The 245,139-nt window shown below is 41.5% G+C and overlaps 2 protein-coding genes across 13 annotated transcripts; one reads left to right on the top strand and one right to left on the bottom strand.

Moving 5' to 3' along the window:
- Positions 1–14,212: 14,212 nt before the first annotated feature.
- NR1D2 (nuclear receptor subfamily 1 group D member 2) lies at positions 14,213–36,276 on the top strand. The gene is made up of 9 exons (XM_057424823.1): positions 14,213–14,295; positions 14,326–14,382; positions 17,432–17,692; positions 19,302–19,390; positions 20,338–20,482; positions 21,919–22,535; positions 26,047–26,232; positions 30,056–30,266; positions 35,244–36,276. The coding sequence occupies exons 2-9, from the start codon at positions 14,367–14,369 to the stop codon at positions 35,438–35,440; spliced, it is 1,722 nt and encodes a 573-aa protein (XP_057280806.1). The 5' UTR covers positions 14,213–14,295; positions 14,326–14,366; the 3' UTR covers positions 35,441–36,276.
- Positions 36,277–76,712: 40,436 nt separating this feature from the next.
- Positions 76,713–244,768, bottom strand: THRB (thyroid hormone receptor beta). Of its 12 annotated transcripts, XM_057424850.1 has the most exons (12): positions 244,634–244,655; positions 243,767–243,865; positions 240,742–240,867; positions 198,787–198,816; positions 179,990–180,092; positions 121,038–121,102; positions 93,107–93,207; positions 88,807–88,954; positions 86,808–87,013; positions 83,505–83,651; positions 79,437–79,695; positions 76,713–77,784 (listed from the first exon to the last, which is right to left on the bottom strand). In XM_057424850.1, the coding sequence occupies exons 6-12, from the start codon at positions 121,042–121,044 to the stop codon at positions 77,543–77,545; spliced, it is 1,110 nt and encodes a 369-aa protein (XP_057280833.1). In that variant the 5' UTR covers positions 121,045–121,102; positions 179,990–180,092; positions 198,787–198,816; positions 240,742–240,867; positions 243,767–243,865; positions 244,634–244,655; the 3' UTR covers positions 76,713–77,542. The 12 variants fall into 12 exon arrangements, with proteins under 12 accessions (XP_057280833.1, XP_057280832.1, XP_057280831.1 ...); XM_057424849.1 differs by lacking the exon at positions 179,990–180,092; XM_057424848.1 differs by lacking the exons at positions 179,990–180,092; positions 243,767–243,865 and having other exon boundaries at positions 244,634–244,768.
- Between the last annotated feature and the right edge of the window lie 371 nt (positions 244,769–245,139).

The following is a 245,139-nucleotide window of genomic DNA, read 5'->3' as shown; positions in this document are numbered from 1 at the left end:
TGTTACAGATGATTAAATACTAATGGAAATTTTATTTTTCAAGTTGTTTTTGTATGTCTTAAGTGTGAAATCAGCTCTTGAACCTAACCTGTGTTACCAGCAAACATTGGCCAAATCAACTGAGCACAGAATAGAAAGATAAGGCTTGCCAAGTTCATTAAAGTATGTGTTATCTTAAATAGACTTCACAAAGAACTGTACAGTCTTTTAGGTTGAATAATAAAATCCTGACTGTAGGGTAGGTGTCCATTTGTGCAAGATGCCAGGCTGTTCATTTTATATTTTGCAGTGGAGACGGTGTTCTTCAGATCTGCCTTTTGACACCAGAACAGAAAACATTTCTCTGTTGTTAAAGAGCTGCATTCCAATTTACTCTGTGTGGTTAGCAGGAATAATCATATTTGAATGACAGTTATAGATGAACATATTTTAGGCTACATTCTGTGAAATTACAGTGTGATCTGCCAGCATGAAGTCAGCTTGCACATAAACAGTGCAATTTATGGTGAATTAGCTGGACATCTGTACTTGCTTCCACAGGTTTTGTGCCACATCCATTTGGTAGTGATGGGAAAAGGGATTAATATAATGCCCAAGAAGCGGCTGTGTCTTTCTGGCGCTTCAGCTTGGGATGTGGAAACATACTGGAAAAAGTGCTGGGACTAAAATGTCAAGATTTGCCCTTCAAACTGGGAAATTAACTGATTTTGCTCTTTAAGTTCTTAAAGGAAGATAGTAGCCTGAAGAAGAGACTTTGTTCTTCAAGCCAAGAAGAACAGTTCAAGGGGCCAATCATTTCATGGCATCTTTTTTTTTTGGTTCAAACAAGGAAAAAATAAAAAAGTCATTTTCTGTTAAAAAGTGCTAGCTGCCTCTAAAAAAAGGAGATTTTTATTGATTTGGGAGTTTTTAACCTTCCCAGTGAAATAACATGAGCATCCTTGAAAGCAGCTCCTGTGCTACAGGAGAGGATGTGGATGTTTGTAGGAACAAATTTGGTGATGAGGTCTCCCCTGAGGGTAAAACTGTAGAGGGGGCTGATCTCTCCCTATTGTAGGTGTGACAATCTAAGGTGGTGCCAGTATAACCCAGGTGCCCATTGCTTTATTTATAGGGTAGCAGCTTTGAGTCTGTTGACACTGCACTAGGTCTGGTTAAGTTGTTCAGGACCCTTGCCATTGATGGGGGAAGGTGATGGCTGGCAACTGGGCAGTTGGCACTAATGCTGTGTGTCCTTTGACAGGGTACAGAATGTTTGCACATGGGGGGTGTCCTGCAAGAACTGCCTGGGGTTTCCCCTCACAGCCTGGGGAAACCAGGCTTAGAGAGAGGTTCTGTGATCTTTGCCTTTTGTGCTTGTGCAAATTGAACAGGTTGCAAGCCTATGTTCCTCAAGAATTTGATGAAAACCAGTCACCCAGACTAGTCCTAGTGAGAGGCTGTTATGTGAATTCATCCCTCCTTAGACACTAAGAGTCTGCCTCAAACAGGGATACAGCTGTAGCTGAAGGAGGACAGGGGGAAGGATGAGGAAGCATCAGAAATTTCACTAGTGAAATTTAAGGCACAGAGGAATCCAATAATCTCTTTCCAAGCCACAGTTGAACTGCAGAGAAGCGGGGCTGTGTGATACCAGCCTGTTTCAGCCTGATACCGGGTGTTGCTGAAAAGAGTTGCCTGTAAGTTTTTATTAGGCTGGATTTTGCTTTTGTGTAAGCCATCTCGATTAACTAATTGCTTAGCTTTTGGTAGAAGGTGAGGGCCTGGCAAATAACTCGGCCACTATTACAAACTAATTCTGTCCTCCTGAAGGGTGTGATATGTGTAAACAGACCATGTGATTCAGCATGTACTCTAAATAACCGAGTAGTAAACTCCCATCTATGTAGCTAATAAAGTGCTCCTTAATTGGCAACATTAGCTAAGTTGAAAAGCACAGACTTGCTAATTTGTTAATCAACAGAAAGAATAATTGTTTCCTTCCATTGTCTCCAAAGCACTGGGAGTCTCTGCAAGGCAGAGGTAGGCACAAATGCTAATGGAGGAGGTTGGCTCCTTCCTTGCAGCAGCAGGTTGTTGAATGTCGCTGGTGATTTTGTGGGGCTCTTAGAATGAAGGAATTAGCAATGGAGGAGAGTAGTAACTCGAGTTGCTCTCTTATGTCTGTCTTTGTAATGAAGCAGTTCACTAGCCTTGACCCAGTGAGAAAAGCGATTGCATGTGAATGGTCCCATCCAGCTAATGAATTAAAAAGCTAGACTCTAAAAATAGAGCCTGATTTCTACTCTTTTATCTACTCACTTTCCAGTGTGGGGAAAACCCACTGTGTCTTTTGCCCTTTCAGCACACACAGGTCTGAGAGTATCAAGCCAAAATACCCAGTGATGGAAACACTGTTTCAGCCACCAGAAAAGCAATTTGTATTTGTTGGATGCTCCTTTCTGGGGCTTTGGGGAAGCACCAACTATTTGATCCAATCATTTTCAAGTAATTGCTTGAAATGTAAAGCTGTATGAAAAGATGGAGAGCCTGTGGGTTGTTCTCTTCGTGTGTCAAGGTTCTGAGTCAGCCTCAATTTAATGATTACATGCAGAGTGTTTAGGTGGCCAAGTCTAGCTCCCTAAAGTTAGGAAGTGCCTGAGCTACACTGCTTATGTAATCTTTAATTTGGTGGCTATCTTGCTGTTGCCTCATGTGCCCAAAGAGCCCTCTGGCAAAGCCAGGACTGGAACACAGTTCTGGGCCTCTTGCCACTGCCTGAAACTTAAGACAGCATGCTTTTCTTCGGTTTCAAATGCTGTTCAATTATGTCATAAAACTAAAGGCTCTTCTGTAATGAAGATGACATTTAATCTCATTAAGTACTGTCAGCTCTCCATCATTCAGGGAAATGGAGACCTGGGTATCCTAAGTATCATTGAGCTCAGTGGTAGCAGATAAGTGATTAAATTAAGCCTGGCTCTTTGAAGATCAATGCTGGCTGAGATCGTGCTGCCTTCTGAGCCTGCTCAGGTCTCCCCATGTTGCCTTCCAGGTATCAGGCTTTAGAAAAAACCCTTGCTAGTTAGCATATTGGACCCTGGCTGGCTCCTTAGGGGTTCTGCAAGCTGTATCTTGTTGTGGAGGCGTGCTTCTGGACCCAAGCTGACCGACCATCCATGTGCAAATTCAGAAGTTCCCTTGGAAACACAAGAATCAAGAGGCACATTGAAGTTAAAAAAGGAAAGGAGAAATAAAAATAAGAGGACAAGTAACCTGGCTTCCAGTGGGGCTTGTTAGTGACCTGGTGCTGACTGGTGACAGGAGCACATTGCCGAGGAGGGTCCAGGAGGTTCATTGGCCAAGTTTGCATGGTGCAGTCCCCAAGGTATAAACCTGGCTGGACCCAAGACTCCTCAGCACAGAGTAACTCCACATGCCTGCAGCTCTGGTGTCAATCTGCAAACCTGACAGACAAGGCAGCCACTGCACTGTGCTAAACGCAGAGCAGAAGGCTGGCTCTCATGTGATGCTGTAGGCTGTGAAAGGCTCCATGTCCAACACCCAAGCCCTCTATCTTCCAGCCGTCATCACCTGGCTGTGTGTCAATAGCCAGAGCAGCAGCAGAAACCAAGACCCTATTACACTCTGTGCTGCGTTCACACGTGTAATGAAAATGAGTCACCATCCCCAGAGAGCTCATAAACCAAGTGGAGGAAGTAGCTCATTAGTCCGGTGTTCACACATTCATTTATTTATTTATACATATTTCTTCCAGCATTGTTTTTCTGTGACTAGCAAGCAATTATTTAAACCCTTTCCTTGTATGAGAATGGTGGCACTTCAACTCATCGCTGTTATGATCCACCTGCCTCTCTCATGGGTTTCGTCATTAGTCAGATGAGTTTAGATAGCAAGTTACACAATGTTTACTAGTAATGTGTTTCGAGCTTTGTGTTTTCAGTTCATTCAGAGCTACGTTTAAAGATGTCTTACAGGTTGCTGTGATCTTTGCAACTGTCTGGGAAGCAACTTTGTTAATGCATGGTTAAATGAAGTCATAGCAAAGTAAAATCAAAAGCTTCATATTATTTTCACTTTGTTTACAAGTTATTGCTACAGGTGTTGATAGAGAATGTCTGCTACACAACATCTGCTCACAATCTTATTTACAGAAGAAAACAAAGTAAGATTCAGGCACACAAGGAAAGTCAAGGACAGATATAAACCAGTTAATATTTATAAATCTAGGAAAAGAGGTGGAAATGAAAGGAACTGTCTTGATTTTTTAAAATAGTTTCATACCTATGTTATTTACACAAAACATATGATTCAATTAGATCTACTGTATCTAGAGAATCTAATTCCCAGTCTTAATGTGGGTAGTTTATTTCTTAATAGGTAGAATTTCATTCTTAATAGGTAGAATCTAAAAACCCATATGAACTGATAGTGAGATACTAAGTTTTTCATGTTAAAGCCAATGACTTGTACTGGGAAGATGATTTCGGCCTTTTATGTGTAATACACATTTTACATTACACTTGTTATTTGGGTTTTGGGCCCTGTTTTACCCAAGCAGCAATTTTAAAGGAACAGTTACACCACATCCATAGGTAACACAAAATGAATTAATTGCTGTGATAGGTTACACTGGAAACCCAATTCTTAGATTAATGATTTACGTTGCCAAGAAGGAAAACAGGAGAAGAAGAAATAGCCCACTGTGAACAGCTGAATCACTGTTCTGACTCCTGAGGCTAAACGAAAAATTCTGCCATAGTTATTTTTTTTTTTCATTGGCTAGTTCAATAAAAAATACAAGAATCAGAAAACTATGGAAAACATATGGCACACATGAGTTCTATTTTCTCCGGTGATGGTCTCAGCCATTTAGAACTGAAAACTTTAAAATACCTCTCTAATAAATGATCTTGCCTTCTAATAGGTGTCATGCTGGCAACTTTCTGAAGTTTTACCGTATTTTAAGAAAAAGAATGTTAAAATAAGGAATAAAAATGATTGTTTTGAGCCTGAATAATTGTTTTAGCCAAATTATGACTGTGTGGAAATGAACTGCAGAGTGGGAGTTTCATCCAGATCGTAGTGAACACTGAAACTTGATGTTTTCTTGCAAATTACCCTAAAATTATATTAATTACATTACAGTTTGAATACTGAATTGTATGGTCTTCTCAAAGGAGCTTTGTAATAACAGTAAAGGCTAAAGTGATTTTGTCGTATGCAGAGGAGTGAGACAGCAAACTGGGGAAGCGATTATCTTCCATCTTTCCCCTCTTTGGCCCCTGAAGTGGTTACCCTGGACCAGCTCCTTTTGCACCTACCAGCCACCCCAACCTCACCCATCCTGTTTCTCCTGGCTTTATTACAGCCCTGTGCAACAGGCTGCTGCTTGCTGCTGACTTGGCTCTTTTTTGTTGCTGTTGTTCAATAGCAGTGAGGTTGCCAAAGCTATAGTTGTTTGGGTTTGTAAAAGGTGAGTTTCTAAGCTTTGTGTGCCTTCACCACTGTCAGAAGAGCTGACTCTGGCTGTCTGGGCGAAGAGATGGAGAGCAGTAGGTCTAAACTGGCCAGCTCAGAGGTGGAGACTTCCTAATTCCAAGATAGCCCCAGCGTAACATGTCCTGCTGAGATCCATGACCCAGGACTGAATTAAGACTTGGCATTACTTCAAAGGGGAGATCGGAGCAAGGTTATTTCATTTGGCAGTGCCTGGCCTCCCACCACATGAATGGCCACGCAGGGTCAGTCCCGAGGTCTAATGGGCACAGTGTTCACTTCTAACAGGGACCAGTGAAGGGTGTTTGGAGAAAGGCTGGCAAGCCTGGAGCAAACCCAGCCCTGCACAGAGCATCCCCAGTTCTATGAAGAGCAGGGTAAGGATTTTCTCGCACTGTGGGTGCCCTTGGACTGTCCTGCTCGGTGCCTGCATCAGGACATGCATGCCAACAGCTACTCAGAGCTAGCTGGGAACTCCCACGGGACTTCTGGCTCAGCAGGAGCTGATCCATATGCGGGATGGCATCTGAAGGTAGGTAAGGAGAAAATGATTGCCTTGACTCATGGGTAATGCCAGCTGTAATTTGAAATGGGAAGTGGAAATACAACCTGGTTTAATGGTCTGCTCCTGGAAGCTCACTGAACCAGAGACTTTCCAGATGACTCAGAGCAAGAAGGTTGTTCACTGAGAACTGCTGTATTAAGGATTTGGCAGGATTATATAACAAGCAGTCATACTTCACTGCTGCTAATATGCCTTCTCCGTGAGAGGGATGCTTACAATTGAATGGCTTTGAGGAGCTGCAATAAAGCAAAATGGCAAGTGCCTCGAGACATTTTCATGATGCAGCTGAGCTCCTGCCCAGAATAGACCTATTATTTGTTTCTAGACATTGTGCTACAATTGGTTAGGAAGAGAAGATGAAATTTCACTGTGAGCCTCATGATGCCACCCATTCCTTTGTTGTGGTCCTATTTACGTTGTATTCAGCATGGTGCACCTTGCTCTATTTAGCAGAAGCATTTCCATTTGTGGAAAATGTACCTGTTTCTCTGCAGTTAAAATGCCTAAGGTTTGGGGAGTGCTGGTTTTGGGAGCTGGGGCAAAGCTGGATTCTTTTGTGTGCTTGAATTTTGCTATGTCTCTTTCAGTGCACCTCCTAGAAAAGTTTATACTGATAGGACAATGGGCAACAGGTTTAAACTGAAATGGGAAGTTCAGGTTAGATATAAGAAAGAAGTTCTTTCCTGTGAGGGTAGTGAGGCACTGGAATGGGCTGCCCAAAGAAGTGGTGAATGCTCCATTGCTGGCAGTGTTCAAGCCCAGCTTGGACAGAGCCTTGGAGACATGGTTTAGTGTGAGGTGTCCCTGCCCATGGCAGGGGGGATGGAACTGGATGATCTTAAGGTTGTTTCCAACCCAAACCATTCTGTGATTCTATGATTCTGTGATTGAACATTAGTGAAAATTCTGAGTGTTTGCAGGTGGAGGTTGGGAAGATCCCTTCTATCCTCAAAAAAAGTGTCTACATTCTCCCAGTTCAGAAAAAAAAAAAAAAAGAAGAAACAGGAATGCTCCTTTTTGTTAAAGTCTGCTATCACCTTTTGGAGAAGATAATTGATTGTGGCATGGGGTTCCAGGAGTATTTCCAATCCCTGGAGCTGTGTATGAGACCCTAGCTGGGAATTGCATGCATTCACTAATGTTCATGTAACAATAGATGAAGTGACCATGACAATTTTATTGTTGGTTTTCCCCCCAATCACTAGAAGGAATGGAAGGATTTGCTTCATTCCTTCTTACTTGTAATGGGTTAAAGCAGAAAGTTCTTCGACTTACAGTGGAGAGCCAGTTTTGTTGCGTGTGAAGTAGGTAGTAGAATCTGACTAATTGCATGTCTGTCTTTATTCATGAGGCTGATAATATCCAGCTCTGTTTCCATCACATCAAATATGAATGGTTCCTCAATAGGAATATCATTGTGTCAGGAGTAATCTGGGCTAGTTGCTGAGGCATAACACAGACAGGCCCAGGATTCAGGACAGCCAGAGACGGTTGTATTTCCACCACTTGTACAAGTGCCAAAACTACAGCTGTAGGTTAGTTTAGATCCATAGCAATGTTTGCATCCAGAGATATCCCACAAACATATTTCTAAGACCCTATGAACAGAATTTGGATCTTCCACTGGTTTTACAGGATTGCAACCCTTTTGTTTTCAATACAGTTATTCAAGATTTATCTGGAATATGAGTTATTTTAAGAAGTGTTGTGTGTTTGCAAAATAGTTTGGATAAGCTCAGGTTTGTTTCTAGTAAGGTTTCACTCTAGCTACCAATGCTTTGCATAGGATTTTGTAAGAGAAACTACATTTGTTTTAACAGTTCAAGTGTTTATAGCTGGAAGCAATTTTCTTTAGTGTAACATTTCCAAAGCCCTTTATGGCAAGTGATATTTCATCAAATGCCTGAAGACTGAGACCTACTGCATGACTTTATCATGTATAAAGCTTATTATCTGACATAATTTGGTGTATAGCAGGCTTATTTATTTAAAAGGTCACACAATCATATTTCACCAGTGGTAATGGCATTTTTATCCATTTAATAGGTTTATCCTAAAGCATATTTATTCCTAATGCATTTTATTCCAAAGTCAGTTAATAACTTTAACTCTTTGGGCTCTTAGCAGAATACAGCAGCCAGCTTTTCAGAACAAGAATTAGACTGGTTGAGCCTAATCCAGGAGGACACAAGGTTTCATAGGGTGTTCCATGCATCATATCCTGATACAACTCAGCACCTTGAAGCATTAGGCCTTAAATCATCTTTTGACTTCCAAGTCAGCCAGGGTGACCCAATGACTGGGGAAAAATACATTGCACTATATAGATCTGCTGTATTCATTTGAATATAGTTACCTTTGTTTTGCCTGGCAAAAAGGCAGTCCTCTCCACTGGGGCCAATGCACAGGGACAAATGGCTGCTGTAGTGACAGGCTGTCTGTTTTCTACAGTCTTGGGCTATTTAGGGCCCAGATGAGGAGAAGGCATCATTTGCATCTTTGTTCTGTCCGGGACTGAGCTTTGTGTTTTTGCTGTAGCGCATCCCTCCAAGGATTAACATAGTTTACAAAGAGAAAAGGCAAACTGGATTTATGTTTTGGTGGCCCCGAGGGTTCAGAAGGGAAATGGTGGAGCTGAGCTATATGACTTCTGAAGCAGTGGTTTTGATCCAGTGACAGCAGTGCCACCAGGACACTCTGGGGATGTCCTGGCCAGTACCGTGTCACCCAGTGCCAACGTGGCCTCTGGAAGCAGGCAGCTTAGCTAACTTCCTAGTAAGCGTCAGTGACTTGAAGTAAGCTGCTCTGCAGGACACTGTGATGTAAGAGAGGTTCAAAGAGGCAAAAGAAAATCCAGTCTCAGAAGGACGTTTATTACACAAGACACTAGAGGGAGAAATGCAGTTGTCCCCAGAGAGGGTTGGGTGGTGGGGAGAAGGGGCCGCCAACTGTCAGAGCAAAAGGCAGAGGTTGTCTGTGCCCTGTGCCTTCAACACAACACTGCTGATGTCTTCTGCAAGGCACTACAATATGTAGTTAGAAATCACCTGTAGTTAAGTCGCATAAGTCTTGGTGTTTCAGTGAAAGTGAAAAGTAGCTCTTCGTGCATTCTTTGCACAATCCATTCTGCTTCGCTCCCCAAAATCACCAATAAAGCAGTAACTATTGTCATCTTTGTTTCAGTGGCTGATGATTTTATTACTGGATAAATAGATGATGTACCAGCAAATTAAGTAACGTAGCACAAAAAGGAAAAGGTGAACAGTGATATTACTGCCATATAACATAGCTTTAGTTAATGCAAAATTAATGCTTTGTCTTTCTGGACTAAAGGTCCAAGTCTTCACTTTCCATTAAAATCTGCAGCAGCACCTAAGCTTAGCTGTAATATGTCACTACTGTGTGAGGTTATTTCCCATCATTTCAAACAGCCTAGAAGGCCACTTGCATTATCAATTTATATGAATAAAAAGCACAGCTGCAATAACACTAAGGTAAGAGAGAAAAGCAGACCTGTTACATTCTTCAGGCCATTAGCAGACTGCTAAAGACCCGAATTGGGAAGAAAGTTACCCCTATGGGCAAGTTAGCATATAACTGTCTATTATGAGCTTTTCTATCTTCCTCCAAGGCTGATACTTGGCACTGAGAGACAGGATGTGAGCAAGGGGGAGAGTTTGTGAGCCAGTTCCTCTGTTTCAGTTATACTTAGCTCCATGACTACATTGCTGCTAGTACCTAAGCTAGTTGCATTCATGTCATGTAGGCATGCCCTTAATGGGTAGGCTTTAAATGACCCTATATTTAGCTTTTGCTTCTTCCTAAAGCGTTCGACAGACGTTCAGCCTATGAAGGGGTGCAATGACAAGCTAAAGACCTCTGGGACCATCTTATCAGGATTTCTGTTCAACAGAGAGAAAAAAATCAGTAATCTAAACATATGAGAAATAGAATTGGAGAATAAGTAGGGCAAGGGGTCAGAAAACACTGTGTAGGGCTTGACCCAAGCCAACTCTAATCAATAGAAAAATTTCCACTGGCTTCAGAGGCTAAGATTAGTTAGATGAGTTATTGCTATTTATATCATTGAATGTAGGAAAGAAGTCACAGTTATAGCTATCATTATAAGGAGTTTTAGAGGGCAATGTTTAAGCTAGCAACCGAAGAAAGCAAGTAAACCTTTGCTTTAAAAGAAGCTTGAAAAGCAAGGATAGGTTTGGTATCAGTTGCCTCACCTGAGAGAAGTGTCCTTGTATGAACTATTTCTACCTGCAATTGTGGAGCACAGATTTTTCAGTACAGACAGATGATCGGGAGTTTCAGCAGTCAGACTGGCCAGACAGAAAAACAGTGACAATTTTCTATGGGGGAAGATAACTTCTATTATACATAAGCCATCATAAGCTGCAAATGACCAGGGAAGAGAACATGGTCTCACTGCAGATCTGTGCAAATGTCAGGGTTGTTCTTAGCATCAGTCAAAAAGACAAATGTGAGGTTAAGAATTTTCTCCTGAGGTAGTAAAGAACAAAGAAACAGAAAACATGAGGAGCTGTTGGGGCATGAACATATGCTGCTCCTTGGCACTCTTCTTGTAAACAATTTTTTCTCTCTTTGGAAAGTATGTGTTTGGGATCAAATAAATATTATTGTAAATGTGCCAGGCACTGAAGAAATCCAGCTCATCCAAGAGCAGACAAATGCCTGTTGATGGGAACTCCTACGTTCCTGGACGGTGTGTAGATGTTTATTGGGATTAGGAGGGCCCCTCCACAGGGGCAGATAGGTGCAGGCATTCTGTCCTGACCTGAGCAACCTCCAGCATTTCACACCTGAGGAAAAGGAGTCATCATCCTCCACATACTTCTGGTGAGGTGGCCGAAGTGCTTCCTGTCCCACCATCCAGCTATCAACTGCACTTAACTGTTAAGTCAGCATCAGCTGGTGCAACATTGTTGTGCCGTCCCCCATCCAGAGATAGGAGAGTCTGTGGTACAGGTGGGAGTCATTCTGCAACCTCTGGAATTTAAACATGCAGTTTTAGCTGCTCCACCTGTGTGGGGTAGCAGGAAAGAGGGGGAGATATTTGTGACCTGTCCCACTTTCTGTACTTTTTCTCCTCTTCTGCCCCTTCATTTGTCAATGTCCCACTTCAGTGTTTTCAGCAGAGAGCTTCCCCTTCGGTAAATGGAGGCTGAAGGATTCAGAGAACCGGACAAACATGCTGATTCTCAATTGCTCTTCAGGTAATCATCCTAGTGCCCACCCGACCTTCAGGTTGGAAAGGTGAATGCCAGCAGTACACTGTCCCTCAGTAATGCTAGGATTTGCTTTGTCCTTCATGGAAGGGTGAACAACACAGAAGGAACCCCATCTCTGCATGGGGATCAGGGAATACCCACTGACCATTACCTCTTGAAGGGAATGTTACTTGCAGAATAAGAAGAAGCCCAGGCACCACAGCTTGGTCAGAATCCAGAGCCAGAGGTTATTATGCCAGCTGTTCGTGTGGGTTTGGAAAAGGTAGGTGGAAAGAGGCTGAAGAAAAACTTAGCTTCCGTATTGCAGCCCATTGGCAGAGTGTTGTCTTCCCTCAGGTTACAGGGAAGAATAGAACCCTTGACACTCTCTAAGACAGTTTTCTCCTCCAAACACCGAAGTGCCTTTCACAGACTACTGTGACAGAACATATCTCTGTGCTGTCCACAGGAGTGGACAAGACCTTCCCCGTTAGGAACTCCAGGATGGGACTTACATCAGTTGCACCACCCCATGGCTACCCACATCCAGCTCTGCTTGCTGGACCTTCTCAGGAAACACACCTTTTGGCTTCCTCTGTTGTTGTAGACAAGCACCCTGAGTGGAAAACTGGGTGGTGGGCCCATGACTTGCTTTTCCCATACTCTGTCCCTGAGAGAAATGCTTGGTTCTTCCAACCTGCATTTGTGTGTGTGTGGAGCCACCTCAGGAGAGGAACTAGACAGGATGTGGTATGGGAGTGTAGGGAGCAGTCCAAGGTAGTATGATAGCACAGGGAGCAACCCCAACGAAGGGGCTGATCTAGGTAGGGTGGCTCAGAGCTGCCAAACGCAGCACAAGGTGAAACTGTTCTAATGATCCCTGAGAGTCTCAAAAGCAGATGGTAGAAGATATGAGAGGCTAGAATCCCTCTGGGAGGGGAAAAGTCCTGTCCTGGTGGTAAAGAGATTGAGATTGTGAGCAATAGTGTGATGGCCTCTCCCTATAGCATCCTATGAAGCTGCCTATGTTGCCATTCCCATTTGTCCCACCAGGCAGGAGCAGCAGCATTTGTGCTTGCCCACAGAGGAAGTGGGGGAGGAGTCCTTCCTCTTATTGACCACTCTAAGGAATGGTGTCCATGGACCCAAAAACCCTGAAGCCACCCTTGAGCACCACAGACTGCCTGAGGCCAGGTGGACGTTTGGTCTGAGTGCCAGTGCCTGCATACTCATCTCTGGGTGCTTCTACCACCACCTGCAAATTGAAGTCTCCTGCCTTAACTGTTAGCAGGAGCTCAAGTCCTGTATATTTCTTGGCAATCTCAAGTGAACATCTAGGGTTGGTAAGCCACTGGTTAGCACATACTAAACAAGCACCTGCTTTGCTACAATCCCAAAGTAACAAAAACAATCCCAGAGACACAGAATGCACGGACAGAGAGGACTTTCTGCTGTTGTTCCTGATGTTCAGCTTGGTTTTCTATGAGATTCTGGTTTATACACTATATTCTCCTTGGAGTTTGTTGGCCAGTTCCAGCTGTTGAGAGGTTTGACATGACACAACTAAAACACATCAAGTTTGTGCTTGGTTCATGAAGACCAGCAGCCAGGCAGAGGAGGGAGGGGGACACCCAACCAGGGAAAGAAGGGTGGGATGTTGTGCCCTGTTCCTGGCCATGCCCAGCACTGCTGAGCAGGCAGGGGCTCTGTGAGACCGCCGGGGACAATGCAGCCGGGCTTAGGAAACAGTTTTGAGGAGGAAAGCTGAGGGTATGAGGAGGACAAGAAGCTTTTGCTGTAGGAATCTGGGGCTTGGAACGGTGGTGGGTGCTACCTATGGACCTAGAGGAAAGCTGGATGCCTCATGGCTGCTGGGCTGCAGGCAGAAACACAGGAAAACTCACCCGTTTACCTTATTCGAGAAGCGAGGAAGCTCTCCCAAACTGACCCGTTTACCTCATTCGAGACGAAAGGAAACTCACCCAAATTAGGAGGCGGCAGACTACGTTTAGCTGTGTTTAACCCCCGCTCCTTGACCTCATTTAACCTCAGTGCCTTCCTCTTAGCCGGAGGAGGTCAAAATACACCGCATTCCCCCTGCCTCCGGGGCGGTGAGGAAGAACATTTTGGGCTCCACTTCGTGGAGAGCCTATCCTCCTTAGCGTTGACAGGGGTTATGCTTCTTTAGGGGTTCCCTTCTGGGAGCAGGAGGTAGGAGAGTGGAGGATGTCCCCCCCACCCTGGCGGAGAGCCCCTGCTTTGCACCCACAGTGGGTCCTCTGGGGGCTTTTCCCCAGAGGTGCCTTTCCCAGTTTTGGGAAGGCGGGAGCGGGGGGAGATCCGCGCCTGTGGCGCGTGAAGCGGTGTGCGCACCGCCGAGCTGTTTGTCCCGGCTTTTCCTTTCCCTCACAAGAGCAGAGAGCACACCCGCGCTCGCAGCCGCTCCGGCGCGCAGAGCTGATGAGCTGCGGCAAGCCGAGCACCGGCATTTCCTGCCGCTGCTGTGCGCGGAGCGGCCGCCGGCGGATGCTGGCACTGCTGCGGTGCTCCGTCCCCGTGCCCCGCAGCGGGCGAGCACTGCACCGGCAGTGGTGACCGGTTGCGGTGCCTTCACCACAGGGGCACTCCCCCCCCCCTTCCGCACCGCTACCGCCGCAGTGCCCCCACGCACGCGCCCGCGGCACGTGAGCTCCCGCGGCCCGCGCGGCGCGGAGGAAAGTGTGTCACTGGGTGAGGGGGGCGGCCGGGGGCGGGGCGGGGCCGGCGGGGCGGGGCCGGGGCCGGGGCTGGGGCCGGCGGGCGGCGGTGCCGCACTCCGCGCTGCTCCCGATCGCTTTTGTTGTAAAGGGGAGGGCGCCGCGGCGGGTACAGGTGGCATTTGCTGCAGCCGCTCTGACGGGACACAGCGCGGCTGCTTCCCGCTCGCCCGCTGCATGTAGCGCTGCGGCGGGAGACGGCCTCTGGAGACACTGAGACCGAGCGGAGCTGAGCACAGCACAGCCGTGCCGGGCCCGGCGGAGCCCAGCGCGGCGCCGCCCCTGCCCCTGCGGGAGGAGGCCGCCATGGAAGTCAGCGCTGGTAAGCTGCCGCTGCGGGCAGGGGGTACGGGGGGGTGCTTGTGCACGGGGCAGTCCCGCCGGGCCGGGCGGGCAAGGGCTGCCGGTGGCGCCGCGGGGTGTGTGTGTGTGTGTGCGCGTGTGTGTGTGTGTGTGAGAGCACGGCGAGCGGCGGCGCTTGCCCGGCCGCGGCCCCGCTGGTGCCCGGGACGGCGGCGCGCTGCCTCACATGGACCCGCCGGGCGAGCCATGTGCGCGCTGTGTTTACGTTCCGCGCGGCGTGCCCGCTCATTGGCCTTGCGGGGCGGTGACGCGCGGATTGCATAATAGTGCCGGGGCGGCGGCGCGGGGCTGCTGGCGGCGCGGACACGTGAGGCGGCCGCTGTTTTGGTGACCTACATTCGGGGCGGCGGCGGCGGGGCGCGACGGGGACACGTGGGGCTGCGGCGGGCCCGGCTCCGCCCCCAGCCGCGCCAAGGCCGCGGTCGAGGGAGGGCGGGGGGGGGGGGGGGGCGTGAGGTCCCGGTGCGGGGAGGGAGGGGGGAGGTGCCCGCACGCGCGCGGCCGTGTGCGGCGGCGGGGGCTGCCTGCTCGCCGGCCCCGCACGTGGAGCGGCCCGGTGCGCGGGGGAGGCGTTGTGTAACGGGGAGGGGGCGGCGGGACGGGCCCTTCCCGCGCAGCCCCGGGTCCTGCTTCCTGCGCCCTTCTCTTCCCCGCTAGCGAAGGGCGGTCAGTGGTGCCCCCGCAGCGCCGTCCTTGGGGCCGGGGGAAGCGGTTAAGCGTGGACCCAGTTTGCCGCCTCCTTCGCTTTTCTGTATCGCTACACCTTCCTTTCAGATGCTTGAGCGCTACGGTGTTTCCCCCTTCCCCTCATTAATTGAATCCGTGCACCGGGTTCCCTAAGCAAAACCCAGGACTGCCTTACCCACCGGCCATCGGGGGTCCCTTTCTGTAGGGGATCAGTTTAAAAAACCCGACCAGTGCACAGACCAGGGGCTTTGTTTTGAGCTGTCACCCTGAGCTATTGTATGGGAATTGACTCTGACTGCTGGCCAAACAAAAATAAGGCTTACAGGGAGACATAGCTTCTAAAATAAGAAAAGTAATGGGAGTCTTGACCGTGATGCAGACAAGACTGACAAGCTCCCTAGGATACAGCAGTAGCACAACTCTGTGGGCTCCTTAGGCTTTCGGAAGACAAGGAGTGAACCTCCTCATAGGCATACCCTTCCCATGCTCCCCTGTGACATTGGTGTTACCCTTGAGAGAAAAGGAACATCAGTGTTTATGAGGCAGGGTTTAGCGATAGTGGGGCAAGGTGGCAGCGTGGAGGAACACGGGAGTTCCCTGCAGGGACTGTGTTTGTGTGCCCTGCTTTGCCCTTTGCAGATAAGGACGGTGCCTGCTAAGAAGGAGCCTGGTGCTTCTCGGAGCAGGTGGACTGCGAGCTTTGACCTGGCAGAGGCACGTGCACCCAGACCTTTGTCAGATGGGTGATGTCTGGCACTAACACGGGTGTTTGGCAAAGTCTTTTCCTCATGTTGTTGCTGGCCCCGTGTCTCCCTTGCAATTCTCCTTGCTCCAAAAACCCCCAATCCTGAATGTGTGCCGTGCTGCAGGGAGGATTTATTGGAACAGAACACAATCTGTGCAGGAATGATGGCTGTGGTGGGGCATAGGGGCACGGGTGCCCAGGAGTCTGAGAATCAACTTGCATGTAGTGCACGTGTCACACAGCTGCTTGGTCTGACTTCTGCCCCACCAGGTAGGGGATCCTGTGGTGCATGCTTTTTTATGGTGTTGGTGGTGGTTTCCTTGGTAGAAAACATTAGATGATAAAGAGGAAATGGGCCAGTGAAGCTGCTGCAGAAATGCTGAGAGGACCATTACAGCTGATAGAAGTAATGAAAATTTGTCTACCTGCAAGCAGTGATCTTTCCAGGGTTGTATAACAGCGCTGCCTTTGTCTGTGAGGAGGTGATGTCTGATGTGGGGAGCTGCAGCCCCAACCTGCCATGCCAGCTCAGTTGACCAAGGACCCTAAAGACACCAATGCTTTTATTCCTCCAGAGGAAGCCAGCATATGGCCCTTGTAAACTTTTTAATCCTTACTGGTGTGTGAAGTTGTACTGAGTTGTCTGTGAAGACGCTCTAAATAGCAGTACAGGCATGAGCTTGCGGAGTGTAGTTTATTTGAACAGTTGAGTGGCTTTTACTATTGAAGTTCTTATGTGAAATAATGTTTTCACATTGGCTTTTGAAATGCTGAGCCTTGGAGACAAACTCCAGTGAAGTGAAAACAACCTTCTCTTGCTTAGAAGCAAGAAAAAGGAACCTGAGAAAAGCCATTACTGCTCTGAGGTCTATCTGAGGACAAAAAGCTGTTTCATTTGAGGGATTCTCAAGTGCGTCAGATAGCAAGACGCGGCAGGACAGAGACTGCAAATAGCAGCCTAGCAGGTGGAGTTTAGCTACTGCTAGAAGCGCTGCGAAGGCTTGCAGTTGGACAAATGGTGCTCAGTAGGTTAACCAGGCGGCAGTGCTATTACTTTCCCTTGCCCCCTTCCCTTCTGTATCATGAGCACCTCCCAGTCCTTCCTTTCTGTGCCTCTGGCACGCAGCCTGCACGAAGTCTTTCTCCCTGCCCTATTTCTGTCCCCAACCTAGCTTGTTTGCATTCCAGCTCCGCAGCACTGTAAGGGCCTGGCTTTGCTGTGGCTCCTCTGCTCAGAGGGTGGCCAGGGAAGCCCTCCCTGGGCCTCCCCGTGGCCTCTCCCCACTGCCCCGTCCTGCAGCATGGTTTGTTGCTCTGTCCTTTGGGTCTCCTGTTTCAGCTTGACTTTGATCAGAGGAGGCTGATAAGAGGGAAGAAGGGGATGGGGCGGACTGGGAGGTCAGCCCTTGAAAACAAATGGAGAGGAGCAAGTTGGAGGGAGGGAGGGAGGGAAAGGAGTGTGCCCAGGAACACGTGATCTCTGAGTCTGGTGGTGCTGGGTCATGGTGTGGCTCACATGGCAGCGGTGCATGTCTGCTTGTTATGTCACTGTGCTGCCTTTTTTTTCTCGCCTTAGGGGGTGTGATAGCTTACATCAGCTCTTCAAGCTCGGCATCTAGCCCAGCCTCATGTCACAGCGAGAGCTCAGACAGCGGTTTCCAGTCGTCCTCTTCGCCTGTACCATCTTCTCCAAACAGCTCCTCCTCGGAAAGTGGCTGCAGCGGCCGGGGCAGCGAGGGCTCTGATGGGGCACCAAAGAGCGATCGGCTGGAGGAGACTATTAAAACAAACCAGTCGAGTGTTGCTGGCTTGACAAAAGGCCATAATGGAGTCACAAGTATGTTTGGTGCCAGTTCCTGTAACCACCGTTTCCCCCCTGTGTATTGCAACCCTGTGTATTATGACCAGGTCCTCTGTGTGGTTTGCTGTGAAGGCATTTCTGTAATTATCCGTAAGCATGGAACTAAAGGATAGTCCTTTAAAATGCATTCAACTGTCGAGCTCCAGCTACTTACTTTGTGCTGTTTTGGTAATTGGAGGGGATCAGTGATAAAGAACTATATTTAAACAATTTTGGAAGGGCAGGAATCAAACTGAGTACTGAATTGAGCATTTTACCACACACCCGGCTGGAATTCAGACTAGTCTTTTGAAGGCTCAAGTCTTTTAATGGCAGAATTGTTTTATCATTTTCATTTGTTATGAATGTAGACTAAACATGTAACAGTTCTACCTTAAAAGTCTTCCCTCACCACCACCCCCCTTTTTTTTTTTCTTATATATAATGTTCCTATCCTAAGTTCTTAGTAAGAACATTTACTTCCTCTTAAAAATTCACTATCAGCTGTGTTTTTGGTGTCACGGCAGAGTTTCCTGAAGATGCAACCTGTTGTAAACTGCTCAGGCGGATGTGTGAATGCATGGATGTATAGATAGATAACATTTTTAGCTCAGTACTAGCTAGGTAAAGAAAAAAAAAACAAAAACAAAACCAGATTTTTGTGGTTTGGTTCTTTTTCAAAACCATGAAAAAAATAAAGTTTTAGTTCCTCTTTACAAATGAAACCCAAATGTCAAATACATTATTTTTCCTGGTAGAATATGTTTCTGCAGGAGTATTTCCAGCTGCCTTTGTTGCTCACTGTTAAGGTAATTTTGTGGTTACTGAAGTCACTGGTAAGACTCCCATTGGCTTCATTGAAAGCAGTGTTAGGCCAGCACTTAGGACTTGCAAAAAGTCTTTACTGAATGTATTGACAAGCTGAAATAAAACAGGTGGGGAAGAGTTTAAAAAACCCAAACCATGAGCATATCTACAGGGCTGAGAAAGTACTTTCAAGTTCAAGCATGCAAGCGTGCCGATCTGGATATGCACTCAATTGAGTAGTGTTTACGTATGAGGATGTGACTGAGTTACCAGTTCTAAATTGTTATCAGATAGGTAGAGTGTATAGCTTGTTTATGAAATATAATAAAATAAATGTCCTTTAATATTTCCATTTTAAAGAAAATATGTTAATTCTCTGTTGGGGAAACTGTAGCCTTTATATGGGCTTACTTTGTCCTGATGGAAAAAACAAGTTGAGCCCAAACTTTGGTAGCCTAGTTAACTAAATGGTCCCTTTAAAAGCGTGTGAATGTAACCAGACTTTCTGCAACTCAGTATAATGCTGCTGTGATTGAAAGTCCAGTGAATACATGCTTTCTCCCTGTCCTGATGAATGCTTCATGTTTGTCTTCCTCCTTCCCCCCTGGCCCTCTCTTGCACTGGTAGCTTCTGAACTGGTCAGGGATTTTGTATGTTCTTGTTTGTTCCTCTGCTGTGTTTTTTGTATGTTGAACTGACCTGACATATTTTGCTTTCAGTCTAGGTTTTAAAAGCTGGAAACACTCTTTTCAGTTGTTATTGGTTTTCTATATCCTTGACTTTTCTGTTCTGATTCTAGAATTTAATGGCATGGTTCTTCTTTGCAAAGTCTGTGGAGATGTCGCTTCAGGATTTCATTATGGTGTTCATGCCTGTGAGGGCTGCAAGGTGAGCTGTGTTTCTGCTCACCTTTCTGCTGGTGAAATTGTCAACTTCTCCCCATAGGGGAAAGGGGGTGATGCTGCCAAAAAAAAATATTGGTATGCTTCTCTGTTAAATTCAAATCTGAGAAATTCAAGGCGGTGTGTAAGTTGCAGGAAAAGGCAAATCACTTAGCAGGACACAGCATCTTCCAAACTCTGCGGTGCTTTCAGTTCTTGTCCCTTGTCCAGTCCTGCCTGACCTGGAGTGCACGGCAGATAACAAGACCTGCAGACAGAGGTGGGAAGGACCATGTCACGCCAGACATGTGAATGTTAATTGCATTAAGAGATAGTGGGTGTGAGTTGTCGTCTGGGCTAGGACACAGAACAAAACAGCTTCAGAAAGGCAGTTCTTTATCACAGGGAAAGCCAGAACTATGTGCTTGCGTGTTCATGCATCAGTAAATCTGTATTTTCTAATACTGTAACAATGAAAATGTTGTGTTCGGTGACAGAGCTTATCAACTTAAGGGTTATGTGAAGGAACCACCTTTGAAGGTCATATGGGACAACAGGATGGTTTTGTTGCCAGACTGGAGATTGAAGTCAAAAGATCTGATTTTGACTTTCATCTTTGTGCTGATGTCATAGGAGATTGAGTGCATCTCTTAGAAACTGTCAGTGCAGTGACAGAGGTAATACTGGAGATATTTTGCTCTTAGCTGCTGACTATGCAGGAAGCAACTTAGCATCTTCTATAATTAGAAATCATAATTAGTTTGCATTATACATAGATCACACACAAAGTATGTCATGAGCAGTAGCAAGTTCTGTAAACTCACTTTGGGCTGATGGCTCTGAAGCAGCTTATGGGAGGCAGGAAAGTTTTCTGTGCTTGTGGAGAGGTGAATCTTGGCAGGAGGATTTGACATGTGCTGTAATAATAGTTCTGGGATTTTTGTTTGCTTACAGGGTTTTTTCAGAAGAAGCATTCAACAAAACATCCAGTATAAGAAGTGCTTGAAGAATAACAATTGCTCTATAATGAGAATGAATAGGAACAGATGCCAGCAGTGTCGTTTCAAAAAATGCCTGTCTGTTGGGATGTCAAGAGATGGTATGTTCCTGAGCAGTGGTCCTCTCAGAGGGAATATGCTGCCCACCTTGGAACCGATTGCTAAGGGTCTTAATGGCAGATAACGCTGCCAGCCCTGTTGTCAGGGTCAGGTTACCTGTTTGGGAGTGTTAAGATCAGCTTGCCTTGCTCCCTGACCATCCTGAACTGGTAACATAATACTGTCCCTGGAGGCTAATGCAGTGGGATGCTCTGCAGTGGTCTCTTAGGGGTATGGTTGTAATAAGAGTCTCGATTTTGTTTCTGCGAGTTTGCGTTGTTAGTGTTGCTTTTTCCATGAAAGGGAATTCTGCCTAAGCTGATAGTCTTAGAGTAATCATTATAAAGCCTAAATAGTTAGGTTTGGGTGCATGGGATGAGCATAATGACCGTGTACCTGCTGGGCTTTTTTTTTTCCCCTTGGAGGGAGGGGGCAGGCAAGGAGGAAAGGGTAATGTCGAGCTGTGTCTCTGACCACCTTGCTTGCTATCCACTCCCTGTGACATTTTAAAGTGTAATGCTGAAGTTGTAGTTCATTTATCTGCTGCAGCTTGATGTCACAAACCAGAACTCTTCCTCCTGTTTCACTTTTTAATTTTCTCAGGGTGTTTATTTCACAAGAACCAGGAATCTTGGGCTGTTAATAATTTAGTGGGTGGAGTGTTAAAACTTATCCTAAATAATTGTTCTGAGTTCTTGTCGTGCATGCGAGTTATTTCATCCCCTAGGCGCTTGTTTGCACATAAGGTTGCACCTGCTTTAATGAAAGAGAGTTAGTTACAGTAATGATGGACTACTGCACAAACATAATTACATCAGTCGAAACTGGTTATAAATCCTTGTAAGGCTGTGGTTGGATGGGCTGGTAGAGGCAGTTGTAGATTCCTTAGGACAGGGTCAAAAATGCTGCAGCCACAATAATGCCCATCCCCTTGCCATCAGAAAATGTCAAGGCAAAGTTATCAGGAAAATGTACCGTTGCACTCAGCACTGACTCTCTTGTTTTGGCAAGTTATATAATTGGTCTATAAGGAGCGGTCTTGTAGGACATATTCAAATATGTTCTGAATTGTGTTTGCATTCAGCTAATTGTCAGCTCACAAAGTTGTACTGGTTTGGTCAAGTCTTAAAGCCTGACAGTTAACTAAGAACTGTGTGTGGTCCATAGCCAGGTTTGTAGCAAAAGGGGAAAAGGCTTTAGATTATATGCTGTAGAGCTGCCTTCTCTTTGTATGTCAACAGTAGCGTCTATTTCGTAGCTCAATCCTTGACTTCAGTGGTAATACCCCTGCTGTAGTACTGGTGAGAGCAGTTAATGTCTTCCTTTGAAAGGCAGGATTTTTGATGGGGGTGCGTATTCTGTGTGCCATGTTAACGCTTTCAGAATTGACCTTCTTTTTCTCTCCTCCTCCCCCACTTTCATCTCCCCACCTTCGTAGCTGTTCGATTTGGCCGTATTCCCAAACGTGAAAAACAGAGGATGCTGATTGAAATGCAGAGTGCCATGAAAACCATGATGAACAGCCAGTTCAGCGGTCACTTACCCAGTGAAGCATTAACAGAACATCAAGATCAGGCACCTCAAGAAGACCTTGCCTCCAAGCCCAAGCAAGAGCGGGAAACCATCAAAAGCCCTTCTTCCCCTCCTGGTGCTGACATGGCGAAGGAAGAAGTGATCGGTATGGTCACTAGGGCCCATAAAGACACTTTCATGTACAACCAAGAACAGTCCCAAAACCCAGCAGAGGTGATGCAGCCCCAGAGTGGGGAGAGAGTGTCAAAGAACACTGAGCAGTACATCTTGAGCAGCAACCACTGTGTTAGTGGGCTCGGCGGCCCTCAGTACCCTGAAAGTGAGCAGCATCTTGGTGGACAGTACAAAGGAAGAAGTGCAATGCATTATCCAAGTGGGCACACCATGTGTTTCCCAAATGGCCACTGTATGAGCTTCACCAGTGGTTATACTCAGCGACTGTGTGATAGGATCCCAGAAGATGGCTATTCTTCAAACAAGAGTACCACTTACTCTTGCAGCACTGGAGGAAGAATGCATCTGGTATATTGATATCAATTGTTTGATATGACTTAGTAAAAGGCTTGGTGATGGCTGTGATCCATCTGTGCCACTTCAGTGAAGCTGCGCACTATTGGCACAACTGCTGAAACCTAAAATAGAGACATGAGTTTGAGAGTACACATTGTGATGAAGGGGAATAGTGGCTCAAGTTGTGTGGAGGGTTTGAAATCATAGAAGTGATGGGGTTTCTTGCTTTTTAGCAAACTGAAAATAGCCTGATGTCAAAGGTTGAAGAAAACTTGCAGGTTTTGCCTGGCTTGACTTAACATGAAAATGGATGTTTATAAATAGAGCTTATAAATTGCCTTCTTCACTCAGTCTTGAAGGCTTCACTTTAAGATATCTATACAATCGGATATGCTGTATTTTCCTTCAAGGCATTTGAAGCAAATTTCTGGGTTGAAACCTCGGGGCTAGGATTTTAAGCCAGTCTGCATAGGCTGGTTTTGTTACTGGTTTTCTTGAGGGTTTTTTTGTTTGTGTTGGTTTTGGGGTTTTTGTTTGTTTGTTTGTTTTTCTTGGGTGGTGTTTTGTTTTAACAGGGCTAAGCCAATTTTACAGGCAGTGTAAAATACAGACTCAGTGGGACCCACATTGCATATCCTTCTCCCCAGAACATCTTCAGCTCTGAACAGAAGCAGGAGGAACATGCACAGATGGAACTGCTTGTTGGTTGAGGGTCTTTTCTGTAGTACTTGCTCAAGTGTAGCTCTGAACACGCTTCTAGGAACCTTAGATGACTTTGCTATTACACTTTCTCACTGAATTCTTAACAAAGATTTTCTTGCATGTAGATTTTGTTTTTTTTCCTTTCCTTAACAGGTCCCTCCCTTTTGCCTTGCACCTGCTGTTCCTCTGCCATTCAGGCAGCTGGTTCTGTAAGCCCCTTAAAATAGATTGTCCTTCTATTTATCACTAGAATTGCCTGGGATGAGGGAGCATAACATCCTTGTTCTCATTCTGCACTCCTGTCAAGAGGCACGAGCCCCTGACCTTTCTGAAGTACTTGAGCTGCCAGTGGTTTTCTTCCTCTAAGTTTGTAAAGGTTCTTCACATGTTCTTGAAGACCCCTGAAGGTCTTCACACAGTGAAGGCTGCTTATCCTGATGCTGGGTTTTTCTTTTGTTGTTTTTCTTTTCCAGTTTTGGTTTGTTTTTTTTCTCTTCTTTGGCTACCACAGATGTGGACCATGCCATTGCTAGCAGGCTCTGACTTTAATTGCAGACTCTGGGCAAATAGTAATTCCCAGCCTTTCTTCCTTGCAGAGAAAGTATGTGGAGTCACTGCAGTGGCATTCTTGGCACTCCTGAGAAGCAGAGGTTAAACCTGCCAGTATGGGCAGGCAGGGAGTGGCCCTGCCTGTAGAGGCCCAAACCAGTCATTTTAACCTGTGCATAGTAGCTGCAGGGAGGTTTAACACAGCTGATGATGAGGAGACAAAACTGAATCCAGCCGAGCACTGCACCCTCCCTCCCTGACATGAATGGGGGGGTTGACAGGGAACTTGGATTAGGATACGTCTAAAATGAATCAGTAGCAATAGGGGAGTGCAGTTAGTCTCTGAACCAGAATAGAGACAGATGTTCAGGAATTTGGTTTGGTTTTTTTACTCAATACCTGCACAGAAAAGAACAGGTCATTCCTGACAAGGTTCTCTAAAGACAGCTAGTGACTGTACAAGTTGACACCTGCTTCCATAGGAAGCCTTTTGGAGTTCACGGAGAGTCTGGATGATGCTCTTAGTCCTATGGTGTAGTTTTAGGTAGTCCTGCAAGGAACAGGGAGTTGGAAGAGACTCATAAGGATCGTCAAGCCCAACTTAAGATATTCCATGACTCTTGGGCAGAGGTCTCAAGAGAGCTTAGACATAGTACATAGAGGGGAAAACTGGTGGTTTTCCTGTGGGTCAGAGTGCCTGGGAGTTAGGGTAGATCATCGTAGGATGAGAAGTTGAGGTGCTTTTTGTGTCCGATTCAGAGCCAAGTGCTGAACCAGATTCTTTGTTTTCAGAGCGTACTGTGCTTTTAGCAATACTTGTGTGAACTGTTGCAATACCATCAACAGAGCAGTGGTTTAACGTCTGTCGTGCTTCTAGTTGTGTGCCTAGACCTGTTATTTTACCAAAATATTTAGTGATTCTCAGTTTATGGGAAAGGTCCCCCTTTACTCCATATGTAATCATTTAGGTTTGGGTGTTGTCCTCAGATAGAAGTTATGTTGTGATTCACAGCTGAACCAAGAAATCTACAATGCTGTTCTTCGACTTCAGAGGAAAGAGAAAGGGAAGAGCTTTCTGTGTATTGACTGCCCAGTTACCAACTGGCATTTGAAAACAAACAAACAAAACCCAGCAAAAAAAAAACCACATCAGAAATTTACATCTATCTCCATCTTGTTTTCTCTAGCCGTTGCTAAATACACAAACGCACACTCCTGCATGTGTGTATATATATCTGTTGAATATATTGTTATCTTAGGATCTTCCATACAAAGAATTGCTAGGCAATTATCAGTTTCAACATGAAAAAGCCAGCATAGCTCTGAGAAATTGCTAATCTGTTTCACTTGCTTGGCTGACATTATGTAGGATTACATCCACCTTTTAGTATACCTGTGAGGAATACTTAAAGGAATTCTCATCCTTGATGACAGGTGAAATGAATATTAAAAGATTTAAACTTCATTAAAAGATGCAGATTTTAGAAAGCAGAACTGAAATTATCTCGGCGCATCAGGTTGGGTTTTACAGAGGGAATCTGTTGGCAGTCAGCCTTGACTGATACTTCTTATCTCATTGTAATAGATTCAGACTGTCCTACAAAAAATTGCTGTATGTTTGTATAAAAGAAAGAGCATTTTTTGCTCTTTCTTGTGACTGAGCAAGATTGGCATATCAGTTCCTTGGTCATCCTCCTTCAGTGATGCAGATAAAAATAAACATTTAGGAGGGGAAGGTTGTCTTGGTAAACCCATGACTCAGGAAGCCAAGGCTCGCTTCCTTGCTCTGGTGTTGACACGTTTGTCACCTTGACTGAATCACTTTAATTGCCTGCAAAACAAGAAAGATAGATTAGAATGAATGTAGTAGTGACTGTGAGATTGCAGTTGATTGTGAAATCGTGATTAATTGTGAGATTACAGGAGTAATGCAAGCAAAAAATCCAGAGGTCTGGCATGAAGTTGAGATCAGGGAAGAACAGCATAACCTGGGTTCTCTCAGCATTTCTGCTGTAAGTGATGTTGACGTTGCCAAGGTCAGCAAATTTAGAAACAGATTGCTACTGAACTGCTGTGGTGGGGTTTTTTTGTTCATTTTAAAGGGAGGGGGAGAAATCCAGTTGCTTTGGGAACTGGCTGAGGAATACTAATTTTTTTTCTCTGTGCATCATTATTGCAAAGCTTTCTTGAAGAATAAACCTGCCTTTTTCAAGTATTTGTTAGTACTTGTAATGATAAAGAGTTGTTTTCTGCATGTGTTTCATAAACATAGGTCTGCCCAATGAGTAAGACTCCCCATGTGGACCCAAACAAGTCTGGCCATGAAGTCTGGGAAGAGTTTTCCCTGAGTTTTACCCCTGCAGTGAAGGAAGTGGTGGAGTTTGCCAAGCGCATCCCAGGTTTCCGAGATCTCTCCCAACATGACCAGGTTAATCTTCTGAAGGCTGGGACCTTTGAGGTGAGACCACTGTGTGTATATTGTGGACCTGACAAGCTGTGCATCAGTCTGACCCCCTTAAAAATAAATAGAACTGGATTATATGGGGCAAAACCAGCTTGTTCGTGGATGCTGTTTCTTTAAGCTGATGGTGCCAGTGCTTCTGTTTGGTCAGATCTTGGTGAGCTGTCCCTCTTCCAACAAGCTTAAAATTGCTCAGGCTTTCAACCTCTTCCTCTTCCCTGGGCAGTAATAAATGAGTAGCGAGGAGTTTATTGGGTTTGCATAGGAGGAACTACTTTGAAAGCTGTCTTTGCTTAGCCTGGAGAGGAGCACAGTGCATCTGGAAGTGTGGCTAGTTTAGAAAGTTACCTATTGACCAGTTTTGTAGAGGAAAGTCTTTATCACTCTGTATGTCCTTCCTTCTGCCGCTGTGCTCCCTACCAAAGCCAGGGCATCCATCCTGACCAGCCACCACTAGCCTTTGATGGCAGTTGGGGGTTGCTGAAGCCTCCATCTCCAGCATAGTAACACTGGTAACTAGCTGTACTACTGCAGTTCTGTAGATGTCGTACCACCTGCAACGTGACTCACAGACTAATCCCACCAAGTCCTTGTGGTTAATTTCATCCACTTGTGATCATGACATATGTACGAATTAGTGGTGTTAAATTGGAAGTGATACTGGAGAGCTTGATGCTGTTTTATAATTAGTGACCTTCACAAAGAGACCTTTACTTAAGGTTTAAGTTCCTCTTCCATACTCCTGCATCTGTTGGAAACCATACACGTTTTATAAGTATTCAAATGTCAAGTTTAAACATAAAGGGCTGGTAGAGCTGAAATCCCAAGTATTCAGTGTTGTGTGCTTTCCTGGGGAAGGCAGGACTGGTGATGTTTTTGCTCTTGTTTAGTTGATTTATTCGTTCAAAGAGAGATGCTGGATTTCATATTTACTTGAACTGAAGCCATTTCTTGTGTAATGTGATGGGTCTTCCACCTGCATTTGTTTAGCCTGGTTCTAAAATGGGTAATTGTTGGGCTGGAAAGTACAGGTTACACTGCAAGACCTGGTGCCTGGAGCATGTCAGTTTCTTTGTTTCTTCTATTTTGCTGTCATGTATTTTTTGCAGTTATTCTTGACCTTTTACAAGTCATCTACGGCTCCTGGAGCTAAGGGTTGTATTTTCAGTTCTTCACTACAGCTTGTTAAACTGGTGTTCACATTACACAAAAATGTTAGTTCCTTCCTCTGTAAAGTGGTATGCTGTCCAGTGCCTGCGAGGAGGGTAGAGAATCAAGCCTGAACTGTTCCTAGAATGCAAGATCAAATTTTCATGTTTTGCACGTAAAATGTTTGGTCCTGCCTTTTATTCACCTCAAGCCTATTCATATGCCTTTTTGCCAGTTACAAGCACTGCTGATAAGTTACTATATCAAAGAGAATTAATAATAATGTATGGCTGCATGCTTATCCCTGTTCACTTATTAATGAAACATTAATGATTTCTGTTACCAAGCTGGTACCTGTAGTTAAAGGCCTATGTTGGCATCTTAGCAACAGGGAAAAAAAAAACATAAACAAACAAATCCCAACAAACAAACAAATGAAAAAATAATGCTGCAGAGCACTGGAAAAAAACCAGACCCAGCAGGATTTATGAAATCATTGCAGTAGATGCAAAAACATCTTGAAAGCCTGGTACGTACAAGGTCATTTCTTTTTTCTGGGTAACTAAACTAGGATATCCCAACATCTGCATGTTAATAGAAGTAGCTGAGTAAAAGTACTGCCTCGGAGCCTGTTCTGGCTCCCTTCGGCACCAGTGTGTGGCTGTCTTGGCACTGTGCTTACCACTAGCTCATATTCAAGGAATGCTTGTTTGTCTGGGGACAAGAAGATGCATGGAGACTATGTTGGTGGAGAAGCAGCATAGCTGTATATAATTACACATATGTAAGCTAAGAAGCCCTCTTAAAACTGGGGGTACTGGGGACCTTGCTATATAGTGGTGGGATCTACATGGCCTTAATGGGAGCCAGGTTAGAAATAGCCATGAGTCTCAAATAAGGAACTCAACTGGATTTTTAGTTGGTCCTCCCCAACATCCACAAGCCTCCACTCCAGATGTAGTTGATGGCAGAACTAAGAAGGACCTTGGATCCATTGGGGTAGTGACTCAATTTCTGGGGGAGAAGTGAGCAAGCACTTACCTATGTGGAGACTTTCATGTGCTTATATTGCTATGGTCAGGTGATGGGGTTGAGCAGGTATATCCTCAGCATGCACAAATAAGAATCCTGAAGTGAAATGGGGTGAATTAATCATGTGCTATGCCCGTCTAAACCATTCTTCCTTAGATTAGAAGGGTGACATTGAAATCTATAGGTCTTTTCCTTAGTGTAAATCAACACAGTTTCATGGGCTTCAGTTTTGAATAACAATGTTAATGCTGGTTGCTCATTATTTAAAGTTAATGTTTCTGAAGCCCAGTTTGGTAAGGGAAATAACCATATTTAACTGAAAGGTTGGGGTACCTGGTAGGTCCCTGCTAATGCACAAGTTCAGCTGTGTCTGCCTGCCCTTTGTGTCCTTTTCTTGTATTCTGAGGGCTTCTGCACCTAGGTTTCTGCACGCTGTAGTCAATATCATCAAAGGACACATAGCTTAGCTGACAAAGGTGAACAATATATAGTGCTTATGTGTCCATCAAGATTGCTGCATGTCATTTGGCTGTTTAAATTTAGGAGCAGGTCATTTAACGTGCATGAATGGTGCTTAAATTCTCAAACATCTTCATTTTTTTGAGCCGTCCTTCTTTAAAGCTTGTCAAAAGCACCAGTCTTTGCTGAAAACCTGGTTCTCTTCTCAAATGTAGTACACATTTAAATTCATGCAGTTATGTAGGGTAAGTGACAAGAGACAACTTTCACACCAAGAGATTATCACAAGTCTGAAGTTCTAACCAGTGCCAGTTGGTTCATTTTCTCTAAATAAGAAGGCTGTTCTGTGCAGCTTAAACCTTGGACAAGTAAATAAGGTTGTTGAACGTGAGCAAATGAAACTTTACAAGCCATTCCAGAGGGAAACGTTCACAGTACGACTGAGAAACCACAAGAGAAATTTCAGCCCAGAGGGGTAAGTTCAGCACATGTCAACTGCTCCAGCCCAGGTGCTTATACCAAAAGGGTATTCCCAGCTGCAGCTACAGACCAGGTGCTGTTTCAAGCCCTGCTTCCCTTGACTTTTGAAGGCTGTACCTCTGGCTTCTTTCTACCAGAGCTCTTTAACATTCCTGTGGATACAGTGATGCAGCATGGTACTTTCCCAAAGAATGCCTAGTGGTCCAGATCATTAGGTGGTGTAAATCAGCATTGTTTCAATGGAGCTGCTCCACTTTACACCAAGCAAGAATCTGGTTCAGTATCTTCATTTTGCTTTTTGTGAGTGTGGCCAAGAAAGCCTTTCTTTTAATGCTCTGTATGCCTTTGGCTGTTCGATGGCTTAAGCAAGTTGACCTACTGGCATATTTATGAATGGCATTGTCTTTGTGGCTCAGTCTGTCTGAGGCTTACATTTTAATTTTCTTCCCTTTGGTGTGCTGTAGCCCCTCCCCTGCATCCACTGACAAATTTCTTCACTTGTTTGTTTCTCTCAGGCTACTGGGTCAGAGCTTGCACTGATTTTGACAGGTCAATAGCATGCTGTCAGTGTCTGTGTAGAATGCTTGTACAGCAGTTAATGAGACAGTTGGGATGATGTTAAAAGGTTTAATTTTTTCTTTGTCTTTCCTTGAATTCTGCCTATATTTATGTGGTTTTGTTCTGTTTTTTCTTCCGCCAGGTTTTAATGGTACGGTTTGCGTCTCTGTTTGATGCAAAGGAACGTACCGTCACCTTCCTGAGTGGAAAGAAGTACAGTGTGGATGACCTGCATTCAATGGGAGCCGGTGATCTGCTCAACTCAATGTTTGAATTTAGCGAGAAACTAAATGCCCTGCAACTTAGTGATGAGGAAATGAGTTTGTTTACAGCAGTTGTCCTGGTATCTGCTGGTAAGGAGAGAAAGTTGAATTGCACCTTTGCCAACTATTAGATACATCTTTTTATTAGAAGATTCCTGTAAAATGTATACCTGTTCTTCCACATCTAAGTGCAACTTAGTAGGCTTTAAACTACTAGCAGCCTGTCAGTTACATATCTGCTTTTTTTGATACTGCCTTTTGGGAAGATGTGACAGTAGGCTTGTATTTTCTTACTACTTTCTATAGAATGCAAAAATGCATCTCATGGCTGCCTGGTGGCCATTTAGAAGCTATTTGTCTGACTTTTAAGTTTCCCAGGACAGCATCAGTGAAATGACTCCTGACTTGCACAGCTTAAGTCTTGGGAAAAGGCAGTATTTCTACTTCCAAGTACTGTCACGGAGGTCTATTGCATATTTTACTTAAATCCAAATCCAGCGGTTTGATCTCTGCCTATGTCAGCAAGAAAGCCCTGTTCATCTGCATTGTGACTTCTTACCACAAAAGGTCTGCCAATCCACTGACATCTTTGCCAGCCTCGTATCTTGTTTCAGTCACTGGATATACAGAACACCCTGGCCCACATTCAAAGAAGGATTAAGCACCTACTTCTGTAGTATTATCTAAAGCCTCAAATTAGGCACATTAACTCTGCATATAATGCCTGAAATACAAGATGCAGAATCCCTGCTTGCTGGGTAAGGAGCTCTCTAGAGGTAGCTAACAGGAATGCTAGTAGTGCCTACTTAAACAACAAGCCAGCATTTGGGGGCCACTTGCTTCTTTAACAAGTGTACATCTTCCACATGAGTGGTTTAGACCCACATTTTCCTTATCAGGAAGGGGCACCCCAGGCATCATGCTGTAGGCACATGAAGCCTCTGTAGACAAGGTAGGACAATTTAGTCTAATAGCTTTGTGCTATTCAGGCCTAACTGAAATGTTTTAACACACGATGGGCAGCTGTAGCCTTTTCAATTTGTAAGTGGTGGTAATGAGTAAAGGGTGGTACAGACTTTGCAAGCTTTGAAAGCTAGAATGAATGGCAGCATGAAGCAAGCATGGCACTGTAGTCAGCTAGTGAAAATGTTCAGTTAACAGAGAGAAACCTGGGGGTTTAGTTGCTTTTCCAGACTCCGCTTTACAAATTTTATCTTAAAAACCTAAATTGTCAAGAACTGGAGATAACCTTTAACTAAGGACTGAGAACCAGGCTTCTTCCCTCATTGTGTAATGCTACAACCACTCTTCTTGCTAGCTCAGCTGCTGGGCCCTAGAATGACACAATTGCTGTGTCACCTGTTTTGAATGTAAGTGGCTGTATCTGTTCTGTTAAATGTGCTTATAGCCCCAAACCAGCCTCCTCCAGGCTTTTAGATGGTGTTTCATGCAGTTGCTAGCTCCCAGTAGGGCTTAGCTTAGGGATGGTCTGTAACATGCAACATGTAATATCAGAATCGTGCAAGATGACAAAAAGAGGTGGAGTTTGGTATTCAGCCTTCTTGCAGCTGCTGAGGATTTTTCAGATCATAGTTTGGACATCACTGCTACCTAGCTTAGCTGCTGTGTGATCTCATCTGCAGTCTGATAACAGCCTTCCTGGACATCTTCACAAGCTGTTTCTAGGGCTTTATAAAATACAGCTTTGCTAGTGTTTTAATGCTTATCCTATGTTCCAGACACAGTAGTATCCTTGATGATCGCTGTGAGTCTAGCAGCTTTCAGATCAACTTCACTCTGTAACTTGTAACTGAATGGAAGTGCTGCGGTTGTTACTTGATCAAGTGAGTAAAGTGAGCAAGCTTCATATGTGGGCAGGTGCCTGAGAAGAGCAGAATTGTCCCCAACACAGCTTTTGTGGAAGCCAGGAGGAGAAGGTACTGGTAGAACTGAAGGATCATGGGCACTTGTTGATTAAACAGATCTTGAATGACAGATCCTCTACACTCCGCCCCTCAAGGAGGAGGCGTAGAGTAATTTCCCATAAGGTGGAGGAAGAGCTCAATTAGAGAAGGAGGAAGGGTTCAGGAATAGCATTAAAGAAGATGACATGGAGATGCAGGCGAAGGCAAAGATGCTGTAACTGAAAGTAGAACTGAAAGTGGAAGAATAAAATCTTAATGCAATTAGGATGACTCCATCTCAGAAAGAAAGCTACTCAAGAAAAGATTGTCAGGAAGAAAGCAAAGTAGTCAAGATTTACATCAGCTCCAGAAGCAGACAAGAGTGTCGGACTGTTGAATCCTGCTTATGTGATCCAGAATGTAGCATACCATGCTGCACTAGTTAAAAATCTTTTAAATTAAAAAACAAAAAACCCCAAAACAATCCAAAAACCCATGAGCAAACCAACCAACCCAAAACTAAACATCAGTGGGGAAAAAAAGAAATGTTCAGAACTCTCTTAGTGCTAGTAGGGAGGAGACTTGTCAGAAGCATCTGCACATTAACACTGGATGAATATCCAGTCTTAGGAAGGGTACTTAGAATGTGCAGAAAGAAGCAGGAGTAGTAGCAAGGAGTGCGTGTAACTGTGTAGAACCTCTTGTTTTGGTGTCATATGCAAAGAGAGGAAAAGCGGGGCCATACAGTGGAGACATGGGAGTATTTCTGGTGGTGCTGAGGAATTACATTTGTACCATTCCAAAACTGAAAGAACCTTTGGCTTCAGTTACCTAGATGTGTTGAAGATGAAGGAGAGATAGCAATTTGGATCATGGGCTCTAAAGAAGGGAGAAGCAAGGTGGAAGCAAAGCTGAAAATGTGTTTTTCACAGGACTAGATACCAGATAATCTCTTAACTGAGGGTGATACTTTGTGGTAGAAGAATGTATAATACACACCCTCTATTATTCTTTCTTATTGGGATAGTACTAACAGAAACTTCTGCTGGCCACTGGGAGCAACTAGAAGTAGGCTAAGAGGGAAGGAGAAGAAAGACTTGCACTAATTGAAGAGAGGAGCCTACAGTAACTTGCTGGAGACAGCCAGGAAAGACTGGACTGCATTCTTCTGCCTTCAGAGGCAAGGCAGGACTGTTGCTGCTCCACAGAGCTCTTGAGAAGTCTCATATGGCTTATGTTGTCATCTCTGCTCAGGGTAGAACAATCAGGTTGTGTGAAGTGGGGGGTAACTGGGGTAGATGGTTTAACCAATAAAGGCAGAGGGGCATTTCCTCACTCATGCTGTCATGGAGAAAGCATGACAGTCTTCACTGTTGTGGTTTAAGCCCAGCTGGCAACCCAGAACCACACAGCTGCTTGCTCACTCCCCCTGCTTCCTCCCCCTGCTCCCAGAGGTATGGGGAGGAGGATCGAAAGAATGTAACTCCTGTGGCCTGAGGTAAGAGCAGTCCAGTAACTAAGGTATAACACAAATCACTGCTGCTACCACCAATAATAATAATGATAAAGGAAATAACAAGGGAAGAGAATACAACCGCTCACCACCCACCGACCGATACCCAGCCCAACCAACCAGTGATCTAGCACTTCTGGGTAACTGGCCCCCAGTTTATATACTGGGCATGACGTGCTGTGGTATGGAATACTTCTTTGGTCAGTTTGGGTCTGGTGTCCTGCCTCTGCTTCCTTCTGGATTCCCCTCCTCCCTGACAGCATGAGACTCAGAAAGTCCTTGGTCAGAATAAACATTGCTGAGCAGTAACTAAAAACATCAGTGTTATCAGCACTGTTACCAGGCTGAAAGTCAAAACCACAGCACTGCACCAGCTACTAAGAAGGAGAAAAATGACTGCTACTGCTGAATCCAGGACATCACAGAAGAGTGGAATGTGTGCCAATAATTCGATATTAATTGAAGTTCCTAATTGTTAGAATAGAAGGTTCTGGAACAGTCTTTCTGAAGAAACAAAACACATCAACTGCTTCAAGATGGATCATTAAGTGGTTTATTTAATATTTTTTCCCCATAGCAGTAGGGACCTGCACCAGTCTGGTAGGACTTCCTGGACTCTGTTCACCTGAGAGATCTGATAGGATTGACACTGACAGCATAAGGAAGGGATTCCCACTCTGACTGTAAGATCTGACTCAGTGTTATTCCAGAAAGCTGTTGTCATTCTGTGTCCCAGTTCATGAAGTGCTTAAGTATGTGTACACATCAAAGCACATTTCTATTCATGTCCATCACTCGTGTATGTATGTGCCCTGCTGAATTTACTTAGTGTTTAAGAAGACAGGATACAGTTTGGAAAAAACAGCTCCTGTGCATGGTTGTTAGATGAGGCATTTTGCTTAAAAATCCATCCTTTCAAGCTGGTTACTTAGGTTCCACCTAAGGACAACAGGCTTGTTCTTAAATACAATTTTCTGGAAAGGGGTGATTTGAGCATGGGATGAGTGCAGTAAGTGGAAGCACAATATTTTTCTTCATGTTGAAATTCTTCCTCAGCTGGGAATTTTTGGGTGCATCATGTTTCACTTTGTAGGTGCTTCAGAACACACTCGGAAATAGTGGCCAGTCATGTCAAGGCTTGTACTTCCCTTGTCTTGGGGATCCCATTGGGCAGATATGAGTGTGGGTTGTCCTGAGTGGGATTTCTCACTCAAGCATAAACTTCCAGTTTAAGTTTAGGGTTCTGTGTCCAGCCTTGAGAAATGTTGGAACTTCTTGCTTTCATGTGTCCTCTCTCCTTGCATTGAAATCTGTGAATCAGCAAAACATTCAAGTGTGTGCATCAGTCTGTCCTTTGCTGGAAACATGGGTAAGTGATTACAGGAAAGGTGATTGAATGATGCCAGGTCCACGTGAGCTTAATACTTTACAAAGTAAATAACATTTGAAAGACTTTTGGTATTGTGGGTTTGAAACGTCTGACATAAGTATTTAATTATTCTTGTGCTTGTTAATGTAGTGAGTGATTCTTGCAGTGGTTTTATGGTGCAAAGTATGTAACTACATCCATTCAGTCTTCCCCCTCCCTGTTTTTCTCTCTCTTACCCCCCCTCTTCTCCACCGCCAATCCCTCCACCCCTTTCTTTTTAGATCGCTCCGGAATAGAAAATGTCAATTCTGTGGAGGCGCTTCAGGAAACACTAATCCGTGCATTAAGGACCTTAATAATGAAAAACCACCCCAACGAAGCCTCTATTTTCACAAAACTTCTTTTGAAGTTGCCCGACTTGCGTTCCTTAAACAACATGCACTCTGAAGAACTCTTGGCCTTTAAAGTTCACCCATAGGCCTTTAGGTCTCATTTGTACTTGGACTTGCCTCGTGTTAAAATGTTTTGTGCTAAAATATGTATTTATACAGTTGTACCACTTGTTGGAGAGAGAGAGTTCACAGACTGTGAACAATTGATAGCTGTCCCTTAACCATGCAATAACGCTTCAGCAGGTGCTTTCAGCTAGCGGCGGCGCAGCATTCAGACTCCTCCAAAGACATCCAGACCCAGCTGTGCTGCACTTCTGCGGAGGAGGTTGTGATAAGCCCCAGTAAATATGGACTGCTCTTTCCTTTAGAAAAAAAGAACCACCGCTGCCCTCTCATGTAAACTGAACGCAGAAGAGCTGTGTATGTGCATACAGAGCATGGAATGGGGTGGGAACGATCCTGCGCTAGTAGGAACATGGAAGAGCTGATTTAATTGGTCTTTCACTTATCTTATAGATGTATGTCTGTCTTTTGATAACTCACTCATGGTTTCCACTGTTGTTATTCCATTAAACCTGATGGAATGATTTCAGCCTGCACCAACTCTTCACTGAGCATGTGTTCATGCCATGTGTATATAATATAAATAATTAAGTAATGAGTGTTTATGGCTATATAAAGTACAGAGTTGTGTGTATATATGTGTATGTATATAAATAGTTCTATACATAAAGTATACATATAATTTCTTCACAATATTTTAAACTGTGGAGGAATTTAAACTTACAACAGAAGGTGATCTATGGGAAGAACCAAATAGATGCACTTTGCATATTGCTGAACTAATTAGCTGACCATTTTTTAGAAAACATCCAGTTTGCATTAATATGCTGTGTTTGTTAATTTGAAAAAACAAAACCAACATCAAAACAAAAAGACCAAAACCAAACCCAGAATGGCACCAAAGGGGCAGAGCACGATTCAGTTTATAGAAGGGGTTTGTGTGGAATCTCAAGTGGAGAGGGTTAGTTGTGTTGCAACTGAGATTGTCTGTTGCCACTGAGGTTTTTATATTCTGATAAACGTTAAAGAAGCACCAGATGCTCTTCAGAAACTTCAGCACAGCCAGAAAGAAGCTATCAAATGAATAACAGTATCTATCAGAGGAAAAAAAAAAAACACAAAAAACCAAAAAAAAAGTGGGAAAAATGTGTCCATGGTTGCATTTGGGTGTCTGTGTGTTCTGTGACTGTTTATTTCTTGCAATACATCATTTTGCTGCTTCATTGCTAAATGAGAATTGAAAATGAAAATGTGAGATTCCCCATGTCTTTTCACAATCTGGGCTTTGTGGTTCTCATGTCTGTTCTTCTCTCCACCGGTGCGTGTGCATGTGCGTGTGTGTGTGTGTATGTGCAGAGAAGGTGCAATGGATGGTCTGGATTTTTTTTCTTTTAAAACTACCACAAAACCCAGCCAAATAAATGGGACTTCTTTTTTTTTGTTGTTTATGCCAGTAGCAAATTACAAAGCAGATCCTCAAGGCTAAAGATTCTGCTGGTTTTCCATCTAGGAAAGTGGCGCTCTATGGTTTTTTTTCCCCTCCATTTGTAGCAGGACCTGGCACCAGAAAAGAGAGACTTTTAAAAGTCAAAGCAGTTGTGTTAATTAGCTATGTTTATGTTTTGCTAATGTGGGAAGAAGCAGCTCCCTTACGGCTGTGTTTAGTTACCTTAGAGAGGTAGGTAGCCTTCTGGGACTGTAGTGCTTAGTAACACTACTGTGCAGAGGGAGAGACCTCTCTGGTTATTGCTGTGTTCAGGTGTATGCAGTAGTTGAGGCCAGGAGCCAGGAAGCCACCAGACTGCAGGGCTCTTGCTGTGCAGGAGCAGCTCTGGCACATGAGTGATTCAGTGGGAGCCCGTGTGCCTGCCATGGAGCTGGAGCAGAGGCAGACCTCAGCCTGCCCCTGAGTATCAGGAGCTGGGCAGGGGATGGGAGGCTTGCACCCTACCATGGCTCTGGTCACCTTTGGGCTAGGGATTTCCCCTTGCACAGTGGTAAGGAGTGCTGGCCAGGACCCTGAGAGCAGGAGAGGGCATGTGCTTGAACACATTTGGCCTTAGCTTTGGCTATGGAGAAGAGCGCTTTACCCTCCTCCACTGCTGCAGGGGGAGCTGCCCTCCTGCATCGGTCTGCTTTAACCACTGGATAATGGCCCCTTCGTTCATACAGTTTTGCTGTCCAAATGTACTATCCATGGCATACTGTCCTAATTTCTGTTAACAGTCTGCATCCTAACAGTATTATTTGTTTGATAACTTCAGTGAATGGTGCATTGAGCCGTTCAAACTTTAGAAAGGACAGTCACGTTTTGTATTGTTTAGGAGCTAAAATTACTTCTTTTTAGACCCCATTTCAAATGTGGAAAGTACAGTTAACCATTGGTTGTTTTGAGAGGGAAGGAGGCTTCTTACAGAGATTGCCACCCTACAACTGTGTTTTGTTGTGTTTTGTTTTATTTTCTTTAAACTGTATTATTAAGCCTTTAGGAATGTATAACCAGGACCAAGTAATTACTGCTTATTAAACTTTTAGTTAGATTGACCATGTATGTCTATAGATAGGTATTCTAACTTGTGCAGTTTCATTTGAGATAATCTTCCTGTACATAATGGAAAAACTCAGAGGAAAAAAAAAGCCCCAAACAGATTGACTGAACAAAAAGGTGATTAAAGTACGGTTCCAAAGTGATCCATGTATTACCAACCCTAGCTGGACTCTTAGAAGAAAATCTAAACTCATTGTGTTAGCTGTGTATTGTGAGCTCTTCTTTTACTGTGTCACTGGTTATACACTTGTTAAATGCTGAGATAATAGACTTCATGCCAGGCATTTGAGTACTGTAGATTGGGTCATTGCTGAAAGATTAATGTACTGTATGACTTAAATGAAAATTTTTATTCTTGATTTTATTCTTGTTTTGAAAGATTAAATATGGGCATTACATCAGCAAGAGAAACCGTGCTTCTGTATTCTTTGTATAAAATCTAGAGGGGAAGGCAACATGCTGAGATGAACAAAGCAGAAGTAATGGATGAGAACATCAACTTCTGTGACAGGGGCTGCGCTGGTGTGTGGTGGCTAGGAGCCTGTGTCTTGGTCCACTTGTAATACACATCTGCACTGCCAGGGGGTTGGCTGGTGCAATTTTGGGGGTATTGTCAGTAAAAGTGGTAGTTATTTTAAACACCTTAATTACCCTCAGGAATTTACCTTTGAAACTGAAAATAGGATATGGTTTAATGTCTGGTAAATGTAGTCTTAAGGATAGGTTAAAAGAGAGGTAGATGGGAAACAGCATGGGAAGGGCAAAGATGTGTTTGATTTTTACAGCTTGATTTCCTAGTTTGAAGTGTTACTGGTTAGGAGACAAGCTTCTCAGGAAATGTTCTGTCTATTGGTGTTTGAAAGCGAAACAAACTCCCCAAACAGAAACAAAGTTACGACTGCCAGCATTGGAAAGAGTAATAGCACAGAAATGCTTTTTATAAGACAATATAAAGTGGCACTATAAAGTGGCATGTTCGCATGCGGCTTTGCTTGTTGCCGCCTACTGTGAGACCCTGTGAGCAGGGCCGTGAGCCATGGAGGTCTCAGGGCGTGGGAGGTCCTTGGGAAGAGCTCTTTCCAGCTTCAGCTGGAAGGGTCCAGGGGTTATTTTTCCCTGTTTGGCTCCAAGAGCCTCACCACAGCAAATGGGGCAGACTGGAGGGGTGTTCCCAGTAAAAACACAATTCCGTTCCCCCCTTTCCTGCTCTCCCAGTTAGGCAAGATGCTCTGGGGATGGGGAAGTGAAGCATTTGTGCTTGTTTGTGGGAAGCATGCTGGCATTTGAATCTACAGCACCAACTCAAGTGCGAACGTGCCTGCAGCAGCCTGCCCCATCTCTGTCCTCACTCCACGAGGAAATAAATGGTCAATGTCGCATGGAAAACGGGTATGAGTGTCACTGTGTGAAAGTATAAACTGCCGAGGGGGTGGGCAGTCTGCTTGTGCTCATGACCCATGGACTGTGCGTGGGGTGGGAGGGAATCAGCATTTGCAGCTGAACCGTAGGGCACTTTGATTACAGAAACAGTTCATACAAGGAAATGCTTGGCACTTCCTTCCCTTTGATGAGCACAGGGAGCAGCTGCCAGAACCTCCATCAGTGAATACCTTTTGTTTTCCCTTTTAATTTGTTTCTTGTAAGGTTGAAGTTCGGAGTGGGGAGGGAGGAACATCCGGATATGGGAGAGAGTGGAGACACCCAGCCCTAGCAGCTGACTGAGCAGCAATGGGCAGGCCAGTGTGGAGGATGTGCTCACTCGGCAAGAAAGTTGGTCAAGGACACAGCAGTGTTGTCAGGGAGAGGAGCTGAGCAGGCGTGTGTGTGTGTAGGCTGCACGTTGCTGGTTATCTGGAAGAAACAGGTCCGTGCACTCCAGCAGACACTGCTCTGCTGCACCAAGCAGCTTCACTGGGCAGTTTATACCAACTGCAAATGCACACCATAGTATGTTTGTTGTAAGGCAGAGCTTGCAGTGATGGGGAGCTGAACTCTCTGGTCTCCTATGGCTATAGGAACAAAACACTCCTGCCTGGCCTGGATCCCCAAGGCAGGCTGTGTGGCTGTCCATGACAGTTGCTCCCCGGCATTGCTCTCTGGGACAGCATTTGCCTCTGGCTGGAGGACCACTCTCAGGGTTTTTTTTGTAAGTGTTCATGCTTAAAACTGGGGAAGTGTTTTCTTAAATCATAGAATCACAGAATGGTTTGTGTTGGAAGGGACCTTAAAGCTCATCCAGCTCCACACCCCTGCCATGGGCAGGGACACCTTCCACTAGACCAGGTTGCTCCAAGCCCCATCCAACCTGGCCTTGAACACTGTCAGGGATGGGGCAGCCACAGCCTCTCTGGGCAACCTGTGCCAGGGCCTCAGCACCCTCACAGGGAAGAACTTCCTATCTCAATTTTCCCCTCTTCCAGTTTAAAGCCATTTTCCCTTGTCTGATCGTTGCATGCCCTTGTAGAGTCCCTTCTCTCTGCCCAGCTCTCCACACCTCATCTTAAGAAGACTGTAGCTCAAATTATTTCATAGAACAGTGTTGAGTGCTACAAATAAGGTGGCACAAGGGCAGAGGGAAGTATGACATGTTAAAAGCCCATCTGACCCAGAAGGTGCAGCTCAAACTGAAGCACAGCTAGAGAGGCCTGCTGGATTCCTGATGTATCAGAGCTCTTCTCCATCATGTGTAATACTCCAACAGACCTCATCTAGGCAGCCCTGGATTAGCTGCAAGGCTAGGTAATTGCTGCCTTGCTTTTCATTTACTTAATGCAGACACTCAAAGCTCTGTGGTGTATAAGCAGTGGTGATGGTTTATAAAACAAGGCTGACACTAATGCCTCCTCTTAAGCCACTTTGGCAGGTTAGGTTGCCAGCACACAGGTGGAGATTGCTTCTGACCTAGGCTGGAGACTGACCCTATTCTCATATAGTCCCAGAATATGAAAGGATCTCAAGGAGAACTTCAGGTACCCCTTTGTCCCCTTCTCTCTGCTCCTTTGGCCAAAATACAGCTGCAGAAGCCCCGGGAAGCAACCCAGATCTGTGTACCAGTGTGACAGTCTGGTAGTTGGCTTCTCTTCTGCAGGATAAACACATGGCTAAACGGCCACTTAATGTGTGCTTGGGTCCTCAGTGACAGATGACACAAATGATTTAAGAATGCTGCCTTTCCATTTCTCTACTCCAGTCCCTCTTAGGCTGGTCTAGGGTGCAGAGATCAGGCCATGCTGCATGGAGGGTTTTTCCTTTTCACCTTTCTGTCCCTGCCCAATACCAGTCTTTCCAGCCTAATCTCATGATGCTTAAAGGGGTGTGTGTGGCTTGGCAACCCTATTTCCTACTGTGCAGTGTACATCTGCCCTCTGCATGCCCACATACAGGCTTCCCCTTGTTGCTAGTTTGACACAGGGCCAACCTGACCCACAATGACATCTGCAGGGGAGCATCTGTCCCGTTAGTGCTTTTCTAAGAGTATAAGCAAAACTGCTGGGTTAACGCATCAGAAAACAAATACTGGTTCTTACATTTCACAAGGGGAATTTAGTTGTAATTCTTGAAGTCATCTGCCATGTGCTTGCAGAAGAGCTGTGCTAAAATAATGATGTATCAGGAAACCCAGTTCTGTAACTCAATGGCTGCTTTCTTTTCATTTACCTGCACACAGTGGCTGCTGTCAGAAACCTGGGCATAAAAGTACCATTTTTTCTTATAGGTTCTTCACCGCAGGAGAGGTTCCTCCTTTGCTTTCTAAGACAAAGAGGGGTGTCGCTTTTTAACTTCACTGTAAATGGAACTTTCTGGGGGTAGCTAACCATGGAGATTTTCTTGCACTGGAGCCTTGTGTGAACATAGGTGGGCTGAACTAAAGCACTGCTGTGAAGAGCCAGGAGGATCGCCTGCCAGCGATACCAGGAATTCAACCAGCACCTGCAGCCAAAAATTCCTTGGCATAAACAAGCAGGCTGTGGGCTCAGCCTTTGCTCCTGTGCTGCAGGAGAGTCAGTGCGCCTGCTGCCCCATGGCACCATAGCTCCTGGGCCACACTCAGACCATACATCTGGTCCTGAAAAGCCTCCTAATGCACTGAAGCCAAGAGAAGATAGTGTCACGTTTGGAGGGCTGGAGGAGAAGAAAAACATGGGATGGGTGGGGATAATGAGGCTGCGTGACTACATCCACAGCTAATAATTAGTTTCAAATCATGGAGAAGGTCTCTGTGTTTGCTCCTTCCCACCTGCCAGGTTGCTGCAGGTCCATAACTAGGTCAGGATCTTTAAAAATACTTCTGGAACTGAAGAGCAAAGCACTGGCAGGCTCTGATGTCCCTGCTCTACTTGTCTGTGGTGTGGCTCTCTAGTCCTGGCTTGGCTCTCAAACACGCTCAGCACAGCCCCTGGATGGCTGCTGCATTAAGCGTTTGCTTTGCCTCTGTACCCAGCGTACCCCCAGAATGTGCAGAAACATTGCTGTCGCAGTTATGGCAGAGCTCAGTTTGCCTCAGTGCCACAACAGTTTCCATGTTCAGTCCTAGCATTTCCCTAGAAATAAAATATATAAACTAACAAACTGCCCAGAACCAGGGCACAGCTTTGCCTGCCTGCTCACATGTCTGCAGACATGCATACGTACCCTCTCCATCACATAGTTACTGATAGCAATGACTGCCTCTTGGCTTACAGGTGGCCATAATTTAGGCTCAGTTGCTAGTTCAGCCCTGCGACCTAATCAGAGCACTTTGAACTTTACAAACCACCGGATGTCTGCCAACCACTGGGGTTTCCATGGAGGACAGATCAGCTTAAACATCACCCTGCTGGCGTGCAGCCATATTTCAGTGCCGGAGCTCTCCCAGCTCAGTGCACGTGCCCTTGTGCACACTCAGGCTGGCTTGAGCACAGGAAGATGCCCTCAGGAGCATGCACTGGCACTGGAGGCAGCCACCTTAGCACCTGCAGTGCTGCTTTGGCTAGCCAGGCTTGCAGTGGACAGACCTGAACAAGGGCGACCACACGGCCATGGGCCACATTCCCAGTGCTGTTGCAGCTGTGGTCTGAAATGATAAAGTGGTCTGGAGAGGAATAGCTGGGGTTTAGTCTGTATTCTTTCTCTGCTACGTGCTCTTGGATGTGTCACAGTCCCTTGCTCTGCCTGTGCCTCCCTTGCTGCATAATAAAGCACTTACCACATGCGAATGCCATGGGCTTTCATTCAACAGTGCTAGCTCAGAGCCTTGACAGGAGCTTTTGTGTTTCCCAAGGTGCTGAAGAGCTGCCACGTGTTAGCAAGCAATCTTCCTGCACTGGAACTTAAAAAAGTAGCTACCAGGGTGGGTTTTGCCTTCTCTGGAGAGTGTTTAAAGATACAAGGGAGAGCAAGACTCCAGTAGCTCAACTTGTTCATAACTAGGACTTTATTAGAGTCTGAAAGGAGTACCCTGAAGGAAAATGGTGTTTCTCATCTCTATGAATAAACTCTAATAATAAGAACAAAATTTTAGAAGGATTGAATAATGATGTTAACTTTACTTTAAACCTGATGTTACAGTTTGAAGTGAAACATGGGTTCATACCTCCCATAAATGAATTATAGACAGTGTGTTTCCTTCATATTTCCTTTTGATACAGGTAGGACCATAGCCTCCCCTGCGCTGACTAGTTTTAATGTGAAGGCCTGGCTCAGTGTCTGTGCTCTACCTTTGGATGGCTAAATGTTTTCAGTACAAACACTTCAGAAAGGGCTGCATACACAGGGCTGCAACACATCACACATCAAACCACAGCTCAAGGTCTTAGTCATTTTGCTGGTACAGAAACCAAACCATTTGCGAGGACCTTGCTTCAGAGAGTGGTGGCAAGATAAGCACTACTCAGTCCATAAGAAGGCAGGTTAATAAAGTATCATACTCCTGTCCCCATTGCCTCTCCACCCAGCAGTTATCCATCCTGCATCTCCCCAGCTGCTGCTGCTGACGCTGCAAGAGAGGCTGCTCCCTCCATTAGTGGCTGGACCAGCCAGCTCGGAGCAGTCTTCAATCACAGAGGAAGATGTGTCAGTGCCTGTCAAAGCATCAAGACTTGACCAAACAGAAACTAGCCACTCAGGGTGGAATCAGCTAATGGAGAAGGAAAATTGCCTTCCTGCAGGAGGGCCACCTCCCCATGCACAGTATGAGTGCACAGGAGGCCAGCTTGCTTCTCCATGCCCAGCGTAGCCCCTTACTGTGAGCTTTAGTATGACAGAATGTGACAGGAAAATACAAGCACCTAGGGGAGCGAGAGAAGTGCATTCCCAGCAGATAAAGGGCATTGCCTCAACACGAAAATGTAGTCAATCTCCCCTTCCCCCCCCCCTTCATTTTCTTACACATCGTTTGCATCAGCATCCTTTTAGCGACTCTTATCTAAGTTAACCTCTGGTCAGCCACTGAACTGCAGAATCCTGCCTGGTTTTGCCTTCTGCCCTAAGGAAGAGGAGTCCTGTTATTCCCCAGTATTTCTGCAAGGGGGCACTCTGGTACCAGGATTGCAGCGCCGCACGCTGCCGTCTGCTGCAGGGCTGCCTGCGCCTCAGCCCAAAAGGGAAGCTGTTAGGAAAAAATGAACAGTTTATATCCAGCTTTGAGACAGAGACATTAGAAGAGAAGGATAAACTGCAGCTCTAGGGACAAAGGTAATGTAGCAGTGAATTTATTGAAATGTTAGGACAAATGGGAATGACATAACCGAATAATCAAAAGGGGAAAAGGAAAGAAAGTAACCGAGATGATAAAAAATTAAAATGGCAAACACAGCACGACAAGGAGCAATTACCCTGGGCTGGAAGCAAAGGAAATGTACAGCACAGAGATATACAGAGAGTAGCGGCAGAGCACAGCTTGAAATGAAAACAATAAACCAAAAATATAATTAAGAACGATTCAAGCCACCCAGATGCATTCCTGGTTCAGCTCGGGTGCCAAATTGGGTTAATAACTGCTTCCAGCTGCTCGGCGATGCACAGCCATTTCTCACTGCAGCCTCTGTGTCAGAGCTGTGGAGAGCATCATCCCACCATACAGGCACTGTGCTTATGGCACAGGCCCTGCGAGAAAGCAGGGCAGCAGCAGGGAATTAAAAGACAGGAAGAGCCCTAAATCAGTGCTGAGCATCACAGGGACTACAACGTAGTCTACTGAGCCCCTCTTGATGCTGGGCACTTGATGTGGGGGATGCTGCAGCTATAGAGCCTGTGTATTAAAGTGATTCCCCTGTACAGTCTCTGCCTTCACCCGCTCCTCTTGCCCCACATCTCTCTTCTTCATCTTTTCCAGTGAGAGAGAGATGAGGGCATAAGCCCTAAGGTCCAGCATGGGGCTCAACACCAGCCTCTGTGCTCCTTCTCAGCCTGGGGCCTGAAAATACTAATCACAGAATTGTTAGGGTTGGAAGGGACCTCTGGAGATCATCATGCTTTAATTTTCCTCCTTTCTTGTTGATATTTTTTCTTAGCTGTGTATTAGGATCCACCTTTTCCTGATTTTATTTTCTCCTTCCCAAGCCAGGAAGGCTCACAATTCAACTTTTCATGTTTAAGCACAGAGATTCCCCCTGCCCAGCCGCTGTGCAAGGTCACAGACACACACGTGCACATGCACACACATGTGCGTGCTCACACATATATACATGGTTCCAGCACTTGGGACTTGATGGACACTATCAGCTGTGGGCATGAACTTGCAGGATTTGTAACTCATAAGTTTCCCAGGGATGATGGTTGTCTTGTAAGACAAAACAGTCCTAGTATAATTAAATATAATAAACTGCTGGGAGACAGGGCATGAGAGGGAGAACAAAGCGAAGGCAGAAGAGAGTCACGGGGGAGCTGGATAGTAGCTTTTTTCCTCTCCATCCCCTTTTTTAAGTAACAGCAAGTCTAGTCTGCAATGCTCAAAATGCCCTGTTTGCTAATGTTTGCTAATCACAGCTCACTTGGCTGTGTAGGAAGATGTAAACAGAGCTTCATGTGTGACTGATTGGAGATGTGGAGCCAGCCCCCTGGATTATTTTCTCTGCTCCCCTGAACAGCTTATGACAGGCCCCAACTCCAAAAGGTGTTTCTGGAGTCTTCTGTGGTTGGGCTTTAGCTGAGAGAAAAGAATCCAGCTACACTGTGCCTGTTCCCAAGTCCCTGCTGTGCAGGCCCACATGCAGCAATACCCCCACATCCTTGCCAGATGAGGTAGCTACATTTGCACTGTGTCTTCTACAGCTTACTTGTTCCTGCTCTACCCATTTCCTGGCCAAAGAGCAGAGACCTCTACTGATATCTTAGCACCTGTAATCATTTATCCACTCCTTACCTGCCTGCCAAAACCCCTCTAGCTAGCAAGTGTGCTACCAGCTTCAGGGCCCATATCTTTCTCTCCCTCCACATCCCACTGCATCCTGCCTGTCTGGCTGCCTTCTCCAGTTCATGCTGCATGACTCAGGGCTGTTGGAGCTTCCTCCCTCCTCCTGGAACTTCCCTGCTTGTTGCTAATCAGCTTCACTTCCCTTTCCTTAATGAAGGCACTCCCTTGCAGCCTCTCCCATCCCACCACACCATAACACCATCAAGAGTTAACAACAAAGACAACATTTGTGTTTGCACTGGGAATCTGACTTATGTCTGGGGAACCCAACAGCAACCAGTGGCATTTTGTTGAATACAAAGTGACCAAGGAGGGGAAAAGAATCCACGGATTACTTGAACCAAGAGCATACCAAGAGGTGAACAGTGTATGACTGACAGCTTTGTAATGCCACAGACCCAGCTGTTTCACTTACAGCTTTTAAGCTGTTTAAGCTGAGTCAACCATTTGAATGATCTTTGTTTCTCTACCTATTGACTCTAACACCAGGCTACTGTACTAGAGAACTGAGAGATTATCCATTCAGGTGGGAGGGCAAGAACCCAAATTTGCCTCATGTAACTTATGCCAAGACAGCAGCTCTGAATGATGGCAAACTTTTAAAGAAAGTTTGTAAGTGTATATTCAGAACCAGTCTTGCATTAAAATCTTCAGGCTACATCGATCTTTTTCTGCTGGCAAAATCCACTTTACTTTCTTCCTTGTTTACATATAATCCTGATTCAGCTTTCAGATAAAAGTAGGAGCAGATAGGAAAGTCTGTCCTTCAGACACTCTGTGACTCCAGTATTGCCTTTGGACTGATCTGCAGTTCAGAAATGGCTTCCATGGAAAACCACCATGTGTCTGTCATAGGGTTGCGCTGGTACTGCTGGATAACCACAGCCCTTTTCTTCATCTGGAAAATAAAGTAAGCCAAGGGAACCTTTCAAACCAAACCTCTCCGAGACCCTGACATACTTTCTGACCACCTTCCACCCACACACAGGGGCCTGCTGCCATCTCTCCCTGCATCTGGCTCTTTGTGGTCTGTGATACATATCCTGTGGCCCTTGGCCTCTCAGAGATTTTTGGTGTGTATTTCACAAGGTCAAGAATATACATCCCCAACCTTCCCACCCCTGGGCTTTCAGAGAGCAACTTCTGGCTGCATATAAAGTTGATTTAAAAGCTCCAGAGGATTTACAAAGATATGAAAAGTTAATATTTATCTACTTTGATCTAAGTTTCCATAATCACCCCACAACCCTGCAACATACAGTTTATCCAGGAACTATAAGTATCCTCTTATTCATAAGACAACCACTGTGTGTCCCAAGATAAGCACGGCTTTGCTGCTGGTGGTGGATGAGCCTGGTAAAACATTTTCACCATCCCTCAGATGAAAACGGAGAAGGAACTTAATAAATTCCAGTGGTAAATTTTCTATTTCTCTTTCACTATTAGAACTGAGCCCACAGTAAAATGTTTGGCTGGTATGGGAAAGTTGACTGATAGGTTATGAATTTAAGGATACATAAGGCAGCCTTTGCTGAGAGCTTTGCTGGTTGCAGCCTTCCCTGCTGAGATGGGCATCCACATGCTGCGCTGTTGTCTACTTGTGACTGAAGAAGACTCATGGTCTCTTGGTACCTGGTGGCTTATGTCTGGCCAGGGGAGCAGCATCCAACAGTGACCAGCATGTTGTTATCTGGGGTTAGAAAGAGTGTTACTTAAATTTGTGCTCATTATATGATTGTATCTGAGTGTGAGAAGTCATCAAATGTTTTGAACATAAGGGTTCTCCAGCTGTGCTGTATGTTCTATGATCCAGATCATACCCTAATTATGTGCCCAACTGAGATTTTACATCAACAGGAAGGATTTTTTCTCCATCATTCTAAAGCTATTGTGGATTACCTCAGACATTTCAACGCCCTCAGTGATAACTGGCCAAGACAAGGCTATTTAGCAATGTGTGTGTGGCAATACAGTTGTACAGGGCTGAAAATTTCTGCCATGTACTTTTCATCGGTGTAATAGAAAGGAAGATCAAGTCAATCAAGTCTAGTAGTGATTATGCATCTAAATTTTGATCAGCCAAAACAACATCAAGGACAAGTTTTCAAGAGCTCTTGACTATGGCAAAGAAGAGCTAGCTGCCTTCTTTTTGGCTGCTGCTCTCATTAATTAACATGATTTGAGCACACATTGTGATAAGAAGCACTTCAGAAAGATGCCAAATGTAAATAGAAAAATTAAGAACAAAGTGAGATGAAACCAGAAGATGCCGGCTGAGGGAGACACAGCTGTTTCCCGCACCTCCGATTTATTGTGTTCCTTTCTTCAGCTGGCCCTTCTCTAAGGAGGTCATAAATCCCTCAGAGAAGAGTAAGCCTTGCTGTTGAGGCTGCTAATGTGAATAAAGATTGCTGAATCATCCCCCTGGCCTTTGTACCTATCTGCAGAATATCTAGAACACTTTGAGGGCTGGGGTAAATTATGAAAAGATACACCTGACAGGTTGGTTTTAAAGCTCTTCAAAGGCGAACTGTTTCTCTGAACTTTATGAAACCACAAAACTGTGCAGGGATAGTATTTAGATTCAGTTCAAAACCGTCCAAATCCCTCTTCAGACTACAAAGTCTACCACTGTATGCCACGCATCCCTCAAAACCACTACACAGCTGCATGAGCCTATAGATCACATGCCCCTTAGCATACCCTACAGCTAATAGTTTGAACCTTTGGAGCTGTAGTTCATCCATGAAACCCTCTTCTTCTAAGCTTTCCTGGCAGCCCTTGTGTGTGTCACCCTTAAGTAATGTAAACAACTCTCATCATCCTTATCAAGAAAGAACATAAATATTTAATGTGAGGCCTAAAGTCTTAAAATAACTTGTTAACCTCCTTTTCCTCTTATTCTCTTCCCCCTCCAGATACTCATACCTTCACCTTTCCAGTCCAACATCCTTGGAACTGAATTGCATGTATTTTATCCAACCTTATTAACTGCTGATAAAGAATATATTTTATGTTTGGTAACAAGAATATATCATGGGCTACAAAAAGTGTTGAGCGTGTTAGTAATAATTAGCTGTGACTTTGTGTAACCTTTAACTGAAGCACTTCCGCAATCTGGACATTCATCCACTTTCTCCCTTTTTCTCTTCCTCCCATGTGGAAGCCTTTTTGTTGCATAAGCACTGAGCTCATATTTTACAACAGTAAGGGGAACAGGGCCTTTTCTCTACCTTGAGGCTTCTTGGCCTTGAGATCTCAATTCCTCTAGAAAACAGCAAGAGTAAAATCTTATTGATGAGAGGGAAGGGTAAACTCAGCAGAGCTACACAAAACCAGAGAAAGAGAGAGAGAAAGAAAACATGGTTGCAGGTATCTTAAGAAACTGGCATTTAAATAAAAGTAATTTTTATGATAGAATCATAGAATGGTTTGGGTCTGAAGGGACCTTAAAGCTCACCCAGTTCCAAACCCCTGCTACAGGCAGAGACACCTTCCACATTGCTTACGGTGAATAAGTTTTTTTAGTTCCTGTGTGTTTCATTTACTTCTTCATTTTGTCATGATGGCCATGCCTCCCTCATTTTCCTGGGACTTGCAGGGCAGAATTAATTTTGCTGTCCTTCACAGAACACTAGTAGAGATCAGAGAACTGTTCTGTGCTGCCACTCATTCAATTCCCATCAACATTCAACCTGTAGTATTTTTGCTTTCCTTCAACTCCATGTGTTATGTCTCACATCAAGCATGAAGATGCCAGTCTCTTAAGAAGGCTAATCTTCTCCTGAGATAAAAGTAGTGACAACAGTTTATCTAAGCTCCTTAATCACAGAATAATAAACTTTTTCTCAGACTATATCCTGCCAGCATGGTCAGACATCAGTTACTATAATGAAAAGTACATCCTGAAGCTACAACTCACACTATAAGGATTTTTTCCACAGCATTAATATATGCCTATTAATGTAACAGCCCAAGAATTCACAGGGGTAATATCAGTGACATTTATGTTACTTGACCTGTGAAAGAAAAACAGTGTAGCAGGGGCAGCAGCAAACTTTCTGTTCCACACGGCTGTTCCTGGCAGTAAGACATGCCAGTAAGACTAAGAAGAGATTGCTGGAAGAGTTCAGGACAGTTTTGTCTTCCGCATACATGACAAAGTGGCTGGAAAGCAAGGACCAGGCCATTCTCTGCCTGGAAACCAACAACCTTTTTTACTTCTTTGCTTCTGTTCCTGTGTCAGAACAGTACACATCAGTTGCAAAATACCCGTGCTTGCCAGAAGGAAAGGTCTTGCCCTGCCTGAGATTGTTTTCACTCTTTTCAATTAGTTTTATTAACACCCTGTAGACTTGGTCTTCAGGTCTTCAGAAGTTTCATCATTAGAATTTTCACAATAACAGCCATGTAAAACCTACTAATGCTTTGTGTGTGCCACTATTAATTACCCTGTCAGAAATCCTAGAAAAGCCTGATGAATTGAACTGTATTTAATCCACCATCCAGAGGAATTCACCCAAATGAGCAAAGCTGACTCAGGCAATTGCAGGGAGTTTTGCTAACCGTATTGTAGCCAAAGGGTGACATTGAGTGTGACACATATAGAAGAGACCAGGCTGTCCTACACTGCTTTTAAAGGTATAAATGTCACTCTCATTATAGAGCTATTTCTGTATCGTCTGTGCTCCAGGAAGGCAGGACTATATTACTTCAATTTTTCAGACAGTTTAGCTAAAGACCCATGTCCAAGATCACACAAAGAATCCCTGACTAAGGTGGGAGTATATTTTTGACCTTCTGAATTCCAGTTCCAATCATCATCATCAACCCCTTTCTTATCTTGTTTTTAATTAATGCTGACCAGTGTCTATAGCCAAAAGGCAATGATAGCGCACTGCATAACTCAGGCCAGAACTCAAAGGGAGACAAGGGACAAGCAGGTAAGAGGTGATGCAGGCTTCGTCTCGCAGTTTACCTTAGGAGCTACAGGCAGGGAAGCTGGAGGTCTGGGAGCAGAAGTCACTTGGAGTGGCTGAGTCCCAGGACCTGAATAAGAAACATGTGAAGGAATCCCTTCTTCAATTTATCTCTCACTAAATTACACTCCTGGATTCCCATTTACAAACAATGTATTTGGTACACCCTCCCCCTTCCATGCTCATTTTGTGACAAGCTGGTAAGCAAGACAATGAGCGATATCAGCTCTTCAGACATGGAGTGCTGTGAGGAGAATGCGTGATACAGGGTGCAGGAATGAAAGTGTACCAAGCACGTGATATGCTGTATGACCAAAGTTCTCAGCTGAAGTTCAAAATCTCTGTAGTGTAGGGCTTTGATTTTTTTTTGTAGCTCTCTAGTACTTCTACTACTGGCTTGGGAAAAACTGCTCTGTTTTATCTAGCAAAATCTCTGAAATGGAAAGATTGCTGAGGAGAAGCAGAAGGGTTAATGTGACCAGGTAATTTCTGATTCCCTTTCATCCTGTTGTCTGGCAAGCTCCTTCTCCTGGGGTTTGCTGTAGTTTAGATTAGCTGGAGTTGCAAAGATCCAAAAGAAACAACATAAAAATTATCTGAGCTTTCCAGTTCATTTCTGTGTCTGGAGTCCTCAAAGGGACAACTTCATCCTACTGACTGTCTGGAGACTGTCATTGCTCATTATTATTGCCCCATTATATCTTGGCTGGGTAACAAGAAACTTTCCAAGATGAGTCAGTAAAACACACACAGCATTTCGAAGCAGGGCAATCAACCTGTTATGAAGTATGTAATCAACATTTGTACCATGAATGTTAGGCTGATATGAGATGTTGATACCATCAGGCCTGGAATGGATACCAACGTGGTGATGCTGTGATGCTCTATTTGTCCATCCTGTGTGTTCTCTTGCTGGCAACTGAATGCATCCTGGGCTTCCTGACTCTGGAAACAAGTTAGACATGCATGGTATGAACATGAACATATCTGGGTAATTGTTCCATCCCAGACTGTAGTGATAAAGTGTAGGTACACATGGATAGCTGTGATTATGTCATTTACGTCTATTAGCTCTTTTACCATGTTTTGATCCTCCTTCTTCCACCTTAATCTCCTCCCAAACACACACAACACCCCCAATTATTTTTTCTGTCTCGATCCAAATTTGGCTATATCCATATCCAAATTCTGTCCTTCTGATAATGACATGTAGGTAATCTTGACCTTATGTTCACCTTATGAACCTTTACTGGTACTCTTACATAGGCACTGTAGGCCTTGCAACATTTCACTTCCCAGAAGGATGCCAATTCTCCCTTACAGCTATCTGTGAAGTCTGGTTATTCCCAATATAATGAATTTTAACCATCTGTGAAACCCATCTGTTCCTCATGGCACTATATGTAACTTCTGTTGGCTTCTCACATTGGCAGTTGTCATGTCTGGCCATTGCTCATGTCATGTCCAGTGGTTTCTTATGTCCCATTCAGTTAGCTCAAAGCCAGCTCAGGGCACAGTCATCTGCCTTCAGCCTTGAAAACTACTACATGACTTTCCGGCAGCCCATGATGTCCACACCAACTCTGTGCTGCAAGAATCATGGAGTGCTATGAAAAAGTCTGAACAGAGACTAAAATTACCCTGTATCTTTCAGAAGCTCTGACAAGAACCCCAGTGCATCAGGACTCACAACCAGCCTGTATTTCTCAACAGGGAGATTTTAGATGATAAACTATTCTCTGCATATTGATATGTCTGTCAAAAAAAAGCGATTGTTTCTGCTACATAGGTGCACAACCAACATTCACAGCATAATGAACCAACCATTTCATGTGAGAAGAACATTTTGAACAACAGAGATGCAAGCACCTTACCCCACAGTTGCTCAAGGTCTGCTCAAGCACCCAGCTTCCTGTCATGAATCACAGCTTTGTGTCAAGAGCAAAGTCAGGCTTCTCTAACATCCATACTTTTACTGACTTCAGCTTTTGGTAAAAACAACAAACTTTACTTGTCTGATGAAGAGCATTAATTTTTTGCAAGTGCAGTGCTTTTAAAGAGAGGATGGTTTCCATTCTGTGGAGAGCACTGACATACACACAGAATAGCTTCCTCGTACAAAACCTTGGCACCTAACCTCCAGTACAAATATGGGTGCTTCTGCTCCTCACTAAGAAAGAAAATGCCCAGAAGTCAGGGTATGCATGTGTATAAGATGTGGGAATGAAGGCTAAATGGTCAGTGAAGAAAAGTATCTCCTCTACAGGCAATCTCTGCATAACATCCACACTACGCAGGAGGAGAGTATTTCCTCTGTAACAGACACACCACAGAAAGAGATTCCTCCCTTCCCAATGCTGTCACAAACCTCAGGAGCTGAGAAGGGCTCACCAGTGGAAGTCAGGCATCCTCTAAGTCTCTTCTGAAGCCCAGCAAAGAGAAAGAACATCTTTGCTTCCTTAGTAAAACCAGGTGAATTGTAAAGATAGTCCTGAAATAATTCCTGGGCTTGGTGAGTTGGACTAATTGAGGAGAAGTGCAGCTCTACAGTTGCTGGCTGATGAAAATTATTTTGAAACCTGGCTTATTAGTCCAGCCTCTTGTCCTGTCCTGGACACCCATCTTGTCTTCACAACTCCTGGTTAAAATCCCTATTACCACCTGCTTTCCCATCAGGAAAAAAAAATTGGGAAGATTGTTAGTTTTGTTCTGAAGCTGAAAACACTGTCATCATCTCCAGTTCAGGAAAAAAAAAACCACATGCGTGGGAATAATGGAGTGTGTAGGTGCATTCAACTATATGAAGCCAAGGCTAGAGGCAAATCAGATCAGATCAGCAAGGCTAGAAATGTGACAAGTTATCATTAACACTGGGTGATTGCTTAATTTCACTATTGACTTTTTTAGTACATCTTTAAAAGAAATCAGATAAAGCAGAATCCCATGCCTCATGCCCCAAGTGGTCTCTTTGTGCCCTTTCCACCCTGGGTTCAGACCAGCAGTCAAGCCCCGGTGCCACTGCTGGAGCACACCTCTAACAGGGCTGCACGCCTGTGGGCTGCTCAAGGCATGTGGTGATTTCACCATGGATATTCCCATGTGGATGTATTCCCTTGCCCTTAGTGCAAGGAACTGAAGTTGTCCTTGGCTCCCAAAATGAAAACCCAGCCCCAGAAAACCTTTGATTCAAAGAGCAATCAGAAAAGCTGGGGGGGATGTCAGCCACTGCTAGCCAAACCACTGGCAGGTCATTAGCTGCCCGCTGTGTCCCTCTGCTCTTTGCTCCATTGACCAATTCAAGCTTCAAAATGCCCCAAGCCTCACAACACTTGCTGATGTCCCAGACTAAAACGCTACTGAGTACTTTTGGTTTTCTGGGGAGCTTGGCAGTGAATCATAGAATCACAGAATCAACTAGGTTGGAAAAGGCCTTCAAGGTCACCAAGTCCAACCTTTACCCCAGGACTGCTAATTCCACCACTAAACCATGTCACTCAAGGCCTCATTTAGATGTTTTTTGAGCACTTCCAGGAATGGCGATTCCACCACATGCAGGCAGTAGTCCTCTCCCTGAACTTCATGCCATCCATCTCAAGTGCCTTTTTGCCATGCACTGGTCTTGCAGCCCTACTCTGATACATTCTGCATCACCTGCAAACATCTCCATGCTATTTTTTGAAAAACAGAGACTTTACCACTACAAACGAAGGCTGAAAATTCCACAGCTCATGCACTGGGGGCTGTGGGAGCACAATTATTTTGGCACATCAAGTAAACAAGTGGTTACACAGCAAATCGATTCCTTGCTCCAGAGCTGGTCCCGGAGGGCCTGAGCAGCCACATCCCTGCTCACTCAGTGCAGACCCAGCAGAGGCTTTGGCAAGACTTCCTCACTCAGGTGCCTGAAATGGAGTGCTGGAAGGCATCTCACTGAGAGCAGAGTGTGGATTTAATTTCTCCTCAGATGGAGCTTCTGCTTTGAAGGCAGGCCTTATTCCCATGGCCAACAGTGTGAGCAAACCCTGGAGGTGCTTGCACAGTGCTCCCCAGGGACACCGATGCCAGGCAGAGGGAGTTCAGGGGGCTCAGCACCCACCTGAAGGCTCCCAGCACCTCACGTGGAAGAGGAGCAGGAACAAGAGCTGGCGGTCAGCCCGTAAGTGCCTGTGGAAATCACTGTGAGGCAACAGCCTTAAACAGGTTTCCCATCTGTGGCAGGCCAAGAAGTGATTTTGGATCCAGACTCTAGGTCTTGCTTTTCTTTCTGAAGGAAATGAATGAATTGGAGAAGAAATCAAAACTGCAAAGGAATATGAGAACTGAGATAACATCTGAATGAGGAGAGCTTCTCCAACAGGTAGTAGACCATGAAACACAACATTTGGCGACATATGAAGTCTGTTTTTACTTGAACTCTTTTGTTTTGCTATTACCTAATCCTTCTGTAGATGTTTTAATTAAGAACGTATTTTTCATCTTGAAATATCTCTCCCTCCAAGCTTCCATTTAAAAATATTTTGATGTACTTATTTTTCAGCTTATTTTCATTAAGATAGCTTCCTTTCAATACTTGCCTCTTGAAATGTAGTAAGGACATAATCCTCATGCCTTTTGGAGCTGGTGGGTCTTCACCTTCTGGGATGATTATGTGTGTTCACAGTGCTGTGTTAATGAAGTGCTTTTGGCAACACCAGAAAATAGCTCTTAAGGTTCTTCTATTACGCACTTAGGATGAATCAGTCAAATATGGATCTTTAAGGACAATGCCTGTGAAGGCGCCAGACAGGAGCTCCTTGCTGTATGCCATAGAAGTAACTTTCAAGTAAGATGAAATAAGTATTTACATGAGAGAGAGAGATTCTCTTAAGATCTCTCAATCTGTACTTCCACTTGCTTCATCCTGGATGTATATTGGAAAAATACTGAAATTATATTTCCTACAGTGCACTTCTGTGGACTTCTCAACTTAGAAAATTCACTTGTTGAATCAGGTGTCTCTGAATGGTCCAAGTTACACCTACAAAGTACATCCTGAGTTCTTGTTTTTGAGTAGTAATGCCCTATGGACATAATTTTGTTAACATACTGTAAAACGGCTTCTCTTCTTCACTTGAAAAATGCATTTCCAGCTCTAATACTACTTTGTCCAGATAAAAATCTGATGTATGCCTCTATAATTGAAAAATAAACCAGCCCAAAACTGTAGTTTTGTTTGTATTTGGAACCTGTAAGCCATTAGACTGACAGGAATTTTCTAGAAAAACTTGTATGACCCAGTATATAGCAATCAAAATAATATTTAAGACATCCTCCAAGAAAGCAACTTGTAATGGACTACTGATTGAGAATTCCTCTAAACTACTGCAGTTTGGGAACTTTAGCTGCAGGCCACATCTGTTTTTCTAAATAGGTTTTCTGAATCTTTTACTTTGTAACAGCTGTTGATTACACAAATACTAATTGCACGCCTGAACAATAGTTGTCTCTATTGAACGGCTTGGTAGATAATGAAAATAGACTGCAAATGTAAGAAAGCTCATCTTCAAGTTCTTTTCTGCTAGGCATCTCCATTCAAAAGGTTTATCCTTTACTGACGTTAATGGACTCTTTTTATGATAATAAGAGAAAATTACTTCACAATTACTTCGAAAGCAGTAATTATGTTTTAGAAACAATGCCTAATTTCTACTTAGATTTGTTTACCGTTGTCTGGAGCCATTTTCATTAAAGAAATTGTATTGTCAGACTGCTGGCAGACCTCTAAAATAAGATGAGAAGGCTCATTTCTGTTACTATCAACCTCATTTTCACTTCGAAGTATTTCACCACCTTGGGCAGCACAATGTGGAATTACTTCAAGAAAAAAAGATAAAATTTAGCGAATAACAACATTTTTAGGGCAGAAAACCATTTCTACTGCATTGGGTTCTTTCCGTTTTCCAATCAGAATAATAAGTGTACCATATAGAATTTTCAAATGTAAATATAGGCTAATAAAAGGTACTTACCCAGGACATAGGATTGTGGAATTGTAGAATGGTTTAGGTTGAGAGAGACCTTTAAATATCAACTAGTCCAAACCCCTGCCATGGGCAGGGACATATTTCAAACTGGAAAAGCCTTTCATGGAATGAGAATGGAACCCGCAGTCAAGCTACATTTCCATTTACGTGTATCCATTCCTTAGAAGATTCTGTACATTCTATTTTTTTAGCTCAAAATTGCTGGCTTTGTCTGCACTGTGGTGTAAATAGATGGTTTACAGTGCTGTAAGTATGTTTATTTTATTTAACTTGGTCTACACTGGAAAAGTTGAGATTCACTTTCCTTCTATGAAATAAGTTGCTGTGGATACACATTTCATTATCCAGTGTAAAGAACCCTTTTTGATCTCACATAATCATAGACTAGTTAGGGGTGGAAGGGACCAGTACCCCTACCATGCAAACTTCATGAACAGTAACAAAAGCGTAGCCTCTTTGTTTTGTATTTTCATAGAAACATTCTGCTTTAAAGTTTTCGTAGAATCACAGAATGGTTTGAGCTGAAAGGGACCTTAAAGCTTATCCAGTTCCAATGCCCTGCCATGGGCAGGGACACCTTCCACTAGACCAGGGTGCTCCAAGCCCCATCCAACCTGGTCTTGGACACTGCCAGGGATGGGGAAGCCACAGTTTCTCTGTGCCTGTGCCAGTGTCTCAAAATAGAATGCTTCATGAATTTGCATGTTATCCTTGTGCAGATGACATGAGATGATACCATAGTCACAATCTTGTAGGCTTCAAGATGAAAAATTATGAGTAAATTAGATAATTAAAGCCTCTGTTTTAGTTCGTAATGTCACAGAAAGCCGAAAGAGCACTGAAATTTCTCTTCACTTCCACCTCTGTCTGTCTCCTGGCTTCTTCTTCCTAGCTCCTATGAACCTCCTTCTAACTAAATCTTAAGAAGTCCCCAAGGCCCTGCAAGCTTGGGGTAGAAAGGACTCTACTGAATGTTAAGGAACAAGAACTCAACACAGTACTGGTTGCATGATAAAATACAATTATCTTCATCCAGACACCCCATGAACATTCCCCTCTTTTTTACCCTAATAGTTAGGCATATCCCACTGTACAACAGGTACTACTATCTTTACATGTTACCTTGCAAACAGGCGCCTCTAAAATTATCTCACTGATTAATAATTCATTATCTAGTTGATTAATAATTCAATTAGACTAAGCTTTCTGGTTCTTCCAGCCAAACAGCAGCTGGTCTAACCAAAATAATACTTTTTACTGTAAACTTTGCCTCACTGATGGCTAACATGTTTTGCATTTGGCTAACTAGTAATTAGCTGTTTCTAGCAATGCTGATAAATTCTTTAAGCCTTCAGTCATCTACTTGCTTAATACAAATACACTCACTGCCTAAAGAGCTATGTTAGCTTGCTTTCCTTTTGACTATCCAAAAGCAGCCCTAGTTACCTGCTCCTTTTTTTCAGAATTATATTTGTCAAGAAAAATACTATTTCTCATCACTTTTTTCTGACTTCTGGTATTAGTGGTACTGACAAACTGTTACCCAACTGTCCTCAGTTCTAGATTACTCATATCTTGTATAATTTTTATTTCTTTGTTACTGTTAATCTGCAAACTACCTCCTCTGTATTATTGGGTCCTTTCATAATGAATCTTCCCAAGTAGTCAATAGTTCTAGCTCAAGTGACCCTCTACTGTAAGCAGATTAATGTTTTCCTCTGTGAAGATGATGTTATATTGTGTCCAGATTAGTTTATTGCTGGTAGGTGTATTTTTATGTCAAAAGAGCTGTCGCAGTGACTGGAGTTGGTGGAGGATTAAAAGGTATAACTTCAGCTCAGGTTTGACCTCATTTTACTGTCATGTGGATATAGTTACATTATACAATTATATTCAATTAAAAGAATCAAAGCTGTGATTCTGGGAGCATTCCAGACATTTCTCATCAGAGTTTGAAACTGGTGCTACATGCTGTTGTTCAACATGTGCTGTTACAGGCCTGACTAAAGTGCTTTTAAGTCAGAAAGTTGCTTTTCCCACCTAAGCAAGAAGTTGGATCCAAAATGTCCTATGCAATGTTAATTACTTGCTTTGATTTCTTCCATGGTGAAAGTCTTCAGATAAGGGGAATAATAACATTTCTATTGGATATTTGTAAGAGAAACTGGTAAAACATTCCTTGGTAGAAAATAATTTAAATATTTCTATTAATTTCAGTTACAGAAGCAACTTCAATGGCTTTGTCAGGTTAAATGATTAGACCCACTGTATTTGATTTTGTCAGCATATTTTTGGTGATGCCCGTTGGTCATTTAGGGAATACCCAGGGCAGGACGGCCACCATGCAGAGATACCTTGTAGCAAGCTTTTATTGATGGAGACAGTGGGGTATCCTCCAGAAAATCAGCTAAGATACCCCTTCCATGACTTCAGCTGCTTCACGACCTGCATCAGGTAAGGACAATCATGGTGTAAAACCATCAGGGTAGCTCATCTTGGACAGGATTGTAGATATGATGCATATGTCACTATTTTTATCAAAACAAGAGATAGGTTGAAAACTGTGATAGATACAGCAAGGAGCAAAGTGTGAAGATGAAGAACAAAGTAAACGTAGTTCACTGTTACTTGTATTATCAAATGCAATTAGAGTGCGAAGTGTTCTTGGTGTTCCTCTCCTTAGTTGCAAGGACACTTGTATGTTACCCGCCTCTGGGTGGAAGGAGAGACTGGTCAGTGAATGGCAAGTAGGACTGTGCTGCTGTCAGTTACCTTTGGAGTTACAGAATGTCATTTTAGTTCCTATGGCTGAGATTTTTCTGGACTTCTGCTTTCTCTGTTTCTTCTTTCAGTGATATATTTTAGCATATTCACAACTGAAATGGCACATACACAGTAACAGCAAACAAGCATGAGTTAATTTCATATGAGACAACGTATGTCTCATTAAGGTAAAAAGCATATGCTTGAAATCATCATAGCCACATTAATACATTAATTGCATCACAGCCTTCTTGATGTACAGATTTATTCTAAAATGTTTTCAGTTATTCACCAGTTTAGTGCAAGTAAGTGGGTAAAAGATGAATAAACATTCTGATTTACAGAATAAAGTCCAAAGAAGAATATATATACATGTGTTATTATATAGATACAGTTGTCTGTTCTACTCTCTACATGCATAATTATTAATACCTTAAGGTATTGGTCCAATACTTAATATACTGGTCTAAGTTCAGATAAAATCTAGAATGCCACAAATATACCCTCATCTCATGGCACCGTCACAAAAATACATATACCAAAAAGTAACATTGATACTGTTAGTAATACAATAATGGCATGCATAATGTTACTATGCATAATGAGCAAAAGGGAAACAGAAGTCAATAAAACATATATTTGTAACATTTTTTCTGAATTCCTCCGTGGAGTGTGTATCTTTAAATTATCCATCAGTTCATTAGCCATCTCCCCCCATTTTCTCCATTACACAGCAGCAATAAAACACACAGCCAGAAGCAAGCAAACACCTTCAACACAAAGCATGCCTCAAGCACCCCCCATAAATGTGCACACACATACTATCCTTGTCCCTTGGATGACTGAAACAAAACTTCAGTAAGTAAATGGCCAGAAGACTAGTAGTATTTCTTACCTCTATCTCCCAGTAACTGCTGAACAGGCTATTAATTATCAAAGGTTTTTTTATTTATAGTTTTTTAAGAATATTTTCTATTTTTTATTTTTAATATTAAAATATGTAGTTCTCCACTAATTGTTCTCCATTTTCCCTGGTGATTAAGTAGCTCAGAGTATAACAGTGGTATAATGAGACAAAAATGTCTCTGATTGGTACAGTGGATCTCAATGATGATGAAACCTGACATAACAGAAAGCAGCTCACACGTGTAAAACAGAATAGCCTAGCACAGAGCTGTTGTTGTAATACCTGTCATGATATGAGAGCTGAATATTAATCATATAATGACTGCAAGCAGAAACCTGGAAGCTGGCAGCACAGTGAAGAATGTGATTTAGCAGACTGGGACCTGAGGGTGAAATCCGGCATCATTAGCATGACAATATAGACACTTCCCTGCTCAGCAATGAAAAGTTAGTGGTAGCAAAACACCCCGCAGTTCTCGAGGAGAACACAGAATTTTCATGCAGTATAATCTAGTTGATGAAATGAGATTTTAGGAGGAGTCTCAACTGATTCAGCTGAGTTCAGGCCTTAAGACAGAATCACTGAGTTCTTCTACAGTGAAGAATAGGAACATTAGTAACAGTGTGCTATGTGGACATTGGCATCCTAAGAGAAAACCAGCTCTGCTTCTAGATCAGAATATTGGATGCTATTTCCTCAATGTTCAGTTTTCAGTTTGGTATAGTTAGGATTTTTAACTCTAGGGCTGCTGTCTTCATGGACCAGCAGAATGTGATACTGTTAGTCTTACTGTGATGCCTGAAATCCCAAGGGTTGCCTTTCCCATTGCCCAGAAGTCCAAAAGACTGTAACTCAAACCAAGTAATACCTGAGCATGCCAAAGACAGAAATCTGGGCTGAGCCTGAGAAAAAAACAGGGTAAAACTTTCCCAGTTCTTCAGAGGGACAGAATTCAAGAGGAAAAAAGAGGGTCCTCCTTTCTTGTCCTGATCAGCATGTCTTAGCAGATGTCACTCCAGCGAGCTCAGTGAGTAGGAACAATTTCTGCCTAGCCTTGCCTGAGAACTTCTTTCCATCCTATCTGGAGCCAGTTTCCTTACTCTTTTTTTTTGTGATTCCTCTGACTTTCATCCCACTTGAGCACACGAGTAATTTCTCCTTCTCTTTCACCTCATGCAGTCTTCTCAAAGGAGTGTGTAGCTGAGAACACTGTAAACTTTCTGATGTACTCCACTGCAGCTAGGGAACATGACAGAGAGAACTGTAATACCCAAGATGTTAAATTTATCTGTAATGGCCTATACTTCTTTTGAGTATGCTTTATGGGTGTTAGTGTGCACCTGTGCAGATCTGTATACAAAGGTTTGTATAGTCATGCCTTTTGTCACTGCTGCCTACCAATTTTGTTTGCCTCTCTGCTAGTTACTCACTGAAGGAGAGCTCTGGACTAAAGAAAGGCAACTTGCTTCAACTGCTCCATAGCCACCTTCACCCTGATGTGAAAAAAATGCAAATACCAACGATGGCAAAGGAAATCTTACCATCTAAAATGTACAAATGACTCGGAAATAAAAGATGTGGAAAAAGCATCCAATGCCAGTATCTGATTGTATCAGTTCCAGGTCTGATCACATCTACTTTCCCCCACACTTCTATACTTGTAAAAGATTATGTGTAGGATCTCTGTGTGGGTGCATAAACAGGGCTTCCAAAGCAGTCTGTTTCACTGTCTTGTGCACAGTTTGTCCCTGTCCTTCAACCTCCTCAATAATTTCTTTCAGAGCACCTTTTATTTTAAAAATGGTTGTGTTTAATAGTTATGAGAACATCCTGCCTCATGGCTGTGTGTCAGCAAGCTTCTCTACTTTGTCTGAACCTTTCAATGCATGTGTTTTCAGACCTTTGTATGAATAAAGACATATAGTATGGTCATTTCCAGACAGTCCTCAAGTTCCCATCTAATTTCTAGAGGCACATACCTCGCCCAGCATCTAGAAGTAGGTCTGTCGGAAAGAGTTTGCTTTCCCACAAACTTTCTACTCCATGATGATTTTTTTGTCGGTACTACAGTGAAATAATCTAGAGAAATGAATTACTGGAATTGGAAGCTCTCCAATGAAAAATTAATGTTACTGGCTTGTGGTACCTAGTGCCAGATCTGTATTATTTTATCCGCAGGTGTAGACTAGCAATCACAACAATCGTCACTTGGTGGAGCCAGATTACTCTGCAAATGGAGCATGCCTTCCGGGTGGTTTAGGAAGTCAGGATTTTAAATGACACAACGGAGAAAGGAAGTTGGGAATCGAGGGACTTCAATCCTTTGAGAATCAGAATTTTTACAATTTCTATTTTAGTTACTCTGGCATAGGAGAAGCAAATGTCTTGCCAGCTGAGCAAACAGTTGTTACCTTTTGTTAGAAGTTCAGTAGAGATGCATTTGATAATCTGTGTGCAAATGTGTAAAATGTAACCAAAAGCTGTCATGTTCTGGTTGTGCACAATTTAAAGAATTTCAGATTGTTGATGTTAAACTGTGCAGTTCTTTTACTGATTATATGGGTTTTAAAATATATCTGCCATTTTTTCCATCTCTCTCTTAAATTCCCTTAACACAAGTGGGAAAAGACCTAATGCATTTACAGTGTAAAACACAGAACATCTTAGAAGGAAAAAAATGAGAGGCTGCCAAACAGCTTCTCTGTGCTATGCTGAGATTAGCACCTTGTTCCTCACAGTATATTTATTTCTTTTCCTGACCATACATATGAGACATTTTAATTAAAGAAGTATTAGTAGTAAAAGCTCCTCTGGCTTCTGTTTGTGTTATATTTATTGTAATTGCTGTAACAGAATTTAGGGAACTTGCATCACTCTCTACCATCTTGATCTTCAATGATCAGGAGTTATTATTGGGAGTATATGTGCTCTCTGGTGTTTTTGTGTCTTCCCCTTACATGCTTTTTCTTTGTATTGAATTGCTCCAAACCAGTGAGATAAGGCTAGATGACAGGTCTACTTTTGAGGACACGTCCTGACTAGCATATACCAGTCCTTTCCATGTATTTTTTAGACCTGTCAGATCTCACACATTGAGAACAGACTATCAGTTGGATACAGCCTACTAATTTTCTTCTAATTATATTGAAAAGGAGAAGAGAGATCTTCTTTGGTCAGTGACCCCACATGCCAGAAGAGGCTGGTTGGCTTAGTCTGCAGTCTGTTGATAGGTATATCTTACAGGCAAGTCAGATAATAGGAGAGAAGCCAGAGCGCTGGGAGACTGCAGTTTAATGCCTGTGCCCACCTGGAGGGGCACCTCCTTCCATGACACACTGGATCAGATGATGGTTGTGGCTTTCATGCTCTTGAGATGTCAAAAAGCCTGGTGCAGAGTCTGTCTGTATGCTGTAGTATACAAAAAGGTGAGAAAGAACAGGAACTGCTTGAGTTACCTCTCTGCAGATTTAAAGTACAAAACCATATTAAGAGCATTATTAAGTTCTACCTAAGATTTCTCAGAGAGTTAATTCCTTCTACATAAATAACACTCTTTAAAGGTGGATGAGCACATGATCATAAATGCAAACCATCCATGATAAACAATTTATTACTATAGGCAGCAACAAACTTTTATGAAGAATTAAAAACTACAGCATTGTCCCTGCCAAGGAAAGTAAATAGAAGTGAAATTTGTATCTGCATATAAAGAACACGCCACATTTTACGGAAGCAGAATGAAGTTAGTGATAAAAATCAACAAAGATCAAACAGAGTAAATGTGACTATACGAAATAAAGAAGTGACTTACCCATGTACAGAACGACAGCGTGGTCTCTCTTAATGCTAGGAAGATGGAGTAGCGTTAGGATGAAAATAGATCATTGGTTCTGCAGACCTGGAATAGTTGGAAAGAGGCCCTGCGATGGCACAAGCCAGATAGGAATTACTGTTTTCAACTAACATGTTGATGGTTTTTCTTACTCTCATGTGTGTCTGGAGCTGAGGACAGGGTTTGGATATGTGCACTGGATGGGAGAAACAGCCCCACAATTAGCCACGGAGACCAGGGAGGCTCATGGAGTTGCAGTTCAGGCTGGAGAGGTCTCCTCTTTGTCTTGGGCCAGTTTGGGCTCACCCACATTTTTGGGGAAGGTGTTTGTACCTTGGTGGCAATTGCAGATCCAAGTGTTTTAAGGGAGTTGATGAGCTATGTTTCTGTGTGGTCCCGTGGAGCTGAACACACTGGGATGTGGTGCAGGAACTCCAGACTGTCTCTGTCTCAATACCATGCAGGGTATTGAGTCTGGGCTTCAGGTGGGCAGGAGAGCTCAGAAGTGTTTGTGTGCCCCAGCCTTCAACATGACTTTGGAAGTCTTCTACAACTACCCCTGCCCTACTAGTTGTCTTGACCAACAGGGCCAAGTGCAAAATTGTTGGCCCCAAGAACAGGATGAAGGTGTTCCTCCCATTCAATTCAGTGCCAGATCCTTGCCTCTAGGCTGTGCAAGAATCGAGCAGGAGCCTGTTTGAGAGGGTACTGGATCACCCTCTCAAATTGAGAGTGATCAGGTATTAGAGCAGGCTGCCCAGGGAAGTAGTAGAATCACCGTCCCTGGAAGTGTTCAAAAACTCTGTAGATGAGGCCCTCAGTGACATGGTTTAGTGGTGATCTTGGCAGTGCTGGGGTAAAGGTTGGACTTGATGATCTTAAAGTTCTTTTTCCAGCTAGATGATTCTGTGATTCCTGCTGAGCAGCAAGGTGGGCACTGGCCAGGGGCTGAGAGAAGAGCTCACTGCTGCCCTCCATGAACACCATCCCTCAGTGTAGCTCTGACGGTCGTCCAGAGAGGAGGCAGCAAAGATTAGGCTGTGGCAGGGGGCATTCTTACCCGTGGAGGGTCTGTCTGGTACTTGGAAGAAAGTAAATGGATATTCTCTGGCCTTTATAGCATGGCTTCATCATCCCTTTTCAAGCTAGTCATAGCTAAAAAAAAAAAACCCAAGCAACTCATTTTTTTTTCATACAAAGCCTTGTATTCAATAGAGTTTCTCAGCCTGTAAAGTCTTAAACACTTGTCCCAGGTTTTTTGCATAGTCATAGAGTTTTAGATTTCCCCATATTTATATTTTCCCCGTGAAGAGCAATATATGCTTTTAAGCTAAAATACCTTCTCTCTTTTTTCTTCCTTTTTTTTCTTGAAAGACTGTTCTCATGTCCTCTTCTCTGAACATTTATCATCCTTACTGCCCTCAAGTCAATATTTAGCATTTTCCCACCAGTGAATCCTTTTTAAACTGAACAGTCGGGATTCCTGTGGTGTAGAAGTTTCCTGTTTTTCACTTTAAGCTCTCCAGTACTTTCTGCTACTGGTTTGGGCAAAGCTCCTCTATTTAAACTACGGTTTCCCTAGCAAAACTTGTGAAATCATGACTACAGAGAGGAAGCAGAAGGGTAAATCTAAGTAAGCAGTCTTTAGATCTTGTTCATCATGTAGCCTGTCAAGCTCCTTGTCCTGAGTTTTGCTGTAGTTTAGATTACCTGCATTTTTTTTTCTTTCTGTGACTTTTGCAGTTCTGGCAAAGTACTTTGGGAAAGAAGGTAGTTGAAAGAAAAGCTTTCAATTGCTCTCTCCTATAGTGGTCAATGTGGGTGCTATGTGTTCCCTTTTTGTTGCACAGGCTGGGATCCTTGGGGTTTGGAGCTTCTTTGACAGTTTTTCTGCCATTGTGTAAAGGGACCAGATGATAGGGATTGAGAGAGGCAGTCTGGCAAGTGAGATAGGCTTCATGAGATTCTATGGTTGTATTTCCAAAATGAGTTTTTGTTTTGTTCCAGCTGAAGATTTTTGTTTTCCCAGTTGTCATTACCATTCTAGAAGAAACTGCAGTGTCAGATGTGAAGAAGAATGTCTGAGTTGCAGAATCAAGAAAGTTGCTGGGAAGAAGAATGTTTTTATAAAACATCTAATTTAATTGGAAAATCAGCTTTCTCTCTAACCCAGTTTGAAACATAATAGAATCATAGAATGGTTTGGGTTGGAAGGGACCTTCAAAGGTCATCTTGTTCAACCCCTTGCAAGGAGCAGGGACATCTCCAACTACATCAGGTTGCCCAGAACACACCCAGTCTGACTTTGGATGTCTCCAGGGATGGCCCATTGTGGCAGGTACACCTGCTCTGACAAAAGCCCAGACAAAGCCCTGACAAAACAAGGCAATACTTTTTGAAGAGCTTAAAAGCTGGCCTGAACCAACCCCAACATCATCAGCTAGGTCATCTCTTTAAACTAGACAGACCTTAAGCTGTCACTTATCTCTCTACTTATTGCAGGCTATAGGTTTAATCTGTTAGCTACTTTATTTTGCACTTAAAAAATTCTCATGCTCCTCCAATACAGAAAGCAGAAGGATATATTTCTGTATTAGGTAAGGCATTTTACACACAGATACACACAGAGGAGGGAAATGGGGATCTTCTTTAAATAAAAGGAATTATGAAATCCGTTTCAAGTCTCGGGTCTTCTTACTAGTCATCAGTTACTTTGCATTATACAAAAATTATTCCTGGCACCCTGCTTCCTGAAGTGGCAGAAGAAAAAAATGGGAAAATTCAGTACAAACCACTCAGTACCCATTTCAGGGACATGATGAAAGCTCAGAAGGAAGGCAAGAAGCAAATTTCTTAATACAATGATATCACATCAACTTCTAATATTAGGACTGAGCAAATTAGAGCTCAGAATATGCTCTTGGGTTCAGTGCTAGACTACTTCAAATCTGGTCCAAGGATAACACAGTCCTGAGCTATCTTACAGCTTGCAGCAGCAGAGAGAAGCAAGGTTTTCATAGCTGATCCTTAACTTATGCAATAGAAAGAATCTTCTTTCCCTCACAAAGAATATAAAGTTTTGCAGCAATTTTAGAGTGATGGCAGTTTCCATTCAATGAAAAGTACTGGCATCCACCCAAAATAGCCTTCCTTCTTATCAGAGCTTGGCACCTCACCTCCGATCCAAAGGCAGGACATGCTGAAAAGTCCCAAGGAGTCAGTGTGTGCATGTGTATGACACGTAGGAGTGAAGGACAAATGAAGGTCAGTGCAAAGTGTTCACTCTTACTGATCAACCTCTGCTTAAAACACATTGAGCAAGAGGAAGAGTTTCATCTGCAGCAGACACAAAATGTCAACAGTTGAGAGGGGCTCCCTAGACTTTGCAGAAACCAAACATCTTGGCTCTGAGGAAGCCAAACATCCTCTAAGTATCTGCTGAAGCCCAGAAAATAAAGGGAAAGAAAATCTTAATTTACTTCCTTGATGAAAATGAAAATATTACAGGCATCAGCCTCCTGGAGCTGCGGAGAGATAAAACTGCAGCATCGCAGCTCATGAAAGTGATTCTGAAACCTGGCTCTTGTCCTGTCCTAGACACCCATCTTGTCTTGACATCTCCTGGTTAAAATCCTTACTAACCTGCTTTCTCACCAAAAAAAGGGAAAAATTGGGAAGGCTGTTAGCATTGTTCTGAAGCTCAAAACACTGTCATTATATCCAGATCAGGAAAAAACATGTGTGGGAAAAATAGCATGTAGGTGTGTTCAACTGTGTGAAGCCAAGGCTTGAGGCAAATCAGATTAGCAAGGCTAGAAATGTGAACAGTTATTTATGCCCAGAAGATGTGAAGGAACTCCTGGCCGCACAAGAGTGTGTTGAGTTAGATGTTCCCAAGCCACTCACCGACTCAGTCCTCTGGGATGCTCATGACTTTGCATCTTGTAGGCTCTCCGCTGCTCATATTCACTGATTCTGACCCACTTCACCAAGATACGCTCTTCTTAAATTGTGGATTATGTTTCTGTGTCATAGCTGCCAAACACATTCTCGTGCCTCTTAAAGCAACTGACAGTACCTGCAATCTCTCCTACATTTCACAGGAAGCAAGGAATAACTTCATCAAGACCACAGCCTGGCTCTCACATTTTGCCATTAACTACAGCTCTAACTTCAGGTGGCACAAGAATCAGCCTTTGAGACGCATCAATTATTTCCAGCTTTTTCTTTAAATCTGACTAGACACAAACTCAGCATACTTCACTTTTCATCAAGGTTCCCAGTTTGAAGGATGCTAACCTGAAACTCAGTCCTGCGAAGGCAGGAGATGATAATTGGCACATCAGCCTCTCTCTGTATCTTCCTTACAGTTATGACAGCACTGCTCCTCAGAGCGTGCTGGCTAAGCAGGCCCTGGTGCAACACATGGTCACAGCCACATGCTTCCATTAAGCTGCAAAGCCCATTAGCTGCAGTTACTGCAGCTGCTTTCTTACACCTTAGTAAACACTGATCCAAGGTGCAAGGCTAGTTTATGTTATCCTCTGCGTGTTCCTAAGAAGGCTAATTCTGGAGAGAGAGAGAATAACAACCTAAAGCAATGCATGTTTTCATCATAAGCAAACAAACCTAGGATTTTCTGGACCATGAGAAGTCCCTGTGCACATTGAATTGTTTACCCCTGGGCACACATTTTGTTCTGCTTTCTGTTCTAACAGTGGTTTTTCCCCTCCTCCTTCCCTCCCTTCCTGCCTTCCCTCCTTCTTTCTTTCCTTCCTTCTCTCTCTCTCTCTCCTTTCTTTCCTCTCTTTAGTGCGTTAGCCACTTGCCAGGAATTGCCTTCTCCTCAGACACTGCTGTATTTGTGAGGCTTCTTTCAGGTCTTTGACTTTCAAACTCTTTATTTTCCTGCTCCTTACAGTGAAGAAGATGTCTTTGAGATTTCACTTTGGATGTATTTTCAGCCCTAGCCAACTCCTACTGCAGCATTATATACACATTCATCTATGCCCAAGCTTTCATTTCCATTTTAAACATTACATCAGGCAGTGAAGCTTTCTGCCTCTATAGTTGTGCCAGCAAGGCCTTCTTCCCCTTTTTTGCTCCTGTCTCTGAGCAGGGAGATATCAAAGACCTTGCAGCTACCTATAACACACACTTTTCCCTTTTAAATACTGCTTTTGTTTGCGTTTTGCAAACCTGCTTTTATACTTGCAACACTTCACTTCAGAGAGACGCTGCTTAAAGCTACTCCCATACCCATTCAGACACCATCCTGCAAATTCAAATTCCAATGGCATTTATGAAATGACTCACTCCTGGATTTGCTTTTGATTTGCTGATGTCCTTTTCTACTTTTTTCACACTGTATTTTCCAAACACAATCCGCTATAGATTGTATTATTTTCCCTGAAAAAGGCCACCCCAGTTCTGCACAACAGGGTACTGAACTTGTACCACTTTTCCAAGTTTGCGGTATTCCAAGGCACCACAAAGTCAGGATGACCTGTAAGTCTTTTCTTTTTCTGCCTTTGGGTGCTCTAACTCAGGAATCCTACAAGCTTTTCAGTATTCCTGGACCTCAGAAGTCTCAAAGCTCTCATAATTTATCCAAAGGGGCTTCCTCTTTTGTTTTTCCTCTTGAAATCTGCTTCTTGACCCTGGCAAAAGGGTCTTCTGGCACATCTTTATTTGTGCCTACCAAGGCAGCTGGAGTCAGTAACTGCAGGGCCAGTGCTCTCCCCCAGACACACAAATAAGAGGAGAGAAAGACGCTCTCTGATCCAATTTGGAAAAGTCTTCTCTACCTGGTAAAGGAGTAGCGCACTATGATAGAGTGGAGGGACTTTTGCGCCTATCCTCTTCTTATTTCAAAGATGGTGTATGTGCAGTTAGTACAAACATGTTTCACTTTGGAACCAATGGTGCTACTGGGAATACCACACAGCTCACAACCATAAGACACATGGTTGTTCAGTGTTAGACTGTTTACACTGAGAAAACCCTTTAGAGGTAGCTCAGTTTTTCAGGGAAGTAAATAAACCCTCACCCACTGTCACAAAGAGGAAGGACAAACTGCAGCTGTGTGCTAACAGGCTCAGGATGCATGAGGCAGCTCACAACAGACAGGAGAACATACGCGGTGCCACTTCAGTTGCTCTGGGGGAGAACCGAACATCTTTCACGTCCTTCTCTGTGGTGACAATTATGCGCTGAAGCAAATAAATGTGGGTGCCAGAACACTGCCTCTCCCCACACATCTCATGCTACTTTTTGAAAAACAGAGACTTTACCACTACAAACGAAGGCTGAAAATTCCACAGCTCATGCACTGGGGGCTGTGGGAGCACAATTATTTTGGCACATCAAGTAAACAAGTGGTTACACAGCAAATCGATTCCTTGCTCCAGAGCTGGTCCCGGAGGGCCTGAGCAGCCACATCCCTGCTCGCTCAGTGCAGACCCAGCAGAGGCTTTGGCAAGACTTCCTCACTCAGGTGCCTGAAATGGAGTGCTGGAAGGCATCTCACTGAGAGCAGAGTGTGGATTTAATTTCTCCTCAGATGGAGCTTCTGCTTTGAAGGCAGGCCCTATTCCCATGGCCAACAGTGTGAGCAAACCCTGGAGGTGCTTGCACAGTGCTCCCCAGGGACACCGATGCCAGGCAGAGGGAGTTCAGGGGGCTCAGCACCCACCTGAAGGCTCCCAGCACCTCACGTGGAAGAGGAACAAGAACAAGAGCTGGCGGTCAGCCCGTACGTGCCTGTGGAAATCACTGTGAGGCAACAGCCTTAAACAGGTTTCCCATCTGTGGCAGGCCAAGAAGTGATTTTGGATCCAGACTCTAGGTCTTGCTTTTCTTCCTGAGGGAAATGAACGAATTGAAGAAGAAATCAAAACTGCAAAGGAATATGAGAACTGAGATAACATCTGAATGAGGAGAGCTTCTCCAACAGGTATGATACTGAGGCATGTAAAGTGTGAAGAGACAGGAAGCCTATTGCTCCTGTCATACCATGCCCCTCTGGATTGTGAAGGGAGAAGGCAAGAAAGGGCGTTCCCTCCAAAAATGCAAATGAGACATAAGTCAAGAGTCAATTCAATGGGGTGAAGTAATTTTGGCTAATGTGTACAGCGGGGAAGTGAAAACTTTTGGTTGGGTGCCCAAGGGAGGGGAGGAGAGCAGGTAAGATACAATGTGGATGATGAAAGCGATGCAGAAGGACAGAAATGTGAACAACTTATAGCTGATACAACATTTTGCTCTGGATCCTACTTTTCCCATTCCAGCAGCTTGATGTGTGCGACAGAGCTGACAAAACAGCCTGCAACAAAGAGACAGAGACACCAGGAGGACTTCTCAGTTATAAGCTTTTTCTTTTTTTTAGAATTCAAGCTTACACAGTTATCTATGCCCACTATATTCATAATTACATTTTAATATCTGCATACAAAAGCTATGTAAAAATTATTTTCTTCCCCCAAATATACAAATTTTCTCTTTAGATAGTTTAAAACATTTGTGATCACAGATTTTGTTTTAATATATTTTAGGCTGAAAAAATATTACCAATCTAGCATAACTTTTAACACTGTTTGCAAAAATAATACATCATCCAAGGTACTTTGTTTTTTACTGTGTGGTGTAATGTTTGCTTTACCCTCAGGGCATGAAACTGATATAAAAAAAAAAAGCCAAATAAGCAAAACCCACAAACCTCATAGACAAAGTAAGACATCGTCCCAACCAGCTTCATTACAACAAATAAACAACCCAAACCACCCTTCTCTTCCAAAAAATTACAAATGACTAATTTGATGTATTTATCAGCAAACTAAAACTGAAGAGTGCGAAGGAAGTAGAAAAAAAGAAATTACAGTATGTCAGCTAGTTCATGCCCTGATACTATCTTTACCAACAATAAATGTGTAATTAAATAAAGTGTCTTTTAATGTTTTACATTGTGCTCAGTAATTTACATGAATTTAATCTACACCCAAGTGCTGATGTAGATTTACATTTGATTGTCTTGTGCATAAACAAGATTAGCTTTTAAAGAAGGTAAACTGTGCAATGGACAGTCACAAACACCTTATTACCTGCACAATATTGCTTTTTGAAGGCGACATCAGTCAATGTGGATACACACGAATAATGCATACTCTTTGCATTTGCTAACATCTATGCTAGAACTTTGTGATAAGGCCAAACCTTTTTTTTTTTTGTTTTTAATTTTAAAGCAAAAATATACCATAGTAAAAAAAAAACCTCACCGTGCTCACATCGTTTTGAGTCTTTTAAATGGAAAATAAATCTCTATCACACTAGAATAAAATTCTCTCTATAAAATTTAAATACAGATCACTTCATCGCTGTATCAAAAGGAAACGTCTGGCAATCATTTCCAGATGATCACAATAACAAGACACATCAAGAGGTCCTGTTGCCTCTTCCTTTGTGAAAAGATAAATGTCGAACACTTTCAATTACTCTCGCAGTGAGAGGAGTATGTTCCTTGGTTGTGGAGTTTAATTCCACCAGTGAAAAAGGTTTAGCCTTAGGAATGCTGGCTACATCTCAAAACCATAAGACTGATTTGTATAATTTATGATTCATGCAGCAAGAAGTCAATATGACACATACAGTTTAGAGTTCCATAGCATAAAAATACATCACTAGCAATGACATGCTCTGCTTGTTATCAACAGCCCTGTCCTGGCAGATTGCTGATATAAATGGTCTTTCTTGACAGTTTTTTCCTCTTTTCTGATGCCTGCCTCTGAAGAAGCAAGCAGTCTGCTCAAGAGTTATTTTGGACCTTGGAAATCTATCTCTAAGGTCTGTATTTTGGCAGAATGTAAACAAAAATCATTATCGCACACTATTTATGTCATTATAAATATCATAACTGAGATCACACATGAAACAAGTATCTAAATGCATGAGTTACTCAGGGCAAAACTATAAATGGTGACAATAAGGTTTGACAGGAAGAATCTCCTATGTGAGACCAATGCAGAGACCACAAAGCAAGCATGAGAGTTGTGTGGCACCACCAGAAATGAGACTCGGGACTGCACTGGAAAGTGTATGTTTGTTATTTTACTCAGAAAGCCAGCTACTGCAAAGCGTGCTGACTGCAGTACTGATGTCTGCCACTCAGATGGTTAAAACCAAGTATGTCTTTGCAGAACTACAGTCAGTATCCACTGGTAAGAATCTTCAAGAACATCCTCATGTGATCTAGATTTGCTCTCATCATCACATAAATCATACTGAGGGAGTAAATTAAGTTACACAAAATAAGACCGGTAGGAGATCAGAGGCCATTAGATGTCAGTACATCAAATCTGTCAAACTAAGAGCTTGGTCTTGGTTTCCAATTGACTACTACTAATCCTGCCCTGTTAATCAGTGCCAGACTCCAGCTTAATCTAAAAAGCTAGAAAAGTATGCTGACATATGTCCTTTCTGCTTAGAGCCCTGCCAAACCTGTCAAAGTTGGTTGCCTGTTTTTCAGTACTTTAGTCCATCTGCAACCACCTAAGGAGGTTATTTTCTGAATCCTGATTAAGCACAACTCCAAACTGCATCAGCACCTTGGGAAGTCAGGCCATTAACTCAGGCAGCTTACGTGCCTGAATTCAGACATTCATTTATGCAAGCTGTTCTAAAACTTTATAACTTGCCATGGTAGAGCTCTGGGGACAAGTTTCTATACAAGCAATGCTTTTTACAGCAGTCAGTGTGTAAAGTGTTAATTCTCAGCACTGTCTCAAGCTGCAGTTCTGTCCAGGGTGCTTCAAGTTGTTCCTCCTCTTGCTGTTTCCCCAAGTCAACCCAGTAACTCTCACATTTTTTTTCTAACCTCTGATCTTTATTTATGTTTTGAATAATGCAGTCCTGACAATCCCAAGTGTTCAAAAGCCAGGCACGAGGGCCGGCAACAGTTATGAGCTAAATCACTTTTAGGTAGTGACTTCCAACCTAAATATTTAACATCTAGGCTACTGATTTTCTTTATAGCCCAAAGGGTATGAATTATTGACCTTAATAACAGAAAGAACCTCTCAAGCAGCTGCAGAATTCCAGGAACTGAAGCTCTGAAAAACATATGAAACATTATGGATCTTGTAGTGAGATCATTGCAAGCACTACTAGGAGAAACATGGTGTGTCTTCTCCTGGGTCTCATTCATATCAGAGTCAAAAGATTGTACACTAGTTCATGATCACATTTAGCAAACAGGTGAGATACTTGCACTGGCTTCATGAGGAACTCCATGCTCAGATCTGTGGCAGAATAGAACTCCAGAGGACATGCACAATTCTCTTTTCTTTGCAAGCCACTGTGGGTATAGATACAAGTAATGGGTCTGTTGATTTTTTGCTTTCCCTATGTGCTATCAGTTCCCTATCAAACCACCTCCAAATCAGATATTTTGCACTCTTTACTGACTATGCTTTTATGACAGATGCTGCTTATCTGAGATTCTGCACAAGTACATGCAAGTTCATCACATTGTCTGGTCTCATGTTCCAAAAAGCTGGAAAGTTTCTAACTTGCCCCCAACAAATAGTTCTCTACAAGGAATTTAGATAGAGACCGATGCTGTTAATACATATGCTTCAAGATGGAGTAAACACAGCCCACAACAGAGGTTCTTCAACTTCAGAAAACATTTAAGAACAAATTTCCAGTGATCTGTCTTCCTTGCTACCTGCAAAAAAACCCTAAACACCCCACTGTAATTTATGTTCTCACAAAATTAAGGGTACAACCCCCCAAGTGATAACATCAGTGCTTACACCTCATCACAGGTGCATATGGTACCAAAGAACAGGGAGAACAAGATTCTACACCCCTGAAACCACAGCCAATAGCACTGCAAATGCATTATTAATGATGCAGGGAAAGAGGGGTGGGAAGAATTCAGCCCCTGACACACACATATTGTGTTCCACCACCAAATTTTCCTGAGTATCATGTTTTCATGAGGGGATAAACACATAACATATGGGCTTAGTATGGGCCCATATGAGCTTTGAAAGTCAACACATCCACCCTAACAATGCCCACCGACTTGCCAGGCAAATGTATCAATAAATGGCAGAGAAAGAAACTGGTACAAATGCATGTACAACATGAAAGAACATGGGATATGAGGAAGTGCAGAACAGGTGAACTGAATCTCTGGTTCCCAGGAAGAACAGAAGGATGCCTTTGATGTATCATACAAATTCAGAGAATGGTTTAATATCAAGTTTATAGAACCTAGGGACAACATCCCTGAATGGAGATGTACGACAGAGAGGAACCTCTACCTATCATGCCCCCATCACCAGTCTCCAAACATTCCAAGACTGAGTACTGGCTTGCAGATTTTGGCAGCAGAACATCCTGCCATTGCTCAGTTTGGTTCCTGTTAGTGCAGTTAGTGGAAATAAATTAAAAGACTCAAAGAGAGAACCTAGCCAAACAAAAGTCATACAGACACCAAGGAGGGAGAACCAGGCTGATCAACACACACAGAGGAGAGGGTAGGAGAGAGAGAAAAGATAAAACAATGGAAATATGTTTAAGACATCTGCTGATGATTTGTAATTATATATATATAAAATTATATATATACATGCATATAAACTTTATATATATATATATATAAACACCAAAAGACTACTGCCAAGCAACACTATTTGTATTACTGGAATAAAGCTGCACAGTCTTGAGTGTCATTAATGACACAGCTGGTTTTTGTCCCATCTGAAGGTCACTCCATATACTTTATTCTCCTTGTCCTCATTCTGTGAGCATTCATATCCGAGGAAAGCCTGCTATCCTGATAGAGAGCCTTATCCCTCAGAGTGACGATTTTTACACACACCTCACAAAAAGCAGATGTCTCCACTCTGAGGAAAAGCACCTCAGAGGATCATATTCCCCTCCCTTCTCCAACATACCTTCCAATGAAGTTACCTGGAGTTCAAATGTAGTAAGAACTGAAGGATCTTAATTTCTGATACACGTGGAAAAAAATGAGCCAGTCCCTTCTAAATTTGTGTTATAAAAGTATTTGATTTATGAGGCACTGTTAAACTGTATCTGCCGGAACAATCCTCAAGTAATAATGTGATTATGATGATGATGGAGATCTTAGATCATAATGGTGATTGTTACAATAGGAAAAACCATGAAGACTAGAAATTGTCATCTCAGGTCACTTGTGACCTACAAAATGAGGTAATACTAGACAGAATTGTCAGGGTCAAATTAACAATAGTTGTTTTACCTTGGAAGCCAATTTATTTTCTGCCACTTCAATTTCTCTCCCATAGTTTCCAAGCAATGATATGTGTGAGCTGGTGACCACGCTAGTGCTGGTGAATGAGACTGGTTTGTTTGTATTTTCACTGTTAAGCTGTCAAAGCATTCACATCAAAGGACCAAAGAACAAATTGCAATAGTTAAAAGTCACAAGTACTTGCGTTAAAGGGATGTTTTCATCCATGTGCATACAACTGCCCCCAGTAACCCCAGAAGAAAAACTGAATGAAAACCCAACCCCACCTCAAGAAACATAAGAGATGAAAGAAGAAGAACAAACAGAGGTGAGAAGAGATGGACAACAGGATGAAATGACAGCCAGTAGTGTGATGGGGGTGTGGAGAACTGCTCCAGTCTCTAATCCTCAAACACTTCCAGGAACAATGGAGGGAAGAGTTCTGTGGGGCACTCCACCTTCATGTGCAGGAAGCGGCTGGCATGGCACGCTCCGATCATTCGCAGGTCTGTCACTTTCATCAGCAGTTTTGGCCAAAAGTGTGCAACATGGTGTTTTCTGTAATTAATGTAGTGTTCAAATGCCAGGAGGAAACCCTCTTGACACTTCTCAATCCTCTCGACACAAACAAGGCCTGGGCGATCTGTAGATACAAAGAAGCAGTTACTGTTATTTCTTATCTACTTTAACAAATTCCTGATTGTAAATCAGGAAAAATAGGACAATTCTGTTATTAGGAAAGAAAGGAAGAACCAAGAACATCTGGCTCTGCCACAAATAACTTCTTTGACCCTGGACACCTCACTTATCAGTACAAGCCTCATTAAAACAAGGAGATAATCCTTTCATCATCTTTTGTCCATAGAGAGTATATATGTTTGGGAAGTTTCCTTACAGTGACTACAGCAACAGACCCCTGATCTCAGCTAAGGCTTCTATCTATACCTTTCTATGAAACAACTAATAAAGAATCAAAATATTTTCCCTGCCAGATATCTAAATCACAGTTCTTTCATATCTGTTTCTCTACAGCATGACCAGTGCTTTGGTCAAGCTTTGATCCACAGGTCAATCACAGAACGGTTTGGGTTGGTAGGGACCTCAAAGATCATCTTGTTCTAACCCCTCGCCATGGGCAGGGACACCTTCCACTAGACCAGGTTGCTTCAAGCCCTGTCCAACCTGGCCTTGAACACTGCCAGGGACGGGGCAGCCACAGCTTCTCTGGGCAACCTGTGCCAGTGTCTCACAGTTGGAAAGCTGCAAAGGAAACTCTTATGGAGCATCAAGGAACAACACCATCAAAAGTCTGCCTGATTGTCTCAACTGGCACCCAGATGGGCGCTGGGAAAGGTTCGTTCACAAGTCACTCTTCAGAAGACACTTTTGTGAAAGCAGGTCCTCTGAACTGAACTGAAAGCAGGTCCTTCTGAATCCCCTACTCATGTACCACGGCATAGGGAACTAAAATCAAAATTTTGATTGGGAAGGTCAAGTGCTTTCTTGTGATTAATGTGGAAATCTTTCTGTCTCAGATACAGTTAATGCTTGTAAATCCCTGTCTGTGTATTGTTATTCAATGCTCAATTCAATTCAAAGTGGTCTTAAACCAAAATCTTACCAAACTTGCCACTGCCCAAGAATGGAATTTCCTCTTTGGGCTGGCACAGTCAATGGAAGCATATTTGAACACATACTCGAGAAGGTTAGAAACACTTTGGAAATCATATGAAATGTGCTGCTTCTGTATTACAACACCAAGAGACCAGTTGCGGTCTGCATGGGGAAATGGCACAGCTCTCAAATGTCCAAAAGCAAGTGGTGCAAGATGGCGTATGAGAGTCATCTTGCTCATATGCAAAAGCATATGAGCACTGATGGAAATAGGTGTAAACTGTACATCCCGCCCAGTGCATGACAGCACATAGGGGAAGAAGGAACTTACTGTAAGGACAACTATTGCTAAATTACCAGGTTTTCATTCAAGGGAAATTGACTCAGAACCACATCTGATTTCTTTCTGGTGATCATCCCTGCCTCCTCCCTAAGTACTACACTGATCAAGCTGTGCTACCAAAGCCACTTTCATACCCATCTCTCTGAATATCCTGGATTTTTTTTTCCTAGTGTTGAGTAAACTAATTCTAAGCTGCAAGGGTTTTTTGAGAGAAAATTTCTCCCACATTACTCTAGTCAGCACTACAAGATCTAACATACTCTATTTTAAAAAGAGGTTTGCGACAAAGGCTAAAGAGTTTCAAAATCGTTGGGTTCCCAATATATTTCTGTTCTCACCTGATGACATGAGCAGAACAGCCTGAAGAAGGGCAACCTCGGTGTCATCCAGGTTAAATGAAGAAAGAGACATACCCAGGTCAAAAATGGCATCGGACACTACGCCAAGACCCCCATTTTTCAGCTGGCCCCTTGTCACCGCCATCTCCCCATTCAGTGTTAAAGTCTCACTCTCGGGGTCATAGCGAACTGCTGCTCGGAGGGACATTATCTCCATACAGCAGCCTTTCAGAAGGATGATCTGGTCTTCACATGGCAGCTGCAGAAATTATAAACAGTAAAGGAAAAGATATGTTTTCCAAACTGAGTTGGTGTTACAACTACAATAAATCCATGAGCATGAAGTTGTGGGTCACTCCCCAGGACACTACCTTGCATAGTGCAGCTACTCTCCAAACACATTGCTGACTGACTGCACCATGCAGACCTTCAAGACTCATACTTCTGCTTTCAGACTCTGCCAGCAGGTTAACACGCCCCCACACCATTAGGAACTTCAGTGATGACACAGCTATAGGCAAGTGGTCCTGGACAAGATACTCCAGGCAAATCAAGCTGTTTCAGATGCTGAGATGAAGTGACCCAATTTGCAGATGTGCTGCTCTCTGTTGGACCAGTCAGTTTGTGGGAGCATTATAAAATTAAACCAAATAAACCTTAAGAATGTAGCTTTCCATTTTGCAGAAAATTTAACGAAGTGTGAATGGAGAAGCAGACCTGTCAGGTGCCAGGTTAGTGGTAACATATACTATTGGTTTTGTCTCCCATCAGGGGTGGATCTCACTGAGATGGCTGAAGGGGTCACTGTTCTCAGCTGTTTTCCTTTCTCTCTTCTACTCCTGAACTCCTTCAGCTTAAAGCATAGCATAACAGAATAAAGTACAATTGGAGCTGGTACAGACCTCAGCCATCCCAGTTAAACTCACAGCCAGCCATGCTTATTTTTTACCTGGCCAGAGTTAAAACCAGACATTTGGAAGGGCCTGTAAGAGTGAACAGCTTTTTAATTAAAAGGAGTGAAATAAATTTTTGTCTCTAGGACAGATACCTCAATCACTGAATAGGGCAGGTACTCTAATTCTCACTGCCCATTTGAACAACAGAAAATTTAAGCTATATTTTAGCGCAGTAAGGCTGATCTCCCTAGGGTCCCCATATTATTGCTGGACAGACAGAAAATCTATGGTTTAACTTCAGCTTTTACACTAGTGCATAAGGCACGATCTTCAGGGCATGTGGCTAGACATGTCTTTTCCACAACGTCAAGAAAGGTAAGCTGTCTGAACTGGTGGAAATAGGTCCTGTATTTATAAAGTACTACCAGGATGCAGACACATTCTGTAAATCATGTCTTTATGTTTTCATAGGTAATTTAATGATAGCAAAACCCACAAGACTATTTTGAGACTGCCTCTAACAGTCTCAAACAGCAATGGTCACATAGATGAAAAAGCAACTCATTTCTACTTGGCTTGAAGGGAGGCAAAAATCCATCAATTTCTGATTCACACAAAGTTATTATATTTACCCGTTTCACAAATCAAAATGAAAAAATCCTCACCAATTACAGGTTTACATGGCAACTGTGTACTCGCAAAGCAAGTACACTGATTTGGTGTAAAATGGTGCAGAGTGGATGCCAGACAGCTCTCTAACTCAAGTGGAAGGCTGTTCCCTTTTAGAGAACAGTTTTAAGCACAAAGCTAGCCACAGTCAGTTAAAGGAGTTGAATCATGCAGCTATTTTTCCAGCAATGCCAACTTCAGGTGTGAAGTGTTTGGTACACAAGAAAAATGACTCATCCTGTTCAGGGCAAATCACCTTCTCTGCTGATTGCTCTCAGCTCAGCAGCAGTGTATGGAAGGCTGCACAGGCACAGTGGAAGTCTCACTACCCAATGACAGTGCCATTGTGTGGCTGCTGAGACTGAATTAGGGAAAGAAACAGAGTAAGAAATGAAATAACATTAAATAAAATTAAATAAAAGGGGAAGAAAAGGGAGGCAAAGGACGAGAAGGGGAAGGGAGAGGAGAGAGAAAGCATATGCGAAGGAAAAAGAAAAGAGACCTTAAGAATAAAAATAAGGAGAAGGAAGAATGGTGGAAAAGAGACAACAACATGGAAGGTATTTCATGATGCTTTAGATGTTTTTTTAGTAACTTAAAACCAATGAGAATTTCTCTTCCTACTTGAACCTTCTTAGAACTTCTTTATGATCATGGTGCTCTGACTATGCCTGTCATTCATCTGCTTTCCTAATTCTGAAGAATATATGGGACACAATGCCAAGTGTCCAGTCTTATTTGCCAGTAGCAGCAGTCACCAAAGACAGGGGGATGAGCGCCAGTTTTGTTCCCAGCTATGCAGGTTTTAATGCTATCTACGGTCATCAATTGAGCATTGCTACCACCAGCGCACCTTCCAGGAGAGAAGTCAACAAACGTGACTGATTATTTGTCACATGTTGTCCTTTCCTTTTCTCTCTGCAGGGAGAAAAAGCAAAAGGCAGGAGCCTGAGGTGCTCACCCCTGCAGGACATATTGGCAGCCATCACACTTGTAACTGCAGCCCCATGGAACTGAGCTGAGCACCTCAGTTTCCTGCCCTTTGCTTGCCCACTTCAAAAAGGAGCAAACATTGTTGTTTTCTTTATGCTACAGCAGGATCTATATGACAACTCGGATGAGAGCTGTCCTACTCCTTTGTGTTCACAAGTTGTCCCTCACTCTGCTATCACACCTTGCTGTATATGGAAAAATAACAGGCATATCAACTGCTACTTCCCACCAACAAATGCCAAATCAGAGGAGACAAATTCCCTCAGACACTGAATGCTGCAGTAGCCTCTTGATCTATGGACACATTCCCTGCATTTTAAAATCTTCATGCTTGGCCATTACTTCATGCTTTCTTGGCTGATGGAGCCAATGCTGAGGTTAGCCAGGGAGAGCTATTTAACTTGTCTGATGGAGCCAATGCCGAGGTTAGCCAGGGAGAGCTATTTACACTATGCCAGCTATTGATATTTACCTCTTCTTGTGCTGTAGGTGCCAGAGGACATAAATAGCTTTCCTTGACTGACCTTAAAGGAAAGCTGCCAGCCACAGAAGAGTAAAATGCTATGGTTGCCTTAAACTTCCTTCCTGAGTGATGTTTACTTGTGAAGAAGAAACACTGTTCCTGAGTTAGGAAGCCAAATGTTCATTGACCATGGTCACTCCCATTTTGAATATAATTCACCACTGGCATTTTACCAGCAGAGTCAAGTGCTGCTCTGCATGGTGGGCAAGCAAGCAGGCATTCTTCCATGGCTGGACTGGGGATATTTCCATGTTAAAATGTCATTAAGATTACTAAGACTGAAATATTATTCCAGTTTGCAGTTCCAATACATTTTTTAACTCAGGAAAAAAATATCATCACCATTGTGCCTGGTCCTTCAATAAAACGATAGCTCAGTATCAGCCTAGTGCCTCTGTATTCCTAACGTGCAATTAAGTCTACTTAAGTCTATTTACTGTGTATTTTACATGTTAGTATCTACCTGTAATGACATTCCATTACTTTTACAGACTCTTTTATGCATAACTTCCCTGTTTAGGAAAAGCATTCCTAGGTAACACAATGAGGCAAGTGCTATTCCTTGATATGGATGCTTTCTGAATTTGAAGGATTTGTTACCATGTAGACCTCACTCCACTATACCGTACCGGCCAAGGAGTCATAAGGCACAGAGGGAACTGTGTGCTGGGAGATCTGATTAAACAATTCAAAGATGCTTCTAGACAGTTGCTTTTTGTTCATCTGTTCTGTTCAAGGCTGCCTCTAAAGACACATTTGAGTTCCTAATGAACCACAACAACTTCTACATGAACAAAATCAGGACTTCAGTAATCACAGGAAAAAGAAAACCCATAAAATTCCACATGATTCTAGTCCCATCTATGTCAAGTCTCTTTAACTTTACTCATCTTAAGCACAGTGATTTTTTTAGTTCTGTGCCAGGAAGATTTCGGATAGTTTTTAACAACAGGTATATACATGAGGAGTGCAAGGAAGTCTTCTTACCTCACAAAACATAGGCAACTTTTTGGCAAAATCCACCACTCTTGTAATCGCTGGTGTGATAATTTTTGTAAACTGGCTGAAGGCTTCTAAATCCACTTTCCCACCTTCTGGGGCATTAACTATTGGTGCCTGACCAATATCTTCTGGCTAAGGATATAAACAGATATATTTAAAGGAACAATCTCTCTTACAGCAACTATTTTAGATGCTAGAAAGTCCGGCTTGGCAATGGAAGCTACACTGAAATGCAAAATACCACAGTTTGTTTTGTAAGTAATGCCCATTATGCCACCTTTTGTCTGTAAGGCATTTGTGAAAGAGGTGACTGCAGAGAGATGGGCGTGTAGAACACCGCGACCCATCCTGTGTGGGCAGCTGCAACAGTGTGCACATGCAGTTTCTTCCTTGTGCCTGTATCTGAGTATTTTGTGGGTATAGCTTATATGCAAATTTTTTTTTTACTTAAAAATGTAGGCTTGTTCTTGGTTCTTACAGGTGCTGAGAACTCTCAAGTTTCTCTAGAAGAAAAGGGAGCTGAGGTGGCTTATTATTCCTGAGAAGTTGCTAACAGCTCTGCAGAATAGGGCTCTTCACATACTCGAAGTTCTGAAATCCTTACCAGAACAGATTGCCTGGCATCACAGAGCTCCAGGCAGCTGCTAGGGCCTGTTTCCAAAACTAGGCTAAACCAACTGATGACTAAGAACTGTCTAACACAAAGTCAGTCGGGATAAAGTGACTAGAATTTGAGCTTGTCTGGGTAAAATTTTGGTTGAAAATCACCTTCTGCATGACTTCAGCCCAAGGTTTCTCCAAAAGCTGAAAAAAGAATTAATCCCATAGGGATATACAATGAAATAGTTTCAAGCAGAATGCGATGAGTGTTTCTCTATTCCAACTCACTTGAACTTGTTCACCTGATTTTTATGACAGCGCATCAATGCTCCTGTGTATTTTAAAAACATGCATATCAAAGCTGTTCTGTTCCCTAAGTGTGACTTTGTGGTTGTAAAAGACCTGCCAGCCGCCATGCAGAGGTTTAATTTTGTTCACATCAGAGAGCCAAAACTGGATAAAACCCAGAGAAAGTGGCTTTTAAGACTTCTTGACATTTATATAAGGGCACTTGAACAGGGGAGGTGCTGAAAGTGCTATCTATAATAAAAACTTGTGCTCGGCTATTTTGTTAAGCAACACATCATAAAAGATCATTCCACAGCTCTGTCACCAATGTGAATCCAAATCTAACTTCTTGCAAGAAAAAAACTCAGCAATGTGTTTATAAAGCAAGCTCCAAGTGTAAAAGAACAATGAAGAGGACTGGGCTCAATTATCTGATGGGTCCCAGTAAGAAACTAAAATAATCCCAGTTGTAGGTCCTCCCCTCCCTGAATCTTGGGAAACTAAACCAGATTGTCTGTGTGCTCATGATAAATAACCTTCAGAACTTCCAAGCAAGAAGACCAAATGCTTAAAAACATGCATAACATTGTTAGGGAATAAAAGAACTCAGCATTTTCTTGGGAAAGGCAAAAGAAGTCAGGATTGCTAGCTAAAGCTAATACACTCCAGAAGGGCATGCAGCTGGAGGACCCTTGCCACGTAACTCACCTCAGTAAGAAAAGAGGTCCAGACCTCAAAGGAGCTCCTGCTGTTGAAGTATCAGCCTCAACTGCCTAAGGACCGACCCACAGCTCCTGGGACATGCAAGTCAGCTCCTATTGTTCTTCAGGAGCTTGTGGCTGGGGCTTTCAAAGTCCTCCACCTGGGGCTGGTATACCATCATGGACTTTTCCTTCTGTGTTCACTGCAATGTGTCAGCAAGCTTTGCATGCTTGCCTTGAAACCACTGGGCTTCAGCATGTGAGCACTGCAAAGAACTAGGAGGCCCTGCAGTGAGTGCTGCACCAAGAACAGTTTGGTCTGACCTAGGAACCACCTGTGGAAGTCACAGCTGGTTTCTGAACTGCCCATTACAACTACCCTTCCTGCATCTGCTCCATCCCTTCTCTCAATAGCTCTGTCATCGCTTCACCTCATGCTCTGCCTCTGGGCACCCTTTGCCGGAGGCTTCCCCTCTGCTGTGATTGTTTTCAGAGCCTGAAGTCCCTCAGTGAGAACATTTTATGTGGTCCAGTGTATTCATTCCCAGCCCCAGTGTCAAGCTGCCCAGGCTTTATCCTGAACCAGGCAATACCCAAAGAACAGCCCTCCTGTCTAAGCAACCAAACACACTATTGCAGCTGCTTCTTGGTCTGCTAAAATCAGTGCCACAAACAGTGCTGTGCAGCACCACTGGAAAGCGCTCTGTTGCTTTTTGCCATTGTTTGCTGGCTGTGGTTTCCCCACTGCACGCTATTACAAACATGGAATTCATAGAGAAACTCAGATAGTGCCACTGGAATTAACAGATCATTATAAAAGGGATCAGCTGGTTTGAATATATAACTTCTCTAATCAATTGAACCGTAGGTCAAGATTCCAATAGTGAATGAGGCAGCAGGAGCCTAGGCTTAGAGAAAATGAGTATTCTCTATCTGATTAGCTATACACAGACTGTTAAAGACCCTTGGGTATTCCTGAAATATGGTCTATAATCCCTCTTCTGTGCTGTATCAGCATCTTGGATTCTGTACTTATTTCCTTTAAAAATCGATTTAGAAGAATCAAATAAATCCTTTTTTAAGGCTGAGCATCACAAATCACCATTTATTTTCTGATCCTTAGTTACAGGCTGAATGAAAATTTAAGTAATCTTGTAGTCTGTAATCCCAATGCTATAGTGCATGTATCATCCTGCTTTCATTGAAATTAATTTTTCTTTGCCAGATTTATTTTAATTAACATGTTCACTTTCAAGTAAGAAATGAAAAACCATGAGTTATTAATAAAAAAATCAGCTTTCTCCTAACACTTTGATTGTTTTAAGACTTAGAATATGTTGCATAGTAGCTCCTAATAAAGACAATTATCCCTAAATACATATATAATATGCTACTGTTGTCAATCAGGAGTGAAACAATTCTACTTTTTCTTATAATAGCACATGAAGATTATCCATCTGAGTAAGTCTTAACTTAGCAACACGCTGTTTATCTGTTGAAATATGTGGTCTGATCAAACCCTGAACTTCAAGGCAAGAATAAGCAAGCAGTAACTATAAAAAATCATCCCTTTTTCATAAACATCAATACACTGGTAGTTATACTGTCTTTGGTGTTCCAAAGTTGGGAAGGAGTTAAAAGTTCAGGAGAAAGAAAGGAATACGGCTCCAAGAGCAGTGTAAAAGGCTACAGTCCTTACCAGAAATTTCCTTTTCTGCTTCCAGTGGCTTCCTTGTGCATTGGTGGCCACATGTGCTTCAGTAACAATTTTGATGAGCTCCCATTCCTCATTTGTTGGCTCTGGTTTGTGCCCAATGGTTTTCTGCAGCTCTTCCCGACGTCTCTTCTCTCTATTTTCTTCTATCAGCTTCCTTTTTGCCAACCTCTTGCTGTCATCCAACACCACTAGCAGGCGAAAAAGCATAAAGAAATGGAAGGAAGCTCTTAAGCCTGTCTGAACCTTGGTCTTTTCTATGGCCGAGGTAGTAAATGGTTATAAACACCTCAACTGATCAGTAAAGAAGTACTTTGGTAAGAACTGCAGTTGACACAGTTTGGAGGGAGACACAGAAGAACTTAATTTTCTCAGATGCCTGGATTGCGAAGAATGACTTACCCTTCTGGTAACATTCTGTTAACTGCCAGTACCTTCAGTTGCTCATTCTGCCTATAAAATTAATACATAAAAGCCTTCTAAGGACTCAAAAGTGCTGCCATAACAGACTTGCAGTAATCCACGATGGGAAAGATACTCTTTTGTTTTCTTTGAAGTAGTATCAGCATGCTAACTGCTCTGAATTGTGTAGAATGTTCTTGTAAGCCAGCAGAAGGTAACGTGGATTTACGAAATTGGGAACACTTATTCACAGGAGGCTCAATCACCTGCTGCATGACACAATCCGAAACAATCTGCCTTTGGCCTTTTCCTCAAACCCTACAAATGGTAACATTCTGTAGCACTCCCCTTGCTCCCCACTATTACCAGTGATGCCAGACAGGCAGGTCCCAGGGCTGCACATCTGTGACCACCATGGAAGGTTTTATACCCTTTTCCATGCAAACGTGAGTAGTCCATTCAAACTCACTGGCCCGCTTTGGCAGAGGAGGACCGTTCTGATTCACAGCTGGTGGCGGGCAGGCAGGCAGGCAAAACAAAAGCCTTACTTACATGCTCCCATTCACATGTTTGAACTCAAAGGTGGGAGAAGCCCTTCCTGAGTTGGGGAATAGTTGGCCTGTCTGCTGGGCTCAGTGATAGCTCCTTTGACTGTTATAAGGGGGTGCAGCCCACAAAGGCCACAGCAGCTTTATGGTAACGGCGCCTGCAGGTCAGCACCAGCCTCGGAGAAACTTCTCACTCCATACATCCACTACCTGTCTGATGCTCACCACTGCTTGCTGCATCAGACTGGGCTCACTATGAAATGGTGGCCCAGGGTTACCTACCCCCTCTCCCGAAAGTCTACCTGCCTAAAATGAAATTGTGCTATTTCTTCTATTTCCCTTTAGACAGAAGGCACTGTTATACATCACATTAACAATGAGAAATACTAAGTTATAGTGCTTTTCTGTTGTTTATTAGACCCGATTTCCTGTCAATCCTTCTGCAGAGGATTACGCCAGCAACAACCATTAACATCAATGCACAGGGGGACTCATGACTTCCTCCCACTTGCGCTAATTGAAGTTATTGGTATAAATCCCTGTGCAGTGGCAGAAAAAGATGACCCCCTAAGGGTTAATCTTTCAGCCATATTTTCTATTACTTCAGAATTAGAGTCGAGTTCTTTGCAGCAGATAACTTCTTCAGGGCTAAAAATAAAACAAACAACTGCAGGATGACTCATACAATGACATTCAATTTCACATCCTCCAGAATTTTCTAAACAAGATACTTTTTTCTTAAGCAAAGTGTCCATTCAGACGTACTTCTCCCTCCTCTCCTCCAGAGAGTGAACATTCCTACTGTTACTCAGCCTGGTAGGGCCAGGAGAAGGTGCAGTCTGGAGAAGGGTAAACAAAATATTACAGCCTTATGAGAGTGGTTTGACGCAATGGACAAAAATCCCCGCTACAAGTTATTAAAAAAGTACTGGCAGTTCTGCTCTACTTTAAAAAGCTTCAAAACCCAACATACTTTAAGCAAACACACACATTAAAAAAGGAAAAAATAAAGAAAAACAGACAAATGTACTTACAATCTGTTGCCATGCCAACAAAGATACATTTTTTGAAGCGACATTCCTGGCACTGATTTCTTGTTACTTTGTCTATCACACATTTTCCTTCATATTTACAGGAGTAGGTTGGATGGAGGTTTTTCTGAATGGTTCTTCTAAAAAAACCCTAAGTGCAATAAATAAATACATTTGAAAGCATTAGCATTGCACAATTTTTTTTTTTCAAATTGGGAGCCACTTTGGTTTGGTAGAAATGTACCTAAGAATGCAAGATAACATACTTCATTCCATGAAACTCTCATAGAGGAAAACTAATTTTGTAGTGTATGGCATTTCTTATCTGAGTTTCACAAAACATTTCCTCTCTAAAAACTAAAACCACATAGACATTTGGGTAAGTAAAGGCATAAGTAACACTCGAGGGACAAACACTGTCTACATGTCTTCTTGAGATAATGTCTCTGTGTGTTGAATTTTTTTGCATTTGAACTAGAGAGTTTATTTTGATCCCCTTTCTAAATTACATAATAATTTAGAGGGATATTAAGAGACATATACATACTTTTAATTAAAGAGCAGCTTCTGCAAATTGTAAGAACAGTGGTGTGTCTGAGCCACTATAGGATTAAGAACAAGCAGTTCTACTCCTTTCTTTCCATCGAAGCCAAAAACCCCAATCAACCAACCAACCAACCAGCCAAACAACCAAATCTGGGTAAGACTAAGAATTTTGCAAATACCCCACAGACCCTGGCCTTAGGTAAGGAAATCAGCAAAAACTTCTGTCTGAACATTACGGACATAATCCTGGTACTAATTCCAACATCACTTTTCTCATTGACTTCTGCAAGAGTGGACAAGACAAGCTGTAAACCAGAAACGTAGACTTTAATTTCAAGTTTCACCATTGTTTGAGACTGACTGCATCCAGCAGTGCAGCTTGCAACTGCCTTGACATAAAGACCAGGGTTCCAGTGTGACTGAGGCCACTGTGAATGGCTTTGGTTTCAGTGAAAATGGCAAAATTCAAGTGAGATTTTACCTAATAAATAGCCTCTTCAGTGGGGATTTTATCTAATGAATGGTCTCTTCACTTCACAAAGCAAAAGTTCTGGTTTTAATCATGTTAAATAATACCTGGTAAAATCTTATAGGAGTGTGTAATTTCTGTTAACAGAGAATGTTGTATTAAGATGTATGGATAAGTCTGTATTTCAGCTTGAGCTTCTAATTCCAGTGAACATAATAAAGAGACTTGTCCTTATTAGAGTTTTAGCTTACATATACAACTTGAGCTAAGAGTGCAACTTTTTCTTCCTTAATAATAATAAGACGTGAAAACTCAATTAAAATGAGTTGCATAAGGCATGTGTGTGAGCCTTCACAAGACTGGGATCCACTGGGTTGAGACAAAATCCAGAAAAATCACAATCAAGATGCCCTTACGTGAGATTTGGATCAGGTCTCAAACCTTCATCTACCCAACTGCTGGATTTGGATTCACTCTCAAGCTTGTGACGAATTCCTAGAGACAGAACCCATCTCCCTCTGCCCTGAGGGTCAAAGATGGCTCTGGACAACCAAGGACACAGGCTAATCTGTAGTTACAGCAAGAGATGGAAAAATCTCTGATGAATCTCAGGAAGTGTTTCCCAAACCTTGAATGGGACTTAACATAGCTCTAGTTTTACAATGACAAGGCTCTTCACCATCTGTGTTGGGACCAGCACATTTCACCTTCCCATTTCTTTGCATTTCTTGGAAACTTTTTGCAGAAAACCTCTTTAATCATCTCTAGATACAATGTGATAAGGAAGCTGTTCTCTGTCCAAACACTTCATCATGGAAGTGTTAATTTTCGTTAATAAAATAAAACATAAATAAATAAATAAACATAAATAAAAAATTTTATTGTAAGGCAACTACTCTTTTTCCTAAATTCCTTTACTATGCACCTATATAGCAATAGATGCAATGGGTACAGTCCAGAGAAACATTTCAGTGATGTCAGAACTCACCCTTGTTTTATTTGTGTTTAATTTCCTTACAATTTACTCTTCAGAAATAATGCAAAAGAATGCTTTGTTCATGAAAGCACTTGCCAAAGCAGATTTTTGGCTGTCAGCCTTGATTAATGTTGTTACACAATTAAAGTGATTTTGAGTGGAAGCATCAAGTAAATGTCAAATTCATTGAGAATTGATTACATACAACTTTGCTGAAAAATCACAGAATCATAGACTGGTTTGGGTTTGAAAGGACCTTAAGATCATCCAGTTTCAACACCACTCCCATGGGCAGGGACACCTCACACTAGACCATATCACCCAAGGCTCTGTCCAACCTTGCCTTGAAGACTGCCAGGGATGGAGCATTCACAACCTCCCTGGGCAACCCATTCCAGTGCCTCACCACCCTCACAGGAAAGAATTTCCTCCTTACATCCAATCTAAACTTCCCCTGTTTCAGTAAGTTTTAACCCGTTACCCCTTGCCCTATCACTACAGTCCCTAATGAAGAGTCTCTCCCCAGCATCCCTATAGACCCCCTTCAGATACTGGAAGGCTGCTATGAGGTCTCCACGCAGCCTTCTCTTCTCCAGGCTGAACAGCCCCAACTTTCTCAGTCTGTCTTCATACGGGAGGTGCTCCAGTCCCCTAATCATCTTTGTGGCCCTCCTCTGGATTTGCTCCAACATGGTCTTCTTACGTAGGGGACACGAGAACTATACACAGTATTCCACGTGGGATCTCATGAGAGATCTTCCAAAGTATGTGTTGAAATTGTCCACATAAACCCCCCCATCTTGTACAATGAATACATTTGCCAGAACAACAACTCAAAACAAAACAAAATGGTCAGTTTGTAAGCCAACTAGAAATAGGAGAAAGAAGTTAAATTACTGTTTGGAAATGGTTAGCTCTGTTCCTTGTGCACAAAGGATTGTTTTAGATTGTACATCAGACAGAAGAACTGTACCTGAAGATAAAAGTAGATTTTGTATGCTGTATCTTTAAAATACTTGGTAGACATAAAGAGAAATACTTTGGTTGGAGCAACAAAAACCTTAATAGAAAAACTGGCAAGAGATATAGCTGTTCAGCTGGGAGCAAAAGGTATTTTATGATGCCACAGTGTAGCTTACTTCTCATTATACCTGAATTAAGTCATACTCACTCATTTTATGTATTGTTGACACCTGGTATATGGGATGCAAATGCGTAAGAATCCCTTGTTCAGTCCCAAGGTTTTTTCAGATAGAAATATTTTTTCATACTTATTACATATGCATGTGTATAAAACCATTATGAATATTACCACAAATCTGCTGTATATAGGATATTTAGTTCTTTGTGCATTTCATAAATGTAACGTACGACAATGCTGTACAGCTGAAGGCACTACTTCAACACAAAAGTTACTGGGATGTGGGGCTCTAAAGCCAATCCAAACCCAAAATCTCAGACTCAAATATTCCAGACTTTGGGGATGAAGAGAATATGACTTTTGTGGCTTGGTCCCATGACACCAGTCCAACACATGTGTGGTCCTATTTGTTTAGAAATACAATAATTTGTTATTTTCTGCAGGAAAGAATAGCTTTCTTACATGATCTCAAGCTATTCAGGCGTATTTATAGCAGTGAAAACATGTAAGATGTGCCTGAGCGTGTTGCTCAATTTTTTCTTCTAATTTATTTGCTTGCCCAAAGCAATCTCTTTTCTAATTTTGCATGTAGCTTTGGGATGCAATTTAGGGCTGAAAGCACATTTCAATATGCTTAAGATAAAGAAGTAAGGATCTTTTTGAAACTGTTTTAACTGGGTGTCAATGCTTCCCAAAGTGATAGATATTACCATTGTATAAGCATGTGGAAGGGACCTTGATTTTTGCTTCTTCACAGTGATGATGAGAGGCACTGGACCACTGCTAATTGCTACACACTCTTCATGGCCGTAGGCAGAATCTATTGCATAAAAAGTTTCACTGGAGCTGCTGGGAGCATGCTGATGTACATTGACTGAGAACATGGCCAAAGAAGCATTAAACAATGGAAACGTAAAAGCTAACAGTTAAACAGCAGCTACAGAAATCTAAATTTCTTGTTTTCTTTTTAGAAGCGAACACTGCAAAAATCAACTACATTCCTTATGCATATGAAGCGCAGCAGCATAGCCAGATACGGCTTATCATCAGTACTGGATGTTCTCATTCACTTCTAATCTGTCTTTTCTATGACAGCACAGTTCAGGAAGTCTGTATAATGGAGGAGCTGGAAAGCTATTTCTGATTCCCACTTTCCCACCATGCCATTTACCTTGCAACCTTCGCAAGTGATGCAGCGATAATGATATCCGGTGGCTTTGTCCCCACATACTACACATAGCTCATCCTTGTCTAAGTAACTGGGTATATACCCTGTGAAGAAAAAGAGGATGTGGCATGTAAACTCAATATAAAATGACATGATACATTTGATATGAAAACATTATATTAAAATCCACTGCAGATCTTGTCTACCAGCCCCATGCTTCTGAACCCACTGAATTTCCTGAATAAAAAGCTCATACTATGTTACAGACTTACTGAAACACAGTCTAGAGTATCTTCTACTTTTCAGACTGTTTCAGCATCTGCTGGTCAAGAGGGAGAAACTGGAACATGATTGCTCTCTTCTGAGTGAGATATTACCTCAGAAAAATAAATATATTTATTTTTACCTCAAAGGTTTTGATGTGAAAAGATCAAATAACATACTAGATATTTCTCTTTCCCGTTTCACATAAAACCAGATATAGTTGTACACTGAAGATGAGATCCCTGGTTGTAGGGTGCCTTATGGACCTGGTAATAAGAAGTATTTACTGAGAGACTGTTAGCTTAAAGAAAACTGCACAGGAGACAAGTACCAGCAATAGACATCCCAAACTGTACTGATCATACCTGGCCTGGATGTGTTCCACAAGAACATTGACTATAGCCTGGATTTAGGACAAAATACGTGGGCAAACAAGTATGCGTGTGCGCGTATGTGCATGTGTTAGAATAATACTTTCTCTCCTGACGTGGTTTACCGGATGCCCAACAAAAGAAATCAAGTATCACTGCTATAAAAAACATTGGCAATGCTTGATCCTTTTCCCACAATGACATTCATTTTGATAACATAAACGTATTTTCAATTTGAGCAAAAACCCAAAACAATTCTGATGGCAACCAAAAGGCAATTCTAAACTAAAGAAAATTTTTAAACAGGGTAAATTACAAACCATTTAATGTAAGTGTTCTCATGACTCACAATCAATGGAGCTATGGTACATAACTTTTCCTTCTGAAAAATGTATCCATAAAGATGCAATACAGGGATCTCAGATTCATTTTGAGGGAAGAGAAGGAAGTGCAGCTATGTGTATAACCACATAAGATTATTAAAGTGTAGTAAAAATTTCACAGAAACCCAGAATGGCTGAGGTTGGAAGGAACCTCTGGAGGTCATCTGGTTCAACCTCTCTGCTTAAGCAGGGCCACCTACAGCCAGTTGCCCAGGACCATGTTCTGATGGGCTTTGAGTGTCTGTAAGGATGAAGACTTCACAGCCATTCTGGAAGTCTGTGCAAGTGCTTGGTCACCCTCTTAGTCTTTCCTGCCTTTCCATAATGCTGGGAAGCAGGAGCACTCTGAAGCCATGCCCAGCTAGCTGCTTATCAGGTTTGCCAATACGCCTACTGGCATCTGAAAGTGGAGAGGGGAACTGAGCTGAGATCTTACTGATGTATAGCATCAGTCAATAATACAGTAAAAGATCAGATTTACATTCAGGTTACACGTCTCCATGATGAACAAGTTGTGCTTGGATAAAGACTGGTGGATACACAGAGCTGGTTCTGTGACCTTGAGGGAAGAGACACAGCAGGGTTTCGACTTTACATCACTGACTCCTAATGGACATTATGCCAGTGGGGGATTAGCAGAAGCTATTATCTCCATCCTGTCTCCCTTTTGCTCACACCTGCCTCTGTGCATGCAACACATATACAACATGGAACTGTTACAAGAGGCAGCAGAGTCAGCAAAGGGATGCAGAATTTTACACTAAATTTCTCATGAAGATTGATGGCTTCTTGGTATTGCTAGTTACTGCTATTCATGAAACAGAGACTTGGTGTAGCACAGACTATGTCCTCTAAAATTCAGTATCCCTGGCTTGCTTCTTAAAGAATCACTTGTGCATTAAATGCCCTGATATTTCATTAAGTACATAATCTGGTTAGCGCTGTTTGTGTAACGGCAGCTTTGTTCTACTGGAGCAGGAGACCACTTGTCTAAGCTGCTTCCTTAATACATACAGTAGCTTGCACATGTAACCACTTGGTGTCTATTTTCTTCTTGGAGTGTCATGACTATCCAACCCAGGAGACAGTTTCCAACCTGGCAGAAAACACGTATCTCCTACAGGCACTCCTAGTAAGAAATTAAAAATGGCATCCTTATATGCAACCACGTTCCCGCTTTTGCAGCATCAGAAGTAAGTGCCAGCTATTTAAGATACTTAAATATTATGTTCACCACATTTGCAGGATTGTGCCCATGTCACAAGGTAAGCACACACTTCAAACTCTTCTACTGATTCAAGAGGAAACATGGATAGAAAAAAAATCTTATCCCAAGAAATCACTGGCGAAAGAAGTGTGCAATAAACATCTTTTTAACCCTCCTTCCAACAGCTAATGGGGTCAGAAACTGCAAGAAATTAGGAGAGTTGGACCTTCAGGAGTATTTTAAAAATATTTAATTCAAACAGACATGATGCCAAGAGGAATAAGGAGACTTACATTCAGTTCGTACAAACAGTAACGTCCACTCAAAATAATTTCTAGCAGTTGCAAATACCCAGTCTGACCTCTGTATAAATTCAATGCGATTTAACTTGGAAGACATGCAGGTAAGTGCCTCAGTGCATTTTTGCTGCTACCTAGGAGTTAGAAACAATATCAGCAGGAGGAAATTCAATAGTGTTTTTCCAAAGTTGGTACTAGCATGGAAGCTGTGAATAATGCAACGGAGATTTCTGGCGAAGCCATGGATAGCAGCAGAGTTGCCTGTTGGATGGTTTGAGGAAGAAGAAGAGCAAAAGACTTCTCTCACTCATTCAGCACATGGGGAAAAAAGATGAGAGGCAGACTAATAGGGACTTGTTTCTCATATCAGCAAGTACTTTGGCATCTTGTGTGTTTAATAACTCTAAACCAAAAATAAAAAATCCTGTGTGGAAGAAGCAGATGCTGTCTGGACAGAGTAGCCCAGGCGCTCTCTTACAAAGAATGATGACAACAAATCTCATGGGAACGCTGCGCAGGTTTCTATTACTGGTGTTTGCATTTCATCCTGTATTTATTGGTCAAAACCTACTGAGTAAACAGCTAAGAAGAACCATTCAAAAGCAACACCAATCTCACTGAACTGTACAATACAATAACCAGTATAATTTCTTGGTCTTTCAAGACTCTGCTGTATTTTAACATCCTCAAGGACTATCATTTCGTGTATCCTGCATGATCCCCAAAGTTAACAATCTATCAAGTATGACTTGATATTGTTCATCCCAATGCCCACTCTGGAGTGGAGACCACCAGTGAATTACCTTGACCTGCCATGTTTAGTGTTTTCCATGCAGCTTAATGCAACTCCTTTGCTCCCCAGACTCCCACCTGCCAGCCCACCTACTCTTACTGTCTTGGCAAGGCTAAGTACTCAGCAAGACTAGTTCCCCCTGTCTAGAATAATATATTATATAATCCATTATAGCAATCCTGATAGTGATTTACATCTTTTACATTGTAACACTAGCTTTGTAGAGGTATGAAGAAATGATTCCTCGTGCAAGAAATTATTCCCTTTGATAGGAAAAGGCACCATGAGTTTGCCCCAGCAGCTGCAAGGACAGAATGAGATCTGCTAACCTATGCAGTCACCTGAGGTACTCTGTTTCATTAATATGGTATGCCTACACTCTCAAATTACCATTTGCAGGAATGATACCTTAAAGCATTATATGTGACAGATTGGAGGGACACAAATGGGACACTTGGTGGCTATTCCTGCCCCTCTCCTGCAACAAGGTAAACTATTGAAATGAAAACAACCCCCGAAAAATGATACTGATTTTTTTAACTCTGTACCTGGCACACATTAAAAAAAAACAAACAACAAAAAACCCCATGTTTTGAGAAAAGTAAAGAACCAATTTCAGTTTTGTTCAAGTCTCATTGCATAGACTCTACATCTCCAGGTCTGCGTCTGTACAGATAATGTAATACTGGCTTAGGGATTAAACCATGCCTTAAAGAGATTCTAGGACCCAAACCATATTTGACTACCAAACAGGGATATGGGTGACATCAACAGAAATTATGCCTGTATACCAGATGTTCCTTAGTAGTTTTCTCTTGATCCACCATACACTTATACTGTGCAAGCAGAAAAAGCCATTTTTTGCTACTGCACAAGGACACTTGTGTTTTAAGACCATTATTTAGTATTTTGATTATCACTGTACACTGGCAGAGTCATGTATTAAATATATTCCCTGAAATCTTTCTTTTCCCTATCTAGTATGGTCTGCATGACTAGCAATCACTCGCTAAAATGAGTAGTTTAGGATTTACCAGTAAGCTCGTATTCACTTACCAGACGCTGCAATAAGAAAATGAAAAAGATGGAATTAATTACTACCTTGAGAATCCTCAACTGCGTTAGAACTGAAAATTTATATGCTGTTCTACCAACTCCGTAGTCACATTGTAACTCTTTACAAATTACAAAAAATTACAAGAACCATCCAGGTATCATCCAAGATACATCCTTGTGTAGAAAAAGCTTAAATTGAGTGTTTACCAGAGAAAGCATAGAGCTGAGTGACAAAAAGCATACTCCATTCTTGTTTGTGCTATCACCAATATTGATCTGAAAGGCTAGGCTGTAGACTGATCCTTGTTTCCCATTTCCTTTAAATTATTCCCACTGAGAAAAGTTGCTTATTTCTCCATTGAGCTCGGAAGCACGGAGCATGTCGTTAAACAGATTTACACATTTTTTGTTAACTAACTGGCTTTCTTGTCTGCAATTTCGATTGCTGTTGACATTCTTCAATTTACAGAATTACTGAAATTTGGCAAGAGATTCTGCAAAGATAGAATCTGGAACATTTTACACTCTCTTTTCCCTCAGTGATTTATCTATGTACTACCCCTGTTCTTTGGGCTGGGTCAGAACCCTTATCAAAAGCAATGCATTTTGCTCAGATGCGCTGAAAACATTTTAGTCCAAACTGTGTTATCACTTAAATTGCTGTGATCAGTTCTGTACCTGCATCACTGCCAACCACAGGTACAAAATGCTCCACTGTTGCAAAATTTTCCCCCAAATTATTTAAAGTTTTTTAGACACCATTGCTTAGTATCACATGTAACTTCTGTGTTCAGAAAGCTAAGCCTCACTGAATATCAGTTTTACTACTGATGCAAAAGCAGAGCATGACTTAGTTCACTTTTGCACCCTTCATTTGGTTGTGGAAAGGTTACACTAAAGGAGCTGAAAACCCTTTTTCCACTGAAACTTTTATTAAAAAAAGAAACATATAATTGCAATGATCTGCTGAGTAAGATGCAATTTTTCTGGTCAGTGCTATCTCCTTAGATAAATGGTCAAGAGCAAAATTAATCATTTTAAAGCCCAAAAGAATTGTTAACATTCTGAGAGCCGCTCTGATGCAAAGGCCAAGATAACAAATTGTCAGTGTTTCTGTGAATAATTGGTTATATGCACACATACTGCCCTGCCTGTACCGATGAGAAGGCATTCTGATATAATCTCCATGTTGTATTTTCTTAGCTATTCAGAAAGTACTCTAATGTTTTCACACCACTAAGAACTCAGTTTGGACTAATTCATTCCCATACTCTTGCACTCAAACAGCACATATTCTCAGCTGCACCTAAATTGCCTGAGAATATAAAGGGAAATAATAATGACAATTACAATTATATACATTATTATTTTACAATTCTAACATTAACAAGAATAATAACTTTTAAAGTTCCATTCTCCCACCGTAACAAGAGCCCTTAAAAAGACACCATTACCCTCACTTTGCTTCTGGGAAGCAAGGTAAGCCACAGCGCTGAGGGGTTGGCACCGCTACAGCCGAACTCAACAATTCCCACCTGCAGACCCTTGGTTTGGGGGGCAGCCTTTGGTTACTCCTGGTCCACTCTACAGAGCCTGAAGTTAAAGCCTAACCTCACGGACACTCAGGCATCTTTCATTAATTCTGTCCATAAAGAACTGTGCAAAGGGAAGTGAAAGACAACTCATCCCAGTTTTAACTTTGCAGACCTACTTCTCACATTGTCCCAATGGCCAGAACACTGCGCACAGACCAAATACGGAGATACTGAGGTTTCTGGACCTCTGTACCTAATTATTTTGTACTTTTCTGGCTGTACTACCTCTACCCTGTCACCAGGTACTTCTCATTGTAGAGGCAGTACGAGGAGATCCAGGAACACTTTTGCCTATCTTCGGCTTTGGCACAAGGGCAGGGTGGCATAGGCTGCCTCTGAGCATCATCCATCCAGTGTGCAGTGTTGCAAGATAACCATGGCTGGTGATAGTATAAGAGGGGAAAAATATTCCAGTTTAAGCTCTCTGAGACAGAACTGGAAATAGCACCTCATTCTCACAATCACAGAATCACAGAATCATAGAATAGTTAGGGTCGGAAAGGACCTTAAGATCATCTAGTTCCAACCTCTCTGCCATGGGCAGGGACGCATCACACTAAACCATGTTACCCAAGACTTTGTCCAACCTTGCTTTGAACACCGCCAGGGATGGAGCATTCACGATGAGCCCTGTTCTGCTCATCAGATTTCACAGCCCCATGTAGAACACAAAGTGTATCCGGTTGCCTGTCTCCTGCAGTAGTATCAGGTCCAAGATGGCTTGCTTAATAAAACAGTGAGCTCTTGCACAAATATTGCGCTGCTATATTTTAAAAGCATACACTGCAGCACAAGAGATAAAAGGAGCAGCAAGCAGATGTAAAGCTAAAACTGCACTTCCACCTCTTGATTTTCTGGAGCACAATTTCAAGTCTTTCATCAGAATTTGTGACAGATAATCAGGAAATAATAGTTTTTAATGTAATGTAATAACTGGAGCAGCTTAAGTGCTTCCTTATATTTTAGAATAACTAGCCATACTTTCAAAGTATTTTCCTTTTTCCTTCAGTAACACTTTGTTGGGGTCTTTGGTTCTTGTTTTTTAAAGTTATTTTCTGACTTCTTTTAAAGAATAAAAAGATAAAGATTTAAAGACATAAAGATAGAGCAGTAATTAAACTCCCCTTCATAAAGAAGATTTTTTTCAGCATATAAAATGTTGGGTTTTTTTTCTGGCCAGAGGTAAAAAGATTTGACCACTTAGTAACTTGGATAGGAAAAGACTTCATGTGCTATTGTAAAGGACAATCTGATTTGAACAGCATACTACTGAGGTTACTACAAATTTCAGAGGACTAACAGAAATACCAACTGCAACAATCAAGACTTATCATGAACACCTGCTTAGGGACTTAATTTTGCTTTAATGGGCTATTACTAAGGCTTCTCTAACAAACTCCCTCATCGTCACCTCCCCAAATCAATTCTGGATCAATACAGACACACATGCCCTGTGTAGAGCCTTCTGTTCTTAGGACAGGATTAAAAGATTCGTTAGTTTTAGGATAGCTTGGTTAAAAGATGGAAATTAGGAAAAACAAAAAGGAAGATGCACATGTCCCAGAGAGTTTATATCCCTTCTGCTTAACAAACTCAGTGTTTGTAAAGGTTTGACAGAAGGGAGGCAACTTCTTATTGATTATCACAATAATAAGGTTCTAAGGGTTGAAAGAATCCCAAAGCACGTTGCTCAGTCTCTGTGAATGATCAATTAAAAGCCTGCTTGAAAGCCAGCTTCCACCAAAATTCACAGCCATTTCTTAGTGAAACTGAGGTAGCAGAAAGGAAGGGCAGACAAGCAGCTTAAAAAAACTATTCTTTCAACTAAACAAAGACAAAAACTTTAAACAGAGCAGATGTCAGGTGTCTGAGTCCTGAAATACCCTAATTAAAGCTCTGATCTAGGTATATCAATTATTATTTATAAATTTTAATGTTATGAAAAATGTATTCCTTCACTGACTTTGCAATAGCAAGTCTTTATTTTCTCTGCATTAATCCTTAGTGCTATTTTTCTTTAACCAAAAACAAAGCATGAGAAAAGTCCACAAAGAGTTATAAATTCATTAATTAAAACCCAAGAGTAGATAAATAGCCTTAAAAAGCATTTAAAATGTTGCACAACACAAAAACATGCATTATCCACAACCAAATTTAGTCTACAATCTGATCATGCTCTGCTAGCTTCCTAGAACAGGATTTTAAAAAACATTTCCTTTATTATGAAATACAAAGCTGTTCAAAGTAACAAAACTCAGACATTTTTCTACCGAACATAGATTTCTGCCAAAGCAGACTTACTGCACCAAGTCCTAAATGACTATTGCCTGCATAAAAGAAAATACTGCAGTTTTTCATGTAGTTCATAAGATCAATTAGCCTGCTTTTTACTGCAAAGCTACTCTGAAAGTAGCAAATGGTGTTTTCTCTATCTGCCGAGGTACATCAGATTCACCTGCATTTCGGATAACTGCATGCAGAAAGTCTGGTCTCAACAGAAAAAGGACATTATGTTGGTACAACAGACTGCGTGTTTTTATCCTTTAATAATATGGTTTTACAGGAACACATAGAACGTACACTTTGTATGCATCAGTTTGTTTGTCTGAGTTCAGAGCACCAAAAACATTTCCAAGTGTTTGCTGGTATTTTGGGCTCTTTTTTGAATTTGCTTTGCTTACTTGAAAGTAAAAGAGTAAATGTTAAAAGCAGGCACTGATTTAACCCGGAGGGAGCAGATACTTCTCTCTGTCTCTCACAAACACATCAACTTTTTGGATGCAGAACAGTCTTTCTTACATAGGTACGTTCTATGTTTTCAGTCATTTTTGCTTTGCATAATAAGAAACTACATGGCTTTCACTTACAAGACAGTAACTCTTAAATGTAATCATTTTCCAATACATATTTACAGTTCTACTTTCACAATATTTTTACAAGAGTTGCCGAGTGCACACAGTCCACATTTGCTGATAATGACGACTCACACAAACTGTCTGTAAGTAACCAGAAATGCAGTGTTAAGACTCAGAATATATCATGACGGTATTTTCTAAGAGAAACTTTCTTACCTAGCTCACTGGTGAATAGCAAATGAACTTAATAGCCCCAGAAAGCAGAAAACAAGCAATATATTTGCAAATGTTTCTTACAGATTAAGAAAAAGTGCTTGGAAATGCTCACTGCTCACAGAAAAACCTTACAATCACCTAGCAACCTATGTTACTGCTGCTTTCAATTTTGAACAGGCAGCTTTCACATCCAAAGATGCATCTGAGCCAACTGATGCACCTGTAAGTTTAAAGCAAAACAAAAACAAAAACAGAGATTATATTTTTTTGTTATTTAAATAAATTGCCCCTACCTTTCTTCTGAGAGTACGATGGCGACTGCACTTGAGAAAAAGTAGGTTTTTCTTCTGTGAAATATTCAGGTTGGTTGTACTGATTCAGGGCCATGTCCATGTCAGAGTACTCGCTTTTAAACACGTTTCCAGGGTAACTACAGGTATAAGGCTGATTCACCGCCCAGGCCTGTTCCATATATATGTTGTTACTGTGCAGGACCTGAGCATCACAACTGCTGTAACCCTGATTATCTTCAATATATGTGCAATAATCAGTGGACTGCATGTAGCAATTGCTACCGGCAGCTGGGTGCACTTCATATATTTCTTGCATACAGTAGTTCATTTTGTTACCCTATCTCAGCTTCTACTTCACGTACTCACACACATGCATACACACACAGGCATGCATACACATAGAACGGGAGAGGAGCAATGAATATACACCAACAAAGTCAACTGAAAAACAGTCCGTTTTACTTCAGAGCACCACCTGATGTGCTAAAATCCTATTTATATTGGGATGCCTTGTGAACTCCCCTGCCAGTCAAACATATTGGGAAGCAGATTTATGACAGTCAAAGGTCTTAATCTGTGACTGTAAGTTAATTCCACGGGAAGATGGCAGGCAGGTAGCAATGACCACCAGACAAAGAAGCGACATCCCGACAACCCTCCTGTTCCCCCGTTTGTCTGGAATAATCATTTTATAAACCATTTCCAGCCTTTCCAATATAATTAGAAAATGATTACTAAGGCGAGGACACAGTTATGTCACTGTAGTTGTCAACTTAAGTGTGAAGCATTATAAAGACTGCTTAAGAACTCCCAGAGGGGATATGCTGAAAATCCTAAAATCAATAATCCTGTTTTTCAGCATTAAACCACAGAAAATCCAATAGTGTTGTGCTGATGACCCCAACAGTAGTCTAGTTTTACAAAATTTAGCAACTTAATCTGTCATCAGCTTTATTGATTTTGTTTTACAGAATTACACGCATGAATCTCCCCAGCCCTCCACACATACACAATCCTCCCCACTGCCTGGTAATGCATTTACGGGAAAGCAGCTGTTCTAAACTTCAGTGATTTGGGGAGGTAATTTCTATCAAGTTCAACAGGTGGGTAACTTAGAACACTGCTTAAATATTATCAATAAGCTAATTGCTTTGCTGTTTTGCCTTATTATCTTTTATGTTTCAGTAATGAAGAACTTTTAGGACCGTATCTTTTTTTGACAACAGAGTAGAGTAAGAGGCGTTTTTGCTCATTTTGGCTCACCTATGAGCCAATGTCACTACAACAAAAACTATATGAACTTACAATTGCTTAATGCACCAAAAACTAATATACCTTGTTCAGTCAGCCATTCTTTCTGATCTAAAAGAAATGGTTGTATTCTAAGTTACATTAGCTGTTATTGGTTTTTTACTAGGCAAAACCTGATTTTTCTGTACAGCACAGCTAATAGGTAAAACCTGTGAAGTCAGTAACAAGACGGTATCCCTCTTTAATGTCTGTACTTATTAGGAAGCAGAATTATTACTGATTTAATAATGAGGTTTTAGCTTTCTTATTCCACTCATTTTAAACTATGCACAGGATTGCCAAAATTACCATGTAGGTTGCCCCTTTTTCATCTAGGATCTTAAGTGTACATCAAACAACTTTGATGAATGTATACCTAAATGTCAATCAAAATTTCAGTGAAATAGGTAAGAACTGGGCACGACATATACATATTTCTCCCTACCCGATATTGTTTAATGTTTGTCTAATGCAAAGAGCCAATGCAGAAATGCTCTCCCTTCCAACATACAACTGTAACTAACCTATCTAAATAAGAAGCATTGTCAATTAGTATCTAATGTGCAGGCTAGCAGAATTCAGGATAAATGCCTTCGGAGGATTGGAGAAGTTAAAATTCATGCTTGGATTTTTATTTTCTTCCCCTCTAACTGTAAAAAAAGCATCTTTAACACACACCTCTTATTAACTTCCTCACAAAACAGTAATACATTTGATAAGTCAAAATCAACTCTATCAAGATCAACTGTAATGAAGTCAATGGAGTTGCTTCCAAAATGAATTTATTCGACTAAAACTCTGATAATTGAAACTAATATCTTTCTTCATTAGGAGCACTAATAGTTACTGAAATCCCAAGAAGTACAACACCAATGAATGAATGAATGGCATTCTCCATGCCATTTTTACCAAAGATCTAACTCAACAAGTCACACTGTGATATACCATGTGAAAAAAGCACACAACAGAAGTGAATTTTCCTTTTAGCTCAGGCCCATGATCTAGATTTTACAAACGGTGATTCTGTCTGTGATAAAAAGCACGTCTTAGGCAAGATCTGACCTTCCCCAAATCGATGTTCAGCACTTCGTAGAACATACACGTTTCCTAAGAAACTCTGCAGTAGTTGTTTACACAGAAATCCCCAAACCGTACTTATTTATGTGATAGTTTGGTAACACTGCAGTACACCCAAATGCAACCCATGCAATCCGAGAAGCTTTCTTCTCCACATTCCCCAGAAAGAAAACATTCCACGACTACAAAACGCGGGTTGTTCATTTACCACTACACGATCCCCTGTACAGCTAACAGGAATTGATGTGAGATTGTGCACAGAGCTGGGGCTGTATTTTACAGGTTACCAGAGCAGAATACCTAGGTATTTCTACACCACCCAGAAAAGCTTTGGAGAGCTGGGCTTTAGAGATCCTTAGTGGGTTTTTTTCCCCATGTGGATTTGTTTTGCCAGACTAATAAACTTCCTATGAATCTTCTCTTGTTCTCCCATTTCCCCCCTCATCTCCCCCTGCCCCCAGTCTGATTTAGCTTTATTACTGAAAAAAAAACAAAAGCAAACTAGAAACAAGACAGTGTGTAGACAGAGCCATCCCAGCCAGGCTGACACCTGAGGATATGGAATCTCAACATGGCACACCTGCAACTTAACTTTCTGTTCCAAAATAAATCCCTCAAATATTTCTTATTTTCTACTGCTGTCAATAATGTTTAGAAATGTGGCATATGTACTTTTGTTGGAATTGCTGCAATACCTCAAGGAAATTAAATTACACAAAAATCTGAAGAACGAGGAGATAAGGAAAAATGGATGAGAACCTTTTCTGACAAAAGAATGATAAACACTGCCAGGGAACAGAGGTTGCTTACCTGTAATATGCTAACATTAAAGAGGCTTATAGCACTGCAGATTGTTGTTCCCTTGGAAACAAATCAGTTCAAGAAACACTGCAAAGATTTAACATCCGTATTAAAACTGAAATATTCCTAAAATATTTTCATTTTAATTTCTGAGGATCCAATCCTGCAGGTCCCTTCCATGTATCACTTTGAATTAAATCATCTGATAAAAGACAGTCAGACAGGGTCTTTATTAAAAGGCTAAAAATGGAGTAGAAAATAATATGAAGAGCTTTTCTTTGTCTCGTATTCTGATTTGAATACTAGTCTTTAAATTATGTCATGTTGAACTTTCATTGCCTTCAGCAATGTAGTATTGCATTTGGAATTTTATTAGTTCACAAGTGTCTGCTTATGTGAACACACGGAAATTAATCACCAATAGAATACAATCTCTGGTGTGAGCCAACAGGCCAGTGATAAAACAGAAACTCTGATACTGCAGCATAAGAGGATCCAAAGTTTGACCCCTTCATGGTCTGAGGTGTCAGTTCATTGTATTGAAGAAGGCAGAAATACTTGCTGAACATGAGCAGTGAATGCACCAAAGGTTGTGAAATACTCACCCGGGTGTAAATCAGAAGTAAATGTGGTGCAGTTAGTGATGTTACACTGGGTTGGAAGAAGTCAGTCTGGGAATGCCTGAAAGATGTCTGCAGGAGACACTGCCTTACATGAGATCATGCAGCTCTTCATCAAGTCCTGATTTTAAAATCCTGACTGAAAGCTTTTGATTATGAACAATCAACCCCCCCACTACACTTCACTTCTCTTGGCACTTACAGTCTCTCTTTGTTACAAAATTCACCAAAATGAACCCACAGGAATGTTAAGGCAAGACAATATTGCTGTGGATTATCCTCCTGACAGTATACCCCACCAGCCTAGAGCCCCGACACCCACAAAAGAACTGTCATTTACCACAATCCATTCTGCTGTGTACATATGCTATCTGCATGAATGTGCGGGTGATGTATTACCTGCAAGTCATATTCTCCTGATTGTTCCCAAACTGTGCACCCCTGGTCTGGAGTCCTGGCTACCTTAATGCTGCAGTTAGAGCCCCCCATTCCTGAAAGCTTCAGAAGTGTCAGTACATGGGAGTTACTGCAGAGCATTCAAATTAGCGAGGGCAGAGTACTACTTCTAAAGGACCACATGGAAGAATCTTGAGTTACATACTATGACCAGAGACTCAAAATGGTCCCTCAAACATACGACTATGCAAACTTACTGTTAAAGATTAAACTATGAAAACCTCAAACATCAGAATCCAAAGTAATACTGAGCACTTACAAGAAAGGAAAATTAATTCTATGTTGTATTTATCTTATTTTTAAATCTCTACTTGTGACTACATCATAAAGCACGTAGAATTATGGAATTCTAGTGCCGTACAGTTACAATAACACTTGACAGTTCCTGAAGTAAGTCTCAGTGCAATCAAACACATTAAAAATTGTCATTTTGTCTACACTATAATAGCAACTGATAGAGCTGAGGAAAAAAGAGCTCAAGTTTTTGCCACAAAATCATCTCTTCGCATTTTCAACAGATGCAGCAACTTTCAAACCAGCCGCCCCTGGTTTAAACTTGAGGAAAATCTTACTTACGTAATAGCACACCTCTTTTCTCAACAGGTATTAAATTAGTTCTTTCTCTAAAACTGTTTCCCTCACAAAACCTGCTGTACCTCAGTTATGACATGCCACTAAATTTGTATATGACTCACAAAATGCCAGCGTGTGATGTGCCTTTTATTGAAACACTTTAAACTCATTAGTCTGTTTGGATAACAAAGAATGTCATAGTTTACACTTAAATGTTCAGGTTCACTACAAATCCAGATATCCCTGAAAATACTTGACACCTTGAATAAATTTGTTTAAAAGAGAATGGAGCTTGCTGTTTCATGATCAGGACTCTTCCAGGGTTCGTGCTTGCTTTATCTTGCACTAGCTCCTTGCACTATTCACAACATATGTAGGTAGCACACAGTCTTGTCAAAAAGCATTTGCTCTTTGAGAGGTCTCCCAACGCACCAGGTAACAAAATCCTTGAATAGTGTTTGACAACATTTAACATGGTCTCTGAGAAAATATTACCTAGAGTAATTATAGACCTGTGACCCAGACAACCCAATTTGTTAAGCCTCTCAATATATCATATCTGAAAGACCCTGCTAGCAGACATCAGTTAATTACATGCCTTATCTCTTGAGAAAGTAACTGCCAATACTTACAACATGTACCTTTTCTGCGTCAGTCCCTACCCCAACTCCACATGAAAACTTGAAGGTAAAAAGTTCTATTTGTTCAAAAATAAAACCTAGCAGAAAGCTACCTAATTTTGCTTGACACAACATAATTAACAGACTCTCGGGTGGGACTGTCTGGGTTTGGCCACCTCCTGACAGCCCTTAGTAAGACGTTAAAGCGATCAACACCTGACATCTGTTAGCAAAGAGGCATTCTGAGGTAAAGAGCAAGTAAATCTAAAGAAATCAGGTACTTAGACCAGTTTAACTTTTCCATGAGGTGATATCCTGCCTGACACTGTAATCTTTCTTCCTGGAGTGACGTAAGATTTAAGTAAAAGAAAACAATTTGTAATCCCTCCCTCATAATATGGACTAATTATTTTTTTGAGCAAAGAACAATGAAGAACTATTTACCCCAGTTTAAAAAGAAATAAAAATAACTTAAGCACTAAATTTGTGCTAATACCTAAGCAACTGTGATTCTTAAAAGGAATCCCTTCACTGTGAACAAAAAAGGCTACCTGAAAGAAAACGGTTCCTGACTAATAAGGCAAAGATTCATAACAAGAAGTTCCATTTATCTGAGTTCTGTATATGCACTTACTGAGGCTTTGGGGATGATTAATAATAAAGAAGAAAAGGCAAACAATACAGTCACAGGTGAGAACTGAACACCCTGAAAGTAGTAAAAGAATGCTTTTGTTTGCCTTTGCATTCTTAATGTATCAGGAGCATTCTTTATTTAAAAAGACCAGGTCAAAAAAGATTTTTGACCAGCTTATCAAAACCACAGAGAGACAAATACATCTTTAAAGGGCTAAAGGAATAGATACTATTTTATATTGGGTATCACATAGAAAACCTCGAACTACGCATCACATCGTCCTCAGGGCTCTTCACAAAGCTATTAAACTGAATAAAAAGGAATAGTAAAAATCTCAATTATTGCTGCTGAAAAAAAATAAAATTAAAATAATTGGCAACAAGAAAACACCCCCTCAGGTAATAATGCTTTTACCAATGGTCAACCTCCTAACCATAAACACAGATATAACAACCTATTTTGTTTGCTTGCTTTTAATACAGCATTTGCTGTACTCTGCATAATAATGCCAGTTACCTTTACACTTTTTTTCTTCTTTTTGGCATTCTTGGGCACCTGGCATGACTTGAAAGTTTGCTTTTGTATGGCCTGGCTGTAAAACTGTGCTATTCCAAGTTGAAGCATGGAGACATTGCGAAAGCTGCTGTCCATTCCTCTGGATATCATATTTTTTGGAGTGCCTTTTCCTACACAAACAGTTTTCTGCTATGCCCACTACATTCCATTTCTGATCTCTGTCAGGAAGGTGAATCAGTTTGTCCCACGACAGGAGGCCACGTCCTGGATGTTTGGCAAATACTGCTGGGCTACAAACTGTTGGCATTGCCAAAATCTTGCTCAGGTGTGGAGTTCTGGAAAGCAAGAGGTTCCCCAGCTCTCCTGACGCTGTGGTATTCCTGTGCATCTCCACTCGACCGCACTGACACGATGCAGAGCCTTTCAGCCATGCCCATTCAGCCACCATAGTTCCCCTTCGGTACAAGTAAACAAAATTTCCCCGTCTGTGAAGCCTGAACAAGTAGGCAGAGCTATGTGGACAGGCAGACACTAGATGTAACTTTCACAACATCGCAACTACAACATGGACCTGAGGGCAAGTTACCACCAATTTATTGCCTTGCTCATATGATCATTTGAGGTCTTGTAGGTCGAGGCTGGTCGTGAACAATTTTCAGATGCTTAAAACACAAAACATCAAGGATTCAGCCTTGTTTGACTTTGCTCTTATCGTAGGCTGACCTGAGGGACACTCTGTTACCTAAGTGTGACATTCTTATGTGGGCATGCTTAGCAGTTCCGCTTTTGCTACCTACTGCCTTTCTCCAGTTGTGGTCACAGTGGAGTATCAGAGACACTAATTTTATCACAGAAGCATGGACTCTTGGGTCCATGGTAAATAATGAACGATATTAAAGCTGCATGATTTGATCTCATTCATCATAATGATTAAGTAAATCTATTTATTCTTTGATACAGAAAATGAGATATCACTGGCTGATAAATCTGTAGGACTAAATATAGCCCATTTTCTATTTTTGGGTTGCAAAACTAAATTCTATAAAAATGAAACATCAGAGATGATATTCCGCATTTAAACCAATTATTTCTTACACATTATGTGTGTCAAAACTAAAAATACAAAATAGTCTTCTAACTTTCACATAGAAAATATCAAATTCCAGACATGTGATGACTGACATCCACTGTGGTTTTAATCATAGTAAGATTCTGCTATGTTAAGGGATCTAAGAGTTAATTTTACATGTACTTCACTCACTATAGAAATCTGCATACATAATAGTAAATAACTTTGGATTTCAGTTACCAGATGCATCATGCTATTGCTGTTCCTGAAAGTTTTATCTTGAGTACTCTTAAGTGGAACACTGCCAATATAGACCATATCTAGCAGACTTAAATACGGTATTAAATACTGTTGTCCTATGTTAATCCCTGATAGTATATATAGTTTTTCTCAATGTCTGATTTTAAATGTAAATGCATAGCTTTTTTTTTTCTGGTGGGAGTGTAAGCGCACCTGAGATTTGAAGTTAAGGGTCCTTTCCTTCTAACTCAGCTGTATCTCAGTTGGAGATACCACTGTATCTCAGCTGGACATTAAGCACGTGAATTTGTATGAGAAAGTACCTGGCATCTCAGACTTCAATGCACAGGGCAGGTAAATTAACTACAGAATTTGCACCTACCTACTTCTGGCTTTATCTGCTCCTAGTAAAGACTTGATTTTTAAAAACTTTAAATTAAAAACTAACTCTTAAATGCAGGTAATATGACAAGACACTATCACTTGTAGGAGGATAATCAGATTTAAAATAGAAAAGGGAAAGTAACCCAGAAAATACCAGGCAATTTTTTAAAATAGAACAGAATATAGAACTTTTTTTTTTCCATAAATTGGACACTTTTGTATCTTCTAGATTTCATAAGAAATTTAATCTCAGAAGGAGAGACTGGATTGTTCTGGTAAGACACTCCGGGAGCTGCACAGAACTCCCCTCTAAGATCTGAACCAGACCGGGCCATTTCATTCTTCTTGGCAGGGAGAGAAACTGTGCACTATAACCCTCTCTCTCTTCCACCAGTCTCTGTATAACCTTAGATAACATACCCTTCAGTACAAGGCTACTCTCTCTCATCTTCCATCATATTCTAGTTATCTCCCTGCATGGATAATCATTATGTAAATGTGAGAGTCAGGCATGTACAACAGATACAGAAGAAATAAAATAAAGGCATTTCTGTAATTCAATCCTAAATAGATATTTCTATGCTTTGTTGATTCCTTAAGCAGACCACTGGCCCCACACAATTCTTGATGTTGTTGTTTAATTAAAACACATTCACTCACTGCAATGGTAAAAATTTTGTTCCCCAAGGATTCAGACAGGATGTCACATAAGGCTTACAGATTTTTAACTTTAGCGAGGAAATCTAAAGCCCTCCTTAACTTAAAAAACAGAGTTAAAACCGTATTTTCCAATTTCTGCATTTGCCAGCGTTTGTAGGATTTCAAAATATGATTTGGATTCATTTAAACTATGAGAAGAAACTGATTCTATTACAGCTTCCATCATTTGGAATTTGCTCAGGCAGAGTTTACAAAGGCTAAGCCAACATCAAGCATCTGTACCATTTTTCTTTTAGTTCCCTCTAAAATTTGCTCCATTATTTTGACTCCTGTGTTAGATACTGTTTACTTAATTTTACAAGCTTCCACCTTATTTCACAAATACCCTTCAGTCACCAGCGACACTTCACATTTAAATTTTGCTAGATGAGGGTTAAGTTGTAAGGAACTACCACTGAAGGCTCTCATATTTTCTCTCCTTTTCTAAGACTTCCTATACTGTGGCCCAGCAGATACGTATGTGCTAAATTACCATTCAGCTTATTAAAATGTTAAATTACAGTTTCACCACAGGACTAAATTATTTGTTCTACTCATTTTGTCTGAAATATCTTGCCTGAATTTTTCGAACCCTTTCTTCTTCCTTTCCTGCCCCCCCCCCCCCCCCAGCAGAGAATGCAGTTTAAATCTCCTACATCTGCTCTTGGTTTGTCAAACCCAACCCCTTGATAAAGGATGATAACATAATTTTGTCTTAGCTCCCTAATTGTAAGAGAAGCATCTCTCTCTCCCTCCAGCTATTGCTAAAATAGCCATAATAAAGGCAGAAAGCAGTACAGCCTACTGGGATGAATCACGACTAAAACCACAGGCCTTTTTTCAGAGTAAAGAGGACTAATAAGAACGGCCTAGAGCTCTTTTTGTCAACATAAGTAAAGGAATCATCAAGTAATTTCACAGATATAAAAGCAGCACATCATAGCAATAGCTGGCATCTGAGCAGTCAACAGTTCAAAAGTAATTTAACATTGCCAAACTGCTCACAGCCTATATGAATTTTAACTCCTAGCTGATCAAAACAGCAGCAGTAGGTGAATGTATTAGCAGTCTCTGAATTGTCATTAACATACTTGATTGCAAAACTTTATATATAAGTTTTGCCTCTACTCATACTTGGAGTTTACTGAAAACACAGAAGCAAGGGCAACAGCACTTTACGGGGGTTTTCTTTAAACATTTAAGTATGTGAGCATCTAAGGACACTGAAGTGGGTTGGCTTCAGAGAGATCAGCTAAGGCAAATGTAATCAGGATTAGGACTGAGGGGTGCACAGTAGGTTGATCAAGCAGCCTAGCTTTGTATGGACCCAGTCCAATAACACTAGACAATTTTTCTTCATGACTTAAGAAAAAACAAGCAAGCTACAATTAAAGGATGTCTCCCCAGCAAAATTAAAACCTGATTTGTGTTTTGTACAAGCATTTTAAAGCACACAAAGTAACTATAAGTAAAAGCATGTAAAGTTTTTATATGTGTTTGTGCTGAGAATGGTAACTGTTCTGTTAATACTGAAACTAACATTTCATTAACGTTGCAGTCAGTTTACAGCATTTTATTTACTTTGCTTCTCCTCTCCTTGTCCTCTTCTCCCTTCTCCTCTCCCTTTCTTCCTTTTTCTTCCAAATAACACCATAGCATTTTATTCTCATTCTTCCTTATGAAAACTGGAAACACTTCACAACAGAGTTTCTCAACTTTTAAACTGGGTTCATGTGATCCTTGAACAAGCAGGATGGAGCACAGCTAATACAGACCAGCCAGGTTCTTCTTCCTAAATATGCAAACCCTTCATCTGTGTAATGTGATAAATAAAACCTTTGAGAACATGTGGTTTGTTTCCTAAATTATAAAATGTAAAAATGACAGGGACTGTAAGAAAAATTGTACAATGAGAGAAAGGGACTCTGCAAGTGGGACTAGTGATGTCTACTGAAACCACTAGGTTGTTCCAGTATTTTACAGGTATACGTTTATGTGTATACTTGTGGAGAAAAACATAGCCAGGAGTATTTAATCCAAGACTGTTGTACTGTTACTTACTTTAACAGTGGTAATATTATAAAATATTTAGATGCTACATTTTAGAATATGTCTTTCATTATAAACTAAATTTCAGTATTTCCAATCTTTTGGACAAAGATTAAATCATCACAAAAGAAGATTTTCCAGATATTATAGTAAACTTTTTAAAGAGTTTTTAAGGTGTAAGAAAAGGTAACATTAAGAAACTTGTAATACACAGTGTAATAGCTTTATCCTTGTTCTTGTCACCAGGTATCTTAATGAGCGCCTCAATGTGAACAAGTGTAATTGCTTTTTAAAAACATGCTGAATTTCTATTAACTATTAAAGTAATACCAGACATATAATTATCTCATCAAGAACCTGGCTTTGACATTATGCTCAAATTTCTAAACATAAGATTAATTGGAGGAAAAGAATATCCAGAAAAACATGACAGCTCATCTGTAAGGCAACCAGAGGTAAGTTCTGAGCACAGAGAAGAAAATGGTTCTGGGTTTTGGTATGTAAAGAGCTATCTGAAAACCTTGCCTTAGAGAAATGAACACGAGTTGCATACCCAACTATGGAATCTTGTGACAGCTACAGATGCCAGGAAAATACTGGAAGAAATGAGTGATGACAGCTCCCAGTAAGATCACCACAGAAGATACTGGGTTACAGAATGGAACTAGATAGGTGATGTTAACCAGACAGTCACACAGATGCTAAATGCAACTGACCCTCTCATACTTCTGTACAACGTGGGAGTTTTTCTGAGAACAAGGTATACCTGAGCACTGCAGCTATGTTCAAACCCCAATGCTTGTCTGGTTTCTATTCTCCAGCAGGAGCCATAAGCAGGTACCCAGACAAGAGTAAGAGCAAAGACAACACATATGAATGAGTTCCTACCAATAATCTCCCAATCCCCAGCTATTTGTCAGCCCGAGGGATTGCCTGAGCCCCTGTAGCCTACCTAAACTGTAGTAATACCCAAAGGATCTCTTTTTGAAGTGCAGCTCGGTCTCCTCCTGTGTACACTTCTTGCATTCACACCACTCCTTGGCAAGGAGTTCCAGTATTAGTCTCTAATATGCAGAACAACCTCCTCCTGTTTGCTTTAAACCAAGATTAATTTGATACTCAACAGAGAGCAATCCACCTCTCCAGGACTCATTTTGCCGTCTACTGCTTTTGTGAATACGGGAACGTTAATGGATTTTTATCTTTTCATATTGTGTTATGTAATTCTTTAAATGCTGAGAATGTGCTCAAATAAAAGTGAGAGGACACTTCCAGATTAAGGATCAAAACACCATAAAATAGATCATTAAAACATGTAAGTTACATTGAAACCACTTGGGAAAACACACAGATTACTTCCACAAATCACTTCAAATCACTACCACCATTTTGTAAAATCCCGATTCTGAGTACTGCTTTTGCTGTGAGCTTTCAAATCACCTCACATGGTCTTCCCTCAGTCACACATTAGACCCTTCCACCCCTCTCCATTGTGGAATGGATGGTATATTTGGCCACCATTTACTAACAGCAAATCCTGGGGATACCTGCACATAATTGAAGCTCTTTGTTTTTTCAAGATGATGAAACAGTTCAAGATATTTCAGTTTTTAGCTTAAGAGCTACCCAGTATCTTGAAATAACACCTCCTGTTCAAGGACTGAAGTTTGAGGAATGGCCAGGTAGAAAAGCAGGTAGTAAAACTAGGAATCTTGACAGATATATTTGTGAAATACAAAAACCAATAAACAAATAAAATTTGCTCAAATAATGGAGTCAAAGGCTTCTTCAGAAAGACACAGAAACTGGGATGTAAGAATTCTTTAAACTGAAGCTTGGTACAGGCCTGAACAGTTTCCAGAGCACATGATCACATACAGAACAAAGAAGATCTGAAAGTCTGGCCTCCCTGTTCTGCAACCTCTAAACATTTCCATAAACATTTATCTTCTTTTATGATAAGTGCTGTAGCAAATCTGATGCTTTTAAAGAACATAATCAGAAATGCATTTAGGGAATATAAAAGATACTTAATTTATACGAAATTAACTAGAAAATGCCAGACTAGATAGCAGCTTTCCTGTTGTTCATTGACAGCTTTGTATTTTGGCACAAAAAAAATACAGTGCTCTCTACATGTAGGACTGTATATGAAGGACAAGTATTGTAAGTTCGTTGCTCTGCAATACAGTCATCAGAAGAACTGAACTGAGCAGTCTGCGGTCAGGCATACGAAGACCATAAAATGTCAGGCTGCAACTCCTGTGGCAAGCACAGCAAAGGAAAATGTTTTATAAGGCTATTGGAGAAGACTTATTAAAACACAGGGACATTTTGTTGTTTTTTTTTTCATTAACTGTTTTAAAAGAGTTTTGCCCCTTTGTGTCTGATACTGACAACACTTACACTCCTCTTGACTGATGGCAGCAGTGAAACAGTGATGCACAGTCTTATAACCATACTCATAATCTCAAACACTACAGTCCACTCCCATCAGAAATAAAATTCAGGCAGATGAGTTAACAAAAAGAAGCACCTCTGGTTAAAATAAAACTCCTACAGGCAGGACACTGATGGATTATTGATAAAAAAAATAGAAAAGAAAAAATCTCAGCACTAACATGCTGAAACATGCTTCAGAAAATGGCTAGCAGATGTTGCAGATGTAAAAAAAAAGTGTTTGTTTTCTCTGCTCCTTGTGAAATCTAACCAGATCTTTTGGCTTGGTTAGTTTCAAATGTGTGTACCCTCGCTGGAAAATGTAGCGGGTATCCATGAACTGTAAATGTCAAACTTAAGCACCTTTAGGAGCACACAGACGTAAAGGTCTTCATGTTTATCCTACAGAAAAATACACTCTTTAGAGCCTTTTCTCCCCATGATGGGAAAGAAAACCCCAATGCATTACTAAAGAATTGCATAAAAAATTAGAAAGTTACAAATATTATACAGACTCCTTGCCTCTTGAAACTTGCGTTATATAGGACTTTCTGAAAGCACTTTTTAAAAACATCAAAGTTTAAAACAAAAAAGTTAAAATTAAACCAGAATATCTGTAAACTAGAACTTACCAAGTGTGATATTTTTAACTGCATATTTAAAAATACGCTTCTAAGTAATAAGAGCCATCATGGAGTGATTCATAGCTTCATGCAAAAACATCCCACAATATAAATCTTGTTAACCTTTTGAAAATCCCCAAAAGCTCATTACAAAGCTGATGAATCCTGGCATAACAAAACCTCATAATAAAGTATTTATTGTCCTTCTAGAAAGTCCTTTACTTAAAAGAAATAATACACTTGAGTTACTCAGATTTTATCATGGTCTGGCAGACAAGAAGTGTCAGACAGTGACATATGTCAAATTAAATTACCCTAGGAAGATCACATTTAGGACAAATAATTTCTCAGCTGATGTTACACAATAAACTATCTTCCATCTCAATTAATATCAAGTTTACAAGGTAACGAGCAATATAGTGAAAAGACTCATGAAGAAAAGGTGGTACCTTTCCTATCCTATCACTTTTACCAGTTCTTGGAAACTACATGCAACACCCTTAGAGACACTGCTTTTCCAATGAGTGACCTGTTACAAGAAATGCTGCATATTAAATCCTACTTACTGAAAATATGCATTTATGACATTTACATTCCCTAATGTAAGCACTTAATTTTATTGTAATTCCTATCTTGATCTAACTTTACAGTCATTACCAAACAGAACAGTGTGAATATTTGAGAGCAGAAGCACAATGTCGGAGTCAATTATGAAACTCCAAGTAAAAGCAGAGTAAAATCCTGGCCTTATTGAAATCACTTGCTGCAGACTTCACTGACACTGCTATGGCATTCTTTAAAGTCAATCTTCATCAGCCATGAAGATGAAACTAATGAGATTTTACTGCTTTCTACAAATACTATTTTCTGGTGTTTAGAACCCATGCTTGAATTCCTTCTTCAGTTCTCACTCCAGTAAATTAAGACAAAAATCTGTCTCAGAACTTGTCCTGCATTTTGGGAGAAAATGTACAGAAGGCAGCCTTCAGTGGTAGATTATTGCCAGTGAATAATGATTATTGCCAGTGAACAGTGATGCTAAAACCAGAAGCTCCACAATAGTATTTAAGCAGCAAGGATTTTTTAATGAACTATGTTACATACTTACTTATTTGAAAGTACTATCTTCTCTATTAGAAAATAATCGTTTCCAACTTTTAATTTTTTTCTATTCTATTGTACAAATATATGGCAGAAAGACTTGTAGTTATTGCTAAGATAGTACTAATTTTTAAAATACTTATAACTTTTTTTCCCCAGGTATTACCCTGTGGTAATTGCTAGTGCCAGCTGTGAAGCTGTTTTTAACTATGGAGGAAGCATCCAATCAGTCATTTTCCACTTGTTTCTGTTTAAAAAAACCAACCAAACAAACATATTTTACTTACATTCCCTAAACACATTTTTGATGTTTTTACTTAAAGCATCAGATCTGCTCCAGCTTTCATCAGGAAAGAAAATGAACTTCTACAAAAAATTAGGTTTCAAAACAGGAAAGTTGAACTTTCAGATTTGCTTTGTTACATTTAGGTATGTAATCACTCAAAACTATTCTGTTTAGCGAGGTACCCAGCTTCAGTTTATGAGAACAGAATGTGTCTGTCAGACTTAGTACTCAACTGCAAGCAGCATTATGCCCAGCTCTCCCTCTCCAGAAGCATCCCTTTATCTCAATGTTTGGTCATCATCTGAGTTATGTGTACATAAAACTGGTTATGTGTACATAAACTGGTGCGTAAAATATGTAACATACATGTGTACATAAAACTGGTTAGGCAACTTCTGACACTCAGAACTAGCAGCTGCAAAAATACACTGACAGAAACTGACAAAAACACTGACAGTGTTTACAAAACCTGCAGGTCCAGCTTTTTATTTGTCAGCTTCTAATGTCAGGAAGTGCCCACTGTTAGGTGTTCGTTAACTCTATTGATGGGTGAACTCTAATTTGAATGCATATGAAGAAAAAAGAAGAGTAGTTTGGACTTCATTAACCCAATATTTGCCTTTATCTTTTTGCATTCAAAAATTGTACCGGATGCATTCATTTAGCTGTTTACTTTTTATTTTATTCACTTTTAACTAATGGCTTCTACACCTCTGACATCCTTCCATGTTACCTGTAACTTTGAAGTAACCCAAAATAGTTTTGGAAAACTTGAACTCTATTAAAAGCCATAAGCACACACAATTACAGAACGTGTGCCATAGAATAATCACACCAGTAGGTGGTTTTAAAGCTGAGATGTCAAAATACTCAAAATATTTTTCCTATGGCAACTGCAAAATGTAGTAAAGCCCAGCTTTACTACCTAAGGCCAAATTCTACAATCTCCTGTCAGAAAAACTCTAGACTGAACCAATAACTGGAGGCTTTTGGGCAGTGCCTACAAGGGGAAAATTTTTACTGCAGCAGAAATGTAACATACGGGCAGAGAAATTATCTATCAAAAAGTCAGAATAATACAGCCTATTATTTTAGGCAACTGGTTTGGTTTTGGATTAGATTCTGCTTTCATATTCCAGTGACTCAGTAACAGAATATAAGCTTTCATTTTCATTTTCATTCGTTAGGAAAGGACTCCTGTCTGGCTGTAGATGGCGGCTTTTAAAGAGCTTGAAAGATTTTTATTTCATCCATGCTTCTTTTCACATTCACACTCATGCAGGGAATTTCAATCCGATAATGAGAAACAGAAAACATAAACTGTTCATAGTGAAAAGTGCTGGACATCTACAGCTGTACCAACAGTCATCCTCTGCAATGAACCTCTTTTTTTCAGCCTGGTGATTATTTTCTTTGCACATATTTATTCTGCCCACTTCTTTTTTTTTTTTTTTTTCCTTTTCATTAAAGAAGAAGGAAGAAAAATGTAGCCCTTCCAATTGGGCTTTTTGTTTCACTCAGCTTAGCTGCCCTGCCAGGGAGAAGTCCAGACAGACAGGTCTGGTTAAATCACTAGTGGGAATTACCCATAAAAGCCCCCTCCATAGGAAGCTACACCCAAACAGATAAGGTCAGGATAAAGTGGATACACTGCATTTCCTCCCCCATCATTTGCCATTACACAGCACAAGCTACTAATTGCTCCCTGAAGCCCTGTAGCTAAAGGTCAAAAAACACAGTTTAACATGAGACAGAAGAAAGCAGAATAGAAAGCTGGAAAGACTGAGTTACATGTCAATGCTCTAAATTTATTCCAAACCAGGTATTTGTTAAATGGAATTATCATGTCTAGAATGCCTGCAGAAGAATGCAAAAACACTCTAGTGGGCACTGGTAATGTGGCCTAAGGATACTAACACCTTCCTGATCCTCATGTGACAGTGATGCTAACACAGAGCCTGACACACCAAGTGAGGGTCAGATATTCCACTTCATTTTGCAAAAAGCCTCAATGCCCTCTGCCTCCACTTTCTATTCATCTGTGCATAACCTTCACTTCAATGGACAGCAAAAGCCCCATAAAACCAGAAGTCAAATGACACATCTTCGCATATTATCAAATAATACATTTTACTATGAAAGAATGCATTTAAATAATGCTGTTTCTCCTCATGAATTTTACTCTCTACCTTATATCTAGGACCAGCTTTGTTGGTAAATGCAGCTGTTATGCCTTGCTGGTCAATACAAAAGGATGGGAGCTTTCTAGGGGAAAAGAAAGGATATTTGATCTGCCCAGTCAGCAAAACTAAACTGTTCCTTGAGCATAACGCCAGAAATTCAGTCTTTTTTGTTATGACCTTCGCTGTGTTTCACATGCTGCATTTTACAAACAGGCTTTTAAAAGATTCCATTTATGTCATTTGGCTCTTGAAATATGCATTGAGAAACAGCATCAGCAGAACATTTTCTTCTCTTATGCAATTTGAGGAATACTAAAAGAAATTTTGGAAGTCTGAAGTTCTACTGGCTTTCTATATGATCTCCATGTAATAATTACATCTTTTTAGACACCCTGTTCTGGGATTAGAATATATGGGTTTTCTGACACAGTTAATTCATGTATAGCCTTCAAGTCCTTTGCATCTGGCAGAGATAAAGCGGTTAAGTGGACTTAAAGTGGTTAACAGTAATTTCAACTCTGGATCTTGTCAATTATTATCTGAAGATTACTTGGTAATCTATGTAAAATGAATTTGACTGTCTCATTTTGAACCTCAGTAAATGTGTCTACTTCACAAAGTAAGTTGGACTAATGTACTCAGCAGAAACTGTCACTCCACTGTCAGTTTCAGCAGAAATGTTGAAGTTGGAATGTGTCTTTAGAACAAAACACAACTTTATTTCTGAAGGAAAACCAAGCAGAATGAGAGTTTCAGCTGAAAAATGCTGGGGAAGATTACTATGTGCCCCACATCTCTATGCTCTGGGTAGACAAAAGACTTCAACTCCCAGTGTCTGTGCATTCAGAACTTGTTAAAGCAGTATTTTGCAGTAAACATTTAATATAATCACTCTGGCAAAGCAAGAAATATTGCATAGATGCTCTTATTAAATATGATTACCTGACATGCTGCTGGGAGTTACGGATATGTAATCATTCTTGTTCTTCTTCCGTCACCAATGTCACCTGCCAAAAAAAGGAAGAAAGTCCCATGTAATACGTCCATAAATGCAAACTGCAGAATACCATTAACATTTACACAGGATGGAACATTTTGGATCTTGAATACCACAGCTGATGTCTGATGGCTTAACACATTAAATTCAATTCACCTTGCTAAACTGCATGAGGCAATGAATGCAAGTCAGGTCCAAAACCTGGTGAACCAGAGGAGCTGTGGGTAACAGGGATTTGGAAGCAAGGTCAAAAAAGCTAGTGGCTACTGATGCAGAATAAAAAATACTTCTGCCCACTTCATGGAATGCTTTTTAAAAAGTTCTTTAGCTCTAATAGGGAACTTGAGGAACTAGTGGTTTTTACTTTACAGCAGATTTAGATTAGATATCAGGAAGAAATTCTTTACCTGAACAGGTTGCCCAAAGCAGTTGTGGCTGCGCCATCCCTGGCAGAGTTCAAAGCCAGGCTGGATGGGGCTTCGAGCAACCTGGTCTAGTGGAAGGTGTCCCTGCCTGTGGTAGCGCGGTTGAAACTAGATGATTTCTAAGGTCCCTTCTAACCCAAACCATTCTGCGATCCTGTGATTCTCTCCTCTCGCAGTGTTTCCCTTTCCTTGTCCTTGAAATACATATCCCCCACCACCAGCAGGCTGAGAGAACATCCCGCACATCTGCTCTGCTTAGCCACAGACTGCACCACCAGAATGAGAACGCAGGTGAACTGCAGCAACCGCATGTTCCGTGTAATTAATGTATCTGGGACGCAGCCTCGCAGTTTCACCTAACCCCATCATCAACACCAACAGCGCTTCACGGACGAGGGCTCAAAGCTCGCCCTGGCGCTCGGGCACCTAAGGCGTTGCAGTAACCCGTCAAACGCTCCACAGCGTGGGGCGGAACCCCCCTCCTCTCGCTCTATGAGCCCCTTTGCGTCCCGCTACCCCAGGGCAGCGCGGCTGCCCGCCCCGTGAGGCTCAGCGCAGGGGGAGCCGCCGCCTGCCCGCTCTAACACAGAGGCAGGCGGGCGCGGGGGTCCCCGCTGCGCCCTTGTCTGATCACAGACACCCGCCCGGCCCCGCTCCGAGTCCCTCCGGTCGCCGCCGCGCAGCGCGGTGCGATGCTGCGGCGCCCCCTGGCGGTAGCACGGGGGCAGTACGCAGAGAGGGGCTGCCGCGGGCACAGTGACGGCACCACACACCGCTCGCTGGACACCACCGCACACCACCGCACACCACTGCGTACTGCTGTAAGGCGCTGCACAGCCCTACACGCCGCTGGACACTGCTGCACACCACTGCACACCACTGCACAGCTCCACACGCCACTGCACAGCACTGTACACTGCCGCCCACCCCTGCACACTGCTGGGCACCGCTGCACACCAGTGGACACTGCTGCACACTATTGTACACTGCTGCACAACCCTGCATGCTGCTGCATGCCACGGCACACACCCCTGCATGCTGCTGTACACACTGCTGCGCATCACTGCACAACCCTGCATGCTGCTGCACCCTGCTGTACGCCGTTTTTTTTACCCTGTGCACCACTATCTACCACTGCACACACCCCTGCACACTGCTGTATACAGCTGCACAACCCTGCACACCACTGCACAACCTTGCACACCACCACATACTGCTGCACGCACCTCTATATACACAGCTGCACAACCGTGCACACTGCTGCACATCGTTGCACACCCCCGTGTGCCAAACCTGCAACTGCCATGCAGCGTTGCTGGGGGGGTTCCTTCCATGCAAATCTCAACCTTCCTAATTTCTATTATCTTCTCTGTAATGTATTCCTTGTCTTTTTTTTTATTTTTAAAATCACTTTATGCCTCATTACATTAGCCAGGCATATCTAGTAAATCTTTAAACTAAATTAATTGCTACTCCAAGGTTCAGAATTGTTTTAATGATTCAAAAATTCCCAAATAAATCACACCCCCCCAAAAAAAAAGAAAAGAAAAAGAAGAGAAACAAGCAAGAGGAACCCCCCCCACCCCATCATGTTTACTGTATTTGCAAAAAAAAGACCGTAAGTTTTACAGCAGGAACTGGTAAAATCTCCTCCAGCATAGTGTTAAAATGTATTTTTAATCTCCTTGTCTTTTCTTCCAGGCAAACCACCCAAGACTACATCTGTGCTGTTCTGACAAAAGACAATATTCTCCTTCAACTCTTAAGTGAAAAGCAAATACTCTGCTTGATATTTGCCATGTACAAACAATGCAAGTAGAGGTGACAACACAAGATCTTTCTTCCACTCCTACCATCCTGTGGAACTTCATAACGCTTCACAGTCTGTCAATCACAGGATTAAAGAGGATACAAATTTAGATCAGGCCTCCAATTAAAATCAGACTCTGATCCATCCCACCATGTCATGGGACCCCATGAACCTCAACAATAAGCCATTTCCCAGAATTTAATAGTGGTTTGGTGACTCAGTGACACACAAGTGCTCTTGAAGTAAACAACGAAGTGTTTCAAATAAAAATCCTGTCCCTCCTGCAAATAATCAGCTACTAATCCCCAAATTATTGTTTTTGCACCAATCTATTAAAAAGAAGGAAAAAAAGAAAGGAGAAATACAGGGTTCTTCACTGAATCTGTATGAAGTGAAAAATTCTAGCTATCCTGGGACTTGTGCCATTTTCCCTGATGAGTCCAGGACTTGGCATGAAGGCAGTTGTCACTTGTGTAAAAAAACTAATTATGAAATGATTGTAGAAAAGATGGTCTTTTGTCTAAGGCATCATACTAATGCATCTGGCTTTGGCACAGTCTTCCTATGCCCCACAGTTTAAAATGGAGAGTGTGCATCAGCATCTTGCTCATCCAGCATCTCCACTAGCTCCATTCAGCAAGTGCCAAAAGGTAAATATTGCACCTGATGGTGATTTTAATAATCTTTCCAAATGTATCAGGAATGTTTTCGAGATGATGCTTTAATCCTGCCCTTTACATGCTGGAAGTAATTTTCTGTTTTTTCTTTCTAAGGAACGTGGCACATGAATGCAAACATTGGGCGCAGAACTATTTATGCATTCTGGCACCCAGAACCTTGCCTGTCTTCTGAAGGCCCAGCACAGTTGCTACTTTACATGAGCAAGAAGAACAAGCAGTGTCTACACTTTATATACCAAGTTACACTTCAAGACATAGATGTGGAAAATAGTGGAGGAAATCAGACTCTTTCTCACAGTCTAAAACTCTCTGTACAACTTTTCTGTAGTCTGTAACTAAAAAGCACACAGAGGGGCACAAATTGGAATGATGTGGATGAGTCACAGGCGAGGCTCCACCACACCAGGCGGAGTCTGTCTGGGAATAATGTCTGGGAGCCTTCACAGACATTGCAGAGCAAGTTTCTTCCTTGCCAAAAGTGACACGATTTTTATGGTTAAACTTTGCTGACATCACAGGCAGCAGGCTTCATTAGATTAGCTTTTGTCTGTGGAGCGCTCATTCGCCCACACAAAGTCTCATGGCCCTGAACCACAAGCCCTGAGCATGCAGCACTAACTTTAGTGGTTGTTATCTAACACCTCACATGACCTCCCTGCCAGAGAGCTCAGGTGGAAGAGCCAGCAGTGTGTTCTTTCTCCATCACTGGAGTTCAACCCTGCTTTTTGTTTTGTTTTGAAAGAAAATAAAAGTAGGAACATGCTGATTCCATTCTGATAGTGAGTTCTATTTCAGATCTACAGCCCTGCACCAGGAAAAGAATATTCCTATTTTGCCCCAAATAAAAGAAGACATTGTGGGGATCTTCATCTCCTCTGGCCTGAAAATGTGGTATTTGGAATTCTCAGGCTTTGGTCTCCAATACAGAACCACTGTCAAGCCATACTGCCAATTACTGCACTTACTTTCTTTTCCCATAATGAAAGACAATTTACCAATTAATATTAATCAATGTGGTTAAGTGTTCTCCCACTCTCATCCAGTGCCTTCTCCTTCACACAAATGCATCAGATTAACCAACGGTTATATAAAAGGATTGCACTGCTCGGGGGATGAGGGTGTTTTCTGCCTTACGGTGTCCTGTTTTGGCTGGGATATAGTAGGTTTTCTCCTAGTAGCTGGTGCAGTGCTGTGTTTTGGATTTAGTGTGAGAATAATGTTGATAACACACTGGTGTTTTATTTGTTGCTTACTCTAAATCAAGGACTTTTCTGTTTCCTGTGTTCTTCCAGTAAGGAGGTGCCCAAGAAGCCATGGGGGCACAGCCAGGACAGCTGAACCAAACTAGCCAAAGGGGTATTCCATACCATAGAACATAATGTTCAGTATATAAACTGGGGGAAGTTGGCTGGGAGCCACCAGCTGGTGCTTGGGAACGGGCTGGGCATCAGTCAGTGGATGGTGAGCAATTGTATTGGCATCACTTGTGTTTCCAGAATTTTATGCCTCTTCCTATCTTTCCTTATTATTATTATTATTACTTCACTTTATGTTAATTACTGAACTGCTCTTATCTCAACCTGTGGGGTTTACCTTCTGATTCTCCCCATCCCATCCAGGGGGGTATGAGTGAGCAAGCAGCTGCATGGTACTTAGTTGCTGGCTGTGCTTAAAACATGACATTGTTGCTTCAAAGTTTAGGTACCAGCTGTCAGTCTCCTGCAGGCCAGGTGCACAGTAAATCCCAGTCCCTGTCTGTATCATGAGCTGCATCTTTTCTGGCTATCCTCAGGCTTCCTTTCCCGCTCCACAAATGGCTGCCCCAGGCAGCACTGGGGACAAGCATTGCTGCTTCCCATCTTTTCTCAAGGTAGCAACAGATAGGAAAAGGGATTCCTCACCTTTCAGAAGCACTTTCGAGCTATTTGGCTCCTCACCCTTCCCTGGACTCCCTCTTGACATCCCCTTTTAAAAGGCAACAGGAGGGCCATGGGGTGACCTGGCTCATCCACACGCGTAACCCTGCCTGCAATACCTGATGTCGGTGGCTTATCCCTGCATCCTTATACAACACTTACACAACACTTGCCGTTGCTGGGAGCTGGGCTGCCTCTTGTGCTGAGAGGAGGGGAGGGCTGCTGGGCATGGAGCCCACCCAGGTCCCAGGGTGTAGGGAGGAGGCAAGGGTCCAGAGCAGGATAACAGAGCACATAGGTCCTGTAACGGAGTGCAGGGGAAAGCTCCAGCACAGTCAGACCGAGCACTTGAGGATGCCAGCCCCTCATGCTCTGCCCTGGCACTTTTGTTTTTCTTGGGGGCTTGGGGGTGATGAATTACAGGATGTATCATCTGAACATTTTGTTCTGCACCCCCTCCGTGAAATTTGTTCTTACTTTCAATTTTGTGTGTAGTGAAAAATAGGAAGTAGAAACTCCACAGCAGGAAAAATGACAAGGTAGCCTATAGGCTGTAGAGATGCCTATGTGAAATTTTAAATTTGTTTCAATATTTAACATTGCAATGTTTAACAGCAAAATAAAATCAGTATTCTAGAGCAGAGTTATACAGACAATTCTGTACTAAAACATATTCAGTGAAAAATGTACTAGGCTATAGCTTACAGTACAAGGTACCTATACAATGAGCAAACAGTGAGTACATTCCCTCCCTTGTAAAACACACTGATCAACTGCATTCTATGAGAAACAAAAATCTATTTAGTTTCTAGCTACGTTTAATAAAAAGCCCCCATCAGAACTGGCTTGTAGGCGCAAGCTCAGAAACGGACTCTGACTCATGCTTTTTATTGCTAGTCTTGTTCAACTCCTGAGAACAAAAAAATCCATGCAATAAAGCGTAAGATCTAAACCACAGAACACTATCTGTATAAACATTTGCAGTCTGTCCTGAAGCAATCAAAAGGCAAGGAGCTACTGAGCTTTCTAATACAAATGTCCAGTAGTTCTGTGTAATTTTAAACTGTCCTCCACACACATACTCAATATGTGCTCCTCAGAATAGGATACTGGTTTTACCTTTCGGGCTTTTTAACTTGCTTCTTAAAGCTCTAAAAATTGCTGAGCGCTAACAGGTGAAGATTATGGATGTCCTGCATCAATCAGAGCATAATATGGTATGTGCTCAGCTCTGTGCAGGTATTAGCAGTTTTTTTTTTACAGCATGAAAGCCAGAAAATTATTATATGCAGACAAAAAGCCAGATAAATTATAATGGCAACCTCACTGCTTTACGGATTTTTGAAAGCTCTTGTGTTTCAACAAGCAGAACTGCAGGATGAACAATGTTAATTTGGACAAAGCCATTCCTTCTATTATCCCACACTGGTGGGGGGACTGGCATGTTGTTTGCAGAGCAGGCTGAATGATAAAGCTGTTTGTTTTGAATGTATCTACAAAGAATAGACACAGCACCACAAAATGAAGTAATGCAACATAAAAGCAAGACAGAAGTTGTTTTTATGATTTTACCAGAACTTAATGTCTTATTGCATTGGGTTAAATGTATCTTTTTATAAGCTAATGGAACATACAGTAATTGATTTTGTCACAGACAAAAATAAAAAGAGTTTTAGTATTTCTGTCCATTTCCCAGTCGCCTGAACACACTAGAAAGGCAGTCTGAAAGGTATTATTGAGAGTACTGTAACATTACCTTTATGCCACCTGGCATCAAGCAGAAAACTGAGCATGTAATGCTTCCCTTGCCCTGTACTTACAGAAATGCGTAACATTATCTCAGAGAGTATCTCAAGTCACTTATGGTGTGGAGCCACTGACTGGCTCTAAGACAAAGGCTCTGTGAAATCTGCTTATTTTCAGCTTAAAACGTGGTCAGCACAGTGGGCTGTAGCTTTTGTTTTACTTCATCCCCTTGCAGAAATGTCAGCTCTCCAGCACTTTGCTTTATCCTACTACATGTGTACACAGGAGGGCATGAGAGGAGCACAGAACTAGAAGCAGCCTTGTTTAGACACTATTTTGATAACCAGCAGCTTTATTCCCTGCAGAGGACTTTCTTAACATGGAGCATTACAATGCAAGCTAGGCAGATTTACCAAAAAGTAGCTGATCCATAACTGTGCATTAAATGATGTTTAAATCATTAGGGATTTAGACCTTAATTCAGAAAGACCTCTACCTACTTGCATAAATATCCAAATAAGCCAGGATCCTGGAGGACCAAAGATGATAGAAAAGCAAAAGGGACAACATAAAATACCTCGTATATGAGTGATTATTCCTGCTTTTTTTTGAAGAGCCTTTGAGACACTTCATGGCTTACGTGTTTGTTCTCCAGCATATGGGAGTTTCATTCAAACAACAGCTTTGACATATAACTTCTTGTTTGTCTGTTTTCTTCTGTCAACTCCAGAAACATTAGCTCTCCCTGAAATTTCATTAGGGGATAGTTTATCTTCAATGCTAATTTCTCTTATTACTCACTGTAAAGTGTGTAATAGATGAAGGCTGTCTTGAATTATCCAGTAAATCTCTACAACTAACATCAGATAATCCCAAAGATACTAGATTTCAAAGACTTTCAATGAAAAGTGGTGATTTTCCATGCTCATGATTAAATGCATTAAGAAAAATAATGTTTTCTAAATGCCAAGAGGGGAGGTACTTGGATGAATCTTGTTAATACGAATGCATTTTGTCAGACCAGCTTACATATGCCATGCCTAAAAAAATCAGTGAAGCAGAAATGAGTACGTTCTAAACTGCAAATGTCACTCTGAATAGGGATAAGTATTACCCTAAAGATTGGTACTGGCATTTGTTTGAGCTATTTTCAGGGATTTAGATATGAACAGCAGAATTAATACAGCCTTAGGCTTTCTGCTTTTCTTAACCAGAGCTTCACAAAGTCACCATTTAACTTAAAAAAATAATTTTTAAATACTGAAAAAAATCTTTATCTATATCGCAATGCCTTGAGTTATAATGTGCAAATACACAGAACCTTGCAGAAATCCTTGGGAAAGAAACAAGATACGCTGTTGCAGCTATGGGTTTATCCTTACGTGTTCTGCATATTGTGTGACTTGATAAGTTTCCAAACCTGAATCTATTTGTCCTAAAAACTGATAGCTGACTTGCAAAACCACTGAATTCTGAAATGTTCAACATAGGATTCCAGACCTGAAATGTATGACTTAAATTCGATTTTAATTGGGGAAAAACTTTGAAGAACCTTATTTTCAACAAAATTAAGGTAACAGACCAGAACAAAAACTTAGTTGTTTCCTGAAATCTGTATCCTTAGCCAGCAAAACCTATGGTAGGCGGACAAAGACTACCAAAAAATCTGCACAGATCCTTTCTACAAGTTGAATTGGTGGTCCTGGAACCTTTGCCTACTACTGTAGTAGCAGGTCAAGGGAAACGGACATCAGACAGACGTTGACAGTGTGATACACACCAAAAGGGGACAGTGCATTTCTGGATGTGTAGGTTCAAGCCTTATGTCAAGCAGTAAGGGAGATAATATCCCTGGAGGCATGACGAAGGCATATCAGAGATACAATAAAATTATGAACAATAGAAAAGGAGGAACAGACAAGTGAAGTTAAATGATTAAGGGGCTAGACTGACATGTATCAGGTGAGTGTTAACTATGGCTCGGCAAAGCGTCAGAGAAGTGAGCACTTAATAGAATCAGAATCATAGAGTCATTAGGGTTGGACAGGACCTTAAGATCATCAAGTTCCAACCCCCCTGCCATGGGCAGGGACACCTTACACTAAATCATATCACCCAAGGCCTCGTCCAACCTGGTCTTGAACACCGCCAGGGATGGAGCATTCACAACCTCCCTGGGCAACCCATTCCAGTGCCTCACCACCCTCACAGGAAAGAATTTCCTTCTTATATCCAATCTAAACTTCCCCTAAAAAGAGAGCACAGGATGATGGAAGAATGTGACTGTTCTGGGAAATTCTTGTTAAATTATGCTAACGGTTACTAGTGGACATGTAACTAGGTTAGATGGCAGCTAAATTTACAAAGGAGAATTCCAGCCTGGTTTTAATCGATATTTTGAAATGGAGAAGCCCATATTGCTATTTTTGAGGTTTACCAAAAAGCTTATTTTTCAAAAGAAAAAAATCAATGACTTCAGTAACAATTAAGCTCAAGTTGGGGAAAACTTTCTGCAAACATCACCTCTGAAGTTTCCAAATACAAACCACATGTTTTATAGATACATAAATATATTTATAGCTATTATAAATAAATAAAGAGTTTCAAGTTACCTGGCAATAAGCTGGTGGTCATAAAATATGACTGTATTAAAATGATCGAAATACCTATTTGCTTATGGTTTTGGGCAGACAGGAGTCATGGAGAGAAAGAGTAATACTTGTGAAAATTAAGTAGAAGCTCTTATTTTGACAGAAAATTACTTGCACGCTCCGTAATGGCTCTGTCTACATGACCAGCATGAAGTTAACAGTATTTCAGATGAGGATTTTCACACTCAGAGGTTTCCCTATTCAAAGTTCTACTTTTTATCCTCACTTTTTGTTTGCTGGAGAACAAATATATTACGGCATATTGCCAACTAAATTATTCACTGATTTACTCTTTAAGGCAGTTAGAGTTTCCTACGAGATGTGCTCTTATCTCTCTTGCCCCTTATACTCTTTTTCCTGACCTCACTGGGGCTTCAGTGCAGGGAGTGGAGAGGATAATTACTTCTTCTCAGAAGAGGTACATATCCTAATGTTAAGTACAAACAGCATAGATGCAAACCTACTTTTGGGTGCAGACTGAAAACAAATCACATAGCCTCAGTATTAACAATGGCCTTTCAGTTTGTCCAGTAAAGCTGTGATTCCTTCTTTTTTTTTTTTTTTTTAACCTCCTAGTTTGCTGCCTCATTTACAGCCAACAATAGTAGAATCAGGCCCAGAAATTAAAAGAAAAAGTTTAATCACTGATGATTTCTCTATCTTTCGCAAGCAAACAACAGAAGTCCACAACCTTTTAACCTTTTCTATCCTATTTGCTAATTACTTCCTTTGTAATTAACCCATTATGCATCTGTCATTGTGTTTTAAATTAAATCACTTTAATTGCTAGTAAGTAGGGTTTATTTAGTTCCTGGTATGGTTGTACAGGGTCACGAGTGGGGAGCTGTTGAACCACTCTGAGTTATAGGTGCTCTCTGCAAAACTGCTGAAGTTGCTGAAGATGAAGAAAAGTTAAGCTGCTTTCCTGAGGTCATTTGATTTTAATGTCTAATAGCGTATTCTAGTGGGTGAAAGTTTACTACAAATATGGGAGCGCATTTTTTATTCCTTGTATATAAATCACATTGGACATTATTTTGTTTCTTGAAATAATTTTTAATAAAGGATTAATTACGTTAATAGTTCTAGAACATGCCTATCACCACAATGCTTTCTTTGCTGTACAGTAGAACTCTGAAATGCAACACAACTTAATATTAACAGCTGAACTTCAAATAGAATAGGAAAGCTCTAACACATGAGATGCAGGGAGTTTTAAGTATGGGGCTAACAGTCAACACACTTTAATATCTTCATATAAAACACTATAAAAACTGAGGATAGACATAAAGGATTTATGTTCTCTGTAGCACAACCCCCTTCTTCCCCTTGGGTGACTTGACTTGCTTCACTGACCCAGCAGAAAACCCACTTTTTTGCTAGGTTAGTTTTTTGCTGGGTTAGTGAGTTGAATGAATTAGCCCTGCGAGGTGGCTGGGGAGCACCACAGCTGGCATAAAGTAAGTGGCAGGAGCCCACAGCTGCAGGAAAGGAAGAGGAGGGGGATGATGTTCACCTTGTCTCATAAAATGGCACCCTAAAGGAACACAGCATGGGTTTATGCTTTTTGTAATAAACTATTTCTGACTCTGTGCACTGAAATAACTTTTTTAACTGTTAAAATAATTTATGATGGCTTCTGAAACACCTTTAAAGATTGCAAGCAGTGGGGAAAAGCAAACTTAATGACGGCACAATTCATTATAACTTTATTTTAGTATTTAGACACTTGTATGCTGAAGGACACTGGAAAGTGCTTGCTGTATGTTCTAGAGAATAGCAATATGAATTGGTAAGACCAAACTTCTCTTTAGTACTAAATAAAGTCAAGAATCTACTACTGATGAGACATGCAAATTTCCAGCAAGAAACCAAGTGCACACTTTTGCTAAGTTACCTAAAGGGAACTGAGTCAAATAAATAAAGACCACACATATGAAAGATAACAGATTTATCAAGCTGAACTTCCCACACAGACTGTGCTCTGAGAACTTAATACTAAAATCCAAGATAAGCTCTAGATGTTAATTACTTTCTTCCCTCTCCTACCAGAAAAATACAGAAGAAATTAGAGGAATTTATGGAGCAGACCTTAATAAGACCTATATAGCCCTTCCAAAACCTTTTCAGCCTATGTCATCTGTGCATTCTAGCTACCAAGACATGGCTCATGTCTGGAAGATTCTGGTGCAGCATTTTGCTGCTGCCAGATTTCTAATGCTGCATTCATCCTGCATCATCCCTTGTGGATCTCAGTAGCTCCACACCTCCACTGGCAATGTGCCTGGGAAGCTCACCTTGACACCTCCCAGTCTTTGAACCCCATCGCTCCATTCACTTTGCTAGCACTTCCACCATGAGCAATGCTTCAGCTGTGGAGGAAGATGTGGGACTACAGAATGACATAAAGGAGGGCAGGAGACATAGTGGTGTCTTCTAAATTTTTAATGAGGAGCTTTTGGATGGCCTTTGGGGACAGCATGGCCTGTCAAAGAGAAGCCATCAAAAGCTCATTAAACAGATAAATCTGTTGCATAGAGAGGTAGGATGCAATAAGAAAGCTTATGGTTGCTTAGAAAAGAGGAAGAGGGGCAAAGATGCAGAAATGGATGTGAATTAAGAATCAGAAAGATATCCCTAATAGCAGTATCCTGAAAATGTTTTAATACTGTACAACCAGTCTTACCATGACCCTACCTTCAGATGATGAGGCTCGGAGCATATGTTCGAGAACCTTAGATCAATAGAGAAAACAAAACCACTGAAAGAAGCAGACAGCTTTGAGTGTGGCTCATGCACAGGTGTGCATAGACAGAGGTCCTTGCTGAAGACAACATACAAGCAGCCCAAGACTCCAGAGAACAGCAGGAAAAGAACAAGCAGGGGAGATTTTATTGCTAAAGCCCTGTTCTGCACCTCACCTGAGGTGTGAGGTGGACATGTGCAGCTCTTCTGCTTTCCCTGATTGCCAGCTGTTGGCTTGGTGCCCTCAGACCTTTCTAGTTTCACTGTTGCCTGCATTCAACCCCTAACAGACATAAAGTACTTGGGATAAAGGCATGTATTTATTAAAGCAGTTACATTAGAGGTCCTGAGAGGGAAGTCAGTATGGAAGCAGCATCCTTCCAGTATCCTAAGCGAAACCCTGGTATTAACAGACACACTTTACCCAGAGACTGCACTGAAAATTACAGGGGGGAATTCTTATCCACTCCCTTTATTAAGTTCATTAAACTCTCAATACTACACTACTTCATAATGGCTGTGTGCCCAAGGTAACACTAGGGTATCAATTAGGGTTTCTTTGCACTCCTGAGTTAAGGGGATGTGCCAGGCTTTTCTTTTAAAACATAATTCTCTCCTCTCTCCCTTCTCCTGCTTTCCAAATTGTCAATTTTCCAATTAATCTTTCCATCCTAGTTTCTAGTTTTGCTTGTGGGAATGTGTATCAGGAAAACTGGATGCTACATTTCATCCCCAAGGATCTCAGATTATACATTCATCACCCCATCCAGTGATGGGAAGGAGCTAATCTATCAGAGCAATTTTAGAATTAATGAAATTCATAAGTATTAATAGATGGATCCAATCTACAGTCAGTGTTACCCAAATTACCTTGTGCTGAAAGAACAAGTTCTGTATAATGAAGAGAAACAAACGAAGCTCACAGAAAAATAATTAAAGATGTGAGTTGCAACAGGAATTGGAGTCAGCACTGCCTCATGTTCTGTGTTGAACATTGATTCTTACAGTAACCCAGCTTCCTCATCCATAAGGTGGAGATGATAATACTCACTTCAGTTCCAACAGTATACCAGTAAGATCTACAGATAAGCCATCAGAACTGCTATTAGCAACATTATCTATGCTTGGCATGCATTTTTTACTTCAAAACAGTTTTATAGATTGCATTTCTGGCCTACGCTCAGTGTTCTGGAGATCACTTTTTTTAGACTTCTGAAAAGTTATTCCCAATTTACTTACTGCATTTGAGCAAATTCTTTGCCATTGATTTTAATTCTGTTTTACAGCTTATTAGTTTTATGGGATTTTGTTCTCTATATGGTGTGGGAACACAGTAGCGTAATGATTCAAATGACACCAGTTTTACCAACCAGCCAGATTTAACAGGCTATTTCTTGTTGTATCCTATAAACACAGTGAGCAGCCAATCTGATATTTAATGATGCAAACCATAAGCAGAGGTAGTGTTTCGTGCCAAGATACAGTATGTGGAGGTTGCAAAAGCTCATAGCAAAATTTCTGTGGAAAAGAAATACAGCATGGAGGTTACTGAGTTGTTGTTCTGTGCCAATCAAAACTGATTGTATTTACAATGAAAAGCAGATAGAGTAATCAGAAAAACCCCAAAGACACTGACAGAATAAGAGAACAAGAGGAAAACCTCATATTGTCCATGGAAAGTATTTGCAACCAACAGTGCTTTTTTTGGTTTTTATGGGAAAACTTTATCAGAACAGGATTCCCAGATTTATTTTCATGTTCTGCCATCCACTAGGTGACTTTGGTTTGAACAATAATGCAGTTTGCTTATAAGGGAAGCACAAAATGTACCAGCTTCTAAAGAGGGCTTACTTTTTGGTATCTGTGAAGTTGCTGAAGAATCTTACATAAGAAGTTATTTATATTGACTTAAGAGTTTTCTTTGAGGTATCCTAACCAAATTACAGCAAAAAAAGATTTGTGAAACAGGATGAGGTATGTTTTCAAAGCAGCTGTTTGTGCTTCTTAATAACATCTTTGTAGATCTCTCAGAAGTGAGACTGGTATACTATCAGGACTTTATGAACTGGCACAGAAACTACAGCTTTATAGTCCAGGTAACAGTGGACTATAAAGGGCTGTCCTTGCTCACATACAGACAATAAAATGAAACAGAAAAAGAAGTCTTAGAAATTCAGAATGAAAAAGTACAGCTGCCAGTAATGACCTGATTCACAGTTCCCGAGTGCTTGAAATTGACAGTACTGGATCATTGGAAATACTTTAGTAACACAGACATCTTTTCTTCTGAACAAACTGACATTGCTACAATCCATCGATTTGCTGGAATTCACAGCCACGCTGAGCTTTATTTCTGAGCTATTGTGGTCAACAGCTATAGCCAAAATACGTGTGTCTCTTCCAGTTCAATTTTTAAAAATCATATATCCTTTTACTACATGTTACATATATTTTGTTCATTTTGGTTTTATTCATCCTTACACTTTTTTGTAGATTAATGGGCTACAATTCCTGAAAGCCCTGAGCAGCTGTAGAAATAAATAATGTGTTTGATTCGCCAGGACAGATTTAAAATGTTATTGTCAGCTTTAGGATATCTGTATGTTATTAGTCATTTTGCTAGCATTAAGATAGTACGAGAAAAGATAAGGGTCTGCTGGAAAGCCCACAGAAGCAGAGGGAGCCTTTCTCTTGACATCAGCTATTTTGTACCACATTCATCTAGCATGGATTAGGACACAAAGAAGAGTTTCTCATGCCAAAATCTGTACTTACTTCTTCATGTGAGCTCATTTTTATTGAGCAGGCTCAATAAAATCCCCTGGGACCATCATTCCTGCAACCTTTACACAACTTTTACCTTACATTATGTAGTCTGTCTGGGCAAGGGGCCAGGCCTTCATATTTTACAAAGGAAAGCCTTTTCCTCTGCCCATTTGAGTTTATTCCTTTGCTTCACCCTCTTATTTACTGTACTTTCTGCACCAGGTTCAAAGAGGTTGGTCCTTTGTTGGACATCAACCCTTTGGAAACCATAGCACTGGCAACAAGACAGCTTTTTCAAATTTGGGCCCAAAGTATTTGCCCATGGGAATACATCATTTAGGGCTAGTAACCTTAGGGACAAAAGGGTCTGTGTGTTGAGCACTGCAGTCCAGCTCCTATTTTACGTCTTGCCAAGTTGGCTCGTACCTGCCATTTTCACGTGAGCTCTTGGCTGCAGGTCATATGATGACTCTCTCCCACTCCCACGGCAGTACCCAAGGTATACTTTCTTTCCAATGCTGAAAATTTCCTGTAGGATCTGGGATGTCAACCCCAGCCACCTGTGTAGCTTGGGTGGGAATCACTACCCTGGGGAACACACTGGGCGGGCAGAGTGACATTGCAAACACTGCAAACAAAAATGATGGATAGCTGCATTTCACTGATGGGTGAAGGGGAGCTAGCAAGTAATGGCCAAATGTCATGGAAGAGGGAAAGGGAGGGCAGCAGGACCTATCATGTCACTTGGCTGGGGGTATCCATCAGATGGCCATGCCCTTGACTACTGTAGCCTGTTGTCCTGAATCAGAACAACCAACCAAGTCTGTTGTTCTGAGCACACTATGTATGCCAACCTGCTGGTGCGCTTGGGAGGACTGGGTGGGATGGACTCAGGGGAACATTCGAGGCAGATGGATTGAGCATCCAATGTTGCCACGGTAGTGCCTGTGCCAGGCCTGACAGTGTCAGTCTCTTCCTGACCTTCTCCTCAAATGCACACAGGCAGAAGGAAACCCCCTCCAACCAATGCAGCATCATCTTCCCAAAATGGCTTCAGCCAAACTAATAGAGGAAGTGGCACTTTTTTATTGGCAGACCTTCATATATGTTAGGGGTTTGCCAGGATAATTTCACTGGCAAGGAGCAGGTGATTATTTTTATATGCATCTATGCAACATATGTATGCTGGCAAATCATCCAAAGTCACTTTACTGCTTGCCTAGTCATGAAGAAGGAGTTAACACCTTCAAATTTGGTGAGCAGCAGAATGGGTAACGAAACCAAACTGCCCATATTTCTTCACAAAAATGCCACACGTAATTATTGCATTCTTATATTGAAAGTGTTATTTTTGTTAGGGACTAGGTGAAAACAGAAGTCTCTTCTTTCCAAATTGTTTTTTCCACTGGCACTTTCCTAAAATCTAGATTTTTTGTCAGTTAGTTTCATACAGACACAGTTTTCTTTGTAATTACTACTGTCTTTAGACACTGCGCAAATTGCCCTTAAAAGGAGTATGCAGCGTATTAGCCTTACAGATACATGAATCCAAACACCCCCTCTCGGAGTGTAGGCTACTGATGCTGATGAGTGAAATTACATTCAGCAGACAGATGTGCTGCCTTCAGGTGCCAGCTTTCTGGAGTTTGCTTCAAACGTGAAGTGAGATACCAGAGAGAAAATTTATCTGCAAGAGTCAATATCCTCAAAAAGAAAAGGCAAGTCCTACGACTCTCAGCTGGAGATAGACAAAAAGAAGAAAAAGGGTCTTGTTCATTAACAAGAAAACTAATAGAATCTAGAGACCAGCCTGCAGAAAGATTAATGACTGGCTCCACACCAAGACATCGGCAGTAGATACAAACCTAGAAACTTCACTAAATATATTGTCTTTTACTCACAACAAGGTTTTTTAATGAAAACCTGATCCATTTTCTTAAAGGCAGCAACAGAATCTCCACTGAATAGCACCTCCTGAGTTCATAGCACATCTACAACTGAGCAAAGCACCATTCAGTGCTACAACTGGCTGCACAAAGCAGCAGAACACCAGAGAATCCAGGCACTCCTAGGAAGAATCTGGGACTTGGGATGTTAGCCTTTGCCTTTAGAGTTTTTGTTGTTTGGCTTAGCAGTCCACTTGCATATTTAACAGTGCCATACATTCTTCTTTAATGCTGTCTCATGAAGAGGGTATTTTATACAGTGGTTTTTTTTTAATAGGAATAAGATTTTAAGCTGCTAAAGAAAAAGCTTTATTTGTTTGGATTTGTGCATCACTGAAATAGCCAATAGTCTGGAAGCAGATCAACCTATACGCAGTGTCAAAAATCACATTTATAAACTAAACAATATAAAATAACCTGTATTTTTTTTTGTTGTTACTGCACTGTTGGGAAAACTTCTGGCATACAGATAAAACATTTTTTAAATTATTATTATTATAATCTATTGATTTCCTAACAGATTTTACAATGATGAAATCAAATGGAAAGAACTTGCACCGATTTCATTAAAAAAAAAAAAATCAAGATGAATATATGAGCAATGACTTTCCATAAATCTTAGGCATCCGTAATTAGAGTTCTCCAGGTTTTTGATCTAAACCTCGCTTTTTATTTGTGGCCCAGATATAAGACTTGGTAGCTTTACACAAGAATGATCACAAGTAAGGCTCCTCTTTACAATGATCATCAGTTGCCTGTTTCAAATTGAATAACAAGATTCCCAACTGAAATACTTTTGACTTTGCAAAAGCAAAAAGCCAACAAGCAGTCTGATCCTGAATCACAGCCTGATCCTGTTCCCATTTAAACTGAAGAGAACTTCTACCCACTGCTTGTATTCTTTCACAGAAAAACAGAGATAGCTCAAGGCAGCAGGCAAGGTAGGCAGCAGCCTAGAGCAGAAAGCTGCCTACACCAACCAGGAGGAGTGTGATGCTCATTTGCAATTCCACAGCCCTCACTAGTACACCATCTCAACTCAAATGTACTGACTGAGACCAAGGGCTTCAGGTTAAATTTTACCAGGCTATGATACCCATCATTTGTAAGTCTCAGCTGCTCTGGATAGCTGATTTCTGAAATATTCTTCCATCTTTAAATCATTGTATTGCCATGTAATCACCTGAAGAAATCTACATTTTCACATATTCACCAAACGAACCCTCACTTGACGCTGCAGAATATTTGTTTCTTTTTATCTTCTTTTACAGCTAATAGATATTTTGTTTTGTCCTGGTTTTAAACCCATGTAAAACCTCCAGGCTGATTTTAGTTCCATGACTTCTCCCAGAAAAGGCTGACATTTTTCTTTCTGTGGCTTCAGGGAATATTTAAATATGTTATATAAAAAGAAGAACAGCTTCAGCAGGAATACCGAGAGACCCCCACTGTGGCCAATGCTACCTACCTAGCAAGGAGAGCTGAAGATCACGTAAGAGAAGATGAGAGATGGGAATAGGAAAGCCTCAGTGCTGCAATCTTGAACTGTTGTGCATAAGAGCATTTCCTCTAGCTTTTGTGAGACAGGGATGGGTGTCACTTGCCTGGCTTCAGGAGTGAGCTCTGTCAGCCCGAATTCACTAGCTTAGGGGTGGGACTTGACTTAGCTTCCACTCCTCTCCAAGGCGACTCTTGCTATGGGCAGCTGGAGCAGGTTCATCTGTAAGTGCTGTAAGGAACCCCAAGAACTAAGCCTGAAATAACCTTCAGACTCCAAGAAATAGGCGTCACAAAGCAAAACCTTCATGCACTTATCTACAAAGGACTCCTGCATTGTGCTTAGCGTTTTGATCTCCAAATAAAGTCACTGGTCCCTCCAGTGTACAGATGCTCAGCTCCTTGAAGGAACGTAGGATAAAGCTCATATTCAGTATGTTAGTCTTTTCTCATCCCCTCTTCATATAGAATCATAGAATAGTTTAGACTCCTAACATTTCATCTTTCTAGTCTGCCTTAAGAGTCAGGAAATGTAAAGAAATCAGTGGGTGTTTTTAAGCACTTTAGTTGCCAAAGTATGACTTGAATGGTTATATTATATGATTCAACGCAAGTATGCCTCGTGTCCTCACCATTTCAAGATTACCCAGAAGATTACACTTCCTTAGAGCTTTTGCATTGCCAAATCAGAAACTTCAAATGAAATTCCAATATTTGCAAATTCTCAGTCAGAAACCATAGCACGTATCACTAGCTTTCAAACAAAAGCACATAGAAAGCAATTTCACCAAAAAGGAGGAAAACTTAGCAGGAATCCATTGATTCAAGACAACAGAATTACTATTATTTAATTCAAGGGTTTTATGTGATAATAATTTCATGTTTAAAAGACAAGAGGGGATGTTAAAGATGTCACAAAAGTACTGTGGGACTTCAAGAATAAAATACCCTTGGATATTGCCAAGAGAACTGCAAGCATTTTTTGAGGGAGCATATTCTGATCTGTTTTTTTTTCTCAAAATAAGGTCAACAGCAGATTCCCACTTCAGCACTTCAGTCTTTTAGCAATGGTCAATACACAACCATTTATATGAATTCTTATTTGGAAATATAAACCTGAAGTTTTACATATTACTGTAGCTGGTTGCGAAGGATTTTCATTTTGGTATAATGCCATATTACTGAGTATGTGCTAATGCTCTCACTCCTTCTTTACATTGCTATTACAAGTCAGTCTGCTGGTAAGGAAATCTGGGTTCGTTAATCTTGCCAATACTCTGCACTGTGTCATGCGCTGCTCATTAGGAACCACAGGCAACTAGACTGTCTCGGCTGATCGGTTATAAAAGTTGCAGGAGCCTTTCCCATCTCACTGGCAATAAAGACATGAAATCTGCTACCACCAAAACTCTCGGAAGAAGGGAAGTGACAAGTGCTAATTAAAGAAGGTGCCACGGTAGGCTGTACAGCAAACAGCATTCAGAATGAATGCTGGAGCATGAAGGACAGAAAGCTGCTTCCTCTTTCCAAGAAACGCAGCAGAAAGTCAAACACCGAATAACCGCTCTGAAATAACACAATCTGCGTGCATTTTACTAATTTGTGTAGAGCAATGAAGCATCCTTAAGCCCTGTGTTACAAACTTTATTGCAGCTTTCAATGGGCTTTTAGCATTTTGACTAGTCTGAAGTTCATTCTTTCATCTCCAGTCCAGTGATGAATTTATTTTGTCTGTCCATACATGCTAGCAAGGTGGGCACTGCTGGAATTCATAAGCAGGATTTGCAGTAAATGGAGGGAGAAGTAGTGGAAGACAGAAAAGACTGGAAGGGTTTTCATCTTATGGGGTTTTATATAAATTCCAGGATATGCAGTTATTAATTGGGACTGCTATAGCATGTCTTGCATGAGACAAGGGAATACCTCACCATGTGGGATAAAGGGAGATTTGCTAGCTGGTGTATGTCTCTTGTAAATCCAGGCCCATCAATGCTAGCTTCAAACACCACACCTACCCTAAGCAACTTCTTCTATTTCGCATCTCTTCCTTTAATTAGAGGGTTTTTTTTCCCAATACAGAGTTCTCATACTGCAAATTCAACTCTGAGTGTCCTGCTACATCCACAAGTAATGCTAGCTTTCCCTCCTCTCCACAGCTAACTTTTATGTATTTCATGAGAACTATTACCATGGTCTTCCCAATCATCATTTTGCAAAACTAAACAGCTGTGTTTTGCTCTAAACCTTTACTTTGAACTCAAGTTTCCTATGCCTTTGGTACTTCTTGATACTCCTGCCTAGACTCTTTCCTGTTGCTCATTACTTCTCCTACAATACAGTACTTGGGTGGGTACTCCAGCTGGGACCTCAGCTGGACAACGTAGTTACGTACATGTTTTTCAGTCGTTACTTAGAGCAATCTACACTATTTCAGATTATTCCCTCTGGAGCAGGTCTGCTTTCACATGGAAATGTATGCATTCCCCCATTTCAGAGCTGATGTCTAGATCTATCCTGCCTAAGATGGTTAAACTTTCAGCAGTTTTGCACTTGAGTGACAGCTACTGAAGACAGAAGGAAAATGTTGGTTAGCACTTCTGAAAATAAGACTAAGCTTTGCAAGACCATCTTTCTCAGCAATCTGGAAGCTACCTAGATTTACTTCTATTATTGTAGTGGACATTTTTACTATTGCCATGGATTAAATGCTGTTACTGTTCACCTAAGAATATATTTAAATGAAGTCTTAAATGTTATTTTACAGGATTAATCAACACATCAGAGCACCAATTTTCATTCATGGCACAGAAAAGGTCAGTATGCAAATGCAATATGCTAAAAATGGATCCACTCTGAGTAATGCCCAATCAAGTTAATGAAACTGCATCCTGCAGACAAAGTTCAGCTTTTTGTATTACCTCTGATATTTTGATTCTGTTCTACAGACTAATGCTTGATTCAAAATGTCAGGGAGAAAAATAAGAAATTAAGTAATGCAGAAATAAGTTTTCTTTTTTTTTCATTATGCACAATCTATTTATACAGTGGCAATTACTTTTTTCCATGAAAAACCATACTGATTATCAAAGTTTATTCTGCTTTTCTTAATCTTTTTCTATTTAAATTAGAGTATATATGTAAATTGTAAAGCGACTTACTACTATATATAGATATTAAATGAAACTTAGAACAACATTAGCATAACCTATCTTTTTTAGTATCAGGGAAGCAATAATAATAATCTTTTGAGCTATTAAAATGCAACTACATAATTTGGAAGAGCAGTCTCCTCAGTATGATTTTGAGCCTTTTCTAAGTGACAAAGACTTTTACAATTTTTTTTTTTTGTTAGAAATTGTAAATGTCTAACATCATAGAAAAACAGAGATGTGATCCAAAGACCAATGCCTTCAGAAATGCATGATTCAAACATTTTAATTCTGTTAAATATCTTCAGATGGATGGATGGGGGGGGGGAAGTGGAAATCTTTTAAGTGTATTATGTGTAACTAAGAGAGCAACTGAAATATATACAAAATATGTAACAGTTACTGTACCTGCAGAGTACTTATGGCAAACTGGTTAATTTTACGTATTTATGGACATGATACAGGTGCTTAACACCTACAGACAATTTTTCCTGGGTAAAATTACCCAGATTCAATACTGGATTTGGTAGGTATAATAGCTGTATGCATCAACATCTGAATCTACCCTTTCAGAAAGTCCTCCGAGAATAGAACAGCCTGGAATAAACCATAATGGAAGAGAGGCATGCTACAGCAAAGTGCACAGAACCTTCCCCAGCTGAACTATCCTTATTTATTAAGGAGAACTTCTGTTCAGCATAAAGCTACTGCCATTTGTAATTCTTCCCAGCATGAGATTTCATACAGATAGGGCTTTCCTGATTTTATTTTCCAGACACACTCTTCGTATTTTGCTTTCTTAATAACCAGTATGACTAACATCTAAATCCTTCCATCAAAGTGTTACAACATCGACAGGCATTAATACTGAAATAAAAAAGAAAAAAAAAGAAAAGAAAAATCAGGGTCTATCTTAATTTATTCTTCAGTATTACACGGTTTCTAGATCACATCAGAAAAAGATTCATCTAAGGATGTAAAATTCTGTGCTGGTATATGTACTCTAACACTACAGACATGAAAATCTCACAGATCAGAACAAAGATCACATCACTTGGATGCAGTTCTATGCAGAATAAAACACAGAGAATATGGGATTTTTCTCTGCCCCCTGTACTGTCAGTGTACTGTCACTGAATTTCCTCTGCCATCTTATTACTGGGTCACAGTCAATACTGTCAGATCCTTCTACAACTCTTCTCAGTTGATTTTAACACTGTCAGCAGGCTTTATTACTGCAGTGTTAACCCCCTTTTCCATACGTTGAACCACCCAGATGCTTGGACTGATGCCTTTGGGACTCCATTGGTGACTTCCTGCCATTGTAAAACTTGACCATTTACTCCCTGTTGCTTCCTAACTTTTAACCTGGTATTAATTCATTACAAGAGTTTCCCTTTCATCACACAGCAGCTTTAACTCTTTGTAAGACTTCAGTAAAGAGCCTTATTGAAAACTTTTGGAAATCCAAGTAGGTTATAACTGCATCACCTTTTCCCCCAAAACTGTTACCTCCCTTGGAGAACTGAGTAGACTTGTGAATTGTGACCTCTCCCTGTTACACCATGCCGTTTAGCCTCCACAATGAACAACACAATCCTAAATTATAAGTAACACCCTCTTCCCATTCATTCCAATGTGCAGTGCTAACTGTAGCTGTGGTTTGATAGCATTCATCATCTCAATCAGCTCTTTACATACATGTGACATGGTCTTGGTTGTCAGAAATTTAATGGTTATGAATTATGAAAATTTAGGGTTTTTTTACGAGACCATTACTTCCCATATCAGTTTTTTCTTTTCTTCTTTCTCCAATGCAATAAAAATGAATGGAGGTATGGGAGAGAGGAGAAAGCTCTCGAAATGGAGAAAGTGGCTTTGTTAGAGTTCATTGCAACGGAAACCAAGCCTAATCCCAATGGAGTGGCCCAAATTGAGGGCTTCTAAACTCTCAGGTGACTTCAAAGCTTCAGAGGACATTTCCAATGCAACTCCCAGAGGAAACAGGGTTTATCACAGTGACCGTGCATCACTTCAGTATCGCATTCCCTCCCTCTGCCCCATACCTTCTGTCTGTTGGATGTCCCTTTTTCGACAGGGACACCAAAGTCTGAAATACCTGCATGTTCTGGCAAGAGCCACAGCAAGGCAGGAGCTGGACATAGGGTAAGAGAAGTGGGCAGTGCCTCCCTTGAGTGGGAAGCCAGGATCTGTCATCAGCTCCAGCCAGGCTCCCAGAGGAGGAGCAGGAGGACACCATGCAGGCACTCAGCCTGGGGTGACCTGCAGCACAGTAAGGAGGGAATGGGAACAGGGTGCAGTGCAACCTTTGGTTTGTGCACAGTTTCTCTCCTCATCTGACAAAAATCCTTCCTGATGAGTTTAATTTGTTGCCAATGTTTCGTTAGCCAAAGTTTCACAAATACCAAGTTTGGGGAGCAAGGGTCATGCACCCCCTAGACCTGCAGCCTCTCAGAGAAGCTGAAACATAGGTGCAGCTGGGGACCCCAGATAGCCAGGTGTAGCTAAGGGGTACAGGGTCACCGGCTCCTGGCAGCTGGGGAGCACGTCCTGCCCACCAGCTTAGACAACAACAGGCACCTCTCTATGGAGCAGTCTGCCAGGAAGAAGACAGGGTCATCAGGGAACTGCCCCCTGTGTCTAACACAGGCTTACCTAACCCAAAAGGTTTTGAATTGAACTTGTAATTCATGAAATTGCAATTTTCCATTTAAAATGTCATTGTGACACCCTTAACAGAGCTCTAATGTATTTCACTTCATGCTCCCACATAACAATAAGGCAATATTGTCAAAGTGTCTATGACACTGGAGCGGCAGGTATAGGCTGATGGTTTAATATTGTGCTTTTACTGTCATGTCTAAAGAATTTTGGCTGGCTTTTAAAGTGGATAGCAGACAAAGGCCAAAGTACAGTTATTCACACCCCGTTTTATGGTTTGGCTTTTCTCATGTTATGACATGAGATGCAAGGAACACAGCACAAAGGTTTCTATCTGCTAGAACAGAGAAATGCAGAATCCTGAACACACAAGAAAAAGTCATAGTGATATTCCCATAAACGCTTATCATTTGAGATACTTGTAGCTATTTGAGTATATCCACAGATACATGTATAGACACACAGAGAAAACCAGGAAAAGTTTGCCTTACTCTAGATAACCAGTTGGAATATAGTGAAAGTGGCTCATTAGCAAGATGCTATATGCAACAAGGAGGCCCTCTCAAAAGTGTTACAGACTGTTGTTACAAAGCATTACATTGTTACAGATTAATGCCCACTTAAAAGACACTATGAATAAATAAGCTCCTGCTTACCAGAACGGGTATTTTTTTTTTTCCCTGGCTTTATGATCATAATTTTACAAAGTAATTCTTATGGATCAATCCTGGTAAAAATACTTGAAATCAGGAATGTAAGAGCCACAGCCACCTTTCCTAAAGATGCCTTCCAAGCAAAATCCAGGTTCCAGTTCCTGGGATTCTGATGCTGGTAGCCAGTTACTTTTCCTGTGACTATCTGAACAAGATCCCAAGCCTGAAAAAACAACAAGCTCTAAGAATATTCAGGTCTAGAAGAAATGCATGTTCCATGAGAGCTTTTACTCTGAAGTAACCTTTTTCAACTGTATATACATTTTTAAAGAAAGAGAAGGCAAGTTCTAAGCAAATCAAAGAACAAAAGGGAAAATCTTCCACAAATTGAACTATTATACACCACAGAATTTTGCACAGACCCACAAATAGGTAGGTCAGAAAACAAAAACACATGAAAGAGTTGAAAAGTGAGAAAATGTAGGTTTTAAGAACCAAGATTAATCATCTCTCTTTTCTTTGAAAAAGAGCATTCCAAAAAAGCATCACCAAAATGCAACTAAGGCACCACAATAAAAAGATGTCTTACGTACCAACAAATACTTAGTGTTTGAAGAGACATCACAAAAACTGCATCACAGCCTTGAAATAGATACTTAATCCCACAGACAACCCTTAGTTTAACTGGGTACAAAGAGAAGTGGTTTAGATGTCACTCTCTTTATGTTCAGCTCACAAAACTAGACACTTGCCTTATTTTTTTTTTTTTGTTTATTTGTTTGTTTTTTTTCCTGCTGGTAACAAGTCCGAAGAAACAGGGGTTTGTTCTTTTTGTACATCAATGCATATATTTGCTACATTAACCTGAAGTATACTTCATCCTTATCTTTGAGCTGCACACATAAATATCAGAGGGGCACATATCGTAGATCAAAACAAGCCTGGTTTAGAAAGACTTTCTGCCATGATGTATCACAAGCAGAGAGTTAACTTTTTACTTTCCAAATCACAAAATATTCAATACTGAAACATTCTTTGACATGGTAACATCTGGTTCTTTAAGGGCACCCTCACAGACTTCACAACTTTCACCTAATTTGAGGGTAATAGGTTACAGCAAATTTTATTGCTGCACTGGACATAATTCTTTTTGCATGTGCTTTTATGTTATGCCAAAATTGCTTAAGTGCATACGAATAAGTATGCGGGGGGGGGGGACACGGACTGTTGTTTTGGCTTTTTTTTTTTTTTTTATAAGAATGTGTATACATTTAAATGAATGCCTTTGCTTTAGCTTTCAACAAGAAGTATTTCTGACCATGCTAAAAGCGCCTCGCTATTGTTTCTGTCTGTAGCCACTGCATCGGCTCCACAAGAGCTTCCCAATATATTTGTTTTCCTGAAATCACATTGCATTTTGTATGCAAACCTTACACAGAGTGAAAGGAATTTAACGAAATGCCCTTGACAGCCCATCACAGATCCCTGCTCCGCATGTGAGAAGGTGGCAGTGATGTGACCCCAGCCACGCTCTGCGTTTGCCTTGCTCTGGCAGTGGAGAGTCCACCAGAAAACTGCTGGCTTCCCCTTTTCCAAAAGCTCTCTAAATGCCACCTCTTGAAGAGCATGGAGAGAAAACACATTTAGGAATCAAACCACTCACTGCAGCTGAGCCTGTGAAGCAGCAACAGAGAAAAAGAAAAGAGAGGACTCACCAAGATACATCCTGACGTAGGGAGAACAGTTTTGGTAGCAACCCTCAACAGACTCAAAGCTAATACTCTGCTTCTCTCCTCTTTTCTTTTCTCAGTCACCCCCCCCACTCCTAATTTCCCCATTTAACAGAGAAAATAACAAGGCAGAAGATGCCAAGAGACTTTCATGACATAAACAATAAGGCCTTCCTGTGCCAACATTTCCTTTAAAAACACTTGCCAATAAAGCTCCTGGAGGCCAGCAAGAGAAAGAAATGCCGAAACAGCCATGACATGAACTTGGCATATTTTCTGACTCACTCACTTCCCTTGAGACAATCCCTCCAAGAGAATGCTGAAGGATAATAGGAAAAGAAAATTCCTTCCAGCAAGATGGACTTCAGCTGCCCATGCTATACAACAAAACTGCCAATTAACTTTATTTCTGTTTACCTACAGCCTCACTCACACAGCCACCTCCACTGCCATGTTTCCTGACTCACACGCTCATGTTTGCACATTTGTTTTGTAATCCTGATATTTGAGAAAGGCAAAGAGACTTTAAAAAAAAAACCATAAAAGTCCTGAGAATCCCAGCCTCCAAATAGTTTCTGAACAGCAGAGAGAATGATCAGTGATCGATCTGGCTAGCCACTTGGCTGCTTCACATATTAAATCCAAATTTCCTTTTTTCCTTACCCCTGCTATTTCTACTTCTTTTATAATTTTTTAGTGCCAGACACACTAATCTATAAAACATGAACGATACTCACATATCTTGTGTATCTGTAATGAAACATTGTCAAGACTATTTTGTCTCGTCAATCCATCTCATTTTGAGTAATACCATGTTTTCAAAACTAAATGGCATGTTAAGAACCAGAAGCTGAAATCTCTGGAAATCAGCATCTTACATGCACAAACATGCATTCACTCACTCACTCCAGGGGTACGGCTCTCCCCTGCCTCCAGTCCCTCGTGGGCAGGAACGCAGGGGTTCAGCTGTCTGCTGTCATCTGTGCCTTGGTCTTCACCTCCAGTGCAGGATGATTCTTCCTGGGAGGCGAAAGCCCAGGTCCCAAGGAAGCGGAAGGGCAGGAGACAGGCCAGCGTGTGCTGATGGCAGCGGGTAACGCGGGTCGCAGCAGCTCCTGTCTGTCCAAGGGCAGGGACAGGCAGATGAAACAGGTCTCCGTCAGGGCTTTGCTCCAGGGCTACCACCCTGCTTCTCTCTAATGCCAGGCAGAGCGGCAAACCCCCACCTTATCCAAAGGCAGACCAAGCAGAAAGTTTTGTTGCTTTGAGGGGGAGCCCTGCTCAATTACTGGTTCAGTCTTGCAGTGCAGAGACACCACCTCTTCCTTCCACATGTACCCGATCCACACGACTGTGCAAAGATCCCTCCATCCCTTCACGCGAACTGTCACCCTGTCACTGAGTTAGCTCATGCTCACCCTCCGTTTCTAAGAAGGCAGTGAGCACTGCCAAGCGCTCCTCACTCGGCTAAGGGTTGTTATTGTTGCTGGGGTTTCTTTGGTTTTGCATTCAACTCCTTAGATTAGCATCAGGGTATCACATATCAAAATAACCACTAGCGAGGATTTGCTGGCCTGCTCAGAAGTGAGGGTTCACCATACCTACAGCTGCCTAATTTTACCGTAATGTAGTCTGATATCATACACCTCTGGTTTCTACTTTCTAATACCTTGTTTGCTGCTTTAGCATTTGAGCTTGTCACACTCAGAAGTCTCCTATCTCTCCTCTGAGAGCCTGCCTGCCTCTGAAGACATTTAGCAATCATACCCAAGCCAGTGCCACCAGACTGCACAATACTGGTTTGGGGTTTTTTGTGGGGGAAAAAAGTATATTTTTTGGCATTCCCAGCTAGTATGGCTCTGCTGGTAAAATACTGTACCATATGCTAAATGTATTATATGCTATAATGTATTTGATCTACATTAGGAGTTATCTACTAGCTCACCTTTACTCCATCATGGCTTCTGGGTACCTTGTCAAGACACATACACATACACAGTGCAAGATTCTTTTTTCTTAACCATCTTTTTCTGCCCACTTGCAAAGTGAAAACTGGTTTGTTTTTAGGTTTGTTTTCATGAAAACCTGAGAAAATATGTGGTTTTTTTGTAACACCACCAGGGCAAGCCATCTGTGGTTGGCTGGCAAACTCCAAAATTCAGGGCTGGGGCAGAAATATTTAGGAGTCAAAAAAAGCTGACTTGCTCAAGAAATTAAAGCCCTTCTGACAAACTTCCAGAGAGCCCCTGAGGAAAAGGGAGGGAACCAGAGAGACTCAAGGAAAATGGATGTGAGCCCAGCATGGAGATTCACGCCAGAACGGTTCCTGGCCAAGAAGGAAGGTTGGCAAGTAGACAAATACAGGCTTTCATAGGCAGCATTGTAAACAAGACATTAAAAATATTAATCCATTTAGATTTCAAGCAGCAAGATGAGATCTACTTAAGAAGCAGAATTATGCTGGAAATGGCTCCTCAAACAATTCAGCTGAATGTCAAAACTTTTTCCCAACTGTATCAAGCGAGGATACAAGGAACTGTTGACACTACAATATTAAAACATTTGATCATATGGCAAGGCTGGGAAAACACAGAAAAAGGCAAAGGAATGCTTGAGCGTTGGGCACAAACTCAAGCCCTTGCAAGGAAACTGCATTCACAAATTATTTTTACCTTCATTTCTACACCAAAATAATAAATTGAAGGGGCAAAACGGTTTCTTAAAACCAAGCTTCCTTTCAGAAATCTTTTCAAATAAAACATAAATTACCTCTACCAAAATACTTTATTTCAAGTAGGAACAGTCATCTAGAACAGAATGTTTTTTTGTGTGAAAGAAAGTTTAAGCAAACTTTCAACACCTAGGACTTCTTAAAAAGTTTCTTCTCTCCTACAGGAATCAGCACGTCTCCCCTTTTCCCCTTAGAAAACATACACTTATTCTAAATGATTGAATATATGTATTCTAAATTATAAAATACATACATATTTTATATGTAATAAAATATATATATATACATTTTTAAAATGTATTGGAAAAGTAATTTTCTACCAAAGCAAACAGGCAGTTGGGACAACTGAAGTACACCAATGCTTTTTTAGTGTACATGGTAAGTGTCATGTCACCTTAAGCCTTATATGGCCAAGATCTTCTTCTACCTGTTAGTGAGTAGGGTTCACAAGCTCATGTACCAACAGGGAAGCACATGAGGGGAGACCCACAGGGAAAAACAAGTGCCTTAAACAATGAGAAAAAGATGAGCTGCAGTCACTATATGAGATTCGGGAACTGAGAGTCAGGAATTGGAAGATTCCCGTATTGGGTTAAAGGAAAGACTAACATTTCTTGAATTAATGAGGGTGATCCCTCATGGAAATCCATGTGTGCAGCCTGTATCCAGTGAGGTCTTTTTCTCTGCTCAGTAGCACCAACAATGCTTGTAAAATGGCATGTGTGGAGAGACCGAGATATCTCTCTTCAAAGCACAAAAAGCATTATAAATAAAAGGTTAACGTTCTCCATTACCTTCAGTTACTTAAAAAAGCACTAACTTAGTAAAAAGGACAGAACTGCATTCCATCTCTTGCAACCTAGGATATACTATACACTGCTTCCTTAAAACAAGATCAAAAAATTCAGTGATAAAAAAACCCCACTAGCTCTTTTCCTTGCTCATATCTGTAGCCACTCATAAACTTAAGATTTCCACAGTACTGAAATGGAAGATCTGAGCAAATGAAAACCTCCAAACACAGACTAGCAGAAAGAATAACTCCATCCTGCTTAGGAATGAAAAAACTAAAATTTAAAGAATATGAAATTTTTTAACAGTTTAAACATCTAAATGCAAATGTAAGTAGCAACACATGAATTACAGAAATTCTGTAGCACTCCTGATCTCATGAATCATACCATAAAATGCACTTTCTGCACTCTCAATGCAACCAGACTGAAATACTGGCATCTCAGATATTGTGAAATGATTCAAAAGCACATTTAATAGCATTAACCTTAATAAGACAGTATTCTATCTCAGGTGCATCTGTTTCAAAATGTTCTAGCTGACGGTATTTTTATGAAGGCTATTTGCCTGTTACATACCACAACCAGCGCAACTTCACAGTGCAGGGAGGCATTTTCTCCACACAAATGGAGAAGCCATTAGCAAAATGCTGCTTGGCAAACAGTAGCTCACACACTGAAGCTGCAATATTATCTCAGCTTTTCTACATATTAAGCATAGGACTACGTTCAAAGTAAACATGTGGTCATAATTAAACAATAATTATGACTAAGATTTGTGTAACACCATTCATCCAAATAGTTTAAAGCATTAGGTAGATCTGTAAACAATGGGTCTAATCCTGCACCCTTTACTCAACATAATACCATGCAGTTCAAATGGACTATGTAGATCTTGTCTACACACAGACTTAATTGTCCTCAATTAACTACATGTGTCAACACTCATTCCAGTGCGTCTTGTTCCTGTTCAGCTTAATTCTCTCACTGCTTACTACAGGTGAACACACTCTTTCTACACTCTCACTAATTTAGCACCACTTTTACAGACACTTTCCTACATGGATCCCACAGGGCTTTTCAAATCTCAACACAGCCTCACTTCTCCTACACGCTTCTAATAAGATAAATATTCCTCTACAGATGAGGAAGTTTACTTGTTGTTAGTACTCTTAAGGGACTGACCATCACAACTGAACTGCATTTGTAAACCCAGGACATATGATTTCTATTCTCTTATGTTAATCACACATATAGCCTTCTTAGCCATCACACTCCAGAGTAAAAATACAGGAGAAGGTTAGAAGGAGCGAAAGTTCTGCAGTTTCTAAAAATAAAATATATCTGGAAGCAGACATGCTCAAATCACTTTTATGCATCTGTGGTACAAATGATGTCTGTTACAGAGAGCCAGAGCTGCTGAACGAGTTAAAAAATAATAATAATAATAAATTGAGAAGAACTTGTGGACTTCCTGAAAACGTGGTGTCAGTCTGCCCTGACAGCCAAGCGAGCAGAGAACAACGGGAGAAACCAGGAATACCCGAGTCAGATTTCATTTTGGCTGTGCTATGGACAGTTACCTAACTTCTTTGCTTTGGCTGCAGTATCTGTAAGTCAAGCCAAATCATCTCTTCCTCCTATGGATCTTCTGAAAATCATGAAAATCCCTAGGGCCCTCTGAAGACAAATACTGTTTACTAGTGATAGCTATTTTGTATTTTCTTTACCTTTTATCTTTAAATTTGCACAGAAGAAAGTCATTACCACATTTCACTAGCACCATGATTTAGTATATTTTCCTTCCAGTTTTAATTTTCCTTTGCAAGAGGTATGCTCCATTTTAGCTCTTATATGCATTCTATGTAACATGGCATACATCAGAAAGCCTTTTTGTTTTAGCACAGACAAAAGCAGTGCAAAATGTCATTCACTGCTGAATTGTCAGAAAAGCTCACAGTAGTGTGGCAGTGAAATAGGGTGTGATTTTCTCTTTAAAATCTTCTAACAGGTTTAAGGCATTTTTCTGATGTGTTCATTCAGAAAAAGTAAATGCAATAATTGTCACACCTACGCACAATTTGGTTAAACCTGGGAAGAATCCAGTGTCACAACTGCAATTCCTACTATAGAAGAAATCCTGCAAAAGCCAGGAGAAGAAGCTGCATGGCTGCCAGGTAGTAAGGACCCATCTCTCCTTGTTCACTCATTACACCTACAGCTATGCAATCTTAATCCCATATATAAGTAGCATTTATGGACCCCACATGAGTGAAAATGGGGAAGTTAATGGTTTAATTCACAATACATTAACACTTTGTTTTAATACACAATGAAAAGGCTAAGTTATATCGAAGTGCATTGCCTTCACATGCAAGGGTGGGGATAGGGAAGTTTGCTTATCTGATCAGTTGTACAGGCAGCATCTGTCAGCAGCATGAACAGGCAGTGGGTAGGGGAGCTCTCTCACTCTGTCCAGCCAAGAAAGCAGAAGAGGTGCTACACTGCCTCCTGCCAGGACACCCAGAGCAGCATTCCTTCTCAACAGCACCTCTTCATATATTTTTGTGGTGCGTGGGACAGGATTGAAGCTGTAAAAATTGAGCAGCCTCTTTTCCTTTCCATGGATCAGATCTTGACGGTGCTGCAGAGACCACGGCTTAAAACACTGAGTCAAGGCAGAGAAACCAACAGCAATTCCATTCAAAACCAGTCTGTAGCCTCCTCTGCTCCTTATCTGTGCCCTGGTTGGGGTCAGGCCAGCAAGAACTGGCAAGAGCGCCTCTGGCACTGCTCCACATCCACAGCCCAGACAATGAAGGGACCCTGGGGAGAAATGGGTGTCATGCTGCCAGGCATCAAAGCTGCCTACAAACACACAGAGTTTCAACACTACCTCTTAGGAGATCTGTAATCCTGGAGAATTTGTTCACAGTAAGCTGTTAGTCACACCACACAGGATATACAGTTCATTGATGCACCACTAATCACAGCACCAGAACAATTAATGCAAGGCTTTGATAGGGTCACTGGGGCACTCTATTTCAGCCAGGAGGGCTGAGAAGCTACCTGAAGTGAAAACGAACAGCACATTAAATGAAAGGACACAGGAAAAACAGGCTTGGTCATTTGAATTTCCAGAACTGCTTACCTTGCTTAAAAAAGCAGTTATCAGATTTGACACAACGGCATGCTAGTCCATGCTTTCAGTTCACTAGCAGGGGTAACTGGTACTTGCTTAGAAAGCTTTAATGTTTAATGGTAGAAATGCAGAATCAAGTTTGCCTGAGATATAACATATCTTAGTCAAAACAGTCAAACGTTTTAGCTGATGTTACAGTAGGTTATATATTGCAATAGCTCAGGAGTGTTCCTGATAGAAAAAGCAGCAGCTCCAAAGGATAATAACCGTTTCAGGAACCTTAGCTAAATGTCTCTGAGTCAGAGTTGGCTTTAAGTGCATCAAGAGAAGATATGTAAAAATGTTCAGGGGCAAAGTCAAGCAAGTCAGCAAGTCAAAACTTTTGTTGAATCTTTTCTTGAATTTCGCTATCACTCTATAATTTATTTATCACATATTCACCCTCGTACTGAGTTTATCATACCACAGATCTTAACATTTCATACGCTGCTATTTTGGGGCTCTTGCATCCCTGAAGATGTAGTACTCCAAATCTCTGTGAGCACAATGGATTCTGAATATCCCACGGTACATCTCCCTGACAGGGAAGCAGATCCAGTGCACAGTAAATATACAACTAATACCAAAACACTTCTTCAGACCTGATCAAAGTGCTGGTTGCATTTAACACTGAATAATGATCAGATAGAAGTCACTTTTTTAAAGAGGGATGACATTTCTGAGTGTAAAACACAGGCCAGATTCTGAGGAGATACTTCAGATGGTCTAATGTTACTTGGTTTGAAAGATGTTTTTCCAGGCTGAAATTGTGCTGCTGTAGAGACCAAAACTAGGTAAGAGTTCAGTTCTGTCATCCACACATGACCTCATGTATTCTACCTGGCATCCACCAGCTGTTCTGGACCCTGTATGAACCTAGGCAGGGCATGTGTACAATCAGCCAAGCTAAACACCTATCCTTGGTCATCCCTCCACAAACCAATTGCTGTTTATAAAATACCTGAAACCTGGAAAATTGTTTCCCTCCAATTTCTGGTGGGCTGGGCATTCAGACCCTTCAGGATCCTGGATTTATTTCTCCTCCACATATTGGAGCATCACAAATGGAAGATGACTACAGTGATTTCTAAAGATCTCGCATCTCAGCACAGCATATTCATATTCTTCTCAAAGGAAGCTTTGAGACCTTCGTTCTGGGGTGTACACATGCAGCAATCAAGAAAAACCACCAGCATTCCCAGGCAATTTCTACCCTGTTAGGATGTGGCAGAGATCATACAGAAATGATAATTCTCTTCTATCTTTGAAATGCTGCATATTATGATACCTCAAACTGAAGACTTTTTTATGAAGGATAAACTTATCAGCCTCTTTCTCATTGGATGGGTACACTTCAACTTGAAGCTAATAATAAACTTTTCTTGTGCTGATATTTCATAAAAACCCCATATATTCTAAATAGGGAACCTGAAAACTAGGCTAAATTCTAAAATAAAATATAAAATGTGATGTTCCTGCCTTATACCTGAAACACCTTCTAATAAATGTAATGTAGCTGTGGGAGGGCATTTTCAGAAGGGAGGAAAGTCCTAGGAAACAAAATGCTTTTAGTAGAATGCTGAATGTCTTTATTGAGTATTTTTAGCCTGGCCTCCTGAGATGCCCTGCAAACATTAGCAAAACTCTAAAATGGAGCCAGTGTTATGTCACTATCTTTGGTACAAATAATTTGTTAGGAACTATTTTGTTCTGGCACAGGGATATATCGAGAGGATGCGCGAACTGGCTTGTTTTCTTAGGATTAATGTTGTTTGTCAACTGAAGGCTGTCTTTATGAGTGAAGAGCAAGGTGCCAAGAAGTACATTTCACCATGCCAAAATTAAAGGGAGGAGTTCAGAAGCAGTCTTTTATTATGTAATTAGTTTTATCAAATGACACAGATCAACTAACAGGAGATAACTAATAGGAAAAAGAGGTCTAATGAAAAAGTAAGCTATCAGCTGGATGCTCTCCAGAAAACAATTCTCTCTTTAGGTAAACAAATACTACTGTTGGGAGGTCAGACACAAAGTGCAAGGAATGGAAGTCTTCTCAGGATACCAGCCCTCAGAGGAGTTGAAATAGAAGAAAAAAGCAGTGGGATGAACTGAGAAGAAGGGATGACTTGTTGTTACAAGAGCTAGTACTATTAGATTAAATTATTCCTATCTGGTTTACAGATATCCCTCTAGGCTTCTTGTTTGTTTGTTGGTTTTTGTTTGTTTTTTTGAAACACAAATCAAAGCACTGCTTGCCAGATTAATATCTCTATTCAAAATAAAAATTAGGACTACAATAAGAAAAGCCACATTCACCTGTCCAGAACAGATACCAGAACAACTTTTTTTACACCTAGCAGAGAAAATGGCAGCTCACAGATCTTATTTTATCTTGATTGCTCTCCTAAGACTGGAAAGCATTATCCCAAAAGGAAATAAGGAATTTTATACAATACTCTGCTTTATCCAGAATAACGGAATGTAAATTTCTGGAAGGTCATGTGTACTCAGGTATCCTTTCCATTATTTTCCCAATTGCATCATCTAAACTAGTTGGAATTCACACTCATGTGGCTCACATTCAGATTACATCAACTTCTAATTCTTAATTTGAACCATATTTCACATTTCCCATTATTATCTGCTTATCTAGCTTATATCTAAAATATGCAAAACTTGACCGACTATTCTAGGTAATAAAATGACACCAGGCACATATAACAGCACAAAGGCAGTTAAAAAGCCTGGTTGGGGAAAGAAAGAATATCCAAAGATGAGGATTTAATTGACTGAAGACTTGTGCCCCCCAAGCACCTTGAAGAGACGCACCACTGATCTTTACAAACATGCTTTGAGAGTTTTCAGTGATGTAACAGAAGAGTTCTATGATGCTATTCTTTCCCTTCATTCTCTCCCTCCTCCATCATCAGTTAATTTGCAAACACTTGGGACAAAGAATTTATGGGAAAATGCTCTACCTCTTGGGATTGACAATTGTACCTTTACTGCAGGGCTGTGGGGACCATAGGAAAGTTTCATACATATTTACAGTACACTCTAGCAAGGACTGCTAGATACAGAACTATTAAAGGAACCTAAATATCAGTAGTTCTAAATGGAAATGCCAAACACTGCTATCCCAGAAGTATGTTAAGAGCAGGCATAAGATGTTTATGAGGCCTTGGCACATCCTGAGCAGGGCTGGGTAGCTTTGCCAGTAGACAGTGGTCCATTTGTTTCCTGTTAGCATGTGTTTCCATGGATGGAAAGGCTGAGTTACAGACAAAGTTCTAGTTCAGGTAAGACATCTTGACAATCCTGCATCCAGCTGACAGCATCTGTAGGGACAGAGGCTTCAGCCTAGACTTAAACAGCCTAGACTTAAACTTGCTGATCCAGACTGTCACAACCCTTCCAACAGAAGCACTGATATTCTCATTGGCCTAGACATGGTACAAGTTTCACCGCTCCATCTCAATAGACTTAGTAGGGTATTGGGTTGTGGAGACTCCATAATAAGATAGTCTGGGAAAAACAGAAGCAAAAAGAAAGTGAGAGCACAGTGCAGGAATGCAAATGAGTGAGCTCACACAGGCACAAATAGAAAGCAGGTTTAGCTGAGGAATGAAATAACCAGAAGATGAATTTATTCCATCTGCCAATCCACCTTTAAAGCCCTGCAACAGGAAAGACCACGAGATTCATGGCTTTCACATCTCCAAATGACTCTGCAGAGTGGGAATTCTTTGCCAAAAACAGTCAGGCTTCACTTCCCTCCAGAGTCAGTCCTTGGCTGGCAAACCTTAACCACTGCGATATCCAGACCTGCACATGGATGAGGTCACTGGCTGTGATCAGCACATCAGCATGCGTGGTGCAAATCTCAGTGCACACAAGAGCCAACTTCTCCCCTAATGTATGATCCTTTGTTTCCACAAAACAGGACAGTACCACTGTACTCTCTTCATCTCTCTGACCCACCACCACCTCCTTCTTGTTCCTTCTTCCATCATTTTCCCTTATGTTAGAATTGACTGCAAGGCATGATGCCATCATACTGGGGCAAAATCATCCTTGGCTCTGTCCACCTTGAAAAGACTAGCAGAGGAGAAAAACTGGCCAAGCCAGGACAGTGAGCAGAACCAGAAAAGTAACCACCACCACTGGTTGTAAGCAACCACTATGATTACCCAAAAATTCAGTCAATCACTTTCCTTCTTCAAAAGAACTTGCCCAGACTACAGATTACCATTTTAACTGCACATCCTTTCTCTCACAAAGGGTTTCTAGCAGGCTTTGATTGTATGTGCTGTGCACAGACACTGAATTTCCTAATGCTTTGTTCACTTTTTTCTTTAAATCCTTTCCCTCTATATCCTGAGTGGCAAGTATCTACTATGTCTACCAGGAAACTAAGTAGCAGGGGTTCCTGGACCCAAAGTCCCATATCAAACTGCTTAATGCTGGGAAGTGATTTTCTGGGTTCACCTCGGCCACTTGAATTCATACAGCTCTACCTATAACATTACAGGATGATTCTTTCCATAAATTGGTATACATCGTAGGGTGCTGCCAGAGTGATCTCCCAAGATCATTATTCCTCCATGCCTATGGCATTCCTGCAAACAGCTCCTCTGAAAATTATAAGCTTTAAGGCAGTGTTCTCTGCACACAAACTTCCTTCTCCATGTCTCTCTCAGAAGCTTCAGCCTTCTGCCCCAGCATCCCTGACACTGGACTTGTCCCTGTGGCACAATGTGAACCTGGGACAAGCTGAAGGAAAGGCATTCATGCTTACTCCTGCTTTTGCAGTAGAACCCTGGCATTTTCAATCTGGTCCTAGGAGTACTAAGGCTAGATGCAGAGCATTGCCAATCCATGGCTACAGTAAATACTGAGATCCCTCCACAAAGATTGAGTTGGTTCAGGAAGCATACCTGAATATAGGAAAAAAATTATTATACGGAATGTGGGCAAGAGAAGCCATCCAAACAAGAAAGCCTCACTTGACCAGATCATTGACCTTGCCTAGGAATGCAGGCACCATACACAAGAGTAAAGTTATCTGCACTCAAGCTGCAGTTAACACCCAGATTCAGACACTGTTTTTCACAAGGACAAGGTCTGTGAAAGGTCAGAAGGCAATAATCAGCTTATTGTTTAGGACACACAACAGAAATATGAAAGCTTTTTGAAATTAACAGTGAGTGATTATGGGAGGCAAATGTAATGAAAACAACAAGAATCTCTTAGCTAGAGGTAAAGAATATTCAGCCAAAGCCTTCCTCTAACTCCTACTGAGAACAATGCAATATGGAAATAACCAAAATCATGTATTAGAAGAATGAAGACTGAAGGCTTCCCATTATCATTTTCCAGAATTACTAATTAAAAGCTTTCTATGTCATGACAGTATCTCAAACACGGGCCTTTTATAGGATAACATACTGCATATATTTGAGCATGGACAAAAATTTATCATTATTCTATTATATCTAGTAGTACACTGAGCATTTGGTCCTGGTCCGTTTGCTGTTATAAAATTCAAACTAGGCAAATTGATGATAAAAAATTAACAGGTTTAACAACACAAGCGATTAGTTGCTGTCATACTAAGATAGAGATTCTTATGTGTGTTAAGTGGATTATTTAATTAAGTGATATACATTTCAGCAGAACACGCTGGGTAAGAGTGTGTGCAAGATGCATGCATGTTGAAATGAAAGTGTTATTGCAAATTCAATACACATAGGTGGGAATTGTGACACAAACTGTTGCTAAGGATTATCCAATACTTCCCATGATTTTCACATACTTATAATTTTACCAGACTAATTGTTTGGGCTGAAACTTTCCATGTTGGATTTGTGCCTCAGGCTAATTTTTTCTTCCATCAGCTAAAACTGTTCAGTGATTTCCAAGATAACAGCCAGGAAAAAAATATATTGTTTTACAATGAAAAAAAAAAAATATCCGGTTGCTTCTTCTTCAAGAATTCAAATACCCTTTTCATTCTTAACAGGCAGAAGGTGCATTTTAGTCAGGGAAGTGGCTTTTGCCATGCCAGTTAAAACCAGTTCAAATCTGATAACACTCAAAACCTTGTAAGAGGTGCTGGATAATGGCTTTAATGTCAGGTACCACTGACAAGCACTATCCTCAGGTGAGGAGAGGAGGGAGAGATGCCTTCCCTACCATTCCTGCTGCCTGTGATGCAGCCCAGGATGAAGGTCAGGCACTGCCGAGAGCAGGACCAGGCTGACACAACAAAAACCCAAACCTGCTGAAAAGAGGAGAAAGAAGGTATACCTGGCCCATGTAGACAGGGTTATGGGTAGGGTACAGAGCTTGAGTTTGCAAACTCTGTGTGTTCTGTGTGCACAGCACTTAAATAAGAATAAAATGCACTTAAAAGGACATCATGGCATGGTAATTCATAAATGGACAACACAAAGCTAATGTTCTCAGGTACCAACTATAACATGCTGCTCCTAAATATTTAGGAACCTCCATGCACGTACTCTGTTATTTAGACTCTAAGCATCCCCATAACTGCAGCCAGAAATAAGCCTTGTTAATCAGAAGATTCCTCTTTTTGAAGGGTATATAAACTTCCTTTGCTGTTTCAATTATTAGAAACCTATATATAAAAAATGAGAAAGATGAAGTACCTCAAACAACAACCAAGCTAATACCTCTTACTGAGTTTTTAATGAAAATTTATACCTTTGAAAATCTTCCCTTTCTCCTTACAAATCCAGCTATAGACATTTCTTTACAACAGTCCTGGGAGAAGACACTGAAGCTACCAAGCGTGACGGAGAACAAACCATTAAACAAAACTCTTCAGAAAGTGTGTTTACTCTATGGCTACTGCGTAGCCCAGCACACACCTCCTTAGACACATACTACCCTGCTGTGGTAGCAGCATAGTGCTGGCATGGGCAGAATTCCTGTGTCCCTGGCTTTGAGCAGCCAGAGCTCAGACCTAGCTCCAGCATGACTGCTTCATCACAGCCATGACATGCCAGTGAACCCAAGGTCATCGTGCCAGAAAGGCGGTGGCAAGGACAGGCAAGCCCTGAACTGCTCTCCTCTGCAGGCTGGTGAGCGGGACAGGCACTCTGCCTCAGCACAGGAGGATTGCTGAAGGCTTCCACTGATTTCTGCAGTGATTTTGGAGCAGCAGTCAGAAAGGAAATGCAAGGATTGGTTAATCATTTACATTTCTTGTGTTGATTGCTCAACATAGAGCAGGCATTGCACATGCAACTACACCATGGTCCACAGTCAAAATTAAATAAGGCAGAAAACTTTCTGTGACTGATGGTTCAAGGTTGTGCCCAGAGATTATACTTAGAAATATACACAGAAATCTATCAATTTATATTACCCCCACCCCAATCTTCAGCATTCTATCATTCACCTATTCTCCTTTCTGCACCGAATTCCACTTTGCACAACCAGCGGATTATATGATGAATTAGTCTAAAAGGCAGAAGATGAAAAGGCATGCTGGCCACACAGCTGGACCCTGCTTTTCTTCTTGCCCCAAACAGTATCATTTATTCCCACAGATATATAGCACCCATTATGACAACACTATTAATGCCAACTTTCCTTCAGCAAAGAACATTATCGTCTCCCAGGAGAGAGGTGATTTGTAATTTCATAACTGCAGTGTCTCTTAAGTAGTTCTAACAGGAGAAAGTAAATCTCATTTTACAAGGACGGCAGAACCATTACACAACACAGTACTACAACCTTTTCAGAATGCAAGCATTTGCTTAGAGATAGAAATAAAACAGACCTAATTCTATGTGAGTTACTATTTTTCTTATTATTTAAGAATAGAAACATACTGGAACTTTGCATACCATGTGCTTAAGAAGACAAATGCACAAACCCAAGAGATTCAGAAAAGTTAAGACCTTGAAAAGTTTCCTTCCATCATTTCAATGAAAACTATTAGATAACATTTGAAGAACTGTGGTGAAGAAAAGGAACACAACTGACGTTTAACAAGGGGTGTATTGGACAAAGACAGATCTACTCTCCAGTTGCATTTCTCTATTGCATAAAACTATTCCCATCAGTGCCGTCTGATGTGGCGTATGTTCCCAATAATGTGGGAGAAGAGTAGCCTCAGTGGATACATAGCTTCTCCATCCCCCACAGTTCTGGACGCATTCAGTCTTAATACTTGTCACTGTCACTACTTCTGCCCTATAAAAATTAACTCTGGAGCTAGCAGGGGAATCAAAATATAACTTAATACTGCAACTTCTTGATTTATATTTGAGCTAATTGCTAAACAGCCTACTAGAGACTTGCTAGATCTGGCCCAAAAGTTACCATCAATGAATTACGACAAAATGTGTGTTGATGCACATAAAGTGAAAAGGATTGCTTAAGAAAAGCAAGACAAAGTACCAAGTGAGTTGGAAATGGTCTGTGAAAGGCAGAGGGCATACACTGTAGCTCTTTTGTGCTCTGGCTGTTTTTCATGTGCTTGATTTATATATAATTAACCATATTTTCCCCCATAATTTCTTCTGAAGCTATGCTATCATTTTTACCCCCTATCCTCACATTTTTACCCCCCATCCTCACATTTTTACCCCCCATCCTCACATAAGCCACAGCCACTTAAGGCAGTCCAGCTTAGAACAGTGACAACTGAAACACATTACCCCAGCAAGAGTCCAAACTCTCTATATTAGCATAAAATCCCACTGTTGTCTCCCTCCTGCTCTTCCTAACATCACAAGAATGAAAGAAATACATAAACTGTAACTCTCTGTGTAACAGAGCATTGGCCAAAATTCAAGCTCAATAATCATTCTGTCACTCCAAATTCCCATACTAGGCCAACTAAGAGAAATAACTAATCTTTTCCTCTCGTAGGCAACAAGTTTTTGTATGGCTAATGGACACAGCATTCCACCTTGGACAGCTGGGGGTTAACTGAAGAGAAAGATTAGGTATTTACAATACTTGGATAAGATGACAGCAGCAGATGAAGAGTACTGTAGTAAGTTTGAAGTGTATGTCAACTCAAAAGCTAAATCATTGTTCTCTAATTACACTTTCCACCAGAGAATAAAAGCACAGATGATCATACAGGACAGGCAGCTGTCAGGACTTGGTGTTTGAGTGACTATAACACAGACTGAATGATTTGGGATAGGAGGGTATTTGAGACAAATCAGATATGCTTATGAAAAGCTGATAAATCAGTAAGGTAAAACACATTTAAATATAGCACTAGCCTTCAATAACACATAGAAGGCATCCAAACAATTTCAGTCTGAGGAATATGAAGCATTAAAATTAAACCATGTTCTTAGCCATGAAACAAATCAGTACTTCATGCCACTATTCAGTAAATTACCAATACATCAAAGAAGGAAAGCTATTATGATACCTGTGCTACACACATAACATAAACCACTCAGCACACTAGGATTATAATTTGAGTTTTATTCTGAGGTTGACAGATGAACATTATAACCTTAAGCAGCACTCTTACAAGTTTTTGTCTATTGTGTACTTTATGTGTACCTGTAAAGGACTTAGCTTCTTTCCCTTCTCATACAAAAAAGTGTGCATCACCACTGAAAAAATCACCAGGCAAGGCTAGCATGAAGGGTTTTGCTAGTATTGCCTGTATTTCACAGTGACAAAACCAGGTGCAATTCTTTCTGAATACTTAAGATATCACCAATAAAACCTGGTTTGCTCCTTCCTTAATCTGGTCTGCGTCATATTTACTGTCTATGTCACTGTTTTATGGATGCCATATACCTGAAGCCTAGAGATTGTATCCATACAAGCAAAAGACATTAATATATAGTGACAAACTAATTTTACATTGATCATATTTCTATGAAGAATATATGCAGTAGATGTTGACAAAAGCATAGGATTGTTCTCCATGAACCAGATGGTAAAACTTTCGATCCTCTGTTTCTATTAGTTTTGGTTTCTAAAAACTCTTCCAATTTTAAACCAGAAGCAGGATAATTTCAATCCAGCCTCACTTGAAAGGTGGTGTTGGAACAATTTATTCAACATCCATCCAGTTCTTCATTCATTCCATTCATTTTCAACCTGTAAGGCGTAAAGCCTCTAATATTTTTATTCAAATGACGTCCAAGATACTATAAGCATAACACCCACTGCATACTGCACCCATATTCTGATGCACCCTATGCATGCTCTTGAGATTTACTTCAAGAAGTTAAAGCACCTAAGGCTTGGTCACCTACTCTCTTGTCAACACCAAGCTGACATTATCTAACTTACAGAGTTTTTTTTATATCGAAATCTAAATCATCCTGTGCTTGCAAACATACATAACAACTGTAACAATAACTGCTTGTCCAAATACACTACTTTCTGTTACTAGGTGGAAAGGATGGAGTGATCAGACAAAGATTACCCCCATGCCAGTGTCTGCTTTAAACTGAAGCCTGTTCTCAGAACTATCACCCACAAATGTCTGAAGACTGACAATCCTACAGCTCCCAGTGGAGGAACACAATTCAAAGGAGCTCTCATGCTCCTGATCAGATATGTAGCTCATTGCTACATAGACACTTTCTATTTATTTCAATTTCTTAACTATCCACATTTATGCCAGGTACAGGGAGACCACAACATACACTGCCTTCAAAATGTGTACTGGAACTTTTCAGGTCTCCAGTAAACCAGCAGCAGGAGTTAATTCACATCTTTTGTAGATCTGTAACATAATTTCACTGATTTAGGTGTAATTAGTTTCAATTTATACACATGACAATCAAGGGAAATGCAGTACTGCAGATAGGGTATTTCACTTTTACTTTTCAACAAGGTGTAGGCATCCAATGCTTTTTTGTGGCAGGTGTTTATTGTATATCATCATTTGCTTTAGAATGGATTATCACACAACTCTTATAAGCACAGTCATCAATATCATGGCTTTCTTGCTTCCACCCGTATTACCCTCATCTAGGAAAGATTTGCAATACACAATAAAAGAGCCTGAATACTGTTGCAGTGCCAAAACCCTTAAAAAGCATCCCAAACACTTGTAAATCATTCTTCTTTCCTCCTCTTGGTCACAAAATGTAATTACAGCTGAATCTAAGCACAATGCACAAACCGTTCTCAGTGTTTTGTATGTTCATTGACCCCTTCATATACAGATTCTAATGCTCTTCAGAAGTTTGTATTTACATCTGCAGACTCCCCACAATACCCAGCCAGGAAAACTAGATTTTACAATTAACTGACTATCATTGCATCAGGACACATAAAAGAAGTGCTTTTCTTGAAACAGTATTCCCAGCTTGAAGAGCATTCATTTATCTACTTTTCCAGACAATATACTGAACAATTCCCAGTCTCTTCGGGCAGCTAAGCCAGACCATGAGGGGAATCTATTCTCCTAAACTCAGGATGATTAATAAAGTGCAAAAGCTGCTAATTCATGTAAGCTAGCCTTAGCTCTAGTTGGGTATCCTGAGCAGGAGGAAGGGAAGCAACATACACACTCTCCCAAACACTTAGGATTTGTCTTCTCAGGATCATACCTCAGGGCTCAAGTGCAAAACCAAACCATCCCAGATGACCTGGTTTCAGCTGGGATGGAGTTAATTTTCCTCCTAGTAGCTGGTGCAGTGCTGTGTTTGGGCTTTAGTCCAATAACAATGCTGATAACACACTGATGTTTTAGTTGTTGCTCCGTAGCACTTACCCCGATCATGGACTTTTCAGCCTCTCATGCACTGCCAGTGAGTAGAGGTACAACAAGCCAAGAGACAGGACACCTGACCCAAAGTAGCCAAAGGGGTATTCCATACTACAGCACGTCATGCCCAGTATATAAACTGGGGGGAGTCACCTGGAAGGCCCTAATTGCTACTTGGGTCAGGCTGGGTATTGGTCAGTGGGTGGTGAGCAATTGTACTGTGCATCACTGCTGTTTACTGTTGTGTTGTTTTTTTTTTGTTTTGGTTGCTGCTTGCTATTTTCCCCCCTTTAATTTTATATCTCTCTCCTTGTTATTTCCCTTGTTATCTCAACCCATGGGTTTTACATTCCTTTGGTTCTCCTCCCCATCCTGCCTGGGGATGGGGAGAAGTTGTGGGGGTGGGGGGGAGCAAATGGCTACCTGGTACTGAGTTACCATCTGGGTTTAAACCACAACACTAGAGAAGTGAAAAGAGTCTGCTATGATCCCATTTATTAACTCGTATCCAGGTGGCTTCTTAGGGATGTTGGACTTTTCCAAATAGAGCGTTTAAAGGAATGAGGAATTGGATTATCATTTAACATGCTATGCAGGCCACACCCCTTAAATAATAAAACTCATGTATAGATCCTGAATATACAGATACAATAAGATATACTATGTAGATATAGTTACACTATATAGATTCTCATCTACAGATCCCAATCTCAACTTCAGCACACTTTCCTGGATGCCTTTAAGGAAAACCCCAAATCAGTGGAGAATCCAGAACTTTCTCTACATATTTGAAATTTTTGGTCACAGCTGCTAGTTTTTTTCCCCAGAGTTGGAGGCAACTCTTGGAATGCCTCAGGCACTTGAGGAACAGGGTCCAAACTACAGCAAGTCCTTTGGGTCTTAGAAGAACTTTTGCTATTAAATGCAGTATTAACTGTCTCCTTGTAAATCCTCATTTGTTAATTCAAGAATGTTAACCACGGAGGTTACTGCATTTGAGCCCAATTTTTTTTCAGCCATTCATGAGCTTTAAAAAACACTGAAGATCTTCCTCACAGAAAGATCACAGGACTCCTAATGAATACAGCAATTAGGTCCATCCTGCAGAGCACTAATCTGAAATAAGGACTGAGCCTTTAAAAATATGTAAGAAAATGTGTAAGAAAAGCCCCCAAAGTCGCAATACTAATGATGAAACTTACTGCAGTAAAATGGCCAGACCGGTTCCCTAAGATTTCCAGAACACCCGAGACATTGCTGAATCTTAGTAACTTAACTAGCAATGGTCTGATGTAAGGGATATGGGTAGGACTAAAAAAGCCTTCTTGATTTCACAGAACAGACTGGAACATCACCTGGAAAAAGGACTCTGGCATAGAATCATAGAATAGTTAGGGTTGGAAAGGACCTTAAGATCATCTAGATCCAACCCCCCTGCCATGGGGGGGGACACCTCACACTAAAACATCTCATCCAAGGCTCTGTCCAACCTGGCCTTGAACACCGCCAGGTGAATGAAGGAGCATTCACAATTTCCTTGGGCAACCCATTCCAGTGCCTCATCACCCTAACAGGAAAAAATTTCCTCCTTATATCCAATCTAAACTTCCCCTGTTTAAGTTTTAACCCGTTACCCCTTGTCCTGGCACTGCAGTCCCTAATGAAGAGTCTCTCCCCAGCATCCCTATAGGCCCCCTTCAGATACTGGAAGGCTGCTATGAGGTCTCCATGCAGCCTTCTCTTCTCCAGGCTGAACAGCCCCAACTTTCTCAGCCTGTCTTCATACAGGAGGTGCTCCAGTCCCCTGATCATCCTCCTGGCCCTTCTCTGGACTTGTTCCAACAGTTCCATGTCCTTTTTATGTTGAGGACACCAGAACTGCACACAATACTCCAGGTGAGGTCTCACAAGAGCAGAGTAGAGGGGCAGGATCACCTCCTTCGACCTGCTGGTCACGCTCCTTTTGATGCAGCCCAGGATACGGTTGGCTTTCTGGGCTGCAAGCGCACACTGAAGCCGGCTCATGTTCATTTTCTCATTGACCAATACCCCCAAGTCCTTCCCCGCAGGGCTGCTCTGAATCTCTTCCCTGCCCAACCTGTAGCTGTGCCTGGGATTGCTCCGACCCAGGTGTAGGACCTTGCACTTGGAATGCAAGGGTAACTCAACGGTATTGATGATTTTAGTTTACTACATATCTTTCTCATGTGTATTATTCAGTTCTTCTTTTCCTCACTGATTTTATACCCTTTGTCAGGAACTGTTACTGGTTAACCTGTCTCGCTGATACTACTACAAGCAAGATTAGAATCAGTTTTTCAGATTTTAACTGGAAGGCAGCTAGTGACGGAAAAAAACACATGAAGATCTTAATCAAGAAAATCTTGAACATAAATTTAAAAATGGCTCACACAATGCAGCCGTTATGTTACAGAATTACTGTACGTTATACACATCACGCAAATGCTGCTTATACTTTGTTTTACTGACATGCTAAATTACCAGCCTTGTTCACTATAACACATAATTTAAAAGTATCTGTTCAGATGGGACAGCATAACTACATTTATTACACACATGTAGGCACCTGTGTTATAAAACATATCAACTGTGCCAGAATGACCGTACTGGAATCCTCTGGTTCTCATCCAAGAGGAAACACATTGAAAGCTTCACTGAATTGCCTTTAAAAGCCTCCAATTCTATAATGAGGAGATCACCAGCCAAAGCAAAAGACATTTTATGACCTGCTCATCTCCATGTTAAAAAGACTAAAGAAAAAATACTAAGTTTTGGTCATTCTGCCCTTATTACATCAGATGAATACCAAGATTAACACTTTTTTTCTTGTGAGAAGTGGTTGATAACTTTGCTGCCAATCTGGTCCCCTTTTACATAAATATTTAACTCCTAGAGGAAAAAATCAAAGGCAAAAGCATGAAAAGAAAATAAAATCTCACTATCAATTAAGTAACACAAAGTTTACTACACTCTACTGCCTGTTTCCAGGCACTGCCCCAGCATGAGGGGGCATCTCCCACAGAAGACAACCTTCTAGAGCCACTGCTGGAGGTCAAGTGGGACATGACACCCTCTGCAACATCTCAAGTATTACTGGGCATCAGCATGTTGGCAGCTGAACTGAGACATTAGTTAACACTCCCAAACATGAGACTGCAATCAAAGCCACACTTCATGATTCAGATTTGGTATTGAAAAGCCTCCTCCATTAGGAGTCTCATGGGATTCACTGATGACAGTAACCTCTAGGGGATTCCACACAGGCCACACCAGCAGATGAAAGGACACTTCCAAAAGCTTTTTGTGACTTTGCCTACCAAGATATCTGTCTTGATCAGAGCATACTTTGGTGCTGTTGTAAACAGACTGGCCAGTATCTTTCCAAATACCATAGTTTAATAAAATGAATTGAGACTAGATGTTCAAAACCTGCATTGTGTTTGCTTTTACTCATTGTTCCAAGTTCATTTTTCTGACAGGCAGAGTTTTGTTTCAGGGTATTGCTATGGTGTACAGAAGATAATCTGCCAGATAGATTTCAAAGTTGTCTTTAGCTTCAAAGGTCAGTTACTCCAGCTCTACAGCCAAGCTCTCACACTAAGCCGAAAACTCCTTATGAAATGTTCAGTGATTAAGAAGGGTGTGTACATGCAGAAGATTTAATAACATTGTCTCCTGGCCAGACCAGTTCGAACAGCCCTTCTTCACATTCGTACCTTTGCTTAAATATTTCACCAGTATGGTACAGACATATTGTACTATCACTTATTCAAAGTCAGTGAACAAGTGAACGATTATTCAGATAGAAGAACAGAGGGAAATATAGACTAATTATGGTGTGGTGTAATGGCCTTTACCATGTGAGTTCCAAATTCTTCTGGCAATGGCAAACAACGATAGCAGGCATTCAGAAATTTTGTCAACAATATCATTAGATTGAAGACTGATCAAATGGATTTCTCTATAGAAATTCATGAGCATGGAAATACATTTCCATTCCTACTAAGCACAAAGATGTTTTCTTTATTTAGTGCTAAGCTGAACAATGGACCAATTCAGTCTCAGGGCAAGACTGATTTCCAGAGGTCCTGAAAACAAACACTTCAGTAGACAAGTATTTTGATGTCTCCGTCATGGGAGAAATAACATGGGAGGAGGTAGGAAGGAAGTGAAGACATCCTTGAGGTGTCCCTTGCAGGACACTGAGAGAAAAATGAGTGAAAAGTGGAAAAGATGCTTTTGGGCAAAGCATTGCATGAGTGTAATGAAGTTCTTCTGAAAGTATACTAATAAAGTTTTAGTGGTACTGCCTTTTTTTTTTCTTTCTAATTTCACCACATTAAAAGAAGAAAAAACAACCAAGAAAATCCCCAGAATCTTAAAAATCCCTCTTTCCTCAGCATTTGTGAACAACTTAAGGAGAAAATTCTGATATTATAAATAAGATGATTGCTACACACTGAATGGTCCACAGACAGCAGTGACGCATTTCTAATGATGATACGCTTCAACCTTAGGCAAATAATTCCAGATTATTTTTTTTTCTTTTACAATACCCACGAAGGAAATAATTACTGATCTAGATAAATATCTCAAAGTTCAGTTCAGAGCCTTACTTAGATTTTAAACTTTGTTTTGCCTTTTGCTTTTAGGGCTAATTTATCTTATTATCCTCCTTCTCTAGTAAGGCTGTGTATTAAAATTTTGTGTCCTTTTCTATATGATAATTATATAAAAAAAATAATTAAGCACACTATGATGGTAAAAGAAAACCTGAACAGACTGCCTTGCAATACATAGATTGCTTTGGAAAGCTGCAATAAGAGAATAAAATAGAAGCATTGTTAATAAGTTTAGCAGTGAATAATCACAGGTCTAAGAATTATCATCTTCTGGTAGTGCCTGAGTTAACAAGTAGGATAATAAACCATCTCATTTTTGAATAGCATTGTCAATCAATTTTAAGCAAATATTTTCATGCGATTGTTCCTTTTTAAGAGTTTCGTGGAAACTGGAAATGGGAGGGTTTTCTTTTAAAGATTTTTCTCTGTTATGAACAGGCAGTAATGGTGTTAGTGCTCCTGCTCAAAAGAGCTTCAAATCTGCTATTTGCTATGAAACTGCAAATGCAAATCTGTGAACTTCTCAAAACATAAGAAGAAACAACTCAACTGAAAGCTGATACTTGGCAACTCCAAGGAGATTTTTTTTCCTATGTCTAAAAGTTTATGCATATCATTACAGTCACAATATAATTATTGCTTACTTTGCACTTTTACAAATGGGGGACAATATCAGAAGTCAGTACCCCTGACTCCCAATATATTTTCTGACATTCATAATGCTTATAACCAACATAAGATCCTTATGACTTCCTCAAGTATCGCATAGTAAAAATTACATGAATACCTATTAAACTAGGTAACTAAGTTCTGATCACAACAAAGGTTTTATGTGTTTTCAAAGGAATTCTTTCTTGTGAAAAACATTAGGATTTTTTTTTAACATATATACAACTGTTAAATCAAGCAGTTCACCACGAACAGGATCCTGCAGTTTAAACTTATTTTTTGAATGAAAGGTGAAAAATCTTTTGCACTAAATAACAATATAACACTTTATTAATCTGCATTATTCAGTTAATTTACTAAGGACTGTTCAGCTATTTGTAGTGCACTTGATCTGCATTATCCAAGGGTCATGCACAATCTTGACAACTAGGAAAGGCAAATCCGTTCTCCAAGATACTAGAAAGAATAGCAAGAAGCGCCACATATCCAACAACATCAGAGAACTTCATGTGGTAGTAGCAAGGTCAAATACACTCGAGGTCCAAATCTAGGTGAAAGCCTGCTGTTTAAACAGCCCTGGTTTAGATGTGTAAAAAACGTAATCAGTGAACACTGACCCTTTAACTGTTTAGGGCAAATGGTATTATTAAATTGCGCTCCCATTTAATCTCATTTGTAAATAAGTAAGTCCCAAAAACTGTTCTCCATTTCAGTAAAGTCAATTTTATTATCTCAGTGATGAGAGTGATTTTTTGCCAGCTGCAACTGAAATGGCTAAAATCTGAATACCTTCAGAGATCACCAAAACCTTCAGCAAAAAATTCAGGTTTTCTGTTCAACTACCCGGCAAGTATCTCAAGAGTAGTAATTGTCTATCTCTTGCTATAGGGTGCAGAAAATGTGTATCTGTGTTACACTATACAAAGTCGTATGGGTTTAATTATCACCACATATGTAACAAAGTGGCTTTCAGGTTACTGTAAATTCTTACTAAAATAATGAAATTGCTTGTAGAAGTGCAGACAGATAACATAATGTAATGTTACCCTACTGATGTGTCATTTGAATGCCACACAAGCTAAAGAAATCTGTCATAACGCCCCACACAATACAGAAGAGTCAAATGCTTTATTTTACCTGTCAAACAATTACTTCCTGCTTTTTTATCACTGAAAGTGAGTGCATAAATATTACGTTTACTTGCAACAAAATGACCTGGAATTCAGAAAATTCATAGCTAACACAGATAACCTAAACAATGTTTTCTTGTAGAATTAATGAGAAGTCACATGCCCAAGCACAGGACAGAGTTTCTGCAGTGATTGCACTGGATTTATTTTAAGCCATGTTCACCCTGCATGAAACAGTAAAGTTACAAATTAGAACATCAGGACATCTCTGAGCTCCAAGGATAAAATAAGGCGTCAAAGAATCAAAACCAAAAGGACTATTTTAGCTTCAGATGTACTTTTCAGGAACCAAGCTTGCTCTGCATTTTCATTACAAGCTGCTGACACCCTCCATGGGAAACGCAGTTATTTTAGACTTTACTGCAGCAAACAGCAATGGCAATTCCCTCTTAAGTGCTCGCTCCGTGCTGGGATGACCTGTACATTTTCTAAAAGGGAAGTGTAAATACTGCATACAGCCATCAACACTGACTCATCATTCCTGTGGACTCATCATTGCCTCCTTTCCACACAGCCACTAGACCTGCCTGCAAACCGTGGGATGCCAAAAGAGGAGGAAGATTCCGATACCAACTGCTCCCAGTCTGCCTCTCCAGGGATGAGCAACCCAGACACTCTGCGCAGAGGAAGGTTGCACAGGAACATTCCCCTCAGGGGAAAGGTCTGTTTTCATCACGCCTTGGTTTCAGCCTGACCACCCATTTGTACAGGAGACAAGCCCCAGCCATAAACTAGCAGAAACACCATCTAAAACACTCCGGTCACAGTTCCATCACAAAGTGTAATCACCCTGCTGTGGCAGATTATCACCTTGTAACATGGGGACTCAACAGCAATCATTTTAATGAAACTAGAGTAATTTTATACATACATATATATATAAAATAAGATTTCAGGTAAATAATAAAATTAAGTTGAATCCAAACACTAATGAAAAATTATGTGCACACACAGTATCACCATTATCAATAGAGAACACCTCTTACAAGGTCACAACTAGCAAAATGCTCTTGGCAGTACTTACCCAGTTCTAATCAGCAGGTGGAGTTTAAAACAAACAACTCAAAACAAAAAGACAAGACACTAATAAAAAAAACCCAAACAACCCAAAACAACCCCAAATAAAAACCAAAACAACCTCAAGAACAATAGGAAGCAGTGTCATCTCAATGAAAGTGATGATTAAAGCTTTTTAACTCAATTATGAACCTTCCCAATTATTTACTGTTACACTGAGTAACACCCTGAATTTAGCAGCAGCACAGATGCAATCTGCAAATAGGAAGTATAACACAGATTTCAAACAAAGGGCAATTGTCACAGTGAGAAGCCTGCCACAGATAATCCATTATTGCAATAATGAATGATCTGAGTCATAAAGTGGCAGCAGCAATGTTTCTGGCTACAATCACTTGTGCACATAAAGCACACCTGGGTGTTGTACCCAACAAACAGATCCTTAGTAATGCTATGTGGTTTTATAAAGAGAAAACCTTGAGACAGTACAGCCAGAGTTAAGAGGTAATTAATTTCTCTATCATTATGTGTTTCTTTCCCTTCTTTGGGAAATACACTTACTCCTCCCTAGCACATTTTGCTTTCCACACTAGGCTAAACCACTTACAATAATTCAGGATGCAACCTTATGCAGCCATAAGTACTCAAGTAGCACTAACCCATGCCCCAAGAAACTCAGGCTGGGTGGCCAGCACACACAGGTAACCCACATCCACTACAGGTACCAAGCAGCGCAGCTGCCTTCACAGTCCTTGTTTGAGCAAGGTACCAAGGTGCAGCAACACGTGCAGAGTGAGGCTGCTCTGTGTTTGTGCAACTGCTGCTCATAAACAAGAAACCAACTCAATCTAACTGCAGAACTCAGCAGCACTGTAATTTACCAAACTTTTCCCAGTCCTGGGCAGCCAGGAGTCCAGAAAGTGATAAAACAATTAATTAAAATGAAAAACCTGAAGCCTAAGAGAACACACAAGTGTATAAAGTAAATGAAGTTTCTTTACAAGCATATTCCCAAGCTGAACACATGTTTTAGTTTGAAACAGAGGAAGTGTTTTGCAAAAGCATTATGTAGATCTGAAGCTGCTTTCATGTAACTCCATTTATTGGTGAAACACGTTGTATCATGTTTGTAAAATATCAGAGAGATAAAAGTATAATCATTGAGATATTTGCATATTTTGTAGTACAAAGAAATAATGTATGCCAACAGAATATTTGTTGTCCTATTACCTTCAAACAAAATAAATAAGGAAAATAAGGAATAAGGGTTGATTTATTACTGTGCGTCTCAGGATGCAGAATGATAAAATTTCACTGACTACTTTAAATGAAGGTCCAGTAAAAATAACGGAAAAAATCCTATTAATTTCATAATTCAGGACAAATAAGTGGTATGAAATTTTTATTAAAACAAGTTTTATTAAAATGCTGATTAATATGATTTATGAATTTACCTTATTTATTGAAAGCATTTAAAGGACTGACTTCTAAACTGTACTTTCTTCAACCTGCACTTTAAAGAAGGTTTATGCATACCATACCCTTCATAAATAACAAAGCAACTGAATGTGTTGTACTGCAAACCCCAGCAGCACCTCTGCCTCAGGACCCGGTCACCCACCTTTGTGTTCTGCTGCTGCAGCCCCCCATGTCTCCTGGTCAGTTTGATTTTTTACCCCACTGTTATCACTGAGACCCTTTCCAGAACCTGACTGCTCTAATTGCAATCTCCCAACCTTCATGCTTAATAAACTGCAGATCAGTTTGTAGACCCTTCCAAGGTAATGTTGGCCTCAATCAGCTAAAAGTTTTCTCCCCTCCCTTGTGTCTCACTGCAGAAGGCGAAGTGGGGAAAAACAGGAGGAAGGAAGAGGAAAAGAAACTTCAGCATGCACACATACATACATGCATACACATATACATAAATGTGTATTTATGTGTCTGTAGTATACCTAAAGTCTGATTTACAAATATGGGATGAATATCTAAATTAGGAATGAAAGGTGAATTCCTGAATCCACAGAAGCATTAGCTGCTTTGGCTAATGACTCCAAGTTTTGCTTCCGTTCACATGAGGCAGTTTTGGAGCAAAGCTCACTGGTAAACCAAATCCAACAGCTGTGTTTTGATTCAGTATGTTGGTCATATCCAGAAGTCCCATGAAAATTCTCTCAACAAAACCCAATGCCCATGAGGGACATGAGAAAGGTGTGCTCACCACTGCAGGGTTTAGTGCTAAGGGAGCAAACAAAATTGTACATAAAAAGATCATATGCAGTAGTAATATCACACTTATAGTGCTTAAGGGATTTAAGAGAATCACAGAATCGTTAGGGATGGAAAGGACCTTAAGATCATCTAGTTCCAACCCCCTTGCCATGGGCAGGGACACCTCACACTAAACCATGTCACCCAAGGCTCTGTCCAACCTGGTTTAACACCGCCAGGGATATAAATCAATTTTAAAATAGTTTTTTCAGGGATGGCAAGTAAATTAAGAGCGTTTCTTTCAAGTGCTACAGCTAAGGCCATACAACTCCATGTGTAGATATCCCTCAGAGTAAGAACATCCTTTCAAAGTTAAAACCAAATCTACTGTGAACAGAGATGAGATTAAACCAAAATAAGACATTCTCAATGTCAGCCTATTCCTTCATAATTCCAGAGGTGTTTTGGAATGTCAAAGACCAACCACAGATAAATAAAAAGAAAGAGCAATTCCCAACTATGTATTTTTATTTTCTCATTCCCTTCCATTAATATTCTCCCATAAATGCCATTGAATTAAAATATCTTAGACCTCATCTTAGCAATAATAGGGGCAATTCTGTGAAATAATATTAGTTGTGAAAACATTCACGGGTTATTGTTCTATTTATGTGTAACTTGAAAAGAAAGCATTTTTACAGTAGAAGCATAACCCCAAATAAAATGACTGACAAAGTCTTAAATTCCAAAAAGCAGCAAAAAAATCCTGAATCTAATTTTAAACAGTTTTTAAAAAAAGCAAGTTATGACGGGATTTCTTAACCCAAGTCATTAGTCATTAGCTGCGTTAACATTTGCAGCATGTTATGGGCATTAATCAGAACACATTTTAACTTGAGTGCAAAAGTTTGGGACCTTCCTCATATGACCTTCCTGGCGTACTGCCAAGGCTCAGCTCTTGTTGACATTTAATCTGAACATAATCCCCAAAATCTCTGTGCCATTGCTGGGTTGCATGGGAATGATTCAACAACAATGCACATGGAATTGTGCTGCGCATTTTATTCTCATCTCATGGTTGCTCCCCTTCGTTTTCAGCTGCTGCAAATTATTTGTTTGAATGCAAGTAAATAATCTATACCCTTTATTTGTTATTGAACCATATAGTACCTAAAAAAGAAAGCAAGTTTGACACTTCTTCTTTCAGTTGTTTTTCTACTAATGGCTACCATATTTTTAAGGGTCCAAACTCCAGAAAATAAACAGAATTCAGCAGCTGATGAAAAGCCTGGGTTATGAGCTGTGGTGGCTCAAACCACCCATTGATTGAACAGGAGCAAGACCACACTGCAGCAGAGGAATGAGGGTTCTGGCTGCAGGCACTTGAACTGTAGTCTTCTGAATGAGCAACTGCCTTTACAAAAACATACACTTAAACAGGTTTTTCATATTCAAAGATGCCTCTGATCTCTGAAGCCAACTGCCTTTTTGTTATGAATGCTGTGAAAAATCAGAGTCCAAGATATCCACATTTGTGACTTCTGGCACTTGTGCAAGGGTAGGGGTGATTAAATGATGTCTGAACAACACTAATTAAACTGAGGCAACACAGCAATTTGTCCTGCAGGAAAACATGGAAAAGGCTAAAAATCACTGCAACAAGATAAATGTGGATCTCATTGTTCTCTGTGTGCTAAGAATTTCGCAAGTATTTTTTCCCTGCATTCAGAATTTCCCCCCTACACTCAGAAAAGACCTAGGTAGGCAAAGCAGAGTGCTGACTTTAATCTTGCTAATGCAGGTCATGAAAGCACTAAATCATACAGGAGTATGAGCTCTGGTATGGGATGGACAGACCTACCCATTGACCTGCATATTTAGTTCAGCAACAATTTAAGTGTCATTATAGTTCAAGTGAGCTAGCTCTGGTCTATCTACATTTGCTGTGGTCCAATTTCTGCTTGAAGCAGAGTTTGGCTCTTATTGAGACTTCTTATTTCCTGAGTGATACCAACATTTTCCCCTCCATAAGTAAAGGAAGTAAATAAAATGAACAAGAAAAATTATTCCCTGCAAAAGATTAACTCAGTTTAAGAAACTGTGAAAGGATGACAGATAAACTAACCTTAAATTTTATAAACTTTTAGTTTGCAGCAGGCTTGCTTTGTTCAGCATTCTCCCTGTGCATTAACACCTTCCCACAAAGGCATTTCCTACACAGTGTGGACCAAGCTACAAAGGACCATAATTCCATGAGAAAAGTGTTCTGAAGCATTCATAAATATTATTACCACTAAGTTACTTCTAATGCTAATTTGTTCATACATATAAACACGTATCCTATTTCAAAGGTGCTCCTTTGGGTGCACCTTTGGGGTGGAGAGGACCTTTCAGTTCTTCTTCTGCTCTTTATAAAAGCTGAACTTCCCAGGAAAAATAGGAGCTACTCCTTTGGTCCTCTGTTTCCTACAACAGTGTGGCTTGATCCAACTAACAGCTACTTAAGTCAGTGTGGAGCTGTTAAGTGTTTGGTTTAGGCCATGTAAGAGGGAGAAACTGAGAAACATGCTATTACCTGGCCTTCAGCCAGTTACAGTGCCACCACTAATGAGTGGCTGCTACAAGACCTTTTGAAACAGTCATGTGTGAGATACGAATCAATAAACACAATGCAAACCCCATCCCTATCTCACAGAGGGGAAAAATCATTGCAGCTTTATCATAAATATTTTTAGGTGTTTTGGTGCCAGCCTTCTGCCAGAGGAATTCAGTGATAGGGAAGGGCAAGGTCTGTTTGCAATGCAGCCCTCCCCAGGGAGGTGCATTTCACGGCTCCCAGCCAAAGCCTCCAAAACGCCTCCAGGGTAGCAGTTGGGCTGGAGCTGCCCCATCACGCCCTTCCACTGCAGCCGGATTTGCCTATTTCTGCATCTGGCACCACCAAAGGCTACAAAAACTTGCAGTCAGCACAATCCCTTCCAGATTGACTTTTGAGTCTCTTCAGCTAATAAATGCTGAGAGCAGTACATAGGCTGGCAACAACTGTAAGCACAGTTTACACAGGAGGGTCTCCACCTCTCAGTCTTTTTCATGAGAATTTCTGCATGATTACCATCATGGCCCTCATCAGCCTCAAAAGCAAACTGGCCACCAAACCAATTTTTAAAAATGCCATTTCACCTAGCACTGACACAACAAAATCCTTTTTGCTCAGTGTTTCCAAACACCACAGTAACAGTGCTATACTCAGAGCGTCATGATGGAGAGAAGCTATGCTGCTTAGTCCAATGACTCAATAGTGGTTTCTTCCTTTGCTGCTGCAGAGGCACCAAGAACGCCTCGAGAGCTTACATCGTGATGCTAAATACATGTTCACTATGCAGCTAATCCTATTGTTTTCAAGACAAAACAACAAGTCTGTGCAGCCTACAGCTACTAGTGATGTACATCCTACTTGTGCACCATGTACTACCTAAATGAAGAAGTACTTTCTGTAGTGAAATGCTTTTAATAACATCTCCCTTTGCAACCAAAAACTCAGACAACAGAAAAAAAAATCAGAAAGAAAGCAACCAAGGATTATAAACAATATTACATATATAGGTGTATCTCACACGATTTATGGAACACAGGCGAAACATCAGCAGTGCTCAGGAATTCCATGATCCCTTCCAACAGAGAACTGCAAAGGGCCTTTACAAACTAGAGGTCCTAGAGACAATTAAGCACTACCTATTTTCATGTAAAGTGTTGCAAAGCCTGAAGAGTGAACTAGGGGTGTGAGGTCAAAAGAAACCCCAGACACACGTGCAAGCAAATCTGTATGTGCAATTACCACTGCCCTGTGCGATAAGTAAAAATATACATAACAGAACAGTCATTATTTCTCTAACTTTCTGTTGTGGGCCTTCGACAACAGTGGCTTTGTTATGAGCTTGCAAATTAGCTGCATGATGGAAGACCACTCACTTGAAAGCTCATTCAAGTTCACAAGGTTGGGTTCTCTTGTGTTGCTAGCTTGATGTAAAACTTGGTTTGTGCCCCTAACCTGGCTCTTATCCAAAGAGAAAAGATCTCAGAGGTATGGAGTGGTGCTGTGAGCCTGAGCAGATGGCCCACAGGCAGTCAGAGGAGACAGCTCGATATCATTAGGGATAACAATGCTACCAATGCACATAGGAAGCAAAAGCTTGCATTTCAGCATCCTCCTCAAATGCTAAGCCTGAGAGAGACTGTCTAGTGTCTAGCACCAGGATCCAGAGGCTCTGGGGGGAAAGGCACAGCCAGCTCATATCCACATCCCTACACTCTTTTCCCCTGCAAAATATGGTTACCTTTTCAATAATGCCTGCTGAGAACAGTCCCTCGCCATCCCGCCACAGGTGTCATCTGGGGGTGTGCTAGCTGGCACGGGCCAAAACCATATCACGGAATGTGCTAGAAATGAAACAATACGGACAATCATAAGATACAAGTCCTGGCCCTGATTAACTTACCAGTGCAGAAAAAGCAGTGGTGAAGCAAAGTGGAAGTGTAGTCTTTCAAGCCTGATGCTGCAGTTAAAATATAAACATCAGAAACAGGGCAGTACCAGCAGGACCAAAGACTAAAACTCCAAAGTTTAGACTCGTAGCCACAACACAATCATGTCAGCACCACAAGAAAGCAGGAAGCTTTCAAATAAATTCTAGACACTAAGTCAAATACTTCTCAGAAAATAAAAAGGCTGTGAGTGCCACAATACATATCAGGGTGCTGGCAAAGGCAAAGTGTGAAATGGGTGCTTTCCAGCATTCAGTTTAGGAAGACAAACATTGTTTCACAAATTCACTGTAGCCCTGCATATTTCCAAACTCCTTAACTCACGCCAAAGGGCTTGGACTTTCTGAACATCCTGTTCTGTTTCCTCCACTGCTAGTCTGAGTCCTCAGTGCTAAATGTCTTTATTTCACAGCCACATTTTCTATCATTTTATTCCAAACTCCTCATTCTGTAGGCTTTGTATTTTACCTCTGGGTTAGAGTGAAGACAAGCAAATTAATGAGAAGTCTGAACAGCACACTTAGTTACACCTATATTAAGAGCTTTCCACAGCAAGCATCCCAGGGCACTGTATAAAAATAAAACTGCACAAATCGCACTTGAAGCTAACAAAAAGCTTGTGGACTCTGGCATGCCTTGAAGCATAAAGATTGATGATTAAATGATTCCACAGTTCCCAAAGTCTCAGAGCCACATGAACACAGACCATTTTACCTGTCATTGCCTGGATGCATTAGCAATCTGCCTGGATGTAAAGCTGAGACATCTCCATGACGGCCTACTGGCAGGAAAAATATTCCCCCCTGACAAGGGCAGGAAAACAACTTTAGCCTACAATCGGGAGCTGGCCATTACAGGGATTTCCTAACTAACTGATTGCAATGCCTCCTGCACCTCCTCCTTTCCCTCTTCACAGCTGCAAGAAGTTCAAGGTATAGTGGTTTCATGAGAGTGACTACAATAGCAAAGGCTTGGGCATAGATAGGAACATCCTCTCATCATCCTAATGACTTTCAGCTCCCAAATCCACTGCTCTTGAGACTCCACCAACTCCACAAAAAACAGAAGCAAAGACTTTGGCATGGCTGACATGCACACTAGGCCCAGCTCATCCACCTGTACAGATCTACTTCCTGGCTGCTGGGCTAAAGTGACACGGGAGAAGGCATTTCTCTTGGTATGAGAGGAGCTGCTGGCACTGAAGTGCTGCTGATGGTGTGGAACACAAAACAGTCCACTTGCTTCCTACTTCTCTGATGTGAGACTTCCCATCTTGGTTCCTTCCTATTCTTTCCCATGGCAGTGTTTCAGGCCAAGTGGAAAACATGCAGTCAGAGATACAAAGAAACAACTGTGACCTTATTTGCCTTAAATAACTGCATTTCCACGCTGTCTGGTCAGGGTGCCCAAACAGACACCGGGCACAGCAGATGCTCCCATGGGAATCTTAGACCCTGATAATACCTCCAAAGTGCCCCAGTAAGCTATATGGGTGACCCTGCATTTGGTCTCACTCTCATCAGGAGCTGTTGCTGGTTGTCAGTACCTGTGTCACCAGCACAGCTACAAGCAGCAGGCACAATCCTGCTGTGCTCCAAAACCCCATGCCCTTCATACAACCCTTTTCCAGGAATCCTCACTTCCAGCTACAGGGATGGCCACAATGCTGTCTGGTAAGCATAAATCCTGTGTGAAGCTCCCACTTAATTTCATCTTGCCCTGCAATTTGAGGCAGAAATGGTTAAAGCAGTGTACAGATAACAAGCTGGTCCTTGCTGAGATTTACTTCCCTCCTTGAGATAATTTAGGAGAAAAGAACCAAGTTAGGAGAAAAGAACCATTTGCAACCTCTTCAAGCAAGATCAACTTTGGCTTGCAAACCATATCAAAAAGCAGTTGTAGCTCATGCTAGACCAACCCTACTTTAAAATTATGAATTTATTAACACTCGCTAAAGAGGGAAAGGATATAAATGGCGCAAATGGTAAGTGGACAGTAGGCTGTGGCTGCAGCAGTGAAGTCAAGCTAAGGCCCCGGGGCCATAAAAACTTAAAGCTGTTCACATTATTACTTTGTGAGCAGCTGAGGTGATCACCAACACATGCACATTCTAGAATTTACAGAATTCAAACAAAACTTGAAAAATGTTATGGCAGCCAACACAGTGACATTTGTGAAGAGTATTGACTTCAGAGAGTTAGCTAAAACCAGAGCTACAAACTAATGAGGGGGACATGGAATAACATCAACGTAAGAAGAACCAGAGGTCCTGAACAGTGCTGGAATCCCATTTTGAAACTAGTTCAAGAATATGTATATAAAATCAACCAAACAGACAAAGCCAATGCTTCAATAAAGAAGGCCTGAAGGGATAAGACTTCAAGTGGACACTGCTTGAGCAAGGAACACTTTCCTCACCATCTGGCTTAGAAAACATGGATTCCAGAGTGGCCTTCTAATTTCCAACAGGAAAACAGGGAAACTATTTTAAGTAAGCATCAGTAAAAATAAAATCAGAGACGCAGTGAAAGGAAAAAAGAAAGTGGTCAGTGATACACACAGTATTATTTTGCTATTTGTACTTTTAATGCTATTTATATTTGAAAGCTTTCCCTTTGAGACACTGACAGGTGGGCTTTCACATTCATCAGCCTGGGATTTGTCCAACTACCCAGTATTTATGGAAACATGCAAAGGCCAACAGAAATAAAAAATACATTCAAATTAATTTCTGTCACAATTAGGGATTATTACTATCAACTCCCATTCAAGTTCAGCCACATATGAACAAAACATTTCCCAGCATCACACTGATATACATTTCAAATGCTCTCCATGAAATCCTACTCCAGCAACATAGCATACCATGAAAAAAACTAATGCAAAAGTTTGACATGGTCTGACACAACTCAAGTTGTCTGGAGATAAGCTCTTTCAGATGAACTTCTTGTGTGGGCTTAATTCCCCAAAGCCAAATACTTAACGTCATTCAGGACACCAGCGCAGCACGTGTGATGGAAGGGACACGAGGAACCTGTACATCAAATCACGACACAGCAAATCTGGAGGAGAGCATCCGTAAGAGTGGGATGACTGCTGCGAGAATGATAGCATGCTGAAATACCCTGCACAGTCCTTTCCCAAAACATAGCATTTGGCTCCTCAGAAGCTACGGCATTTGAAATCGGAAGTGCAGCTCCTCTTGCGCATCTCTGAAGTTCGTCAGAAAACACTGTGAGTGTGATTAAGAATCAATCACATTCATGAACCCATTTAGAAAATGAGAGCTAAGATGCATGCTGCTTCTCTAGTAACCTGGATGATCTAACTTAGTTTCAGAATCAATTGGCTGCTTTCTGCTCAAATTGAAATCTGTAATTAGCGCTGTCCATGTGTCAACACTGTTTAGCTTAATTAGCTAAGCTTCTTCTCTAGCAGACCTTTCCCTGATCTATTTATTATGAACTATCTTATCATGCCTCAGGCTTTACTTTGCTAGCCTATTATGCTAACATACAGGCTCTCAGAAATACTTTTCTTTCTGTACCTGTCCTCGTTTGAATTGCTCTTGAATTCAAAACCCAGAATTACATACAACGCAACACATGGCATTTCATTTTATATGCTTTTCTTCAATGACTGTAAAATTTCCATGCCTTCATCACTTTCACATTACCCCTATTCCACTCTAGATCCATACTGATCTTTCCAGGGCAACAGTACTGGAGATTTGCCTTGTTTTGATACAAGTTTCAAGTACTTTTAAAAATATTTTCTCTACTTTTAAATGTCTTAGGCTTTTTAGTCCAGCCAATTTAACTACCTACCAACATTACTACCTTGTTTCCTTAATTTCAAAGCCTATTCTTTTGTTAGAAGGAGCTATGTTTGCTTGTGTTTCTATTGAATTTAAACAGAAATAATTACATGTATGTTTCATCCAAGATCATTTAGTATGATCAACTCCTCTATAGTATCTTCATGCTACATGAAAATGAAAACTGAGAGAGCACATCAACATCTCAGTTCAGAATCCCTTTTTAAGAAGTCACATTCATTGCCTGTCACAGCTGGCACCCAAGGCAGTCAGTGTCCTAAGCTTCCAAGGGATTGCATCTACTGAGCCATTTACAGCTGTATTTCTACAAGCAAAATAAACATGGCCAAGACTGCTGAGGCCAACTGGCATAGATAGGTGCCATGCTATTAAATTCTCTCACCTTCCAAAACAGGGTGGCTATTTTCAAACTGCCTACTGGGAATAATCCCACAATAATTTTCAGACTTTACCTGGGAATATTTCAAGTGAGTTCCGATAAATATAAACCAAAAGTAGGCCAGTTAACAGTACAGACAACTGATATCCAGGGCCTGGAAATGCTTCCAAGCACCATTTAATTTACTAGTACATTTAATTTATATGCATGAAGACCTCTTAATGCCTGCACCACCTTGAGTTTTTCATGACTCTTTCCAGATCTTCATTAGCTTGTCATTCTATTCCCTGTCTTCTCAGAGATCAAAGTAATTCTACTGATATCAACCACATCAGCAAAAGCTTTAAGGAGACTTTTCTCTGGCTTGACATATTAACCTCCATTTTGTTCCAACAGGGACACAGATCTTTGTCTCAAGTTTCTTCAGGACTGTTTTCAGCTTTAAGTCTGAATAGTATTTCTTTGCTCCTGGAAAACAAAACACTGCTCTTTCCCCTAGCTAAGCCCTGCTGGTGGACATGTCTTTCAACTTATAGGAGTCTTCAGAAACACACATCTGCATCTTCCTCATAGCATGATAAATGCCAGATCTCATGGGGCTTTTCCCCTTCTGCTGCTCAACTATCTTCTATTTTCTACAGTTCTTCTGTAGAAACGCATCCTTGTTTCTCCTTAGCCTCAAGTCTCTAGCTATGTCCATCTTAACCTAGTTTTTTTCTGGTGCCACTCTTCTTCTTTAGTGTCTGTTTCTCCCTTTTTCACCTGAGTTCTCCATTGTAACAGACTTTCACTTGATTTCTCCACTACCAATTCGTGACAGCCTTCACACTGCACATGCATCTGTGGCTGGCTTCCTCAAAGACCTCTCCCTTCCAACTTGTATTTTTATATACAGTTGTGCATCCACATCACCTCAAGTGCTTCTTCTTTTCCCTCATGTATTTAGCTCCCTGCCTTTAGCTGCATTTAAACTACTTAGATATTCTCTCTCCTGATTTCTGTCAGGTGACATTTCTATGTAAAAGTAGATCCTATCAGGTAACATTGAAGAAAGTAAATCTCTTATTCCTGCATCCAGTCTCAGTGTCTTTTCTGCTATCCTTCATTCAGTGCTGCATCATTGCACATCCTTCCTGTCTCTGCCTTCAAGGAAAAATAAAAGGCCCAGAGAAAACCCATCCAGACTAAATTTTCAGTAAATGCTAGCTTCTTCTGGACACTGACTTCTTAAATTTTTGGACACATCTGAAAGGCAGTTATCTGCCCAGCCTGAACCAAGCTCTCTTAGACGAAAGGTTTCAGTTGTGACCAAGGGTAGAAAACCTCTTTCATATCCTTCAGCTATGAGAAGTTTAATTCACTGACAACTGCAAATAGGTCCTGCAAGCAACAGGGAAGGAAAAAGAAGAAAGAGTAACTACAATGTAGGGCAGGAATTCTGGCACATGAAGCTACAACTTAAAGAAATATGGATACCTATCTAAGTAGAAGAAAATGAAAGAAGTAGTGGGAAGAATTTCATGTTAAAGATCAGTAAGTCCAGTTTGACTAATCTTCATTGTCTGGTAAGAGGCTAGGTGTCAAGAGATAACTCCTCAGGCTTGTGAAATAGAGGGGAAAAAAAGTTGACAAGAACCACATATACAGAACATAATTATTGGAGTTTTCTGCAAAACTGGAAATAATTGCAGAAGCATGTGGCTAAAAAGTAAATATGATTCAAGGGCTTAACTAAGACATCTTTTTGCAAATCAAAGCACAGACTCCAACCCTTGATTATTCCAATCAAAGTGTGAAACCATATTAAAGAGTTGGATCATACAATCTATACTACACTTTATTGTTGTCCTGGGTTCAGCAGTAGCAGTCATTTTTCTCCTTCTTAGTAGCTGGTGCAGTGCTGTGGTTTTGACTTTCAGCCTGGTAACAGTGCTGATAACACCGATGTTTTTAGTTACTGCTCAGCAATGTTTACTCTGACCAAGGACTTTCTGAGTCTCATGTTCTCCCAGGGAGGAGGGGAAACTGGGAGGAAGCAGAGACAGGAGACCTGACCCAAACTGACCAAAGAGGTATTCCATACCACAGCACGTCATGCCCAGTATATAAACTGGGGGCAGTTACCCGGAAGGTAACTGACCAGATCACTGGTCAGTCAGGCTGGGTATCAGTCGGCAGGTGGTGAGCGGTTGTATTCTCTTCCCTTGTTATTTTCCTTATCATTATTATTATTGGTGGTAGCAGCAGTGGTTTGTGTTATACCTTAGTTACTGGACTGTTCTTATCTCGACCCGTGGGAGTTACATTCTTTTGATTCTCCTTCCCATCCCTCCAGGAGCTGGGGGGAGGAAGGGGGGAGAGTGAGAGAGAGGCTGCGTGGCTGGGTTTAAACCACAACAATTGTTTTTTTTCCCCTTGAAACAATACAGATTCTATAAGGCAAATAATAAGGACAGATCCTCAAAAGACATGAAGATGTGCAGGAACAGAATACAAAGTAGTGTCATCTGAACTTTTTTTTATCATACAACAAAAATAGCACTTTTTTTTTGAGAATTGGGAATTTACCAGTTTCACTGTTAATGCAAGGCTTTCCTGCATATTCACATGTACAGGAAAGGACAAGCAATGAACTGCAGGGAAGCCCAGTGCTCCTAATACTTTGGTTTATCTCCAGAACTTAACATCCAGCAATGCTGATAAGTAAATAAGGCACACCAAAACACAGACAGAAAAAGTGTGCCGACTGCTTTTATGTAACCAAGCACCTGGGCACCATATTTAATTATCAGTAACTGGGATGATTTTCAAAGATGCAAATGGACAGTAAATCCCAAGTTCAAAAGATATCTGAGGCTGGCCTAAGTGATCTAATTGCTCCTGTAAATCTATAGTTCCTGAGAGCCATAAGGTATCCTTCACTGCTGTTAAAGATTTTTGAAGGAGTATCCACTATAAACACTATACTAATTATAATTAATTACACTAATTTTCTCTTAATTTCTGCAGTGATTTTCCTAATATGAAGCAGGCCAAGAATATATCCAAACAGGTATTTCCTCTGCTAGGTCACTGAAGCATGCTGTTGTACTTGACCTACCTAGCTTAGCAGACCTCTGGCTAAAACTGATGTAAGACATAAGTGAAGATGAGCTTGAAGGTTTGGGGTTTTTTCCCCAGATCATCATAAAAAACACCATGAAGACTAAAACTGCTAAACATTTCTTGCCAGAAAACTTCCCTGAGACTCCAGTTGTGTATCACCACCAGTTAGGTTGCCACTACAGCAGTTCTCACACTTCACTTGACTGCACCAGCCTCCCCTGAACTAGTTGCAGAAAACGTATTAACACTTTCTGGCAGATCACATTTATCTGTGGCCAATGCAGAGACTGATCCATGAATCCTGGCAAAAAACAGGAATCTTTTAGCTGGCTTTAAAGCCACTTTTTCCTTTAATGATGTAAATGAAGGTGCAGTCCCTGCTTTTCACCAGTGCTGCCATGAATATTTTTTAGAAAGATACATTATATTAGAGGAAAACAAAAAGGAATATGTATCAGAGTAAAAAACCTACAACATTAATTCCATACTTGATATAAAACTGATGGAGATAAAACAAAGTTCAACCAGTTGATAGTTCTTTCTAAAACTTCAGAAATCTTCCTCTGATTTCTCAGTGTTGTTTTAACTTGATTTTCAGACTAATACTTTGCCAGAGGTGGTGTATAAATGTTTATGTCTCATCTAACCTGAAGTGGAAGTTGAAATTCAACAAGTAAATATGAAAATATCTGCTAGTGATTTGTACTTGCAAAATATAATCCAAATGTTTACTGCAATCCTATTTAAGAAGTTCCCAGTAGACACATTTCTGTCAATGGATTAAATACCAATAGGATCAGATTTCTGGTGAGCCAATCACAAAGGGCTAGAAAACCCATATAAAGAAATATTTGAACAAGATTCCAAAGATAAAGCCTTTTGTTATGAAAAATATTTGAAGAAGTATGCTTAACAGAGAAATGCAACCAACTGGTTCAGTATTTGTGTACTTGTTGCACATTTACACCAAGGAAAAGCATTTTTCTCACCAGTGGAAGAATTATGTGGAGTACAGGGAAAAGGGACAAAAGAAAAACCCATTGTGAAAGGGCTTTTTCACCATTCTAGCCGAAGTTGATGTCTTAGAATATGTCAGCTAGACAAATGAAAAATACAAAAATAAAACATGATTAAAGATAGTGTAGTTTCACCTAGCAATTGGTAACCATGTGTTCAAGCCAGAGAAAACACTGGGAAAGCTACTGGAGGAGTTTTCCTTTGGCTCAGGGAACAGATGAGCAAGAGTTCTCCTAAGGCATTGCTTACAAAGCCAAAAACTGTTAAACTCAGCAGCAGCTAAAGCAAGTTACAACACAGCCTCCTCCAGCCTATGCGGACAGAGCCAAGCTGCAATATAATAACATTTAGGAGGGGGAAGAGAGAGCAGAGAAAACACACCTTATGGTTTTATCCCAAGTCTGAACCAGACTCGCAGAGCTGTCTCAAGTAAGTCAGAATACAGAGGCAGAAAAGGCTTTCCACTCATACAGAGCCCACCTCTAGCAGCACATGTCTTACAGTGATATCTTCTAGTGTTTATTCAACCAAGATTTGAAATCTAAAAGAACAGAGACACTTTCTTAGGAAAATTCTTGGACTTGGTGTCCTTCAGGAAGACTTCCAGTCCAATAAATCCCATCTCTCCTGACATGCATTCTTCCTCAGTTAATCTATTTTTTCCTATACATCACTTTAGCGTGTTCTCATAGCACTGCTTTCTCCACTACACGAAACCTCTCTCTTCACCTGTCCTTGCACATTTCTTCACATCCATGGTCCATTTTCCTTTCTTTTCTCAGAATTTTAGTTAAGCTACATAAAATGATGCATGAAGACTACAGGGAAGTTCAAAAAGCTGCTGAAGTGAAAAACAGGCTGGTATTGTGAATGACTGTTTTCTGGTCAGCTGTGCAGCTCCAGTTCATTGCGTAAGCATGAGTGTAAAATCATTCTGCATGTTCAAGTAACTCCCATTTGTATATTTTCCACTAAATTTAAGAATTAGCTGGAGCAAACTGTACTGGCATTCTAAGGAAGGTAGAAAAAGTTAAGAAGATCTAAAGGTTTTGATGCAATGATTGCGTTACTATGTCAGTCAGAACTGGTTTTTAGGATCCATAGGAACAAAAAACTCCCTACAGGTTCTGTTTTAATTTTATTTCCAGGAAGCAAGAAATAATAAAATTTAAACAGAATTATGAATGCTAATATATTTTACAGCTGCCTTGTATTTAACCTGTGTATCATCTTCCTATACATGAAAGTTTCAGCTTTAATCAACTTTTGGGAACACAGAATGTCAATACACCCATGCAGTACAGGAACACATCAGGGTCAGCCTCCCGTTTTCCCACTGAGGATAGGTTGCTTGAGGAAGAAGTGAGCACTCCCTGCCATTTTCACTCAGCTTTTGCTGCCCGGAAGCTGGAGCTCTTCCTATAAATCCCAGTATTTTCCAATCAGTCCATTTCCAGAAATGCAATTTTGTCCAGAAAAAAACACAACTTCCTATATCTCAAGAAATTCAGAGCCAGTGAATAACTACACTGTGGCTACATAGCTGAAAATCTTGATGGGTTAGTTCTGCCACTGTATTTTAAAATGGCTCTACACTGAATTTTTTACTATCTTGTATGTCTTTACATTTTACATACCTGCTATGTAACTGTGAAACATAAGGCTCTCTGAATCAGCCCCAGTCAGGAGGTGAGACTAATGGTGTCTATGGTTATCATCTTAATATAAAGGAAGTCAGAAATGTCAAAACTTATAACTGCTCAACAGGATTCTCTCTCAGTAGCAGATATCTATTATAACTAAAGGACTGTGACACATTTTAACCTGACACCCTCACGATAAGCAAAAATTCAGTCCTTCTTTTCCGTGGTGACAGTCAGATGTGGCAGAGATCATTTCCCTTGGTTTCTGAGTGACCTTTACGGGAACCTGCTGCCTTTCTCTGAGGGGCACATCCACTTCAAGTCTAAGTTACGAATGTAAATTTCCCTCCCTGAAATTTCATTATGTTACCTTTACCTCTGGTTGGGGATGTTTTGTTGCTGGTTGTTTGGCTGTTTTGTTTTGTTTTTTTTTTTTGTGATTATTAAATCAAAGAAGGGATGACTGGCTTTTAAATTAATTTGTGAAAGGACAATGAAAGATGTCTAGTTGTTGGCTAGATGGATAGGAACATGTTTCTAACAGATCAAAAGAGAGAGAGCATTAATGAGAAGATGGGTCCTGAAAGTTTTCATAAATGCAAGCACAACAACTGTTTCAAGACCGATTCATTACAAATACAGGTCTGCTCATCACGCAGAGAAGAGCTCTTACTGACTCTTGATAGAAGAAACGGAAAACAGCAGAAGCAGCCTCAAGTAAGAAATTCACATTTGAAGGGAAAATATAGTAGGCTCCATTTAGTCCTTGCACTATCTGCAAACAAAATCATCTCGAGTGAAAACACAGGAGAAAAAACACAAGCAATTAAAGTCCTCATCTCCCATCCTCCTGTCTGATAAGGATCGTAAGAGCTACGGCTTTCGTAGGAAGCCATCTCTGACCTCTCAACAACACTCTGATTTCAGCGTTACTCAGAGCCCACAGAAAGCTTCTGCCCTCCCAGGACCAAACTCCACTACTGCTCTTCACGGAGCAGCTCAGATAAGAAATATGCCCTGAATACAGCACCCTTTTGTACTATACAAGTGAAGCCCAACACATCGCATAAGATCAAAGAGTTAGAAACTAACCAGCAAGTGTGACTCTCAAGTCACTAGACTGTCCCTTTTCAGTCACTGAGCTGGGCTGGAATGGTTGAGGTAGTTTTGCAACTGAAAAGCCAAGCGTTTATGGCTGTATTTCTTCTTCTTTCCTCCCACCCCCAATGTAATTCTAACTGATCTAGATCACCATACAACTCAGATCAAACAGGCATGCTGGCTTGCAGTTAGGTTTACATTTATCTTTGCAGTTTGGTTTACATTAATCTTTTTGGGTTCCTTTCCTTTTTTGGGGGAGGAGGGCTTTTTTAACTTTGAGATAAACAGTTCTCTGTCAGGAACAAAATCAGCCACCAATCCTGGCTGGTTGCACCCAAAATCCATTTTAAAAAAATTCTAGGATACACATGCATTTTACTTCAAACTTCCTGCTAGATTGCATTTGCACTTACTTGAGCAGAAAGTTACAGCTTCTACGTCTCTCACTGCCTAAGGGAACCAAAAATATTAGCTCTGATTAAGTATTTATTTTGCAGCAACATGAAATCAATCATGCTACAGAAATTACTCTGAATTACACCTCTTCAGCAAGGCTGTGACTTTCAGCTTTTTCCTCTTACTAAGTTACACATTCAATAAAACTACAGCTGGGCCAAGAAAACTCTGTTTTGTTTTGGCAAAGCATCAGACAGCATCTTCTGGTTTGCAAACAGATGCAGAATCTTATCTAACTGTGGGATGTTCTTGGATGTGCTACCTATTAGCAAAACTATTAAGAAGCACTGAAAGGTTCCAGCCCCTTTTATGAACTCTCAGTCAAATCTCATTAGTTTGCACACTCTCATTTTGCACACAAAAATATAGCAGTCTTTTCCCACCTCTCAGGGAAAAATTAATAGGCGAGTGTTAAGTCTCATGTTACTAGAACTTCATTACTTTTACATGCTATGCTGAATAATTAAACTGCACTTGTCAAATAAGTGATTTGAGAACACTTTGTGCTGCGGTGTATGTTTTTACTGTCTGTTTACCTCAATTGACAAAATTAAATCATTCACAGAGTCTCCCATGCAACCGCGCAAACAACTGAGACCCTAAAGTTGGAGAGGAGTACGGTTCCAAAATGGGACTCGGAGGATAAGTGTATATAGGGTGGGATTAAAGGAAGAGCACTGGATTAAAGCAGTAGATGAGGAAATCGAAACAACAGAACCAAAGCTTGCTCTGAGGATGCTGCTTAATGAGAATGACCTAGAAGCAAATCTAGCTAATCACAGAATCATAGAAAGGTTTGGGTTGGAAGGGACATTAAAGATCATTTGCTTCCAATCCCCTGCCATGGGCAGGGACACCTTCCACTAGACCAGGTTGCTCCAAGCCCCATCCAACCTGGCCTTGAACAATGCCAGGGATGGGGCAGCCACAGCTTCTCTGGGCACTCTGTGACAGCACCTCAGCACCCTCACAGTAAAGAATTTCTTCCTAATATCTAATCTAAATCTACCCTCTGTCAGCTTAAAGCCTCCTTGTCCTGTCATTATATGCCCTTGGAAGAAAGTCCCTCTCCAGCTTTCTTGCTGGCCCCTTTTAGGCACTGGAAGCTGCTCTAAGGTCTCCCCAGAGCCTTCTTTTCTCCAGGCTGAACAAGTCCAGCTCTCTCAGCCTGTCTTTATAGGAGAGGTGCTCCAGTCCTTGTATAACTTTCATGGCCTCTTCTGGACTCGCTTGAGCAGGTCCATGTCTCTCATGTGTCTGGGGCACCAGAGCTGAACACAGTACTGCAGGTGGGGGTCTCACCAGAGTTGGGTAGAGGGGCACAATCATCTCCCTCAACCTCAAAAGGTCACGTTCCTTTTGATGCAGCCCAGGATACGATTGGCTTTCTGAGCCCAACCATTAACTCAGCTCTTGTCCATATTTTCACAGTAATGTATGGGAGGGGGGCCTTTGGCTACTGCTGGTAGAAGGGTACAGGAATTTGAAATATTCTGTAGTAAATAGGATCCCTCAGGGCTGAAACAGAGGGGCTATATGCAAAATAGTAAAGGTAGAAAAATTAGAGTAACAACCTACCCCTCCACAAGATGAACAGAATTTCTGACACAGTGCATGTTGCTTTACCTGTCTTTCTCCACAGGTAGGTCTTAGGAACTCAGCCAGTTCAGTGGGAGGACCCACGCATCCAAGTGAAGTAGATATAATCAAATAAACAGCTGTGTCTCCCTCTGATGGGAATTGATCTGTTTGGCCAACCTGGCAATCTTTCAGAGGCAGTCTTCTAAAGGTTACGCAAAACAAAACTGTCCGGCTGCAAACCCCTTCTGGAAGCAGCCAGACATATACTGTAGCAGCTTGCTGCTACTGGGGCCACATCCATCCTCCCAGGGCTGCAGCAAACAGAAGGACCTGCTGCCCTGAACACCATCGTGATGTTCAAGCTGCACTCCATCAATGAGCACATACACACAATCTGCTATTTTTCAAATGTACTAGTCTCCAAAAGCCACATTTCCATTGAGTGGGCGAGAACATTCCTGATGCTCCTGTTCTCTCACAGCAGCAGAATTTCCCTAAATCGACACTTTTTGCAAAGTTATGTAACAGTGAGCACAGCACTCTTAACTCTCATCTGAGCAGACACTGTGAGCACAGTGTAAGCACCAGGGTACTTCTTTACAGTGAGCTGTGCTCCAATCCAGCATGTCATTTAAAAATGACAAAAAAAGGTATATTTACTTCTCGGAAGAGAACAGCAAGTTACCCAGGCAAAATCATGGATTCCTGGGTAGGGGTTATTAAGTAAACAAAGTGCAGGAAACAAGATTCAATAGCTTTTAAGCACAGTAAAACTGAGCTTCTAAAGCAACTTCAGTTCTTTAGCATAAATAACCACTTTGGGACTAGCAGTGCATGGGAAACCAGCCAAAGGAGCTCCCCAGACCTCAGCACAACCCCTCCTTTTTGTCATCTGGAGTGCTCTTACAGAGTTGCCGGAACAGAAAGAAAAATGCTGCAGAAGCTCTCAGGGATAACCAAAATCAATTTTGCAGGCTTGTGAACCCCTGCCCACTAGAGGTGTTTCTTCTGTAGTATGAAAGACTGTTTTCCTTTACATTAACTGACTCAGCCACAAGCTTTCACATGGAAGAAAACAGCAGCAATTTGATAGCTCAAATTCATTTACTAATGGAGAGAACAATTTTCTTCCATGGCACAGCCTCCTGCACTCCTTTTCAGTACTGAAGTACCCATTAAAAGTGACTCAGTGGTAGAAAAAACATATGAAAACAAGACATCCTACAGTCTGTTTTTAAATACTCTCCTTGGTCAGTATTACCCTATCAGGAATTTGTGAAAACCAGAGGTATGGAATATATTTTCAGGAGAGATGGTGCATAAAAAAAAATCATACTAAAAAACCCACAACTGTTAGCACACAGCGACCGGCCAAAAATGTTTGACCTCTGACTAACTAAAGTCTCCTTTCTACTTCACCACAGCCACGAATCCCTTACCTACTAGCAAGGGTAACTACCCTTCTTTTATCTTTTTCTAATCTCTTGCCCTCCCTGACCTTTCTCTTTTCTCTGGACATGTAGGAAAGCAGATGCCTCCCTGTGCAGGGATGCAGACTTACCTCAGCCACCTTACTTCAGGTTATCAAACACAAGGGCATTTCTCTTCTCTACTTTGATTATTTTCCTATTGTTTTATTGTTTAGTCTAATGATTTTCTCAGTTCAGGTTTAGACTACCATGTGTAAACCATACACATGCTTTAGTCCAGGGAGGGAGAGAGTAGGGATGGTCAGAGTACAGGAATGACAAGCCAGGTACCAAGAACCCACTACTTGCCGGCAGGTAGGTTAACAGGTATTATGGAACACAAAATCCTCTGCTATGCCTGGGCTCACTCTCAAATTACCTGGATAGTTATACAGAAGAGCTTTTTCACAGGTTTTTCAATAGAGCTGGAATTACATGAAAAATTCTCCTGAGTAACAGTTCATGAACGCATACCACCAGCACAACTCTTACCTATTCCTCCTGTCATGCTACTGTGGAGTTACGCTGTACAGTCCTGTAACAGAAGCTATGCTACGTAAGTGCAATAGGATGACATAACTCTGAGCTCAACTTGAAGGATTTTTCTATTTGCAAGATTTTGCACCATAACTCCTGATTAAGTTTGGATGTGGAAATTAATGAGCTTGTCAAAGAAACAAAGTCAGAGCTATTCTTGTTCAAAATGGTGTTTGGTGTTTCTTCTAGTATAAAATGAGTTTTAGGATCAACCATATTTTATTATCTTTTCTATAAAAAGGATCTGCTGCCTCTTACCCAGTAACACACGGATACACTTTCATTTAGCTGATGAGAACTGGAAGAGAAACATCCTCCTCTGTCTCTCAGTATCCTATTGAGGTTCCTGAGCAAACATGCAAGTTATTTCCAGTTTTGGGGAAAGCAGATTACTTTATACTAAGAATTCTACTTATCTGCTAAAAATCTACCCTGCCCTTTCTGCTCATACAGATATTAAGATTGGCTATAGAAGATCCTATGCTAGGGTTAGGGTTCTGAATTCATTCAGGCCTTTAGTTATATCACAGAAAGGATTCAATAAACGTCACAGACAAATCATGACTTTTCAGTGAACTCAACACAAAAGGCAAGCTACTAAGTAAATTGGCTGAAATATTGGAAGATCATGCAGAAAGATGTGTCCATGGACTGATCAGAAAAGAGCAGAAGTTGGCTCAGTCCTAGTACATACGACTGTAGCACACAAAGCCTGCAAACTCAGCAGCACTGTACTCACCACCACATTTCTTCAAGGACCTGCTCAAAGACTTTTCAACCCTTCACCACTGAAACAAGAGTGACCTGCTCCAGCTCTGATTTTGGAAATCTTGTGGCTGCCTGTACCACGTAAGAGCCTTTGTTGGTGGAGATGTGGATTTAAAAGGCCTGAAGGAACTCTGATGATAATCTGGTCTGACTTCCTGCCTGGCACAGGCTCTAATACCTCACACAGCAATTTATTCACGAAGCCCAAGAAACTGGTAACTCTACGAGAAGATATTTCATAAGGAGATCTAATCTTGATTTAATTACTCCAAGTGATCTACCACATTCCTTTCTAAGCTTTTCCAATGGTTAATTACACCTACAGTATCACATTTCCAACTTGAACTCCTCTTGCTTATCTCACTGGTTTTGTCTGTTGGAGCCCTATCCTATCTCCCTACACAGATATTTTTAGATACTAACCACATCACACCTCAAAATTCTCTTACTTGAGATAAACAGTTTGCCTGTTTGGCAAATCAAAACAGGGATTCCTGAATCCAACGCAGAGCAGCTGCAGTGCTATTACAGATAGCTTTTGACTATAGAGACTAAAAAGAGAAAAGTCAATTTAAGCGCACTAAGCATCTTTAACAAGCTTTTCCAGCTTTCATAGCAGTCACCCATTTTTAAGACCTGGAAATTTGGGATCAATAGCACCACCATCTGCAGAGTTTCACTTTCAACTTAACTGATAAATTCCAGCTCAAACTGGATCAATACTTACTGAATACTATAGTTAAAGAAATAGATGGCTGATGGCAGGTGGTTTTCTAGTTCTTGTATGTCAAAATCATATAAAAACCCTGCTAACAGAATGACCCAGTACTTCTGCCAAGGCAGAAATCCAGGATTGAGCAATCTGTACCGAAAATACTTCCAGTTGTGACTCTGGGAAACAAAATGAGTAAAATTCCACTACTGCTGTCATGCCATATTACTTAAGCATATTACTTAGACATTTATATTACAGTAGGATTCAGAGGCTTCACATAAGGCTTTCTTGTGTTAGGTGATCAACTACAAACACAGCAAGCTTAATCCATTTTTGCAGCGTTTGCCCAGCTCTTGTATGGCTCAATCCTGGTAAGGAGACTGAAGGAGGACTTGTGTCCTCCCTGAATCATGGATGTGGATGAGATCAGCGTACAAAGACTGCTCAGAACCAGAATTTCTTCTGGCATTTACTAAATCCCTGTACAGCTCATGTGATTCTCCACACATTATGAAGTTCCTTAGCTTCCTTAGCCCTATTCCAGAAGGACTTCCAGTGCTTCACAGTGTTTTGGTGCAGAACGGCAGCATCTTGCTGTCTCAGAGATATACTATGTACGCACAAACCTTTGTAACTGCAAATACTTGCACATGCTCTCCATGTACTAATATAATGCACCAGCTGCAAAGCTCGACTGTCTGCTACTTATATCACTTTAAAATTTTCCACAACAAAAAATATGTGATATGACACCTCATTACTTTTTTACAGCACTTCTGTTTTTCCATTAATATTTCACATTTCTACTCACTTGTGGTATCAGAAAGCTTACATTTTGCATAGCTTAACTGATTTCCTTCTTAGCCTCCCTCTTCCCTATTCCAAGGATGCCCATCTGCAAATAAGGAACACAGTTCATGTAGATGTATCGACTTTTACTGGTTTAAAATGTCATCAGGTTTAAAAAAAAAATTCCTTTTAGTCACACTTCCATTTGGAAGGTGTTTGACTAGAAATAGGTGCAGGAAATGCAACTAAGAACTCTGCAAGCTTTTACTTGAACTACCTATAAAAACCAAAACAGGCTAATTTGGGAGGAAAGGAAAACAGTAACCAACAACACTTCCCTTCCTTGGCATCCTGTGAATGGGTATTAAAATTGAAACTATCACCTGTGACTGAAAAGTAATTATGCATTTTTGTAATGCTCTGAACAGGTTCATCCTGCCACTGCCTGTCAGAACAACTTGCTATCACACACACCTGGCTATGTTATTTGACGTAGCTGCATCATTTTCTAGATAACACAGCACATGAATGTCAGCATCCTCACTCGCAATGAAAGAAATAAAGAGATAAATCCCCACTTTTTAACACCCCTTGCTGTTGATAATGTACTGAAAGACCTTCTTCTGCCTTTTGCTTATCTAGCAGATGCACAGAGAATCCACTTCCTGATGCAGCCTGAATCATGCCATATAGGAGAGGAAATACTTCTAGAAGAGTTCACGTGTCCTCTACAGGTACATTTATTTGACTATGTAATTCATTTATTTGACTATGTAAACTCCCACTGCCATACGTCAAACCCCTCAAATTTGCCACAATACTACTTATTTCAGCATGTACTCTAGCATTTAATTTTCAAACTGTAAGAAAGGTCTCCTTACAAGTGAAGATTTTAATTAACTGAGTAGTAAAAACTAATCTGTTGAAAAATAATGACCTGCAAATTTCCCATAGGCAAAAAGAAGTTTCCAAATCTATGTAGTAATCTATCTTATTTTGATTAAAAGACCAAACAGTGGCTTAACAACAATAAAAAACAGTCAAATGTTTTTACACTCATTCTGCAATGCTGTCTCCTTTTCACAGACCCACACTATGTTTAGGATCTGTTCAGAAATGCTGAGCATATTTGTTAAAAATTGCCTCCAATTAACTTGAATATCTTACTAAAGTGGAATAAAACATTCTTACCTTATTAGAGCTTCATTTTCCGTTCTTCCACTGAAAAGAGTAAAGAAATCTGTATTAAAGATCTATATGGTAAAGTTATTATTTTAGTTTCACTTCAATTAACACCAAAACTATGGGGTTCTTTTCACATAACTGAAATAAATTTCCATTCATTTGGAGAGATAATCATTCTCAACACTCTCAGGTGAAGGCCTTTATTTATTTACTATCTTAACCAGCTCTTCTGAACAAACAATTCAAATGCTTTGGAACTATCAATACAAACAACTGATCTAGTCAATTCATCACCTAAACAGTAGACTTCACAGGTTTATTTTCACTGCAAGCAGTATTCTGTGACTGGCACTGGTATTGCTATTATTTTTTGTTGGACATTTGATAGTTGCTATTCTAAGATGGACTTGCCCTGCAATATGCTCATTCAAATTGCTTCTCAGCCTGAAAGTTTCTTTTAAAAGCAGCTCTTTCCTGCTCAATCCCAAAACAGGTAGGGTCAGCCTGTATAAGAATGAAAGCATCAAGCCATTTCATTAAACATCTGCTTCAACTAAGCCATTCTAAATGGCACATTTGCCAACAGTGTACCAACATCCATCACAAAATCAAAAAATCAAAAAAGCTATAAGACTATGCTGAAAAAGTTCCAGCATGACTCAGAGCAATCAATGATTTTTGAGGGCATAGCAAATATTAATTAACCTTTCATTTCTTTGTGACTTTTGTTCAGTCCTTTACAACCAGGACCTATTTATAGGCATCAGCATTATAACTGGGAATTGGATTCTGGTAACTCTGAACTAAATGGGTATATTTTGCCACTAATATATGCAAGAACAGAATCACACTTTATCTTATTTCACTTTCAAAATTAGCATAATACACAGCACAAAACAGAAAACAAAATGCCAAGTCTAATAAAATATGACAATTATTAGTGGTATTTGTTGAAAAGCAGAGAAATCATGCTGAGTCACAGGCAAAACATCTCAGCCTCTAGCACTTTCTGTACACACTCCATTAGCCATCAGTCAGTATGGTTAGAAATTTATAGATGAAGGGAAAACAAGGAGAGACCTTGTTCATCTCTGCCAAGGAAGAATTTAAGGCTTGGCCTCGAAGCATGTGATCAATGAAGTGGTTGAAGAAATTAATCCTCTGCTCTACAGTGAAAATACTGTGTTTTGAGGGGCAGTGGGGTTAACAACAGACTCTTCTAGGAATGGCTGTGAATCTGTCAACCTGAGGGAAACAAAGCTCAAGTGAATAGTAGAAGTGCCTCTGCCCTTAGAGTATGTTCACCTGTTTTTTTATGGGAGACCTATAAAATGAGCCTATTTCAGAAATGGAACAGGTAAACGTAAAAAGAAACATTTCTGCAGAGCAGACATACATTAAATTAACCATCCATTTTGAGAAAAGGCATGAGATCTCATTTTTATGAAACAGTTCATCAGAGCTGACATTTGCAATGCCCGATTTCCCACAGCTGAGGAGGTGCATATGTGTACCTTTAAAGGAAGAGGAACAACTGAGGTAGTTTCATTACTTAGTAAAATACATCTCAACCCTTTGTGCCCCACGCTGGGCACCAAAAAGGACTGTCATGGTTTAGACCCAGCTGGCAACTCAGCACCACGCAGCCATTCACCCACCTCCCACACTCCCTCCTCCCCAGGCCATGATGTGGAAGAGAATAGAAAGAATGGAAACCCCATGGGTTGAGACAGTAACAGTCCAGTAACTAAAGGATAATATAAAACTACTACTAGTGATGATAATACTAGAAGTAACAAGGGGAGATAATATAAAACTAAAATGGGAAAGGAAAAAAAATAAAAATAAACACAAGTGATGCACAATGCAATTACTCACCACCTGCCAACCGATACCCAGCCTGACCAGAGCAGTGATCTCACCTTCCGGGTGACTCCCCCCAGTTTATATGCTAAGCATGACATGCTGTGGTATGGAATACCCCTTTGGCTACTTTGGGTCAGGTGTCCTGTCTCTGCTTCCTCCTGGCTTCTTGTGCCCCTCCTCACTGGCAGAGCATGAGACTGAAAAGTCCATGATCAGGGTAAGTGCTACTGGGCAACAACTAAAACATCAGCGTGTTATGAGCATTGTTCTCAGACGGAAACAAAAACACAGCTCTGCACCAGCTACTAGGAAGAAGAAAAATAACTGTTACAGCTGGAACCAGGATTTACTCATGGATTTAATTTTCTACAACTCCTTCTGATAATCAGCTGCTAAAACATGCATCAGCACCAGATTACCTCACATCTGGCTTTAGGTGTGGGTCACGCATGAGAGGTAACTTAAGAAAGGTTTTGCATGCAGTAATCAAGGGACAGAAACAGTAGGTACTCTATCACTGGAGGCTATGCATGGTTTCAATAGGATTGAGTGGGATTTACTACAGCACGAACCAAATCCTTACTTTTCTCACGTAAAACACCCATTGAATCTAACCAGAGTGCAACCGAGAACACATTATGTCTCTGATTCTTTATTACTCACCTGTCTCAATACTACAGCGGCCCACAGCATAAAGTTTATGGGACCAGAATGCTTCTTTGTGGGAAGGGAAAGGAATATCTTACAGGATAGCCTGTAACCACAAAGCAGATACAGGCGCAAGTCTGAAGAAGACTAAAAGTCATTCTGGATTTGTGACAAAATCCACAGCTTTTGAAGCAAAGTATTTCTATGCTAGAAACACTCACAGCGCAGGCTGCTTTGAAGCATATTTAACTCATCCTACGTACCTTTAAAAGAAGAATGAAAGCTGACTTTGGCAGGGTTTATGACTCCCAGAAAAAAAAAACAAACCCCAGCATGCTTAAAGAGTTTGCATAAGTTTGCCTTATCTGATCTAGCTGTTGATAACAGGACAAGCTGTAATGAGGGCCATGAGTATCTCCTATCATATGTTCTCATGGGCCCTGCTTCCTGCCTCAGTAGTCCATGTCTGAGGACCTACAGAAAGATGGACCATTATTGTTTTCCATCAGGCAGCAGGAAGGCTCTATCTTCAGATGATCTGGCTTCTATCCAAGTGGAGATAACTTCTCAAAATCACACTGGGTAAGTGAGGCCCTAAGCATTCAACAGTGCTTGCCTGGTAAGACTTAGTCTTACCTGCCCCTGATACCTTGGCAAAGAGTTTCACATGGACTCTCTGCTTTCACATAAATACATCTCCTGTTAACTGCCTGCACTGCTTTCATGCTTATTGACCTCCTTGATCAGATGGAGAGAACAATCTCTACCAAAAACGCAATTGCATTTCATTGCAATATTCAGACGTGTCATCCTTCTAAGCATATGCCTCTTTACAGTAAAAACTGTACTTGTTGCCAGTCACCGAATGTGCTAACTCTGTATGCACTCTGGAGGGGTTCTAGCAGACTGCCTCAAAAGTACATCAGTACAATTAAGTTAAACAAAGCAGGTCACTGTCCACACTCAGTGACAAAAGGCTCTGTAGTTTCAACAAATGGTTTACCAGAATCCTTTAAATTCAGATACAAGAAAAAATATAAATATTTTTGCAAGCTCCATCTCTTTCAGAATAACTCCTTATTAATCACTTTTGGAAATACTAATACTAAAAAAAACCTACTGACAGAGATTGTTTTAACAATGTACTTTGCTACTGAAGCTGTTCATGAGTCTTCTTAGAGAAGACTCACCAATGACTCCAACTGAGCCACAGAAAACTAATACTGCCAAATCGATTAGACAGCAGAATAGATGTATGTCGTGGTTTAAACCCAGTCAAGTAATTCGTTCGCTCACTTCCCCCCCCTTTCTTGCCCTCCCCCTGCTCTCGGAGGGACGGAGAGGAGAATCGAAAATCTCCTCCTGTACCAGACTCAGAAAATGCTTGACTGCATGGAGTTGTACACATAAAAGCATTCCTTTTTGTTTCAGTCATTGTTATTTCATCTTTTCTGTTTATGCTGTTTAGTAAAAACTGCAAAGCTGAAGATACAGCAACATATCTTGCCATAACCAAAACATGGGTTTGATCCCTATAATAAATACAACCAATAAGTTAAAACAAGTTATTTCCAAATGATTCAGCACTTACACCGTACACAGTAGGAGAAAAGGCATCCAGGTGCACTTCACAAAATTTAGATATAAATTACACATTCTACCTATGTCTTCGAACAGATATCATAGTAGGGATAAAGTCACTGCTCTTCTTCTTGTACATATATCCTTATCTAACAAAATCCCATTCATCCTACTGAACATTACTTTTAGGCTCCTGAAACCCATCACAGACATCTTCACCTGGAAAGAAATATGCAGGGGGAAAATTCTTTAAAGTTACCAAAAAATGCAAATCTATTCAGGCTTCTAAACATAGTCATCATCACCCCAGAATTTGTTTCAGTTTATTTTTGTAGCCCCCACAGGATGCCCTAATGTTCGGAGGTCCCACAAGGAGACTGACTGAGCAAAGCAACTACAATTTTCTTTTTCACAAAAGATCACAGAAAGCCAACCAGGCCTGGAAAAGGAGCTGAGTTCTCATTCCATCAAAGCCAAGAAAGGAAAAAGAAAGGGGTGGGGAACTAAGAATTCTGAGCAGGAAACAAATTCACTCCTAAAGCCACTCCAGAAGTTTGGCTTTCAGTTCTGCTGTTCAGCAGCTCTCAGTAGGAATTAAAATGTGCAACAGTGAGGGGAGGGGGGGAATAGGAAAAAACCCACACCAAAAAACCACCAGTGGGGAAGATCTCACTGACCCCCCACAGCAAAGCTTCTCCTCAAGATGCAAGGAACTCTGCTGGCATAGAAACATAATTTAATTCTTCCTGTCCCCCCAGTCTTGACTCAAGGCCATTTGATTTCACAGTTCCAGCACTTGCAGTAGTTAGCAAATTGCGCTATGCACTTTGTAGAGCAAAAAGCCATGACTGCAGCATGCCAAATTCTAATCTGTGACAAGCATTTTCATTCCTGGAACTCCACACAGCATGCCTTGGATTGTTTGGTGCTTCTTAGCCAGAGCCGGTCTGCGCAGGTGTGGCAAGGCAGCAGATAGGCCTGTGTGCACAGTCTAAACTCTGGGACCTACAGATGCATCCCAAGAATGTTTACTACCAGTAAAATGCTAATCATAATTACCATGATGGTATATGCTCTTTGCAGGATAAAAAGGCTAGAAGAAATCCCATGTTTAGATTGGACAGCAAACACAAGGTCATAGCTGGAAGGTAGAAAACACATAAAATCGTTCCATTTAAAGCATATGTACAAATTAAAAGTTAACCGTTATTGCCAAAAAATTGCATATAACCTCAACTACAGCTACAGAGACAACTGCCAGCTGCAAGAGGAATATGTGGTCCGTGTTCTGCTGCCCCAACAGCACAACCAGTCACAGAAACACTGTCTCACTTCTGTCCTTCTCCCCAAGGAAGTGCTGAGGAACATCCCTCTTTGTACACCCACTATTTATTATTTCTCTTACTGACTGGATGACATTCAAATCATAAAGCTCAATGACTTTTTGAAGCTAGGCCTCCTCCTGGGTCTAAGAAATCTTGTATTTCAGCCAGGTAGCTCGACTCAACTGTTCAGAGGTAGAACAATGAGGAAACAAAGATCACCACTACCATGTTGAGATCATCCTGAAGAGCTAAAAACTCACAGCTGCTTTACTGAAAATGCTACGAATACAATACCCAGAAGCTATTACCCACTCCAGTAAATGGCAAGTCCACAGACAGTAATGCCTACGGTCCTTTTTTTTTGCCAGCATTTGCATTATAATTCTCTGTTTAAATGACAAATTAGCAAGATAAAAATATATTTTGGCTAGTAGACCTTCAAGATCTATTGGAGCATATTTAATTTACTTTATAAATGTTAATGACACTGTTTTCCTTGACTTAAAAAAAGGGCAAAACTAAACTAATTTACTTTTAAAATAAAATCTGTACCAAAAATCATTGTTTCAAATCCTGCGGCATTAATCCCACATGTATTTAACTATATACTGCAGTTATCAGTGGTGCAAACAGCACTGTGGAATTTTCTCCTCTCTTCCTCCAGCTTACTGAAAAGGAACCTAGAGAGCAGACAAGCTGAGACAGCCAAAACTTCATCCTTAGATTCACACTGTTTTACAGCAGACGCTTGATTTCTATCCTTGTCCATATGTCTGAGTAAGCACAAACTACATCAGAGATAAGATCTGGACTTTCAAACCTTGTATCAGATCAGAAATCATAAATCTTGTATCACATATCTTTCTGACTATAATCACACCACTGACATAAGAGTAATTGTCTTAATTGTTGACTGGTTGTCTTAATAGCGTGTCTTCTATGGGATGGCAGAATTAAAAATAGAAGAAAGAGCATGCAGTGAATGTTGCTGCACAATATCCCCAGCCAGTGAATGTCATCATGAAGTCCTGGAACATGGCAGACTCCTGTTATCTTTTCCAGAATGCCAGTTTCAGCCCAACCCATCCCAGACCTTAAAGCAGGGCTGACTCCAACTCATGACACATCCAGAATGCTTATTTTTTTCCCCCAGTACTTTTTCTAATAACTGAGTAGGTGGTGCCATGTTCTGCTTGGGATGGTGGATGGCAACCACCACACTTGCACACTGGAATGAAGCTGGTAAGTCCATCCAAAATTAAAGTAAGAAAGTTCTATGAAAGCAGAAGTTTAATGAATGCATCAAAGAAGGAAAAAATACAGTGAACTAGTCTGTAAATTGGGGGCTTTATCTTTCATTTAAAGATTATTTTTTGCTATATTTCTTTCTTCTATCTTTTTCTACCTGTATGACACATGCCTTCATTTAAGTCCCATGTATAGCACATGCCCCAGTAAAATGTCCCAATGCAGTCCAGAACTGTGGCACTGCATGGTTTGTGCAAGGAGTATGTCCTTAAGCTCTGCATACATTTTCAAAGCTATGAAAAATAACATAAGAATAAATAAAATGGAAATTGCCAACTGTAAGTCAGTGAAAGCAAGCTTAGAGAGTACTTTCTTCTTATTTATGGTAAAGATTTTAAGGAGTATTGTACAACATTGTATAATCATCAGGCCAGCAATTCTGCTGCGAAGTGTTTTTCAAATGGCAGTTCTGGTTGCCAATGTAAGGAATAGACAACGAAACAGAAACAGGTATTTCTAACAGGGGCTTTGGAAAATGTCTCCCTATGCCCAGTGCATACAGCAAATATAAACCTTCACTGAAACACAGTTTAAGTAATGTCTGCAGCTGTCTAACTTCTCTTCATCATTTGTGGTGGGGTGGTGGTAAACACTGCTAGTGACAATGACATCATTTGCTAGTGATAACCAACCATGACTAAATTCTAAACAGTGTTGAATCAAGATCTTCTGGCTAAGCTAACAGGACAAAAGCCTTAAGGCATGATATTTGCTTTATTTTCTGGAGCTAAGGCCAAGCATGCTGAAATGCCAGGGTTTTTTGAGAGGTGGAACTGGGCTAAATTCTGATTAACAGACAAACTGGAAGATTCAGACATTTGTTTAGTAACTATGCAATAATGTCTCAAAGTCAATGTGCTGCAATTGCCTTTTATGTTTATTTCTACAAAAGGAGATCAGAAAAAAAACATAAAATCTATCCAAGTAACCAAATTCAAAACTGAAGTCATGCACGTTGAAAACTTCTGAATGCACAATCAGCAGGAAAGGGTAAAGTGGTATTTTCCCCATTTTGGACGTTCCATTAAAAAGGGCTTCATTTACATTTCTGTATTTTCAGAAAGACTGCGGTATTTGCTTGCTTTCTCCCACCAGTATATCACAGATAATATTCAGCTGCCAGGTTTATGAGGTATTTGCAGTTGTAACTCAACAGACAAATCCTTTGTTACAGAGAACAAATAATGGGGATTTACAAAGCTGTAATTACACTGAGAGGCTTTATGCATAAGGCTATATTAAAAGAAATACTATAACAAAATACCTTTTTTTAAAAATTCCTCTGAGCATTATCACCACTTACACTAAGGACCATTTTGTAATGTTACCATGAAAGGGATTTTAAATGCATGTCATCTCTAAAGGATGCCTGCAGCCCCTGCCAAGCTCTCCTACACAGGCTGATCTTAGCAGCATATACCTGTTTTACGGTTAGCAAATGATGATGAATGAGCAAGCAAACTTTTAGCCCACAGCAATAAACCACACTAAAGGTAGATGCACTCCAGCAACCGGGCAAAGCATGTCACCTACTGCAAGTCTAGGCAGTGAAACAGGAGCAGAGACCAAGAGGTGGTATCTGCAGTCCCCAGCAGCCAACACTGAGAAGCTGCATGGTTGCCTGATGAGCACAAGCAGAAAAGCTGACCTATGAGCCCACTCTGGCTACACATCAGGCCACCAGCACATGACTGACAATGCATCAGCTGAGTAACACACCACTAGAGACAAAGACCATGTTCTTGTCTTTGCACTGGTCCATTCAGAGGGACCTTGTGTGGTGTGGCTGACATGCTGGAGCGAAGGGATGCCATCTAGAGAGGCCCTGACATGCTTGAGAGGTGGCCAATGCCAACCTCATGAAGTTCAACAAGGCCAAGTTCAGGGTCCCACACCTTGGTCGGGGCAATCCCAAGCACAGCTACAGGCTGAGTAGAGAACAGATTGAGAGCAGCCCAGCCATAAGGAGGACTTTTGAGGTATTGGGTGACAAGCTCAACATGGGCCAGCAGTGTGTGCTTGCAGCCCATTCTGTGATTCTGAGAAAGGAACTCGGACACACAGAAAAAGTATGCCATAGTCCATGGTGGATGCAGCCTCTATTTTGGACTTTCTGCTTCACCAGAAGTCTCCTGAGGACAGGCACTCCCTGCATACAAGAGACTCGTGGCTAGCTCGGTGGCTTTCCCCTGTGCAACATACCAGTTACAGTTGTGTCTGAGGATGCTGAGAAGCAAACTGCCAGCCAGCCTGTCCCAAGACTAGAGAAACACAAAGATGACTTCAAGCACTCCACTGTCTACATGAAAGAGAATGTAATGCTTCACTTCAATGTATTTCATGAACAGAACATATCTGAGAAGTTATTTTCAATATGGTGCACATTCTTCATTCAGTTATCGATGGCTACCACAATTTCTGCTCTTGTTCTGTCAGGCAGACTTATGCATCTCCTCACAATAAAACACTGAGGTGGGAATCACCAAAAAAAAAGTCAAGACATTTTGTATGAATTTATCCTGAGATTCTTTTGATTCTTCTGGCTTATTACAGAAAAAATGGGAGAATCTGACTGTTATCCAAGAAACTATATTGGATAAAACTGACATTTCTTTCCCAAACCTCTTCTCTAAGCTCAGTGATTCATTATCATAGTTCAAATTTTGTACATAATTAATTATCAGTGGGCAGCAGCATGCAGAGTATAATTATGGATTTTCAAGGTTACCCTTGAACACAGCAGAACAGTTGCTAGCAGTATGTATGAAAAAAATCGACTAGTTTATTAGTAATTTCTTTGATGGAGACAGGCACTACAATTAATTAGATGGTCAAGAGAAATCAGGATCCAGTGCCACAGATGTCAATATCATGAGTAATATGTCTCCCATGCAGAACCTGTTTCTAATACATTAATTACAATGTTTTGAGCTCTGGCACAGACCTCTGAACCAGACATGGCACAGGAATCCAGTGCAACATCAATGCACAGGCAGAAATAAAGTGGTATGGGGCCCGTGCAGCAAACTCGTGGCACAAGGGGGCTGAGTGGTCCTGATTTGACAGGAGGGAGGAATGGGCAGCATCACTATCCCTCCGTGTTTTGACACCACAGAGCTGGAGCCAAAAGGAGATGCTCAAAGCCTGCTGGTAGAGGAGAGGGGCAAAGAAGGTACAAGTAGAGAATACTGGGGAGAGGCAGAGGTTCAGTCTTCCAGCCTCATCGCTATGATGCATGATTCCATATCCACAGGGGATATTAGACACAAAATACCCTACTTTCTCTTTTCTTTGATTTGTTCATGTCCTGGGTTCAGCAGTAGCAGTCATTTTTCTCCTCCTTGGTAGCTGGTGCAGTGCAGTGTTTTGACTTTCAGCTCGGGAACAGCGCTGATAACAATGATGTTTTGGTTTGGCCAAGGACTTTGTGAGCCTCATGATCTGCCAGGGAGGAGGGGAAGCTGGGAGGAAGCAGAGACAGGACACCTGACCCAAACTGACCAAAGAGGTATTTCATACCACAGCACGTCCTGCCCAGGAGGTAACGGGGAGTTAGCCAGAAGGGCTGCGAGACTGCAGGGTTGGAGGAGGTATCGGTCGGTGCTTGGTCGGGCTGGGGGGAGTGAGTTATCGGTTGGCTGGTGGTGAGGTGTTGTATTCTCTTCCCTTGTTATTTCCTTTATCATTGTTATTATTGGTGGTAGCAGTAGTGATTTGTGTTATACCTTAGTTACTAAACTGTTCTTATCTCAACCCGTGGAAGTTGCATTCTTTTCGATTCTCCTCTCCGTCCCTCCGGGAGTAGGGGGAAGGAAAGGGGGGGGGGGGGGGGGAGGGGAGTGAGTGAACGAGTTACCTGACTGGGTTTAAACCACGACAGTTCAGAAAAGGTTTTCGAATGTGTTTTGTTTCATTATAAGGAAGGAATTCTCTTCTCCAAATGCATCATGAGTAAAATATGACAAAGCAACTGAATATTGCAATCCCACTGTCCATGCAGCTGACAATGGCAATGGAGTAAATCTGCATTTTTCGTTTTAAAGAACAAAGAACTTTTGTTTCATATAATATTTCAACATTGTCTGGGCTGATTTGGATATTTTTTTCAAGATCAATCTATGATTTGGGATTGGTCATATGCACTATGGAATGGAAAAACTCTGTAACTTATCTGAATCATTATTTTATTTTGTTCTCCCATGGTTCCAATTGTTCATTGTTAATCAGATCCAGCCATAACATCTTATTCTGCAAAAGGCATACTCTGCTTTAATCAAAATCTTGGACGGCATTTTGGACAGGACCTTTAACAACTTGGATAGAATATTCTGGGGTTTCCTCACCGATAAAGAATCAAACAATTAACTATGAACATGTCTTGCACAAATGCTGACAGTTAACAGGTTATTTTGATGAACGTTTGCCTGTTTCACGGAACTACTTTCAATTTCCTTGCATTTTTTTACCTGGTTTCTTCACTCAAAACAATAATGAACTGTAAACCTGCCCTGCAGGATGCATCAACGATGAACTCTAAAGTAACTTCATAATTTCTCATTTTATGCTATGCTGAAAAGTGATGCCATAAACACAAAAGATGACTGCGACAGTCTCATCTATTTGAAATCAGAACTTTTTATTTACGATGTTCGAGTGATTTTCCCCATTGTTTTGGCAGTAAACAGAAATGACCAGTGTTCAGAAATGAAACACACCAACAAGCTCATACTTACGTCTTCATAAATGTATTCTGGTGATTGATTCAGCTTATTCTACGAAGCATTTACTGGTGAAAAAAGTTCTGAAAAATGTCTCTTTGGCAGGTGCAAACACAGCACTCTGCTTTTTCCTATCAATAAGCAAATTGTCCTTCAGGGGCACCTTTGATTTTGGTACTGCTTGCAGTTTTACATTTTGACCTGTTAGATTTAGCCAGCTCTTTGATGTCAGGCAGCTTACCAACTTCTTCCCTGCTGTCATCCCCCACTGCAGCCTCAAGAAATCATAGACTGACAAACTGATGTCTGCTGTTCCCTAATGACTTGTTTGTAGCAGCTCCGTCACCAACTAAAAGCAAAAAAAAGAAAAAGCAGCACTGTTCATTGTCTTTGTCAGCCACATGGACAGTGGGATTGATGCATCCTCAGCAAGTTTGCTGATGACACCAAGCTGTGTGGTGCAGTCGACATGCTGGAGGGAAGCAATGCCATCCAGAGGGACCTGGATAGGCTTGAGAGGTGGCCAGTGCCAACCTTACAAAGTTCAACAAGACCAAGTGCAAGGTCCTGCACCTGGGTTGTCTGAGAGAGATGGGCTTGCTTCTTCAGCCTGGAGAAGAGGAGAGTCCAGGGAGACATTAGAGCAGCTTCCAGTATCTAAAGGGGGCCTAAGAAAAGCTGGAGAGGGACTTCTTACAAGGGCATGTAGTGACAGGACAAGGGGGAATGGCTGCAAACTGAAAGAGGGTGAATCTAGATTAGACATTGGGAAGAAATTCTTTATTGTGAGAATGATGAAGCACTGGCACAGGTTGCCCAGAGAAGCCATGAATGCCCCATCCCCAGCCAGTGTTCAAGGCCAGGCTGGACGAGGCTTTGAGCGACCTGGTCTAGTGGAAGGTATCTTTGCCTGTGCCAGAGGAGTTGGAACTGGATAATCTTTAATGTCCCTTCCAACCCAAACCATTCTGTGATTCTATGAAACAGCCACTAAATGAGTCAGTGTTGTACAGACTGTAAAGAGAAAATTACAGAGGATCCTGTAGCATCCATCTAGCATTGTCTAGAGCTTAGGAAACCAAAATCGTAATAGCTTATAGCTATGTACCTACACCATCTGCCTGACTGTAGTACATAAAGTAGCAAAATTTAACACAGTGTCTAGCCATCCATTATCCCTGCTTGCCTTCCTGTTGCAAGAACATAGGCAATAATGCAACCGTTTTATAATAAATTACATTTAAAAGAAATTATAATATCATCACATCACATCATTTAATTACAGATAGATGTAATTTTTTTGTTTGTCTTAATCTTCTAACTTTTAGGTAATGAAAAGCTTTCAGTAACAGACTGAAATCTCATAAGCTCCATTTGCACATAAGAGCACTGATTTTGGATGACTGGTCATTTCACTGACAAACAGAGATGTTTTTAATGGAACCTCGTTTCCAGTAAGAACTGAACACCATATTTCAGATGTTTTAGGTTATGCGCTCTAAAATGGCCTTATGCCAAATTCATTAATCACTTTTGGAAATTAAAGATTCTGTATCTAGTAACAAAAAGCAGCAAAAAAATAAATTCCTTCACTACTATCAGAGCAGCACCCTAATTTGGAGAAAATGAAAATCCCACTTTGGCTGGTTTTTATCCTAAAACAAAACACCACAGGAAAGAGTTTCAACTGACAGGAAAAATGAAAGTTGAAGGAAGAAAACAAACATAAAAATAATCCTCTTTCTTACACGGAGGGGTGGGAGGGGGAATTGTGTTGTAGATTTCTCACAAATTAAGTAAGTGTGGCCTCTGTTTTAGAAGAAAAATCAAAACAGTAGTAACATAAGCTTGTCTACTTTTATTGATATGGTGGTTATGTATGACACATCATCCCTTTTCAAGCACTGTGCTTCTAGGCATTAACACCAAACATGTATTTCTATCACTGAATATAAGGGCCAAAAAGGGTCAAAATCCCAGATTTACCCAGCAGAAGTACCATAAGCAGCAGCTTTTCTTGCTTGAAGAATTGTCATTTCAAAACTCTTAAGATTCTGCTTCACCCTGAATTTACATACAATTGCTTGTGTTGCACAGCACAAAATACCGCATTCATGTGAAAAGACACTGAAAAGCAGAGACCAGTGGGACAGCATCCTGCTTCTTTTATGCACAACATTTATATTCATAATTCCTAGCGAGTTCTACAAAGTAACTGGCAGACATAGACTTTGGGGAAAAATACCCCTCAACATTGTGTTGGTTTAATGCTACAGCACCAAAGACAGCAGCTCTATATGCCAGCACAGCAGGAAAAGAACTCAATTGCTTTTAATAGACAAGCGTTTAGTGCAACTAGCATAATCTGCAGTGACATTTTCCCATGTTTATTATGTAAGTCGAAAGCTAAACTTTTGCTTTTATACAGCATATTGCCTATCTCCAACACAGTGCCTTATCAACTTTCTCTCCATTTTTAAGATATTTTAGCAGCAAAAGAGGGGGGACTTAGCAGATTTTTGAGATTCCTTCCAGAACTCCTCTTTTCTTCTGTTCTGTGTTTATAGCCATGCAGACATCAATTCAGACAGGCTTCAATAGGAAATGTTATTTTGTTAGTTATCATGGTGCACATTCCTTGCCTAACAACCTCCCTGAAAAGTTTAACTCTCTATGGAAAATAACTTAAAAGGTAAAGAATAATCCAAGAAATTCGACAAAGAAAAACTGGGAATTAAAAAATCAAGGACAGTCAATCCATTTTACCAGTGTCATTCCCTAACACCTCTTTTTCTAAATTTCAAGGAAAAGATGAAAAAGCAAGGAAATGGGGAGTTAGAGCCATCACCATTTTTACATCCCAGGCATCATACAGAATGTGGGAATGTCTACCTTCATAGCAGCAATTATCCTTGAAAAGATTTTCAAAGTAGCATACAACAGCAGACTGGGAACTGCCCACAAAAAGGGCAAAACAGATAATGACAGACCTGCTCTGGTAAACCATCAGCGTATAACTCCAAGATATTTACATTAATAGCTCCTTCCCAGTCTTTCTGTCCATCTATCTACTGTTATTTGCCTCACTTCTGCTGGTATCTTAATCCTAACCCTTTCAAGATAGGCAGCTCCAATAGACTGGCTTGTTTCTAATGTACTCTGGTAGACAAATAAAGCTCTTTAAGTGCTAACAAGTCTGCATATTTAGGATTCAGTACTCAAGGAAGCGAGTGATTAAAATCTAGTGATTTCGCAAGACGAGTTCATAAGGGCTATAAATACAGCATATAGCATCAAAAGACCTCATCAGCCAGACATCTGAGTATCAGAAGGAGATGCAAGGCTTAAAAAAAAGATCAACGCTTCAAAAACAACATACCAAATTGATTAAGCAACACTGGAAGAATGAGTCCTACAGGAGACATTTTATTGTGTATATATGCCAAACATGTTTATGATTTCTTTTAAAAGACCTATCTTGCATTACCCTGATAGTACCAGATAGCTTGTGTCACGCCTGCCTTCCCACACTGTGTATCCCACAATAAACAATGCTGCATGCATTAGACAGATGTCCCTTCCAGGAACATACCACCTCCTGAAAGGGTACTAAAAATGTCCTGACTCTGCTGCTTTCAGAGCCAGATGATGAGCAGAGACCTCTGACCTTCTCAATCTGAGGCATGAACATACAGAATATAAGCGCAGAGCTTGCTGCACTATCTTCAGGTGCAAGAGAAACCACTTGACCAGCTCTGATGACCATGATGCAGCCTGGAAATCTCCCTCTCTTGAAGAAGAACTGCACATTTGCTGAACCATGCTGCTGATGCTACCATGTGCATCTGATGGAAAGCTGCCTCTGCATGCAACCTTCTGGCAGGAGCACTGAGGTGGATGTAGCAGCCGTGGTGCTAGCTCCCTGAGCACCCTGGGGTGGTCTACATAGGCAGTACTGATGCCCAGCACTCATCTGACAAAAAACCTTCCCACAGACAGTGCATGAGCATGCCTGTGAGCTCCCCAGCAACAGCACTGGAAGAGTTTGGAAAAGCATTACGTGAGGAGGACAGAAATCCATGAAACTGCTAAAAAAAACCCTCAGAAACCTCACAATGCTCATGCAAGGAGCAGTGACTGGAATTTCATATATAAAATATACCATCTACCCTATACCAGGCAATGCTCTCTGTCTTTCACTGAGATTTTGTACAGGGGCTGAGAAGACTGCCTATGCCCACCAGCTGAGCAGACTGCAAAACCAGCAACGAACAATGCTCAGCCCTTTTTCAGAAAACAGTTGGGAATGGGACAAGCAACGGGGGAAAATCAGCCTTAAGCTGTCCCAGCACAAAGGGACTTTTTTCCTCATTACAGCACAATAAAATGGGGTGGAAGAGCACTGTATTTCCATTTAGGTTTTTTTGAGTTTGCTTTCTATTTCTCTAGCAGGGCTGAGAACAACCTTGTATTTACCTGGCAGACCCAGCTGCGGGCAGGGCCCTCACATCACAGCAGTGCTACTAACTTTTTTCCCACTAATTATTTTTGCCCGATTTCCTATTCTCTAGGTTGAAAAGCAAGGAAGAGCTCCAAACACTTAATGAGGATGCCTCTTCCTATAAAGAATTACTCAGAAAAACTGCAATTCAGAATCAGTAAAGCCTCACGTCTTTTCTACAGAGGCTTTTTGAGTCTTACATGCAGAGGAGAGTTTTTAATCAGGCAGCAGAAAGGGAAGGGCTTTCCATCTGGTGATTTTGAAATTCTTGGTCAAAGGTTAACCTGATTTTTAACCTGATTGTACAGAAAATCTTGGAGGCTGAAAGAACACAGGTGTAAAGGCTGCCCTGAAAGTAAAACTTCGGAGGGACATTACCAACCTGAAACCAGGCGATGAAGGCACATAAAGCCTGTACTACACCTTTCCTCACTCTCGGCTTCACAGATCCTAAGGAGTCAAAAGGCAAAGTCCATTTCAGAAAGTTTAAAATATAATCAGACTTCTCTGGTTGGCAGCACCAAAGGGGGAAAGGCAGTTCTACTAATTAAGATCTGAACTTCTGCTTCAACTTGAGTTTTTCATGATGTTACTGGATATAACATGGTACTCATTCATTATAGGGTGCAGCACCCGCAGGGCAGTGAGTAATGGTTTTACTCCTACTTCATTACTGGCAGCAGCATGTTGGACTGAAAAATGAACCTCTATTTCCTATCTATTTTTATAATCAGTTTATCTATCATCTGCTTAATTCTTACCCCCATATGCACAGTAGAAACAAAACATTTAAGTCTCAGTACTACCCTGAAATACATTCACAACACTGCCATTGACTCAGACAGCTAACCAGAGACACTGACTTGTAACCGAGGACAGCATTTGGCCCCAGACAGCACAGCTGTATTCTATATGAAAAATTCATGAGCTAAATCTTTTCCCTTCTTTTATAAATAGGAGACAAAACAAGAGAGTCATCACTTAGTCAGCCAGGGAATGATTCAAAATCTAAACCTAGGATATCGTTTTTAGGAACATAACTGGCAATAAAGGCAAAGTCTATCTTCTCCTCATAACAGAAAAAAAGGTAGGATTAAGTAACTTTATTTTATGCCACTTTTTTTTTTTCTTTCACTGATTGAAAAAGTATAAAATACCAACCAGACACAGCAGTAAGGTATCAGACACAAAATAGAGATCTCTAGTATTACATGCCCAGGTATATTTTGCTGCAGCCCTGAAGTCAGACATGTTATTGAGCTCTGGCTTATTTGGAAGCTTTCCTGTTTCTCTAAACACAACCATTATTTTTGGTATTTCATAACTAGCTCTCTATTATGAGGTGATACTAGCTGTGGAGGTGACAGCTGGCAGGAACTTTTGAATCGAAGGGGCTCTTTCTCTCACAAGATGCACTGTTTACTAAAAGATGATTACCCATGAGTAAATAATGAGTCATGATATCCTTAAAAAAGCAAACACACAGAGTTAAAGAATAATTTCTAACATGGGTAAACAGCACTGAAAATTGAATCACTTATGTGCACTTTCCCTAATATAGTGTAAAAAACTATAAAGGCTATAGAAAATAACCACAATTAGATAAAACTATGTTATAAGAGCTTGGAAAAACTCTCTGTTTTCATATGCCTGTAAAGCATCATTTACAGACATACAAATAACAAAATGCAGTTTTAAATACATGCAGGAACAAACGGAAGAGGGATTTTGGGTTTGCTTTCACAACACAAACGCACCATGGTAGTTCTGTCATTCCTGATGTGTTACTGCACTACCCTTATGAACAGTGCAGACCATTGAAACACAATGTATTGGCGATCAGGCAGGAAACCAGGACTGCACATCATCTAACACTGTAATTATAACATGCAGGTAAACTGCTCATTTTTACTGCATGTTCTCAGACCACTTCCCAGCACTTTGAGAATTTGGTGCTGGGGAATTCATCTTCAGACAATCACTGACAGTGGTGAAGTACTCTCCCCCCTATTATTGCTACTTCCATACTCATTTCTAATGCTATTATATATGTTTCTGAATTCACTGTTAGGCTCCAAAAGTTCCTCTGGGGAATATGACATCAGAATGAAGATTATGAAAAATATGCTTATACCACATCCATTTGAAATACTGTTTATGTGTAAGGACTTTGCTTATGCCACTTTGCCCCATCCATTTTGCACAGCCTCCCAGACACCAATAAAGCTCATCAGCAGTTTTACAATCAAAATTAAATGGAAACTGGTGACCCTTGTGACATCTCAGCAGCTGACAGTGGTGGCTCTGGAGTGACAGCAAGAGTTAAAAACCATAAACACGCTCTACTGTAACTGTGCCTTTTCACATAACCTTCTGAAGTGTTTATCTGTAAGGACTAAAGCAGAACAACCTGGACTGTAAAGAAAAAAAATAAAGACAATCAATCAGATTTAAGGACAATAAGGAATTATGTGAAGGCAGGAAAAAACATGTACCTAACCTGTTTTCTTTGTGAACACTGCTGAACTTGAAAAAGACCCAGACTGAAACTTGAAATGCATGTTGTACAAATTTTAGGATTAACGCTCTTTACTTGACATGTTACAATCTGAAATCAAGGAAGAGAGGATATATGTGAAAAATTCATGAGGATGAAATAGTCACATTAGATTTCTTTGGGAAGTTGGGAAGTATTACCATGGTACTCTGTTCAAAGCTGGGTATGGCAACCACAGACTGGGGAGTGCTGCCCAGCTGGGGTACCAAGCAACTAACGGAACATATACCATACCTGGTAGTTCTGACATGAAGACTAGAATTCTTTTTCCACTTTCTTCCCTGTGTAATTTTGCTAGCATATTGGTGTTGGAATGTAATCCCTCCTCTTTGTCCAATCTACAATGTCTATATAGTTATTCACAGTTCAGTTTTTTGAAGATATGTGATTTTAAATCACAAGTTTCTAAGAAGTTGTGATAACATTTTAAATAGCATGTTTTAGAGAAGAACCGGACAGCTAGTGAGATGGCCAACCACCGAACAGAGCGCACAGCTTGTCCTAAAAGGTTCTTAAATTCAGACACTTACACTTCTGAATCAGGATCACACATAACCTGCAGTTCTATGAGGTACTCATTTTTTGGCTGATTGATGATTGTTAGGATCACTGAAAAGGCACGGAGCAGCTTTAGCTACCACTGATCATAACAGAAAAGATGCCACTTCTCCAACAACAATCCATCAAACTTAAAACACTACTATAAAGGAAAGTAAAAAAAAGACGGGTGCAATCAAGAGTACTTCAACTAGAATAAAGACCCCTTCAGGGCACTTTAACTGCCAGTCTGCAGCCTAAAGGGAAAATGAAATAAAATCTAAAATGTCACATGGTGCTTACAAGATTACATACACCTACACCAGGCAAATATAATAGAATCCTATTTTTCCTGTGTTTTGATTTATATTAATTATATTAATTAATTAATTATGAGTAATTAAGAAAAAATATTACTCTAAACCCAGGAAATTCTTCAAAGTATTTTCCCTTTTTTTCTTCTCGTGATGTAAATGGTCCATATTCTTAATGTTGTTATACCACAGTTAAATTACATCAGAGGCATTATTTAGTGTTCAGAATCAGAACATCTGAAACTATGAAAAATAATCATATAAGAGGGGACTTCAGTAGCTGCCTATCCCTCATTCTATCAAAGTTGTATCATTCCATATTATACAGCTGCTGGTGCTTTATACACCTTAAGATTCCTATCGATCACTTCCAAGCTGATAACACAGGGAACAAACTCTTCTAATAGATCCCTCTGCTAAAATGAAAGAAAGCAACCCAAACAATCCACTTTCACTTTTTTCAGTTACCTTTTTCAACTACTTTCAGCCATGTGTCACCAATATACACGTACAGCCACTCTGCAGACTTTGGTCATGTCATTTTCCTTTCGCTCTATTATTTTCCAGCTCCTCCCTGAACTCTCTGCTGTTTAATCTCTTCTGGTCAGAAAAAATAATAAGTAACTTTGGTACACAAAAGGGAACGCAATGTTCTAGGACTGGGCTTATGTGAGTTGTAGGAAAATGGTACAAATCTGAGAAGAGCTGGGATTGCTGTAGCATGACGTCATGACCTCTGTTTACAGCCGTAAATGATACTGGCAAAGTGACAGCGTCCTGCATGACCCTGTGTTGTATTATTTTTTCTCTGTTTTTATTATTGCTGTGCCTGTCTTTGCTTTACTGACTCTAGTTACTTTGTCCAATTTGACAGCGGTCTAACCAAACACGTATTTCTCCTACACGTCCAAGTGGAAGACCCGATTTTACTGTCAACACAGCCAGATCAAAGCAGCTAACCTGTTATCGAAACATCAAGGCCAACGCCCTAATAATGTCCTAATTTCTTATGTTAACCCAAAAGATAAAATTATTTTTAATTAACAACGGGTAATTCAGCAGAAATGTAACTTGAAGGTAAGCATTGACAGAAAATGAAATTTATTGACTCAAAAATAAAATGCATTTACTACCAGAAATTCAGCTACTAATCCCCAAAATGCTCAAAATACTTGTGCTATACTGTTACCCAGAGATAACAGAAGAGTACAGTATCTTAATTCAGTAGGTTTTGCTATATTTGTTGAATTACATCATTTGATATGAAGACATTAGCCTGGATTAAAAAGGGAAGAGCATTAATTACTTTAAATATTAATACCACTGGCCAACTGACATATAAAGGTATAACGACTCTTATACTGAGTTTTCACAAACTTTTGCCAAGTTTTTCATAAAGATACCAGTAAACAAGAAATACAACAAAATTCACTGAGACTGTGCATTACATCACAAACAAAACCCCAAACAGGTGATGCAGCAAAAGTCTTTAGACAAACAAACAAGAGCATGGTATAAATTTAATCCCTAAATCAAGATATTAGGCTTGCCATACATACAGCTGCAGATGGCTGGGTATACTGACTCCAAATGCAGCACTGTAGATAAAATTACTTCCACCTTAAAAACACACTGTAAGCAGATCATTTCGCTCACAAAATCTGTTGAACTTTGGGAAACGGTGAGCTTGTATCGCCTACCTTTACTTTTGCCCTTCTCATTTCCCTGGCAGTAATAACCACAGAAGGTAATCTCATATTAAGTTTTATTTTGGAGTCCTGACCCCTGATTTCAAACACTGAAGGAAGATGTGTATTTATGAAACTTACATAATGTCGACTGAATTTCAAAAATCACTATTGGGATCGTAACTTCTTCTTTCTGACATAAATGCTTCTGAGCATCACTTAAGGTCAAAATCTGCCTTTGATATTCACCAAGACTTTTTCACATGGAAATGAGACAGCAATTCCACCACTTTGATATTATTAAAAAGGTAGCTCATTCACTATTGGGAACATTATTGAAGAAAACACATCCAGGTAAATTAGCAGTAAAGTATCACAAAGACTGCTGGCATCTGCTGGCTATAAGCTAGCAACTCAGATCCGCTACGCTGATACAGTATATAAAAGGAGTAACACCAGACATCACATTTTCTGACTCAAAAAACATCCATCCAAACACACAAAAAGCACACAACAAACATGAATCCCCAAAGATTACCCTTAATACGGACAAGCTCAGCAAAACTAAGCATTTGAACTGTAACTTCTGATCCGCCCATCTGCTTTCCTCACTTAGGCCTGCTCTCCAGATGGGAAAACAGGTGAGGTCTTGAATTACTCATATGTCACTCTGTAGTTTTGCCCACACCTTTCTTCCTGTTACACCATCACCCGACTGTTGGGAAATTTGGATCTCCTAACAGAGATTGCAGCTCTTAACCTTCACACAGCAACAGGTAAAGCGTAGCTCTATTCTATCCCATGCCTCGCAACATCTGCCAGGTTGAATCTCCTGAATTCTTCAAGCCTTTTGCTCTTTCTGGGTTTAAATACTTGTTCTCTTAAAGAAATAAAAAATGACAGTGAGGTTTTCACAATACTAATTTGCAAATTGTTTCAAGCTCTTTTAGATTAGATTACTTTCCAAAGCAAACACAGTAACACTATACTACTCTCATTTCCCAAACACAGCCTGGCTTATGACTGTGCAGCACACGCAAAACTTTTGCTTCTTTCCGCTGACAATGCTCACAAATGGCTTTCACTGACTTCAGGAGGTCTTTGCAAAAGTGCAGGATGTTCCACTCATCCAAAGCTATTTAAAGGAGCAAGACCTAAAGAAATATTGACAAGATTAGGCATAATGTATCAGGAAACTCTCAGCTACAAAACATTAAAAAGATCAGACTACAGATCTGATCTTGTACATCTGGATTTATGAATGGTAAATCTCTGCCTTTAAATATTTTTCCTGCACCACCAATTAATTCAGCTGCAGATTTATGATCATCAAAACGGTCTACAGCTATATCTACACAGACATATTTTGAAGAGACTGAGCTCAAGTTATAATTTGGCTTTGAGTTGAACTTCACAAAGGGGAGTCCAAGCTTTTCATCTTATTTCATGCTATGCTTGCCTGGACAGCAAGCAATTTCCTGTCAGCAAGCCACTTCCCCTTTGCCTTCTATCTCCAAGGTAAACTGCTGACAAACCTACCTGCTAGTCCTCATAAGTTGAGGAAATAAAATATGTGAAAAATATTGAGAAATAGAAGGCTTTTAGAAAAAAAAAAAAAAGAAGCCTGCAGTGTTGTTGCAAAATAAGGGTTAAACTGATGTGAACTTGTATTATGGGCATGACTTTTCAGCTGCCATTTGTGGATGAACTCAAGCTATGAGCAAAGGTAAGGAGATTTACATGCCTTGGCTGCCAGCCAGTGTCCACATTGGTCCCCACAGGGCTGCCTTGTGAGGAGGTGCATTGGCAAAGGGAGAGGGAAGACTGTCTGCTTGAGCTCTCAGGTTTTGTAGCTGAATTACATCACCTTCTTGCTTGCAGAACTTGGGTTTCTTGCTGGAGAGACACATAGCCCAAAAAATGAGATCTCTGGAAAAGCTCCATGGAGCCAAATAGGCAGTAAAGGTCAAGGGAGGGGGGAGGGCAAGGGTTCATCAAGCAGTTTGCTTATGTAAATTTGGCTTTTTATGCTTACAATCCCATGAGCAAAGCATGATCAGAAAATGACTCCTAAACAGCAGCCAAGTCCTGGCTATTTTTATGCCCATATGACTCTTTCTACGGGATCAGCGGTAATGATCTTGAGCATTGGCCCCTTATGTGTAAATGTGAGAGCATGAATCCTGGTTCTAAGTAATCTCACAACTTCAGTGTGTGCATTAAAAATGCATTTAGGGCACTAATTAAAGTTACAGAGCAGCTTAAACTGTTTGTGTAGTCAGTTGCTTTCTTTTATTTTGGTATGAATTCATAATGTTTTTATTGACTCCCCTGAATTTATTAAGGGCACGCCTGGCAGACCAGCTTATTTTTCTCTACACTTCCCATTAAGTGAGTCTGTCTTAAATTATTTTCCACTTCACTCATCTCTAGCCAAGTAAACTGCAATTCCCTGTATCCGACTGCCCATTTCAAGATGATTTTCTTCAGGAAGTTTCATTCAGAGAACGGCTGAGGCTGGAAGGTGCTTCTGGAGACTTTCTAGTTTTCCCCCTGCTCAAACAGGGTCACCTGGAGCAGGCTGCTTAAGACCATGTACACTTCAGGTTTCAATATCTCCAAGGATGGAGAAGCCACAACCTCTCTGGGTAACCTGTTCTGGTGTCCAAGAAGTCAAAACGGTCTTGCTATTTCTGCAGGCTTGGGGGGTTTGCTATATGCAAAATTTTAGACTTTTTTTCTTTCAGCTATTTGAGTTCTCCTGTTCCTTGGCACAGAACCTGAAATTTGGTAAGCAAGGCCCTTATGACAGGAATTAATCCTGCTGTCCCTGTGAAAATCTAGTCAGAAAAAGAAAACAGGGGAGAGGGGCTTGCCTAAATTTGTTTGTGCTCCACAAAAATTGTTACAGTATTTGGAAAAAAATCCATCTTGTTTCATTCAGATGCCTGAATTTACCAGCTATCAGGGATTCCAGAAGATCTGACATCTAAATACAGAAGGAACCATGCTATATATATACATACGTTTCTCCATATACATCACTCCACACCAGGAACCAGGCACTGCAAAGAAGCCACTGCAGAGCCTTGAAGGCCAGAGGTAGGGTCCTGACTGCAGAAAAAGTGCAGCCAGGTCTGCTCTCTTCCCCAGGAGAGTTCAGGGAGCCTGCACAAGTTCAGCCCCTTGCCAGCCCACAGTGCCTGCCTCTGAGACTGCAGTCAGGAAAACAAGGAGGAGAGGCCAGGGGAGAGCAGCTGCCTGGCACACCAACCCTAGCTCTAGGGCAGCCTGGGGAAAGCCTGCTTGTCAACCCTCATACAGCCACCACACCAGAACCGTGACCTGGATGAACTGGCAAGGCTCTGTCCACTCCATGTCCTCTGGTTTGGAGCTACAAACATCCCTCACCAACAGATGCCAACAAGAGTACTCCCAAAGCCTGGCCACTGGGCACTAATCCCTTCAATCTCTCACAAAGAAAGTAAAAGAAGGGCTTGATAATGAAGGATTAGGCAGGTGGGGGAAAACGCTGCAGCACTCCACAACTGACAGGTTCGGTCATAAGCGGGTTTGACCACAAACAGTGAACACAGACAGCACTCAGCTGTGCTGCAAAAGGAGGGCTGAAGGCAAACACCTGTAGGCCTGGGTAAGGAATGGGCAATGTGCCCTAAAGAGAAAGTAGGGCAGAGGAGAGAAGGAGATGGAAGCAGCAGAGGAAGGGAAGCATCATAGCCTGGCTGTCCCTCCTCCCAAGTATCCTATGCCAAAGGAGTCACCTTATCAACATCACTGCGAGTGGGATGGGGATACCAGAAGGGCTAGCTCAGGGAACAGCTCTACAGAGAGGGTATGACCAGAGCCCCCCCTCACTCAGGAATTAGGGAATCCAGCACTTCCCTGCCCCAGGCCACACCATTCCCACCCATGCCTAACCTCTGAGCAAAGCATTCCTACCTTCACAAGATTGAAGAGTGCTTTGATAAGAGGTCTCTTGAAGAGACCACAGCAGAAGATCCTTCTGTCTCACAAAAACACTCCCACCATCCACCAACTGGAAAGGCATGGCCAGAATGGCTGCAAGCACATTCCCTGCATCCCACCAGAAGAGTAACAGTGGGTGAGATTCATCTTCCCTGGGCAGAGGATGAAAGCAAAAGGGCTTCCCACAAGGCCTGACTACCAGAACAGTCTCTGGGTTCTTCCAGAGTTCAATGGAAATGAAGACAGCTACTTGATGAAAAAGGCGGTTTCGTACATTTCAGAGGTTATCACCATTTTTGACAATCTATCACAGCAGTGGTCACATACAGACACAGCAGAAATGCCAAGTAGAAGGGCAAGGGAGGGAGATGCCAAAAAGGCAGTAGGACTGGAGACATAAAAAACCAAACCAGCACCACCAAGGAACCCAACCCTCAGTAACGCAGAAAGATGAGAAGACAACAGCATAGGGTCTGGTCAACATAATGGCAAGCAGTACTCTTGTCATTGACTCATCCCTTTTGGTGGCAAGAAGACCCCAAAGGCCCCATTGAGAGAACAGCAGATGACACCAAGGACACTGCAACCCACTCTGCCAACAGCAGGCATGTGGCAGATGCCTTCTATATCTGCCAGACTGAGCAACCAGACCAACTGATGGGACATCCTACACGGAAATGAGGTTGAGGATGCTATTTCCATGAATATGCCTCTTCAAGAAAAGAAAATGTCTCTACTATCTCTGTCCTATTTCTGGCAAAGGAGAAAAGTGTGAAGTATCTGAGGCAGGGGACCTTGGAGTAAGGGAAGAAAAACTTGAATGCTAAGTTGGATAATCAGGTTAGATACCTTCATGGTGCAGAACTAAGTGATTTTCAACACAAAATTCACAAATACCCAGTGACAAACTACTGTTACATGTGTACAATAATGTGTACATAAGGTCCCGATATTCAATATAACCAGCTGCATTCCCTGTGATCTGATGTTCAGAATCATAGAATGGTTTGAGTTGAAAGGGACCTTAAAGACCACCTAGTTCAACCCCACACATACACACTCCTTTTGATGTGGCCCAGCACACAGTTCTCCTTCTGGTCTGTGAGTGCACACTGAAGCTGGCTCATGTTGAGCTTCCCATCAACCAACACCCCCAGGTGCTTCTTCTCAGGTCTGTTCTCAATCCATTCTCTGCCCAACCTGCAGCTGTGCCTGGGGTTGCCCCAACTCAGGTATAGAACCTTGCACTTGGCCTTGTTGAACTTCATGAGGTTGGCACTGGCTACCTCTCCAGTCTGTCAAGGTCCCTCTGGATGGCATTCCTTCCCTCCACCATGTCAACCGAACCACACCGCTTGGTGTCATCGGCAAACTTGCTGAAGGGGCACGCAATCCCACTGTCCATGCTGCCACAAAAATGTTAAACAGTGCCAGTCCTACTACTGATCTCTGAGGAACGCCACGTGCCACTGGTCTCCACTTCGACACTTAGCTGTTGACCACTACTCTTTGAGTGGATCTTCCAGCCAATTCCTTATCCACTGAGAGGTCCATCCATCAAATCCATGTCTCTACAAGGATGTTGTGCGGGACAGCGTCAAATACTTTGCACAACTCCAGGTACATGAGATCAGTCACTCTTCCCTGATCCACCAATGCTGTCAACCAAATTTGAAGGCCACCAAATTTGTCAGGTATGATTTGCTCTTAGTGAAAGCATGCTGCCTGTCACCTATAACCCCCCTACTGTCCGTATGCCTTATCATAGTTTCCAGGAGGATCTTCTCCATGAAGTTTCACAGTTTCAAACAAAGATAAGAGGAAGCATAGTTTTCAAACACAACTATTACTACATATGGCTAAGAACACTTAAAAGTGAAACAGTACCGTCTGTGGATTCTAAACCTTAGCTTTGTGCATATACTCAAAGATACCTGAATTAAAGTTGCATAATCAATGTGAATTTTGGCGTCTTTTTCCTTAGTGCTTGACCTTTGAAATCAGTAACTTATGGAGTTAAACAGTTTTTCCAAGTCTTCTGGCCCAACTAAGCTATTTTATTCTGGTCACATTGAGCAACGGAATAAACCATATCACTCCAGTAAGTCACATCAGTGAAACTGGCATAACATAAAACACATGCAGTTTAACGCTGCATAGGAAGTGTTCCAGGCATAATTTTCTCTCTATTTGTAGAAATAAAATTCTATTTTAATAATTAATGAAAGTAATTATTTTGTTTCAAAAATTAAATTTGCCACAAATAAGTTATAGGCTAATACTCTTTTAATGCTACGTGCGTAGGCATGTATATCCTGGATTTATATGGATATAACTCTGCGCAGAATCTTTCCCTGTTTATCTAGCTGGATAATGCGTGACACCTTATCTTTGTTAGGAGAATAAATACAATATGGAAAGTAAGACACCTAACTTATAAAAGAAAGCTCAAGACAGCCATTTCCTGAAGCCATGAACAAAGTTATTCAAAGCCTTACACAGGTTTAGCCTAAGCTAAGCCTAAAATCAGGTTGGACAGGACTCAGAACAACCTGATCTAGTGAAACATGCCTCTGCCCATGACAGCAGGGCTGGACTAGATGAACTCTAAGGATCCTTCCAACCCAACCCATGCTATGATTCTATACACTTTGAAGCACTTGCACACAAACACACCCTATTTTTAAAAAAAGATGACTGAAATATTAAAAATAAATACAGAAATATTACAAAAAAAAAAAAAAAATCCCAACCAATCAACCAAAAATGAGAGAGCCCGGGATAAGTCAATAAACCATGGAAATAAAATTATTTTAATGTAAAGCTAGAAAGCAGATGGTAAGATGTCACATGAAGGCAATCCTACCTGTCAAGAGTGGCAATGAGGTAGGCAAATGGGCTACGAATTATAAGATTGTGCTAAAAGCCAAAGGAAAAAACAATGGTAAAGAAGAAGTAACTTCAATTTATTAGTACTTATTCCTTCCATAGGTAGGAAACCAAAAAGCAGTAGCAGCAGCGCTGCATACCTGCTTGGTACAGCTTGGCAAGAGCACATGGCAAGTAGCTGGTATAGCTGAGTTAAGGGAAATAACAGTCATGGGTGGGAGGTGCAGAGTTAACAGTATACTAAAGGAAGCCAAAGTGCAAGACTAAGTCAGTGGAAGTAAGACATAAAGATCTGCAAACCCACGAAGTACGAGAAAAGAAAAGGCACAGCATTCAAGAATGTTGTACAAATGCAGATAATGAGAGCAAACATGACATGTCTCAAGGAAGACATCTTGCAATGCTGATGAAACAGCTGTTCTTACCCACAGAAGTGTATCTTTCTTGTATTTTAAAAAAGGTTCATCCATATGCGTGTCACTGAGATTGCAGTTACTGAGCAATTATCCAATGATCCTACTACTTATGCAGTTGACAAGCACTTCTAATTTTCTTCAAAGAGCTCCTTTATTTCCCTTACACCACAGCTGTTCCAAAGCACATCCTACAGTCAAGCAACATTGCTGCTGTACCTGTGGCTTACAGTTCATTTCTTCCAACTCCCATGAAGGAACCAAGAAGACATCCAAACATCACTGTTAGAACAGGCAGAAATATTTAGCAGGTGAGCAAAATCAATGGTCTTCTATCTATTCTGTGTATGCATTGCAAACACACACATATTAGCAATTTGTTTCTGCATCCACCAACTTCACTCCTTCCTCATCCAGCAAAGACATTTTGACTTTAAATTCACTTGAAGAGACACTAATCTTGCCCCGTTTTCTACCTTATTGTTAGGCAGTTTGACAATCAGTCCTTTTATTTCTTCCAATGGAAAACAGAACCCTAATTTATTGGATTAGGTTCACCAGAGGACAGAGAACAGCTCTGTAAGCTAGAATGATCACACCGCTTTCACGCGTATAATCTAATTATAACATAAGAGTATTTGCTGGTTTAGTTCATCAGTAAAAATCATTATGATTCTGTATACTTAAGACACTTGAGGTTATACTGTAGGTTTTTTTAAACTGTAATTTATTCCCTTATCCTTTGACTAATTTATTAAGTTTCACAAGACCGTAATTTCTAACAAGCTACAATAGGTCAGAGTAAAATGAGAATTTTTATGAACAAAAGCATTCAGAATTTAACAGTTTAATTTTTGCATTTAAAAAAAACCTCCAACATTGTATTTGCTTATAATTTCATCCTATACAGTTGCAGGCTGCACACACTTCAGCAGCATGACCACAAACTGACAAAGCTAACAACAGAATCAAGTTTTCCAAACAACTTTTTTCCTTGCATTGTCCCTCTACCATAACCATGTTTAAAGTAAAATAGTGATGAGTAGTGGAAAGAATCTCGTTCACGTGTTGTGAATTAAATGAGAGAAACAACTTAGCAAGACTTAATTACTTTATTCAGAATGTCCTCTTGGACTACATACAACCAATGAAATAACAAAGAATTGAAGAGATACAATTCTTTAATCATTACACAGAAATTATATTTATTTATAGTCTGCCCTTCATTTTTCTAACAACAGTTCTCATAATACATGCACTGCTCAGTTAGTTGTCCCTGTAAAACATGTAAAATCCTACCTCATCCCTGAGAAGACAGTGTGCTCCATTGCACAATGGCAAGTTTAAAAGGCATCAGAAGCAGTATTGCCACACTAATGGCCATGTGAATTATTCTACTTTTTATCCCATCAAAGACAGGATAAATTAACCCAAGCAGACCCCTGGAATAACATACCTCTACTGCATTTTCCAGTACAGATTTCCTCAGCCACCTCAGAGGCCTTACTTTCAGTTAGGCAGATAGAGGGAGAGTACTTCCGTGACTTAGCAGAATTCTGCTGTCCTAAACCTGAAGAGCTACTGAAAAGCATGCATTTATTTATGTGAATGGGGCCATGCAGGAGAGAATGTAGGACTGTAGATGTAGCTATTTCTGAAATCTGGAAAGGAGGGAACAAAGACAAACAGTGGAAATATTAAGATAATCTTCTGTGATCAGTCCTGTCTGATGGGAAATTCACAAATTCTGATCCTGACTATACTCTCTAGAAACCCACAGCATCAACATGCCACATCATTCCCTGCAAGTAGGTGGACAGTGCCCCAGCAGCACCTCCTCCTTTGCTCTGGATGCCAGATTCTTTTGTGCTTTGGAAATCCAGCATGAGGAAGGGTAAGACAGAGAAAATACACAGCTCTGCACTGCTACCCTGCATCCTGCAGTACAGCTCTGCCTTCTGCCATGACAGCCGTCTCCTATTAAAGAGCAAATTAGTTTGGCTGGAAGAATTTGAACTTCCCAAGTCCTAGAAGGAAATTAAAGACATGAGGGCTCACATTCATATGCTACCTTCCTTCTCCTGCCTTCCCTCATCTGAGGCTATTTATCTGACCTTCTTTCATATGCATGCCTCTTTTGCCTTCTTCAACTTTTACTAACAAGCAAACCTCAAATCAGTAAACCAGAATATGATGGAGGAGAGATAATATGCTCCAGAATTTCCTTTTCCAAGGAGCCAAAATTCCTGGTCTCACCCTTCCGGTAGCAAATGAGATTCTTGCTGGAGGATGTCCTGCCTCAAATCAGGTGGGTTTTTTTGAGGTTTCATCTCTTGATTCCCTTCCAAACAGAATCAAATTCCAAGACATGCTACACTAGACGATAAACTCTGACAAACTTCCATGATTTAAGTTTAGTAACCCTTCTCCTCCGTACTTCTCTTGGCTGGGGTATAGCCAAGAGGAAAAATTCTGCTCATCATCAACAATAGGGAAGCCAAGAGAGGATATATGCCTACCACAGGTATGTGTTATTCTGCAAGCTTCTTTATGCAACACCAGTATCTGTTACCACTAACAATTTATATGCTGTAGCATATAAAAAAGCATACGAAAACACTGCTACCTCTTTCTACTCAGCAAAAGAACATTCCCACACAGGAGGAGACAGCACAGTAAACTTGACTTTACATAATGACTTGGATATGCAAAGAATTTCAAAAGCACTGAACAATCTGTAGTAGCCATGATGTGCTCAACACTAGCTCGTACAAGACTTGATCCAAAACCACTAAAATCAATGGGAGATTTTTCCATCGACTCTAACAGACTCCAGTTTGAGCCTTCTCAGCTCTGAACATCAGAGTCCGCAGAGTTAGAAGCCGATGCAAACCACAGCTAAATCCTTCCTTTTCCAACACAGATTCATGTGACGTTTAAATTTCCTCAGGATCATCAAGTAGCAGTGCTCTCGGTTTCACAACTGGTATGTCAGGACTAGATTATTCCATCCATCAGTAACAATGGAACACACCAGCTCATCCAAAGGTCAACAATTCAAATGAACTGAAGGAAGGCTGAGACTAATTTAAAGGTCCTGGGACTAATATGAAGGCTGATTTTGACCAGTTAATAGAAAAGAAGAGAAAAACCCTTGTGAGGAAGGAAGTAGGCATATCCAGTTTCACAAAACTTCTGTTGTCATTGTGCTTAAACCACTGTTGTATGAGAAAATGAAGTGCTATACTTTCCAGGGGCTTCGTCCAGCTTCTTCACTTTAAAAAAGGCGATAAATTTAAATAGTTACATCATTTGCAGCCCAAAGTAAGGGAGAGAACTCAAGCCTCTCACTGTAAGGCAATATTGCTAACTAATGAAGTTGCACTGATTATGATAAAGTCCCCTGAAAATTACTTTGTTACTACATAGATTTCTTATAAAGATCAAACCCTTTGCTCTGGTTTTGTTTTTTGTTCTTTGGTTGTTTTTTTTTTTCCTTTTTTCTCAACTGTTTATTTGGAAATTGGAGCTGAAAAAACAGAAACCAGAAAACCTAGTAAATTGTCCCAACACACAACTAGTACTGAACTGCAAAAGGAAAACAAACTGCTTTATAAAAAGATCCACAGTCTACCAATTATGCAAACAGGTATTTACGACAGACTAAGTTTTGTAAATAAAAGCTAAATATATTACTATAACTAGCAGAAGGCTCCGTTCGAATGCATGAATTTGGTGTTAAGTTCAGATAATAAAAGGAACACTGTGTATACTGTAGAAAAAGAAGTCTCATTCGCCCTCCTGAGCCGGAGCCGGTATTCCTTAAAGCATTTTCAACCTGGCCTTCTCCTTCCACCGCCTGCACGACGCGAGTGCAAACAAGGTTTCTGGGGACCACGGAACTACCGGGCTCCCGGCGCTCAGCAGAGGAGGTGCGACCCTTCCTACCGGCAAACGGCTTCGCACGGCCGACAGTTTTTCCTTTCCCTTTACACTCATACGCTACCCAATCCACCCACCCACCGCAGCTTCCAAACTATGTTTAGTTAACAATTAACACATTTGACTTTTTAACTTCACGGATTTCTGCTCCTTTAGAAAGTCAAATAAAACTTGCATGGATAAACTCTTAACGGGGAAACGCCACCTATGCTGCAAACATAAATAAATAAGGAACCGCCGGCAGACACGCATACCGCCGGCTCTCCCTCTATCTCCCCGGCACCTCGGTGACAAATACCGGCGGTGTCACCGTTCCCCTTCCCGCCGGGCCGGGCCGGTCGCCCCCCGCCGCTCCCAGGTGCTGCGACTCGCGAGGGGCAGCGATCTCCCTCGCCGCTGCCGCCGCGCTCGCCACCGGTGACAGATAAATACAGCGGCGAAGAGCGCAGCTCGCCTCTCCCGCACCCGAAGCCCCTTTCTTCCCACTCCAGGACGGGGACCGTCCACGAAGGGGGACGGCGCTCCGTGCGCCCGGGGCGCCCCGGCAAGCCGACCCCACGCCGGAGCGCCCGTCCACGCCTGCGCTGACCTCCCGCACCCCGCCGAGCGGGAGCCGGGCTGACTTACCGGCGGAGCGCGGCCCGGCCCGCGCCCCTCGCCGCCCGCCCGGGCGCGGTGCCTCTCGCCTCGTCCCTCCCGCCAGGCGCCGTCTGGCTGCGGACGTGACCTGGATTCCCCCCGCCTGCACCGCCGCCTCCCGCAGGGCCGCGCACACGCCGCGCCGCGCCGCGCCCCCCGCGGCCCTCCCGCCCCGCCGCCGCCGCCGCTCACCTCCGGCCGCGGCGACCCGCCTCGTCTCCTCGCCGCCCCGAGCGACGCGCGGCGGAGCGGAGCGCAGCGTTACGCAACGCGGCCCGCGGCCCCTCCGCACCGCGGAGAGAGGGTCGCCGTGAGGAGGCTGCGGGGCGGAGGGAAACCGCGGCGGAACCGGAGCCCAAACCGCCCCCGGCGGCCACTTGTAGCGCCACCGGGGCGGGCGCCCGCAGGCAGCCGGGATCTCCCTGGCTGTACCCGGGCAGGGCGGGCCCCGGGGCGCCGCCGGTCCCCGCTTGTCCCCGCGGGCTCGGGCGGTGAGGTGTGACGACGCGGCTGCGGGGGGACCCGCGACGCTTTGCTGCCACGGGAATTGAAATCCCACGGCGGTAACGCCGCAACGTGCGACCCTGGGTCACCCTGGCGAAGGAGGACTCGGGCTCCGCCGTATTCAGAGGCTAAAGGCAGCGGCCCCCGCTAACAACTTCGCCGCGGGCACGGAGGCTGTGCCGCCGCCTCTGGAAGCGAGCACCCAACCCAGCCGCGGCTTTGCGCAAACACAGTGTCAAAGCGCCTTCTGACTGCACCTTCTGCATCCTGCCGGGCAGTGCCGATTATTTATTCCCCCCCCCCTCCCCCGGCACGCCGTGCCTTTCCCTGATGGGCTTTCACAAGCACACCACACCACGAGGCCTCCCTCGCAGGGATACAGGCAGCCCCGGATGGGGGTTCCGTCTCTGCGGGGATGGCCAGTGGAGGCTCTTCCCGCGCCCCTGCATCCCTGTGTTTAGGGAACCCCGGTCTGGGTTGGGCAGGCCATTGGTCCTGCAGTCATACGACCCCTGGAGGAAGCCGCAGGGATGAGGCAGGCTGTACCCAACACACCTACCCCGACAACGGGAACACGAAGGCTGATGGGCCCCTAGCCTCCAAATCCCTGGGAATCCGAGTCTCACAAATACAATCACTGCACCTCAGCCCAGCACAAATGCTGCTCGCTGCCATAGCAAGGCCGGCAGTTTTGGGAGGCCCTACATTCCCTGGCCATCGGTCAGGAAGGATGTGCGAGGGAAAAGATTACTGCACATCCCCACCACCCATCTCTAACTCATGAGGTATGGAAAGTGAGGAAGGAGAAGCACCCAGAGTCTCATTAACAGCTATCAGCTCGAGCGAGTAAGATGGCGACTGAAGTAACAGGAGTGAAAGCAATAGGTACTTGAAAGAATAAGATCAGTTTGTTTTTCCTTAAGGAATTACAGGAATATTAAACCCTTCTTGCAGTTATAAATCATTTAATGCAAATCATTTAATCCAAACAGAATTTTTACAGGCTCATGAGGCTCACTCATTTTGCCAAGAGTGAGTCATGTACAAATAAAATGAAACCAACAAAGAAAAGAGCTCTCATACCATGTGTATGTGGGTGATCCTTTGAATAGCTTGTAATTATTTTTTTAACTCTACCACAGCCAGGAAGACAGGTTTGTGAAGCAAGAGCAAACCTTGATAACCCAGCTGTAGCCCATCGACGGGTAGTTTTTCCTTCACCCAGAAAGCAGCACAACAGGCCCCTTGTCAGGCTGAGGACAGCAGTGGCATGACTAATACATCAGCAGCCCTTCAAAGGCTGTGACTGCAAACCAAGTTGTGTGCTGACATACTAAAGAAGCAAAAGACTTTTAAAAAAATGCAAATAATGTGAAGTGATTAATACTTAGTAAAAGAATGCAGTAGGCAGATAATCCCTCACTTATGGGTTAGTTAAGGACATGAGTTAAACTTCATTCTTCGCTCCTCATGTCATAAATATGTGCTGCTAAACACAGAGCACATCCTGAGCCAGTGGGGTGGTGATGCACTGCTCTGAAATGACTGAAATGCAGGGACACAAAGCCACGTGATGGTGAGAACGGGAGCCTCAAAATGTGTCATCATCCCCGTCAAGTGAAACTGATCTGGAACGCATTCACTGATGCAGTGGCAAATATTTGGGGATACTAGAGAGGGATGGCTTCTTAGATGGTTTCTGACGCCAATTCCCCACATCATTCAGACGAGGTATTTCAGAGTATCTCAAAGCGCTCCTCTAACCACCTATTTTGTGTTTTAACATGAGGACATATGTCCCTGGGCCCTCACAAGACCACAGTCTCCCTTCCACCTGCTCGGACAAATGAAGCTACACATGGACAAAAATTCCCACCTATGCAGTAGGACAGAAGTGGGAAGGAGTCCACAATATTTAGGTAACGAGTCAAGGAGGGGCTGGACTTAGGGCAATACAGCTGCCCAGGGTCCAATGTGTGTGCTATGGGCACCAGTGGAACAGAGGGCCCCAGATTTAGGCAATCCAGGGCCCTAAGACCTCTGTGACTTTCACTAGCAATGGCCCTCATCAGTGCTTGAGACACTACTCCTGCCTGGCAGAAAGAGATGTCCTCTTGTTCCCTCCAGGAGTGTGAGGAATCTCTGCTTGCCTTGTTGGTACCAGGGCTGTGCTGTGTCTACCATGCACTCACATAAATGCTTTTCTTATGCAGAGACCATGAGACGGGGGTCAGTACAACTGCAGGGCACACAGAAGAGCCTCTGAAACCATGCACGGTCTGTACTGCCTACCCCAGAATGGGCACTGAAGAGGGAAGGAGGGACAAAGAGAGGGAGCGCATAGCTTATACAACCAGGAAAGTAACGACAACATTTTACTTTTCCCTGAGAACAGAAGTTCAGGTCATCTACAGACATAAGCTCCCACTGCATTAGTTTCCCACAGACCTTGACTGTTCACAAATACAGGAGTCAAAAAGTCCCTTCAATTAAAAAGCAACCTAACACTGACCTCAACAAACAACCAAGAGCTGGACCAGAAGTGCACAAGATGTAATCCAGCTCCGAGATGACCTGGAAAAGAATCTGTACATCTTTCAGGGCATAAGGCTCTCTGCAATGAACAGCATTTTTTCTTTTGCATAACTTGGTACCTTGGTGGATTTCAGCTTTTAAAGCCCTTATTACTCTTAGTTTAGTTTTCTCCCTAAGTATCTTTTGTCTAGCTTTACCCCCTTGGGGCTGTGCAGGAAAGGGAGAACCTCAGTTCAGCTGGGCTTTCTAATAGTAATGGACATCTTCCATCTGCCACCAAGTGGTAATTTGTTACTGGGTATTTTGGTTGGTTTTCCCAATGGATCTTTGATTTTAGAATGGTTGCTTAGCAAATCAGTTCAGATACAAACAACTTTGTGGTCTTCTCAGAAGTATTACACACTTCATCTGTTCCGCTCTTGTTTGAGGAGGAGGGCTACTAATTTGTTTATACACAAGCAGGCAGATAGCATAACCAATGGACCACATTATCTTATGACAGAGGAGCCCCTAGTCACTTTCTGAAGGAGGGCCTTATGAGACATGTAGGTTTTCTTACTGTTTGTAATTTCTCAGGCCTCATATTTCCTCAGCTGTCTGAAATAGCATGTACTACAGTGTGTGGGAAAATGGTGACTGAAAACTAAACCAGTTATGGTAGAGCAGCACAAACTATCAGCAGTTTAAGATCACTCTGGAGTCTGTTGATGAAATGAGAACCTCACCTTTTGGCAGACAAAGGGAATCCAAGACATTTTGGTCTAGAAACCTTACAAGGAATGTGGAAATCAGGAAGCTTACAGATGCCTTTTCATTCTTTAGACCACCAGTAGTGAGTCAGCACAGCAGGAAAGCATCCTGTGTGGGTCCCTCTTTAAACCAGGGATAACCAGTGCTTATACACACAACAAATCTACCAGGCAGTACGTGAATACAGTGACTTCAGATTAATTTCTGTTTATTACTAATGATAGCTGTCACCAATCTTCTCTAAATGCCATGAAACACTTCAATACATTTTGGTGTAAACTGAAGGTACTTAGTTAGCCAACAGTCTCCAGTCTTTCTCTGGGGCAAACATCTACTTCCTGAAAAAAAACCTGAAACTAAACCACTAATACTGTACACTATTTCTTTTCCTCTTTGATTTTCATTTTACAATACAGTGTAATATATGTCTGTTTCAAGATTTCTGAGGAACCTGAAAATAACCTAATGTAATAATGCTTTCATTTTGCACAGAGATCCAATTCCGTCCTGCCATCAGAATTTGAGGGGAACCACAGCCAATGTGTGACAAGAGAAATGAATGAAAATCAGGCAAATGGGAAAGAAAAATAACAAGAAGGAAAGCAAGAAAGAGAGAAACAAACCTAGAGGCACAATCTAACCTCCAATGAACAGTTCATATCCAGTTTTGATCTTCCATGCAGAAACACAGCAGGGAATTCTTCTCATGTTATGCAGGGATGCACATGGCACAGGACATTAGAGCTCAGCCCACAAAACCAAATGAACAAGGGCAAAAATACCTCAGCTGAAAGAAAACCAGCAAGATTAAGTTATCACCAAAAATTATCTTTAAAATCTGTGTTTCTAAATTGTATTTAGAATTGTGCAAAATTGTACAAAATATTGGGGAAAACAGCCTTACCCCTGAAGCAGGCTTCCAGACTACACAGGAATTTGTGTATACTCCCCCCTTTATGGCAAAAGCTGTTTTACTAAAAAAAGACTATTTGGACTGCCACTAAAGGATGATGTGGAGGTTCAAGAAAGTTCAAAAGAGATCAGACAATTCATAGTCGATAAATCTATCAATGGCTAGTAAACATGATGCAATCCAGTGGAATTTCTGGCTCAGGAAATCCCCATAACTTCTGACTGCCAGAAGTTAGGAAATCCTACACTCGTCCCATTTCATCCAGTCTTTCTGCAAGCATCCTCTACTCATCAGGCAAAGATGGCTTGGTGAGCTATTGGGGTAAACAAAACCAGCAGGTCATCAAGGCCATTCTTGTTATGTTATGCTGCCACCTGATCCAAGTCACGGCTCCATCTCATAGAAATGAGAGTGGAGCTAGTTTAATTTCCCAAAAATCACAGCAGAAGCAACTCCACATTAATAAATAAACAGTAAAAACAGATGATAAATTATAGGCTTCATTAGCTCAGATCTGTAGCTTTTCCTTCACACTGAATGTGATGGACAAAGGGTGAGATGGGCACACTAGTAAGGACAGCCTATCAAGCAAGAAGAAATAGCATTGAAGTGACCTGCAGAAAAAGCCTCTAGTTTGTAGTAGGTGTGATAGCACCACTTTGCACAGTTTCCTTTCAGTGGTGGATAGGCGATACCCTTTTTGAGAAGAATCAAAGCAAGAGTGAACACAGCTCTGAGAGAAGGCAGAGGGGGAAGATGGCTGGAAGTCCTACTGAAACCAGACCCCTTGTCCCAAACCCCTGCAGTTTCAGTTAAAAGATTAGGGCTTAGAAAAGCTCCTGCAGTTGCTAATAATTATAACTGAGGGAAAGTTAAAACCCAGTGGGGAGAGGCTTGATTTTGGAGGTCTGACAGAAGCAAGCGCTTTGCAAGGTCTCTCATTCCTGATCTAAAACCATATGGAGAAAAACTAACAGGGGGGGTGGATGTATTAATTGAGGGAACATGCAGCTTGTTGTATTCTAAATCCACTTCGTTTTCATAAGTGAACATCACTATGGAAAACACATCAAGAAATACAGAGATGCTGGGAAACAACCCCCACCTCTGATTAAAAATAACAAAAAACTAAGAATTGAGTTCTCACCTTTCTACTAAGCACAGAACATAGAAGCCTGGCATCCCTTCTCTGGAGAAGATGAAGACATTTACACATGTCAGTAAGTGAAAATGTAAAATAATGCACTATCATCTTTTCATTCCTTCTCCATCTCTTACTTTAGCAGTATTTAATCAAGCTTTATCTCAGCAGGCCTAAAACATGGAGTGAATGAGATCACTTTACCACCTTCATCCTGAATCAAATCAGAGCTGAATTTCTGGAGTAATTCAGAGATATGCACTGAATTTTCATTGAAGTGTTTTGGTTCCCAAGTTCTTTTGAAAGGTATGGAACAGAAATATTACCATGGTGCCAGCAGAAACAATATAAGGGTTTAGCACTATGAGTCTGTTATTTAGAATGGCTGTTACCATTTTTTGCTCAAAGCACAGCACGTACTGTGGTATGTATACCTGCTCAGTGTAATATGGCGCGCTGCAACACTTCGAACAGTCGTGTTTCTCTATATGCCAATTTAAACACAATTTGCCTGACATACAAGAAGAAAGCATCTTCTGAGTGTGATTGTGGGCTTCAGGTTACGATATTTATGCTAACAGTGTCTGAAAAAAAGAAGCAGTTCCTTACTGTAGAAAACCTGATCTGCCAGGAATCCCAAAAGATGCTTTGGAGGCCAGCTTGAAAAATCTCTCTGTAGGACCAGCCAAGGAAAGTCCTAATTTAGTCAAAACTCTGGCTCTTCAAGTGACCTTACCCAGTACAAACATGCTGCAGGAGAGTGGCAGTGTTACCCAGTGTGCATAAATCTTTGACTTCTAAAGGAAGTTTAGCAAGTTATAGCATAGCATTCATCAGCAGTGTTATTACTTTTTTCATAGTTAACCAAAACCCAATAACATAAAATTAAAAAGCTAATTATGACCCAGGTGCAATGAGAAGCGTCATGGGAACACCTACAGACCCTGCCTGGTGCACTCAGACCCACGGCTACGAACTCCTGGAACAGATTAGAACCTGGCACTACCGTAATAGCTGGGTATCTCATTTCTTTAGGATACCTCTGAAGGAGCAAAACATGAAAAAACAAACAATGGATGAGACAGGTAAGTAGCTAATTCCAACATGCAGGAGCCTCCTGCTTGCTAACTTACCTACCCTAGTCAGCCCTCTGACTATAGGAGAAAATACCCAACAAATCCATACTGGTGTAGCAGGGCAATAAGCAAATTAGAAATGCACAGAGACAGACTGAACAACTTACACGTTGTTTTATCTTTATAAAAAGGAGCTTGGGGAGGAGGTGGGGACGATTAGGAAGTGATAATGGCATACACTGCCTGCTGTTCCTCCCTTCAAACATATCACTTTGTTTCTTGTAATTCACTAGGTCTTCAGGCACACCAAAAGCAGTTACTTGCTCTTTCTAAGGACTTTCAGAAAGCTGGCATTTACACTTTCAGCCCTGTGAGGAGGAAATAAACCTTTGAGGAAATCTTACCTGTTAAAACCACTTTTTAATGGTCTAATGATTTTTTAAAACATCAACTTGAATTTTGCTCAAAATGTCATTACAAAACAGAATGAAAGTGTTTCTCCATGCTGACTATAGAATTCCTGAAATAATGTAATTATCATCTAAAGGGGGAGATTCTTATTTACTGTTAATGACAGTGTCGTGTTTCAGCATTCAACATTGAAAATGTCCACTGATAAAACAACATTCATTGGTTTTATAACAATTTCAACTCAAAATCTTCTTTTTGGGACTCTAACTGATCCTCCAAATGAGCTTTATTAATCATTGACAGGAACCTGGCAAAATCTTACCCCATACTTTGGCAACCTGTCAAAATGTTCAATTAGGTCAAATCAAGAAAGCCCTAGAAACCAACTGCAGCAGCACTTTTAAGCAAAAAAAAACCAAACCTCATTGTATCTCTGAAATAACTTCAACATTATAGGATGAAAAAACCCAAACCAAACCCTTTGATCGTAATTTGGTTATACACCTGAAATACCGGCTCCATAGCAACATGCCAAATAGCCACTCCTTGAACCACATCGATTAATGATATTTCCTCATAGATTTTATTTATCAGTGCCATAAATGTCACCAAGAGGTTTAACATAAGGAACAGTGACAGCCAGTTCCTTTATCTGCCAAGCAAACACTTGCTCCCCTTCAGCACTTTTCTATACATCCCATCTTCAATGCTCTAATTTCACGCATATACAAAGTCTGCAACTTGTTATGAGTTTCATGTGTTCTGTATCTCACCTGCATGTTTGTGCATTAACAAATATGTTGACAATGTGATCAAAATAATTTTGGCAGCAAGAACAATAGCGACCTTTATCTAACTTCTCAAGAATTTGATCTCTGCTTCTGCAGCACCACTGCACGTACAGCCATAGGTGCTGATGGGCTGTTTGAGGTGTGTCTTGCTGCCAAGCTTAATCCCACCACCCACAGTTAAGAGTTAATTAGAACTTGAAGAAGACAGAGGGAGGCAAACCAAACAAAAATAGCATTTTAATTAACTGTAAACAATAATTAAAATCCAGCGTTATGTTTAGCATCTGCACATTGCTGGATTTACTGCAGTGACTCTGAATCTAATGAGATCATCCAACTGAATCCCGGAGGACTGGACACATCTCAAATCCAAAGTACATCTATTATATCTCAAAAAATAACACCGTAAATGAACCATACTTCAAATACCCTGGCCAGGTAAAGAAGAATAAAATGTGCACACATCTAGTAAGTAGGTTTTGAGTTTTCAATTCCAGATGTAAACTTGTTCTGCAATTTCATAGTGCAATGGTCCCTATTATACTTAGTTATTTGCTTGGTTATTATATTATTTATGTAGTTATTTACAATTCTCTTTTTCTTAACCTTTTCTTATTAACCTGTCATTATACTAAGAAAGTTAGGAAGATGATGTTGTACAACATTCTTTTGCCAAAGCCACAGAAGTTATTTCCAGTATTTTCCACTCCAATCCTCTCTTAATCACAATGTTGGGACACAGAAACCCTCTAAGTGTCTCCCTGTCTTAGTTACTCAGTTTTCTCTGCCATTTGATCTTCAGCTGTCTAATTTACAAATTGGCTCTCATCAGTTCATCTCCACACAAAGATTTACATTCCCTCAACTCATGCTTGAAATAGTCACCTGTCATTCAGAAGTCAAACCTATTAATAAAAATCTCCTTACCTTCACCAGGAGGAGAAGTAAACTTCCTGAAGTTTTACTTTACCATGAGCTTGATCAAGGGTAACCACCAGGACCTAGCCATACAGAAGAAAGTCAGGGGTTTCTCTTGTGCCCATCTCTAGAAACCTAAAGAAAAAACATCTGTCTGAGGTATCCACATGGCTTTTGCTTTCTATCATTTTCCAAAAATGGCTAGACCAAACCTCTTCATTACAGCTGAAACTTTAATCTGCATAAGAAAGATAACCCAACTCATAACACCATTTATATAATGCATTCAAATATTACAGACCCCAATATCTCGTTTGAGATATGCAGACAAGTGTAATGATTCAGCTAATATGTTGAAAGCTTTGTGTGGATGCTTTTCTTCCTCCGATTACTTGTTTACTAATCTATAAACATAAAAATCAGGAAACGTTTGGAAGAGCCTGCATATCTCCACCCCTCTTTTGGCTTGAGTTTCATAGGTTCCTCAGGTTTCATGTGCTCAGAGGTTTCCTGTATTCTCCCTTACATTTTGCTCAACCATAGGCACAGATGTACAGGTTAGGCGTAATACTATTAATGTTTTCACTTCCACAGCACATTTTTTAAATTGCAAATTTAAGAACTGTAGAGGAAGTATTAAGAACTGTAAAAACAGACTGTTATGTATTCAGGAAGCTTAGGCCAGACCCAAGTGTAAGCTCTATGTCAGAATATATTCTAATCTAAGGATACCTTTGTTAAAATGACTGCCATTATTTATGACTGATTGCAAATTGCTTTGTTGTCTTGGAAAGGTCAGGAAGTTTACTCTGTTTTTCCTCTCTTTTTATTTATGTCAAGCCTTTAACTGTCTGTATTCTCATAACTGTACCACTTCGCTACTTTTGTCTTTCTACAAAAGCTTTCCTTGCATTTTCCTTATTATTATTTTCTTTTTTCCTGTTATGGTGGCAAACACCCCATTCAAAGTGCTACATTTTCTCTGGGTGGATGAAGAGGGTAGTACCTGCCCTCCGTTCTTTACAAGAAATGTTGCTTTGCTGTGGCCTATAAGGCCCCGCTTCGTACAGGAGAGCTGTATGCTGCTCCCATGTCTGAGACATCCTGTAACAGACCATACCTCATAGTTGTGTACGTGCTCCTGCACAAGAGCTGCTGAAACTCGGCCCTTATCACAGTTACCCTTCTACTTGGTGATACTTGCCAGGAAACCACCTCACAACTCTCTGCCTTTCTTCCACATATATATATAATCTGTATTTCCTGTAGGTATCCTTGGTTTGCACTGCCCCTTAAGGCAGTTCCATTTTTCCTCAACTTTCTTGACCTGCCCTCTGACATCCCCCAGTTGGGGCAGATACATCATTCTGTATCAGCTCTCTTCCTGCTTAGTTCTTTTCCCTTTCCTGGAAATGTAGCTCTTAACACACTGCAGAATTTCTCAGGTTCCTCCTTCATTTGCCCGGAAAATGAAACAGCAAGATCTTAGTTTTATCTGTCATCCACACAGCAAAACTAGCCCACAGCTCCCTAGGACAGCAGTGTCGCATCCCTTCCAGATTAAAGTCTCCAGGAATGTCTGTAGCAGTCCAGCTACCTACGTATGCTGCTTCCAGCTCTCTTTTCCTAATCCTTTTCCACAACTTTTCTACAAGCTACCTCTCTTTTTGTGCCTTATTCAGGGTGATCTCCAGACTGAAACTGTGTGATGTCTATAAATGTAATTCATCTCCTTTGTTTCAGCTGCTGAGTAACACTAACCTGTGCTTTGTTTGACTGTCTTAAGCCAATCAACTAACTTCAAAATTACCTTCTCAAAGTGTTATGTCACCTGGAGCACTCCAACTTCTTTTTAGTAGAGGTTTCTATCATTATCAAAGACATTTATTTAGATTTCTCTTTTTTCTCACAGCTTTTTTTTTCCTCAAATCTTTCCAATTTCAGCTTTTTCCAGAAAACAAAGAACTGTTGTATCAGCAGTTTCCTTTCCTTTCCTTTTTCCTTTCCTTTCCTTTCCTTTCCCTTCCCTTCTTCCTTTCCTTTTTCCTCTCCTCCCTCCCTCATTTTTTTGAGAGGTCCTTTTTAAATCTGAGACAATGTCTTTCTTCATTTCCCTAATAAATCCTAACAAGCATTTCCCAAGCATTTTTTAACTAACAATGCTGCCTTCTCATTTATCCTGTTCAAGTTTTATCTGAACTGCTCAGTACTAGAAGCTAACTGTAATTAACTGTATTAGAAGCTGTATATTTCATGTTTATTGGTTCAATGACAAAGACCAAGACATTAAATTTCTGCAGCCCAGCATGCTGTTGTGCTTTGAACTCATAACCATGTCTTACTCCTTTTGGAAATCTTGCTTGTAGAGTCTAACAAGTTTTTTAATGAGCACAGTATCTTTCTGCTTTTCTTTGCCTCTGGCTTAGCGCCTCAGCCCCCTGTAGTATTTTCTTTCAGGTACGGTTTTAGGGAGGAAAGGAATGTAATGTGAAAGCACTGTGATTTGACTATCCTATAGATACGCTCTGCTTTCATTTCATCGAGGCTCTTTCTGCTTTTGACTGCCTCCTGATTGCTCCAGGGCACAACCGACCCACACTGCACGACCTCGTAGAGTGTCCTGCAGTGACTACAGTGGTCACCTCACAACGCATGACAACAGACCCGGGAAAGCCCCAATTTCCTCTCCAGAAAACTTTTTCTGGTCATGCGGTTTGAGCACAAATTACAGGGATATTTCTGCCCTTATCCCCTGGTGCTTTACTGGTCTAATAATAATAAATTAATCTCAGCTCTTTATAATTATATTGTCTTTGTAAGCTGCCTTCCCTGCAGCTGATGGTGTTTTGCTGCTCATTTGGCGAGAGGAAGCTCTGCCCCTAATGGAGGAACACTGTGCTATGACAGAGCCAGGACAGCGCTCTCTTCTCCTCAGCTCTGCCACCTGTTGCCGCAGGACTTAGATCCTAAATTACTCCAGATTCCTGCGTCTTGCGTTTTCCACAAAACGTGTATTCCCTGTGAGTTTGTTTACATCTCTCCCGCAGAAGCATCCCACAGAACACGCCATGCAACTGTGTGTTTTTTCCATGAGGTATTAAGTTCACTTGACTAGCAGGCCAGTAGCACCTACCTATTTTAAAAATACTGGTTAATCATCCTTCATAGCCCCAAGTACGATTAACAAACAGCGATACTGCATTCACAGAGAGATCCTTACACCTTGTCCGTTTGTCTGCTGGCCACAATACTATCTGGATCGATAACCGTGCGCGGTCCTTGCCATCTGGGACCCGAACTCCCTGGCGTTTCCCAGGCATCTCCCATGCTCCCACCTCAGCTCAGCTCAGCGCTCCCACACGCACCGCGCAAGGAAAGCGGCGCGCAGCGCCCTGGGGAGCAGCCCTTCCTGGGGGGTGGGTGGGGAAAGAGGTGAAGTCTGCCGGAGCAGTAAACACGACGTAGCCCTTCCTGGAGGCTATTTTCTTCCCATGTAACAAGTACAATCTATCTGGTAACCCGGAGGACAGCCAAGAGTTGAGGCTGCCCTGGCAGCTCCAGCCCAGTCCTCCCACAATCGGCGCGGGGAGCCGAGGGCCGAAGCGCAGGTCCAGCGCGGCTGGGAAGCGGCGGCCGCAGCCGCAGCGCTCTCCGGGCGGGCAGCGCACCGAGTCCTCCCCGACTCCGCGGCAGCCGGGCCCCGGGCTGCGGTGACGGGCCAGCGGCGCCGCTCCCGCCCGGGCCGCTCCATCCCCAGTCGCTGCGCAGCCGCCCAGCCAAGCAGCCCCGGCCCGCGCCTGCGGAACCCCCGCTCGGGCTTCCCGCCCCACCCGGCGGCCCGAGGGGCATCCCCCCGCCAGCGCGCCGGGCGGGGGAGCGAGGAGGGACGCGGGAGTCTCACCTGCCACCGGCGAGAGCCGAGCGGGAAGCGCCAGCGGCGGCTGCGGCGCTTCCTGCGGTGGGAGGCGGGCGCTGTCCCCGGTTGACCCCGGGGGGGGGGGGGCGGCGGCGGGACGCGGGTCCGGGGGGACGGGCCCGGCGGGCGGCCGCCTCTCCGCCGGGGAGGGAGGGAGGGAGGCGGACGGGAGCGGGGCGGGCGCGGGGAGCGGCGGGGCCGGGTGGCGCCGAGCGGTGACCGCTCCGGCACTGCGCGCTGTCATGGCAGCGCGGCCCGGCGCGGCGCCACACGGCTCCCGGCGGCGGCATAGCCCGGTCCAGCCCGTGGGAATCCCCGCTGGCCGCCGCTGGCCCCTTGGCGCGGGGACCCCTCCTCCGCGCAGCTGCCCTGCCGGGGTGCGGTGCAGGGGGACATGCCTGCCAGGGGGGGCACCCCGTCGGGTGATGCAGCCCCGCAACGAAACACAGGCCAAGACTTCCACACTCGCCCCGGTCTCGGCGCTTCGGCCG

This window comes from Pezoporus wallicus, unplaced genomic scaffold (assembly GCF_028554395.1).
Source record: "Pezoporus wallicus isolate ANWC-B61680 ecotype Strahan unplaced genomic scaffold, APGP_CSIRO_Pwel_v1 contig_3181, whole genome shotgun sequence".
Taxonomy (NCBI): Eukaryota; Metazoa; Chordata; class Aves; order Psittaciformes; family Psittacidae; genus Pezoporus; species Pezoporus wallicus.
This window is presented reverse-complemented; position numbering and strand designations above follow the sequence as displayed.

Coding starts and splice junctions, on each gene's coding strand:
- NR1D2 (XM_057424823.1), top strand. Junction 17,693..19,301: donor AGGCCATAATGGAGTCACAA/GTATGTTTGGTG, acceptor TTCTGATTCTAG/AATTTAATGGCATGGTTCTT. Junction 22,536..26,046: donor CTGGAGGAAGAATGCATCTG/GTATATTGATAT, acceptor TCATAAACATAG/GTCTGCCCAATGAGTAAGAC.
- THRB (XM_057424845.1), bottom strand. CDS start 109,470: ATGGTGGCTGAATGGGCATGGCTGAAAGGCTCTGCATCGTGTCAGTGC. Junction 83,652..86,807: donor AGCAGAAAAGGAAATTTCTG/GTAAGGACTGTA, acceptor TTATATCCTTAG/CCAGAAGATATTGGTCAGGC. Junction 77,785..79,436: donor TGTTCTGCTCATGTCATCAG/GTGAGAACAGAA, acceptor TTGTATCTACAG/ATCGCCCAGGCCTTGTTTGT.